Source organism: Camelus bactrianus, chromosome 14 (assembly GCF_048773025.1).
Source record: "Camelus bactrianus isolate YW-2024 breed Bactrian camel chromosome 14, ASM4877302v1, whole genome shotgun sequence".
NCBI classification, from domain to species: Eukaryota; Metazoa; Chordata; class Mammalia; order Artiodactyla; family Camelidae; genus Camelus; species Camelus bactrianus.
The window spans coordinates 61,544,565-61,823,135 of record NC_133552.1 but is presented as its reverse complement, the minus strand read 5'-3'; the positions used below and the strand labels follow the sequence as shown (position 1 = coordinate 61,823,135).

General features: G+C 41.9%; 2 protein-coding genes across 3 annotated transcripts; one reads left to right on the top strand and one right to left on the bottom strand.

Annotated features, from left to right (window-relative positions):
• Nucleotides 1-6,202: 6,202 nt before the first annotated feature.
• Nucleotides 6,203-13,484, top strand: ZIC5 (Zic family member 5). The gene is made up of 2 exons (XM_074378645.1): nucleotides 6,203-7,673; nucleotides 12,005-13,484. The coding sequence occupies exons 1-2, from the start codon at nucleotides 6,218-6,220 to the stop codon at nucleotides 12,445-12,447; spliced, it is 1,899 nt and encodes a 632-aa protein (XP_074234746.1). The 5' UTR covers nucleotides 6,203-6,217; the 3' UTR covers nucleotides 12,448-13,484.
• A 46,840-nt stretch (nucleotides 13,485-60,324) lies between these two features.
• CLYBL (citramalyl-CoA lyase) lies at nucleotides 60,325-265,851 on the bottom strand. 2 transcript variants are annotated; one of them, XM_074378471.1, is made up of 9 exons: nucleotides 265,736-265,851; nucleotides 156,459-156,645; nucleotides 95,114-95,302; nucleotides 91,092-91,193; nucleotides 89,297-89,390; nucleotides 87,811-87,978; nucleotides 83,014-83,138; nucleotides 67,810-67,929; nucleotides 60,325-61,865 (listed from the first exon to the last, which is right to left on the bottom strand). In XM_074378471.1, exons 1-8 carry the CDS (start codon nucleotides 265,795-265,797, stop codon nucleotides 67,834-67,836), a joined length of 1,023 nt encoding a protein of 340 aa, XP_074234572.1. In that variant the 5' UTR covers nucleotides 265,798-265,851; the 3' UTR covers nucleotides 60,325-61,865; nucleotides 67,810-67,833. The 2 variants fall into 2 exon arrangements, with proteins under 2 accessions (XP_074234572.1, XP_074234573.1); XM_074378472.1 differs by lacking the exon at nucleotides 60,325-61,865 and adding an exon at nucleotides 66,078-66,794.
• Nucleotides 265,852-278,571: the final 12,720 nt, after the last annotated feature.

Genomic DNA, 278,571 nt, shown 5'->3' with positions numbered 1-278,571 from the left:
TTCCTCTTAAGAAAAGGGATGGAAATGGAGGAAGAGATGGGAGAAAAAAATGTGGAATCAGCTGTTTGTATACACTGAACAAAAAAAGGGGGGGGGATTTCACAGGATTTCAGCACTATCCTCTGTATCACAGACTCATAAATTCAACAAGATCATCAACAGGATATTAAGTTGCAGATCACCTTTGATTCAGCCCTCTCAGCCACTCCTGGGCTGGGCGACCCCTGACCCATGAAGGACCACATATGTGGTGGGGGAGCCCCCCCTAAAACCCACCTAGAACAAAAGTTCTTTGTCAGAGGTTTAGAGAAGTGTAATGTAAAAGAAGGGGGAATCTGTAATGTAAAAGAAGGGGAAATCATGAAAATCTCAACCAATGTTGTAACTTTTAAATACCACTTTTAAGAAGGGGAAGATTTAGTGGAGGTGGGGAGTATATAGGATAAGGCCCTCTCTAGTCTCCTAAAAGAACTTCTCTTCTTCCTACAGTTAAAATTTACTGTTCTGTAACTGGGCTTATAAAAAGTCTCTATATAAAATATATGTTCACCATCAGTATAGTGATAGCGATGCAAATGTTTGTGTATTCGTCATTAGGGACTTAGAAAAAAATAGAAGCCAACATTTCTAGGTGACAGTGAGTGGTTATGTTTTTGCAAAAGGAAGAGGAGCCATTGTCCTTATTTTGTCTCCTTTCCTGACAGGTGAGTTTCTACTCCTGTAAAACAAAGCAAAAACAAAAACTCCCCCGAACAGGAGGCATTAACTTACATCAAAGTGTTTAATTATTTTGAGGGCAGTTATCCTTCTGGCTCTCAGGCGAACTACATTCAGGAGGGTGAATACCTGTGACAGGCGAGCAGCTTTCCAATAAACTGCAGTATTATTGCAATAGACTTTGTAATACAATTTATGCTGTCATTCATAAATAACAATGCCATATGTCAACCATATTGCTTACCAAGTAAATCCATCAACGTGTCACTATTTGATTTATCTCAACAGCTTCTGCAAATATTGAAGTATAGATATTGGAAGGGGTATGGAGTTGGGGGGGGAACTACCCACAAAATTTGAGATTAAAAAGAAAATCACAACCTCTGCTCCTCCTTTATCCCCCATCCAAAAACATCCTAAAAGATAAAGAATGAACAGGAGGAGGAGCACATCTTGGAGCCAATATAAAGAAGTAGTGGGTGGTTGTACAAGCTGTGAGCACATAAGGGAATTTGTGGTTCCTGTTTGGACCTTTGAAGAATATTTTAAAACACAACAATTAGGCATTTCCCAAGAAATTCCCAATCCTAATGGTCAAATGTGGGTCAAAGGCCATCCTCCTACAACCCCCATCTCTGAGGATAAAAATGATTGATAACCAAATGAGAATATATGATGACAGGTCAATTTTACTCAACTTAGTTTTTTAGTAGGGGGGAAGTGAAGAGAGCCATAATTTTTCAAGGACTTTTAAGCACTAAGGTCAGGTGGAAATGGGATGAGTCCAGTTCTTGACTATCCAAAACAAATCAACCCGAAGGTTTCAGTCACAGCCACATACCCCAAACTTCTGAGTTTTTTAGAAGTCCAATGCACTATCCATTGTGCAACGGACCAAACTTCTGGGTTTTTTGTTTGGTTTTGTTTCTAATCCTCAGGAAATCCAGGTACATGGGACAGGGATCAAAAACTTTAGCAAGCTTTTGGTTACTCTTAGCTCACAGGTATCCTTAGAGTCTGAGGATTCAGCTCGAGTTCAGAAGCTTGGGAAGCAGAGGCAAATCACCAAGAAGCTCTGAGACCTGAAAGCTGGATGGCGATCGGACACCCAAGGCCTCAGGGCCGGGTCTTAGGTTCCACGGAGTCAGATCGCAAGTAGAAGGGCTCGCTGGTGGGAACTGGTCCCTGCCGAGTGCGGAGTGCAAGCTGCCTAGTCGCCTAGTGAGCTTAATTTGGGAAAAGCCCTTGAACCCAATGTCCTCATCACTTCAGGCCACGACAAACTCAACTGAAACGCAGGTTTGTGGGCCCCTTGGTTCACCTCGCTCTGGCTTTAAATAGGGCTCCACACCCCTCTTCCATTGTTTGCTAATAACCCTCCTCCTCCCAGTTGAGCGCCCACTGGCACCCTCGGGCTGGGCTGCATAAGTCCTTTGATCTCTCAGGTAACTGGGGGTACCCTTTCCGCCCTTGAACCTACTTCTGTCGCAGCCCAAATAGCACAAGGCACTCCACAACCGCCGGGCATCCAGCCCCTCTGCGAGGTCGCCCGTGCGGATACCACGCGGGACGGGCGAGCCGGAAAGCAATTGCAAGAGCTATAAAAGGCAGCTCTGTGGGTCCCCCAACTCCTTTCTTGTCCACCTCACTGCCCCCGGCATACGTACCCCTTCCCCTCACCTGCCGAAACAATTAAACAAAGGCTCAAAAGCCCGGAAATGTCCAATTCACTTCCCTTAGAGTTTATTAATTGCCCACACCCATCGCAAGGAAACTTGGCCCTGTTCAGTGACGACGAATGGAGGGCACTGGGGAGCCGCAGTCCCCTCTCTTTGCGCAGTAGGAAGCTGTAAGCGCCAGCCAGGGCATCCCTGGAGACCGGGCTCTGTCGCCTAGTCTAGGCAGCGGAGTGCCGCGAGGCCGCCGGGTTCCGGCCAGCTTGGCGTTTACTGTACCTCCCCATCCTCTTCGAGCCTTTGTCTGGGGCTAGGAGCAGGTTGGGGTTCAGGGTGCAACAGAGAAGACTAGAAATCGATGCTCTCCCAGGAGCACCTGTTGACCCCAGAAAGGGCGTTTCCATGGATTGCCACGTTGCTGACCCTATACTAGCACCTCCGCTGCAAAAGCGCAGACAACAGCAAGAGTTTTGAGGATCCGCCCTGAGGACCAGCACCGCCGCAAAATAATGGCGTTAAATCCACAGGGGAACTGGCATAACGACTTCTACAGCTCCATGCTTTTAAAAAAGAAAAAAAAGAAAAAAAAGAAAGAAAGAAAGAAAAGAAAGAAAGAAAGAAAGAAAGAAAGAAAGAAAGAAAGAAAGAAAGAAAGAAAGAAAGAGAGAGAGAGAGAGAGAGAGAAAGGAAGGAAGAAAGGAAGGAAGGAAGGAAGGAAGGAAGGAAGGAAGAAAAGCCTACTATTTATTATTTTCTCCAACACCCTGGAAATTGTTGGTGTTTACTTAGGAAGTGTGACACAGTTATTGGGTCCTTAGAAACTTGGGATGTTAAGGGGTTTTGATTTGGCTCTCAAATGGCTTGAAAAAGAATCAGCACACCTGGGGTCAGGCGGGTCATCACAATAACAAAAAGCGCGTCTACAAAATAAAAAGCTCTTTTATAAAGAAAGGCAATCCCGGAAATCCACCGGGAGCCTTTCTGATGACCATCTTGCTAGGCCCATTCTCAGGTTTAATTGGCAGGCGGTTTATTGGCGCCTTATTGGTGTTGATTGAAATTTTGCTCCCTGTTCTTTCTTTTAAGAATTAGCATCTCAAGCCGATCTACCTGAGTCAATTATCTTTTTAGGGTCTGGGTTTGGTCATAAATTTGCAAATATTAATTAAACACACTTTGTAAATATCCCTCTTTCTAATCGACACAAATCTCTATCGCTTCCTAAGAAAGTCTTTTCTTTTTTAAGGCTTCCATAAAAAGAAATTGATCAGGGAGCTATATTTGAATTAAGACATATTAAATCGATGACAGATACATATCATGCTGTGTTTAACAAGAGTTGTACAAGGAGGCGGGTTCCAGATTCCGCACGGCTCTGCTGCACCATTATTCACATTTTTACAGCCTTTCCTTCATGCCTTCACCCATTAAACCATTAAATTTCAGCAATTCAATAAAACAAAGCAGTTATAATTTTGAGGAAAAGCTATTTTGAAGGAGGTGGAGGTACCCATTTTATTGCACAATAAAAATACTCAACAGTCTATATTAAAGGCTAGGTTGAGTTTATTATTTTCTCCCTTCTTTATTCATTCTTTTTGTTTTATTTTGTTTTTACTTATAACCTGCAGGATTGAATGCAAAGCTCCCATTATGGAAGTACTAACATTATTGCCAAGAAATTCAAATAAAGGAAACTCATTTGAAATGTTCTGAGAGGAAATAAAGACACTGGTGACAATTCCAAATATGATGTTTTCTCCATAAACCATTCAGAGATGACACAGTCCTCTCTCCACTTTGCCTGGTTGGCTTGAGACCTTTAAAGTCTTCGAAAATTGTGAAAGGGCTCTTCCTCTCCAAATACAGATGTGGATTTTTGTCACTGTTGTTTATTTTAAATTTTTCATTGTTTGCACTCATGCCTTTCTCATTCCTCCGTATTTGAGTTTCACTGAAGCTTAAAGAAAAAGCCCATTTGAAATTTGATTGTAGTATTTTCTTTGCTTGTCAGTTTTATAAGAGAAATGACATTCCCAAGACTCACAGGGAAATTCCCTGTTAAGCATTGTTCACACCAATGTAAATGGGACTATGGAATCAGCTGTTTTGAAAACATTTCTTATCACGTCTCAGGACGATCTTCCAGATGATGGCTTTATGTAGTTTGTGTGTGTTTGTGTGTGTTTTTAACTTGGACTGTAAACGAATTAAGCTGGTAACATGTTTTACTGTATCCTAAAAGAAAAAAAATCACAGTTTAGTCATTATCCCTTTTTTCAAATAATTTTACTGAGGGCAGCAAAATTAAAATTTTAAACCCTGACTTTAATTTTTGAGCATCATAGAACATGGCAAAATCTTAAGATGTTTTCTTTTTAAAGCTGAAGTGACACTTTGGGGGCAGTAAGAGCCTTAAAGTTTGAGTGATGTCACATTTCTTTGCCCCCCCAAAGCGATGCAATAACTTATTTCTCTTTTTTAAAAGATTTGATAGCAAATTGCTTGAAAGGAAAGGGCCTTGCTTATTTTTTAAGCCAGTGTTTATGGTTTTCAAGTAAGACATCTCTTCTTCTAGATGAGTTTATTAGAAAAGGATAACAGGATAAAAGGTTATTCTATTAGTAAATAAATCACAAAGATATTGCTTCATTTTAATATAATTATTGTATTGGGTCAATTCTAATTTGTGACACTTTCAAAGAAACTAAGGCACACATATGGAATATGTTCTGGACCGGAAGGAGAACTTCTGCTTAACGGATATCGTTTATTTAGCTGCGTCCCTCTAGAGAGATGCTGTTTGGCTGGCCTGCCACTGTAGCTCCGAGAGGCAAAAGTCAGAATCGTTGCCCGATGTTTTTTCTCCCGGTAAATGTAATTGGAAATGGCAGATCTAGAACCGATGAGCAGTGAGATTACACTTCGAGCCAACTCCTTTGAACCATGCTGAAAAGGATTCCATGAGGTAAAAAGTCGAGGTAAAACGGTTCCTTTCGGGAAAGATTAATTTTGACTTCACCTGGCATTTTCCAACCAATAGGATTTTAATATCCTTCCTCATTCCGTCTATCTGTGCACCCTACGTGAGTGCTCGAAAGATTGAGTGTCCTTCCCAAATAAGTTTTTAGCATCACCTCTGCAAGTACGATAACGGGCATACATCTGTTCACCCTCCTCCCAAGAGAGCAGCCCGGAGCTCTTTCAAGGGAGGAGGTAGAAAGCATTTGGATGCTGGAACGGACGCTGCCTGCAGCTAGCGGAGGTTTTTGAAGTTGGGGGCTCCCCCCAGCCTTTTGCCCCTCGGGGGGTCCCCAGCCCAGAGCTGCCCGGCGCCCTTCGGCCGCGTGCCGGCGCACGCTCTCCCCCAGGCGTGTCATGGGAACGCGGGGCGCTGCGCGCGCAGGCCCAGCGTAAACTTTCTGCAAGTGCAACTTGGGCATCCCCCGGGGAGGCGGGGACGCAAGGCTCCACGGGAGGAGGGGGCATGAAGCGAAAGCGAAGGCGTCAGTGAGCACAGGGGCGGATTCCCGCTGGGCCAGGGGCCTGAAAGGGAGCCAATCGGGCAGCCGCGGCTGCTGCCAATCACGCGGCTCCCTCCAATCCCACCCTTGCCATTTCCAAAATCTCTGTCCCACTGTGCAGCTCAAATGTGGTGTTCGCTCTGCCAATCGCTGGAGGACAGAGTGGGAACGGGAATAAGCAGAGTTAGGAAGCCAGGACAAAGAAGTTAAAGAGCGCCTAATATATACATGTTTTTGAAGGCGGGCAGAGGGAAAAAAGTATCCCCAGTGAGGGTCTATGGGTCTGATTGTGTAGTTCTGATGGAGCCCCCTTTGAGCAAGAGGAACCCGCCAGCGCTGAGATTAGCGGATTTGGCAACGGCTCAGGCCAGGCCATTTCAGAATATGACAGGCTTCCCGGCGCTGGGCAGCCCGCCCGCCCACTCCCAACACCGCGCCACAACAGCGCACGTCCTCCCTCGGGACCTGGGCTCTGACCCCAGCGTGGCCATCACTCCGCTCGGACCCGAGCACATGGCCCAGGCGAGCGCGCTTGGCCTCAACCCTCACTCACAGGCGCTCCCCGCACAGCCCGAGGCCCCAGCGGCCGCCGCCCGCGCTGCAGCCTCGGTCGTGCACCCGGGCGCCAGCACCTACCCCGGCGGCGGGGGCAGCAGCAGCGTGCAGTCCTCCGCGCCCCCGCCCCCAGCCCCTCCTCTTCCTCCCTCTCTTTCACCCCCTCCCCCTCCTCCTCCTCCTGCCCTCTCGGGCTACACCACCACCAACAGTGGTGGCGGCGGCAGCAGCGGCAAAGGCCACAGCAGGGACTTCGTCCTCCGGAGGGACCTTTCCGCCACGGCCCCCGCGGTGGCCATGCACGGGGCCCCGCTCGGAGGGGAGCAGCGGTCCGGCACCGGCTCCCCCCAGCTTTCGGCCCCGCCTCCCCACCCGGCCGGCATGTTCATCTCGGCCAGCGGCACCTACGCCGGCCCGGACGGCAGCGGCGGCGGGGGCCCGGCGCTCTTCCCCGCGCTGCACGACACGCCGGGAGGCCCCGGCGGCCACCCGCACCCGCTCAACGGCCAGATGCGCCTGGGGCTGGCGGCAGCGGCGGCAGCCGCGGCGGCTGAGCTGTACGGCCGTGCCGAACCGCCCTTCGCGCCGCGCTCTGGGGATGCGCACTACGGGGCGGTTGCGGCCGCTGCAGCCGCCGCCCTGCATGGCTACGGAGCTGTGAACTTAAACCTGAACCTGGCGGCAGCGGCGGCTGCCGCGGCGGCGGCTGGACCGGGGCCCCACCTGCAACACCACGCGCCGCCCCCGGCGCCGCCACCGCCGCCGGCGCCCGCGCAGCACCCGCATCAGCACCACCCCCACCTCCCAGGGGCGGCCGGGGCCTTCCTGCGCTACATGCGGCAGCCAATCAAGCAGGAGCTCATCTGCAAGTGGATCGACCCCGACGAGCTGGCCGGGCCGCCGCCGCCGCCGCCACCGCCCCCGGCCGGCGGCGCCAAGCCCTGCTCTAAAACTTTCGGCACCATGCACGAGCTGGTGAATCACGTCACGGTAGAGCACGTGGGCGGCCCCGAGCAAAGCAGCCACGTCTGCTTTTGGGAGGATTGTCCGCGCGAGGGCAAGCCCTTCAAGGCCAAATACAAGCTCATCAACCACATCCGCGTGCACACCGGCGAGAAGCCCTTTCCCTGCCCCTTCCCGGGCTGTGGCAAGGTCTTCGCGCGCTCCGAGAACCTCAAGATCCATAAGCGCACTCATACAGGTGGGTGTCTGTCCCCGGCCGCGCCGCCGCCGCCGCCTCCCGCGCCGCCGCCGCTTCTGCCGCTGCTTCTCTTCCTTCTCCTGCTCGCCTTACTTTTTCCCTCCTTCTGCTGCTTCTCTTCGCATACGTATAACCCGGACATGTGACTTCTTTTTTTTCTCTCCCCCCCTTTTTTTCTATGAATAAGTAATTCGATAGCATACACAGGCCCCGCGCTGGGTTCCCACACGGTGGAGTCTCCAGCGCTCCCGCAGCCCCTCCGCCGGGACCGGCAACGCGCTCCAGCCGCCGCCGCCGCCGCCCCGGAGCAGAAGCAGCAGCCGCCGGAGCAGGAAGGCGCCCAGGACGGTCGGCAGCCCCCATCCGCCCGGCCCCGGGAACTTGGGGAGGGCGATGGGGAAGGGAGGCTGGAGCTGGAGCTGCCCCGGTGGCTCGTTCCTTCCCCATCGGATAGCAAGCCCCGCGCGGTCACCGCGCTCGGAAGATAGGGCGTGCGAGGGGCGCTTGGGATTTGCTGCGGTACTGGGGCCACCAGGCCCAGCTCGGTGTGGCCCCTCCAGGAGGGGAGGGGGGTCCTGTCCCTCCCGGGCGGGGTGCAAAATGCGAAAGTAATGAGCCCTCGGGCTCCCCGAGTCCTTCCTCTTACACACACGCGCACACACTCGCCACCGTTACACACTCCACACTCAATTTCATGTGCGCACACATCACACAACTTGACACACCCATATTCCCTCATACATTCCTCTCTCACTGTTGGGACACACTCACCTTCCACATACACTCTCACACTTCATTTACACACCTTCATATACACCTATACTCGCTCGCGCTGTCACACATTTTATCATACATGCCCTAGAGGGTGCTGGAGAAACTGGATTCTGTCCTTTTAAAGAAGGTTCTACTTGGAGGAGGACAGGGCGAGTTGCAGAGCCTCCCTTGGTCTTTGGGGCCTACCACGCCTTGGAACTTGGGGGGAGCCCCAGGCGCTGTGGTGACCCCTCCCACCCCGAGCCCTGCTTTAGGGGTGCCACGGCCCTGGGTGAGGGCAGCTGCGGCCCGGGGCAGTGGGATGGCCCCATGAGTCTTGTGCCCCTTCGTACGGACGAGCGCGTTTGGCAGAAGCACTGATGAGCGCGAGCGCAGTCGGGATTTATAGGGACAGGCAATATTACCCCTCGGAGGACACTTAAGTAACTGGAGTTTACATTCAGTAATTACTTGGCTGATTTATCGACGCTGCGGCGGCGAGGAGGCAGCGGCCGGGCGTGGGCCCCAACGCCTGGCCAGCGGCCCGGGCAGAAGCCTTGTAGGGACTTGTGAGAGAAGCCAGGTCCGGGGGCCCAAGGCTGGAAGCCCCGGGCCTTTCTCCTGTCGCCGGCACCTGACAGGCCGCTTGCGGACTGGCTGATGACCGGCTGGGAGGGAGTTTCGTTTGCCAGTACAGTTCTTTTCTCATCTGGATCAGTCTGCCTTAATGATTTTTCCAAAAGGCAATTTCCCACGAGGCTGGCGTAAAAATTCCCTGGCCCGCTAAACCAGCTGCGGGCCCCTGTGCCCAGAACTTCCCGACTGGGCGGAGGCCCGGGAATGTGAACCGCGCGTGCGGGGCGCGGGGAGTGAAGCCGTTCCCAAACGGAACCCCTAAAAGCAGAGCCGGCCTCGGCCCTTCCCGCCTTTCTAGGCCTCGGAGGGGGAGTGGACCTTACCTCGGCGGGCAGGGAGGCTGCCCGGAGCCGTTTCCGCCCAGGTCAAGCAAGGAACTAGAAATTGATGGCGCGGCAGCTGACCCCGGCCGGCTCTCCGGCCCCGGGGGGACAGGCTGCCTCCCACCCCTCCTGGAGGGCTGGCCCCAGGGGTCGTGCTTGCCAGCTTCTGGGGGCGGGGACCTGGGTGCCCAGAAGGATCCGGGGGCCCTTTTGTTTTCGGGTTCCTCGTCACGCGCAAGGTTGCATTCCAGCCGGGTTTCCGATGGCTGCGTGGATCTGGCGGGGTCCCTCGGGAGGAATGCGAACGCCCTCACGTTGATGCTCAAACCCGCGCTGGGTGTTTTCGGCGGTCCCTGGGCGGCTTAGCCACTGAGCATTGTGTCCAGGGAGGGGCCGCCCCGGACTCCCCTCCCAACCACAAAGCTGTAGCTTTTGCGGGAGTTATCCAGGATCCAGGAACAGATTGATCAAAGGGAATAATCCCCGCCACTCCCGAAGGCCCATTTTCTGACCCACGTGCCCCCAATTCCGTTTATAACCTTCCTCTGGACTGGACTCGAGTTATCACACGTAGCTCCCCTCACTCTCAAACTCTGTAAGTAAATTCTGACGTGACCCTTCTATCAGAATCTGAAATGTAAACACAGGTCTTTCACCCTTTGTAGTCAGGTGGAACTTGATCACTGCCCCCCTTCTTAGGCCCCCCTGAGTAAAACAGGAGATTCTATCACCCTTTCCTTCTGGTCTTTCTTCCTCTATCTCCTTTATCCCTGCTCTTTACCTTTCTTTCCACTCCTTATCTGCCCTTACTCGGTCTGATTCTTTATGCTTCTCTTTACCATGTGCAGTAGCAGAACCAGCAATATTCAAGCCGTTTATTCTTCACAATCCGGGATATGTAGCTTGTGCAGAAACGTGAGAATTCTGGAAAAAAGGGGGAAAATTGCACACTGGCATAGGGTGAATAAAACCACTTAATCCTCCATGTTGAGGAAAGGCTGATTACGATCTTTTGGAAGAATGCTGTATTAAATTAATACTATCTCCAACTTACAGTGAAATACAGAAATCAGGACAAATAACTGGTGTTGATAAAACTCGATTAACTGTTTTTGTTGCAGCCCACCTACAGAGAATTTTTAGAGGTTATGATTATCATTGCGTTATGTTGTGTTTTCCCCTTTCTTTATAGATCATTGTAGGAGGTGTATGAGTAATATTTCATTTTATTTTTAAACAATATTTCCAGGTAGGATAAGTTACATTCTAAATACTTTCAGATGTGCTAACATACTCTGGCATTGAAGCAGTCATCATTGGTGAAATAAAAAAGAGAACAATACACTGAAATGTTTGTATAAGAAAAATCTACCACAGAAACTTATGTACACTAAGCTGTCTTAATAGTTTGACTTAAAAAAAATAAATTATTAAAAACCAAGGAAAAGATCATTCTTTTTGTGTCATCAGAGTAGCTGCTGAAATATACAGAAATTTAACTTTCTTTTTTATGTCATTTAAATATAAGGAATATATCATTATACCATAATACGTATGAGATGACATGTTCAATTATGGACTCAAATACATTAAGTTCATAGATACTAAGTCTTCCTGTTTTTGCTTTTTTAATACCAAGATGTGATGTGGCAGAATATCTAGTTGTCTTGCTGAGCATTTCTACTACCTGGACTAGGGGCCTTGTGTTCAAGGGCATTGTGTTACTGGGGTGGGTAGAGCAGCTTAAAGGGGCCTTGGGCCTAAAGACTCTGGTAAATGGTTGATCTTTTTTGACTCTTAAGCAATGTTAGAATAAGCTTACTTCTGGCATCAGGTAAATGCCAGGTTCTGGCTTAGGCCTGTGGTCTTTACTAACATTTGTTAAGGTTCTGTTCTCCTAGGCTCTTAACTGTCCAGCAAGTTGTGAGGAAGGCTGGCAGAATGAAGAGGCCAACAAGCCTCTCTGCCCAACTAGGCTTGTAAAAAAAAAAAAAAATCCAGTGGTGAGATCATGGGTTTCATAGGTATCTTTATTTCTGAAGAGAATAGGATTCTGTTATATTTCCTTTCCTTTTCCACCAGTGAAATCCTGGGAACACTCTGAAACCAAATGCCATTATTATAATTTTACTGTACCACCCCCAGTTTGCTTTTAATTGAGTATGTGTTTATTTTTCTTTTCTTTTTCTTTGGTCTTCACCCAAGCTGTGTCTTTGGAAGTGTCATTTTATCGGTATTTATCTTGGCAGGGGGATCTGCTTGAATTCTTGCATGTATAGATCCTGAGGGGAACGAGGACGTGGGTATTTGGGTCCTAGTTGGATTGGTATCACAGCCAGGACACACACTAGTCATTCTCACCTTGACCCCTACGGTACTACAGGGGTTGACATCCAGCCCAGGTCCAAGGAGAGCCTCCAGGCCAGGGGACACCAGGCCCGTCCCTGAAGTATCCCTTCCCCATGGCATCCTGGAACATAGGAATTAGGAGTAGGAATTAGGCCGGGAGTTGGCCTTCAAGAGAATGGGAAATGCATCCTGATGTTTGCCCTGAGATCTCTCTCTCAAGTAAGAGGTCTCTGAAAAGCACTTGGTAATCTTTCCTATGTTTTCTTGCAGGGGAAAAGCCTTTCAAATGTGAATTTGATGGCTGTGACAGGAAGTTTGCCAACAGCAGTGATCGAAAGAAACATTCCCACGTCCACACCAGCGACAAGCCCTACTACTGCAAGATCCGAGGCTGTGACAAATCCTACACCCACCCGAGCTCCCTGAGGAAGCACATGAAGATTCACTGCAAGTCCCCACCGCCTTCTCCAGGAGCCCTGGGTTACTCATCAGTGGGGACTCCAGTGGGTGCCCCCTTGTCCCCTGTGCTGGACCCAACCAGGAGTCGCTCTAGCACTCTGTCCCCTCAGGTGACCAATCTCAATGAGTGGTACGTCTGCCAGGCCAGTGGGGCTCCCAGCCACCTCCACACCCCTTCCAGCAACGGAACCACTTCTGAGTCTGAAGATGAGGAGATATATGGGAACTCTGAAGTTGTGCGGACGATACATTAGAAGTCATCAGTAATAATAATAAGTAAAATAATAAGTGGGAGCCCTTGGACCATATCCTAACCTGAGACAATGCCGAGCCTGAGACAAACCCATGACTCAGACTTGCCACCGGGTCTAATTAGCCCTATTTATTCGGTATGAAACCCTATGGTGTTTGTACATTTAATTAATTTAATTAAGATATTTGGGCTTTTTTTTTTTTTTTTCTTAGAAAACAAACAAACACAAACCCAACCAAGCTGGACTTGTATGTTGCAGGGGGACAGGCCTGGGAGCAAACTGTACCAGGGAAAATGAAAGGAGGGATCAGTTAATCGAGATACACACTGCCAATGCAATATATATGGTTTTTAAAAGGGTGAGAGAAAGAGCATGAAGTCAGAACTCCACACAGCAACAAGGCCCTCTGCATTTCCTGGAGTGCCTCATGAATGCCTTTGACACCATAATGCGCTTCTCTGGAGTCTCTGCCTCCTGCTTGGGCCCTAATTCTGCAAAGCCCTCTTGATTGTAAACCACACACTTGCTGCATTGCCCACAGATCTTGGACTATACCTGTGTCCAAAAATATTTGTAAAAAACCCTTTAAGTTCTAATACTTATAATTTTTGATTTCTACTCTTATTACTGATCTCACCGTAACACTATTTTTATACAGGATTATTTCTTCAGTACCCTGCTTGTATGATTTAACAAAGGAAAAAAAAAAGATGCAGCAACCTTAGTTCATCTCCATATATTGTGCTACTGTGATTGTTCAAGCTAAGTGGAGAGAAGAAAAAGCTGCTGTAATAGACAACTGTGAAACTGTGATATTTGATAAAATAGAAGAAATTCAAGTGCTCTCTTTCTCCTCTTTTTTTTTAAACTGAAATCTCAGATGCTGCCTCTTTACTCTGTCCAAACTTCTTGTGTAATAAAGAGATTATGTTTTAGAGCATAAGTTCTTTGGGATGCCAAAATTAACAGGTAAGTGTAAGGAGGTGTGATGTTGGCAACATGCCTACTTTTTGGGAACGCTGTTGTTTTAAAAAGAGGCCAACCCCTCTTTTATACTCTTGTATCAACCTTTTAAAAAGTCCTTATTTTTCAATACCTGAAATTGCATTTTGATGCGTTTTCTTCCACCTGAGCACGCATAACTATCCCATTTGAAAATGAAAGTATGATTTACATTAAAAGAGGGGAGGGAGTTGCTATACATATTAAAAATTTTTAAAGGTTTATAGTTACCACCAAACACTGATGAATGTGTGACCTTTGCCAGAGCTGTCAAGCTAGTATAAGAAAGGTCAAGGACCTAGGACAATAACTCTTAGTCAATTTATTTTCAGTTGGTACAACACATCTTGTGTGCAAAACATAGTCCATCATAAACATCATACAAATATACTAAAGAGCACTAATTTATCCTCAGAGACCCTGAAGACACCCCCTCCCCAGGGTTTGTAGAAATTTGTGTGCTGTGAGTGGTTGATGTAGTCTTGTCATTGTTAATAACTTGTATGTGAACACTATTATTTGTACAGTTGAATTAATTTATTGTCAGACATCCTTTTTTTTTTTTTTTTTCTGGAAGAGTTCAAAGCACACCAAAGAATTATATTATACATTTTGGTGAAAGATTGTCATTTATGGTGTACCATTTATTTAAAAAAAAAAAAAGGAAGGAAAATGGGAAAATATATTTTTAAACTTACTTGAATGAACAATGTAATGTGAAAATCAGGACTCTTCCTGCATGTCTCTTTTGCATTGTGTTGATGAGATTATATATAGTTTATAGATATATTCTATCACTAGTACAGTGCATGGTGCTGTCACTTTGAAAGCCTTTCAATGTTGTCTTCAGATTGTAGCAGTGAATATGAAACATGCAGACCCTCCTTTATAAAGAAAAAGACCATAAAACTTGAATATAAAATAATTCTACATTTTAAAAGTTTATTTGATTTTCATATTATTCACTTTTAAAGCTCTTTCAAATAGACAAAGATGAGCTATGAACTTTGTGGGGATAATTTATGTATCGTAAACTTATTAGAACAAAATACTCCTGATTTATAATGAGTTGTTTTATTTATACAACTTTTTCAATGGTAGTTTGCACTATTCTTTATTATGCTACAGGTTTATTTATTATGAAACAAAGGAATATGTATTTTATGTATTTTGCCATGCATAGGTTAATTCTCTGCCAGATCGTGATACACCTAAAATGAAAACAAAATGTGTACCTCCAATAGAAAGAATGATTATGAAGTAAAAAATTTAATAAAGGTATTCTTCCTATGTACTGCTTATGTTTTACATAATGACATAGTTCTGCCATTCTCTTCCAGACAGAACAGGTTGCTCATGTGGTGATTATTATAGTAATTATTAGTCTCTCTTCCCTTGATCAGTTTATTTCCTCACCCTCCCCAAGCAATAGAATATTTTTACAGTTTGGTTTAATTTACAATCTAATCTAGAAAATACAGTATATTTATGAAGAGTAAGCTCTGCAGGTTGCATGGAACACTAGCATAAATCTTCGGGTTTGCTGCATTCATTTGTTAAAATTAATAATATCCTTAGTGATCCTAATCAGTAGAGAGCTGAAAAGCAAATTTTAGCCTTCCTTTGCTGCCTAGCTTCTCAAGAAAAAGGTAAAAAAGAACAAGAAAAAGATGGAGGGACAGTGAGAGGTTTCCAGATACAAAAATCAGGAACCAAGATGGCTATGGAGTTAAACATCCTGAAAGAAGTTGAGTCATGCACATCAAATACCTCTTGTATCAGGTGGTAGCAGCAGAATCCAATTTTATTGTGTTTTATTTGGAAGTAGAGTGGATATAAGCAACTTAGCTCAGCATTTTGGGGCAGGTATTAAAGAGAAATTAGATTTGTGGCAACAAAATACCCCAAGTGGCTTAAAGTAATACAATTGGCTATCCACATTAACAAGGCTGAACACGTTTGCTTGTTTTTAGGTTGGCTGATACAAAACTGATAAAAGGCAAGTAGTTAAAAACAATTGGTAGTGATGTCAACAAACAGTTCTCTAAAAGGTTATAGAGGTTTTTAAAAGTCAGGTTTGTTAAATGTAGTAAAGGTGAAACAGGTTGCAAAGAGTCGTTTGAAGCCAGATGACAATGACTAGCACACGAAGGAGAAAAACACTCATAAATGAAGGCCCCCATCAATGGGAAAACTTATAGCTCTCTAATGAAGTTTCTTGTGAAAAGAAGGGTGACACAAAGCCACCAAGACATGAATCATTCATGGGAAATATAAAAGATAAAAGATATCTGACAAAGAGCAGAACCTTGTATAGAGTGCATAAAACAAGTTTCCCCTTCTTATTTTCTGCTTTAAAACGCACAATCTCCCACTCCCAGCGTTCTCTGTCCAGTCTATAGAGTTAAAATTGACCACTGCTCGTCCTGCGCCACTTCAAAGTAATTTAGTCCAGAACGGAAGGCTTGGCGCTTGGACAATCTTCATGGTGTGTTAAGATTTCTATGGCAATTGGCAAGCAAGACGTTCCCATCTGAATATGCCTCAAAGAAAGCCACGTATTGACACTAAGTTGGCTATCATCAAAGACTTCATCTTTCCTGGGCAAAACGTGGCCCTCGTGGCCCTTGCAGACACTGCTTAAATCATCTACCTTTGTTTTCCAGGCTAGGAGAATCTTCAAACACATGATTATTTGTATTATTTATGTATATATTTCCCCATTCAGGATGTTCTTTGGTAAAGCTAATGCTCCTAAAAATCTAAAGTACTAAGAAAGAGCTTGAGGGTGGGGATTATATTCTTTTCAAGCAGTTGGAGACGGCCACAAGAGAGGGATAGTACTGGAGACAGGAAAAGAGGAGGCCCAAACTCCTTGAAAGCTAGGCCCAACAGTCTGCAGACTCTGCAGTCTTGCCATTTACATCTCACATTTTGTGGGTGCTTTCAGAGACCATAGTGGTTCTATCTATCAATCGAGCATCTCTTTTTGAAAGGGGACAAGAGATGTTCACCTAAAGTATTTTTTATTCCAGTTTGGTTAGGACATACAACTGGGTAGGAGGGTGCGGAGACAATCTGATTTCTCAAGTGATCCCCTTAAATCAGAGGAAGAAAGGAAAGCTGAAAACAAGAGAAACAAAACAATCCAGCAACATATTAATACTTTCAGCTTGTCACACCACACTGCCCACTGGCCCATCCACCCGAGGTCTACCAAAATAGCCAGGAACCCCACCCATCCAGGGCTGGAGGGTTGGGAAGGAGACCCATAGAGAAACCACCCTGAGGTTGCTAGCATACTTCCCCTCAATGAACAAAAACTCAGACACTCATACTCTGCCATCCCCCACCCACCCATGCCCACGCAGAAACACTCAGGGGCACACATTCACACACAACCCAGAGTGCCTAATCAGGCAGCGAGAAGTTCAAAGGCATGTTCTTTGAAATTCAAAATACAGCTTTTATAGTACATCCACTCTGAGCGTCGGCATTGCTATGGCAATGGGCATGGCCAGGGGAGTCTCTGGCAGAGGGTCCACAGTGATTCGAGACACTCTATTAAGATACAGTTGCAGTGACCTTTTCTTTCACGCCAAGTTAGCTCAGTCAGTCTTCACCTGATTAGAAATATATATTACATATCACATTACATAGATGTAATACATGTAATACATATATATGTCTTTCCATCCACTTTTGTCAAGATTCCGCCTTAGAACCTCCCGTTTTGAGAGAAAGGAGGAAGAATGAGAGGAGCGAGAAAGCCAAGTGGGGGTGGGGGTGGGTGATGTCAGAAGAGTGGGGAGCCGGGCAGGAGAGCCCCAGCCCCAGTTCCTCTTCCTTCTCTCCCCACCTAAGCACTTTTATTTGCAGAGCGATTGTTCTTTGTTTATTTAATACAAGTACTGTGTGAATGGTGAAAAATAAACACGATGAAAAATAACCAAACAGATGATTCCTCCGAGTGAAAAAGCCCGGACTTAATAAAAGTGCGAAGCAGTTACCGCTGAATGAGAAACCCTTTGAAGTGGAACTTATTATAGGAGGAATACTTTGGGGTTGCCTTAACGACGCCGCTGAATCGAAAGCGCTCGCCTTTGTCAGCGATTTGTTCTCCTTTGCTGGGGTGCCCGGAGAAATTACTTACATGGGCTGCCTTAACATGCAGCCTGCAAATCAGTAACTTTGCAGCTCAGACTTGCAGACGCCACTCGGCAACAGACAAAAAGAAGTCAGGGGGAAACGCACCAACCTTTCACGCCGAGTCTCTGGGGATGGGGATGCACGGGCCTGTTGGGGGCGGCAGATAAGAAGTTGTCTTACAACTGTCCCCCCCCCCCCCACACACACACCCTCGGGTTCTCCACCCTAAGCCCCCACCCCTACGCTGACTTCCGAGCCTGCGCCGGGGCCTCGGCCGGCGGCCTTGCTAGGATACAAGGGAAGCTCGGGCCTCTCCAGGGCCCTCCGGCGAGGGGCGCTCTTCCGCGCGCTGGCCGGGCGCCGGACGTTCCCAGCAGTCCGGGCCATATTTAATAAGGGCCGTTTATCACCCAGGCGCTTTGAAGGTCGCCTCCAGCCCTGTGCCCATTAGAAAGGCGGAGGTGACATTTAAACTCCGTTTTCAAGGATCGCGGGGGGATTTCAATGAAAAGGCAACTCGTTTGTCTTATGGGCCTGGAAACAACCCCCTTCTCGCTCCTTTTGACCACATGGCATAACTCAAAAACAATAGTTCAAAAGTGAAATGGCATCGTGGTGTTCACTCGAAGACAGGCCCCCATCTAGCACCAGAGAAAAGAGGTAGTCCGCAAGACAATGTGCTTTTTGTGTCCGGCTCTGTCACAAGGGTTGTGTTGTTTGCTTTGGAGGCTGCGCCTGTTATACTTCGCTGAAAGTGCTTGTGTTAAACAAGAGTTATAAGTCATCCAAAACAACAAACATTTTGATTTTCTTTGCCTAAAGGGCTTTCCTTGGCTATGGGCACCGTGAAAAAATAATGTCCTTGCTGAGAAAGGAACACCAGTAGTAGCATTAGAAGCGGGCGCATTAAATATTGAATGACACGGGGAAAAAGAGCTTGTCGAGGGGCACTCAGCCTTAAAGTCTTTCTTCAACTTTGTCTTCGGTGGCTGCCGGACTATTTAAGATGGTATTAATTAAGGCAGCTTCGGATGCCGCTGAGCCCGCCGGCCCCTCGGCCGCGCTCGGTCAATGGGCTTGTGTCCCCGTGCTCTGCTCACGCGTTGGCTGAGCCGAGTGCAAATGTCACTTCTCATTTGGAGGCTGAAGAGAAGGGCCCATCCTACATTAAGGGCAGCAGGGATGCAGTCAGCAGCAGGCGTTAAAGGAGTAAGAGGGGCTGGGGTGAGAGGGGAGGGGAGGTGGGAACAAAATGGGAACATCTGCCCTGGGCCGGGGAGGAGAGCCCGCCTGCGTGCACTGCTTTTGGCACATCTTGGAGAGTGTTGTTTAGCAAACAAGGGCCACGCGGGACTCGTGGGGCTGGGACAATTTAAAACCCAGCCCAGAAAAAAATCCATTAGGCAGTCTGGCGGAGCATTATTTCACAAAGGGAGTAGCTTCTACAAAAAAAGACAAAAGCTTGGTGCAAATTGGCTTCTTTGCTGGCTTCCTCCTCCCCTCTAAGTTCCCCTTTGCAGGTCACAAAGCCCAAAAGGCCTCAGCCAAGGACTTCTGATCCAATTTTACAGATGGTGAAACTGAGACCTCAGGAAAGACTTAGAGAAGACTTCTGTTAGTGTTCCCCTGAAGAGTGGGAAGTTGAGACCCTCATTGAGACAGAAGACCCAGGTAGGGGTGGAGCTCTGTTTAAGGGCAAGGACAGCCACACAGGAGTTACCCCTCCTCCTCGATTCTAAGCATTTGATTCAAAATCAAATGGAAGTTTATTTCGGCAGTGGGAAATTCCTAACATTAAAAAAAAAAAAAAGGAATGAAGCTAACTGTCAACTAACTGTGACATAAATGCAATGCATGCTTTACAAAACTCCACTATCAATTCTTGATGAGGAGAGACAAGACGTGGCTGGATAGAAGGGTGCAGAACACCCTGGCAGATTGGTTTCTGGAGCCAAAATCCCCCACGGGAGCCCTGTCTCCCGGTGTGGAGTTCCAGATGGACATGGGTCTTCTCTTTCACCACAAGATCCCTTGGATGTGGGGGGAAATGCAGCCAAATGCTCTTTCCTCTGTGTGTATGTGAGAGAGAGACTGATATGGATCCTTGAAGCTGCATACAGGGGTCCAGCACCCTTAACTCTAGATCCATTTGCATGTTGGATTCTCCTTCTCAGGATGTGTCCCCTCAGGGCTCTTTTCGGCCTCCTGAGTAAGGTGAGATCAAGATTCCCACCAAGTGCCATCCTGCAGGAGAAGCAGTTCCGGCTGGGCAGGGCTGGGCTCTTTGAGCAAGGGGGGAGGGGGCGGGTAGCTCAGATAGATCTGCCCACAGAGACTGGGGCTGAGGCCTACACCCTCCACGCCATTGGGAACTGGAGGCATCGCCTGCGGGGCTGGTCAGGACGTTGGCCGAGGTGGTCGCTGGGAGGAGAGAGGGCTGTGCCAGAACAGCCCCCCACCCCCTCCAGCAGCAGGTCTGCAAAACCTATGACTAGGGCTCACATGCCCAATCGCCGTCCTGGGTGATCTTTCTTTCATCTTTCTTCTGTCCCTTTCTCCCTGCCTCTACTACTTTTTTGCACTAACAGGCCCCAGGTCAGGGTAAGGGATGCAAAAACGTAGCTTTTTGGCCCGGAACACACTGTCGCGCGCGCGCGCGCGCACACGCATAGCTCAACACTCGCCCCCCTGTGCCCCCGTCCCAGCCAGTGCACTGGGCACACGCCCGGGCTCCAGGCACCGTGCCAAGAGCACCCTGCGTGGCACACTGGTTGAAGTTCCTGCACGAAGTGGCGGGGGTGGGGTGAGGAGGGAGGGGTGGGCGGCGGTGAATGCCGCTGACTGCTGGCGGTGCGCACAAGTTCAGTGCTCAACTTCCCGCTCTTAATGAGACCAGGGATCCCTTTGGAGAGGCCCTCGGGAGCTGGCGGCGGGGCTGGGAGTGGCGTGGGTAAGCTGGCCGGTGCGGGGCGCGGGCGGCGGGGCACGAGGGCGCGACAGGAGGAGGGCGCGAGGGTGCCCGCGGCCGGCTGGGCGCTCTGAGAAGTCAGCGCGAGCAGCTGTGACTTCACCTATTAGCCCCGATGTCTTTCCGAGGAGCCTGGTGGAGTTAAACAGCCCACAATGGGCGCTCTGGGGCGCCTCCAGCCTGACCTCCACCCGGGTTTAATAGTTTCATAGGAACTTCATTAAATCAATTACTTAGTGAGCACATCATCATTTATTTGTAATTAGCAGCGAGGAGCGCGTTCTCTCCCCAAGCCCGCGGCCCAGGTCCCAGCGGGGTTGGCGGAGTTGTGCAAGCACTTTTGTTTGCTCGAGTGTTGACTCCCGGCATTATTCGGCCCCGGTAATCTTTACGTCTTAATCTAGCATTCAGGGGGCGAAGGGAACACAAAAAGGGCGCAGGCCGGAGGCCAGCCCTGCGGCCCCAGTCGCGCGCACCGCACGGCCCTCGCTCCGCGCACAGGGCGCGACTCTGCAGCCCCCTCTCCTCCCGGCGGAGAGGGCCTCCAGCGAGGGGCACCACCGGGGCAGAGGCGCTGGAGGGGAATGAGCCAGGCCAGGGGACTCAGAAGGAAAGTAGCGAAGGAAGAGGCGGTGAAGGAGCGAAGAGGGAACCGGCGCTGGAAAGCACGTCCCGCAAAGCAAGCACAAAAAGAAAATGTCCGGGATCGTGTGTGTGCCGGTGGCGTCGGAGGGGGAATGCGTGTGTATGTGTGTGTGTGTGTGTGTGTGTGTGCCTGTGCACGCGCGCAGGATGCGCGTGAAATCACATCCATTTCAGCTGCCTGAGGCTGAGCGGAGAGAGGAGAGCGCGAGCAGGAGGTGCTGGCCTGGCGTGTGCGGAGGCAGCTCAGTGGGCGTCCGGGCTGCAAAAGTGCTTTAATCTGGGGACTGTAGCCCCAGGAGCAGCTCTACCAGCGAGTGGTTAGCGAGCGGGGGTAGTTGCTGAAAGCCCGGCCAGAACCTGCGCGTGCGTGCTGGGTGATGCGAGTAATGGCCCCGCGAGGAGTCGTGATTCCTTTCGAGTGTAATCATCTTTCCCCACACCCCGCAGCTCCTACCAAGTACTCCGCGGGTGGTAGGAATCTCGGCTCTCAGGGCCAGAAACCTGGGCAACGCGTCCCTGCGTCCTTGCCCAGGACCCGATTTCCGCTCCAACTTGGAGAAGTACCTCTGGCACAGGAAACACTCAACTTCTGCGGGAGATCCCAGCTCAGGAAATGGAGGGGGCTCCGGGGAGGGCCGGGAGAGGCAAGGGGTCACTGATGATCTGGCTCCGGTTCTCTCAGGAGCAGGCAAGTGTGCACAGCTGTGAGGTTAGGAAAAGGACCAGGGGACACACACCCCAAGAGTGGGCTTCCAGATAAAATCGGTAGTCCCGGAGGGTCCTTGAGGTTAGTGGACCTCGTGTATCTGTGAATTTTTAAGGAGAGGGTCTTGAATTTCTCCACTGGTTTTTGTGGTCAGGCCTGTTTGATTCAGGATAATATTTGGAGGCAGTGAATGTGTGAAGGTGGTTGTTAGGTTGTTGATTTTATGACCTGTGGTTTCCATGCAGACTGACTCAGTGTTGGGAGGGTTTATACTCGAGTGGCCCAGAGAGAAGGTGGCACATGATAAGAGCTGTCCTGGGGTAGGAGTGGGAAGCGGAGGGTTGAGGTGTGGCCCCAAGGCCTGGCTGTGATTGTGCCCCTGGGAATGGCAGCTTAGGTTGCCTGGGACCCTCACTCCGCTTTCCTGAGGCCTCCAGTTGAGTGAGCCTGTACCCATGATATAACCTTGAATTGCAGGGACCCCACTGAGATCCCCAGCTGCTGCTGACCCACCCTGGATAGTCTGAGAACTTGGGTCAGCCTGAAAAACATGAAATGGATCCAGAGAAGGACCATCAAGCAGCAGGGCAACCATCCCAGAGAAGCACCTTTTAAAATATAAAAGCACTTTGCCACTTTGCATATTTCTCTTGACCCCCAGACCCCCAGAGTGATCCATGCAGTAGTAGTTAAAATGGTCAAGCTTCCAGAATAATTACCAGCAAAAGCAAATATGTATGCACAAAGCAAAATACAGTTTTCTCAGATATGTCTCCAAACACTGTAAACATCAACACTCCTTAGAGTCTGATATAATGAATACTTGTGCATGTCAAATGTACACTTGATCAGAGAAGCCTCTACACACACACGGTTACAGCACATTTACATCCAACCTTGCAAATGATCAAGGCCTACCCATCCTGGATGTAAGCAAATTTAGGCCAGCCTTGAAGGAAGCAAAAGTGAGAAAGACTCCTTTAAAAATAAAATGTAATTCAACCCTGACTTCTCTCTCTACTTCTCCTGTCCTCCCCACTCCCTGCCCCTTCGACACCATTTAATAAAATAAATCATAGAGAGAAAAGAAAATCCGGGTGCTGGCTGCAAAGTTTTCTCAGAGATATTCAGAGTTTGCATCTCTCTCCTTGCTCCAAGGCACAACAGCTTTGAACCCATTAGCTGGCTCACATCTCAGACTCTGTTCTGCCTCTGTCTTTACTGGGCTGCATGTCACCAGCATCCTCCCTTCACAGTAGGAGCCCTGTGCTCTGCTCCCCACCTCCTGCCAGGGCCTGGCAGGAGGTGTGGGACCCTTCTAGCCCACTGCCCTTATTTGTCTGGGGTCTTTGCCATCGGGCCCCTCAGCCTGAAAACAAACAGGCATCACACTCACGTTCTGTCCTCATCTCCATGGCAGGCTCTGAACAGGCTTCTGTCCTCATCAGCTGCACGTAGCATCTTCCTGACCTGCAGGGAGAAGGCCTGCCATGACATATTGTAGACATAAAGCTGGTTCAAAGCTTGTATGATGGACCCAGGAGCTCTTGGCAGCCTGGCTTTGGGTAATGCCCTGTAAGGGAAACTTGAGGGAGGTCCCAGGGGAGACTTGGATTGGGAGGGATCATGTGAACATTTGTGTCCTTTTAGGGGTGAGGGCAAAGGTTTGACTGCTCTGGCCACTTCTTAAATAAACTGACCCTAAAGTGCAAGCATTAGAAAAACCTGTAGCCTACGTGGAGCATCTGCTTGTTACTGAGAGAAACTTCTGGGTAGGCACAGGCAGCCCTTTCTGCCTTCAGGTCCAACAGCACAGGTTGTTCCCTGCTTGTATCTGGGAAGGGTAAAATCAGGAGTGATTCCTGGCAAGTGCTTCTCAGGAAGGAGGAACCCCAGAAGACAGAGGGGCGAGTCCAGGAAAAGTCTGCAGTCCAGCCAGCACCACCCCTCCCCACATTACTCTGACTTTCTAGACCCTTTCTAGTCACCCCTTAAATCAGAGGGCTGGGGTGGTCCAGAGGCAGAAAAGTGCTTTGAAAGAAATTTAGGGTCCTTGCCCATGGCAAGGAGATTGCACTGTTGATTTTCGGAGATTCCTCTAATCTGAAAAATGTCTGTTAGGAAGGAGCCGAGAAATCACATCATGAAAAATACTCTTCTTAATTCTTACATTCTTTTAATGGGACAGCTTCCCTGGGTCGCATGTGTGTCTGTGAGAATTGTAGACACAAAACTTCCCATTTCCTTAAAGGCAAAGGAAGCCCAGCATGGGTCCTGGGGGAGCCAGGGCCAGCCTCCTTCTGAGGCCCTGGGGAGGTTGCTGGGGCCCTGTGTTGGGGACTCCAGTAGGAGAGGACGAGGGAAGTTACAGAGAAGTCTAATGTCCCTTTCTCACTTGCTTCTTTCTCTATTTAAAAAAATTCTGGTAAAATATGTATAACAGGAAATTTATCATCCGAACCATTTTTAAGTACACAGTTTTGTGGCATTAAGTACATTTACACTGTGTAACTGTCACCACCATCCATCTCCAGAACTTTTTTTATCTTCTCAGACTCTGTACCCATTAAACACTAACTCCCCTTTCCATCCCACTCCCCGGCTCCAGCCACTGAAAACCTCTATTCTACCCTGTCTCTATGAATTTGACTACTCTAGGTATCTCATATAAGTATAATCATACAGTACCTGTGTCTGGCTTATTTCACTGAGCATAATGTCCACAAAGTTCATCCATGCTGTAGTGTGCCTTAGAAATCTAGTCTTCTTTATGGCTGAATAATATTCCAGTGCATGATTATATACCATTTTGTTTATCTGTTCATCTGGGAATGGGCATTTGGGGTGTTCCTACCTTTTGGCTATTGTGAATAATGATGCTAGGAAAATGGGTATGCTCCCAGGCTTTATATGTACCTATGTACCTATACGGTATACTTTTAAAAGAACTGGTATAAAACACTTTAAAGGAGAGCCTCAGCCAAGAACTTAGAAAATAGGATTTCTCACTTGGATCTGGCTCTCTGAGGTCAACAAAATGCAGCTGGGACTCAAGGGAGAGCGAAAGTATTGTTTTGGTATTCCCGTCTCTGTGTGCGCACACACGTGTGTGTGTCCAGCCCTACCCAGTGCTGCTGCTTCAGAGGAACTATTAACACATTAATATTATCAATAGCAGGCAGTGCCTGAGCCATTAGAGATTTATGAAAACATCTGAAGCAAGTCGTTTCAAAGCACTGATTTGTTTTATGGTCAGTATTACATTTTATGACAGGCTCTTTTGCCAGCAAAATGAGCGTATAAGCATCATACACAGCTCAGTAGACAGAAACCTGTGCCCTGTGCTGCCCTGCAAATTCGTGTTCCAGACCCCTTGGGACACTTCTGCAGTTTGCAGGCAAATACTGACCCTTTGCTGAAGGGTCAGCCCAGAACTGGGTAGCAGGTGTGCCCCCCACTTACATTTTCAGCTGCGGAAGAACTGTGGCCCCTTCCCTTGTCTGGCATTTTGCTCAAACCTAGAATACAATGAGCAAGGCCAAACATTTTCCTGGCCGCTATTCTGTTGTGATGTTTTTCAGCCCTGTTTTGCCAGAGTTTCACAGGGCAAATTCTCTAGTTCTGGAGGCGTCTTGGCCCTACTTGGAACAGCGGCGCCCTGCCCAAGCTGAAGGGCAAGCGGGTTCCTCGGAGGAGATGGATGTGTGTTTCTCAGCTGCGCTTTTGTTCAGACCTCCCCTCCCTGCCCCCTGCCCCCCTTCCCTTCCCCTACCATCAACCAGAAAAGGAGGCTGTGATGTGTGGTGGACTGGGTGAGGGAGGGGGCACACCCAAAGCTGGGATTTGTGGGTCTCCTCCCATGAGCCCCTCCCTGGGACAGGAGAGAGCACTAGAAAGTTCCTTCTCCACGTTCCCAGGGAGCAGGGTTTGTAATATTTTACAGCAGCTGTTTAACATTTCCCTACCTAGTTATTAAACACGAAAGGGAGTAAATTAAAATGGCAAAGTAAAATGAAATAAAAGGCGACTTTTCTTTCTGTAAAGAGACAACACCTAATTAAGGAATATTTGAATCCCACAAAAATGCAGACTCTCATGGGTGACATAAAACTTCTCCTTTTAAACCAGGAACAAAACCCAGAAAATTGGGGACCGGCCCAAGAGGTAGTCCCTTGAAACAAAAAGTTCCTTACTTTGAGAATTTTGACTGCTTTTCCCTTCCTTTTCTCCTCTTTCACAGTCCTGGGGAAGGATTAAATGCAGAGGAGGCCTTTGAGTTAAAGTTTTCTGGGCAGCGCCCAGCCCAGAGCCTGGTCCCCTCTCCTGGCCCCCTGTCCCTCCCCCACGGCTCTCAGGCCTGACTCAGTTCTATTCCAGTTTCCCTCTTTTGTCCTCTCACGGCTCTGTTTTGATGTTTTGTTTTGTTTTGCAACTGTTTCTCTGGCTTCCCCATCTTCTGGGGGAGCCCGCCCCCATCTTCTGTTTCCCTCAACCTCCCCGAGCTCAGAGAGTGGTACCTTCTGCTTTTTCTCCTGGGCTCTTATGTGGTTCTTGATTAGATAACTGAAGCTTTGGCTTCCTCCAGCACGGTTCCACCCCAGGTCCTGCCCAGCCCAAGCCCCGCCTTCCTGCGCTGCTGTGGGCTCCTTATCCCACCGGAAGCCTGGCTTTGACCTTTGCTCTCCGCTTGGCACTTAGGAGCTCTCCTGCGGCACCTGTGGGGAATAAAACTCTGTAAACGTTAAGGGGCTCTCAGCCTCATGGATTTGGATGGAAGAAGCTGGCTTGGCTCAGGCAGGAAGCCTGCCTCCTGCCTCCGTTCCCCTCGGGCAGGCGTTCCGGGAGGAAGCAGAGACAGGGAGCGCTCACAGCAGGACGGAGCTCTTCCCAGAGTGGCTGCTCAGTTCCTTCCCTCTCCCCGTAGTTGTCCTTTTAGGAGAGTGTCTTTCTTGCTGTTTCGTCCTATCATTTGGGGGAATGCAAAGATAGCTGCGGGGAGGCTTTAAAAAATATGGATCAACGTGTCTTGAAATGTCTAGTTAAAGAGCTTCTTAGTCACACCCCTCCCCAAGTTTGCCTTTCTGGGATTACCGTAGGATTTTGGTACTTTGAGAGCCCTGCAGAATTTCCCCCAACATCACAATGCATAGGATAGAGCCAGAGGTGCCCAGATTCCTGCTTCTTAGACTAAACAGTAGAAGGAAATCATGTTTTCCTTTCAAGAAATAAGGAGAGAGGCTGTTTTGTTGGCATTTCCCTTTGGGGATGGAGCCTGTGTCAGGCTTTACCTTTTAAAAGGGTAGAAGCAGATGCCACCAAAGTGGGGTGTAACAGAAGCAGTGTCTGGTCTTCCCTGATCTGCTGGGGAAACATTTGTGCAGCTGCCTCTGCCCTCTTAGCTGCCTTAGTCCTACCCGCTTTTTTCTTTACTGAAATATGTAGGTAGAAACAGTTTTTTAAAGTTCTTTAATTCCCTTCATCTACATTAAAATGCATTGCATGTAATTTTTCTGAGTAAAACCCTGGGTAGTGATTTTAGAAGAAGGATCATGGGAATAGAAATATTTTACATCAGTGTTCTGTCCACCCGACAGTCTAAGCTTCACACGTGTATTAACTGACTTGATTCACCTTCTGCTTCTCTAAAGTAGAGTGGGTAGGCGTTGTTATTCTCCTTTCAGGGGTGAGGAAATTGACGCAAGAGGTTAAGCTCACACAGTAGTAAGTTTAGAGCCAACGAGTTCGTCTTTTTTTTTTTGGTTTGTTTGTTTTTTTAACCAAAGCATAATGGACAGAAATAAAAAAAAAAAATAGAAAGAAAGTGATATGGTGATTTGGTGACCAGATCTCTCACATTTTCTGATATAACAAGATCAGCGGATGAGCATGGTTCCATTGGTTGCTTTCCTTCAAAAAAGCATCCTTCTTTACACAGATGGGTGAACAGAAAAAAATGGATGTTTGCCCCACCCTATTCCTAAGCAACACTCCAGGCTGTGGTGTGTCTTTGATGTACAGTATAATCTTTCCATTGAGAAGGCTCTCATCATCTTTTCCACTGAAATTCACCTTATCTCAAAAGTGAGCCCTTCCGTCATCCCTGTCTCTAGTCCCATGTGATCACTCCTTTGAATACTAGTGGCCACACCTACAGGGTCCTCTGTAGCCCTGTGCTTTGCTTAACGTAACTCATCTACATCCACAGCAAGGCTATGAAGCAGATGCTTTCATTACCCACCTCCATGTAACAGATGAGGAAACTGAAGCACAGAAAGATTAAAAAGCAAGTTGAAAGTGATGCCGCTGGAAGTGGCTGAGCTGGGACTCAAACCTCTCTAGTCTGGGCCCCAGAGCCCACGTTCCTGACCCTTCTATGGTGCTGCCTTTCAGCCCTTATATTGTTAGGCACCTTGCATGCATTAGCTCATGACGCAATGAGTGGGATGCTGTACCATCTCCCTATAGCACGGGTCCTATTCTGCCTAAGGTGTGTAAAAGCACATTTTATACTTATGTGATTGTCTGCTTGAGGGGGGTGACTGTGTTCATCCGTTTTAAATGTCCTATAGTACCCATTGCTTATACAGTGCACATGCTTGATACTCATATTTTTGGAATCAAGCAAAATCAACTGGAAAATGGTTCGTTCCCAAGTATCCATTGAGTACCACCTATGCAATTAGGTCTTGGTGAGCAAGTCAGAAAAGATTCTTCTTCTCAAGAAACTTAATTTTAGTGGGGAAAACATATGATAAACATAAAATAAGAAAGCCATTTGGTAGGACATTTGGAAAATTAAAATGGGATACGATAGAGAGTGACGGGGTGGAGGTACAACTTCAGAACGGTGATCAGAAAGGACTTCTCTGAGAAAATAAGGTCTAAAGTGGGCTATGAATGACAAGGAGTGAGCCATGCAGAGTAGAGGAAGGGCATTCCAGGCCAAGGAAATAGTTTGTGCCAAGGCCCTGAGGCAGGAAGGGGACTGGTGCCTACTTTCTTTAGCAACTTGCAGGATTTCTCAACCTGAGCGCTTGTCTTAGTCAGCTTGGGCAACTCTAACAAAATAACAGATATTTATGTTGGCTTTAACGACAAATATTCATTTCTCACGGTTCTGAAGGCTGAGAAGTCCCAAGATCAAGGTGCTGGCACATTTGGTATCTGTTGAAGGCCTCTTCCTGATCTGCAGGCAGCCACCTTCTTGCTGTGTCTTCACATGGAAGAGAGTCTCCTCCTCTTCTTGTATGGGAGCTAATTTCATTATGGGCTCCACCTTCATGAACTCACTTAAACCTAATTATATCCCAAAGGCCCTACGTCCAAATATTATCACATTGGGGACTAGAGCTTCAACATATGAATTTGGGGGCACACAAATATTCAGGCCATAGCAGCAGTGTTGACATTTTGGGCCAGATGGTTCTCTGTCTGGGGGCTTCCCTGTGCCTTTGGAAGGTTTAGCAGTATCCCGGCACACTCAGCCTCTACACATTAGATTCCAGTAGTAACCTCCTCCCTCTAAACTGTGACAAACCAAATGTCTCTTCCAGACATTGCCAAGTGTCCCCTGAGGCAAAATCACCCCTGTTGAGAACCACTGAGTATGAGGACCAGAAAGGATGGCCAGAGTAGCTAGGGCATGGTGAATGAGATGGAATATGGTTCATGAGGTTGGAGAGAGGCAGGCTAGTCTCAGATCATGTAAAGCGTTTAGATGTTATTGGAGGTTGGAAGGCCATTGTGGGGGGTTTAGCTGAGGCATGGAGTGATGTAATTTATTTTTGAGGGGGGAAGGGAGGAGTCTGGCTGTTTCACTGGGGGCAGAAAGGAAGCCAGAGGTCCTGGGAGCAAGCTATTGTAGTGGTCTAGGTGATGGGGGATGGAGATTGAGAAAAATGGACAGATTCAGGGTGTGTTTCAGATGAACGGCTGACACCATTTGCAGAATCAACAGTGAGAGATGAGGGAGAGAAGGACCAAGGGAATGACTAATGATTTGAGTCCAGGGATGGGGTGGGTAACACTGCCATTTGAAAGGTCTTAGCTGCTTTGAGACAGAAAGCCATTCATGTGGAGGTGCCAGGTAGATAGGAGAATATAAAAATCTGAAGACCCTTAGCAGACAGAGGAGGAACAGAGAAGGATCCAGATGGAGCTCTTGGTGGGGTAGGAAAGGACAGTGCTGTGGAAATCACAGGTGTACAAGAAGGCCGAGTGGTCATTTGATTGGATGACAGATCTCATTTATGTCCTTTCTGTGGACAACCTGTGGACAGGTAAAGATGGAAGGCTGACTGGGTGGGTGAGGTGAGGAGAGAATGACATAGAAACTTTCAAGATGGCTGTGAAGGGAACAGAGTATGGGCCACAGCAGGGAGGCCAGGGTCACAAGTGGTTTCTCAAGAGGTGGTGGGACATATTTGTGCGCTGGTGTCTGTGACCTGGGGCGAGGGCTGGGAAGGGAGACTAGAGAAAGACTGCAAAGGTTGATGGCGTGGAAGCAAGAGGGAATCCTGCAGAAAGCCCTTGAGTGGGATCCTGAACCCAAGTTGGGGGGGGGGGTTCTATTGTGGTAAAATATGTGTGACATTTGCCATTTTAGCTATTTTAAGCATACACTTCAGGGGTATTAGTTACATTCACAACTTTGTACAACCAGATTGTATCATTTCCAGAACTCTTTCATCACCTCAAACTAAAAGTCTAGCCATTAAGCAACAATTCCCCAGTCCTTTCGCCCCGAGGGGAGTTTTTGTTAAGAGCAGGACATTTCATCCTCAGTAACAGGAGGGAAGGCACAGGTGGCAGCTAGAAGTAGGGCTGTCGATGGGAAGGTAAGGGGGTCTCTATACGATTGCTTGCATTTTCTCCTTGAAGCTCGAGGGTGAGGAAAGGCTGTGTGAGCATGTGGGAGGAGGCGGGAGAAAGTGTGAAACAGTCATTTGGAGAGTGGGAAAGTGAAAAAACCAGGGATTTGTATTTGGATTGACGGCCAGTGTCAAATGTCCACTTGCTATTTGTGTTCTTGAAACTGAACTGACACAAGCCAACAACATTGAGTGTTTTTTGAACTCTTTATTGTGGTAAAATGTACATGACATAAAATTTACCATTTTGACCATTTCCAGGTGTACAGTTCTGTGGCATTAAGTCCATTCAAACTGTTGTGCAACCATCACCACCATCCTTCTCCAGAACTTTTTCATTGTCCCAAACTGAAACTCTACATCCATGAACCAGTACCTCCTGATCCCCCTCCTCCAGCCCCTGGGAACTGCAGGTGGAATGTTTCTCTCCAGCTGTGTTGGGGGCAGACGGGGCAGGGGTGGACCATTGAGGACACAGGCTTGAGGAGAGGAGAGCAAGGGGGTTAGCGGTCCTGGTGAGGTGGGGGTGGGGACCATGTAACGTCACAGGATATGTCAGGTGGTTGGCGGGGGCCATGAAGAGTGATCAGTGATGTCTTTGGTGCCCCAGAGATGTGCTAGCTTCTTTCTCTGCCTTTCTCATGACGCTGTAGGCGGCAGGAGTCAAACCTTATTTCACCTTGATCCATTAACGTGCTCCCCTGTTGCTCTTGACGCCCTGAAGAATGTTCTGCAGAAGAGCTCAAAACGGCCACTTGAGTCACCCGCCATTATCCCCTCCCCCTCCACGCCACGGGTCCCTAGGATACACGCACCCAGTTAGGTAAGATGAGAGGCATATGGTGTTTATTTGGGGGAAGAGGTACATTTTCTATGAATAGCACAGCTATGTGAACAGACAGGCTGACAGATGATTCCGCTTTATCTGATCACACAATATGGGCACCCACACTGTGTGAAAACCCCCAAAGCTTCAGGAACTTGCAGGCGTCCTCCTTGCTTTCTGCATCTCAGCCCTTGCTTTTCCTTCAAAACTGAAGCAGAGGTGGAAAGGCCCTTTCTCAAGCGCTGTGGGCTCTCTACTCAGAAACTTTCGCGGCGCCCACCTCCTTGGCGCTCCTCACGTGGCTGGGCTGCTTCCTGCCCGCGGGTGAGATCACCTCCTCTTCCCAGTACACTGGTCATCCTTACGGCGACTGTGTCTCCTGATTTTGTGCATACTTTTTCTTTTTTTGGCCTTTAAATTCTATTCCTGAAAGAGGCACGTGCACTGTGTATAAGGCTGCACCGCAGAGGGGAGTGTTGGTCTAGGCCACCTCCCATGGCACAGACGCCCTCGTGAGAAGTCAGAGAGCCGCCAGGGGTGGGTGGGTTTCCCATAATGGAGGAAGCCAGGGCAGGTCACATCTTACATGGTAACACTGGGTTAACTGATTGATAGATAAGCCTCATCTCACACAGAGTTATGTTTCCAGTAATACATTAGAAGACATAGGACAGCATCCAAATGGCACTAGAGTGCCTCATGGCTACCTCGAATTGTGTATCAGCAACACGGAGCATTCCGTGATGATGAGGTTTTGTACTGTGCTGTCCAGTGTGGTAGCCACTAGAGTTCTCTGCCTGTTGAACTCTTGAAATGTGGCTAGTGCCACGGAGACACTGACATCTTAATTTTATTTAACTTGAATTTAAATGGCCACATGGGGCTAACAGCTGCCGTGTTGGACCGTGGAGTTTGTAGTAGGTACCAACCTACTAATCCCTTACCAGCTTTTCAATTAATGTAACATAATTTTAGTTAGGTTTACTCAGTATCCAAATGATGCTGATTGTCTTTGGCTGTGAGTAACAGGAACCTGAATAACCAGGGCCACCCTGGTAAGGGGTTTATATTTCTCCCATAACAAGAAGGGCCACAGTAGGCAGCGGAGGACTGGAAACGGAGATGGAAAAAGAGCAAAAGGCAAACAAAAAGCTTTGCAAAGTCAAAATGGTACAACTCCCATGGCAGAGAAGTTGGCAAGAGAGAGCACAATTATGTATATTATTACCCTTCAACCCGGTAACCCCACTTCTAGGAAGCTGTCCCAAATAGAAAATGACTCACGCATGAGATTAGTCACTGTGGCATTACTGATGAGTAAGACAACTGGAAGTAGCCCAAGTGTCTATCAATAGGGACCGTTTGGATAATCCATGAGGTGGCTGCATAACCGCATACTATGCAGTAAAAAGGAGATGGGGAAGCACTGCACGCACAGCTGTGGAGGGATCACCAGGATTCAAGAATACGAACTTAAAAAAGGAAAAAGAGGACAACGTAGATGTAGATATACTGATATATATCCTATTGTGAAAAAAGAAGGAAAGAAATACACAGACGTTTGCTTATATTTGCAAGGGAAACAAAGAAACACATCTACATCTAAAGGGGGAGGAGGGAACAGGTGTGGGGGGCGGGGATGGAGGTAAGACCACTGTGAATGGACCTTATTTCATACTTTTGACTTTAAATCATGTAATGTTTTCATATCTCAAAACTAAAACAAGAAGCCATTGAAGAAAAGAAGCCTCACCTAGACATTTTCTCTTTCAGTTCCATGACTAGGATTGGGTCGTGTGGCTACATCAGGCTGCCAGGGCGTGTGGGAGGTCTGTTTTCCTGGGCAGGTGACCCCTCCAAACCCAGCCAGGATTTGGTAAAAGAGGAAGCAGGGGAGGGACCAGACCGTGGGCGGCACCCACGCAGGGTCTGTCCTCGCTACTCCAGATGCCAGTGAACACGGCCCGGATTGGGAATGTCCGTGGCTGTGACTGCTTCAGGGCCAGGAGGCCAGCCCTGACTCCTGTGCCTCTACCACGTACAGCTGTCCTGGTGGCTCCACGGGGACCATCTGCTAATTTCTTCCTTGCAAGCCAGGTAGGGTGAGGCCATTTTCATCATCTTCTTTCTGCACAGCAGGAAGCCAAATACAGGGTGACTAGGTAACTTTCCCAAGGCAGTGAATGAATGGCAGGGGACAGACAGGGACCCTCATCCGCTGCTCAGCCTGAAGTCCAGCCCCACAAGGCACTGCCTTCTCGCTACGACCAGTGGAATAATTCACTGAGACGTCACACGTTCTCTTACAGAAAAGAGATTTGAAAACAATCACGTTTAGAAATATCTCGCAACTCCAACTCCACTACTAGGTACTGGAATTAGAACACAGGAACTGGAAACAGGGACTCAATCAGATATCTGCACACCCATGGTCAGAGCAGCACTGCTCACCACAGCCAAAAAGTGGAGACAACTCAAGTGTCCATCACCAGATGAATGGACCAAATATGGTGTATACATACAGTGGAGTATTATTTAGCCATAAAGAGGGAGGAAATTCTGACACATGCTACAACAGGGAAGAACCTTGAGGACATTATGCTCAGTGAAATAAGCTAGACACCAAGGGACAAATATTGTATGATTTCACTTAAATGAAGTATCAGAGTAGTCAAGTTCATAGAGACAAAAAGTAGAATAGAGTTTATCAGGGGCTGAGGGGGATGATGAAAAAGTTCTGGAAATAGATGGTGGTGGTGGCACAAAACATTGTAAATATACTTAATGCCACTGAAATAAACACTTAAAAATCGTTAAAATGGTAAAATTTATAATATGGATACTTTACCACAATTTTTAAAAAAAGTGTTGTTATGAGCAGGATAATGTCTACAACAGGATGAAAAATAACTTGTCCTTCAGGGATATCTGGCAATGCCTGAAAACAATTTTTCACTTAAAATTTCAGTAGACTTTATTTTTTAGAGATGTTTTAGGTTCACAGCAGAGTTGAGGGGAAAGTGCAGAGGGTTCTCACGTTACCCTCTGCCCTCCCCCACTATCAACAGCCTGCATATTTACTGTAACCAATGAACCAACACCGACACATCATTACCACCCCTAGTCCCGAGGGCGGGAGACTTACATTAGGGGTCACTCTTGGTGTTGTACATTCCATGGATTTTGACAGTTGTGCTACACATACCTACCCAGCATCATGGTCTCATTCAGAAGGCTTTCAGTGCTCTAGACGTCCTCTGTGCTCTGCCTTTTCTCCCCCCCCAACTCTTCTCCCTGTCTTCTGCTGATACTTTTGGTCGTCACAGCTAGGGATGGAGGTGCTACTGGCATCTCACGTGTAGAGGCCAGAGATGCTGCTAAACAGCCTCCCAGGCACAGAACAGCCTCCCAGCAAAGAAGTCTCTGGCTCAACAGGGCAACAGTCCTGAGGCTGAGAACGGCTGATGTACAGGCTAAGCAGGAATGTCCTTATTCCATGACTACGTGGGGTACATAGTAGACACTCCATAAATATTAGATAAATAGATGAATATTTACAAGAGAAGCGTTAGAGTAACCCAGAGAGAAGTATGCCTGAGTTTACATAACATGCAGAAGGACAAAGGGAAACATCACCTGTTAACTTCAGGTCCTGTGGTGGGCTGGGCAGGCAAGGAGAGGGCATTCTGTCGGGGAGAATGCCGTTTCCGTTAATTCCGCACAGGGAGGTTACACGTGCTGTGTGTTTGCACAGATCGGTTTGGTGGTCGGTCAGCACCCGGTATGAGTTATATGACTCAGAAACAGCTAAGCCTGTGGTGTTTCCTCTGTAAGACAGAGGAGTCCTTTCTAAGGATTTAGCAGAGAAACAGCACATTCTGGTAATTTTCACCTTTGTTTTATGAAGCATCCAAGAGATTCAGAAGTGAAGAAAGACGACGAGGGGTGGCCAGTCCCTAAACACCACTTGAAAGTGCACTTTTTGTCCCCGGAGAGTTTTTAATACAGTATATTGAAGAACTGTCAGGGAGATAACAGAAGTGAGAGACTTTTGTTATTTAGCCTGAAACAAAGCATAGAGATAAGAGATTCAAATCTAATGAAGGGAGGGATTTCAAAAGAGAAACTGGGCCACACTTCCTGGTTTTCACTCCCATATATCAAACGAAGCCTGGGGTAGGTAACTGTTACCAGCCTGGTGCCTCCACTCCACCAGGGGAGCTTAATGCCATGAGTTCCTCCTTCGAGGCCCCATTACCTTCTGCCGTGTTTCGTGCCTTCCAGGGGACTCAGCCTCACTCGGACGAGGGCAAGGGCATCTTCCGTATTCTGAAGTCGGTCTGTGTGCTGGCATCCCGCAGGTGCCTTGGCAGTACGCAGTCCCACTCACACTCATCTTCTGCACGTGGGAGGTGGACTTGGCAGCAGGACGGGAGCGGGGTGGGTCACTTGCCAAGAAGAGTGAGATTCCATCTGAGTACCAGGAGCTCACAATTCAGCACGGGTGACCTGTGTGCAGATGAACTATATCAGCCATGGGAAGACATGCTCATTTTTCCAATCAAGTATTTTCCAAGTGCCCTGGGAACACTGAAGGTGGGGCAACTCTGCCTGGCCCATCAGAGGAAGCTTCAGAGAGGAGGTGACTTTTCGGTTGGATCTTAAAGGATGAATAAGAATGGAAACAGGGAAGAGTAGGGGGAACATTCCAGGCAGAAGGAGCACATATAAAATCTGAGGGGTTGTAAATGGGACCATAGTGTTTGAGGATAAGACCTTCAATGGGGTGGGGGTTGGGAACCTGGTGGCTGACAATGCGGCAGGGGAAGTAAGTTGGAGCTTGAACTGTGAAAGGAACTCAGGTAAAAATGCAAAGCTAATGGTCAGGGATGCACCGTCGCACAACTCCAGGGGGCGCTATTCATAGCACAGCCTAAGTGAATGGCGCCCTGGAACTGTGGCACACACAGCCTGGATGGCTGCGCCCATTGGCTGAGCTAATGGTTGATGAGTGATTACTTCTAGAAGGGGAAGCTCCGAGAACTCTGTGGTTTATCTTACTTGATTCTCACTACCCCATGAGCTAAGTTCTACTTCCATTCCCATTTTACAGATGGGAAACTGAGGCACATACAAGTGAGCTGAAGCAGCTATGAAGTGGTAGAACTGGGATTTTAATCCAGGCAGTTTGCCTCTAAGCCCAAGGCAGAGGGTTCCCCAAATTTTGTCACTTATGGCACTCACATAAAGTGATGTTTTTATGACATAATAGGAAAAAATGACAAAACTGCTCACAATCTGAAGGGCCCTGGCACAGGGACTCCTGTGTCCCAAGAGCACCCTGGCCATCCTGACAGCACACCTGTGACCCATTTCTGCAGCACCCCTGTGTGGCAGGTGGATCACGGATCTAGGGGAGCACACCTGAGGTCGCTTTTCCAGCCAAATTCTGGTTATGTTATGATTAAGCTCTCAAATGGGAGTGTAGGAAAAAAAATCCTATTTGGAACAGCAACAAGCCCCCCCCCTGCCCAGCAACCACCTTCATTTAATTTTTAAAATTTCCTGATAAGGTGAACATTTTGCCCTGCTAGTCTAGCATTTTGGTTTTGAAATTATGACTAGGTTAATTAATTCCGTGTTAGAGGCTGATCAGAATTACTGGGTCTTGTTTTAAATTATATTCCGAGGAGATGAAGATTGTGATACTATTTGAAGACATATCTCTCACATAACATCAAATCTTTTTTTATTCCTTAAAAGTTGATTTATCCCACGTTCATCCATTGTCTGAAAGTACCCTAGGCTTCACAAGTTCTCTAAAAGGAACGTTAATGAGTTTGATTTATGGATCAGGCAAGGTGTGAGTAAAGGATGAGTGAGTAGAAATACACAAGCATCTGGACTGTCCTCTGCCTTTGAGAAGGACAGTCAACTCCCCCCGCCCCAGCACAATGTGGGACCTACCTGTGAAATCCCTGCGGGAATGAAAACAAGGCATCTCTTGTATTTAGTCCTTTACCTTAAGAAGGGGCTCATGTGATACGTGTGCTAATCAACAAAAGACAGAAGGATCTGGGTGAGCAGAAAGGAAGGACTCACAGCCAAGGGGTGGTTTTCAGATCCTGCAAAATCAGAGTCGTGTTATTCATTGTTGTCTGTATGGTTCCGGCCAATTCACAGAACATCAACAACAAAAGGCCTCTTTTCTGAAATAAACTTCACCCACGAGGCAGAAATCAGCCCACCACAAATGAATTCTCTGGAAGAGGGCTGGCTGGGGTAGTCACCTGGTTGGCCTTATTTGGGTATGATCAAATGCAAGCGGCCATTTTTATTTTCTCACGATTGTGTGTGCGTGCTGATTCTCATCCCCCTCACGTCTTGTTTTCCTCCATGGATGGGGGTTCTGAGATGCTCTGCTGGTAGTAACAGCCTTCCCTTTCTCTGGGACACATTTCTGAGCTGGTGTGTCACTGGGCCCTTGCCCCGAAGATAAGAATCTGCTTTTCTTGGTCTTCCAGGCCTCGGTTTCTTGGGCCAGAGCAGTGTTTGCCTTTCTGCTGATGGGAGTTTATTCACGTCGACCAGTGAGATTTTTCTGGATCCCACACCCTGACAGTAGACCTTGGCTTCCTTCCCAAGAAAGCCTCCTCCTTTCTCCGCCAGCTGCCTCAGCTTCCGGGTCGCTGCCCCATTTCTCTGAGAACTCTGGCCCCCACACCTCTTTCCTACACCCCCTTCCTCTTCACCTTGAGTCCAGTCTCTGTAACTTTTGTTTCCTCATTTTGGTTCCCCTGTTTATGGCATAAATTCGGGACGTGGGCAGACACTTGAAAGTTTTTCAGTGACCACAAGTCTTGCATCCTTCCTCTGCTTGGCACTTTCTGTGCCCACCCAAGGGACAATGAATAATAAATCAGTGAAATGTGTTTCAATAATTCTCTTGCTTTAAATTCTCAAAGACAGCTCTCAGGGAGGTATAAGAAGCGTCAGCCCTCAGAATTTCTTCTGTCCCGCATCTTCAAACAGCTTGGCGTTGATTGGTGTCTATAAATAGTCAGTGGGGTTAGAACTATGGAAGGGGGAAGGCCGAAAGGAAACCTGGAGACTCTTGGCTCAGTATATTCTTTGTTACCCTGGTCTGGCCCAAGACTCGAATGCTCCCTGGGTATACAGCTGCCAGAGCAAATAAGGAATGTCAGCAGTGGAGAAAGAGAAGGGGAGATAAGGAGCCCCATAAAGACAGCGAGCGTTGGGCATTTGCTGGGTCACGATGGGAGAGAGAGGGCCACCGAAGCACGTCAGTTTTCATGTTTTTGTCATTCAGAAAGAGTATGGGCTTCAACCAAAACATGGAAGGGGAAGCAAGACACTGCTTTAGTGATGAACTTTGAAGGAAGAACCAAAGCAACGCTGATGCCCCGACCACAGACCTGAGGGAAAACCAGGAAAGGATGGGAGGAGTCACCTAGAGCCAGGGGGTGCGGGGAAGTGGGGGAAGCTGTGCACAGCTTGGCGCAGCCCCGACCCGCTGTGACCACAGGAGGACGTCACAGGAGAAAGCCATCCAGGAAGCCAGTTGAAATCTTCCAAAGCCGTCCACTTTCATCCTTTTGTATAATCAGATTATATTTCTCTCCTTGTCATATTCTCTCCAGCCTATTTCTAGGTATTAGTCCTGGGTAATTTCATGTTTTCATTTGGTCAATACTGGTTATAATGGGCACGCCCTCCCTGGCTGGCTTTCTGGGGTAGATAGCTGGGGCGAACACCACATTCTCCCCTATTCTGCTGGCCTGAGGAGGGGGCTCTGGTGGGTTCCGACTGGTGGACCTACAATGTCCAAAAAGAACGTGGTCAGTGGGTGTACTTCATAGGTGGAGGTGATGGTAATCACGTTGCAGGGGGAATAAAATTGTGCGCACTTGATGCAGCGCTGATGCAGCCTAGGATATCTGTCCAGTGCTCGTTAATAACATCCAGCCTGACGGGTTCTGCAGGATGAAACATCCCAGAGGCCACAGCTGAAGGTCCATGCGTATGGCTGCCCTACAGTTTATGGGAAGGATGTGGGGACATGTTCTTAATGATGTTCCACGTCTGGCAGGAGGGTGTTATCTGAGGTCTGATTCAGAACACAAAGTCCGATGGAGCCCTGACATCCCTAAGCCCAACATGGTTCTCCTACTCACCTCATGATGCAGGTTCTGAAGCGGGTGTTGGGGGACTTGGTGAGAAAGTATGTTTTGAAGCAGTAAGTGTGGAGCTTTGTTTTGATACCACACAGTTTTAGGAGCTACACTAGTTAGCATAAGGTGAATTCTGTGTTACCTGTTTGCAAATGTGGACAAAGTTCATTGTCCTCTCTTTGAAATGTACTGTTATGATTCATACCTATCGTAAATTAAGTGCTTAGTGTATACCAGGCCGTATACACACAAGTTCTGTACTGTGGCTTTATCCAATAGTCTCATTCATTCCTGAAACAGCTCCATTAGGTAGGAATCCCACTACTGTATCCCCATGTTACAGATGAGGAAATAGAGGCTCAGGGGTTTCCCAGCTTGGTCATGGAATAAGTGGCAGAGCCAGGATTTGAGCCCAGTTCTGTCTGATTGCAAAGCCTATATTCCAAACTACAAATGAGACGGCCTCTCACTTCAAGCCTTTGGGTTTGAGTGATTTATTTCCTTCACGTCCAGCATGGTCTCCAATAATCATCTCCTTAGGCCTCTCATTCCTATTTTCCAAACACCAGCCTGGTTCATCTTCTGCTCAGAATGAATGATGGTGGATGGGTCGGATGACATCCGGGTGGCCTCCCACGGTGAGCTCCCCAGTCCAAGCCAAACGGTGAGAGCAAGCCCGTTGGGGGCGTCATTTCCTCACCCCTCTGAAAGTAATTCAGTTGTTTCTGCTTGTCAAACGCTTCTGTTTCCTCGCTAAGCCCGTATTAGTCATTGGGATATGTCAGGATGTGAATGGATTTACTGTGTTCCAACAGCTGCTGAGTGCCGAGCACATGCCCCACACATGGCAGAAACAGGAGCTGGGCGGGGGGCCCAGCCGACAACCAGGATCCCCGCAATTGCATCCAGGCCCTGAGACTGCAAGGAGGATGCTGGGGAAGAAACTGCTATTGTTCTGATGTCCGAATATCCGCCCCCATTCTGCCCCCATCCCAGCAAAGTGATGAGGATACTTTGTGTGTGGTGAGGAGACAGCCCTGTAAAAACTTTCGTCTCCGAGGTGTGGATCTTCCCCGCTCAGAACAGAGCCCATCTGTCCAACAGTGTCTTAAATAACACCAGACAGCCCGCAAAGGAGTGTCCATTGTCACATGCACATTTGGACCGCAGGTAGTCCACATGGGCCCCTGTAATTCGAGTCAAAACAGCCTCTTCCGTGACAGGGAGGCAGGAGTGAAAGTGGTAGCTGTGATTCCAACAACCAGGAGGATTGTTTTTCTAAGAATTTCTGCCAGTGGCCATTGAGGACTCTTTGTGTGCGGCACCTACGGGAGATCTCGAAATTTCGGCAGCTATCAAATTCCAAATTAAACACCTAGCTGCTGCTGGATTGCTGGGGAGCCAGCCTGGTCATGCAGATCTGTGTTTGGGGAAGGACAGAATTTGATTGTATGAGATGCTTTTATATGGAAATCCTCCTAATAGGCTTTCCCAGGATCACAAATTAGATGCCAGGGTTTAAAGCTCACAGGCCAATGGAGCTGTTGTTTAAAAACTCAGAAATAGTCTGCTTTGAACCTCCGGCCTCAGAATTTTCTAGAATGGGCTATTATGATCCAGACACGTGAGGATTTTCTTACTGTTTTTACATACAGTGGGGCCTGCAGCTGATATCTGGCTTTTTGTCACTCCTCCTTCAGAGGTGAGCAGTGGTCAGATTGCAGCAAACATTTTCTTCTTTCCCCTAAATATTAACATCAATGTGGGAGAGAATCAAGATGGTGTCATCCAGGACTGAGGTTTAGAGAAGATTTCTCGTGAACATGGGCTGTGAATCAGACTCCTGGCTTCATATCCTGAGCCCTGCTTTGGGGCCTTGGGCAAATCACTTAGCATCTTCAAGCCTCAGTTTTTCTTCTATAAAATGGGAACAATGGTAGCAAAAAGAACTAACTTGTTAGATTGTTGTGCGAATTTAAATGACATGATTAACAAGATGTTGAGCACAGTGCCTGGCATGTAATCAGCACTTAATACATTATCAGAGTGTTACCTAAAGATGAAGATAGAAATTGATTTTTGATTTTTCTTTCTGTCCACTTATCCCTTTTGGGGGAGTGTAAGGTTTACTCTTGGGTTTTGGGGGAGGGCTGGGATTTGAGCACAAGCACAGGCCACAGAAAGGCAGAAAGTCAAGTCACCTGAGACCGGATGGTGGAAACACAGATGCGGACACCCAGGCGACGGGGCGGCACCCCAGGCGGGCGTGGCCAGAGGCCCCGAGCTGAGTTCTGCTTGTTGCCACAGAGGGACAGGGCCCACAAGAAGCAGGCCAGGGATGAGCCGAGGGGTGTGGCTGGGGGTTAGCGCCCCAGATGACTGCCCTGTGGGGTGCCTGGGTGGCTCAGGCTGGGTTTGGGGGATGGTAGGGAGGAGGTTGATTTTGTTTTAAATTGTATTGTGGTAAAATATACATAATATAAAATTTTACCGTTTTAACCATTCTTAAGAATACAGTTCAGTGTATTAAGAAAATTCACATTGTTGTGTAACCATCACCACCATCCATCTCCAGACTTGAAAAAGTTCTTCCTCCCAACTCAAATTCTATACCTGGTAAACACTAACTCCCCAATCTCCCCTCCCCTAGCCCCTGCCAACCACCCACTAGCTGCTTCATGTAAGTAGCATCATACAGAATTTGTCCTTGTGTGTCTGGCTTATTTCACTCAACATAAAGTCTTCAAGGTTCATCCATGTTGTAGCATGTGTCAGGATTTCCCTCCTTTATAAGGCTGAATAATATTCTATTGCATTTATACACAACATTTTGTTTATCCATTCATCTGTTGATGGACATTTGGATTGTCTCCAGCTTTTGGCTATTGTGAATATTGCTTCTAGGAACATTGGTGTACAAGTACCTGTCTGAGTCACTGCTTTCAACTCATTTGGGAATATCCCCAGAAGCAGAATTGCTGGATCATATAGTAATTTTATATTTTACTTTTTGAAAAACTATCATATTGTTTTCTATAGTATTGTACTATTTTACATTCCCACCAACAGTGCACAACGTTCCAATTTCTCAGCCCCTCACCAATGCTTATTTTCTATTTTTGTTTTTTTTTTTAAATAATTGCCATCTTATTGGGTGGAAAGTGGCATCTCATTGCAGAGGACTGATTTTAATGGTGTCATTAAAGAGACAATCTCCAAACAGAAAGTACAACCAGCATAAAGCCTGTCACATGCTGAGTGCTTAAGAACTGTCCCTCCTTAAAGGAACTAGCAATTTGAATGTGTAGGACCAGGTGGTCCCAGCTCACTAGATTCTTAGCTCTCTCTGGGGTAGACCCTATTTGGAGACAGGTAGCCACCTTGGCAGTGGGATTTTATGGGCACCAAAATGTCCATCTGGCCCCAAAGGTGGTCTTTACCAGCTTGGCGTGGTGCCTGACGTCCCCAGCAGGAAGGTTACCTGTTAACACGGAAATGGGTTGCTGGGAGGAGGTGCACAGATCATCCCTGTGAGCGCGGTGGCTGGCTGTTGCCTGGCACGGAATCCTGAGTGGGTGATCCGGGGCCTGTGTGTTTGGGAAAAGCAGAGGAATCTGAAGCTGGAAGACCCGGAGGCCTGGGGTGGAAGGGAGGGCCCCAGGCCGAGCAGGGGTGGAGATTGTTTAGGGCCAGCTCTTTCTGTTCCAGGGTCAGTGGCTGCCACACAGGGACATGTCCCCACTTGTGTCGAATCCCTGTGTGGCTTCATACATTCGCATAATTCCCACTCACTCTGTGACCTCTTCGGAGTCTCAGTCTCCCGTTCACCTTCTTTCTGTCCTTTCCTGAGTGCGCCCCACGTATGTCTCTACCTCCCAGCTTCCTCCCACTTTCAGTATTAATACTTGTGTTTCTCACCACCTGGGGAAAGTTGAAAAGGCTTGATTCATCCTTGGTCTAGATAGCAAGTAGCTTCAGGCTAAGTGCACCAAGTGAATTTAGAGAATGAAACGAGGATTCTGGAGAATGCAAGTATTTGTCCTTTCCACGTTTACCAGCGTGTCTTCTGTCAGGGTGGCCATGGCAGTGGATGGGAACCCAGGTGATGGAGGCACTTACTTCCACGCTTGAGGACTCTGTTGTGTGGCCAGGGACATAGATGTAGAAGCCAAAGAGTGTGGACAGTTTAAATGTGCTGGGTGCTATAACGAGGGTCGTACAGGTCCAATGTGGGCAGGCAGGAGCAGTCAGGGGGTGCTCATAAAAGGCTTCAAAGAGGAGGTGACACCCAGCTCACTCAACTCAGCTACAGTGTGAAATAATCGGGGTTTGGAAGCTGCCAGAGTCCAGAACTCGCTATGCTCTTCCATACTCGCAACTGTTTCTCTATGTAATTTTCCTGTTGTGCATTTACATTTTAAGAAAGAAATATATCAGAAAATGAAAGCCACCAGGTGGGGTTCCAGGTAGACCTGCATGATGCTGGATCTGAAGTGATAGCCCTTTCCCTATTGCGCCTCCCTCACTGGATTGTTAAGTGATTTGCAAATGGATGCTCAGGAAGCTTTAACAACCTTGTGTTGAGAAAACACATTAGGTTAGTACCAAGAAAAAGCACCTCTTATTTACCTAGAGATGGCCGGACAACACAAGTATATGTGAAAGCAGCTTTAGCTATTAGATTGATCAAAAGGAAAATGAAAAGACGTTAAAACATTCTACTTTAAATTCACAAGTAAACAAAAAATACTGTATGTTTTCCCCCCAAATGTATTCATCTCTCCCTTCGAACGCTAGTACATGCTTAAGGTTAGTGAATAAAGACCAGCAAGTCCACTGTTCAAATGGCTGCAGAAGGGAGTGAAGCATTTCACTTTCTGTCAACTCAGCAAATATGTTAAAAACAAGATGAAAAAAATTTTTTTTGCAGTTTGTATATCTATGTTAGTTTATTCTTAAAAAGAAAAGGTCATATTTTCTATATTTTTTATTTTAGGGATCCCATGACACAGTTTTTGTTTTTGTTTTTGTTTTTTTGACACAGTTTTTTGTAACTCCAGACATTGTCTAAAAAAATAGGTTTTAAAATGACTGCCAGTGATTTTCAGGCACTTATTCAGCTATTTCCCTCTGCTTCTCAAATACATAGAAAAGTGACACTACCGCTTTCTTAAAGGATTTACCAGGGATTATAGCCTTCAAGCGAAGGGATCCTGAATTCAGTCTGGTTGTCAGTTTCATTAAGAAGGAAGTAGTTCATCTTGGTATAAATATTCTTGAACAAGGCTCTGTGGTGCTTAACGGTAAAGCTGGCCAGGAGCACCCGGATGGGGGAACCTTTCTAACTACAGCTGGGAATATTCTAAGAATAATTAATTTAGTTTAGAATTCGTGGTGGTAGGTTTTTAAGAAAAGACGTCTTTGTGGGCTCGTGACTTTTCTTGGGTAGCAAAGTGAAATCTGCAAACCTTGGGGCTCTGTGACGGTGACAGTGCAGTGGACCCTCCCACTGCTCCCTGAATCCCCACGTCACACTCTACTTTTTCCTACATAACCTCCTGATCAGTAACACTACATTTACAGATTGAAGAAACAGGCATTTACAGTTCCTTATGGTTTAGCAGCAATTTCTTTCTCTCAGAAGTAAGATATTTTTGAAATGATGTATTGACAAGAAAGTCAGGGGTCAGGGATGTGTCTAGGACCAGGTGGTTCAGGTAAAAAGGGAGAAAGAATGTTTTGAAGATGTTAGAAACTGTCGTTGACATTCCGGGCTATCAACTTGACTAACTGGTAAAAGGAAGGCAGATAGTTTCATTCTCCAATAGAAATGTGATGTGGGCTAGAAGAATATTTAAGAATTAGGTGATCAAGACTTTGAAATGGACAGGTAAAGTGCAGCAGACGGTTGTTTGTATGAAAATCTGAATCATCAATGAATTCTAAGTGAATGGCATACTTCTTAGTTTACCAAAATTATGAAATTGATAGTAAAATGATGTGATCTGAGCATCAGGTAATGAGGCTGACTGTGGAAGGCCGGTCTGGTCATGGAACGGGGAGGGCTAGGACAGTCACACTATTTTGGGATGCTCTGTGTCAGACAGGAGTCATGGGAACTTGCCTGCCCTGTTTGTTATGTCTGAGTTTGAATTTGGCTATATGTGGGTTCTGTGTAAGATTTTAATGTCCTTCTTGGTTGGAAAGAATCTTTGTATGAGAGTGCTCTTGAGGAACATTGGTTATGAAGCTGGGAGCCATTTAGGGAGCTGGCATAGAAATTCTTGCAATTTGTATATTTAGTTTATTCTTAAAAAGAAAAGGTCAAATTTTCTTTTCCAGAAGACACATGGACAAAGGTGATCTACTACAGGAAAGGGATTAGCAAAAGGAACAGCCCAGGAAGTGGGGAAATGAATTGGTCCCACTTACCACCGTGTGGCTGGCGAGGCAAATTCCAAGTTGTACGTGCCAGGGAGCATTTTTAGGAAGAGGAGATGACCACACCACTTTCATTCCTGGCAAAGTATACGAAATGCAGATTTCCAAATCAATGCCAAGCTTCCCTCTGGATAATTAAGGCCCTAAAGATGAAGGAAGAGAGATGGTGGATAGGATAAAAGTGGAAAGATTATTGCAGTGCTTCCCAACATTTTATCCACTGTGGCACACAGAAAAAATAGTATTTTTATAGCAACTGGGCAGCTCTTGGCAGGAGATGACCAGCTTGGAAGCTCCAGCCATTCCTGGCCCTGTCCAGCCACCCAAGGGTTGGGGAGATCAGAGGCTCAGACACACACCCAAAACCCATTCTTCCATATTGACTGGGGAAATTCTGGTCTAGTGACATTCATGCTTGCAGAGTGGCAAGATGGGGGTCATGGAGCCCTTTGAGAATCTGATTAAATTTATGGGCTCTCTCCCCAGAAAGACCATTATGTACATACACATCAAGTTTTGCTCACAATTTCAAGGGATTCATGGAAATGCTCAAGTCTACTTCTGGACCTCAGGATAAGAACTCTTGCTTTAGGTAACTGATCAAAGAAAGGGTGTTGATGGAGCAATGAAGGCAAAGTCATGTGGGTTAAAAAAAAATCCATCTAAAGAAGGATAGAATCACAGACTCTATCTAAAGGGGTTTCCAAAGACCCTTCCTATAAAACTCTGGCTTTGGAAATGGTTCAAAGGCTGGGGACACCAAGCAGAAAATATCCAGGGCAGGTAATTAGATCCAAACAATTGAGCAAATTGCAATGGTTGAGCAGATTGCTGAGCTCCATGTTGTCTACTTTTTTAAAGTATTAGTGCTAACTTGGTCAGGGTAATTATTTGGTAAATGGTCAGTTTAGGGGCACAAGTTTAATTTCTGAATCCTTTTCTTCCAAACTGTTTTCCAAAGGAAGCTTCTCTAATTCCTTCAATGGGCGTGGCAGAATGGGCAGGCCCTGGTGAAGCAGGCTCTTGTAAGTTTCACAGGGGTTACTTGGGCATTTCTTGCCCCAAGGGCTCCGCTGCTTGGTTCGTAATCAGTTATTCTGATTGACTGTGCCTCACTTGCCCAACTAAGCCCATATGCATCCTCAAAGCACCTAAGAGTCCCACGATGATGGGTACTCAAAACAAGCTATTCAGGGCTAAATGCCTTACCAGTTATTTCTGAAACAAAATAAAAACCAGATCTCAAAAGACTAAGCGGTGAGGAAGGGATGGAGTGTCAGCTTTACCTTGAATAATGTATGACTTCTGTTAGTTTAATCTCAGGTCTCACATCACGTGAAAGTTGTCTCTTTGCAAAATACAGCCTGGAGGGAAATTTTGCCAATGTCGTGCTCTGGTGAGTTAATATGCATTGAAACAGTTTTATAACAGATTATTTACCAACGGGAACAGAATGCCTTGGCACGAGATGCCTTTGAGAGAGCAGTTCTACTGCAGTAGCTAATTCCATATTTCAAAATCATTCCCACATACCTCCTAGTTCTTGTAGGTTCTCTCAAACTCTTCCCTCTGCTGGTGAAATGAAAGAACTCACTAGTAGGTGAGATTATGTTGCCCTCTGGTGTCTGCCAACCCAAAAGAAAGAGCTAGAACTCAGGATGGGACAAGAAGCATAAGGACAATGAAGGGAGCTATTCCATACCAAGAGAAAGCCAGTGATGGGGAGGTAAGGGGATGGAGCCGGAAGAAGGGAGGTGAGCCTAACATGGGTCCTCTTCTTGCTGGTGAATGACAGGATTTCAACTCCCCTTCCTGGCTGAAGAAGAGTGTGATTGCCAGGGCTGTTGGCCTGATCAACCTGGAGCCTTTGTGATCTGCGATGGAAGAGTAGGTTCAGAGAGGGGAGGGGCTTGGCCTTTCTCCTTGGGGAACCAACGTGGAAGACAACTGGGTGATAGCCATCCATCAGAACTGCAGATTCGTACATGAGGACCCACCCCTTCCTCCATCCCTTTTAGGGATCTCCACCAATACCTCCAAAGGGGAACAGGGCTTCACTGTCTGGTTCTTCAGTACATGCCTCGGCATGAGGGCCTTGGTGGTGGGGATGGTGATGGCAGTACCAGTGGTCCCTGAAGCTCCTTCTTATCCCTGCTAGTCCCCTCTTGCCCCACTGTCTGGCTTTGCCCACTCTGTCCGTGCTTGCAAGGGCACACAAGCAGGGTTTGGTTGGCTCAGCCAGCCTATTGAAACTTGAATGACTTTTGGAGGCATCTGTCCTGTCACTGACTTTTGATGCCCTATACAGAGACAGGCATTATGTCTTCTGGCTGCAAACTGTGGAGAGTCACGGGAATATTGCTGATGATTTTTCTTATAAAAACAAACAACTGATGACTATTCAAAGAAATCAATGGAAGCCTGGAGCAAAAAATGTGGGCATAGTTTGGGCAGAGGCATGAGGAGGTCAAGCATTCATCAGCCAAGACTAGAGGAGATATTGGGGCCATGGAAAGGAATCCTTTGGGCAGCAGAGCCCTGTGGAGAACAGGCAGAGGACCAAGGATGCTTGGTTACTTGCAAAGAAGCAGGAAGTGAGGCAAAGGAGGGAGTGAAGCTGGGAGAAGGAGGCACCATCAGGTGCAAGTTCCTTTTGAAGAGTCTCTCAGGATCTTTAAATACTAGTTTAAAAGACAGTAAGTAGCGCTGGGATTTCTGATGTATTCCTCAGGCTGGCAGAACTCTAGTGAGAGAGGGGTAACAGGCTCGTAGCACCTAGTTAATTATTGAGTGAGTGAATGAAATATTATAATTCATTTTATTATTGGTTTTCAAATAGAGGGCATATACGGAAGGTAAGAAGAGAAAAAGTGAAAACAGATTTCCTTTTTTCCCTGTTCTGTGACCAAGTAAGAAGCTCAAGCTGGGGCTAATTAGAGTCATGGAAACTAGGAAAGACTAGAAAATACAAGAGGTTTAGAGGGAGAAAAGAAAGCCAAAGGAATACTTTTCAAAGATAGCTAATTCATAGATTTGTAAATTATTTTAATTTATTGAGTCATTATGCAATTGAAACAGAGGTAGGCATAATAATAGTAGTTTCCCCAAACTCTTACCTGTAGGCGGGGCAGTACACTGGGGACTGGGTCAGGAACCCCACTGAGCACTTCCTGTTTCTACCCGCAGGTATTTTCCCCACAGGTGGGACAGCTTAGATGAATGCATATGAATACCTAGGGCTGAATTTCGGGGCAAAGAAGCTACAAGAGGGACACAGTGAGCCCTATGTGGGGTGTGGGGAAGAGCCCACCCATTTTACCTCGGTGCCTTCCAGGTGGTCTGTGCCTTGAACTATGGGTCTGTGAGTACCCATCCTCCTCAACCCACTTCCCCTGCATTGGATCCCACAGAGGAAGTGGCTTGGTTTATTCCACTCTGGCAATGTTTTTGCCTGTAACCTTCACGCTCTTTTCTAGAAAAAGATTTGGTGAGATTCAGAGACTAAGTTGTTTTTTAAGAAATGGGTTTTGGCATTATTTTGTCAAAATACGAGCTACACCGAGTTGGATCAATCACTTTGCTAAATCCTCCCCGCCCCTCCACCCTTTCTTCCTTTGTAAGTCAAAGCTATTTTGCATTACCCAAGCAACAAAATGATTTACAAAATGAGAGTGACAATCTATTCTAATGGTTGGAAGGCTATAAAAAATATTTATGTGCTCGCGGCCGATGTTGACTTTTGGAGAGTGTTCACTTGTGGACTGAAAGCTGGGGAAACAAAAGATGAAAATCAGCCCTGGGGGTTCTAATTCCGAGAGCACACCTTCTTAGGAAAAAAAAAGTCCTCATTTTTTTCGGTTTCAGATTCTGCATTTGTCAGACAAAGTTATTAGCCTGGACCCCTCTATCAGTGATGCTGTGCAGAATCATAGTTGCCTTCTATGAGGCTGATTCTCCGAACGGGGTCTCGGAGGTTGGCGGTGAAGGGAGAGGGAGAGGGACTGGGACTGGGGGTGGGGGTGGGGTGGGGTGGGGGCGGGGGAGAGTAAATCCTTACAAGGCAATCCTGTAGGTTTCCTGGGCTAAGGGGGGTGGGGGGGATGAGCTCTTAAATTTGAACTCTTCCCAGGCCCTTTCTTTTCCTTTATCTTCCTTCCGCTCTCAAATAATAATGCCCTTGTGAAGAAAAATATTTTTTTAATTAAAACACAGCAGACGGTTATATAGGCGCTCATCCTGCCGGCAGCTTCCCCTCGCAGAGCCCCGACTGCAGCCCGGGGCTGGATGCGCACGAGATTTAGGGCGCTTGGGGTCGGGATGTAAACCCGCTTGCACCCCGCCTGACCAACCCGCAGTAAAGCTTCGCTCTGTAATATTTGTACGGAAAATGCAATGTTTGCACAATAAAGCTCTCCAGATTTTTAAGCCGTAGGAGTGAAGCCAGTTTACAATCAATGATAACAGGTTTCCCTCGCTGCCATTACCACAAATAGTATCTTATTTCAGCAAAATGGTGGCAGCCGGCAGGAGGTCCAACAATGCAGATTTTAATCAGAAAATTTAATTTTATATACAGTTCACAGTTTGTGCACGGTGCGAAATGTTTCTCACTGCAGGAACTTTCAGGACTCGGCTCGGAGCAAAAGGAGTTTCAATTTATGTAGCGCCTTTCTCAGCGCACAATACCCCAAAGCACTTCCTGGTAATAGAGGCTCGCGCTGCTGCTGAAGTCTTTCTTAAAATTACCCAGGATATTTATTGGGAGCAATTAAAAGAAGCGGCTACATTCCACACAAATCCATGTTTGATGCGGATATTAAACTGGCCAAGATTTCAACGCCCAGTGGCTGCACTGGGCTCCGTCTGCTCGGATGTGCTCCCTCGTAAGGCACTTTCCTGCCGGGGCTCATTTTGTTTCCCAGTTGACTTGTAAACTCTGGGAAGGGAAGCCTGCATTGAAAATGTTGACAGAGCCTTTATGAGAAGGCCCTGGAGGACTCACTCGCAGGCTGGGCCCATAAAGAGTGAAGAGGACCAGGGGAGAGGCTGTCTGGTGGATGACCAAGGGATGCCAGCCTTTGACTCATTTGCTGGACTTGAGCATGGGCTGGGTCCAAAGGGTGCAAAGCCACTTTTTTGGGGCACGGGGCAGGAGCAGGACCTGTTCCTCTGTGTGATGGAGGTGGGCATATCACACACACTTACTTGGTAAGACAAGGTGGAGACAGTCAAAGGGAGGAGGCAGAGGGGAAAGGCTATGGCTAAGCTTCTCAGGGAACAACCCTCCCAGTGCAAGAGGGGACAGGAACTCATAACTGAGTTATCCATACCGAGCTTCAGTTGGGAGGCAGAAACGAGAGGGCTCTATAAAGAGTTTTAGATAAGTCAGCACCCCCCCCCCTTTTAAGAGTTTTTGGTTTTAAACCACAGGCTTAGGTATTTATTTGCAGGTGAACAGGAATAAATTTTATTTGAGATAGATCATCTTTTTCTTCAGGGTGGGGTAATTAGGTTTACTTATTTATTTTTGGAGGAGGTACTGGGGATTGAACCCAGGACCTCATGCATGCTAAACATGCACTCTACCACTTGTGCTATACCTTCCTCCTAGATAAGTCAGCCCTTGATTTGGAAGAGATGGAGAAGGCAAATAGGAGGGACTGTCTCTGTGGTGTCAACCCTGGTCCATGCAGAAGGCCCCCTCTCTGCATATGGGAGTAGTAGAAACCCTCCTGGGCCCCCTCCCATCATTTCCTAAGAGAGTCTGTGATGGAGCTCCTGTGTGCACCTCCGGATACCCTCACTCCCCATCCCTCACCCTTCCTCCCTCTGCTGCTCTTCACCCCTTCCCAGGCATCTCAGCCCATATGACCTTGGGTTCAGTGACAGTTATGCTGAGTGGGGGCAACAGTGGCTTAGACAGGAGCTTTCCAGCCCTGTTTTATGTTATGTTTTGCACCCTGGGGGTGAAGTCATGAAGGCGCTGTGCCTAGCTGGTTGGTGGGAAGACAGGGCTGGGCTTAGCAATAATGACACCTACCTTTTATTGAGAGCCCACTCCAGCCAGGGCCACTTACATACATGGCCACATTTAAGCCTCACAACGATCCCGAGGGAGGTTCTATTTACCCAGAAGGAATTAGTGGCTCAGAGGTTAAGAAACTTGCTTAGCTGAGGTCACAGAGTTAGCCAGTGGCTGTGGACCCACCAGGGAGGGCAAAGTAGAACTGGCTTCATTGGTGATCTCTCAGGAATGGGGGCTGGCAGGCCACACTGGGAGCGGGGCTGGTCACACTGTGGCTCTGGCAGCAGGGGGACAGGAAGGCAGCCCAGTGTGTCCAATGGGAAAAATGACCCTGAGGCTGACCCTAAGGTAGGGTTTAGGCCAGACACAGGGAGACACAGAGGCAGGCCCTGGTTAGCAGTAACTGCCTGGGGCCCTGCTTGGAAACAATTCTGAGCCTGAATCTAGACTCGGTTGGAAAGGATACTGAGGTTGTATAGCCATGTCTGCCCTGGACCAGGGAGAAGGGAAGAGTTTAGAATGAATCTGCAGTCCTGGTTTAGGTGTCATGGCTTTGAGAATTTTTTTTTTCTTTTGGCTAAATGTTCATTATATTCCCCAAACGGACAGGAGTCTTACCTTTCCTTCCCCGATTAACCCGAGTCCACAGTTTTGGAATTGCGTTCGGTCACAAGTCCTATCAGGAGAGAATCATCAGGCATGCACAAAAAGAAAGCCAAACAGAGAGTTCTTAATGAGTTTGAAATTCAGAGAACACAGGAAAGATTTATTTCACATTTATTTATATCTGGTACTTAGTATAAGCTTGGCACTATCCTGAATTTTACAGATATTAACAAATTTACTCCTCATAACAACCCTATAAGGTAGGTCCTAGTATTAACCTCATTTTATAGATGCGACAGTTGAAGCCCAGAGAGGCTAAGCAATTCATCCAAAGTCACACAGCTTTATGAACTCAAGCATCTGATGCCAGAATCTACAAGATTAAATTACACTGTGCTGCCTCTCTATCGAGTCCATTCTCTCCGTTTTGCTTTCCTTGTGGTACTGTGCCTTCCTTGCTTTGCGTTTCTTTTCTAGATTAGACTGTGAACTTTGAAGGAAGGGACTACATTTTACTGTGTATAAGTACCTGCATGATAGGAGGAGCTGAAACACGACTGATGACTATTAGTGGTATGAGTTTAGGAACCAATCATATTGTATTTGAGCCATTTTCTGTTTGAATGTATGGTTCCATCACTAGAGTGAGTGTCTGGGAGTGGGACTCTGAGTTATTTATTCCTATAGCCCTATCCTCTAACACAACAGAGAAGAGACCCTCTCTCATTCATTCATCAATTCATTAACTGATTCATTCAATGGAAATTTATTAAGAGCAAGCACCATGCTAGGTGCAAGGAATGAACAAAGTAGGTAAACTTTTTGTCTCTGTGGTTTAATTCCAACCTCACAAGAATAGATATAGAAAAATGATGCTGACATTCTTAAAATTTGACATATTTTGTCTGTTTTGCTAAAAATAATACTAGATTATTTGTCATTGCAACTTACGAGTTCCCTTCTTTCCCTACTGTGATGAAGTTGCAAACACTTATTTTATTCCTGCTTTACTTACCAAGAGCATTGGTTGCCCATGTCAGTCAGATCTAATATTTAAAGGTAAGAGAAAGCCCCTTTGGTGTAGAGCCGATGGAAGAATGATTGGGTTCCCACAATGCGAGGTAGGGCTGTTTCATCCCCTTTTGTTATATGAAAAGCTTCAAGCATTATTAAGTGATGACAGATAGTGCACTTGGCTTCTGGCATTTCTTTGAAGGCCTGCCTGTAGCGTACTGCTTGGAAGCAGGAATGATTCCACAAATGGTCAGGGAGCCACCCTCCAAACCGCCCTTTGCACCAGGTCCAGGTGTGTAAACAGAGCAGACAGGCCCTCCGCCCTGGGAGAAAGAATTCTGAGGTTGGACAGCTGGAGTGGAGTATCACAGAGTTCAGGATCTCTTTTCCTACCACCGAGGCAGTATCTCAGAAATTCCCTTGACTGCTTTTCTAATTCTCTGAGGCTGCTAATTGCATCAAGACCCCTCCTTGTAGAGAAGGACCAGGCTCTTCCCCAGCACCCACAGGCAGTGAGTGGGTGGCAGAGGGGTACCAGAAATCAGGTTATGTTCCTGTCAATCCTGGATGCATTCCATGACCCAACGTAGCCGGGCCTGTCCTCCCTGTGGCAGATGAGAAGTGATTGTGGTGCCCAAGGCAGAGAAGTCCTTGGAAGCCTGGACCCTGAGTCCTGGCAGCAGGATGTTTCAGATCATATGGAAACTTCCTGCCAGGGCCTCTCTACTCTACTCAGGGCCTTCTAGGTGTAACCACAGAGCAAGCAAAAGCAGTGTTTCAACTACAGATTGTATTTGTAATTAGCTCCAACTTGGCTTTAAAAATTTGATATATATTTAATGAAAGATTTGGAAACACAAAAATATAAAAAGAAGACAAAAGAAAAATCACTGGTAGTCTCGTCATCCAAACATTGTAATTGCTAACATTTTGGTGTATTTTCTTCCGATGTGATTTATTTTTAACATTGTAATAAGAATATAATCACATTATAATAATAGCAGCTAACATTTGTTGTGGGCCTACTATGTGTCAGGTACTCTTTTTTATATGTATTAATCCATTTAAATCTCGTAACAATCTTATAAGATAGGTACTATTATTACCCCCATTTCACAGATAATAAAACTGAGGCACAGAGAGGCTAGTTCCTTGCCCAAGGTTACTCAGCAGTAAGCAGGAGAGCCCAGGCAGTCCAGCTCTAGACTCTGCATATACAACTTGGTATCTGTTTTTGGACTTCACTTTATTTTAAAAGCTTTTTCTTACTTTCTAAATACCAGCTTTAGTGGCTGCTCTAAATATTCCAGCAGGTTTCCATACCTCTGTAATTTAAATAATGCAGCTATGAATTGTGTCTGTGAATGAGGCTTTTTCTATATTTAGTATCATAGAATTTCCTAGATCCAGATGTCAAAGGAACCAGTAAATGACAATCAGTCTGTTGATACACATTGCCAAATATTTTCCAGGAGGATTGCACAAGTCACACTCCCATCAGCCTTGTGAGTGCTGGGCCTTGGAGGTTATCACTCAAAAATGATTTAGTTTGATAGTCAAGAAACATATTATTGCTTTAAATTTTCTCTGGTCCAGCTTCTGACTACTATTTCTTGTAATGGTAATGAACTTAAGCTCTCATCCAAATGCTGATCCTTGCCCAGACTTATTTTCCTCATCTTCAGTTATTCTTATTTAAAACAACAACAAAATTAAATTAAGTGGTTAACACACATTTTTCTGATTACAAAACTTACAAATGTCCATCTTAGAAAATTTGGAAAATCCAAAATCCCATAAATAGTGACATTTACTTATTTTACCGTTCATCATATTTCTTGGGTATCACAGTGATACACGCTCACTGTAGCCAATTTGGAATGTACAGAAAAGTACAAAGGAACAGAAAGTGAAAAAAACCAAGCAGGGGCAAAATTTCCAATAGTTCTCCTTGACATTAAATTTTTTTTCCTTACTACAGTCTCTTTTTTTGGCTGCATGAGAGTCTACCTCTAAGATACTTCCAGATTTCTTCCTTTTTATTCCTTTTTTATTTGGTCTCAGACCTGGAGCTATGATCTTGGTTAATCTGCATGTTTGTTGTAAAGGATAAGAAAGAGTAATTAGAACAGAATAAGGATATGGGGACCAGAATAAGAAAGGCCTTAACTGCCCACTTGCTTTTACTTCTGACGGGACTAGTGGACCCTGGGGCCTTATGGCCACCCCCGGGATTACCTTTTAGCCTAGCACAAACACAGTCATGTCACCTACCACAGGCACACAATAGAAGCTCAATTAAAGTCTGCTGGAGGAGTGAATTAATGAACACATTCTATATAGGCATGCCATATATTAATGTATCCTCTAGTAGGAACTCTATACTTTTAATCATTGCATTTCAGCATTCCTTTCGTTTAAAAAAAAAGAGAAAAAGAAAAAAGGTTTGCATCTGTGATCCCAGGTCCTGGCCTTATTAGGATCCTAGAGGAGTGGTCAACCAGAGGTCTTTCAGCCCAAGGCAAATAATTGAGATCAAAGCCTCCTGGATCTCTCCTGGGAGGTCCTTGGCCCTCCAGTCAAAATGACTTGGGGGGGGGTACAGCTCAGAGTGTGTGCTTAGCATGCACAAGGTTCTGGGTTCAATCCCCAGTACCTCCACTAAAAAATAAAATTAAAAATTAATTTAAAAAATACATAAAGAAACGTAATTACCTCCACCACAAAACAAAAACAAATGACCGGAGCTCTCCCATTCCCTTCCTGACCTGCAAGCACGCCTGTCCCCAAGAAAGGGAGGTGGAGGCAGATGAGGAATGAGGAAGAGTGGGAAAGGTGAGGGAGGTGCTGTTCACGGGGGAGGCACGGTGAGGACGGCCTGCGGAGTCCCGGGCTAAGGCTTCTTACCAGAAGGAGCCCTTGAGGCCACCAGAGATGAGGGCTGAGCTCACTTCTGCCTTCGTGTGACTGTAGGGCTCACTTGGATGAGTTGTTATCTGACGTCTCTTTGCTTCTGTTTTTATAAAAACTATGCAACGTAAAATGGCTCAAAGGTTTTGAGATTGTCAGATGATACTTGGACAAATATTGCTTTTTGCCTATATGTAAGAAGAATAAATTCACAGAGTATTAGTCATGAAGCATGACTGAAGAGGGCAAACTTTTAAGTGAAATTAACAGGAAGGGCAGCCATCCACACAAGTGTGCCTTATTTTAAAAATTAAGTGTGAGACATTTCAAAGCTGTGACTACTCAAAACTCTTCTGTGATCAGTCAGGGATGTGAGTGTTTATAAAATTAGAAAGTGTATCATGAGGAAAGAATAAGTCAACTATTGTACAATTTGTGTGGCCCAAAACATAATTATGGAAACTGAAGTTTGCTTCTTAAAGTTTAGTACGGCCGTGAGTTCCCAAATCATGCTATAGGATTATACCTTAGACTTCTAATGTAAAAGCCTTATTGCATCTTTCAGAGACTTGTTTGGTTGTTTCCCTTTTTAATCTGCAAATTGGTGATTCAGACAAGAGTATTTACTAAACGTCCACCAGGTAATTCTAATATGCAGCCAGGTGCCAGATCTTTGGCCTAGATGATCTCCAAAGTCCTTCTTTGGCACCAAAATTTTGTGTTTTCTGTAATTTTAAATTTTAAATCAAAATAAGTAAGAAAATCAGATTCACCTGGCAGATAATTCTGCTCAAATACACCTTCATAAATTCAGAGGTCTCAGAAGTCCTCAAATGAAATTTACTACATAAGTGACCCAACCCTCATGAAATATTTTGGGCAGAACTTATGAATTCGCATAATTTATGTTTGTCCCACATTCCAATATTCCTAAATGAGTTTTAAGTCAATAGCAAAAAAATTTATTTTTCACCCTTGAGAGTCAAGATGTGGTCAAAGTTTTGATTTCCAGGTGGAACTCAGAAGGCTCAAATGAAAATGTTTATGGATAAAGAGAGATGAGAAATAAAGACATTGAATCTTTGCCATCAGCTTAGGATGACAACTCTGTGTGTGTGTTCACACATGAGCCTCTGCTGGGATCAGGAGGAGCAGCTGATGTTGGGGGAAGTATCTCACAGAAACTATAGGGACAGATGGTGGCAGATGAAGCCATGGGACCAGCATGCTACTGATTTCAACCTAGGAATCCTTCTTATTGAAGACTATGTCCCCAGAACCATCTAGTTTTAAATTGCGCTTCAACTGGAGATGGTTTTCATTTTCTTGTTATGAAACCTGGGCTCCCACACTCAGGACTCAAATGACTATATCCCGTGTCTACCAGCGAAGAGTATCTGTGACAAAGAGAAGGGAGGTTGAAGCCTCTCCAGGAATAAGTCAGGAAACAGAATAATCCAAGTTTGGTATTTAGATTAGAAATACAAGTGAAAGAAGTAAAGTTACCATCAGAAATGTGCATTTCAAAAGATATTCATTTGAAAGTTTTGAAAAAAGTAAAGCTCATGCCCTGGGGCTTCTGGGAGTATGTACAAAATACAATAATTAAATTAAGCCCAGCAGTTAAAATTCCTCATAAAAAGAAAAAGCTGGAGCGCTTCCCAATGGGGAATGCTTGACTTAAAAGAAAGGTTTTACTCTGTGGCCTGAAGGTCAACAAACTGTGGGAATGTATAAAATTTCTTAAAGGGGTTCTTGGGTCTTTGTTTTGCTGAAAGAAAATAAAAGAGCAAAAAGGGACAAGTTTTGAAAATTCAAAAAATGAAGGTGCAGTCCTAAAAATCATCATGATTTTTATAAATGCAGCACTGGAGGCTATGAAAACACGCTCTGAGTACTAATGTAACACATATGCTCTTTGAGAAGGAAGGAAAAAGGCCAATGGCGCCTTTTGAACAAACCGTTTTCAAATATGCTCATTTTCAGAGGCAGTGCATGCAAATTGATGACCCATTCATTTGCTACTTATTTGGAAAATATTCACCTTAAATATTCTCATAAATATATGTCACAATTTAAAATGCCTTAGATGATATTAAGACTGATCAGTTTTTTAAAAGGTGTTTATGAAGCAAAGTTGTAAAGAATGATTTTGGGGGGGTCACATCCTCAGTAATCTAAAATGGAATGTTTATCAATTTGAAAATCTCTGTTTTATAAATAATCATTTATTGTTACCTTTCTGGTAATATTTTCCCCCTAAAAGAATAAAGAACAAGATAGGAATCAAGATTTATATCCTTAAACTTTGTTATTTATAAGCATCATTCTGGGTTCCCACGTGAATTTCAAGATGCATACTCAAATAACTTGTACTAAAACATAAAGAACTAGTAACTGGTTTGCCAGATCCACATATTCTTTATTGCTTAAATAGAATCTGAATGTTGGTTCTGCATTAAGACAGCATGATCAAATGTAGGACATGAGAAATAGCAGCTTTGGCAGCAATATTTAATTTACTGATTAATTAGCAGCCTCACTGACATTTCTACTTTGATTTCCAAAGTACAATATTAGCTGTCCTCTGCACTCAGGCTCTCTGCAGTAAAATGGGCCAATAAACTTCCTGTGCCAAGTTCACAGTAAATGAAGGACTACAGAGGGTCCTGCAAGCAGCTCATGACTTAAGATGATAGATTTACTTCCAAAACATGGACATGTCATTAGAGACATAAATTTTTACCCACTTCTGTTGTTTTCTTTCCTACATTTGTTAATTTTGGTTTGGGAATTGCAAAGAGAGGAAGAAAGGTAAAATTATAAGAAAAAGGAGAAGGGAAGTGGAAAGAGGACAGTAGACCGAGTAGATGGAGGGACTAGATGGAATGAGAGATGATACACACGATGAGGGCCCCAGAGGATGGGGCCGCAGGAGTGGGGAGGGGCCAAGAGGAGGCTTGGAGAGCCAACACAACTCGGTCCTTGTGCCTACATCCTGTTCCTTCATCCCTCTTCTGGAACTCCTTTCCTAACACCACCCACGACCTTCTCCAGCCATTAGACCAGTCCCCGCAGTGGGCAATCCTACAAAATGTGTGAGGGACTGTTCAGTCTGGGAGGGGCTCAGGGACCACCAGGGTGCAGAGAGAGGGGCACGAAGGCCTACCTGGAGGTGGGACTTGCCTGGTAGCTGAGCTTTCTGGCTGCACTGGGTGCTGGTTGTCTGAGTTGTGATGAGCTCACCTACCTTTGCCAGGGTCAGGCACTGTCTGTGAGGGAGGTAGCTGTTGAAGAAGAGGCTTCAGCTGTGTTCTCATTGCTTCAGAAAACTCATCTGGAGCTTCCTTCTGGGGAACTCAAAGTGAAAGTGTAAATCTGGGGAGTTCTCAGGTATGCAACTGTGTGGTTTAGTGGTTTCATTTTGAGACTTTAGTTGAAGTCTTGGTTTTGCCAGCTGTGTGACCTTGAGCAAGTCCACTCAAAGGACCAGTATTTGCACAAATCCAGGAGGCAAGATGTCTGATGGAGGAAATGATGGCTCTGGGCCTAATTTTAATGAACACATCTTTAGCGAGCTGGTCCAGGGGAGGGGTGTGAGATGAGAGATGAGCAGGAGAGGAATCTGGAGATGCATGCCAATATCCACTGTTTAGGGCCTCCACACCATTTTGGGGAAACACACACACACATATGCACATACAAAGTACTACCACAGAAATCTGATCCAATACAATGGAAGGGCTGGGGGAGGGCCAGCAAGCTGGGGAGACCTCACAGAAGTAGCCTTCAAGTTGTGTCTTGAAGAATAATTAGGAGTTTGTTGGGTAGACAGAGAGGGAAGGGTTACAGCTTGTACAACGGCTTTGCACACGAGTGTCACGCGCTGCAGCCAGGCATAGCCCAGCGGCAGTCCACAATGGCCAGGGCCCCTTGAGGGAGACGACGTGTCGCTGGTGTGGAAATGGTGGTGGGGCTCCCTCCCCGCTACCCTGGAAGAAGCAGCACAGAGCTCCCCTGGAAGCTGCTGTGTGAATTTCAGTCCCTGGAAATCCCATGGAGGAAATAGACATACTCCTTTGCTCATTTGGGAGTTTGGGTTATTAACACAGTTTTCCCAGAGACTCTAAGCCAGAAGTTCATGTTGGTTTTTATGTTCTTCCTTCCATGGAACTCAAAAGAGCCCATTAAAAGAAAGAAAATTAAGTCAGATGCCTATAGTGGATAGGCTTCTGAAGGAATTCTCCACCACAAAGCTATCTGAAATGGAATGTTCATTTTTCTCTTGATTCTTTTACTGTGTCTGAATAACCAAGGCAATTTGATTCATTGTTTTAAAACAAAACCCAGCCAAGCCAGCTATGTGGCATTACGTAGCCCAAACCCCTCCCCACCTTCCCCAGTTTCTTTTCACTGAATTTCTCCCCTTTAGCTAGGTATTTGAACATCACAGTAAAGTCAGTTGGTGTTTGGTCTCCTTTGTTTTTCATAAGATGGAGTTTTCAGTATATCAGCTGTCTTATTTATGTAATGAAGGGAATCTGGAAAGTTCCTTCCAGGGCTTAGACCAATCTCTGGGACCATGTCCAGTTTTCTGTATGTCTACGTGCTGCACACATAGTGTGAGAGAGAAATTGATTTTGACCAACTGAGAAGTCTGACATTGTTGCAGGATCCCCCCTCCGTCAATAGGAAGGCACAGGTGATTCAAGAATGAGTCATTTTCTACTCTTCCTGTCGATAGAAAGCTTTGTCTTTGATTTAGGGTTCGGCAGTTATACCCCGGGAAATGTGGTCCCCTCTGCTCTTCCTGAATGCCATCCTGATTCCTGAACAAGTGCTCATATTGGAGAAAAACACTTCGAGTTGGCCAAATTCTGTCCTAAGACTGAGCACAGCTTTCCAATTCCCTGCGTCCGGCCAAGGGCAGAATGAGGCCAGGGCCCAGTGTGTTTGATCCCTTAGCCAATATGACAGGCTATTTACAAACACGCAGAAGGGTTGACTTCGTTCCTCAGACCTCAGGCAGAACTCTGGTTTCAGGACTGCATCCTGGTGGAACTCCTAGGGACCAAAAGAAGAAGGAGATGAAATAGGTGAAAAAAGTGGCTGGTTTTCAAGGCATATGGCATGTAGTTTTTCAGAGGCTTTAAATTCTTAATTTGCACCTCTCTTGTTACTGTCGCTATAGTAGCCAGTGGCACTTCTTTTTGTTTTGACATCTGACATTATTTTACACCTTTGCTCTTCCTTTCATTTCACACAACGGCATTTTAATTTTAAAAGAAAAGTGCATCCGGAACCAGTCCTACGGCTTTCAGACTAGCTGTCTGGCGTCCAATCGCGCTCAACAGATGTTTGTTGAATGAATAAATGAATGAGTGAAATGATTCTCTTGAAAAAGTTCCAAGAATCTTTACTTTCAGCAAAGTTTTCGGCACCCTCACCCGCCCCCACCCCGCCCAAGTATCCTTAATGGATTTCAGAGATAAACTGGCAAAGTTAGACTTTTTGGAGAAACTCCACCAAAAACCTGTCTGAAAGAGAATGTTCATTTTCCTTTTGATTCTAATATTGGGCTTGAATAACAAGTGCAATTCCACTCAAAGACTGAAAAGCAAAGGGACCCGGATCCTCCGCAGGTCCCCCGGCCAGGGATCGGCTCTGAGCTGGACAGGTTAAGGGTGCAGGGCTCGGGTCAGGGAGACCAGGACCGGGAGATGGGCCTGGCGCTTGTGTCCCGCCCTGGGTCTCGTGCCGGCGCCTGAACGCGGCGCCGACTCAGGGTTGGAGGGACACAGGGGCCGGCGGGTCCCCAGGGCGGGCGCGAGGGCCCCGCGCAGGTGTCGGGCCTCGCGCGGGGTGCGACGGGGGTGCGCGGGGCCTGGGAGACCCGAGAGAGACGTTATTGTTACACTGTAACGAGTCTGATTAACATGCTCCTGACACTTTCTCTTAGTTTCTCGGGCTCCTAGCAACAGCGCACAAAGGCGCGGGATTGTCCCGGGCTCCGCGGGGACACGGGGCAGCCTTTGATCTGCTACCATTACAGCGGGGCTGCGCGACAGGCTCGCAGGCTCCGGGCGGCCCGCGGTCCCGGCGCACTGGGCGCCCCAGCCCCGTCTGCCCGACGGCCGCAGCTCCGGGAGCGGCCAACGCGCGGGACGGGGCCGCGGGGCACAGCAGCCGGGCCCCGCGGGTCTCCGCGTGGGTGCGCCCTCGACCTCGGGCCTCGGGCAGCTCGGGCGGCCGGGCGCGGACCTGGCAGGTCCCGGCCCCGCGCGCGCACATCCTTCCGACGGGGCGCGCGGTTCCCGAGCTCGCCCGCCCTTACCGTCGCAAGAAACAAACAGTAAAACCGAGCGGGTCGCTTACAATTCCAGAAAACAAAAATTAAAAAAAAAAAAAAAAAAAAAAAAAAAAAAAACAAAAACAGAAGCAAGCGATAAACAAATCCCAAAAGATTTTATAAAACACTAAAAAAATTTAAAAATTCTTCAGGCTTCAGCCCGTTTTGCTGTTAACTGGGCTCGATCAGCAGCAAACCACCAAAAGGCACTAATGATGATTTCGGTTCCTTCTTACACATCACTTTCTTTACGTTGTGGGCAATTCTTACTGAATCGGAAGGATATATGCTGCCAAATAATTGATGAAATTTAAACAAACCACCACCACCATAACCCGTCACAGAAGAGCATAAAGCCGCCGGTCCCACCGCGCAAGCTTCCAGGTACTAAGCTAGGTATTTGAAAGTAATGTATTTTCCATTTTGTTCGTTCTCTTAACCCCCTACCCTACCCCGATTTACAATAAAGCGCGGAAAGAAAGACTAAGGTTTTAACATTTAAATTTTGAGCTCTGCTAATTACTTTCGCCCTACGTAGCAATGTGAAAACCTTGCGGGGGGAGGGTCTCCGGGCCGGGAGGGCAGCGTCCCCGAGCCTGGGGCACAAGCTTTACCGTTACAGACCAGTTCGGTGACCCTCGGCAGCATTAATATGCACAAGATCCTGCTGTTAATCTCAGAACCCGTTTTGTATCATTCATTGCCCACCAAGTACTAGAGGTAAAAATAAAAATCAAAACGGAAGACATTAAGCTTTCCAAGAGAAACAGAAACCATAAAAGCAGAATGCCCTTCAAATAAAGAAGCAAATATTATCTCCTCCTCTTAAGACATCATTAGAAAATTCACCATCCCTACTGAAGGTCAGTTGCCCGACCTCCCGCAGAACTATTAGGGGCTGGGGTGTTCATGATAGTAACACGCATTATTTTAGAAGAGGGGAGAAAAAAAAAAAAAACAACCATATGGTTAGTTCCGTTAACCCAGCAAAATATGCCAGGCAACGAGTTACTTTCAAATTCAAATTGGAGGAACCAGGTCTTCATTCTTGAAGTTACTTTTCCCAGTCAGTCCTTGGAGGAGAGGGCAGCCAGCGGTTCAAAGGTTGTAAACCTGAAAGGAACTGCACTCAGATGCCGGGGGACTTCCCAACTTGTGCTCAGGGACAGTGCCTGACTGGAGTTCCCCCTCATCATTTCAATAAAACATGATTGTATTGATATAATCCTCTATACATTAAAATGAGGTTGTCACAGATTGTCATTAAGACCTCAGTAAAACAATGAAGACATTATTGGGCACCCCCCCTCAGGCAAGGTATTAGGGAATAAAACAATCTACACCACGCGGGTCCTATTGAGATTAATGAAAAAATTATGCAAAAAAATCTCAATTTCATTTTCCCATGACGGGGCTTTGCATACATACAGTCAGTCTTGCCTTACACCTGATGATTTATTAAACTAATCTACAGTGATCACCACTGATGTTCTCAACTCAATCTTGTCCTGCCTCATTTTCTAAGTAATTGTTTCTCATTAGTTCTGATAATGTTTTAATAGTGTTACCCATAATTTAGCCCCCAAGAATTAATAACAGGGGGGTAATATGGCAAAGCAGCTTGTGATGAGCTGCACAAAATATAAACAGGTATGGTTTTTAATTAATCAGATTACTGCAAGTTTCTCTTCTTGTAGCCAGTCCATTCCTAGCTCGGAGGAATCCCCAGGTTGGGCATTGTCACATACTAAGTGGTCTCAGCTAACCGAGCCCTCCCTCCCTCCCATCCTCCCTGTATTACCTTCAACCACCTGGGGCACCAAAGAGATGTGGGTGGGAAAACAGTGAGGAAACCTCTGACCTCCCAGTATCTCCTTGTCTTGGGGTTTTGTTCTTCAAGGAATGAGGCACAACACGTTTCTGACCCTGACTAAAGCCTCTCTAGGTCCCTCATTTGGATCTGTGCTCAGAGAGCTGGACCTTGGTCTAGATTTTGGCTCCAGTGGGGCCCAGTGTCATGATCCTACCATAACTGGGACTACAGGGTTATAAGGAAGATGATAAATCTGGCACTTAGGGAGACTTAAACAGCAAGGTGGTATTGTTGGAACAAAGTGCGGTTTGAGATAAAGGGTGTGGTGACCAGTCCAACATGGTTGGGGACCTAGGAACCCAGGTCCCGCCAGCCCATTGGTGATGGGGGAGGGGGAGAAACAGCCAGGCCCGGGCTCTCAGGGCCATTTGGAGACCTTGCTGAGAGGACTGCTTTTCCCGAGACCACATGTCTTTGTCGTGGCATCTGGGGTCCCTCAGAGGGGATGCCTGGCTCTCAGTGAGCCCCAGGCTCTAGGAGGTCCACCGGTAGGGTTTGGGGGTTGCCTAGGTAATTCGGGGGAGACTAGAATGTCTCCCTTTCATGCTGTCAAAGCCTGAGGGAATTATCTGGATCGACACGTGAGGACGGGTGGGAGCGGCTGAGTTGAAGTGGGGGCTGCCTGTAGGGAAGTATGAAGAAAGGCTTTTATTACCTTCTTTTAAGACAGGCCGTGCCTACGCTAACACCCTGAGGGTGTTATATTACTGGTCAAAATGAGAGGGTGCCTCCCTCTGCCTTCTGAGTAGTCCTCCTGTGTCTGTGTTCCGAGCAGCAGGGTCCTGCTGCGTGGGCACCTGTGGTCCCGGTTTACCCTGTGCACACCGACTACCAGCCTAGGCGGGCACAGCTGCATAATGGGTTGGGGGATGGCTTTTCCTGTAACTGCTGCCCACTGCCACTGTCCGCAGTCCTGAAGCCCAATTTGGCTGGAGGCCAGTCATCTCCCAAGTCGGTCGAGATACCATCTTCCTCCTTCCAGCCGCTGAGTGAGGATGAGGCTGGCTCCTACCTTCCTTTCCAGCTAACTCTGGAGCAGCACCGGGTGACAGTGCTCTCGAGGGGTTGGAGAGGGTTGCACCGAGGAGGGAGGTGTGCTGCCCAGGGTAGACAGGACTCCAGCCAAGTACATCCTATCTTTGGTTAAGAGCTGTCTCCTCAGATCCCATGTTTGGGAAGTTGAGTTGGTGTCTCAAGCACGTGTCTCCCAGAACCACCCAGCCTGGGTCAGGTTTCTTTGTGTGCCCCCTTCTTGCCCTGCACTGGGTGGCGGAAGCTGCATGACGGTGTGCGGGCCTCTCCCACTTTGCTTGGTTCCATGGTGCCTTTCCTTGTATATAACCTTCAGCCCTACTCCCCTCACAGACTTCCTGGAGGAACTGGAAGAAGTAGGGGAAAGCTGACCCCTGGTTGGGGCGCACGGTAGGGGCCACGTAGGAAATAAACCAAAAGGACATAGGAGGAGGTAAAAAGTGAAAATAAAAAACAACTGTTTTCTATTTACAAATTTAAATAAACAGAACAGCCTTCCCCGCAGTGTTTGTCTAAGAGCAGCAGCCTTGCTGCTGTGTAGGTCATGGAAAGGCTGGTGTAGAGTTTAAAACTTCCCATTCTGTTAATTTCTTAAAGAACAGTCATCCAGAGTCTCCACACAAAAGCTCATGATTTAATGAGGAGCAGAAACAAAATCTCTGATTGTTGGTGTTTCAAATTTCATTGGCGTCCTCTGGCAAACACAAGTTGATCCTTCGCAGCTTCAATACCCTTTAGCCTTCAATATAAGAGCACATGCTGAATAGGGAAGAATGGCTGGTTGTTATGTTTATTTACCCTTACTACAAGCTGGGTTAACCTCTTCAAAACAGCTTTACTAAGCCCGTTAACCACACCACCCATATGACCTGTAGCAGCATCTCTAATGTGATGCAAATCTCGCAGGGGACCATATGCAGCAGCTCTGAGGCATTGTGTCCTCTTAGAGGCTACACGTTTATTGCTGAGGGGGCCCTGTCCTGGCCATACATTTACAGGGGGAAATGGCCTCAATGGCAAACAGTTAAACAGGGAAATAAAGGGAGAGAATGGATGGCCTTGTGTTTCTGCACATTTATTTTTTAATTGCTGGTAACTGTTGACCCAAAGCATTCGCCTAGAATGAGGGCTTTCATAGTCATCATTTGGCAGTTCAAGGATAGAGATGACTCATTTTGAGGGGTGGAGGTTAACAGTAATCAGTTTTGAAGATTTATTTTTAGAAGATATGTATATAAAACAGTAAGGTACTTAAGTCAACTTTTCTGCCATCTCTGTTGTTTTATCAGATTACTAGTGAAATAAACACCAACACTTTATTTAGTTATTATTTTTTAAAGGGTTAGCCTTTCTTAAAGGTATTTATGCTGTCAAGTGAACAAATGAACAATGTGGGTAACATCTAACATGAATGGGGTGAAGGGAGTACACATATTCAGGAAAGATCTGTTACATCAAAGACCTAACTTCCCCTCACAGCCCATCTCTTCCCACTATTTTATATCCTTGCGAAATTAAAAGTCCATACTTATAACATTCATGAACAATAAAATCATAAGCTTGGAACCAAAAAGAAGAAAGTTCATTTTTAAAGGAATAACTGAGCAGTGAGATAACCCACCCCCGCCCCCGCCAAAAAAAATTGTGATTACCATGAACTATAAATGGAGAAAAGCTCCAATCTGGCATACTAACAAGTTGCCTTGAGTATTATGGTTTGTCTTTAACAAACCCACTGTATATGTTCGGCCCACCTGATGAGAGCTTCATTTAACAGATCATTTTTCCTTGATGGATGTGGCAAGCGTAACAATGTTCTGGGCCTGCTTCAGTAATGGCATGTCGATCATACTCCCTCGGAAAGTAAAGGCTCCCTGGAAGACAGAGAACACAAACTTCCTGAAAGAATGCTCGGAAATTACAGGCTTCCTTTCTGCACACACTTGTACAACAAGAACATTTTAGATTCCACCTGAATTGTACTGACTTTCCTACCCAACTTTCGAGAAAAGCCAAAGTAAATTACAGGGGAAAGATTTCTTTTTAGCTCCTAAAGAGGGGGAAAAAACCTTCAGCATTTTAATGGAGAGGAAAAACATCAGACACAAAGTACTGGAAACTGTTCATTTAATACTTGAAATCAAGCAGAAAACAACAGTGGAAGGAAAATGTAAATATTTCCTTATATAGCTTTTGAAATATTGCATAGAATTGTGAAAACAGTAATATGCTCTGGAAACTGACTATTGTTTGAAAAAATAATTGTATAATCCAGTTAATGGAAAAGTGCTTCCTTCTTGGTGTAACATAATTGAGGGTAACACCATCATGTGATGAGAAAATGTGAGGTAGGATTATACTGAGTAAAAAGAGATCCCTCTGTTGGTACACACTTGCAGAAGAGGATTAAAATGACAGGGAACATGACTAACAAAGAAATCATAAGTTTGTTGAATGGTGAGACTGGAAAGAACCTGAAATCTCCTGGTTTATTCCCATTTTACAGATTCACTTTTTTCTAACCTTCTGCAAATACTTACGGAATGTGTCATGTGATCTCAGTCCTGTTTTAGATGAGGAAACTGAGGCCCAGAGTGGTGAAGGGATTTTTCTAAGACCACTTCACTAGAAAAAGTTATAGCTGGGGTTAATACTTTGGTCTCAGAACCTCAAGCCTTCATTAGAGAACCCCCATTAAGATGACAAGGTAGTTTCTTTAGTGCCTCAGAAAAAGAAGAATTAAACGGACAGAGGAAGTATGCCCAGAATCTGAAGTTAATGTCTGGTTATTCATGTTCTTTTAATCACTTCTTTTTGCTGTTTGCAATCAAAGCTCTTCTTAATTCTCCTTCTTTCTACCTGTTGGTAAGGATGCTGGTGTGAGTGCAGAGCAGGTGGTCTTCTGAGACCTGCAGGTGGACTGGAGCAATCATAATCCCTGCTGACAGTCGAGCTGTACATATTGCTGCCCCTTTCTGGGTTGCACAAGTACCACCTTCTCAACAGTCAATGCTGTCTTTATTCAGGACTTCTTTCCTGGGCTCTCTGGAAACCCTCATCTCTTACAGTAATGTAGAGCTATACATAGGATAGAGGTTAAAAAACTGGCAAGGAATCCTTCACAGTGACTTTGAAATTTATTTTTTAATTAAGAGAGATTTAAAAGTCATTCGGATTAGAGTCCTCACCAGTCCCTAACCTTCTCAGCCTTAGAGTGATATCTGATTCGTGTGAATACCTGCATGGCCTAAAATCCTGTATCATTATGTCATTTTCCAACCCTCCCATTTTTACTATTTATACTCCCAGACTCGTCTTTGCCTAATTTCATTCAGCCTAGAGCTAATTTTGGTCATCTCTGTGACCATGATGAATTTTATGAATTTGGTTAGAAGTTCTAAGGATATTCTGTGGGTTAGCATGACACGTGACATCAGGGCGTGGGGCTCACGCTGTTTTACAAGGCAATAGTCTAGTTTTCTTATTGGAGTAAATGATGAAGACCAAAGGCCTCCTGGTTATCTGCTCACCAAGTGGATTACGGCCCTGTAAACCAGCACATCTGTCCTGCTAAAGCCTGAATAATAGGCTGGAGAGATGAAATTAGCATAGATGCACATGAAATCAAAACGATGCACAGAGAATCAGGATGACGGCTCTGGGTCTACTCCATGTTTCCTGAATCTGCTTTGGATTCTACACGCACATCTAAAATGCAAAATATTTTATGTAGTTTTTCAACACAGGGAGATCATTCCCTTCGTTTAAGGTGGCAGATTTTGCTTGACTGCGTGAGGCTTAAACTGGAAAACAAAAGTTTAACATTTTTGTTCTTTGTTTCCTTCATCTCTGCAGATTGAAGAGTTTAGTGTTAAACAGACTTCCTAATACGAATATCCTCCTGCTCTCACATATCAACCTAGAATACGGTTGGTTTTTTTTAACATCTGGATCTACATGTGAAATGTGAACAGTCTGCTGGTCAGGATTTGGAAAGATCCAAATTGTCAAAAGCTACTTGGATTTGCAGGGAGGGTTTGAAACATTCCGTAATGGATGATCATAGATAAGTTTCAGTTTTCACAGCTCAGTGCATTCCTGAGAAATTGGTGTACTATTTTGAAGAGGGAACTTCCATCAGCTTGAAGATTCAGACTATTATTTGGTTTAAAATGCCTTCAAACAGTGACTCATTCATGGTTAAAAACCTTAACAACCATGATTACAACAATAATAATAGCTATAATTTCTTGAGCAGTTGCTAGCCCCAGGGCTGTGCCTGGCTCTTGACATGATTTATTTCATGTAATGCTCATAACAACACTGTGAGGTAGATACTATGACCTAACCCCATTAGCAAATTGTTTTTCTTTTTCTTTTCAATTATGGTAAAAACACATAACATAAATCCACATTCTTAATCATTTTGCAGTGTATAGGTCTGTTATGTTAAGTAGATTCACACTGTTGTGCAACAGATCTCCAGAACTTTTTCATCTTGCAAAAGTGAAACTTGGTACCCATTAGACAACTGCTCCCCCTTCCCCCTCCTCCACCCCCTGGCAGCCACCCTTCTGCTTTCTGTTTCTATGGGTATGTATCCATCTCCATTTTATAACTGAGGAAACTGAGGCACAACGAAACTAGTATGAATCTGCCCTATAGCTAGTAAGTACAGAACTGGACTGACTGACTGACTGACTGACTGACTGAATCAATCAAACACCTGTCCCCCAACCCCACTACCCTCACCAAAAAAAAAAAAAAAAAGAAAAAAAGAACTGGGGTTAAAACCTAGCTCTGTTTGATCCAAAGAGTGTGCTCCAGGCTTAGGCTCCAGGCTTTTTTTTGTTGTTGTTATCAATTGTTCTCTGAGTGGGCTGCTTGGCCACCTGAATCAGACTCATATGATGGGGAGGTGGCTTGTTAAAATTCACATTCTTGGGCTCCATCATATAAGGTTTCACGCAGAAGGCCTAGGGGTTGGCCAGGAACCCACTGATGTTTCTAATGCACATTCAAATTTGAGAAGCTCTGTGTTTTAGCTCTCCTGGGTAGAAACGGTTAGGCCAGCTTTGATATGGGTACTCTATCCCTGCCCTCAAGGAGCCTACAGTTTGCTGATAGAGACAGGGAAGAAAAGAAACTGGCACCATAAAAAGCAACAAGAATTAGAGGAAGAGCCAGTGTGATGAGCATGGAGATGTCCAAGGCCTGAAAAGTTTGCTCTTCTTGCCAATTAGGACCATGTTTGCCAGTTTCCACTGTTCACTCAGAAGTGATGCTGTGTACCTACTGCATGTCATACACTTCCTGCGAGAGCTGTCATGGAGCTCTGTACACATGGGCTTTTATTCAGCAATTACCTATTGAGTTATTTGTTGTAATAAATCACTAGTCAGCCACTTTGGCACATTACAATACACACCTATGGCTTCAGCCTCCTGGAAGTGAAGAGGAATATCACCTTACCATAGGTGTTATCTGCATAGGAAGGAAAACAACATTGGGCTGTAGTTTTTCTAACATCTGGGTCATTGCCAGGTGGTAAGATAGGCATTGAGATAACATGAACTTTATCAGACCGTGAAGTTCTTCGTGGGGGAGAATCTTATGATCTGATGTCGAGAGTATTGGTGATGATGACAATAATAATCACATTTATGGGAAATATTCATATATTTTGCATTTCTGGCACTTTTTTTCCCCTCTAGAGTACTAAAAGAGTAATTTCCTAGAATCCATAAATCGATCTAATTCTTTCCCTACTCATTATGTTTTCAAATAACTTCTTTGGGCGTTCAGGGAGTTCTCTCTAGCACATTCCCATGATGGCGTTGCTTTGTCAGAATTAATGATATCTGAGCACAGCTGTTATAGTCCTTCTTTTTCAGAGTGACACTCTCTTCCTTTATGATGCTGAAGTCCTATGCCCATAAGTTATTTACCTCACTACAGTTCCCAGGGAATTCCTAAAACTTTTAGTCAGTTTTGGCCACTATGAAATTTGTCTTCAAGACCTTGGTGTGCCCTCTTCTTGCTAAGATCTCTCAGGCCCAGCCATTACCTCCTGTGAAACAGCTCTTCCTTACTCACAAAGTTAGTTGCTCCTTAATGCCCCTCAAAGTGGGGGAAATGCTGCTCTCACAGAGACACTCTGATAGGCACCATTTCATTTTTCTTTCTCTCCCATTTTTCAACCTATCACACTTGGAGAATCCTTGGACAGGACCTAGGTCCCCTCACAATTCAGTTAAGGGGTAAGGATGCAAGTTTGGTTGCCAGGCATCCAAAGCCCAATGGGGAGGCTGCCCAGCTCCCAGGCTGGCTAGCAGAGAGGTCTCACTGAGAGAGTGCTGGGACACCTGCAGGGGAGTTGCATCTTCTTAATTGGGACCATGATGTTATTTTTCTAAAATACTAGATAAGATCATCCATTTGCTTAAAACTAGTCAGTTGGCCAACACTTGTTGAGCCTCCAGTAGGACACAGTGACTGACCTCAACAAATGTGATGTTGGGTTGGGGTCAGGTTAACTCATGCAAAGACTTAGTTAAATGCAAGCGAGTCTATCTGTAAGTGGTGCTTAAGGAATGAGGAGCCACAGAGAGAGCCATCAAAATGGGGTGGTTTAGCCAGGGAAGGGCTCTGAGGAACACGTACTTTTAAAGACAGCTTTAGGTCAGAGATGCCAAATGAAGGTGAAGAGAGGGGCAAGGGAAATGAAGCAGCACATTGACATGTTAGAGTGGCGTTGGCCTTCTGTGTTCTGCAAGAGCCCCCTGTGCCTCTGGTCACCAGTGACTCAGCAGGTCAAGTAAAATGAAGGACCACAGTATGAGACAGTGGGTTTGTCTATTGACAAAGGGGTTTCTCTAGCGCCTGAAGAAAGGGAACCTAATCTAACCTCAGTTAAAGCAATCTGGAAGAGAGACAACAGACTTCCCTTATGACAAAGCACACAAGACTTAGTTTCTGCTTGATGCAGCCAGCCTGGAACCCATAGGACCCTCTGTTCTTGCTGCCTGCCCTGGTGGACCTGAGACTCACTCATTCTTGGACCCTGAAGGGAGGAAGTTGAACCACCTGTTTCCTTTTCTTTATTCTGGGTAATTTTCCTCTATCCTGGGATCCAACAGTCTGATTTACAGATAAAAAAACTGTGGTTCAGTATTAATTCATCTTTTCAGAGGAACTTATGAGTAGGACAGGACTAGAATTTAAGGTTTTTCACCTCAAATCTCAAACTCTTCCCACTAATCAGTGTACCCCAAAGTATGGCTGGTAACCATGGTAACTAAGATTATAGAAAAAACTTAACATAAAAATTTTAGTATACTTTATATTTAAACTTTTTATTTTGGTATCATTTATAAAAATAACTATCATGTCTAAATTTTTATTTCAGATATAATATTACTTAAAAATAAGACTGAAAAAATTAATGATATATAGGTAAGGTCCAGATAAGCAATATGTGAAAATGCGTTTTTAATAATTGACTTGGAAACAACTGAAATATAACGTGCTTCCATCCTGAGTATCCACCTGAAAGCTCTTACTATAATTATTATTATGGCAGAAATACCAAAAGATATTTTCAGTGAGAAAAAAATTCAGTAATAATTATGTGAATGACATTTTAAGTCCTTAAAAAACCCAAAGCATTTGTAAGAAGGATTAAAGGAGGTGACATTTGATCCTTGTATGAGCTTCTGAATATCAGTAACCCTTTGTTTTACGAATAAACATTTAAAAAACTGCCATTGAGAGTAAAAGAATATTACCGAGGACTTGGGAAATAGAAACATGTTTTCCTAACACTAAATTGTAGTGATAACTTGATAGGTGTTTTAATAATACTTTGAATTAAAATTCAACAGTCATTTACTCCTCTGGCCAGAGAATTTACAGATGCTAATGTATCTCTATTTGAAATTTCTAAAAGTTCAACTGAATTCATGCAACACGGACAAAAATCTACATTGGGCTCATCTGTCGTGACTGCTAGCACTGAAATTCTGACAGGTGACATTCCACGGCTTTTGATGGGGAAGCCCTTTAAATGATTCATAAGAATTTAACAGTTGGAGTATGTGAAGGGGGTTTGTGCCCGATTGGGGAATGCAGTGACAAGCTGGGCTGCTGCCTCAGAGGGGTGTCGGGTGCTGGGGATTCTGCATCCTAGGCAGCCTGTCATACTGATTTTCCAAGTTCTGGAAGGTGGGAAAGCCTGGAGAAGCTCCCTCTTTGCCCCTCCCATTCCCACTTTCCTCTGTAGCTTTCTGGCTTTAAACGAGAGCACAGAAGCACACACGGAGAATGCGATGGAGGGCCCGGCGTGCCCCCAGTGCAGTCACACCTGCCAGGTCCGTGCTGCTTGGCAGGATGTGGGGATCATCTGTCCAAGTGGCTCCCTGTGACTTTCCACCGAACAGAAACAGGCAACTCCCTGGGACGAGCACATTCTGAGATCAAATTCAGGCGCTTGCGGCCAAAACAAACGGTGCACAAAGATGCACAGAGAGAAAGGGGCTTGCTTCTCTGGGTTCTCCCGCTTGAGGCACTTTCATGCAGCGGTTAGGGATATGGGCTTTCGGGTCAGCTCGACTTGAATTTGAATCTAGGCTCTGCCTTTGCCTGGCTGTGTGTGATCCAGGACAAAGAGCGTTACTTTTCCAAGCCTCAGTGTCTTCATCTGTAAAATGGGGATGACAATACCACCCTTGTAGAGTTGTTTGTAAGGATTAAGTAAAATAACGTATGTCACGTAACAGGCTCTCAGTGCATGGGAGCTACAACTGCTACCAGCACTACCATTACTGTCACCACTGCTGTGACCATGTCCCCAGCGAGGCTGCTGCCACTACCATTACCAGGGTGATCACCTCTATCTGATGGCTGTTACCAGCACCACCACGACCAATGCCGCATGGCTGCTATCACAGAAAGGGCCAGTGAGAAGCAGAGCGTTTGGATTACAACAGGATTCTAGGATTCCAGAGAAGCTTTAAGGGGTCTGCGAAACATCAGCATTCGTGAAGATGTAATGAGCAGAGGCTGATTCACACCTAAAGCTGTCTGTCCCCTCTAAATAAACCCTTGTAAATCACAGACTGAATCGTCCCTTTAAGAAGTAAGTCTCAGGTGCTATGTATATATGACACAGCATCAGTATTTGAAGACAAATACATTTAAAAGAATTAAAAAACTCAGAATATCAGCTGGAGGAGATGCTAATCACATGCAGGTAGCCTGAAGTTAGGAGCATGGCTTACGCTGGAGGCAGTTGTGAAACAGGATAGTTTTTAGCAGACGGTGAGCAGGAAGAGTATAAGCAAAGACAAATGGCCAGATGAGTTAGTGAAAAGGAGGAAGTTCTTTGGAATGTGGAAAGTGAGTGGGTGTAAAATGAAGAGACATCATTAACATTCTGCTTTTTAAGAAGGAAGCATGCAGTCATTTAGCTTTAGCTCTACACAGAAAATAGAACCTGTTAGACACTAGGAGGATTAATCTGGGACCTTACCAACAGTTTTAGGAAGCCAGAGGAGCAAAGAAGGAGCAGTGGAAGGTTTGGAAGATGAATTTGGCAGGGAAGGTGGAGGTGGCTGAACAGTAGGGAGGAGAGCTGAGGTGAATGTTTGGGTCAATTATCTTAATATGTGACCAGTCCTGAGATGTCTACTTGCCCAGATGGAGGGTCTCAGTGGACCAGAGCCATCCTTACTTCACAAACGGATAGAGGAAACCAAAGGTGCCTTCTGTTTTTAAAATTCTTCTCAGAGCCCACTAAATGTAGGCAACAAGATTCACCTTTTGAAATATTCAGGCAAAATAACCAGACAGGAATAGACAAGTTTTTATTTTAACTATCTTTTGATAAGGAAATCTGGAAAAATCAGGCCAAGTATGCCAAACAGGAAGCTAGCTACCTACTGAGGTGAAACAATTGGATTGAGAAGCATATTGTAATCCAACAGAGTTTCCACATTTGCTAGCAAATTAGACATTGTGCTTAATTTTCTGTTTTTAAATAGCTTTACTGATGTATAATTTTCATACCATAACATTCACCCATTGTTAAATGTATATAATTCGTTGACTTTACTAATTACATGGAATTCTGCAACTATCACCTCACGCTCAGATTTTTTTGAGACTGGAAATCTTATTTGAAAATATTTTATTTTTAACACCGAGATAAATGTGTAAAATCTGTATCTAATTTAGAACGCTTTATGTCAAATTTAAGCTGATACTGCTTATGAGAACAGCAGAGAATGAAGGCCATTTTATAGCAGCTTAACAGCTAAGATCAATAATGGTAAACTTCTATTTTATAAGCTATCGGCTAATTCTTTCTTTGGAAAATACATCTAAATGAAGGCACTTTAAACTTTAAAACATTTACTAAGATACAACTGATGAACAACAATTGATGAAATAATTGGTGAAATTTTTTTCTTTCAACTATTCTAGAAGGGAACAAAAGGCCAGTAGCATATATATTGTTCAAAAGTAAAACGAATAATTTCTTTTTAGCACTGTCAGAAATTTAGAAACTAGGTAGTTAAATAGTATTTACTAAATGTACCCTGTGTACCTATTTCCGTCCAAGATGCTGCAGGGAGATATGTGATGGAGAGTGAGAAATTCTCCCACTTTTTTTTTTTTTATGGAGGTCCACTAACCTAAAATGGAACGAATAAAGAATTCTAGAAACTCTTGATTTTTTTCAGTAAAGTAAAACTGAATTTGCCTGCTTTTAATATAAAAAAGAATTACAAAATTCTTTAATAAGTACCAGAGAAAAATTAGAATGTTCTGAACTTCTCCATTATAATCAGCTAAAGGACAGAAGGCAAGGGATAGTGGTGGGGTGTGGAGATGATGTGGTGAGAAAGGAAGAGAGATGTAAAGAAAAAGAGGAAACAGAAAAGAATCCATGGAAAGGAGAATGGGGAAGGAACACACATGCAGACCCACACCTCCTAAGACAGAGAAATACCGGAAGAGAAAAAGAGGGAGGAAGATGTCCAAAGAGTAAAACCATTCTTTCATGGCCCTTATTTGGCTCTTGCTATTAAAGGCACTGAAAGGCATTGTGTTTTTGTGCAACCACCGGTGTAACTGAGAACAGGACTTCAGGAAGCTTCCTTTGAGTGAGATGAAACCGAGCTCGGAGCCAGATATGGCCTCTGTGGCAAAGGCTCCCACTCCGGCTCTGAGAGTTTCCAACCTACCTTGGGAGACTGAATTACTAATAAAGCAGAATGGGGTTTGCAGTGATCAGAGCCAAGAAGTCTTTCTGGGGCAGTATGGTGGACAAGCACAGGACAGAACTGAGAAGGAGGGAGTGACATGGGGAATAATAGCTTGGAAGGTTGGGAAGGTACAAGGATACTCTGTGCTCTTTCCTTCCTTGTCAGTTTCTGCTCATGCTAAAAAAAAAAAAAAGTATATTAATAAGAAAAAGATACTAATCTGAACTAAACAAATTCACATTTTTGTTTGAATAATTTCAAGGCTCTACCTAGTTTTTTTTTTTTTTTTTTTTTTTTTGGTCATTAGCATGGAGATTCTTGTGACCGAAATGAAACCACATTGCAACTAACTATGTTCATATCTTTCTTTACAAAGTGAGCTCTGAATTCTGGTTGGGGTCTATCTCCATCTTGGCTGTGAGTGACCTTGAGTAACTTCCAAACTCTTGTTGGGTCTCAGTGTATTTTTTTAAGTTGTAAACTGAAGGAATGTAACTAGAACATTTCTGAGATTTCATCCAACTAACAGAATTACATTTTTTAAACTGAAATTGAGCAAAAAAAAATTGAAAAATATAAATCAGAATAGAACTTTGATTAAAATATACTTAAAATGTTATAAATTAAAGAAGCAAACAATTTTTAAAATTCTCAGATTTAACCTACATATGAAATCTCTTCTCTAATACTAAACTAGCCACTTGCCACTAAAACTATGTGAAATAAGATACCATCAACACTAAAATTATACTGCCTTGCTCTAAATGTTTAGGAATCTGCAATTTGTTATTGATCAAACCAACCTTAAAATCATCATTGGCTGACTCAACTTTTCTAAGAATTTGACTTTTTAAAGTCAAAATTAAGGCCTATAGTTCTAAAAATTTTTAATGAACAAGAACATAAAGGGAGAATGCAAGAACTAAGCATCTCAAAAGTAGATAGATGTCCCTTTATCTTTCATTTTCACTGACAATCATTCGGTTTTGATTTTAGTATTTCTGCTTACAAAAATAAAGGGGCAAGGCTGTGGGTGGTGGGATGCATGAGTGTGGGAGGGGACACTGTTGTCTATTAGTGGAATCAACCCTTTCCTGTGACAAAGACAACAACCAAATCTTTCGATGGTTTATTTGATCTGCGTGAAAGAGTGGCAGTGGGATTTCTGGCACTTGAATAAGTGGAAACAATATTTTTGGCTAGAAAGACTTCTGAGTTCTCTAGGGGAGCCTTCTAGAAGGCCATCTGGACCAAACAGTATTTCTTTTGTAAATCCCTGCATTTGGAAACACAAACGAAAATGTGTGTGAGCCACAATCACATACCTGTGAAAATAATTTGCTTTCAATATTGGAGAGGGGCTATTATTCTCTGTAGTTTTCTAGATGAAAAGACTTACATGAGTAAAAAACTTTTTACTTCCTTTTTTCTTTCTTTATTAAGATGTAAGTTCCCAATTTATATTCCTGTAGAGGACTTGCTTATTAATGTAACATGTTAATCTGCACTATTGCTCTCACTTGAGTGGCGTCAGAATGCTTTGGTTGTGTGTTGTTTACAGCTGTTACGCCAGCAGTGACTGCGTTTTTGACCTTTGTAATTACTATCTGAACCTGGATTTTAAAGGTGGACGCTTTCCCTTCCTTGGTTTTTAACCAGTTTGTGAAGCTATAATGAACAAAATATATTGAAGAAGTTAAGTAAAATCTTTCTACAACCAAATAAAGTATTTACAGATTTAATATGAATAAAATAGAGTGCCTGGAATGCTGAAAACAAAGCCAAGACATAGCTGTAGCCAGACATTGCAGAAATATGAATATTCCAGCAAAGTACCTTTAAAAATCCAGCTCATATAATGTGCATGTTGCCACTTGTAATATATTTTACTATTCTTTCATATTTTTCTGTTAGAGCCTCTATTTGAGAAAAAATGGTAAATTCTTAAATTAGTATTTCCTGGGATTATCAACCATTTTAAAAAAGCACCTATTTCCTTTAGCTGTCATTTTTGCCCAAAAGGTAATGCATCTGGCACTGAGTTTATAGTATAGACTTGAAAAAATACAGTTATCATACCTATATCAATGTATACATAGTATGTGTTATATATTTATTTATATACAAATTATAGTTTCTGTTGATATCAACTAATATTAACTAATTATTTGCTTGAGATGGTTTCATTTCAATTATCTAATTTTCATATTGTATACCCCTCTTAGTTGATTAAAAAAAGAACTGTTAAAATCATATTTTAAAATGAGCAATACTAAATTCAGTTCTAAATGGAAAATTTTCAAATATCAGAATCACCATTATTATGAAAAAAATGAAATCAAAAATGAAATTAGCTTTTAAGAAAACCCTTTACAAATTTAAAACAAATCATATGGAAGTGATTTATCCTGGCTAAAGTATCTTACCAAACAATTTAAAGCTAAAATAATTAATGACATGCAGGTTATATCTCAAAATATATTTTTCTGGAAGGATGGAAGAAGGAATCAAGTTTGATTAATATTGCAGATATATACCTAACAACTGATGTCAGTTAAATTAGAAATATATTACCTTATGGGAATTAAAATAGGAGCATAGAGAATGTAGAATGTTTAATTTTTTTCTAACAGATTTTAATGAGGCCCTAATATCAATCTGTAGCCCTAATTTCTTATTGTGGGCATTTCTGTACCAGATAAAATTCTTTAGCCTGAGAAAAACTGGTTTCTTGAAGCAAAGCAGTCACAAATATCATTGCCTGCCAAACAGTGACAGATTATATGAGCAGGTTATCATTTTAAAATGTAAAGTAATTTTCACCCAACATTAGACTAAGGGCATCAAACTTTATTTCCTTAGAACTACTAATTAATACAAGACAAAACAATTTCCTGTGATACTAAATACTGAACCCCAATAATTTATCTACTCGTGATCCGCATATTCTCATGAATTTTGTTATTTGGAGGGGACAGAAAAAAGGCAGAACTTTTATTTTTGAATAATAATAATAATTATTATTACTACTATAGAAAATACAAGTGACCCAGCATTAACTGTGAACTTCAGCTATACCTTTTTGTCTTAGGGCAGAATATAATTTAAGATGGGAGCAGGAAGTAGAGAAAAGCAAGGATACATAATTTTGCCTTCTTAGGTCATTTCTACTTAAAAGCATCACTTGCATGAAATTTTCATCAGAGGGGGAGAAAAGGTCTTTGAGAAATTTATAAGTATTATCTCACTAGGACACAAACCATCAGTTTCCCATCATTGAGAAAGTCACCTGTGCTTTGGACAAAGTATCCGAGGGTTTATGTTTTCATCAGTGATTCACATTTAAAATAAAACAGATTAGATGTTTGTTGGAGGCAATACTTTATACAACTGAGCAACCTATTTATACTAAATCTTTACAAACAGAACCTACATTATTTAAACCCCAAGACCCCTCAAGACCCAGAGTCACCTACCTGCAGACCCAATTTTTGTGACCAGCCAATTTATAGGCAGAGTGAAAGAAACATGCGAACTGGATAAAATAACCATATGTCCCCACTGGAAGCCCCATTACTTGAATCATTTAAACCTTGCTGGACAAAGCACCAGGAGAATTTGCTGTAGGAAACAAACCTACACGAACGGGGCAGGGAAGAAATGACCTAATAGTCTCCCTTCTGCTCTAATTTCTATGGTTCTGTGTTAAGAAAAGCTGTTCTTCCACATTGTTGTGAAAGCTTATGCCCAACAAGAGGGTTTTTCTTATTTAAAAAAAAAAAAAACCAGTTCAGAATTTAACATTTAAGTTGCCATCATCAAAGGCAAGGACACTTTAGAGCAATTTTCCCTGGGAATAATACTTTCGAGATACAACGGAAAAGTGCTGTTTTCCCTCATTCAAGAACTTAAATGACAGTAAAAGACTATGCTTCTAGTTCGAATTTTGTTTGCTGGCTACTGAAACTTAGGGTAACCTCTTCCATACCCCAACCTGCTTATGATGCCAGTGGCATCCTTTGATTTTATCCAATGTGAAACCCAGTGTAGACAGCTAATGGAGGCAGTACTGGCCCAGAATGGAACTCTACTCGGTCTGCTGTTCTGATGGTCCCATCCTGCTTCAGTTTAGTTCAGTAGGAAGTATTTATCACATGCGTATCCTCAGCTAGCATAACGTACACACAGAGGTATAGAACATTTAGTGAGTGTGTGCACAGGCAAGCATGTGGTACAGAGGAGTGGACAGAGTTATTTGCATGTGTAAGTGTAAAAGTACATGGCTTTCTCTCTAGATAAATGTCTGTTTATTCATGCAGGATCTGGATTTTGGGGTCAAGACATAGAAATGGACATAAAACAGAATGTCAACTGAAAAAAATTTTTATGAACTGCAGTTTTTTTTTGGATAGTCACTACTGATTTGAAATGAAAGGATGCTATTTATCCTGAAATTGGTGTAAGTCCAAAAGGGGTGTTTCCAATGTCACATATTCTGCCTTTCGATTTTAAGTTCAAGTTTGTGCAAAGATGGGCCTGCAAATGTGTGAGGGTGAGCATGCGTGCACGGTTGGAGTTGAAGGCAGGTAATGAGAGGGAGGGAGTGACCCATTTAATATTGCTACCCACTTCCAAAAGTCCTGGGATTTTTAGGTGTTTTTTACTGCCAGGGGAAAGTGTAAGCCACACTTCTCACATTGATGTCAGTGGTTCACCACTGAAAACCAGTTTTGTTCTTTTTTTTTTTTTTTTGGAGGGAGGACTGTTTAACATTTAGAAACTTAATGTTTCAACATTTTTTTCTCCCCCAAGGACTTCTGCATTACAGGTATTAAAACTTCACTCCTTATTGTAAGCAACAATGCTGAGTTTAGATATAACCTCTGGGATAGATTTATAAATGTAACTTTCCCCCCATCCTCTTAAAAAGAGGCAAACAGTATTATTGCAAATAACCTTTAAGATAATTAACTGACAATGCTGCAACTAGCATAAAATCTTCCTTCAGGCGACACCTAATTTAAGTGTTACTGGCACAAAGTGGAGACAGATTGTGCATCACCACTGCAATATTTACATAGCAGAAACCCACAGAGCAGGAAACGCGAGGCTCAATGATGCACTAAATTAGGAACAACCATACTCCAGTGTTAATTTGCTTTCCATTCTATCCAAATCTCAGGTCCAGAAATTGGTACTAACACATATACAACCTCCCACTCTTAAATGACTAAACCGGAGGAGATTTTTATACTTTTTCCTCCCAAATTAAAATAACTTGAAATTTATTTCTTCTCTCTGCAAGAACCATTTGATCAAACTGTGTTTATTTCATTACAACTTGCTCTCATTTTGATCTAAAATTATTTTCATATGAATGCTGCATCAGGGTCTACAGAGTAAAACTAAACAGACTTCTATTTTCCCAAAGGCTGCTAATATAGTTTATGAAAAGAATAAAATGAGAAACTTGAGAGCCAGTTAGTGAAATATTTAGGAATATGGAAGGGCAAATTCACCTTAAGTGAATTACTCACTGATGAATATTATTCCTCCTAACCCCACATACAAACTTCTCCCCAAAATACTATGAGTTTTTTTAAAACCACTCAAATATACATAGATATTTTTCATTCTTCCCCACAGTATTTTAAACACCAGTTTCACCCAAGGCATTAACAAAACATTTACCTTTCCTAATTGTTGACGTTCTTTAAAGGCGGCAATCAGTTCTTCAGCCCACTTAATTTTTTCAGGGGAAGGAGAAAACTGCTCCTGGACCACTGCAATTTGGTTAGGGTGGATCACCTGCTTACCTACAAGAAGATTAATAACACCGGAAACACAAAATAACAAACAGATGTTCAAACAAAATGTCTCAACCATGCCAGGCTACTGAATGCCTCACAAGACTGTATGTAAAATAACTAATTATTTTTTAGAACTTTTAAAAAAGAAAATAACAGCAATTGGGCAGGCTTTTCCAGAATACCACATAAGAACAAACCCAACAATGGGAGTAATTGTGTTTCCGATCCTATAGAAATGCCACCTTAGTGTAGATAATCTCTCATTTTTAGTTACAGGTGGATTCACCAGGCAGCCCGTTGAGTAACTGCTTTGGCTGGAACTTTAAAGGCTAATGTCTGCAAATTAGGGTGATTATTTTGAATTAAAGTAGAAAAAAATTACATGTTAATTCTTTCAAATTGTGTAAGGTCTCTCTTGCTTATTTTGTACCATTATTCCACCTTCAATAATTTCCTTTAAAAGTGGTCTGTTGGTGTCCATAAAGCTTACAGAAGCAGACATTACACCCATATTAAAATCAAATAGTGTATAACAAGAATATATTTAATTTTCTTTCTTTCAGATTAATATAGTGTATCCCTCCTAACCATTAACAGAAAGTTGGATTTCAATGAAAAAAATTTTATTTACCATAGTAAAGTGGAAGGCAGATTTGAACACTGTGGTCTCTAGATTACTCATTTAAAAATATTTAAATAAAAAAATTACAGAAAGTTTCTCTATCAAAAAAACCACCCCAAATTTTCCCTTTTTGCTTATGGAATGAAGATTAGATATTTCTCCCTATACAGATTCTTAGACACCCCAGAAGAAATCTTATTTCTGTAGTAATAACTTTAAAAAAGCTGTATTTAAGGATCTTAAGTAAAAGCATTATACAAGATAAGAGTCACAGGATTCTATGAAATCATGCAGTCATTAAAAAAATAATTTAAAAATCAAGGAAGAGTGGAATCTAATAAGGCCATTAATAAAATGCAAACATAATTTAATGTTATAATGATGATATTATATTTTATTACATGATAAAATTATGGACATACTTGGTTCTTTAAAAATGAATGTATTCTTCATGGTAATTTACTCTGCTAAGTATATTTGTTGGTATATCAGTTTGCTTTGCTTCTGAAATAGCTGTTTTAACATTTAGCCAGTACAAATTATATCTGTGATATATTATAAAAGATCCATTCCTGTTACTGTCATTATTCTGTCAAAATAGAAAAAAGAATAATGTTTCTAAAATTTTTTTAGTATTTTATGAAAAAGAGTTTAAGTGAATAAATATAATATCTTTTCTTTATAGTGGCATAATTAAAACATCCTCACATTGCTATTTTATTCTTATCTGTTAGCATACTAATAAAACATTAAAATCCTGTATAAATAAAGATGCTTTAAGTTATTTGAGGAATAATTTCTGGGAAAAAAATAACATCAGTGATGACAAATGAGAGTTTTTTTTCAATAATAGACACTGAAATTATATCTAAGTAATCTAATAGTTGTTACAGTATTATTAATAAAGGATGTCAGTTATGGTAGTCATTTTGTACTAATTGTTAGTCCTGAATTTTATAATTTATGTACATAATTTACACTGATGTGTAAAAAGCCAGGTTTCATGGGAACTTCTTGGTACAGACACTATAAATTGAGAAGCAAAACTAAACTATTTACAATGCTGTGAAATTAATGATGGCTTTCAAGTACCCATATTTTGGTAATGAGGCTAATTTTAAGATATATGTTAGGTTTTAGAAATTTATGAACCTCCATATGTGAAGTTATCTCCTTTGAATCTTATATATCCCAACAACTGAACATCAGATTTTAATGCTATGTGGGAACGAAGCAAATATTTTATACAGAAGAGTTGTTATTGACAAGTTACTGAGAGGGTGCAAAATTGAAGACATTAAAATTTATGACCATGAAATCCTTTTTACAGTACCACTTGATATATCGTGCTTTAAATCAATACCTGTCAAGTCTTTTAGGTAACTGTATGATGGTGTCATTTTTGTCTTCTACAAAAGACTGCAAAAAAGAAGAAAACCCATAGTGCTTCGTATTTATAATCTTTCTTCTCAGCATGTAGTACTGGAATAACTGTGATGACTAAGTCAGCTGTTAAAGCTTTATCCCAAGATTTATTTTGGGTTTCTTTTTATAAAAATAATTCCTAAAGTTAATAGTCACTTACACAGCCAATGCATTGGTTTAAAATCAATCTACATGAACTGTGGCTCAGTGAAACAATGACTACAGAAAAGAAACTATAACCTGCTGTTTGATGCATGGCTAACTTTCAAAAACCTACAACTTGTTAAAAAAATCTAATTTTTAAAAATACAGAAAATTCTTATAGCACAGATCCTTATCAGTGTTATGGATAACATAATACTCCATTGAATTTTAAAACTTTCAACCAAAGAACTAGGGTAGGGTATGTATCTCTCCTTTCCTTTCTCCCTTCTTTCCTTCATTACCTCCTTTCTTGTACAAAGCCAAAAATATGGCAATTAAATGACAAATAATTAGGACAAGCAGATTATGAGTGGCCTAAAATACTCATTAAAGTATTTATTGTTTAAAAATACTACAAATAATCTCATACCTTATTATCAGATTAATTACCTTTTATTGGTATGTAGAAATACAATTGGGACAACAAAGACCTACTTTCTAAAAATTGCAAAATGGCTACAAAGTTTAGCTTCCTACTTTACTGATTTGTTCACTTGAATACATAATGGGCACTGTACCCTCTGTGTTCTTCATTCTCTCTTCCTCCCTCCAGCTTCCATTTTTTTTTTTTTTTTTTTTTGGTGACTTAATACTCCCTGTTGTTGAGAAACAATAGTGCCAAGTCCATAAGCTCCTCATGCTGAGTTAGGCACAGTCTAGAAATTTAAATTTGATTTGAAATAACTTGTCTTCTACGATTGCATTAGGGACCAATTTAATTCAGTCCTGTCTCTTGGAGAAACTCTCAAACTCCCTTATAAGTTCTGGAGCAAACATTTGCCCCAGAGGAGGCAGAGGACACCCAGGTTATCCTGAGTGATGGTGAGAGAGGCCCCCATCAATCCAGCGTTTTCTATTTTTTATTGTATTAGTGCCCATTTCAGAGCAACATCTGGCTGCTTGGCAGCCAGTGCCACATTTTCAGACCAACAACATCAGAGTCTATTAGATAGATTTCACGGAGTTTTTCTCCAACTTTTCCATTTGGGCCACATCCTAATGGGTCATTGGAAGGAGGCAGGTGTCACAGGCCACAGAGACAAGGACAATGCCAGGGATTCAGTAGAGGGACTCTTTCTTTCTCAGTCACTATTAAATGTAGGGAGGATTAATAGTTCAGATGATTGAGAAATAGTTCTAATAGAGATCATATTTATTTATTTATTTATTTAACAAATTTGAGGAATCACATTTTATTTTAACTCTCTATGTTAAAAACACAAACACAAAGGTCAGAGCTTTAATTCTAATATAACACTAAAATTCTTCCTTTAGTCTCTCAGTTTCACTTTGACTTCAAACATCATCTATTAAGGTATCTTTTCCATTGAAGGTCACTCTAACATCAGTAACCTCTAACAGAACACATTTCAAAAATATTTACAAAAGGAATAGCATGGATGCTTGTCTCTTTTCCTTATTTTTCAGGTGTATTTCTGATCATGACATTCTTAGGACTTGCTGGAGAAGAACAAATAAGAATAAAAGAGCTTACGGTTTGTGTGTGTGTGTGTGTGAGAAACTGCAGACATGTTTGAGTATAGAATCCTAGTGTAGTTTTTCAAAAAATAGATTTCTGTTGCAAAAATACAATTTTCGGTTGCTCCCTGGGCTGCTGGGTATCTGAGTGATCAGGCACACCAATCAACAGATATGAGCCTGTGCTCCAGGACCAGATTTCCAGGGACCCGCTGATCTTAGTGGTAGCCAATGCCCGTAGGTGTCGCCAGGTGCACAGACACTTACTGGGAGGTGGGAGAGTAAGGAGGGGCTTGAAGTGGCAGAAGAATAAAAAACTAGTTATGACTTTTAAAAAAGATATCACCAAAATTTTTTTCAGAAATAAATTAATATTTTGAGTATCTGAGGAATTTTTTATTACCCATTATATTCTTATAGTTCACGTCTTGAGTTCACTCAAAAACACTTCTATAATGGCCTCATCCCTCCCCACGTGTCAGCAAAAATTTCAACAAAATAAATACTTAAGGGGACAGAAAAAAACTGGTAAGTAATATTAGGAGAAACTAAAACAAGTGCTTTTTTAAAAAAAATGTATATAAACTTCAGCTTTTAAAAAAAAACTTTAATTTATTTTGGGGGGGGAGATAATTAGATTTAATTTTTAGAAGAGGTGCTGGGGATTGAACCCAGGACCTTATGCATGCTAAGCATGCAGTCTACCACTTGAGCTACACCTTTCCATAAGTGCTTTGTTTTTTGACTTGTGGAGCAAAAGACAGACATGACAATTTGGTTGGCAGGTTCTTGTTATGAATAACTTTTTCATGTTTCAAACAGTGAAATAAGTGTATGAGACCTGGCTACATTAGATACACCAGTTCCTGGTTAAATTTCTATTTTTCTGGAATGTTTGCTTAATCTAAATACTAAGATTATCATCTAAGACATCATCAAGAATCATACCGGTAAATCCCATTGCAGCTCCTTCTCTCGACTGCCTGAGAAGCCCCTCTCCATCCCGGAAGTCGATGAAAACCAGATCTATGGCCTGTAGACCGAAGGCCTTGGCTACAACAATAATCTTTTGTCGGGCGTAGAGAATATCTTGGGTTTCCTTACTACTTGTTGCACCTGAAAATGGAATGTTGACAGAGAAAGGAGATGTTAACTTTGGAAACTGGACCTAAACATTTATTATAAAAACTCAGTTTGTAAAGACATCTGTCTCTTCCTGTGGACTGCTCCCCAGCGAAATGATGACTCAGATATAAATGAAGAGAGGGATATGTGGAGACAGAGTTAAATCTCATGTGTCTCTTGATCATACAAGGCATCTTTCTGTACAATTACGTGCACGTGCATTAAGAAAAGGCCCCTCCCCCATCTCAGGAGACAGATACAAATGACATGACAGGTCACAAAAGACTCCTGGTATATTTCTTCCTTCTTGCCATCGCTCAGAAAGTGTCAGTTCAAAGATAGCATCAAAAAAGGTGGTCAAACAGCTGTGCACGGAAATAGTTAACTTCCCTCACTGAGCACAGAATTCATGTGCTGTGGTTGCAATACTGTGTCATAACTGAGGTTCTGAGCCAGATACTGCAGCTTCAGTGTGGACGGAGAACATGGGGAAGCGAAACGACACTCATTTTGAGAGAAGCAGAGAGTGTCCCCTGTGCTGTTGGATACACAAGTCTCCTGGAAAGACTGGTATTAAAATATGTTCCTTTTTCCCCCGGGGGCAGGGAGGGCGAGAGTGTCACTATTTATATTTGGACCATGACACTGCTCAGGGAAAGCTCCTGTATTCAGGTCACTGGGGCTGTGGTCCTGAAAACGCTTTGTGGCCTTGGCCTCTTTTCTAGATGCACTCAGCAGCCTCTAGTTATACATGGGCCCAGACCAAAGACATAGTGCCCCAGGGATGGGGAAGATCAGTGAAAACAAGCATACTATCTCAATAAATATTTAATAATAAAGGCGGTCTGAAATACATTTTATGGGGAATTTAATACCTGTTTTAAATAATATTTACATACTACATTTACTGTAGAAAATAATTCATTAAAGCAATGTGAAATTGCCTTAAGTTTGTGTTAGAACCCTGGACAGCCCTCAGACCAATGGGCAAACAAAATATTTAAGCAACAGAGAGGCTGTTCACATAATGCAGTTATTATGAACAAAGTCTACATTGTATATACCTGAACATGTCTGGGGCTACAACAGGCTTTTTATTAGTTATTTTATACATGAACAGAAGTGATGACATAGTCTTCTGGAAGCAAGACAGTTATGAGGGGCCCTAAATTATCAGGAAGTGTTGCCCATTCAGCTGAAAAACCACTGTCCTGGTTGGCAAATATACACTGTCATGTAAACGTCCATTCTTGAAGGGGCAAAGAAGAAACATATACACAGAATGAGAAGAGAAACGTGTCTTTGACACCTATGCTGGCTCGAAAGTCTTCTCCTCCAAAAACGACTGCATCTAGAAAAAGACCCACTGGAGGCCCGGTCTTTAGTGCTTCTTCACACACTGCCTGTAAAAGAGCAGAACAGAGCCAGATCTCACAGAAACGCACGCATCAGAGAGAAGCAGCACGGTACGCTTCAGTCACAGAAAGCTGCAACTCTTAACACAGTCTGGCTGAAAGCAGTCTTAAAAATGCACCCCAATTCACCCCTTTTGATAGGTATTGAATCTTGTCCAAGATAAGTATGTTGCATCTATTTGTTTTGCTTAATGAATTACATATAGTTTCATTATTAATATAGTTACAATCTGATCACTAGAGAAACCTTCAAGTTAACTCATTCTGACTGTACTATAAGTTATTTCTATTTTTCGAAAATTTGGTTTTGCTTTCAGAGACCCTCCAATAATATACATAAAACCACAGGAGAAAATGAAAGAATTTTTAAATCAGACTAATTCAATTATTTGCACTGGGATCAAGATTTCTTAGTAACTGGTCTCAGGATTAAAGGCATACAATACAAAAATCAACTACTCCAGAGGGGAAAATAAAAATGCAACAAGTCAGCTAAGACGTATTAATAAGCACCTAGGACATTTCTATGTGAAAATAAAGATGAATAACAGCCATCTTAGACATGACTGTGACTCTACAAAGGTGGAGATTCAGCATGCTAATATATGTGGGTGGGGAAGACATGAGGAACCGGTGAGGATACTGTTGTTTAATTTCGGGGGCGGTAAGTGCTTCTAAGTATGTTACGGAATAGAATGGCGAATCAGCACTTAAAATGAAATTACTGTATGAATCTAGTTGCATCTAAGAAATATGCCTTGATTATATTCTTGGAGTTCTGGGGCAGGCTGGAAGAATTTGTGGTTAGTGGTATAAACATGCTGATCATGAGGCCTGAAGCAGCCCCCCAAACATTTGCACTCTGCCCCTCCTGCACGGTCCAGTGGGTCTTAAAGTTTCCTCTCGGAGCGTTTGCCCATGTACTCTCTCTTCAGCACAGTTCAACTATCTTTCTCTGTTTTTGTTTTAGGGATTTCTTCTCTCCTGCCCTTTGAGATGGGGCGCTACAGTGATGTTTACAGCTCAGGTAGAATATGAGGCATGCTGTTTTGGAAAACAATTTAAATGACCACTGATAAATTGGAAAAACAAGCTAGCTAAGAACTTAAGGCAAATAGTTTAATGCAACCATATAACAGTGAAAATGCTTGGCTCAGCTAATCCTCCTGAATGTATCTTAGGAAACATTTTATGTTCTAATGTGGCAAGTTGCAATAACATACTACAAATTATTGTGTATACTAACTCAAAAATAGTAACCTTATCTATTAGACATTATGTCGCTACAAAGAGGCCTGAAAATTTCCCAATAAAAGGCAATTGTTACAAGAGAATAACTGAAAGTTAATTCATAAGAGTGACAAATTTTCATGTATATTTATTCTATAAATGTAATAACTCACAGCAAGAATTTACACAATGATTATTTAATTAAAATTATTACTAGGACTATTTCATTTAAATATTTAGGACTGGGAAGTTTTTCCTTGCTATTTAGCCAATTTCTTTGTTTTCTAAGATGCTCACAACATGGTTTTGGATTATTATAGATAACAAATGGTGCCCAAGGTTTACTTTGCTTATAAATCTTTCTAGAAAAATATTTTAAGATGTTAAAATTGAAAACAAAATTTCACTTTAGGTAATAAATAAAATACTAACCTATTAGCCACATTATGGTTTTCTTACCTTAAAATTGAGCAAACCCATAGCAGTTTCCACAAAAGGGATTAAATTCATAGGTTGTTCAAGTTTTCGGCCTTTCAAGTAGAACGAAAACTTGTCTGAAAACTAAAATAAAAAGTGTCATAGGTGATTAGTGGGGGGAAGATGTACAATCACTGAACTGTAGACACAGAAGTAGTATTGAAGTCTTTGACCTGAGGAAGTAATATCCCAGACCCTTTCGTCCACACAAAAGAATTAAAAAAAAAAAAAAAAAGAAAACGAGGAAAGACCAAAGAAAAAAGGTAACAAAGTTCCCACCAAGCTAAATAGCAAAACACCAACCACTGTAATTTTTTTTTCCTGAGGGAGCAATTTGAGGCCTAGGACTTAGAGGTGGAAGGAGAGACTCTCCAGTTTAAATGTTTTCCTTGGAAACAGACTTCCTTAAGCCCTCTCGCCATCACTTGGTCCAGTGCCAGTGGCAGGCCTCTGAAACAACGCAGGCTTGCTCTACCTGCCATTCTGTTTTTGTTTCGGACCCAGCACGGACATCAGTGTAACTGTGCAGCAGCCCTCTACGTGGAATCCATATTATTCATTATAGCAACACTACCCTTTGTTCAGAGGTTTTTCTTCGTAATTTTTTAGCTTACCTAGGAAGACCTTAAAAAGGAAGTTTAATTCTTTGAAGACCAAAGCTCGCCAATTTTTTCCATGAGACCAGTTCACAGCTAGCTCTGTGCTGCCAGTGGGGTAGCCCAAATTCCAAAATCTATCATCTGGAAACATACAAAAGCTCTTGCACAGATCTCCCCCCACCCCTTTCAAAGGGGGAAAAAAAAACCCCACCACACTCTAAATTGTAAATCTATTATGTCTATCTAGATCTAATAAGATGTGGGGAGATAAAACACACACACACACACAGGTATGATAAAGATAATTTTGTAAATAAAGATGAAAACATATATATCCATTTTAAATTTAAGGAATATTCAGCCATTAATGGATATCAAAGGAAAAGGGAATTTTAATCATCTCTCCATTCAGTCTCAGTTGGGTAAATCATATCTAAGAGATTTGCATAAATATAAACCATCAAAGACTTTTCATCTTCAAAGGGGGTTTCAAGACCCTATAAGCTTTGTACTGTAATCATCGCAGGTCACCACCCTGCAGGAATAGGGCTGCTATGGCAACATAAAAAAACTAATGCTTAAGGCTTAGCATAATATTCTGACTAATAGAAAGGAAACTCATTTTAAAAGCTGGCAGCCTATTTACCAGAAGCAGGATTAGAGGTGTTATTTCCCCTTTTAGCTGCCCCCTCCTTGCCTGTGCAGCCCCCTCCCCACAAAAATCTAATCACTGGGATCTTTAAAAAGCTTTTGAGCAATTTGCAGTAACTTTACAATTAGGCTAAAATAAATCACAGCTTTCAGTAATGAAGAATTATTCCCAGTTGCTCCCACTGCCCCCTCCCTTACTCCGACACCATCACCATCACCTCCTTAGTAACTTTGCAAGGGAAGGAATAACTCAACCAAAATAGCAAGAATGAAGAGAAGGCTACAATTTAAGGGGACAAAATGTATAGCACTCCATGAAAATGAAAATAAAACATAATTTATGTCATATTTAAGCTAGAAAATGGGTAGTAAAATATTAGTGGTTTTGGTTAGTGTTACCTATGCAGTGGAGGAATTTTTTTTCTCATTAAAAAAAAAAAATTTGCAACATTACTTGCCCCATTCTTTGTGATAATAGTTATAACCAGAAAACCTGTAAAGTTGAAAACTAGGTAAACCCTTTACAACATCTATCCTGTTCCTAGTGAGAAAAGTCTCTGATGCCTTTTGTTTTTAAGCCAACAGGGGTATTTAAAAATTAAATATTCTAGCCCATCCTCCTTCTCCTCCTCCCCTTCTTTCTTAAAAAATTGCACTAAGTACTACACAAAAGGTAACTAGTGGAGAAGTTTCAATTAATTTTTTCAAAAGGAGACAATTAAATGTTTCCGGCCTGGTAAAGTGTTCATTTCAGCGAGGTGGAGGGGACTGGGGGGGGCGGGGGGAGGAAAAGAAGGGGGAAAATCACAAAGAGATTGGGGAGGAGATGAAGTAGCAGGGCTCAGCAATTCTTTCAATTCCAGTGCACACCCAATAGTGTGTTGGAAGAATGCACCCTGTTCGGGATTTGTGGGAGAATTGTCCCACGACAAAGGAGGCAGAGTCACGCTTGTTATAGTCCAATAAGCCGTGCCAGTCAAACAAGAACCCACACTAGCGACAAACGGCCAGCAAGAGATTCTCACACAAAAGAAAACAAGGAAGCCACTCTTTCAGTTGTGCATCAGGCCCTGGGTTTTATGCTTCACATAAATACAAACGGAGAGGAAAAAATAAACAGCCCCAAAGACTTCTGTTAACTAGAAATCCTATTTAGATTTCGGTACGTTCCTCACATCCAAGGATTTAAAACAGCGAACAGAAGCCGTAGCTGAAGGCTGGGGTGAGTCCTCCCCTCTTAAATGAGGGGTAATAACGGTGATAAATAGGCATTAGCTATGAAACCAAAAGGGAACAGTGACTTCAGATTCCAGTTCAATCAACTGAAGACACATTCGAACGGGGCAGGAACCCTTGAGGACATTAACCTACTATCACCAGGATCTCCCAGCTTCTGAGGGGCGACCTTGATGAGGAGAACTCCAGTTTAGAAAGTAAATAAGGGCCCTTGAACTCTGGTCTTTAAGAAGACGCCAACGCGGAGCTGTCCAACAGAAAAATACTGGCTGCTCCATATGTAATTCTAAACTTTCTAGTAGCTACATTAAAAGGAGTAAGATGAAACAGGTGAATTCAATTTTAATAATAGGTTTATTTAACCCAATAGATCTGAAATATTATCATTTCAGCATGTAACCAACATAAAAATTGTGGAGATAATTTACATCCTTTTTTTAGGGGTGGAGGTGCTATGAAGTCTTCGAAGCTCCATGTGTATCTTACACTTACAACACATCTCAATTTGGACTTGCCACATCTCAAGTGCTCAGTAGCCAAATGTGTTAGGAAGCCAGGCACTGGAGAGCACAGATCTAACATATCTACATGCATGAAAAAAGTGAGCAGTTTCCTTGGGTACCACAACTAGTACTCAGTGTATCACTTCAGTTGAAGCCACAGCCTTAGACATCACCCCAGATGTGGCATCAAAATCACCACCTTTCCCAGCCTTCCAGCACCTGGGTGTCCTGGGCCCCCTGCCCTGGAGTGGCACAATGGAACTGTATTTTATTCAGCCGAGATCTGCAGAATCATAGTAACCCCTAAATAAAACCTAGCCTCCCGTCGGGTCCACAACCCCCCTTTAACAATTAAAATAATCATAGTAGAATTAGGCCCATTTCAAAGTTTTCTTAAGTAATTTGACATGCCAGGGTTTTATTGGCTGAAAAGTCTGTCATGAAACAAACACACCTGTCAGCAATTTAAAAAGGACGAACTAGAAAACTGTTCAGGAAATAATACCTGCGCTAATTAAAACCACTAGTTAAAAGCTTCCTGTCTCTTCCTCTAGTTGCCCTAAGGAGTGACCTTTTCCTCTCCTCTTCTAGGTTCATTTTTCCCTTTGTGGCTAATGCGTTTTTGCTGTCTGTGATGACTTCAAATGAATCTGCTTAAGAGCCAAGCACATCGCTGCTCTTCCAGGTGGAGGGTTAGGGCCTGGCCAGTGTAGTCTCGGGTAAGCTGGTTTCCAGAGGTTGCTCTGGAGGAGGCTGTTCTGTCTAAACCACAGATCTGTTTGGGCAACAGAAGCATCATTTCAGTAAAGAGCTGTTCCACTGAACACTGAGGGCAACACCAGGTTCTCCTTGTGTGAAGGAAATGTTCTTTGGGGCCCACTTCTTTTGCTCAGTTCCCTTCCTCTCTGCTCTGTGTATGCATTTTCAAAACCTGCAGCATCCAAAGCCTTTGTTTCTGCTACTCCTTCTTAGCCATCCCCAAGTCTTTAATGAAAGCAAAGCACGAGCTACTCACCCACTGGATTTCTTCAGGACCTTCCACCTTCGGGAGCATGAGGCTGGAAGGCAGGACCCGGGACTGCAGGAGGGCCTCCAGATCTTTTTCGGCCAGACCACTGGACACTGAGTTGATTCTCACACATTTTTCAGTTGCGCCCAGATCAAAGTCTTCGAGAGTTTTTACTATTCTCAATCGAGCTTCATTCTATAAGTGTAGATAAAACATATCTCCTAAGTTTTTTTTTATCATTGATAGAAAACACAATCAAACCATCCATGAAACTGCTCTGTGGATTCAGAGTCTGAGCACCATTACTGTATCTATTATGTCCACCAAATGAGTGGCATTTGAAATGAGTCATCCAATCTGATGGGCAAGTAATTGATTTCTAGACTTGATTCAAGGTGACGACAGTGAGATGAACACCACTATAATGCATGTTGGTGAATCTCGGTCATTAGCATTACTTCCTAATTGAAAGGGTAAAATAAAGAATAGGTGACATTTACTGAGCATTTACTAAGCACCAGACATGGTGCCAAGTGCTTTACCTTTATTTTCTCATTTAATAAATACAGGAAACCAGATAACATACGGATAATGGTGGTCTTGACTGCCAGCATATTCACATTAGGGAAAAAATACAAGGATTTGTTTTTCTCTTTCCACATGCTTCTTGCTTTTTTATTCACTTAAAAAATTCTTTTTGCAACTGAGTTGAATCTTGACATTCAATTAAGAATGCGCTCACAGGAAATGACACTCCACACTACAACAAAGCTCTGACTTATTCAGATGGAAGGCAATAATACCACCAAGAAATCCCTTCATAAAGTGGTAGACAAATACATTTTTTTCTTTGATTTGACAGTCTTTGCTCCACAGTTAAGAAAAGCTGAAATGCTGAAAGTCTGCTTTAGTATTTGAATTATCCCCAGAGAAACTGTATGAAACCAAACATGTAATTTATTGGCTCTGAGCTGGGGATGAAGGTAGGGCAGGGGGTGGGGAGCGGGGAGTGCACTGAGGGGGCGGGGGGCTGGAATTGGGAGAAAGAAAGCGCTTGGGGTCATTACTTCCTGCCAATTTCAGTTTCAAAAACAAATTCCTCCAACTTGCCAATAGCCCTCAACAAATTCTCATTGTCAGAATGAACACTTATCAAAAGTAGTTTCATTTGGGAAGGGTTTTTATGATACTAATAAAACTTTAAAGCTTCTCACTGCTGATGAAGTGGTTTGGAAAAAAAAAAAAAAAGTCCTAACAATGTACAGCCATTTGAACAGCAATACTTACTTAGGAAAATAGCAAACCAAAGCAGGGAGGAAAAAGAATCATTTAAGCCAATATTGAGACTAAGTCCAATCAAGGAGACGAGCCAGGACAGTAGATTTAAACCAGACGGATGTAGGTCTATGACCGGGTGGAAGCAGGGAAGGCCTCCAAATGTGGTCTGAGTTAGACGGTGTGAGGAAACCAGCTTAGAGCTGTCAGGTCAGATGGAAGCAGAGTACCAGTGTAGGAGCAGTTTAAGACAGCTCTGCGGAATCCTAACTCACTGAGTTCTGACTGCCAATAATTAGGCCAGGCTTAGACAACAGCAAGAGAGGGCTCACACTAGCTCAACGGAGGGAGGATGCAGCAGCCAGTGGCTTGGTCCTACACCGTGCTGTGGGCCGTTCCACTGCGATAAAACGCATCCACTTGCTCTATCATGCCCTCTTGCTATGATCACTAAATAGGAAAATCCGGAAGGTGAAGAGCAGAAGCCAGCTCAATAGCATGATTCCAAGGATGCTTCCTATGTAAATTTAGATCCACGGCCTCAGAGAACCTAGGATGCGCTATGCTCCGTGTAGTGAAGCACAGCCACAAACTCGGGATGGCTCCACCTTGGAAATGTTGCGACTTCCAGGGTCGCTTTCAAGAGCAGGTCGGGCTTGTAAAGGGGTCTACTGGGACAAAGTGAATGGAAAACGGAAGGGAACTAACTAGATCGTTTAGGAGGAAGTACATTTTAAAACTTGAGTTATTTGAACCATCATTTCCACCCTGCAGTTTAATCTGCATGTGCGCTCAAGGACACAGGATCCCTGGCAACATCAACTTCCTAAACTGTTAATGTTGGTGTCAAACAAAATCTGACCTCTAAGCTGTTTTGCTGTTTCACTTGGATTTGGAGGGGACTGTTTGTTCAAAGCTCATGTTCTAAACCTGTTTGTGATTTTTATCTGAAGTCAGATTACCATGGTTTCAGCACATTCTGGTTTACTTAGTAAAATTTAGCCCTTGTGAAATTGGCTGCAAATGAAGGACCCCATTCCAACTTCAGGCATAATCTGATTAGTACTTTTAATGTTATAATAATGAGCAGTGAATACTCAGCATTTTATTAGACTTTTTTTTTTTCTCTTTCTGGCTCAGAATTAAAACCAAGCTCTTTCCACTTCATCATTCTGTACCTTTCCAAAAAAAGATGACGGCTTTGGAAGTATATTGCCATACAACACTCTTACTAACAGGCTGTTGCTTGTGGCAATTTACACAAACCAAGTGTGCATCCCTCTGCTCTGTCTCCCCAAATATCCAACAACTTCACTGAATTTACACCAACCAACAAGAATGTTGATTTTTTTTTTCTTTTTGATATTTTAATGGTGAAATATGTTACTGTGCTAGCACACACACCCATACCATCTGTTGGGTGAGAGGAAGGCAGTTTCTAAGAACAATTAAGTTTAGTTCTGAGTGTTCAGCTAGAGAGAGCCACAGTCCACCAGTTGTGAGAAGAAAGAAATTCTGTTCATGCTGTTCTGTCTCCCTCTCTCTAACACGTACCTTATTTCTTGCTACCGTCTCTCTTACATCGCTCTCATCTCCATCACCTCACTCCCTTCACTCTTTCAATCTCTTTTTCTCTGGCTGCTGTTTGGTCCTGACCATCCCTCCAATTTCCATCTCATTAGGGGGATTAGTGAGACTCAGCCTGGCAGACACCACCTTCTCAGAAGGGCTACCCAGGTGATCTGCTGAGATTATTGGGAGGTAAGTAATCCCTGGAGAAAGAAGGAAAAGGAAATGAAAGCAAAAAGAGGCCACTGAAAAACGACTCTTTTTGGGGGGGGGGGGTCTCTTACATTCTGGTCGCAAAATGGGTTGTTTAAAATGAGGTTTAGAGAAACTGCATTCTAGACGCATTAACACTACAGGATGGCCTTGGTAAGCATTTCTCAGTACAGAATGAACTTGTCCTCCTAAGATCTGACAACCTGAAAGAGGGAACAATGAAATTAAAGAGCTTCATCGACAGTTACATTAGATTTTTTGCGGAGACTAAATACCATCGTGTGTTCTAATGTTTGATTCCAGAGGCGGGTTTTGCAGAGGTCACAAAGAAAGTTGGCACGAATTGGAATCTTCCCAGGCCCTGGTTTAAATGGTGGTGTTACCAAAGTTCCCACATTCAATCGATATTTCGTGCCATGGGCGGCTCAGTGCAGTGGACCAGTGGCTAATAAACTTGTCCTTATACATAAGCCACCGTATTATGTGACTCTGTCTGGGCCAGGAACCAAGGCGTGCTATGATTTCAGAGATGGGGTTCTTATCACCTGGGGAAGGGACACGCTCTGCTGACGTAAGAAAGCGGATAAATCAACCATCACCAAGACCTGCAGACTCCGAAATTAAAGGAGAAAATATGCGTGCAGTTGGTTCAATTGGCACCCATTAAAGCTAATAACTAATCATCCTCACAAGTTTCTAGCTCAGAATGATCAAATCTGCAAAGAAAACAACATCCGTCCGCTTTTACACTCCACTGGAAGAGGTGGTCCCTCGCGGCGGGGCGGCACAGTCTCGCCATCTGGAGAATAAATCGAGTGTGAAGTACAGTATAGTTTGGGACCAAGCTCCGTGGCGGCAGCTCAGCAGTCAGTTCATTAGTTCCAAACTTCCAGGGATTAGAGCAGCATCAATTCTACTGTCGGATAGGAAGAGACAGACAGGACACGAGATTCAAGGAGGATTGTGACAACCAGGAGGAGCCCCTTGGGCTTATTTATGAAACTACAAAGTATAAACATACCCAAATAAGTGCCTTAAATAATAGCATTATTACAGTTTCATAATATCTGAATTAACACCTTTCTCTTCCTCCACCCCCGCCCCCCAAACTTTGTATGTTAATATACAGTTGTTTTCAGAGGAAATTGCAAAGACGACCCTGGATGCAACAGGAGCAGTGAGAAAGCCATGCCGCCGAAAAGAGACTTGGTAATTAAGAAATACGAAAGACTTTCTAGGCTCTAGGGAGATGCATAACTTCTGTGATTTTTAAAAGTGAGCAATTAATAGTTTCATCCTACAAAAGGCAAATCGCCATGCCACATATTCAAAAACACTAGTGAATTCTGTCATTTCTGAATCTGTCCATCTCATTTCCCTTCCATTTTATGTAATTATGTAATCATTTTATGTAAAATGTCATAGGCATGGAGTGGATCAAATCTGGGGCATAAGTCTTTGATACGAACACCTATACGAAAAGTGTTTTTTGAAAATTTTGGGATCATTTGGTTTAAGATAAAAAATTCTGATGAATTGTTCCATTTAAGGATCTCCTTTTTCATATAACTTCTCTTTATACATTTCTATTAAAAAACAGAAGTGCCTGTGTCATAAACATGTTATCACTAGTATATTAGTATATTCTTCTTACAAATGTATAAAAATGTATTCTAATCACAGAGACTGTTGTAGTGACTGCATTAGAAAAGAAGACAAATTCTCATTGATTATTACAATCTGATAGTGTTTCTTTAGGTAAGGTGATAGTGTTAAGTTTTGTATCCCATTGTTTTTCCCACATTAAAAAAGATTAAGGCTTGCCTATTTTTGAAAAAAGAAAATCTATAGCAATATTGAACATACCATGAGTTAACTGGTTTAAAATTTCATTCACTGATAATACCAAAAGCACAGGTAACAACAATAACAAAAATAAATAAATTTGATTTCATGAAAAATTTTAAATGTTGTGCATCAAAAAGCACTATCAAGAGAGTAAGAAGGCAAACCACAGGATGGGAGAGAATATTTGCAAATCATATACCTGACAAAGGAACATATATTCTGAATATATACAGAACTCCTAAACCTCAACAACAACAAAACAAACAACACAATTCAAAAATGGGCAAAGGACTTGAACAGACATTTTTCCAAAGAAGATGTACAAATGGCCAATAAGCACATGAAAAGATGCTCAATATTATTGATCACTAGAGAAATGCAAATTAAAACCTCAACGAGATAACACTTCACACCCATTAGGATGGCTACCATCAAACAAACAAACAAACAAACAAAAAAACACGCACAAAAAAAAACTTTTGTGCACTATTGGTAGAAATGTAAAATGGTATAGGCACTATAGAAAATAGTATGGTGGTTTCTCAAAAAATTAAAAATAGAATTAGCATGTGATACTGCAATTCCACTTCCGGATATGTACCCAAAAGCAGCGAAAGCAGGTCTTGAAGAGATTATTTGTACACCCATGTTTACAGCAGCACTTTTCACAATAGCTAAAACCTGGAAGCAATCCAAGTGTCCACTGACAGAAGAATGGATAAACAAGATGTGTTAAATACGTACAATGGAATATTATTCAACTTTAAAAAGGAAATCCTGACACATGCTTCAACATGGATAAACTCTGAAGACATTATGCTAAGTGAAATAAGCCAGTCACAAAAAGACAAGTACTGTTTGATTCCACTTAATACGAGGTGCTTAAGAGTAGCCAAAATCATAGAGATAGAAAGTGTAGTGGTGGTGGCCAGGGGCTGGGGGGAGGAGGGTGGGAGTTATTGTTTAATGGGTATAGGATTTCAGTTTTACAAAATGAAAAGAGTTATGGGAATAGATAATGGTTGGACAACAGTGTGAATGTATTCAATAACCACTTAATGATATACTTAAAATGGTTAAGACAGTGAATTTTCTGTTATATGTATTTGATTACAATAAACAAAGAGAAAGAAAATTCATTTATTGATTTCACTCAACAAAGGATTATATCCCCGGCACTCCGTTTGCTCTGAAACTGTAGACTCGGTAGAGCAAGTTTCTGATGTGTTAATCATGGAAGATCCTTTAAAACACAGGTTTATTAAAATGCCAAATCAACTTTCATTCAAAGGACTAAGAAGGCTCAGGATGTGCTGGTGTACAAGCAGCTCTTTGAGTTTCTGTTTTCAATTTTGGGAGGTATATACCCAGCAGAAAGAATTGCTGGGCATATAGTAACTCTATGTTCAGCTTTTTAAGGATCTGCCAAACTGTTTTCCACAATGGTTGCACCATTTTACAGTCCCATCAGCAATGTATCAGAGTTTCAAATTTCTCCACACTCTTGCCAACACATTACTTTTTCCTTCGTTTGTTTTTGACAGTAGCCATCCCAGTGGGTGTGATATGGTATGTCATTGGGATTTTGCTTTGCATTTCTCCTAGACTTACGATGGAGTCACGTCCTGATAAACGCGTCATAAGCTGAAAAATATCGTAAGTTGAGAATGCGTTTAATACACCTAACCTACTGAACATCATAACTCAGTCTAACCTACTTTAAATGTGCTCTGAACACTTAAATTAGCTTATAATCGGGCAAAATCATCTAAACATGAATATATCATGTAATTTGCTAAGTATTGTACTGAAAGTGAAAAACTTTCAGTCAGTGAATGTTTGAGCAGAGAGAGTTTGCAACTGAATCAACTGTTGACCCTTGTGATCATGTTGCTGACTGGGAACTATGGCTCACTGTCACTGCCCAGCATCATGAGAGAGGATGGGATCACATATCACTAGACCAGGAAAAAATCAAAATTCAAATTATGCAGCAATCCCACTCCTGGGCATATATCTCAAGGAAATTATAATTCAAAAAGATACATGCACCCCAGTGTTCACAGCAGCACTATTTACAATAGCCAAGACATAGAAGCAACCTAAATGTACATCAACAGATGACTGGATAAAAAAGTTGTGGTATATTTATACAACGGAATACTACTCAGCCATAAAAAAGAATAAAATACTGCCATTTGCAGCAACATGGATGGACCTAGAGATCATCATACTAAGTGAAGTAAGCCAGAAAGAGAAAGAAAAATACCATATGATATCACTTACATATGGAATCTAAAAAAAAGGACACAAATGAACTTATTTACAAAATAGAGAGACTCACAGACATAGAAAACAAATTTATGTTTACGGGGTGATAAGGAAGGATAAATTGGGAGTTCAGGATTTGCAGATACTAACTACTATATTTAAATAGATAAATAATAAGGTTCTACTGTATAGCACAGGAAACTATATTTAATATCTTGTAACAGCCTATAATGAAAAGGAATATATATATATATATGTGTGTGTGTGTGTGTGTGTGTATAACTGAATTACTATGCTATATACCAGAAATTAACAAATTGTAAATTGATACACTTCAATAGAAAAAAAAAAAAACCCAAAATTCAAAGTACAGTTTCTACTGAATGTGTATTGCTTTTGTACTGTCATAAAGTTGAACCACTATAAGTCAGGGACCATCTATACTGTCTTTGGAGAAATGTCTATTCTAGTCCTCTGCCCGTTGGAAAAAAATGGGCTGTTTGTCTTTTTGTTGTTGGATTATGAGTGTTCTTTATATATTCTACATATTAAATCCTTATCAGATATGATTCACAAGTACCTTCTATTCTGCAGGTTGTCATTTCACTTTCTTAAGAGATGTCATTTCACTTTCTATGATACACAAAAGTTATAATTTTGCTGAAGTCCAATTTATCTATTTTTTCTTTTATAGTTTGTGCTTTTGTTATCATTTTGAGATTCCTGCCTAATCCAAAGGCACGAAGATTTACACCCATGTCTTCCTCTAATAGTTCTACAGTTTTAACTCTAACATTTAGGTCCTTGATATATTTTGGGTCTACACATTTGTATACGGTGTGAAGTCAGGAGGCTTGTGATATTTTTATTTTGTGGTTTCAGTCTTCATCTCTCAACAAAATACAGTGAAAATTCCCTGGGAAGAGAAAAGTCAAGAGAAAAGAATGGGCTTACTGCCATCAGCCTCTTCACGCGGCTCTGCCCTAGCCCCCGCTGGGGAGTGGCTGGTGTTGGGCTCTCCTGTTGCCACAGTCCCATCTACCACCTTCCTCTTTCACCCGTTTCCCCACCTGCTACTGCTGGATTTTCCTCAACTGTACGTGACAGGCCTTATGTATGCTTTTGTTTGTTTGTTTGTTTTTAGGACCTTGCAAGACTTCCCCATGAGCCTCTGAGGGACCTCAAACCCAAACCTATAGGAAAACGTGGAGCTAGTCCTGAGAAGATTTCCTGTGTGGGCATAGCTACATGTGGTTTTTGCATTTCTTGTTAATTTTATGACTTCATAGTGGGGCTTTGAGGTACACTTTGCACACAACTCTTTAAAAAGACAAAGTATTTGCTTACTAAAGCTTGTGTAGCCTTTCTCAATGCCAATAGCCACCACCAGGCTCAGATTTGACTGGACCTCTGGAGTCTGCAAGTTCATGGCTCTTTCTGCTCATTATTTCCTTTGTTCTCACTCATTGCTTGTTCTCAGCCTCAGAAGGGCAAAGTTATTTCTGTTTTCTAGCAGGGTGCCAGAGGCACAGGCATGAGATTTGCTCCAAGTGAGACAATCTGAGTGAGGAATGGGGTGTTCTGGCATGCTCTCTTCTGAGGGGGCCGTTAGCCATGTCTACATAATGGGGAGGATCCAGAGGAAAACTGAACAATGTCATCACTCATTAGCTGTTCTATGTACTTGAGGCCAAACCACCAGGTACTTGAAAACATTTAGATACCTGATAGGATTTGTCCTTTAAAAAAAAAAGTGTTTGTGATTATGAAAAGAAAATTTCCTGAATACTATTCTTACATTCTGCCTGATGTCCCTGGTCTGGTGTAATTAAAATTTTTTAATGAGAAGGAGAGAGATCAATCACATGCTATCCACTGAGCTCAGTGCCAGGGACAGGTATGGGGGGTAGGGAAAGATACATAAATCACCCTGTACTGATACATGCATCAACAGAGGAAAGTATCATCTAGTTGCGGCACTGAAAGGCCCACAGAATGAGAAGTGAAATAACAGGTCCAGGCAGTGGAACAGACAATAGGGCCATGGGACTCAGAGGCAGGAGGGAGCACCTCAGGATGAGACTGGAGGCAGAAGAGGTGAGGGTTTCAATAGGTGCACTGAGGAGGGGGGAGCACCCAGCAGAGAGCGGGTAAAGGGCAGGGGCAGGAACAGTGAGTGAATGAAAAGGCAGATGATCATATGAGGTTAGGGAGGGAAGGTGCTGGCGTGAGGAGATGGAAAGAAAGACAGGAGATTCCCAAGCAAGCAGGGATGAGCCCATGGTTTAGGAATACGAGGGCTGAGGCCCTGTTCCTTTGGGGAAGGACAGGGTGATGGGGGAGGTGGGACAAGGATCACAGTTCAGATGAGGAAGTAGCTTCCACAGTGGAAGCTGCCTGGTGCTCAGGCCTGGAAAGAGGGAAGGTCCACCCCACAGCCCCTCGAGCACTAAGTGGAGAAGGTCCCTGCTTGGGCCCGTCCTGGCCACGGGCAACTTCCCCATCCCTGGAGCACAAGCTTTTATCGCAAGAGGGCCTCCAGTCTCAGAGTTACTCTTTTTGTCTTTGGAGCGGGTGTTTGTACGCAAGTGTCAGACCTGTGGGATTCATAGCACCGTACCCTGAAAGCGAAACAGAAAGTCCACGCAGAATGGGACGGCCGGCCCACCTAGGTCCCTGCGCCCTGGCCCTCTGACAGGGTGAAGGTGGCTCCCTTCCCACCTGGTGCAAAGCACAGCCCCAAGCAAAGCTGCCCTCTCCCCCTTGGCTTGCTCTATTTGTGTCTGGCGACTTCTCCGGAGTTCGAGGAGTAATTAACTGTTTTGGTTTAAAAGCCCTCCCGCTGGGTTGCAGTCTGCGTGGGAGAATAAAAGTAAACAAGCAAAAGGGAACTGTGTCATCAAAGAACTCTGCACTTACCTTTCTTCATTATAAGGATAAAAACGCTGCCATGTGCCACAGGCGTCATGGATTCACCCACGCAGGCAGGGCCACGGGCCTTTCATGCTTTTTTAACAGTAAATCAGGAGTGACTGGTTCATAATGTAATGAGGCAGCCTTGCCACGGTTCCAGATACCCATCAGGTATCAGCCGTGTCACCTGTCCTGGCCTGAGACGTTTTACTGGGAAGCTCTCAACATATTTTGGCTGATGATTTACTTCCGTTACCTCTCACACCAGTGGTGAGATATACTGCCAGAAACGGATTCAGATGGTCCCCTTACTGTATCAAGAACCAGTTTTTCTTTTTTTTAAAAAAGCCCAAAGCTTCTTTGCTTCTATGGAGGAAAACATTTGTTTCCCTGCCCATCACCAAATTTTGGAGGCAAGTCGGGTTGCTTCTCTCCGAGGCTGCGCTAAGGTAGGTTATGAAGGAGTTGGGCCGCGCCCACGGTGCTGCTGGGAAGTTCCTGTCTGTGTGCCAAGTGCTTCAACAACACTTCGTTAAGGTGATGACACAAAGAATCTTGTCTCCATAAGTAGGAGGTTATAAAAGCTTACAGACAGAGTATACATGTCTAATGATAAGGCACAAACAGCCCTGCAATTAAGCAAACCAAGCTGACAGGGACCTGAGCTAGCGGATGGCTCAAGGCCTTGACTTCTACTCTGGGCAGGAAGCTTTTACCCATGGCAGAGAGCATCCCAAACAGGATTCTTTCTATTCCTTAATGTTAATTAGTCTTCCCAGCAGCCATGAATGAAGAAATCAGGTCACTGAATAAGCTCTGGGATGGCACAAACAGAACATAAAAAAGTAGTCCTTACGGGACACTAAACTGGATCATTTTTTCGCACAAAATGCTTTTTTAAGGTAGGTGAGGCTTTCAAACTCAAAGGAATTTTAAAACTGCCCACACAACATTACCAGTTGGTTCCACTTTTGTGTATTTTGATTTATCGCTCAAATATACATTCATAGCCTCATTTTATAGGAGCTAATTTATTTTTCATGCCTTGTTTGTCTTGCTTCCTAATTATTTCTCAAAGAAAGCGGTAATTAAAAGAAGACCTCATTTCTTTTAGGTGGCAAATGTACAGGTATTTTAAAGGGTAGAACTTTCCCACCTTATTCCTTATCCATTTTTAGTGTAAAATCAACAAGGAAGAGAAAAGAAAAATATAATGTGTAAAATGGAAGAGTGGAGGATAATGATGGCCATCAGAATATTCTATTTTTAAAAAGGCAGATTCTGCGCTTTGAGAACTAAGGTTTAGGTACAGAGAAGGGCCCTTCTCAAGGACCCGGCCACCTGGAGGCTCCTCTCTGCTGACTGCCACAGCATAGGCCACAATTCCTCTGAAAACAGGTCCTGGGGAGACACTGGCAGAGCCCAGAGTCCTCTTCCCTAGCTCACGGACACAGATCTTCTGTAATTAAATGTTTTCCTCGAGAAAATGCTAGCAAAACAATGCAATGGCAGGCACCACACTCAGTCTTCATTGCGTTTTACACCTTTTCCTCTTGCCAGCTCTTCACACAGACTTTTTCCGCGGCTTCGTTCCTTCGCCCGTGCCAGGCAGGCTCACTGTGGAACCACTTGGGTTTTCTTCCCTCTTTTTGTGCCCAGTAAATTTTCATAAAGCATTTAACGTGAGAGCAAGCAGGTTAATTTGCCGTGCCGGTGAGCCAGGCTCTCGGAAGGCTCCCCGCAACACTGTCATGTTTTGGCGCCAGAGTCAGAGGCCTCAGTCCCAGTGGCGAGGATGCTTGCCAGAGCCTTCTCTGTGCAGACACCAGGTGTGATTTAACATAACAGACTGTGTGGACGCTCAGCAGCTTCTCTAATCCATGCGTCAGAACCAAATCACAGTCTTTGTGTGAGAGGAAGATGAAAAGTCTCATGGGCTAGAAGTTCTGCCAGGAAAGGCTTCTGGACAGAGAAGAAATGGAAAATCATCCTATCTTGCAACAAACACCTGGTTTCAGGAACACTGAGGTTCTTCTTCACGGTATCTGTACCTTGTTAAAATCCCCTGTCATATCATACTGCTCTTTTCCTCTAACAACAGGTAGGCAATGAAAACCAAAGCTTTTTTTTTTTCATATGTGAACAGAATATACAAAAAATAGAATTACAAGGAAATTAAAAAACTCACTGAATTCAGTCTTGGATCTATACCTCGTCAGCTGCTGAACCAGGCATGAAGCCCTGGTGGACACTGACTTTGCATGCTGATGCTGTAGGTATCAGCCTTCACAGCAATGATGAAGGTGGCGGAGGAAGGCCCAGAGGGAAGAAGCCAAGCTTGGTGGCCAGCACAGTGCAGTCCCGGGGGTGAGAACAGCAAGCTCCCCACAGACGGCAAGCTTAGTCAAAAGGACGGGCCCAAAGCAGACGTACAGATCGCCCTACAGGGAGAGGGGCTGAGGTCACATGAATATGATTTTAGGACAAGCTTAGCAAACACAACTGCTGGAATTAGCAGCCTTTTTGTCCAGATCACTACCACAGGGCAATTTAATGCTCAGTATGTAGAGTTAGTTAATAGAGAGGACCAGTGGTGTTTGAATGCCGAGCGATATAGCTTTGGAATGAAGTCTGTGTGCGCAGACATTCAAAATCACCCGAAAACGATGACGTACGTGTACACACAGTTCAAAGGGCTTATGTCTCATTTGTCCTCACAGCAGTGCTGAGGTGTAGACAGGGCAGGTATTATCCACGTTTGCCTGAAGAACATGGGGGTTATAAGACTGAACTTATCCCACAGCTAGTCAGCAGTCAAGATGAGGAAGAACTTACATGTCAGGCTCCCAGTCTTGTGCGCTGTCTGCAGAACTCCTCTTTGTATCTTATAGAGTCTATGATTTACCCAATAGCCTATAATGAACTATTTGTTTCCTGCTTACACTCAGTAGAGGAGATTCTGTGGATGGCTACCCGGAACCCTGGCTGGTAAGGGGATCATAGACATGTGCCTCATACCATCTGTCCTTTTCATACAATAGGCAGGAAACATTTTATGTAGGGGATAATCTATATAACCATTTGCAATGAATGCAGAGTATTCTATTGCATGGACATATCATAGTTTATCTAATCAATCCTCTAATGATTAAGATGTAAATTTTCCCTGATTTTTTTTGCTATTAATTAATTTTATTCAACAGATATTTACTGAATACTCGTCACGTGCCAGGTACTACTTTAGGTGATGGAGATAACAACTCCCTGCCTACACAGAACTTATGCTCCTGTCAGGAAAACAACTAATAAGCAAGTAAACCAATAAATAAATGCAGGCTGTGAAAAGATCTAGTAAGAGAACAGAACTTAGTAATGAGGGGAAGATGCTTGAGATGAGGTGGCAAAGCAGCTTCTCTGAGGATGTGACATTTGCCCTGATACCTAAAAGACTATACACAAAGCTGTAATGAATATCCCCAAACATGCAGCTTACAGCACTTGTCTGGATATTCCCTCAGGATAAATCCTAGAAGTGCAAATGCAAAGTCAAATCACATGCTCATTTAGGCACCAAAAGAATGGCTGTGAAATTCCAACTCTCAGAGCCTCCTTCTAAACCGGTTCTGAATCCAGCAAGTCTAGGTTTCAGTCCCAACTGGGCTAATGATTGGCTAAGAGACTGGACAGTCTCTGAAAAATGGGGACAATAAAAGTGCCTGACTCAGGAATTAGTGAGAATTAAAAAAGGTATAACATAAGTGGTTAATAAATGTTAGATTAAAAAAATACATGCTCATTCAAACACATATACTAAAATAAATTGCTGTTTTTAAAAGGGCTGTACAAATTTAAATCCCATATCCTGGTGCCCACCTACTTGGGGTTGGTTCTGAGCTCATACTAACTTCAGCTGTTTTCAATAACCCGGCGTCCGCACTCCAGGACTGTAGCCACGTGAGGACAGGGATGGTATCTCATGCCTCTTGTGTCCCTAGTGCCCAAATGAAAGGAAGACACAGGGGGCTCGTCTCCTTGCACTGAGGACAGTCCTCAAAGAAGCCAATACACTCACAGACAATGGGAACTAGCTTGTCCACTGAATTGTAGACCTTTCATTTGTATGAAATCAGATCTTGAGATATCTGAAGTCTACTTTCTTATGGGCGCCACGGGCTTCAGTTTGCTGGATTCTTCAGGGGGGCAGGTAAGTCTAGTGTGCTCACCATTACTTGATAAAAAAACCCCACAAATAGTAACCTGCTGAGTGTTTTGTTTCAATTTAGAAACCCCAAACCTGGAATCTTGAATCAGTGCCTTGGCAGGAATGGAAGGCCATAGGTTGCAGATGGCAAATGACTCACTGCAATCTGAAAGGATTGATACTGTTGGTATAAAAACATGACCACGTTCCCTTTCTTCCTTTGTCCATCTGCTGCTGTTGTGGTTTAGGACTGAGGATGATTTTAAAGATTTAAATTTGGACTGCACGTAAGCTGTTTCTCAAGCCACATGGAATATGTTTTGGCAACAAGCACTACTTTTGGTGCTGTCTAAGAAGGCAGTAAAGAACAAAAATTTTTTAATCTTTTTTCGGGTTATATGCATATGTCAACTTTTTGAATGGAGGTAGTTGTGAGTAAGAGTAAGGTAGTGAATTATATACAGTGAGTTAATTTCTTCTTCTTTTTTTTTTTTTTTTTTTTTTAAAAGAAGGGAGAGCAAGGGTTAGGGAGGAGAATGAAGGAATGATGACTGTAAGGAAAAGTGCCAGAATATCTCCTGGTTTCTCTGATCATCTTAGGTATGTTAGTCTTGTCTCCATAACCAGACAGATGAGATAAGCTCGTTGGGGTCAGACCGTGATTTGAAGCCCTCAGAGTTCCTAGCATAGCATGGGGCACAGAGTAGCTGTCCTAACTGGGAACTAAAACTGGTATGATTAACTTGAGAGTCAGATGGGGGGTCTAGTCTCCCCGGCTTCCTGCCCCTGCCACACATGCATGCACACACGAAGCATTGTTTCCTCCACATCTGTGAGGGTCCTGCAGCAAGAAGCGTGCCCCATCCTTAGGTCTGGTGGATTCTTTCTTATATTTTGTGAACATGATCAGTTACAGGTCCTGGAGTAAGAAACACAGAGACTCAGTCTAAGAGTTGGGAGGGGTCTTTAAAGATATCCCCAGGAAGCTCTGTCTAGGCAGGACCCCCTTTTGTCCTCTTGGTTGGTTATTATTCTGCTTCTGTGTGAACATGGCCACTGGGCAGCTCTTCAGATACCTGAGGATGGTTATTATGTTTCCTGAGTCTTGTGTCTTCAAACACTCTTAGGTCTAATAATTGTCTCTCTGGAAGCGCATGATGCAGATTCAACATCCTCTCACTTCTGAGTTGCCCTCCTCTGGACATACCCAGATTTGGGGATGACACGCCCTCCCACTGTTTTTCGTCTGGGTGTTGTGCCCAGCCTGTGACGGCATTATGTTCCAACTGGCTGGCCACACAGGAGACTCATAAGAAGGCTGATAAAAAGTTTTGGCTGATTATAATGTTAGACTAACTCTTCAGCCACTCAGTGTGCTTAACAACATGGCTTCCATTGCAGCCTTCTTAAATCCAGCCATTCTTGATACCAGTTTTTCAGTTTTTCAAAAAGGTTTTGAGAATGCTAAATGTTTAATAACACAGTAATGTGGAAGATTACTGGATTTCATAAAAGCTTAGCTTTCTTCCTAGGATAAGCAACACATGTATTAAGGATTATTATTTTTATTATTATTTTGCAACTCACTTGTCTCTGCCAGGGAAAATATGCCACAAATGGCAGCATTCCCAAGATAAAAATCTGAGGTGTCTGGGGGCCTCGGTTTCTAAACCTGCAAGATGAGCCCTGAATTTTTTTCTGGCTTTGACATTCTGTCTTCTCTGTATAGCCTGCTATGGTCAGTTGTCTCAAGAGAACCCCTTCCTTACAATAGTAGAAATATGTGCCTTTATTACTTCCTTTTTGGGTAGAAATAATAACATTCTGCTGGCCTAATATTTTAATGGTAGAAAAGTGCAAAATAGCTAATGTTTTGAGTGTTCTTTTGTTTTAAACATAAAAGCTTTCAAAATTTGTCATTTTAGATGGAATAAGGTTTTTAAAAGTTAGCTGAAACGTATTATTTAGCTTTATAAGTACACTAATACATAATTATTTATCCATAATCAAAGAACAGATAATGCCTACCAATCTTTAAACTGCGTAAAAGAAGCATTAATGGATATAAAAACACTGGGATTTTGAGAACTTAAAACTAGTTGGTTTGGAGGAGGGCAAATCAGTAAATAAACCAAAGTTTGTAGTTTTTAAGATCCATTTTTCATTTATAGTTAAGAAGCTATATGATGAACCTTTCAAAGTATTTAGCATTGTATTTCTCTGCTCCTCTTGGTATTTGGCTTCCTTGATTGGTTTGGGTGGGGCTTAGGTATTTTTCAAGGCTCCTCTGGTGATTCTGACGGACAGTCATGGTTGAGGACCCTCCCCCTAAAGGCACACGCAAATGCCTTGCCTGCTGGCAAGCAGCCCTCAAGGCACAGGTGAAGAAAAGCCTACTTGGGGAGAGGAACCCAGCAGCCTCTTAGCATTTGCCAGAAGCCTTCAAGGGCAGGCATCACATGGTGGTTGCACAGGAGTGTGGCAGAGACTGCTAATGGCCCCAGCATTCATCCTCCCCTTTTCCTTTGACTTTTAGCAGAGCACATGTTCTCCCTTTAAAAGCCTGCATTTCCCAGCCGTACTTGCAGTTAGGATGTGAATGGAACATAACTATGTGCGCAACGCAGAATCTCTTAAAAGGAAGCCACTTGCCCTCCACTCTCTCTTCTCCCATCTCACAGGCTGGAACTCAAAACATGGTATGAAGTCAGTCTCAGCCATGCATATCAGGGTGTCAGAGCAACAAGGCAGAAGCAAGATGGGTCTCTGGATGACCTCAAGGAGGAGGGCTGCTTCCCTGCTTGGACCACCCACCTGCCTCTGAACTGCTAGGTGAGAGAGAAGTAAACTTCATTCAGTTTGAGTCATGGAAGCTTTGGGGATTTTTGTTGTGGTGGTGGTAGCTGAGCCTGTGCACTAACACAGAAGGAGAGAATAATCAACCGCATGTGCAGGACGGGGTGATGGTGAGAGTAGGGTACACAGCAGGAGCAAGAAGACTGTCGGGGGAGATGTAACATATAAAGATAGGCTCTGCTACAAAGTCCTGTTTTCCAGCCTCTGAGCCCTGAGCATTGACTGGCGATCCTCTTCCTGGCCCTGGATAATTCCCCTCCTCCCGTCTCTGTGTGTCCGCTGGGAGCTGGCGGGCTGTGTTCTAACAGTGGAAGGAGAAGACGCAGGAGGAACCACAGGCGGAATTTTGGCGGGGGAGTGTGTGTGTGTAGATGATTAATTTGGTTTTGGATGTGTTTGTTTAGGGCCTCAATGAATAATACCTTTTGACCATCAAAGTTCTGAACCAACAGAATAATAAGAGAAGAGAGTCAGCAGGGGGAGGATTAAAACATCTTCTTTATTTCTCATAAAAGCTAGGTTAGGGACACAGTTTAGTGAAAGAGTCACGCTGGCTTCCGAATACTGAACCCTGGAGTTGGACTGGCCATTATACAGCTATGGCAGTAGCTCAAAGATTTTGCTATAATGTAACATTTTGGCCTTACTTAATCCTTCTGTCCCTTTAAATGATAAGAACTGATAGAATAAAGAAGTATAAACTAATTAAATATATACGACAATATTTCAAGATATGTTAAACTTTTATATTAACATATAATGCTTACATAATGCATTTTCATTTTAAAACTTCCCACCCTTCCTCCCCTATGTCCTTCCTTTCTTTTTCCTTTTCTTTGTTTTTTGCTTTAAGAGCTCTGATATGACATATCCCACATGCTGGCTGTTGGCTTCCATTGGTGGTCAAATGGAGCCATTATTGGGTGTTTTGCTCCTACTCTGTAACTACCGGAAACCAAAAGTTATCATGAAACGCACACTCCTCATTCTGATTGTGACCAGTAGTAAATGACCAGCTTGCCTGTCCATGTAGGGGATGGGTTCTTGAGCTCCCTTGAAGATAACTTCAGGACTAGAAAAATCTGTCTGACAGTAAACTTCCTTTCCAGGGTATTTCTCAGTTTTAATATAAAACTGAACAGAATGACTCAAATCCAATCTAAGTACGCATTCTCTATGCACTTGCCCCATCAGTCCTTGCCGCCATCTAGTGAAATGACCTATCTATATGTTGGTTTCCTCTACCTGGCTAGCATACCATACCTATTTAATAAATGTTTGTTGAACTGAATTGAATAATAAGAAAGAGAAGTAGAAGTAAGGTAACAGTGGGGTCAGGTCTAAGGTGAGTTCTTTCAAGAGATCATCTTAAGGTATGGAAAAGGAGAAACCAGTTGTACATCCTAGTGGTTGGCACCATGGTAATAGAGAAATGTCAGGAAGAAAAAAGACGAGAACAAGGTAAATCCTTTCATAGCTTTCCTACTGGAAATCAACCATCAAAGCTAAGTTGCTTAGATACTGAAACTGGATTATGAAAAATAAACAAGCACACAATGTACCGTCATTTAAAAATCACTTGTTTGGAAATAAATAAATCCAATATTGTCACCAACACTGTAAGCTGTTCACCCTTAATTGTGAGTTAGTAAGTTGATAAACATCATATTCTAGATTTGAAATGAAAATTGTTGGAAAAGTTATTAAAAGATGTACTGAGACAGAACTCTGAGAATAGGCCAACAAATTTGGGCCAAAAGACCAGATAGTTGACTACTTGATAAATGTACAATAAAACAGCAGAATTTTATTGATTTTGTCTCTATGAAGCTAAAATACCCTAAAACAGAGAGGTTACTAAAGAGTGTGGATCTGGTACAGAAATGAAGATACCAAAACAAAGCTGGAGATAGAGAAATGAAGTCCTTTTCTCTGATAGTGGGGTGTTTCCTTCTACCAAAAACTTAAGAAAATGATGGTTCATTCAGAAGGTGGTCTTTATAGACAGTCATGAGAGCAAAAAAAGAAAGTTTATTTCAAAAAGTTCTAATATTCCTATTTAATAATATTATTAATATGTTTTAAGTCAGCATTCTTCGATCTGTATTATTAGTAAGACTGACCATGTTGTTAATAGAAAAAGAGATATTGGAGTTCCCAATTAATTCTGTCCATCCTTTGAAACATACTCCTCTGAAGTGTATTAGTTTCTTAAGGCTGCCATAATCAATTATCACAAACTTGCTGTTTAAAACAGCAGAGATTTACTCTCTCACAGCTCTGAAGACTAGAAATGTGAAATCAAAGTGTCAACAGGGCTGCGCTCCCTCCCTGGAGAATCCCTCCTTGCCTGTCCCAGCTTCTGAGGGCTGTCAGCATCCTCTGTGGCAGCACTGCTCTAATCTCTGTCTCCACGTGGACTTCTCCTCTGTGTCTCTTATAAGGATGCCTGTCACTGGGCTCCGGACACACTCAGGTGAGCTAGGATGATCTCACCTTGACATCCTAACTATACCTACACGGACTCTTCTTCCAAATAAGGTTGCATTTACAGGTTCCAGGAATTAGGACATGGACTCATCTTTTGAGAAGCCACCAATCAATCCACTACAGGAAGGGTATTGCATGAACAGTGAAATGAAGGGTTCTTTAGAAGAGCTGCTACAAAACAGTGTGTTAATGATGGTGAGGTCTCCCTTTGCCACCTTTCCCCCTCTAGATCCTATATTAAAGATCATAGCGCTGTCCTCAGCCACATTCAGCCTCCCCGTTCGTTCTGTGCGTCAGTGCCTGTTCTTGCCACTTTAGCTTCTCTCCTCCACTGAAAGAGCACCTGTGAAAGGGGAGGGAAGGATGGTACTTCGGAATCGCTGTCTTTAGGATGTGTGTTTGGACTAATTATTTCCACCAAGGACACTGGCTTTTCCATTTAGTCCTAGCAGGTATCTTTCATCATCCAAAGAATGCATTTTTAGATAATTGGCTATGGTTTGGAATCATAAAAACATACAATTTTAGGGCTGAAGAAAGCTCAGCAATTATCTAGTCATTTTAGAAATAAGGAGAAAAGTCCCAGAGAGATCAACAAATCACTGAAAGTCATCAATGCAACGGGGACGGAGCCAGGCTGTAACTCAAGCCTCCTGATGCCTATTTAAGCACTTTTTCCCTCAGTCACACATAATACAGAATGTGGTGCAAAGCTCTCTCCTCCGTGGATTACTCAAGATGTTGGCTCACTGGTGCTACCCAATGAGACAATCAACCTTCTATGGACTGAATGTTTTGCTTCCCTAAAATTCATATGTTGAAGCCCTAACCCCCAAATGTGATGGTATTTGGAGGAGGGGGCTTTGGGAGGTAATTAGGTCATGAGGGTAGAGCCCCTGAATTGGATGAGTGCCCTTATAAGGAGAGACACCAAAGAGATGATCTTTCTCTCCACCACGTGCAGGCATGGCAAGAAGGCAGCCATCTACGAACCAGGAAGAGGGATCTCACCAGGAACCAAATCGTCCTGCACCTTGATTTTGGACTTCCCAGCCTCCAGACTGTGAGAAAGAAATGTCTGTTGTTTAAGCAACGCAGTCTACGACATTTGTTATAGCAGCTTGAACTGACAATCACAATCCAATGAATATATTTAACAATATTTACTGAGTGTGTGCTATGGGTGGACAAGGTCTCTGCTCTCACAGAGCTTCCACACTCATCTGAGTGATGGACTGATGGTACTCGAAAGGCTGCAAGGCTCTGATCCAGCTTTCACAGTAGATTGTTGTTTGGGCTAAGGTCACCTAGTTCTACTCCTGATTCTTCACTACACCCTCAGAAGAAAAGAAAAATACCTGGAGTTAATGTCCTCACTTAGAAGTGTTTCTTAACTTGTCAGATGTCATATTTGAGTCAAAAGCATCTCTTGGCCTGGAAAACAAGTCTCCTCAATTCCTCTCTAGTGCTTAACTCTAAAATGAAGCAGGAATCCAAGGTCAACAACCCAAGTTGTTTTTTTTTTTTTAAAGACTCATCATTGTCCATAAAATAAAGTATATTATCTCTTGGGAACTGTAAAGTCATCAACTAGCTACTTATAAATGAGAGGTATTTTCTGGTTGACACAGTGAGCAAAAAAGACCCAGATGGTGGATCCTTTTGGCATAGACTTATCTGCTCTAGCTGTCTAATACATTTCTTCACTGTGTTAATTCTTGCATCAGAACCATCATGGCAGTTTGCTTATTTCCAAAAAATACAAAAAAGGAAAGATTCTTGTCTGTAGGATTCTTGCCTTCCTCCTTCAACAATGGGGTGGCCTATTCTCTGCAGGGAGCAACTGAAACGACCTGGATCCTTTGATGGAAAAAAATCTCAAAAGTTCTGGCCCATGCAAGATTCAACATAATCCCTTCCTCATGAAACAGAAAAGGGGACCGAACTTTTGGCGGGCATGACCTGATGTCTGGTGAAGATTCAGAATTTATTTTAAAATGGGTTTTGGCTTGTTGGATAGAGCATGTTGCATTACTGCTGGCTGGAGAGTGAGTCCCACGGGCTTGTGGCTCTGTCTTCTTTCATGAGGAATCCCTGCCAATCCAGGATCTGTGAACTGCTTCTGCCAGCCAATCTCTAATTTAGCATATGTACAAAGCCAATTTTTGGACACCATAATGGAGCCTGGCACCTCTGCAGCCCACCATGTTTGCAATGCTCACAGTGAAATAAGTAGTTAGCAAGATAGAGAAAAATATGCCATGAAAAGGCTTTTTAAATTCACAGATAAATCGTCTATGTATTATATATGTGTATGTTTCTCTCTCCTGCTTTTCCAACATAAACTTCCCCCATGCCTTTCCTTGTGGTTATTTCATTTAGATTTTCAATCTGGATGCACTTAGCAATAGCCAACACTGACAAAGATAAAATCCTGTTGCCCACTGAGAACATCTGATTTTTAAAATGTAGAAATGCTGCTCTTTACAAAATAGGACATTTCTCTTTTAATTAGCTTCAAAATACACCCAAATAATTTGCAACTAGGAAATGATACCATTTTAGAGTACTTAAAAGTAATTTCCATGCACGCAAAACCAATTTAAGGAGAGGCACAAGCTAGTGAGACCTTCCGTTTTAAGATAAATTGAGCTGCTTCTTTGGGGACAGCTGTCATAACCATGGGAAAATTCACCTAGCCCTCTGGCTTTGATCATTGTTTTCTCTCAGAAAACCCATGTCTAAGGTGTACTAGCTGAAATATTTGGGAACAAGTGCTACTGAGGCTCGAGTACACCCATCCATCTGTGCTGAAAATGTGGGTCTTCCTGCCTTCCTCCCTTCTAGAGATTTTCGGCCAGTCATCTAGTTTTCTAACAGTTGTTCAAAAGAGACTAGGTAGCCACAAAAGCTCTATGGTGTCATGTCTATCTTTGATAAATAAATACATGTATTGTGCTCATTCACCCTGCAATGTGCTGGCCCTGAGTCCTGAGAAGGGCATCTATCAGAAGAGGCATTTTGACTTTTCCCTGTGCATGAATGAAATCAAACCTCTGAATAAAAGGGAGAGGGAAACTATGTGATTTTCTGATGTGTATTTCTTCCAATGCTTAGATTGTGACAATGGTCAACTTTCTAGCTCTTTTGGTAATAAATAAGATCCCTGCTCTCCCAGCCAGGTGAGCCATTGCTGATCGGTTTGCTAGCATGGGATGAACAAACCCTCCCAAACCATACCCAGACCTCACCTGCTATGGCTTCTGTTGGTGGAAAAAGAGTCTGAACCCTGCCTGTAAAAATATAAATATTTTAGGAGCTTGGCTGATGGCAAGCTTTGCACGGCTACGCAGAAGCCAGGCTTGATTGCCCTGGCCTGGTGTGGGGCTCCCCAGGTGGCAGGGGCTGAGAGCGGGCCATGCAGTTGGTGGGGGGTGGACGTGAGTGCCTCCAGTCATTCTGAGTAGCCCCTGGGCTCATTAGTGACGAGGGCTGACAGGCTCCTAAGGGGAGGTCCTGTCCAGTTTCTTTCTGCAGCAGGAATGATGGGCCATGCATGGGGTCCTGAGGCAGAGACTGGGGACTTTTTTGTGTAACCGTGACTACATTCCTCATCAACAAGGCCACACTCATGGTCTCTTTGGAGGCCGTTGACTCGCTAGAGGATTACCATTAAGAGACGTCTGCTCAGTGGCGCCAAGTTCTTTCCCGACCCCTCAGGGGCCAGCATGGTGCCTCCATGCGGCTTCACCCAAGCCAGACAGAAGGGCAGGGCACCAGGTCTGGGAATTAGAGAGGGCGATCGATATGTGTATACGGAACACAGTCACGGACAATTGAAAAGGCTTACACGTAACCCCACTGGGAACAGCTTAAAACTGAAGTCTGTGATAAATGACTCACGGAACCCAGGCCCTGACTGGTATGCCTGGGAATGGCCAGAAGTGAGGTTCCTAACATTTGTGATTCACAGAGTTCAAGTGACTGGAATGTAGTAAAGGATTCTAGGACTGGTCCTGCAAATATAAATAACTACTTAAACAGGGAAGAATTTTTCACTCCTGAGTGATCCTGAAACCTTGAATTATGAGATCATCACCTTTCAAATTTAGTTTCAAAAGAAAGACTACTTCAGGGAAACATAAAGCTTACACCTTCAGTCCCAGTCTCAGCGCCCAGAGACAACTGCCACCTCGTCTGTATACTGAGGTTCTTTACTGATGGGCATGCGTGCAAGTCTGGAGGCCATCTAGGGGAAAAATCAGAGACTGTACAGTTATCAGAACCAAGGCACATCTGGGATTCAAATGCAGATGTTCTGAACTTCTAACTTTTGATGAGGTAAAATCAATAAGGATTTTTTAAAAATGGAGTTCAGGTATATAAAAGTTTAGTAGATTTTAAAACCAGAGTTGGATTATAACTTGGAATTAATTTATGTGGTCTGTTGTTCCAGTAATGCGGCTGATTTTCCAAGTGAAAAGAAAACATTCTGTACTCTGGACTGCTTAGAGTTGGGTTTATAATAGAGACAAAAAAAAAAAAAAAAAAAAAAAGATAAACTCTGGATAGAAAGAAGCTGTATTAGTCAGGGCTCTCTAGAGAAACAGAACCAAAAGGACATATACATAGATAGATAGATAGATAGATAGATAGATAGATAGATAGATAGATAGATTTTTTTTGATAGATTGATTTTAAAGAATTAACTTGTAAGATGGCAAGTTCAAAATCCATTAGGCAAGCTGGGGGAAACTTGGGCAGAAGTTGATGGTATAATTCTGGGGCTGAATTTCTTCTCCGAGAAACCTCAGATTTTGCTCTTAAGGCCTGCAACTGATTAGGTGAGGCCCACCCACATTATCCAGGGTAATCTAATTTATATAAAGTTACCTGATTGTAGGTGTTAACCACATCTACAAAACATCTTCCCAGCAACATCTCAATTAGTATTTAATAAATAACTGGGTACTATAGTTGACACATTAAGCAGATCAACCCAGTAGCTTTCTTCAAAACTGAAATAATAAGAAATGCTTCAGTCCATGAAGATTCAGCCTTCTCCCTTTTGGAAGGGTCCATGCCATCACATGAGGCATGACACACCAATGATCTGCAGCTCTACAGTCTTCCTCACCAGAGGCCCACTGGAAGAGGGTTGCAGATCCTGGGCCTTGTACAGGTGGTGTGCAGAAAGGGGACTGCCAAATAAGCCAAGGTGGAAGGAAGACCGAGCTATTTCATGGTTTCCATCCTGGTTCTACCTGTGTCTCTGAAGCAGTTATTCCAACTACAGCCAATACATGACCGGTTGTCTGTGCTTCCTGCCTGACCAGTTCCTGGTATGTGCCTCCATTACCATCATTCTCAATAGTCACTCAATATGCCCTTTGAGCATGAGGTGCTCCCAACATGTGGGTGAACCTCATATGAATGTCCTGTATTGGGCCAACAAGTCATGGCTATTCTCATCCCAGAGAAACATAAGCTTCCTTCCCTGCTAATTATACTCTAAGTCTTTCCTTCATAATTTTTTATATTTATAAAATACTTTAAACACAAAACAGCCTTCATCTAAAGAGGACTAAATTAAAAGGAAAAAAACACTTGGAACAAGATGCATCATTTTGATCTCTGAGGTTAGATAATAATAAGTAACATTTACATGGTTCTTTATCATTTACAAAGTGCTTCCACATACACTTATTTTATTTTTATCCTTGCAGGAACCCTGGGAGGTAGATGGTATTATCCCCATTTTACAGATGATGGCACTAAGGCTGGGAGAGGTTAACAGACTTTCCTGATATCATACGGCCATCAGGCTGCTAAGCAGGGACAGGAACTACAGTCTTCTGCCCCTAGCTCCATGTTGGGCTGGCTGCCTAGACTACTTTAGGACTTGTCGTGGGTGATTAGCTCAACTCTCAAACCTTATTTCATAGAATTACATAAATGTGGCCAGAATCTGACTGTCCAATAATCCTGAAGCAACTATCTACATATGGAAAACCTTCGCCGGAGGCAGTGTTCCCACGTATGGCCAGGTACCTTCCCTCCATGTGTCTTACTTGCAGAGAGCTCTATGGGAAATCAGTGGGAGGTCTGCACAATGAAGAGCAGGGAATGAGAAGCAACAGGATGTGAATCTATTTCATAAAGTGAAAACTTACATCCTAACAAATAATTAAGAAAAAATCTGAGGTCATTTCCTCAGCTGATCATCACGGGCAGAGCCAACTTTGGATTAAACACTTCTGCTCAGTGGTTTTGACATTCTCAGTCAGGCATATCTTGATGAAATTAGAGATGCAGAAAATATTTTTTGATGGAGTGCAGGGACAAAACAGTTAGAAGGGAAGCCAATTCTGTGTACAAACTTGTGCAGACTGAGATAAAGACGAAAAGAGGAAGCAAGAGAGTAAGAAGTGTGGGCTCCTGTGAGTGTGTATAAATGAAAAGAGATGAAAGCAAGTGACAAAGAGGGAAGGGGAAGCTGAGGTGATGCTAATTAATTAGATTTTGAGATCTTGGCAGCAAGAGGTGTGTTTATAAACGATTTTCACTAAAACATACCTTTCCAACAAGTAACTGTTTTATTTGCCAGAAATAGTCTCCATCTAATTATTCTGTACTTGTTTCAATCCAAAAGTGGAGAAAGAAATATTAATAAATGAACATAGTTATTCTTATAACATATATGTCTGCAGAGTTTAACATTTTGAATGCTCAATTAATAAAGTGTGGCTAATTCAAGCTATTTTACACAAAAGATTAAGTGGGGAGCTATTAGTCAGAAGGCTTTCAAAGCAGTGGAAAATAAAAATTAGACCAAAGATATAAGAAATAATAAAATGTTAACCATTTAGGAATCTCTTAATAACATGTTTATACTAAGCCACCAGCAAGCCAACTAGTTTTCCTCTTGGGATTTAAGTCTAGAAAAGTCTGATCCGTGAGGATAGAATAAAGACTTGCAGACATGCCAAATCTTAAAAAAAAACCAAAAACACTCCCATGTATCCTCTCTGAGGCAGTCAATAAAGGATATACTCCATTAAAATGAGAGAATAAACCAAGAAAGAAAGAGACATGAAACCCAATAAACAGAGTATCCAACCCAGAAATCAGGGCAAAGGACTTCCCAGGACGGCAGGAAGGGAAGTTCCCACATAACAATTATGGAATATTATTCAGCAATAAAAAGAAGAGCTATCAAGCCACAAAAAGACACAAACGAAACTTAAATACATATTGATAAGTGAAAGGAGCCAGTCTGATTCCAACTATATGACATTCTGGAAAAGGCAAAACTATGGAGACAGTAGAAAGATCAGTGGTTACCAGGGGTTCACTGGGAGCAGGGTGAATAAAGCAGGGGGGATTTTTAGGGTAATGAAACTATTCTGTATAATACTGTAATGGTGGATACATGACATTATGCAGTTGTCAAAACCCACAAACTGTACAACACAAAGGGTGAATCCTAGTATAACCTATGGACTTTAGTTAATAAATTTAGAAACTAAATAAATAATACCAGGGCAATCATTACTTTCACAAAAAACAAGAAAGCAAATATAATCACAGTAAATCAAATGGCTCAGTTGTGAAAATACAGACACATTAAATAAACACTGAAAATTGATATAATCCTAAAATATTTTATATTTACATTGGGAAAATGGGGATAAGGGAGAGGGATGAGGGAGCACAATCCTCATCTTACATAAAAAAGAAGTCAATAGATAATATATAAAATTGAAAATTCAAGAAATAACAGTATATACATGCTATTTAGAAAAAGGAAAAAAAAATGAGAAAAGTTGAAAGTAATTTATTCTAGGGATCAAGACTTGGGGAGGGACACGGAAGTCAGAATTTCTCTATGAGCTTTATTGCAACAAAAAGGAAATGCATAAGTCAGCTATGTTTCCCTGATTCCTCGGCATTTTGAGGCACAGTTACGTAGTAGGTAGGGCACCATATTAAATCAGAGCTATGATCTCTCTCTCCGAGCACACAGACCATATTTTACTCCTCATCTCATTGCAGATGTGTGCCATTTGTCTGAATGGAAACTGGGCTAGAGCACTTGGACAGATCAGCACAAATCCATGATCACCGCTCACTAAGGCTCTTCGGTTTGATTTGTCAGTGTGTTGCACTTGATCTTGTTGAGAATGGCTCTTTGCTCTCAGCAAAATCACCAAGTTTGCTGCTGCTAAGGCACCAACACAGACTAAGGAATTCAGCTTTCATGAGTTAGTCTCAGCCTTACTTCTGAATCATTTTTTTGACTTCTTTCATGACCCTGCTCCTGTCCCAGTTTTAAGCCTTCCAGCCACCAGTCCTGCTGTTTTGCTCTCCTGTCTACATTCTTACCTACTCATTTGGACTTGATGGTGTGGGTCCGGTATTTGGGTAATAAACCATCCCAAAACCTAACAGCTTACAACCACAACCATTTTACTTGCTCAAGATTCTGTGGGTCAGAATTTGCACTGGCCCACCAGGTGGTTCTTCTGCTGGTCCCACTGGGGGTCACTTATGTGCATCCAGTTATCTGGTGGCTTGACTGGGGATGGATGATCTAAGATGGCCCCACTCACATGTCTGATTATTAGTGCAAACTGTCATGAGGGCCATATGTCTCCAGCGGGGGAGCCAGGGACCCATCATGGGGTGGCAGAGTTGCAGAAGGGCGAGCCCCAATATGTTCCCCTGGCGAAGGCAAGCCACATGGGCCAAACCAGGATCAATGCAGGAGGGAACTACACAACAGTGAGGATATGGGAGGTATGAATCATGGAGTCTACCCCAGACACTTTCCCTAGTTGTGCTCTGGATTTCTGCTTGATCTCTGGCCAGTAGCCCTCAAATGGAAAATCTCCAGGAAATGGATGTGCCATTTTTTTCTCTCCAAGAAGAATGTAAGCTCACTGGGGATTTATTTTTTATCTTTTATCACCCACCCATGGAAGAAGACAAAAGCAGTGTGCTTTCTGTGAGGGAGTCAGGTCCCTCCGCCACTAGGCTAGGAGGAGAGTAGGGGGAGAGGAAGGGTCCCCACACATGCAGTGCCTTGGTGCTGCCTCGCAATGCACACCAAAACTCCTTGGCTATGCCCTTCATGGAACAAAACAAGCCTGATTTTTCCATAGAAGAATAACATGAATTAAACCAATTAAGAGCCAGGTACTGGGTTAAGATGCTGGGCATCCAAAGACAAATACATTATAGCTTCTGTCTTTAAAGTGCTCAGTCTAGTAAGGGATATGAATAAATACAGACATCTTTCAACATCCAAAATCTAATCCATCCCTTGAAAATGGCCGGAGAGCAAGTTTTCGGATAGCAAGAGCCTGTATTCTAACATTATGAATGGAGTTGAAAATATTATGCTCTCAGCCCACCCAAAAACCTTCAGAACACATTTTTAAAAGTTTAACTGCCCACAAAACAACCAACCAAGTATTTTCTACATAATGTAAAGGATTTAAAACTCTATTTAATTAGCTAACAATGAATGAGCACCCATGAGTGTGCTTTTTCCAGTACATTATACTATATAGTAGCAGATACAACTTATGTCTGCCTTCTATGCCACATTGAACATGCACGTAATGTATATAAACAATGTAACAACATGCTAAGGAACCTTTCTTAGAAGACAACAACATGAGATGGACTGGCTGTTAGTGATAACGCACACACATTGAGGTGACATGCAGTGCGATCCCAGCGGGGATACACTGAACACCCTCTGCTCTGAATCCATACTAAACCTAAATGTTTTTGCCTGTACACACACGCAAACCCATGTCGGAATTTTGATCCAGATAGTGAATGCTGGGTTGAAACTTTCTGCAAGTTGTTATAGTGACGTTAATCATGAGAGTTTGGATAGTGCCAGAGTTTTCTTTAACGTTGAGACTGTGAAGCAATGTGACAAAGTAGAGGGTTATATGATGGAAGAAGAAAATAAAACTGAACACAGATGAATATGATTAGGTAGACATTCTGTGTGCATATGTGCAAAGTAAACAGTATATTGAAACAGCACATCTACTGTTACTGTGATATACTTCTGAGTGATTTTTTCCATTTCTATTATTCTATTATTGTTATAGTGTTGTTTTTGCAGTTAAGACAAGATTTTTAAAATATGGGCACAGTGCAAAAATAATGGATACAAACATAAGAGTGAGCGCCCGTGAATGCAAACCCCCATTCCTCCCTATGTAGGAACTTCAGCGCCTGCTTAGACCACTGCAGGTGGAGAAGGTCGGACCCTCAGGAAAGATCACCTGGATCAGGTCTGCTTTAGGGAAGCTGGGATTCTCGGCAACCAGCAGCCACTGAACACACATGTCAAAATGTATATAGATTAAATACAAGTATCTAGCTTTGTAGAGTAGGTGGCTGAGGCTGTATTACATTTTTGTAATTTAAATTATACTAAAGATACACAAGGGGAACTCCGTATTCAAAAGTCCCTTGCAGAGAATTCTTTTGATGAGTAAAAATTCCTTTAACTGTAGTAGTCACCCCCCTGATTTAATTATTTTGATAAGTTGGATTTTCTCAAAGCAAGGTGTAACAGCAGCATCTCACACTGGTTTTAGACAATTAGGGTACATCAGCTTGATGGAATATTAAGCAGTCATTAACATTTATAATTATGAAGACTGTGGCAATGTGGGAAAGTGCTTGTGGTGTGTTAAGTGAAAAGGAGCTAAATATAAAATTATATTTAAACGATTACTGCAACTAAGTAAAAATGCACAGGGAAAGGCTGGGAAAGAACTTGGAATAATGAAAGTATTTTTACACACATCACATATCAATCTCAAAAGGATTAAGTGGAGCTTTGCACAATGCAAATCCTACCTCACAGCTAAAGGAGCTGAAGAGGGTAGACCTCATGTTTTAGCTACAGCAGTGTGAGCTGCCATAAGACATTCACAATCACAGGGACTTAACACACTGGTAGCTCCTTTCTTATTCATGTCAGCTTTAATCTGTGGTGGGGTGGAGTTGGGGGGCTATGCTTTCTGTTCCACGCAATCTTCAGGGATCCAGGCTGCCAGTGGCTCTGTCATCTTAACCCATAACGTCCAAGGTCTCTCTCTGGTTATCAACAATCAACAAGGAGAAAGAACATAGAGGGTAGCGAAAAGAAAAGGTTTTGCGGGCAATAGCTGGATGTGTACAACACTTCTACCCACATTCTGTGGGTCAACATTTAATCACATGGCAATATGTAACTGCAAAGGAGGCTGGGAAATATCATTTGTGCACCAGAAGGAAGTAGAAGCCAGTTTTCGTGAATAACGGGCTGATCTCTACCACACAAATTCCCACGTCTAACCAGAGGTAGAGCAAAAACTGGAACCTAGGTCTTCCTATCTTAGCTCAGTGCTTACAATTTCACCTCTCATTCATATTCTCTCTCTCTCTCTCTCTCTCTCACACACACACACACACACAAACACTAAAGATAAAGACTTACATGTTGAAATATAAATGAGGACAGTCAGTCCATTTAAGGACTCTCAATATACAATCTAATTCTTTTTAGGAAACACGTTACATTCTCAATGAAAATCATCCCAGGGAAGGAGATACCAAGGATAAACCCAGGTTCTTGAGTAAGAGAATCCAGGGCTAAGAGCTGACTTGACCGAGAAAGAATGAGCAGATGCCTACATAATTACATGACCCTTATATTCCCGGTGTCACTGACACCTTTGCTTAAGCATTATCTCATTATCGATGGGTGGGAGGAAAGTCAAATTCTACCCTCTTACCACTTCCCATGAAGTCCTAGCCAGAAGGCACTAGAAGAGCTGACATATTTATCTTCTTTGGGGTCTGTTTTACTTGGCTCTTGCCCACCTTTTCAGGTCTATTCCACTGCGGCTGTGATGAACACAAGGAAGGACACAGTTGCTGGGAGCTATTTCCAAGCAAAAACATCTTAAACAGCACATTGAAATATTATTTTGGGGTTGCATCCTAGAAAACAGGAAAACAGAAAACCTGTCCCGAATTTGGCTTTTTTTATGTTAAAATGTCTTCATGTAGTGAAAAATCAGTTCAAATCAGGACAAATCATCAAATCTTATCGGAACCTGGTGGGGTTTGGTGAGTGCTATTTGTGCCAAAGATCTAAGTTACGGCCAGAGCTTACATTGGACAACGAGAAAAGTAAAACTGCTATTTTACATTTTTCTGTCCCTTGCCATGACTAACCAGTGCAACGCTTTGAACATTTAGGCACTTGGTAAATACTGAGCTAATCATTATGAACATAATTATTGTGTTGTTGGACTGTAGTTCAGAAGCTACTGAAGTACGTATGGTAATTGTACCTGGAGTAAATGCTGCCAGGCTGCTCTGCTTATACGCATGCTCCGAACTTTTTAAGGTTCACCCCTTCCCTCATCCGCACACACACACACCATTCCCCCAGAGACACAACACACACATCTACATACGCCATCCACACAAACACACACACATCTATACATCCATCCACACATACAAATTGTGATCTGCTGCTTGCAGAGTTTCAGGTCTCTTCTGGAATTGTGACTTCTAACGTTTATTCTTGGGAATGCTGCTCCTCATAGTCGTCCCATGGGGTGATCCCAAGTGAGCAATTGGGTCTGAAGTGCCTCCCCAAGAGGCAGAGTGGGACGACCCCAAGGCAGCACCAGAAACTTGTGCTTCTGGAACCCTATCGTGGTCACGCTCTCCCTACTTTTTATTTCAGTGTTTGAAAGAAGAAACCTTGCCTTTGGGATACAGGAATGTCTAGGAGGCTCAATTCCTGGGCTCTGAATTTAGTCTCTTGTTTCTGACTATAAGATCTGGGTCAGTTCCTTATTTTTCCAATGAGTTTGTCAGCTCTCAAATCAGGGCTTGTAGTAACCCACAATATCTACATGATGAGGAGGGAGGAAATGGTAACCTTCTTAAGTTGTGTCAGAATTCTTCAGGGAGAAAACTGTTCTTTTAAATTCTTTTATTTTAATAATTTTAAATTTTTATTTTAATAATTACCTTTAGTAAAGTTAGTATAGAAAGGCTAAGGGTGGAAAGAACTATTTCTGTTTGGTTAAAAAAAACAAATAGGTTGGGCCATCTGCTAGTGGAGTCTTTAGGGCAAGGCTGTGATGGACAAGGAGTGAGACAAAGAAAATCAGATTTCTCTGCAAAATAAAGTAATAAGAATGGAGAGTTCTAGCAGTTTGAGAAGGAAGCGGGGAGGGAGTAGGGAAGGTGGTGGGACTTTGGTCCATGACAATGGCCTATGGATTTTCTGTTTTAGGGAGTTTTGTGCTATGATGTGACTGCCAGGGGCTAGAGGACTTGGGGACAGCAATGTGGCCATCACCTACTTTCAGGTAAGATATATTGAGCACTTACTATTTGCCAGGCATTAGATTAGAGCGTTGACATGCACATTCTGATTTAATCCTCATACCCACTCTGTGATAAGGCTGCCACTATCCCCATTTTACAGATGAGGACACAGAGGCTTGCTGAGGGGCAGGCACCCAGTAAGTCAGAGCCCAAATCTGAGTCTGATTCCAAAATGCATCCTATTAGTCACTAGAGCATATTGTCCTTATGAACACTCAAGAGTATACTACTAAGCCGTGGAGCAGAAATGATTTGTGGCTTACTAATTAAGGGTGCTAGAAGCACCCCAGAAATGCAAAGCACTAAATAAATACTAGTATTACTGTCCTTGCACTTGACCACTGACATCCGAAGGAAGTACTGTCATCTAAAATGGTAACATGACAAGCCAGCAAGAGCTTATTAATGTCACATGAAAATGATATAGTTACATACTCACTGGATATTTATATTCTGAAGACCATGCTCTCAGGCACTGGACTCCCATTAAAGTCAGGATTGCCTACAAATCCAGTAGAAAATAACAGCCATATCACTTCATTTTTTTTTTCCAAGACAATGAAAAGAAAAGTGGTTCACCATTTCGGTGCAGGACTGTAAAGCAGAAATCATGGTGTCTCCACCACTCCTGCTTCAAAAAGAAGAAATTATACCCTTTCATTCTCCTATCAGCATGTAACTAAGGTTTAGATGAGTGAACAGATGCATGCAAAAATCAGCCACGCGCATAGAAAACATTCATTTTCACAATCTGGTAAATCTGCTAGGTACGCATGTAACGGAGCCAAATTGATTTCAGCAGAATGCAATGTCACAGCCTTGGCACGACAGGGATCCTCCTCAGCCTCACACATTGCCAGACCTTTACCATCCAGGGTGCTGGGTATACTGATCACCCAGCACTGATGGTCTGTAAATAGTCCCATAAATGGTGGCATAATTTGTCCAACTCTAGTTGACTGTTATTGTTATGTTATTTCCATCCCTAGTAAAGGACTAGAACATGCAACTGTGTTCTTGCTTTTCCCACTTCAAGGCCTTCTTGCCACCCGGCCCCTTACCCTTCCCAAAGGTAGTTCATAGAATTATGGAGTATGAAAACACAAAGTGTCCTTAGGGATCATCTTGTCCAAGTCTTTCATTTTATGGATGAGATCCAGGGAGGAGGAAAGTCTTGCCCAAGGCCACATGGGTCATTAATAATGGCCCAGGCACCTTCTGACTCCAAAACCCATGCTTTTTTCACCACATGCTGTCTCCATTGAAATTTGGACTCAGACTATGTAAGAGGGAATTTCTGCAGTTCCATCAACCCCAAACATCTCTATGGCTATTAAATATTTATAGCGTAAAGGGCTCTATTTCGTCTGCTCTTGTACTTTCTGATTATCTACTAGACCACAACTCCTCAAATCCATAATAATACTAGTTTACAGTCCCTCGTTAGAAAAGCTAGGAGACAAAGGTATTTTGGAATGAAGAATTTTTTGGATTTTAGAAAGGTAAAATGTTACCCAGGGAGTCTATCTTATGTCACCTCACCTGGAAGCCTGGAGCAAAATGCAGGACTAGTCACACTGATGGGATGGAGTCTATAAATCGCCCCACGTCAGTTTAGGGCAGGTTTTGCTGCCAAGTGAGCTGAAAACTTATGATACAATTTTTGGTTTTCAGAACTCTTTGGATTTTGAAAATGTGGATAAAGGATTGTGGATTCATACCTTTCTCTCCACACAAGTGGCATGTGTAAGTGTCATAGACCAGTTGGATAGTATCATTCTGTCAATAAAAGGATGGTTTGTCACTAGAATTTTCTTGGCCAGACTTGTTTCTCTGTAGATTTCCGTGATTCCAGTTGCCTCTCAGTTATATCCCACATAGAAAATGGAATGGCCCCACACTGGCCAGACCTCAGGGAGCCTGGGTTTAGAAGCTGACTGCCCTGTTTGTTTCTTGGATCTTTTATGAAACAAATCCAGCTGGGATCACTGGAGGGGCAGGCATGTTATGAGGCAGCTGGGGAGGTCGTGGTGGGGACTGGTAGCAGCACCTGTCCTCTTGGGCTTCGGTAAAAGCAGAGCAGAGTGGGCTTGCCACCAGGTCCCCAACGGGCAACTGGTCACGCCTGCATCTCTGGGCTTTCTTGGGCTCCGACTGCTTCTCAGCTTCCTCCTTCTCATCAGATGGGCAGGTTTCCAGAGCTGTCAGATTTTCTTCTGCCCAAGTTAACAGGGACATTGATTTTGGAGGAAGGGAGGCCCTTCCTCCCCCAGCCCGTCCTTCCCTCACTCCTGGCTTAGCCACGCCAGCTCCATGGCATTGTCCGGTTTTATTAGTACTGCCTGGCTGAGGCCTCCTTCCCCAGGCGGCCCCTGTGATTTCCAGCCCCTCTCCACTTGGCATGTCAACGTGCGCTTCTGGTCTCCCATGGAGAGCCTGCTTACCTGGGTAATGGGCACTTGACCCCCTGGTTTCCAAAGTGGGCTTCTGCACCACAGCAGGACTTGCAACTGTTTTCATTGTTTCCTGGACTGTCGCCGGGAGGGAGTCCTATAAACGTGACCTTGCTTGGCTGGCTCTGGGATTGACGGAAATCAGATCACTTTGGGGGTTCTAATGGATGGAGGGCTTTCGGAGTGGCACAGGAGGGTCTACTGCGTTCGAGAGGAGGCTCCTGGCTCGCTCCTTCAGAAGTGAACATGGCTTTCCTAAAATCTTTCATTTAGCATAGAATTGTGGGCACCTGTTTTTTTGAAGAATTTCCCTACAGACACAGGAGGATGGAATTTTACTTAGAAAACTATAAAGATCTTCTAAGAAAAAGAGCCCATTTCTGTCTGTCTTTTGGAACAGAGAGGGTGAAGAAGGAAGGAAGGAAGGGAGGGCGGGAGAAAGGGAAGGAAGCAAAGGGAATTCTTCCCTCATGTCCTCTGTATCCCTCACCACCTCATTTCTTCCCACCGATCATTGTGACAGCATGCGGACACAGTCTCCCCACCCACCCTTGCCCAGCTCTGATCCATTCTGCTGCATCCAGAATAATAATTCTGTAAGACATCCATCTCTGCTGCTTAAAATCCTCAGTGGCCTTCTGCTGTCCTTGGAATACATGTCTAGTTCTGACTGTGGTCCCTGGCCCTGCATCACCCGGCCCCTGCTGCCCCTCAAGCCTCATCCTGCATGACTCTTGGGCACTGGGCACTGCAGCCACACTGGCCTCCCCACAGGCTTCTTGCTGCTCCTGGGCCTTTGCCTGTCCCTCTCCTCCTGCCCACAAGGCTTTCTGCTCCATTTCCCCCTGTATCCCACCCTTAGTCTAGTTATCTCCTTTGGATCCTAGTTCAAACATCATTATCATAAGCCTTCCTTCTCTCCAGCCTGCAGTCCTGTTTTATACTTTCATAGCACGTGTACTTTGCCTCCCCATCACTTATCACAACTCACAGCTACACATTAACTGCAGGGACCATGGGACTGATGTCTGTCTCTCTCACCAGCAGGTAAGCTCTGAGACAGGAGGGACTGCATTTTCTTTGCTCACCTTCAGCACTAGCCTTTTGTTGCCGGATAGCAGTTTCTCAGTAATTACTTGATGAGTTATTGTGCAAATTATTTTTCTAGCTGCATGTCAACTTCAACAACGCCACCCCACGTAAGAAAAAAGCGCCTATGTTACTCCCGCATACGATGGGAATTTCCACTTGTCGGCTATGGGTTATTCCTGAGAGTTCGAATGAGTGAGCCTGTGTCTCTACTCCATGGGGGGACGTCTGCTGCGGTGGTTACATTCAGCTTCACGTTTCTCTCCTGAAGCTCTGAGGGCCCTCTCTCATGGCAGACTGGCATGTCTTCCCTGAGTTTTTGTGTTGGCCAAGAGGAACATGTCACATTGGTGATAATGTCAGTGAACTCTGAAGCTGCCAAGGATAGGAGCAAGCAAAGGCCAAGAGGAAGCCAGCAGAGCCTTAAACATGCCTGCCCTGGAAATCATCTCATTACCAGAGGTGCCAGGCGTCACACCCTAGATGGAAGGGCATAATTGCTGAAAACAGCTAATCACTAACAGCACGACAGTGAAGGGCCTACAGTCATCCCTTTCTTCACTTCACGGTATGTCCCACCACAAGGGGAAAGGTGCCAAAAGAGGAAACCATGCATGAAGACCTGGTTCCTGACTCAGAGCAAGGACACTTCTTCCCCCAACTTTCACAAGATGCTTTGGGAGGCTTCTCTTAGTTTGTTACCAAGCTTGAAACCTTAATGCGTTTATCCAAACGCAGTGCCTCTGGACTCCCAGCATGGCAGAGGACGGTCTTCTGTGTGACACTGGCCATTCAAGGAAGGGAGTCTCACAAAAGTAACATCTTGCTTTCAGGAGAGTACCTGGGCAAATGTGGATTGGGTACCCATTGTGTAGACACTACTGTATAAGGTCCTTAGGGGGAGAAATAATAAATAATGATTCTTATAATTTCTTTGTTCAATTGTATTTATTATAATGTATTTATGATAATTTATTAAAATAAGTGGGTGGCTTCATCTAGCAAATGTCCACATAGATGTCAAAACAGAAATCATTGCAGTTATCTGGGAGGTATGTGTGTACAAAATTAACTAGCATAGCACCTGGATAAATTCAAGTATATCTTTTCCATGTAAGCCACCTTCCTCAACCATCTGTTGAGTGTCTTTCGTGTGCCTGGAGCTGTACTAGGTGCTTAGGACACAAACACGGTTGTTGCCTCAAGGAGTTTATGTACTAACAGAAGAAATACACAGATAAATCAGCAACTATGCTGTGGACTAGAAAGTTCTAGAATTGGACCTATCAATATGAGTTTTTTTAAATGTCTGAGGGCAGTTTTTATGCACAGAAAAGACCATGTAGATTACTTTGGTTTAAAAAATTACCAGTTCAAAATATCTATCTTCCATAGGCCTTTGTGTTCAGCCTACAATCTTGTTAGTCTATTTATAAAGAAAATGGATTAATTCAAGTTGAATAGATTTAAATAAGTTCAAATCTCAACTGGCACCATTTACAGCTTTATTAAATTCCCTTAAACTTTAATAACTGTATTTATGAATTTAATACATTCATTTTCTTTCTAAATGCTTCAAATGATTGACCTAACAAGCAAAACCTTCCCAAATACTTCAACAGTGCTCATAAATCTATAAATTACTGACACAATCAGTGGCGACTAAGGTTGCTTATAGGCCAAAGACAATCCCCAGACACACATAGGCCCAGGTGATTCTTCCTTTGCCAGGAGGATCCTGAGCCCTCTTATGGTTGTTATGACAATGGGGAAATTTCAAGTTCATACCCTTCAGACAGAGTTAATTTTCTCAAGTCTATATTACAATCCAATCTAATTGTTTCCTCTCCTTTGAGTTGTAACCTTCTCACCTAAGTTGTGGCTAACTTTTTCCACTAACCTCTTTTTATCTTCTTCATATTCTTGGTTGAGTCCCAGTTTTTTTTCTTTAAAAAAATATTTTGGGGGGGAGGATAGAGCTCAGTGGTAGAGTGCATGCTTAGCATGCATGAGGTCTGGGTTCAATCCCAACCTCCATTAAAAAATAAATAAATCTAATTACCTCACTTGCCAAAAACAAAACAAAACAATATTTTAAGTAGTAAAATAAACCTAACATAAAGTTTATCATATTAACCATTTTTAAGTGTATATTTTAGGGGTATTAAGTAAATTCATATGGTTGCGCAACTATCACCACCATCCATCTCCAGAACTTTTCTCATCTTCCCAAACTGAAACTGTGTACCCATTAAATAGTATTCTGTCCTCCCCCCAGCCCCTGGCACCCACCATTCTACTTACTGCCTCTATGAATGTGACTACTCTAGGTGTCTCATCTAAGTGGAATCATATTGTCATTTGTCCTTCTGTGACTGGCCCATTTCAGTTAGCATAGTATCTTTAAAATTCATACATGCTATAGCATGTGTCAGAATTTCCTTACTTTGTAAAGGCTGAACACTATTCCATTGTATAGATATACCACATTTTATCTATCCATCTGTCACGGACACTTGGGTTATTGCTACAATGTGGCTGTTGTGAACCATGCTGCTATCAACATGGGTGTGCTGGGTTCCAATTCTTTAATGCCACCCAATTGGATTTTGCATCAAATCAGAACTTTGTGGCTTAGTCATACTCATGCTGGGGGCAGGAGCCTGATTCTTGGGAGCCCAGAGGAGAAGCACCTAAATCAGAGTGAAGGCCTGCAGCTACTAAGAGTCAGAGTCTTTATGAAAATAATGGGTCTGGACTCAAGGTGAACATATGGAAAATTAAAAACAAAACCCAAAGGATGGGTCGGGAGGCACACATACTAAGTATGCACGAGCTCCTGGGTTAAATCCCTAGTACCTCCACTAACCAAAAAAATAAAAAGTAAGGAGACAAAAAGAAAGAATGAGAAGTATGCAAGAAAAGGAATTTCTCTCTACTATAAAAATATACTCTATCTTCAAATACATGAATAATGACTAACATGCAGATGAGTTATGTAGTGGATAGCACAGGCCTTGGGTCACTCAGTGGTCCTGGGGCATGGTGTCAAACTTTGCCAACTCCCAGTAAGACATACATAAAGTGCCTGCTGAGAACTAGGCACCAAAGAGCCAAGGACCGGACCTTCTGCCCGCCTTGCTCTCTCTGAGGAGAAACAGCGAGACCCAGTTGCAGCTGCAGCGGTGGAGCCTACACTGGCTGGAGGTGAGGAGGCTACATTTTCCCTCGAACATCCTTGCAAATGGGGTAAATCTACCTCAACAATCCCAGGCAAACGCCAGCTCTAATGGGGAGCACAGGGGCAGCTAAAATAGGGTCTCTCTACACCCTTCCAACTCTGCAATTCCACTGTCAACCATCCATCCACTTAACATAAGAATGCGGACACACTGTGAGCGAAGATGCTGGTTAGTCAGACCAAACCATGCCTGAGTGTGAACACAGTGGTAAGGCTGGTCCCACACAACCCCACCCCCTCACCTGCGACCCCCAGCAGCTTAACCATCCAAGGGTAAGAGGTAATGGAAAAAACGAAATAGAAGATAATAAAGAAGAAGAGGGAAGGAAATCAGGTAGAAGGATGACTTAAAGTAGTAACCGCTAAGACGTTTAATATTTACTGAGCATATTCCACGTGCCAAGCACTGTACTAACGTGGTTCATGTACATTATCTCATTTAATCTTTGCAATAATCTAGGCAGGTATATTATTATTATTTTTTTAAATTAGAAACCTGAGGCTTAATGAAATTAAATATAACTTGCCCAAGATTAAGAAATAACAAAGGTAAGAACTGAATCCATCTTTGCTTCTGGTACCAAAGCTCTTCATTTTAACACTAAACTGCTAAAGTTGCCCAATAGATAACTGGACAAAGAGTGTAAAGAAACAAAATATATGTGGAAATACTAAACATATGAAATCCATGCAAGTAATTTTTTAAAAAGCAACAATAAAGTATTATTTTAATGTACTAAATAGTAAAACGAAGTTAAAAGTAATAATGTGGAGACACTGGTACATACTGCTGCTGAAAATGTGCTATCGATCTTTGAAAAATAATTTTTCATATATCCTCCGGTAAAAAATTTTGACAATGTATAACGAAAGCCATAAAATATTTCTACCCATTGATCTGGTAATCCTAGTCCTACAAACATTTCTTAAAGAAGTAAGTCTATGAAGGAAAAAATTACATAGATGAAGCTCTTTATTGCTAAAATGATAAAATTTTAAGTTATATAAGAATTAAAATTATACATAAATTATATAATAACTATATTATAAAATTGCAGTGAAAAACTGGAGACAATCTAAATTTTCAGCAGGAGGGGAATGGTTAACTGAATTATGTGTGTGTGTATATATATAATCTGTTAAAATAATAAACACAAAGATTTTGTAGCAATAAAAAAGCAGAATATAAAATTATAACTACATAATCATGTAAAAATTATGGCTTCAAATGGGCAAAGCCTGAAAAAGAACACAGAAGTATTGGAGTAAATTTTGTGTGAGACTGGTGGATTCAAAATGATTTTTTCCCTTTTAAAAATATTCTTTATGGCTGTTAAAAGCAATAAAAATTAAAAATTTGAAGTAGCTAAGACTTGTCCACAAAAAGTAAGGGCACCTGCTGGGTTGTTTTGATGATTAAATAAGTTAATGAATGCAAAAGCTCCTAGAAATAGTTCCTGCAGGTACTCAACAGGGTCTCCCTCCCAGCCCTCTCTGCCTCACCCTTCCTTCCTCTCGGCTTAGCATCCTGAGGGTGCAGGATCAACAGTGGTCTCCCACTACCTCTGTGTTCTCTCTTTCTCGGTATGAGAGCTTCTTTCACTTTTTATTGTTTTCATTTCTGACTTTCAGAGCTCAAGAGGATTTGGACACTTACGCTTTCTGATTCTCTCATCAAAAAAATACGCTTTTTAAAGCGTATAGTATTAATAATTGTCTGGCAGTCCTCCAAAAAATTAAAAGAGCTACCATACGATCCAGGATATCCACTTCTGGATATATATCCAAAAAAAGTGAAAGCAGGGGGACTCAAACAGATATTTGTATACCCATGTTCATACCAGGATTATTCACAACAGCCAAAAGGTAGGACATCCCATGTCCAATGATGAATAGATAAGCAGAATGTGCTGAATACAAACAATGGGATGTCCTTCCAGCCTGAAAAAGGAAGGAAATTATGATACATGCTACAACATGGATGAACCTTGAAGATGTTACACTAAGTGAAATAAGCCAGTCACAAAAGGACAAATACTGTATGAATCCACTTATACGAGATCCCTAGAACAGACAAATTCAGAAACACAAGGCAGAACTGTGGATAGCAATGGCTGGGGGGAAAGGAGAATAGTGGGCTAGTGTTTAATGAGCAGAGTTTTAGGCTGGGCTGATGAAAAGTTCTGAAGATGGACGGTGGTGATGGTTGCACAACACTGTGAATGAACTTAATGCCACTGAATGTACACTTAAAATGGTTAAAATGGTAAATTTTATGTTATGCATATTTTACAAAAATTCTAAAAAAGCATATGATATTAATATCCCTCCTAGGTAATGTATTAATAACTTACCAAGCACTATATGCGTTGACATCTTACCAAGTACACTCTGGAGCAATGCCTTGGGTGAAAGATGAGGAAAATGGGAAATTTTCAGGTATTATGGTAGGCAGGACAGAAAGATTTACAGGGCAGGTAGGTCTTTAAGTTCCTTAAAAACTGCAGTGCAGCTGCACAAATCTCTTTACCCTGCCTGCATGTACAGAATCACTCTAGTTGTCAAGGGAGCACGAAAAAAAACCTTCAAGGTAAGAGGTGAGTTCGAAGGATGGGGGTGGGGGTGGTCATGGTGCCAGCAGAGGAGGAAATCAGAAAAAGGCTGGAGGGAAATCAGAAAAGCAACAGCAATAGCAAAACAAATAGAGAAGCTTGCTGAATTCACCTGCCAGAGTCCAAGCAAGAGTCTGATTAAATAGTTCAATGTCAAATCCAGATCTCTGCTAGAGCCCTGGGGGGCCAAGTGGCCCAAGCTCCTGCCAGGGGCTCCTGATGAGTGGGTGCTCAGGCAGGCACTCGCTCTCTCCCATTTACACACTATTCACTCCTTCACAGTTCTTCCTCCCATTGAATGAAAACCCATATCCAAGTCATTCGCTGCTGAGGCCTGTCCTCGTTCTGCCCTCTGAAGCAGTGCAGAACAATTCCATTCCCTCTGCTCTCTCTGAAGTATTTTCTGGTTTTCAGTCTTCTTTTTGTCAGAATTAACAACATCCTCAGCATTTTCGACTGTTCCTTGTCCTCTTGACTATGACTTCAAGACCTGAACTCCAGCCTTCAGATGTGGTCTGATTCGTACTTTTACCGTCCTTTAGCAGGACATGTTCTCCAATTACGGCTGCTGTCAAACCCACTGTAATTATGACTACAAATGTCTGACTCCCATGTTAGACTGTAAACTACTTAATGGTTCATGTGCAAAGGACATGGGGGATTATTCATTTCATTGCTCGTTAGTTCAACCCATTGGATCCCAAGATCAACACATGAAACATATCCTAAGTGGAAGATAAATAACATTTGTTAAGTACTTAATCTGTTTTAGGCACTTTGGGAGATGTTTTACATACATAATTTCATTTAGTCCACACATTAACCTCATGTTAGATGTATTACTTTCTCCACCACATTTATTAAGAAAGTCAGCCTGAAGTTCACACCAATAAGAGGAATCAAGTCCAATGCATCTGACACCAAAGCCTGCAGGCTTTCCACAACGGTTCCAATTCAGTTGGGATACATTAGGCTTCAGAGGAAAGAAAACCCAATTCAGACTGGCTCAAGTAAACACTAAAAACAGTTAAGTGACAACATCCAAAGGTGAAGGAGCTTCTGGGTTGGCAAGGCCAACAGCTCAACATTGTCAAGGATGCTGTTTCTTCTGTATCTCCTTTGCCACACACAATGTTGTCTCTTTTCCATTGCAGACTACCCTTAACAGTAACAGCTGTGACATGCCCCTTTGTCATGGTCAGCAAGAAAGACTGGTTCTCTTTTAAGAGGAGGGAAAACTTTACTAGAAACCTTTAGCAAGCCATTCCACATATCCCATTGGCTAAGAACAGTGGTTGCTGGCAAGGGGGGTTGAATTACCCTTCCCTGGCCTAGTCATACTTAGCCCTTGAGTTGGGATGGGTTCCACGAACTCATGTCCTGATGCTCAGTGTCCCAGGACGGGGAGTCCACCACAGTTGTGCCACTCTCACTTCCACTGAGAGCAATAAAGTGGCACGTGCAGACATAGTGTGAGTGGTGGGGATCCAGACTCAATTCCTGTCCTCGTGGGGCTTCCAGTCTAGTGCAAAAGATAAGCACTGCACAAGTATTACAGGAGCGATGCACATTACAGAAGAGAAAGTACACATAGCATAGGGAAAACACAGGGCCAGCGAAATCGCTAAGTCTCAGTGGTCCTGGGAGGCCTCTGAGGAATGATGGTTCCAGAAAGACTTGGAGGACGCTGGGCAGAGGGAAGAGCACATGTGAAAACCAGAGTGGAGAATAAATTGTACAACATTAACACTAGACCTTTAAGTCCTTGGGACACCTCCCAACCAGAGACCAATCATTTTATCAGGCATTTATTTATGCATGTATTTGTTTTACAAATATCTACCCACAGCAGATGAGAACATGTATGTATCACTGGCAGAAAGGACTTACCTAAGAGATGATTAATCTGTGAATCAACTAAGCCTTACACTTTCCCCCTCTTTCTCATTTGCCATCCAACTATTTATTTGAACTTCCACTGGAGTCTGCCCCCTGCCAAAAAAGGTGAATTTCAAACCACAGGTAGTACATTTTGCTATCTCTACTGTTTGTGGAGAGGAGGAGGGGGGAGGAGGAGAGGAGAAAGAAAGACAAAGAAAGGAAAGGAGGAAGGAAGGGAAGAAGGAAGGAAGGAAGAAAGGAAGGAAAATTTTGGAATTATTAACTTAAAATGAGGTTTTCAGACTGTAAGTAAATTTCAGTGATTTTTGTTCTTTTATTATGTGTTTCCATGGATAGGTCCAACAGCTTCTGATTTCAGTCTCAGCACACACACAAGCTGACTGCATCAGGAGGAACTCACACTGAAGGAGAAAAGGCACAAGCCGCTTGACAACAGAATTTGGGAAACAAAGCATACAAATTCCATTCAGCTTTTCTAAAAAACATTCTATCCAGGATAGCAATAAATTTTACTTCAAGGAGAATTATTTCTTTTTATTACTTTCTTTTCCAAAACTTTTGGCTCTTTTCAAATCAATCAATAATCATCAGATGGAGCATTCAGTCTGATAAAAAAAAAAAAAATCGAACTGCCTACTGAACTGTCAATAAAAGAAGGCCTGAGAACAGTACGGCTCTTGCCATCAGGACACCTATATATTTTTTCATTTATTTTGGCAGTAGAAACTCCACCTGGACAATGATGCATAACTTGCACACTGTGAGTATTTGATAAATATCAAAGCAATAAGAATAGGCAGGGGGAAAAGGGAAAGCATTCAGGCTGCACTTAAATGTTGTTAATCAGCCCTCCTCATGGCTTGAGCTCAGGTGCTTCGAGGCCAGGAGACTGGGTTGCTCCAACAGGGCCAAGTGCATGCAGCTCTAGGCCCCGGCCGAGGGTGATGGTGATTAGTCTGCAACCAAGCCCAGCCTGCCCTCTGCCCTCACTTGCTTCCTCACAGCTAGCTACTCCTTCTCCTACAGGGCCTGCTCCGATGAAGCCTTGTTCTCAGGATGGGATCTGATAAACTTATTCTATTGGTCAGGACTTTCTGAAGCAAGCGGCAAAAAAAAATGCCTCCAATACTGGCTTCTAACACCAAAAGGGACTTTAATGGCTCAGGCGGGTGCTTTCAGGTCAGGGATTTTGCTTCAGAGCTTGCTGGAATTAAGCCCAAGGAACACCCTCAAGGCAGCTTCCTCTCCACCTCTCAGTCTCGAGGACTTCACTTTTGGCCCTATGTGGTAAACCCTGGACACACTGGGCTCCCCAGGCAGGACGGCTGCAGCAGCGCTGGCCTCACCTCCACTCAAGTGAGCACAAAAGAGCCTTTCTCTCACAGAAGTCCGGAGATTCACTCTGATTGAACTGGCTAATGTCATGTGTCCTGGCCTGAGCCAATCACTGTGGCCAGCGGAATGCAACTCACTGATTGCTGGGCCTTGAACCCCAGACTCCTGGGGGCTGAAACCACACCTAGATGATGTGGGCTGGAACAGAAATCAGGAACTGACCTCTGAAGAAGAAAAAAACAGATGCTTTGTGGTAAACCACAAATGTCCTTTATACCCATTCACATTCCTCCCAGGATTATTTCCATTCTTGCAGGAGACAAAGCTGTAATACAAAAGAGGCTCAAAATGTTCTCTAATTGTGGCATTTCCAGTGCTCTGCTGAGGAAGGCCTTGGGTGGTACTGCTTCCTTCCCTTGCCAAGCCACCTGCCCTAGTGTGTACCCAGGCACACCGGGCCTCTTTCCTAACATAAGCAAACATATGACATGACTGCTTCACATGTAAACCTCTACCAGAAAACCAGCGTGTTGATGTGATTGCTATCCACACAATTATCCCCATTAGTATATGAGATGGATATGCACAGGATTATCTACCTCGATACTTAAAGTGATTGATACCCATGTGATTATCTGCCATGAAGACACGCCCTTCCCTGCTTCTAATGCAATTACCATCTTCCATATTGATGGAACTGATGCCCTCGTGATGACTTGCTTCAGATACACATGTGATTGATGCCCGGGCAATTACCTAACACAATGATATGCCAGTGATTGATGCCCATGTGATTATCTGCTAGGAAGATACCCGTGCAAATGAAAACTGGCAAGGCTTGTAAGCTCTAATAATTACCCTTACCAGCAAGCCAAAACCAATGGCTAAGACTTAAGGCTCTTCTTTAAAAATAAAAAAGCCACCCATACACTGTTAAGTGAGTATGTGTGTATGAGTGTAAATGAGAGAGATCCATCATTTTGTGGTATTTAAAGTAAACATGGAAAAGGACTATAAAAAATGAAATAAAATAAATGTCAAAGTCCTTTTCAGCTCTAAAATTCTCAGATTCTGGAGTCTAATGATAACTGAAAAAGTGTTACTGATTTCACAAAAAATAGCAAAATATTTACTCCACCACCAATTTGTGTTTTAATTCATGAACTTCAGTTCACAGTGACTTTTTTGCCCTTTGGTGACCCTATAAGGAAACCAGGAGAAGGGAATTACTGATGCAAAAAACTACGTACAACCAACGCTGGGGCGCTGACACGTAAATCAGCAAGGCCACATTTCTAATTCCAGAGCGTGTGCCGGTATTACAGACAAGGCCACACTCAGCTTTACCTCCCAGCCTCCATTACTCTTCTTAAAAAGAAACAGTGTAAGTAATAGCGTGTTTGGTCATTTATCTTGCTCCCTTTTCCCAATTCACTATTCTGACTTTTGAAAAAGCATGTAATATCCCCATAGAATTTGATGATTTTCTTTGTTATTGTCAAAAAATGCTAATCCATGAAGAGAACCTTCCTGGGTAATGTTAATTCAGCTGCCTGTTTTATAATAGGATTATGTTTTCCAGGATTTAAAAATCCCACTTGTTAGCTACCAAATAGACTTCTACAACAGCTATAAAATCTAATTTAATCCCTACTGGCATTAACGAAATAGCTGAGGTACAATTTATGTCTAACTACACTTAACACCCTACAACCTCCAATAAATATGTAACATTTCTTTTGAAGTTACAAAAAAGGAAACTGTTCAGTGGGGTTACTGGAGTCTCGTGGGTCCAATCATGCAATATCTCCAAGGCAGAACAAATGTTGTTTACATACGGTAAGGATTATGGGGAAAGTTTATTTAAACAGATTAATCCATGTTTACATGTATTAATGCTCCCTTTCCATCATGCAAATGCAAGTTAAAATGATCTTCATTTCTTTCATTTGAAAATAATTACAGGGGGTAGTCAACTACTTGGTCTCTTACCATTTAGTTTAAGAACCTAATTAGGTTAGAATAAATTTCAGAATAGAACGCTACACCAACCTCGAGGTAGAAGGCTAATACTATTTCACTTTACAAAGGGGGAGGTCATTTTTTTGGAGGGCAGGTGAAGATAAGGGAAAGGGAGGGGGCCCCAAAATGATCATGTGGGTCAGAGAGAGTGGTAAGCAGATTCCCTTTTGTCTTTGGCTGTTCATTCCTGTATCATCCTCTTTTCACAAATGGAGCTGAGTCGGCGTTAAAGGGCCTTCTGGGAATGTAAAATTTAAGCGCGGTGAAATAGAGACATATTTCTTCTCCCACCCCTACCCACCCCTCCTCCTTCAGACAGGTGACTATCAGGAAGCTTATGGTAGGCCAGATGGGAACAGAGATATGCCGGCAAATATTGTTTCAAGATGAAGGAGAGGAAAACAAGGAGGCTGACATGTAACATATCAAAGACTATCCAGGCACTGGGAAGTTGAACATGAATCTCAGGGCAGCCCAATCTCTTTAAAGATGCAAATTGCAGTCAAACACAGAAAACAGTAGGGTTCTGTTTATCCTTTCACAAAGGGTGCAAACTGCTAATCAGGCTCCATTGCTGGGCTGGCCACTTTGTTTATCAATAAACAGGAAGACACTTAGACTATAATTTTCCTGCCTAGTACTGGTAGCCAAAAGGAAATGCTGGCAGCTTGGTAGTACTGAGTTCCAGTTGCATCAAAACCCAATTATTATTGTAATAATGTATGGGTGTTTGCAAGTTGCACAGGCGTGCTACACATGTCCCAAGAATCATGTGAAATATATTGGCAGAGAACAAGCTTGGTGATACACGGACTAAGGGGAGCTGTCAAAATAGGCTGGTCCTCCAAGGGCTCAGCTGTGGAGTGTTGTTTAAAAACACACACACTGGAGTTAACATGGCAGATACAGACGTCTTCTACATGTTAATACAACACAACAAGAATATGGTTTGACTAAAATCAAACAACCCATAGGCTCTGAAATGGGAAATTTGACTGGAATATGCTGTAATGGCCACTGCAAGCTCTGTTACCCCAGAACACTGGTACACCCTTTAAAAGAGATGTTCAGAGTTATTTTCACGTCAGTGGAGCTCCCTTCCTAAGAAACTATAAGATCCCAAATCTAACATGTAATAAAAATTTAATCATACATGTGTTTAAGCATTCAAATTGTTCAAATCATGACCTTAGTTCTTTGTTTCATTTTGTCTGTACAGATGCATCATAAGAGATTAAAATACACTCCAAGCTTCAGACAGCTCCCAAGATAGGGCATGGCAAATATAAAATACAAAGGGACTATAATTTCCACAACACGGTGCTTCTACTAATGTTGAAATAATACATGGGTTAATAACAGTTTTCATTATATTGATCACATGTAACTCACTTATTCATCAAATGTTTGCTGAGCATCTACTACGTACCAGGCACTACAGTAAGCGGTGGGATACAATGGAACCCTCTTCACAAAGCTGACAGTCTAGCAGGGACGCAGACGTGGGACAAGTTATTACGCTAAGGTGTGATGACTGTTACAACAGGGTAGGTGAGCCGCTCACTTTTATGTGTACTGAAGCAGTCTTCACTGCTCTGTCTGGCTCTCCAAGGTGCCAACCCACAGCAACCTACCCTAGCAACTTGAGGTAGGGAACTGTGACTCAATTCTGCTAGAATTGAAAATTCAGCATTTGCTGAAAATGAAAGATCAGCGGCTTCTGTATGGCTCTCCTGATAATTCTCATTAGCAAGTGTGGTGACCAAAGTGCAGCATAGGGTATGAACTGCGTGGCTTTCCCACTTGTGAGTTGTGTGCCTTGAGCAAGTTGGTTAACCTCTCTGTACTCCACTCTCCATATCTGAAAATGGGGATAATAATAGAACCTCTCTTACAGAGCTGCTAAGAGTATGCAATAAATGAATCCACGCAAAGCAGTTAGAAATAGTGCTGGCACTCAGAAAGTACTACATACTCATTAAATGTTGTCTAGTTATCAGTCTTAGACCACCTTCAGCACCATGGTCAGCTCCAAGGCCTGGTCCTCTTTGGAAAGGCAGAGGCAGAAAGAACCGATTGTGAGAAAGTGCCTTCCACCCAGGAATGAGTCAAAATTCGTGGAGGCCATTGTCATCCCAACAACTCAGGAGGAGGTGTGATAATGCCCATCCCCCCATCTGACCCTCAAAGATGAAGACGTATATGTGCAGTATGTCTCCAGAGGAAATACAGAAAAACCCAGTCAGTCGTGGCTCTTGGTCCAAAGAACTATGACTGCCCCTACCACTGGGAGTTCTTAATCTGGTTCTCCCTAACTCTGCTATGTCTTGACTCCAAACTTGGGGTCTTCAGACCCACTTCAAGCTCCCTTTGCTCTCACAGCCTATTTAGAATAGGTTTTTAATTTACTGGCCATAACTGCCTACGTTGCCTTCCCCCATGCATCTATTTATCCACAGCTCTAGGAAAAACAAGCTATTGACACCCCTGTGCCCTGAAGAACTGCACCAGTTGGGCCAGACTTTCAGCCTTCCCCTGCTTCTAGGAAGGGGGATTAGATGGTGTGGGTGAAAGGCTTAGTGGAATGCCCTTTTGCTGCTCCACCTAGCTTTGTTCTTCTATGCTGGGAGGCTCCACGAATTCACCCTGCCCTGGAAAAACTTGAGGAGTCTCTGGGGAGCCCACGTTTATCTCAGTTTAGCCTCCTAGCTCATCTTTCTCTCTTGACTTTTGCTCTTCTGACAGATGCCTAGGGAGGTCTTTTTGGTCTAGTTATCCAGAGCTAATCAATATTTTGCCAAGAATATGCTACTGCTTAGACTAGACCTGGATGGGAATTCACAGCACAAGTGCTAACTTTTGAGGGCAAATTTCTGATCAGTGAATGGCTAGCACAGTTGTATCAAATGGAAGAAAAATTGCAAAAACGTTAGAAACAGAGAGCATATCTTTAGTAGAAGGCAGGCTACGCCTTGGGTTAATTCTTGACTTTACATTTGCTTTTGACTAAGCCACACTTTTCTTTTCCCTTTAAAACACCATCTTTCTCAACTTACATAACAGGTATAGAATAAGCATTAAATATTATCACCCTGAGAAGCTCTGATGTACTTGAAAATATATGGCAAAAGTAGGATATTATTTCTTAACTGTCTCTCTAAATCAGAATTTTAAATTCTGCCTTAAAATATATCCACTAACCTGTTATTGAAAACACGGGGACATTTAATACTTTGGTATGAACTGTGGCCACTAAATAAGAAAATTTGAAAAAATACTATTATTTGATATCAAGCATGTTGCACTGCAAGATTTCATGCCAGTATCCCCTTTATTTTAGAGGTGGCTACAGGTTCTTGGTTCTTTAGTCACAGAGACTGAGCACACTGAAACCTCTTAGGCTTCTTTTATGAAAATTACCTGTGGTTCTCTGATTTGAAAAGACAGATTTTAATTGGTAGCCAAACTTGGAATAAGAAAGTTTAATGGTTTTCACTATAGTCTCCAAGCTATTTCTTACTTCATTTCAGAGGAAATGGCTACAGTTCCCACTTTTACAAAGTCTCAGTTCATTTAAGCTGAGTTCCTTTCTTTCCATTTTAATTTTGAACTTGGGCTCAAAGATCTGCTTTATTTCCTAGGCCTGGGCTTTCCATAGTCAGGTGTATCATGTTATAGATAATACTGTCTTACTTAATTGGATTTCTAGAAATTGCTGGAAAAGACAGAACTGGCAATTTCAAGCTTGCATCTTTTTGTAAAGAGATTTTGCTGAGCTCATTAAATGGAAATTGCTGACTATTATGACCCTAATAGAGATATTTGAATCCTTGCTCTAAGAAGATGCCAGGTTTGAAGAAAAGAACAATGAGGGGGAAAAAAGATGGGCTTTTTGTTTTTTACCAATTACTCCACAAAAGGGAAAGGTTTATTTAAGGGTGTGAAGGGTATAAAGAGATTAATAAAAGACTAAAAGTACTTTACTACTTTGATGAAAACTTGGGTAGGTTTTTATATCAGAACCTTTAAGGATCAAAAAGACCTTGCAGAGTTCCTAAGCACAGTTCAGCTCTCCATACTGTTCCCAAAAGACTCACAGACACCCCAATTTCTATTGAAGAAATATCCTAAGCTCTCAAGTCTTTTAATAAAAGCAAGGTCCCTGGGAGAGGAGCCTTCCCATCCTAATTTCACACCTCTATTGAAGTGGAGTTAGCTCCCCATGCCCTGTATACATTTAATCATTCATTGCACGTCAGTCAGCTTTTTTCCTGTGGGGAGAATACACCTCCTAGCTACTCTACTAACTAATTTTAACCAAAGTGACAGCACTAGGGCATTTAAATGTTAACCAAGTGGATTTGCAGATGCATATGGTAAGTATAAATGGGGGTTTAATGTCTACATACTTTGTGTGTGTGTGTGCACACGCATGCACAAAAGAAAGTCAAATGAGAGAGCACATATTCAAGAGAATAAATATGCTCAGGGTAGAAAAAGAGCTTCTATCTGTGTGGCAATAAAAGGCATTATAGAGGAAGTCAAAAGTTAACTGGTTTAAAGTAACAAGTGTCAGGAAATCATATTTATATTAATCAAAGATTAATAACAAGTCAATAATCTTGATTGAAATTTGGTGTTTCTTAATGAGCAACTCACACTTGCAAATGCAGTAACTCCCAGGTTCTGCAGAGTCTGACAGGTAACTAGAGGAGTCCTGGGATGAACTGCTGTTTGTGAAGAGTGCTTAGAAAGTGGCTCACTGTGGGTGCACAGTCGCATTCCCTTCGTCTCTGCAGTGTTGCCTCCAATTGTCTCTCTATAATCACTATCCTTTAGGCCTCACATGTGTCCTGATATCCAAGATGGATGGAGGGAGCAGAAGCAGTTAAAGAACATGGCCCAGTGGGGGTTATCCTGTGGAGTTTCTGAAGCACTGACTGTTGCTCAGAAGGCAAATGGCTTCCCCTTGCTTTTCGTGGTCAAGAGCAGCTTCGACAGGACAACACTCCTGGCAGCCCTAGGTCCTCTGCATGCAAAGCAGGTGGTGGTGAAGGGAGCTGCTGCACCAACCCCCACTGACCAGAGCTCCCCTCCAGTGCCCAGGGTGGCTCTCAGACACCTCAGCTCTAGGCAGTCCTCCTTCCTCTGTTCACCATACCTGAGAACATCACTGTACATGGAGTTGCTCAGGACCCAGATCCCAGCCCAGTTCTTCCTTGCTCTGAACTGTTAGGGGGAGGGGAGTGCCTTCACAGATTTGCCCACCTTCCTCCATCCGTTTCTTACTCTTTTTCTGCCAAGTACTCAGCACAGAAATGCAAAGTATCCTTCTTTATCTTTCTTTATGGCTTTTGTTTTAAAGCCTGTTTTGTCTGATGAAATGCAAAGTAAAAATCTATTGCTTAGCTGCTTAAGAAGGATAATTTTCTCTTCAGTTTCCTGAGGGAAAAAATAAGTAAGATCTTTCTAGGATAGCTGTTTCCAGCCCCCTAGTGTTAAGAAATCTCTGAGGGAGCTTGAAAGAAAACATGGTATTTTGCTGTGTCTAGGGTCTCTTCTTTGTCTACCATAGTTGAGGAAGAAGGCTAAAAAAAAAAAAAAAAAAAGAAGCAAAATTGGCAAACTCCATGACATTTAGAGCAAAAACCTATCTGTGTGAACATATTACCCTAGGAGAGTCAGAAATCTAAGGTTTGAATCAATATTGGTAAACCCTGGCATTCTAAGCAATCATCAGTGACTTGAATTGATACATCAGACTCCTGGCCAGGAGTACAGCTAAGACCACTGCTATTTAGACATCTGTCAAATACTCATATAGCACTTACTATGTGCCAGCAACTGTTCTAAGCACTTAACAAATACCCACCCATTTAATATAATTCTGTAGAGGTAGATACTATTATTACCATTATTACCTTTATTTGACAGAAGATGAAACTGAGTCATAGAGAGGTGGGGTAATCTGTGCAAGGTTCTACTGTTAGGACAAGATGATATCAGAATCCAGACAAAGACAGTTTGGCACCAAAATCTATGTTCTTGACCATCAAATTATGTTCCTCTGTATGAACATGCCAAATATCCATTCTCCAAAACTCTATTCCTTTAAACATGACCCCACTGCTTTCTTTTTTTAAAGAACAATATTTACGTAGCACATGCAAGTTTACAAAGTGCTTTTCTACTTGAGCCGCACATCTGGCCCTGTGGTGGGTAGTGCAGGTTTCACTATCACCAATCTCATGGGACAGATAAGGACACAGAGGCTCATGAGATCATAGGACTCAAGTTCCCTGGATAGTTAGTGTTAAAATTGGGCAATTTAAATGGATCTTCTGTTGTCAAGCCCTCTATCCCTCTCACTGAACCGGGTTCCTGGTCTCAAATCAAGTTGCCCACGAGTTACATCCCAGATTTTATTAGCTTAGGTTCGTATAGAAAAGCTTTCCTTGAATCATAATTCAGAGTTTCTCCTTTTACTTCCTGAGGATCAATGTAAAATCTTCATATATCCCTGCTCTTTACAAATCAAATTAGGAAAAAAAAAATCAAGAGTATGTTTGTGTATGTTGCTTCTGTCCTTTAGAGGGGAACCTTCTCTCAGGAGCTATGAGAAGGTGTGCTCACCCAAATAAGGAAACATATCAAGATATTAAAAATCAGAGAATATGGACAACAGGACATCCAATGCAAGAGAGAGGTGAAGTGAGTTCCCCGGTGAAAGGGAGAGTCCAGGATTCCAACTGTGCTGCAGGCCTGAAGGCAAGTAATTCAGACATGAGGGGATCAGAAGAGTCAAGGAGAGGTTTCCCCAAGAAGATGAAACTGATAAAATACCAGCTGCTTCTAAACATATTAAGAGGAGACAATTAGGAAAGAGGTGGGTGTTAATTAGTGACAAATGAATAGAAAAATAAGCCATGGGGAAAAAACATAATTACGAACTCCAGGGGAAACAACAGGTTGGCAGAAAAGGAAAGGTGATCAGTTTACTAGCACATGACTCAACTCTAATCGTTTTCACACTGAACACCAATCTCATCAAAGTTACATATAATTGTACTGGGACAGCTGAAGGATGGGAAATGTCCACAGGTAATGGGGATAGAGTGGTAGTGGGAGGAGAGATAAATCCCATAGCAGGGAGGCAATATCATGCTTGAAATTGAGAAAATAATTCAAAAAGAGCATTATTTAGATATGGGAGTAAATACTATAAGAATAAGGTAGAAGAGATAGAAGGGATTATCTCTGGAGAGGGGAAGTGGAATAATGATTAAGAGCTCCATTATTTCATAACTATTTGACTCTTTATGTGTAAAAATAAATTTTAGACCAATTTTTTAAAGTTCATAAAACAAAGATTTAAAGGATGGGTACTTTACTTTTGGCAATATGGCAGACCACATTCTCTGAAGGGCCATCAACTATAAGACGGATACATTTCAACAAAAGTACTTTTTAATGCATTACTGGGCTCATAAGAATGTAAGGGAATCTTCCACAGGTCAATGTAAAGCAACAGCAACAAAAAATGAGTTGCGTTCTGATTTATGAGTGAGAAAAATAAGAAAGTTAGAAACCAAATACCTATAACAGAACTGGTATTAGGATACTAGCCTGAGACCACAGCGAAGTTGAGGAGAATAAACCAAGACTCCAGATTAGGAATGCCCCTGACTCCCAGCAGAAGCAAATACGAATTCTCTTTAGAAGAAAATCTTCCTACTCTACGCCCTTGGGATCCCCAAGAAATAATTCCAATTAATATGGGTTCATACCATGAGTTTGAGTCATTGAACAACAAGCAATTTAGATGCAAAAATACTAAAATTAACAGATTCAGAATGTCCTAAGCAGTTACGAAAAATAATCAAATAGAATTTCTAGATATGAAAAATGTAATCATTAGAATTAAAAACTCAGAGGATGGATTAAATAGATTAGACACAACTGAAGAGAGAATTTAAAAAGTGTTGATTAGTTACGAAGAACTAACCCAGGATGTGGCACAGAGAGACAAAGAGATGGAAAATATGAAAAGATAGTAAGAGACAAGGAGGATACAACGAAAACTTCCTAATACGTCTACTTGGCATCTCTGAAGGAAAGACTAGAAATAATGCACTAGAAGTGATATTTGAAGGCTAATAGTAGAAATTTTATAGAACTGATAAAAGACATGAATACACAAATACATGAAAAACAACTTACACCAAACAAAAGGAAAGAAGGGGAGAAAGGAGGGGAGGAGGCACACATCAATGCCTAGGTGGTATTTTAGTAAAACTTCAGTACACCAAAGACAAAAAGATCTTAAGAATAGCCAAAGAAGAAAAGGCAAGTCACCTTGTTTTTAGACTAACAGTGGAGTTCTCAATAGCACTAATAGCAATCAGAAGGCAATGAAATAATATCTCCAAAGTTCTGATAGCAAATAAGTATCAATCTAGATTTGTCTACCCAGCCAAACAATGAAGACATTTCAAATAAACAGAAACTATGAGTTTTCTATCAACAAACCTTTACTATAGGGAAATTCTGAAGGAAGAACATCAGCAAAAAGAGAAGACATCCCAGAAAGTCTGAGATGCAAGAAGGATAAATGACCAGTGGGAGTGAAAAAATATGTAGGTTAATCTAAATAAATACTATGTATATAAAATAATGACAGTAACAATATAAGATTCATGGGGTTAAAAAGATATAATTTGTGCTGAAATATGGGGCAAAAATAACATAAATTGCAAGGAAGATGATTGGATTTAAAGCTTTCTAAAATTCTTGTTTTGTCCAGGAAGAAGTACAGGTTAGTTTTAGGCTTTGTTAGGTACACTTGGTAAAACTTCAGAAGTAATCAATAAAAATTAGAAATACAGTCATAACTTCTAAACTAAGAAAGGAAAAAATGGACTAAGAAAATAAATTTTTTAAAAATCAAATAATTTTTAAAAGGCAAGAAAAATGAGAAAAAGACACATAAAATGGGTGAGGAAAATAGGACAAAATATAATGGTATATTTAAATCTAAATTTATCAGTAACTATATTAAAAGTGGGTGGATTAATGTTCCAGTTAAAAGACACAGAATGTCCACAGGAATATAAAAATTTTTTAAAAATTTTAATAGTACGAGATATAAGTATATGGAAAAGTTGAAAGCAAAAGGCTGAAAACAATACACTGGGCAAATACTAACCAAAAGAAAGTTAGCATATTCATATTAGACCACATAACTTTAAAGCAAAAAGCATTATAGGGGATAAAGAGGATCAGTGCATAATAATAAGTGATTCAATATACCAGGAGGATATAATAATTCTAAATTTGTATACACCTAGTAACACAGGCTCAAACTGTCAGCAGCGAAAATTGATAGAACTACAGGGAGAAATTGGCAAATCTAAAACTTGTTAAGTTCTTCCTACTCAAACTGCGGTGGGTGGACCAACTCTTAACCCACAAACTCTCACCATGACCATGCCATTAGGAGGTTAGTACAAAGTGGGGAACATGAGTTTATAAACTTCTATAGCACTTGACATTGCTGCAACACCCAAGCAGTGTTTAATTTTTAGAGCAATTCATTTTGTATTTTATACAAGTATTGGTCCACAACAGTTTTGAAAAAATTTTTTTAAAATGGAACAAAGTAACAACAGTAAGTAAAAATAACCAAGCTCGTCTTCACCATAGAGAGTTTGAGAAGCACTCTTTTGTATCTCACGGATCAAGCAAGAGATCAAAATGGAAATTAAAAAATCCTTAGAACCAAATGATAATAAAAAGTATGTGTTCTTGTAGACTTATCTTGTTAGATTACAATTTACTTTTTTTACCTGTCTAACCACCAGCCTTTGACTCCTCTGGTTGGGAACCATGTAACCATCCTTGTTCCCCTTCTGCTTATCACAGTGTCTGGCTGAGCAGGTACCCAATATTTAGTCAAATAGTATTTACATTTACATATTTAAACTTAAACACTAAATACATTTAAATATTTACTCAACTGAAGTAGCAGCCCTGGAACATGCCTCTACCTATTCCACTCCTACCTTCTTGGCCTCACCCAGTGTCCTGGAGACTCACCAGAAATCTGTGCACTACTTGGCTTCTTTTCGCTGTGTCCCAGCAGGCAGTGGCTTAGACAGCCCTGCACCTCCTCATGCATTTTAACAGTGAAAAGGAGAAGATAAGACGGGAGTGGAAAAGGTCTTTTCATCATCCATGCTTGGGAAGGTGAGCTACTAGTGCCATCCTTGACATGAAGGAGCTACTTAAACACAAATTGGATTAACAGGACAGGATTAGAGCCTGCTGGAAGGCATTACATACTTACAAACTGCTCTGTGGAAGCGCCTCTTGTTTTCATTACAGGCCTATACTCTACAGAATCACTCAAATGAAATATGGAATTAGTTAATTACTAAAAAAAAGAAATAAAATGAAATGAGATATAAAGTGAAGTGACTAAGTTTTAATAATACCAAGGAAGTTGAATTAGGCACTAATAGTTCAGTTTAGCAAAACTATAACTATGTCATCTGAAACAAGTTTTAATATGGTAAGAAATAAAATCACTAAAATGGTCTCTATCCCCTCCCATCAAGAGGAATAATATTCAAACAAGAAATATGATTAAAAGTTGACTTCAAGAAAGAAAAAGAGAGTATGAGCTATGTGAGAAGTTTCAGAATTATCTGAATATTTCAAATGAACTAAAGTCCCTAGTTTAAATATATTAAAATCCCAAGACACTGAAAGAATTTGTAGATGTGAACACGGAACTCCTGTTGGTAATCTTTGAGAAACCATGGAGTATACAAAGGTGACAAAAAACAAAAAGAAGCCAAGAAAGGGGGAAAAGGTGAATTATGGACTACGCCAACAGGTAAGGCTGATTCCTGGGAAAAATTCTAGGAGATTCAAACTGTGGTTCTGTCATTTGATGGCACTGTGACCTTAGATGTATTTCAAAACTTTGCTGTAAGGAGGAAATGAGATAATTAAAGCAGTTACTATAGCACCTCTTACAAAGAAAACTCTCAGTAAATGGTAGCTACTCAGTAAACGGTACCATTTTTGTATCTCCAGCACTTCAAAGCAAAGGTGGTAACAACTAGACAGAGTGCTATCAGTAGACAGGGGTTCTTCAAAATCAAGTCTCATCTACTTAACCTCATTTTTTCTGGTGAGGTAGAGATGGGGGAGAGAGAAGCTACTGCTAGAGATGTAGATCAGGAAGGTATCCTCTTTTTGAAATGGCATTAGATAAAAATCTGTTACACTATCCTTGTAAAAAGACTTGGGTTTTAGGAGAGCTGGGTGACTGAATAATCATATTCACAGAATTGACTCATGAACTTGACCTCTCCATGCTTCAGTTTCCTTATCTGTAGGAGTATAATAATAGTAATTCACTGGGCTGTTATACAAATTATAGTCCTCAGAACAGTGCCTGGCATTTAGTCACCACTACATAATGTTTGTTAAATAAACTTGAACAGAAGTTTCTAGTGGCATGCTTGTGCAGCACTTGGCTCCAACCTCTTCAGAAACTTGTTAAATTTGCATACAGTGTGCTGGTCAAATTCTCAGTTGGTATAAATTGGATGATGAAATCAAAATCCAAAAGGACCCTGACAGGCTAGGGCTATGATATGAAAAATACGAGATAAAACTAAGTCCTGGGTAGAAATTTTAAGGGAAAAAATTGTTTTACAAGTACTAGCCTGGCTTGCCAGAATTCTCTTTGAATAAGGAAGAGAAATTTAGTTGACTGCAAGTTCAGCATGCATAAAACAGTATGCCTGGCAATTAATTCAAATTTTAGCTGCATTAAGAGAACTGGAATGTCCTGACTATCTGGACAAGGGCACTGTCTGGACAGAGATGCCAAGATGGCGGGCACAACCTGCCATCATAAATTCTTTTCTCCCTTTCCCCTCGTTAGGTTCTCCCTAAGTAGTGGCTCTGGGTATAAGGATGGGCTTCAGAACACAGATACACGGTAAGGAAACATGAGGTAGGAATGGACCATGTTTCCAACTCATCTGGGTAGCAGGAAATATCCTCAGGTGGGTATGGGAAGATGGCCTCAAGATTTGTAAAGAAATATAATTAGAAGTTTATCAGGGCATGTAATGGCTCACTGTGCTACACGCTAAAATAAATTCCCCTCTAATCATGATTACTACAGGATTTATCTAATCTATTTCCTATAGGAAATCAAGCTACTACCAGGCATCTTATCAAACTTACTCCTCGCAATAATCCCAGTACCTGACAAAAGTAGATTTTGTCACCCCACAGTATAGATAAGAAATTGAAGCAAAGAAGTAAAGTGAATTGCCCGGGGCCACGTAGAGCTGGAATTACAATTCGGTATCTAATCTCAGAGTGCCGTACATGAGTTTTGGAAGGGAGCATACTGGATTCACATAATGTCCTTCAAGAAAAGCCCTATTTACCTTAATCTCTGGGAGAAAGAAGCTTAATTGTATTTAATTTAGTGCATGTCAAAGATGTTGAGTAGACGCTTTAGATTCCACATGTTTATTCTAATCCTTTTCCAAATACTTGTAAAGCCTTGGTTTGACCGTTAGAAAGATGCTGAAAATTAACTTTAAAAAAAAAAATTAAGGCAAATATTTGTTTGCTAGAATCTTCAAGGAAAGCAATTAATCAAGAAAGTTGTACAGTTACAACCACACCATTTCAGATCACCTAGGAAAACTATCCAAATAGGTACAAATCCAGACGGCCAGCAGCCCCTGTCCCCTCAGCCCCACAATCCATTCCCAGCCCAACCTCATTGTCTTAGGGACTGGATAGATAAAGGTCGAGTGAAAGCATCTTTTTAACTAAAAAAGTTCCATGCAAACATCAGTTATTGCTATAATGAATTATGTGTTTCACCTAATTATTGAACAAATATGTGTTCACTATAAAAACCTAAAAAGCAAAGTTAAGCAAACCAAAATGAAACAAAAAGCACCCACTATGTCACTACCCAGTAAGAAGCCTTTGTACCTGTTTACCAATTGGGTATTTTCTAAGGCTCATTTCTCTGGTCAGCCCATGAGGAAATCAGCCAAAAGCTGCAACTTTAAGATTCTCTGTGTAGCTTCCCTTTAACTAAGGAGGGAAAAGATTTTAGTGACTCATCCATTAAAGACTATCTTTCCTTTAATTGGCACTTGTCCCCAGAAGAGATAAGGCCACTACTCAATATACCTGGCAGTAAAAAGAAGAAAAAAATTCCTAACTGCACCTTATTCATCTGAATAATTTACACCACAAGTCTAGGATTCAGTCATTTACTCGAACCAGCAAATATCTCAGCCAAACTGGATTGACTGTCTATCTCTTTATCTACACACACAGTCACATATACTGCAGGTCATGACTTTTTAAACAGATGTTGGTTGGATTCTTCCTGTCTCTTGCAGAAAAGAGACATACACATTCAGAACACATGTGAGGTCTGGTCAATAATATATTAGTAATCAACAAAAGGTGAATATGGTATATTCTTTCCAAATAGCGAGCAATGCTACCAGGAGAGCACAAAAGTCAATTCCTTTTTTTTCCCCCATTATAAGGAAAAATCTGTCATTACCTTTTTGTTCACAGCCACGCCATCCTCACAGTCGAGCACCGCACAGTCTACATTCAGGGCGGGAATCTTCCTTATTTTCTTTTCATCATTTCCAGGCACATAGAGCACTGCCCTCCGGGGAGTGTACTTGTGACTGGGTGAGGAACTATGTCCAAGCCTGGACACATCAGCTGCCAGAGAGGCTTTCCTATAGGAGACATGATTAGAGTTAGTCCAAAATAGAATTTATTTACAAATTTTTGAAACTAGCCCTGTCCTTAATAGATGAAGCTGTATGTCATGAAAACCTCAGTTAAGGAAAGGTTAAAGCCCCAGCACACAGGTAACACCCTTGTGTTTTACTCCCCCAGGGTAAACAGCATCATCCTTTCAAAAATATACCAGCTGCACTCTTCTTGAAAGCTCTCAACATTTGGTGGTTATCCTAAGTTAATGCTATCAAATACTTCACATGATTATAACATTTTGCCATGATTAGTGTTCCTTGGGACAATATATCTAAAGAAACATCAGTATCTCTTTGGTGGCCTCCCAATTGTGTATGGGTCCCCTCATTCTTTTTTGCAACCAACCCTAATAAAATCTAAAACTTGAGTCTGGGTCTTATTTTTTCCACAACAGAAACATTGTGCTCTGTGAGGTATGGTGAGATACAGATGGATTTTAAAAGTGTACATGCCTTCCAAGACACCTTATTTAATATAAAATATATTATGGCCAGATAATTGAAGAATGTCTGAAGTATCTGTCATTGTTTTGTATTGATTGAAAATACGTCATTTATCTAAAAAGGGGGAGAAACTATAATGCTGTAACAGCAACAATCTCATTTTATTTATTCACACTGGATACCAGAATTTGCAATATATACATTTCCTTTAAAATGGTAAAAAAAAAAAAATGCAATTAAAAGAGAGAAAATTTTTATTTAAATGCTTGTGGCAAAATCACTTTTCTGGAGTATTTGTTGTAACTGAATATGTAAAAGCCAGAGAACTTCATTTCATGAAAATTGAGATTTCCTCTATGTGAGAGAGCTTCTGATCACCAATTTGGATCCAGCCACTGTGGTCTCTGAGCCACACCACCTGAATCTCAAAGGCTGGGCCACTCAGACACAGCTGGCACGTCACTGACAGCGAGACAAGTCATACCACAGTCACATGCTAAGCACTAGAGCAGATCATCCCCAGGATGTTTCTATGATGTGTAATTTTTAAAACAGATGATGATTTAAAAAAAAAAATGTGCTACTGTTGAAGATGTTTCTGGTTTCCCAGATTAAACTCTCCTGTAATTATTAAAATGTTGTTTTCCTCATATCATCCACTGCTCAAAAATTGTCAATAGCTCCCCATTACCTGCAGGATTAAACTCAGTCTCAGCTGATATTCCTTTTCTCAATTGATATCCCACTATTCCCAAGTTAAAACTATTCACCCTAGGAAAACTGGATTATGACCGTCTCCACAATATGCCCTATTGTTTACACTGTATCTTTGCTTCTCCTGTGCTTCTGATGGAAAAATATTTCCTCTCAGTTTATTTGAAACTTAATGGATCTTTCAAGCTCAGTTCCAGGCCCACCTGAGCACCAAGCTTTTTTTGACCATTCATTTGTAAACTTTCTTATCCTTAAACATAGCAGTTATCACTCATAACCAAACCAGAACCAGCAAAGGATTGGCTCTGCCATCATGGCTAACGTTAATCAGGGGCACAGGCTTTCTGGAAAGTCAGTGGATGTCACAAATCAAGAGACTTAAAAAAGGTGCCTGCTTTTTGACTCAGTAATTTCAAGTAACTTGACCAAATTCCTTTTAAGAACCGCTATAGACTAAAATGTTTGTGTCCCCTCCAATTCGTATGTCGAACCATGATCTTCAGTATGATGGTCTTTGGAGGTGGGTCATTCGGGAGGTGATTAAGTCATGAAGGCAGAATCCATGGGATTACTGCCCTTATATAAGAGACACCAGAGAGTTCCCTAGCCCTTTCTGCCATGTGAGGACATAGTGGAAAGACTGATATCTATGAACCAGATTCTCTTCAGACACTGCACCTGTCGGGGCATTGATCTCAGATTCCCCAGCCTCCAGAACCATGAGAAATAAATTTCTGTTGTTGATAAACCACCCATCTATGGTATTCTGTTATAGCTGCCCAAGAGGATTAAGACAGGACTCTATCTTAAGAAAATGATCAGAAATAAAACTAGATATATATAATATTAAGAATTGAAAACAATCTTTAGGTCAACAATAGGATGAATTATGGTACCTACAGTCAATGGAATATTATGCCTTCATTAAAAACTGTGTTTATAAAATATTTAATGTTATATGAAGACTGTTCTTTTTGAAAAGAGGATATAACATTATATATGCAATAACATACCAGCTTTCTAAAAAATGCAAAGAAAAATACCTGAAAAGAAATACATCAAAGTGTTATTAGGGAAGCCCCTGAACTGTAGAATTTGAGATTAAGATTTTTCTGCTTCTGCACACTTCTTTCCTATTTTGCACATTTATCAGAAAGAGCATCACTCTTTAAAAAAATCCTTTTATAACTGGCTTAAAACAAACCAATTAAATCATTTAAACGATCTCAAATGGCAGCACACTATAGTGGGTAAGAACCACCTATATGAAATTGCTGATATTTGACCATTTTGACCCATAAAAATGCTAGTTTTATGTGGTTCAAAGCAATATTGTGAATGGCACTCAGAAGATCACAAGCTCGCTGAGGGAGAGGTGGCCCTATGTCTCCCCCACGTTGCTTAGCACAGGGGCTTGCACGTGTGAGGTGTGCAATTCCTGCTACCCTGTCACCCAACCAAAGCCAGTTCTCCGGAAGTGAGTGTGTAGGACTGATCTACAACCCATACTGTCCATATTTTTCTTGGGCAAGAGTCAAATTTTAGTGGTGATTACAGGTAGGAGGTCATTTTTATTCCCTCTCTCCTTTGCCACTGTGGAAGCTTTAACCCAACACGTGGCCTGTTGCTTCTTTTATGTTTATCTCCTCTTTTCTGTAAATACAGTTGACGTCCTAGTTTAGGGCTCGTTCACCTTTACCCAGATGACTGTGGAAGCCTCTTATTCTCACTGCCTCCACTTTGTTCTTTCGTTCGTACAATCAGTGAGCACTCAGGACGCACCCACTGGGTGACCTGCACCGGGCCTCCACCAGCACAGCTGGCAGGCCCCTCTGTGCAAATTAGAAAAAGGTGCCCCGTCAAGCCTGCCAGCAGGTGGAAGGGCAAAGAGGCACCTCTTGCTCCTGAAGCAGCAGCTTTTATGACTGGAGACCAGCTGAAGCTCAGCCCCACGTGTGGCCTCGGCAGGCGCCCCGACCAGGACACACCCTGCACAACCGCGTGCAGTGGCCCTGACCCGCACTGTGCTGAGCACTGTAGGGAGGCGACACAAAAGGAACGGGGCATGCCAAGAAGGCCCGGGGGGATCACCCAGAGGATGGCCTGCTAGCAGCTCAGGAAGGCTAAAGTCCTGTACAGAATGAAGCTTCAAGGAGAAAGATCAAAGGCAGCAAAAGTGATTGGAATAATAAGAAGAAAGTGTAGAGGGGGTCTGGCCTTCGGGTTCCGTTGCAGACTCTGAGGTCCCGGAGGGGGCTGTCGCTGGGCAGGTGGCAGAAGCCTGTCGTGGCTCCCCAAGCCTCCCTCTTCCCACAGTGCTGGTGTGTGTCCTCTCCTTCCCCCATCTCCGGCTGTTTCAAAATCTGTTCCCTACTTGAGTTGTGTTCAGCACTGACTACTGCATATGAATACAACTGCAGTAGGTGCAAGATCTAACTTATTTCATTTTATCTTACATATTTGGAGTTAAGGCCTCTTGATAGTCAACATGTAAATATATTCAAACAATATGCAAAATAGGGGCTTAAGATGAGTTAAAAAAATCTGGTAGCCTCATGGTGAGTAAGTTCTCTCTACAGAGGGACTTTTTTTAAGATAAGACATCCTGGAGTGGTTCTGATGGGAGGTGGGGGCGGGGGGGGTCCCCATCCTGGCCTTGTTTTGGTAATCTCCCTTTCCTCCTCCGCCTGATGCCATTCATTAACCATTTATATCACAGCAGGCATAGCTAGTTTTTACTGCTGCCAGCGTTCTCCACCCAGAACTCAATATAACTATCACCAGGGAGCTTTGAAAAATTGTCAAATTCTGAACCCCACCCAGTGCAATCTACCATCATACATGGGCGCTTGTTAGAAATGTAGAGTCCGGGGACCCCAGCCCAGTCCCACTGAATCAGAAGCTGCATATTAACAAACCCCCAGGGCATGTTTATCTCATGGACGGCTGAGAACGCTGTTCTAGGCTGACTCAAACTTGGAGGCATAGTGGAATCACCTGGGGAGCTTTAAAGTCGGCTCAGCTACAGAAAGTTTGGTCATTGGTCTGGGGTAAGGCCTCGGCTCTGGGACTCCTAAAAGCCTCCTGGTTGACGCAGATGTGTAGCCAAGTTGAAGGACCACTGGACTAGATGATCTCAATGTGTAGCCACTGCCCTAATGCAGGAAATTTTGCTCCAACAAAAAATTTCTCTTAAGTGAGTCATATACATCATTATACACAAGTAGATGCTGTGAAAGTAATAAGGTCATAACTGAAAATGCAGCAAACTTGGAAAAAAAACCTCATGTTTAAAGAAAAACCATTCTGACAAAATTGACAAACTGCTAACAATATTTGAAATAGCAGCAATAATCAACTAATCTAACGTCCATTTGAGGATCTACAATTTGGCATGTAACTTCTTTTTTTAAAGCATTCTTGCAAGTTTTTATTTATTCATTATAGAGGGTTTTTTAAATTGAAGTATGGTTGATTTACAGTGTTGTATTAGTTTCTGGTGCACAGCATAGTGATTCAGTTATACATATATATATTCTTTTTTCATATTCTTTTCCATTATAGGTTATTACAAACTATTGAATATAGTTATCTGCTATATAGTATGACCTAGTTGTTTATCTATTTTGTATATACAGTTTCTATCTGCCAATCCCAAACTCCTAATTTATCCCCCTCTTCCCTTTCGCCTTTGGTAGCCATCAGTTTGTTTTCTACGTCTGTGAGTCTGTTGGTGTGTAACTTCAAACCCAAGTTAGTGGTTTCTTTACTTAGCTGACAGCTGCTAGTACAGAGGTCTCTTCTTTGGCTGCACACTACAATCACCTGGGGAACTTAGAAAAAGAAAAAACCCCAGGCCACACTCCAACCCAATTAAATACGAGCCTTGCTGTGAGTCCCAGGCATCAATGTTTCTTTAAAGCTTCCAGGGAGACTCCAAGGTGCAGCCAAGGATGAGAACCTCTGCACCAGGGTCTGCAAGTACCACTAAAGCGTCGTATTGATCCTAGCAAGGATCTGGGGTTGTCGGACTTTAAAAGTTGCCAGCGTGTAATCCTACCATATTTAGGCAGGGGAGTTTCGTACCAATTACGCAACTTCCCACTAATCAAGTGACTGGGAACGATAACGTTGAGAGGAGTGGCAGTTCTCCTTGCTTGGAAACCATGATGCTCTACATTCCCACCCACTGAATCAGTAGCTGTCCCTTCAGGCTTTGAGTGGTAGGGGGTGAACACCAAGAAGTCCCTGCTGAGCTTGGAGTTCAAACTAGATTCTAAGATCAAGTACATAGTGAACAGAAGTAAGTATGCTAATTTCCAACAGCTTAGGTCCAAACATCGAGCTCCCAGGAGACAGGGTGAGCAAGGACAGGGGACATGAAATAAAGAAGTCCTTGACGGCAGCAGGGACAAAGCCCTTCAGACGCTGAGAGAAGCTTGGTGGGGCAGAGCACAAGTGAGGAAACTGGGGAAGATTCTGCCTGGCCCCCTCCTCTTCAGGAACTGACTTCTGCAGTGAGGGATACAGCTCACAGCTTGGGAAGATGAAACATTCTGGAGATGGATGGTGGTGATGGTTACATAACAAAGGGAATACACTGAATGCTACTGAATTGTATGCTTACAAGTGGTTAAAATGATAAATTTTATGTGTATTTTATCACAATAAAAAAATAACATTTGACCAGCAGAGGTGTAAAGTGATAGAACTTTTCATCTTCCCAAACCATGAGCCCATTAAACAATCTCCCATTCCCTCTCCTCCCAGCCCCTGGAAACCACTATTCTACTTTCCATCTCCATGAATTTGACAGCTCTAGGTACCTCATGTAAGTGAAATCATACAGTATTTGTCCTTTTTTTAGTGGCTTATATCACATAGCATAATGTCTAAAAGATTCATCCATGTTGTAGTGTATGTCAGAAATGCCTTCCTTTTTAAGGTTGAGTAATACTCCACTGTATGCATACACCACATTTTGTTTATCTATTCATAAATAAATGGATGGACACTTGGGTTATTTCCACCTTTTGACTGTCGTGAATAATGCTGCTATAAACAAATATCTCTTCAAGACCCTGCTTTCAATTCTTTTGGGTATATCCCCAGAAGTGGAATTGCTGGTAATTCTATATTTAATTTTCCGAGGAAACACCATACTGCTTTTCATAGTGGCTGTATCACTTTCCATTTCCACTTAAACATTATTTTAAAATATTTTATGCTGTATTCAAGTCCAGTTACCACTACAGGGGTGTTTCTGAACCAGAAAAAAAGAATCATCTTTTGTGTGCCTGTGCCTTTTAGAAACTGCCTCCACAAAGTCTGATACATTTTGGTAAATTCCCATTTGTTCATAAACATAAGAAATAATCAGAAAACAAATAAAGCATCATTTTGAAATAATACATCAGTGAATTTCCATCTAGGATACCACACAGAAATGATATGACTCTTTAAGTTCTTTTGACCCTAAGAGCTGATAAAGGTTGAAAATAAAAGTTTCTTACAGAAAAGCATGCACAAATCCTAATTCTTAAAGGATTCCTCTACTTGGGGCTGTATCTTCGATCCTTTGAGGAGGTCGGAGGAGCATAACTACGCTCTGTCACTGCCTACTCTATATGCTGCGATTACATATACTGGGGAAAATTGAGTTTTATGTCATGAGGCTCATGGTCTGACCTTATATGACAATTCTGATGCTCATGGGAGTATCTGTGGGACTAGAGTGAAGGTAAGAGCCCACTCGTTGACCCTTTCTTACCCCACCAAACGAAAGTAAAACTCACCTACAAATTTCAGCCACACTTATGACCATTAATAACAAGGTATTTATACCGGCATCTGTAAAAACTGACGTGGATGTATGTTCTCACTTTGCTAAGTTCCCAACTGCCCAGAGAGATTCCACCCTATTTTGAAGAACTCTGCTTTGGTTACTATGGCAACAGGGCAAGGAGAAGTGGGAAGCTTTCCATGGGCACGAGAGCAAAAGAACAGCTATCTGTCCTCCCACTGGCAGAACAGGGCCATTCGTGAGATTAGCATGTGGTGCAAATACAAACAAGTGCGTAGCCTGCTTCAGAAAAGCCAATAAGATGTTTTCAGGGCAAACTCTCTCATGAAGCAATTACATCACACCTGAATCAAGTGCTCCATTTTCTACTGAAAGGAAGAGATAGCCTTTTGTGTCCAAAACAGACACACACAGGACAGCAGTTTGTGGTCCACTGGGGGTTCGCATCTAAGGACGGACTTGGGGCATAGGATGGGGAGACCCATGGGCTGTGGGTGGGCCTTTCGGCCCTTGTGGGGTGTCATGTATAAGGAGGGATGCTGGTGAGGGACTTCCCTCCTGGTCTGTCCTTGCTATGGAAACCCCAGGAAAAGAGGTGAGTGTCGAATAAGGGACAGATTTAGCAGAAATAGAGAAAAAAGCAGAACCCTTATTTTTACCCAGTTTGGTAAAATTCGTGTCACCCTGTTTCAATGCATCACTCTTCCTCCTCAGACCAACAGAATTCCAAAGGGCAAAACAAATGACCCCAGTGATGGAAGTCTTTTTTCACACAGTATAAGAAAGCAAACAAATACCTATATAAAAAAACTGAAGTCACTCATTATGCTAAGTGAAATAAGCCAGACACAAAAGGATGAATACTGTGTGATTCCAGTTCTGTGAGATACCTGAAGTAGTCAATTCATAGAGACAGGAAGCAGAATGCTGAGGGGGAAGGGAAAGGAGTTATTGATTAATGGGTAGAATTTCAGTTCAGGAAGATGAAAAGGTTTTGGAGACGGATGGTGGTGACAGTTGCACAGCAATGAGAATGCACTTAAAGACACAGAATGGTACACTTTAAAATGGTAAATTGTGTGTTATGTATATTTTACCACAGTAAAAAAAAATTAAACTTAACAAATCTGCTTCACTTGTCCTCTCTAAGCCATCAGTTCATAAATACAAATGTACACATAAAATTCAGTTTCAATCATGCATTCAACAACACTGAGTCCACCACAAGCTGGTCCCTGCGCCACGGACTGAGCAAATGTGGGCAAGATGCTCTGCGTCCAGCAGACCCTTGCTGGTCACTGAATCCGCTTGCTCAGCCACAGCACTGTAGCTCTCCGGGTAGGTGTACAGGTTGGGTAAGTCCCAGGAACAGGGCAAACCCCATACAACTGGGTGATCATTAATGGGTCCCAAAGAAGAGGGCAACTTTTCTATGGAAACAGAAACATTCATGTTTATGGGTTTATATCCCAAATGGATCAGTCCTTATACATAAATGTGGCAGCGGCGCCACTCCACCCAGTGGCACTTGGGTGCTCGGTAGCCCCTCTTAGGGCAATGCTGTCATTTTTCCAAAAGGCAAATGAAGAAGAGTTCGATCCAAACTAAGCCTGAGTCAGCCCAGTGGACGATAAGGAGGGTGAAGGAGAGGAAGAGAATGAGGAAAAGGAGAGGAGGGAGGAGAAAGGATGGGCCCGGAGGAAAGTAGGGGGAAAAGAAGTGGGAGGGAAGAAGGGCAGAGGTGAGGGCCCAGAGGGAGAGTGGGGGATGGGAGGAGCAAAGAGGAGAGGAGCGGGGCTTTGTTGTGCTGCAAAGCTCCTTGATGCCTGTTGAAGAGCGGATGACAACAGAGCATGTGCCTGTTAGTGGGCATTCACCATAATCCTACTTTCTTGCTCTACTGTTGGTAAGAAGAGGAGGAGCAGAGGTTTTATCTGAACGGAAAACTGGAGGGATTTTTTTCCCCTGGAGTGACACTGAGGTCAAGAGGGAAACCTGCACTCCTTCACTGAACACGTTTAAGAACACAATGCGATTAGCATCTCTTCTGTTTCTGGGCTGCTTCAACCCAGGGCTCCTGGAAACACAAAGAAGTCCAAGGATGTTGTTCATTAATAGTTAACTGTTGATGTCGCTGAGAACTTGGTCCAGGAATGATGCTCAGGACCCTCTACCCGTAGCGATTTGATAGATGGATTTCCCAGTGTTGGGAACTATGAGAGGGAGCACCTACCAAGCACAGACGTGGGCGCTTTTAGTTAATTGCAGTTCAAACCTAAAGGACATGCCAGCCAACTTTCCTTTGCCTCTGCAGAGACGATTTGGGGTTCTGGATTGTGAAACTCAGTGTACGGAATAAAGAGCGTACCTGTTCCACTCCTGGCCAAAGCCGAACATCCAGAGCCGAGCCTTCTGTTTAGACTGTTCCTTGTTGGCATTCCTGCCTAAGAAGATCTGATTCTAAAACGAGTTGCAGAAACGACAATACTTAGTAGTTAATGTATTAAAACAGTCTGTGGAGAGTATAGGAAATATTATTACCATAGGACCACCAGAAAATTTCACAAAAAACATCATTCACAAAACTTCTCCATTTAGAGATTCCATTAGTGCTGGCTTAACCTATCTCAAAAAATACTAAATTTAAAGCTAAGATGATTATTTTCCGGCTTGGGAGTGACTTTAAAGGTTCTTTTTAAAAGTAATTGAGCAAATGTAAAATAGAAAGATCAATTTCTCCTTAACTTTTTTTAAAGGTCACGAAAGAAGACTGTCAACCTGACAGACGTAACCATGGATTCTTTTACAGAGTCCTTCAAAAGCTCAAAGGCTGCTAAATGTGTCAAACTGTGCATCTCCCCCATGACCGAGTTCTTTGATATGAAAGTAATCATGGGAGAATTTTTTTTTCTCCATAAAATGGATCTGCAATTTTGAGAAAATAGTTCTCTCCACATCCTAAATTTTTTTTTTTTTGGTAGCTGTCATGAAAATTATCTGGGTTAATGGAATCTCTGTTTTCTTCCTAGATTCTCTCAAAAATTCCTTTCAAGTGCCAATCTCAATTAAATGAGGCCAAAATGTTACATAGCTTTGAATTTTGATATTTTGTTAGCTATAGTCCTTTGATTATCCTGATTTGTAGATTTGGGGGAAAATTTAATATTGCTCTCTCTTGAGTAAATAATTTTTAGGAAAAACACAGTCTGAGTCTAATTGCCAGACCCACACCACACACACGAAAGCTGTGAATACAAGCTGTGATCACAAATCACGTGTGTGTGGCTTTGATTGTGTGGGACCCACAATAAGACTAAGATTGTTTTTTTCCTTCTTAATTATTCAGAGCTAAGTGTGATGAAAATTAAAACTAAACATATGGATGTGATTATGAAGGCTTTTTCTAACATAGTTTTTTTTTTAAAGTATGTTTAATGTGCTACAGGCATTAGTTCCTTTAAATATTTAAGGCAAGACTTCCTAGAACTTCATCTAATTTTAGGGGAGCTGAAGATTTTTTTCTTAATTCAGTGCCACACTTAGCAATGCACCAGTTCAAAGTGCAAAACTGCTTCTTTTCCTTTTATTTTTAGTTCCCCCTAAATCCTCTCTTTTTGAATATGTATTGTTACTTAGTTTCCTGTGGAATGAACTGGTCAAACTCAGAGAGTAACACTTTTATTGTACATACAAAGGAAATTAAATTAAAAACTAAGAGGTGTGAATCCTTTCTACAAGCTGTATGTCCATAATAATCCATGCTATAGCTTATCTGTGACTTGATTCGAGGTTTTCTTTGATAATGGAAAGAGTGATGGAATAGGTTATCCAGAGACCAAGACACCCAATCTTTTGTATTTGTCTTTCGAATGCATTAACTAATTTTAAAAGCTAATTTAATATTATATTCTATCTAGAGTAACACTAATATTTGTCTTCCTTTGGAATGTACAAATGATATACTAAGAGTAGGTGGCTCAGAAGTCTGTTGTGTGACAAGGACAGACCACTCGAGATCAAAAATTTGTTACAGGTTATCATGGCATCATATGGACAATCTCCAAAAGGTTCTTCCTCTGACTCTGGTTTCAGAAATGCAAGCAGGGGACAGAGGAACTCCAAGCTGCAAGTTAGGAGGCTGGAAACATCCACTCTTAAATAGACTGACGTTGGAGTTCAGCTTCTGCCTGCATGGCACACTTCCCAAGTGCTCTCTGGCACCCTGGTTCCATTATTCCATCTCACGTCTCCTTTCTTTCCATTCCCATTTATGCCTCCCAAATCTCTCGCTGACTCCACATTTAGCTGAGCTCACATTTCTTTGCTAATCCCAGACTCCTTGATGCATCTCCAGGGGGAATTCAATTGCCATCCATCTCTCTAAATCGGTCCTTACCCCGATGGTCACTTCTGTCCCTCCTAGTTCTGCTCACTTAGCTAGGGTTACGCTGGAGGATGTGGCAGAATGCTGACTGTCCATATGGGGCAAACCAGCTAGTTTATGTTTGACTGGGTTACCCTTGCCAGGTCTCTGTGACTTTAGTACAAGTTTCAAATACACAATTTATTTTGGTTCAAAAACTAAATAAGAGAGCAAACTTTGTAGTAGTTCTCCATTGCATCCAGCATTTTAAGAAAACAAAGCAAAGAAGCAAAACCTAAAAACTCAGTTTATCCCATTCCCAGCAAGACCAGCACACTGCAATAACAACGCAAAGGCAGGGAAAACCATAGGATATTAAATTACAAAATACCAACATTTACATAGTAATTCCCACTAATTAAGAAAGAAAGATATAAGTTGTTTGTTATAAACACCACCAGGTCTTGAGCAAACACCAAGAGCTCACCACAGAGCCAAACCAAGCATTTGTCTAATCAGAGCCACTTTCCAAAGCGTTTTATTGGTACAGCTGCAGAGCGCACATTTTATCACACATGCTAATAATCCCAGTTATGGCGCCTACATTTTAATCATTTATTCTGGGCTTGTTTCTCAAACAATTAGCACTAATGAATGGTCAGAATACCTCGGATCATATATGTCTAATTGCAGTCAAGCGTGGTTCTCGTCTGCATGTACATTTCAATTTACCTCTGGGGATAATGTTTGTTAATTGTATTTCTTTATACGCAAGGGAAGAAAAAGGCAGCTCAGGCAAAAAGGGACTAAGTGTTCTCCTCTTTCCCTTTGTTCCCACAAGAAGCTAAAGTCACTTCAAGAGGCACTTAATCCCATCATCCGCGGTTACAATTGCCTTGCAGCATCAATCAAAAAGAACCTGAAGTAAAATGATGCAGCTATATTGTGTAATTAAAAGCAATTCAGGTAGTTATTGCTTAGGGCCCTTTACGGGTCCAAATACTTCAAATGGCCCTGCAGGGATCCTAAACACTGTACTGTCTTAAATTTGGTCAGCAACAATACGTGGAGGAAAGAGAGGAATATGCCAAAAAAAAAAAAAAAAAAAAAAAAAAAGCCACCCAAAGACAAAAAGCCCACCACCGTCTCCTAGCACAAACTGTAAAGCAAAAGACGGGGGACAGCAAAAGTCTGAAGGGAAAAAAACAATTCTCAACCACAAAGTGAAATAAACAGGAAAAAAGGAAGGAGACAAAAGAAAACTGACGTTTTCCAAATTCAACAGTCCCTGTTCCAATCCAACTTTTGCAGTTAAGGGGAAAAAAAAGTCATAATGTTGGCTGGGTCTCTTCAATCCGAAATGAAATAGCCTTATATGATCGACATTGTAACAGATAGAGGCTGTCTGAAATTTCAAACTCATTAAGAAAATACAAAGCAAATTTATGGTATGTCTAATTCCACAGTTACTTATAAAAGCAAGATGTGAGAAGTACTTTTTAAAAGTTTGGCACAGATATTTCAAGCAATTTACTTAAGCCATTAAAAAAAATTAAGTGCTGAGGCTTTTAAGGCTTCATACATGGCTTTTTAAGCCAACAGGAGTTTAACAGTGTTTTCTGCTGTGTGCTTTTTAACAAAGAGCCATCATGGACAGAAGATTGGAAAACGCATAATTCTCTGGCTTTGATTCTTGGCTAAAATATTTTTAAGTAAAAACACAACTCCTTAACAGATGTAAGACTAGACGTTAAAATAACAATGTGTGTTTAGGTTTTATCATCATTTCTCCTTTTATAATAAAAACGGGAAAGAAGGCTTCCTGTTGATTTATGAAAGAATTTCAGGAAAAAATGTTTAAGCGTGTGCCTGAATGAGCTAGTGGCTATTAAGGAACTTTTCATGAAAGACATCAGGTTACTCCCAGGATAATGTGCATTCTGGAAGCAGATGAGTAGAAATACTCCACTCCACATCACTAGGACACAGTATTTCACAGCAGCAACGATACATACTTTGCAAAGTACAACATAGAGGCAAATGTAATTGTGGCCTAAAAACTAGTATGTGTGAGAGTGTGAGCATCATAGGACTTAACATTCAAATCACAGAATGATTGTCAAGTGAGAGATCCAACAACAGTTCATTTAAACACAGAATTGACCCCATTTTCCACAGAAATATTCTACCAATTTGAGTGCAAAAGCCTACAGGTGAAAAATGCAAAAGCACTCCCTCCAAGTTTAACCTTATTTGAACTCCTGACGCAAAAGGGCAGAATGGAACCAATCCTGCTTCCTTCTTTAGTAGAACCAACTTTTAAAAAAAGATGCCATTTAAAAAAATCTGCCGCCCATGCTTCTTCAACTATACTGACCATCGTGTTAGAGGTACCATATATGCTCCAGTGGTTTTGTGTCGTGAGTTAAGTATTTCCTATAAGTTTAAACCTATTTATTATTATTCAGTGCTCAGTCAGTCTTCAAGCATCTGTTCAAAATCCTTACCCTCAACGGGTGGGGGCAGAGAGTCTGACATCCCACCCGTATTCTTATCACCCTTATCCTCTAGCTGCCCTGGTGAGGCCACACACTCCATGGGACTAAGGAAAGCAAGTGAGTGACAGAAGTGCCCTGCGGTTTACCTGAGCTTGGTTCCCCGTCTCCCCACCACCGCTGCTGCCAGACTCCCAGGTAATTTACTTCACCATCAGGCACCAGGGCTGCCTGGCCACAACCGTGCTGCCCCACCTGAAGGCCAGGTGTCAGGCTAAAAAAAAACAAAACAAACCACCTTTATTTTTGATCCACCAAAGTATCTGTTTCATGTCCTATATTTTTTTACTTTTTCAGTGTTTTTTTTTTTTCCTCTAGCCTTTGGATTAAGATAGGCAAGTACTTAATCTTAGGAAAAGGAAGTGTAAACTTTTAACAAGGGACATTTTAGGAACACCCAAAGCTACATTAAGGAAGAGGGAGAAAAAACAAATCATCAGTAATGAATTTAGACAAAAGTCTGTACTGTGATCTGTCCCCTGTAACAATTCCCACTGACAGGTGCTTATCAATATCATATTTCTTCCCTCTCAAACCCCAGGTCTCCTCACTGCTCCCTGGTCCCTGATGCTCCCCTGGAATTCCCCAGGGATGGTGCCCACCACAGGCTGCCGGGAGCAGCCCTACAACTCTCCCCTTCGATTCCTGCCATTGATCCAGCTGTGTGCACGCTGGCTAAATGCTGCTAGGTCAAGCTGGAGAGCAGGACTTGAAAATTCAGCGCTAATTACTGTGATTACAATCTGTGTCTCAAGCAGTCAGAGCCTCTGGGAAGTTGTCTACAGGCAACCTGTCTCTGAATCAAAAATCTCAGTTTGAGAGGTGTAGCATCTATACCTCAGGACTTTCCAACTCGTTAAGTTATAATATGGGCATCAAGTTGCTCCTGATACCTTCTCTGGGAGCATATGAACTAAGGCAAGTCCAGAATATAGAACCTACAAGACAGATGCCGAGGGGAAAGGATCAAACAGAGCCCATGTGGCCACAAAAACTGCCAGTACCAGCCCTGCAACATGGTGCTCAGATGGGGATTTTCTTGAGATGACTTGAGACCCTCTGAACTCAATCAGGGAGTGACTGGGGCTTAAGGGAACATGCTCACAGGCATCCTAGGCCTGAAAAAAAAAAAAAAGGGCAGGGGCCAACTTCTCATGAGAACCTGGAGCCTCTCGGGATCCATGCCAGTTGTGTATTTACCACTGAGCTCCCAAAGGCAAACGTACTAGAGTCAGAGAAAGTGATTTCATGATTATATTTATATGACATTAAAGAATCCAAACAAAAATTGATACGAAAGAACGCTAAGATACCAGTTCATTTTCCTGGGCTCACCAGCATTTCTTTACATAAACTTTAATCATCTGGAAACAGGCTGAAGAGCAAGGCTTTTAGTTTTGCTCTGAAGTACATGGCTCATTTTCCTTTCTTCACAGACTATGTGGAGATATGCTTGTCTCCGACCAAGTTTATATAAATAGAGTTCTTCCCGGGGCATGAAAATTAGAACAGAATTAATTGCTCTGAATCATCATGCAGAATTCTAAAGGGATTTCTATTCTCACAGTGACATCACAATGCTAGGTTTCCAGACACTGCCAAAGAATTGAGTGTGATTTCCCATCTAACCCATCACAGGGGCCCTTCTGCAGCTGGTGGGCACCACACAGGCTTTCTTATATGCCCAGAGTAGGGATTCTGGAGGAGGAGAGGCCCTTCCGGGGACACACCAGCTGGGGGGAGGGCGCAGCCCCAGATAGGAGGCAAAACCTGATCTGTCATTTTGAGCCTGGCCTGATTTGGCCAACACATGTTGAACACCACAGAGCCTTTATGAAAATATGACTTCAAATATTTTTCTTTCCTCCCCTCATTTCCTTTTTTCAAGTATGCAGTTCACACAGTGCACCTGTAAGTGTGTTTATTTGAAAATGAAACCACTTTTCAAAGGCTCAGTTGTATTATATCAAGAGCCCTGAAAAATAGAAGGTATAAAAATTTCAGTATGCACCCATTCTACAGAACACCATTATTTGATGACTTATTTAAATTATTTGCTGATTACCCAATCTAAATAAAATTTTAAAAATAGAAATGACTGTACATTTTAAGATTTTGGCAACTTTTCTCTTTTTAAGAATTAAATGAAATCACAGTGGTAGCTTAGCAAAACAAACCACTCCTGCATTTAAAAAATTTACTGAGCTCTGAGTCAGGTGCTCCTGCCAAAGTGAACAATCTCGTAAGTCAGAACTTTTGGAAACCGTAAGTTTTTATTATTTTGTTTTTGTTTTTCCTATGTATGATGAGAGAGATAGCAAATCCCCTTAGCCTGTTTCTGAATCTGGCTCTGTGGGTGTGAATCTCTGGGTCTGTTGAGTTGGCAATAAGAACTCAGCCCTTTGGCTTGTGGGCACTGATACAAGCTGATCAGCATCCAGCAAGGCCTGGCATGGGGCCACACTCACGTGTGTTGACCAACTTGCTTACCAACTGCCTTCCTGGTTAAATTGTAGGAACCATCCAAGTCATCATCACTGGGTTTCTCAATGGCCGAGAAACCCTTACATTTGTTCCTTTTCTCAGACAAATTCTTCTAATGACTGTCTGCCCTAAACCATACTAAAGCCATAAAGTATCCCCTGCAGGCTGAAAAACAGCTTATTCTACAAGACCAATAAACAGAAAATGCACCAAAAATAGGCTGTGATCAATACAATTAGGTACAATGAAGATTGCTCCAGAAATAATTTCAATCAATTTTTATATAATTGATTTGTTCTTTCAAGGAGCCCTTAATTTACTCAGTCCTTGATTGAGTTGTTACATGAATCATGAAGGATTAACTATGAAGATAAAGGCAGATATTTCAATCAGGGAATACCCGCGATGGTTTAATTAAAGAATTTTTGCATCTCACTTACGGAACATCGCTGCTTAAGTACGGCATGGCATTTATTTAAAATGTCCCAGAGGCAATTAAGCCCTTGATTAACAATAAAATTTTCTTCCTTAACTTCATTCTCAATTACCATGAAGCTCATTTCTCATTGCCTGGAACTTCCAGCACGTGGTACTCAATGGATTTAACTTGCACGTGATTCCACATAAGCCACCAAAAAAGGCTAAAAGGAACTGAGGTACACAGGAACTAGCACTTTCTAAAAGCTGGACGTCCTCCTTGTTTTGCAGTTTGCCTCACTTGTCTCTTTCAGCTTGCAGCCTAGCCACATCCGTGAATGTGTGATGACTCCACAATGAGTTTAGAGAAGAACAAGGGCATGTGGTGACCAGGACACAATTCCTAACTCTGTGAGTTCAGTTTTTGTTGAACTCAGAGCAGACCTGGATGTGGTGACCCCTTAAAGCGTGTTACTTAACTTCTCAATCTCCGATTCATATTATGAATCGGATATAATAGGACTGTTGTGAGAAGTCTAATGAAACGATGCACATAACACACCTGATAAAATGTCTCACACACAGAAAGTCCAATCAATAACAGCTACTACCATTAAGGATAAGACATCCAACTTCGTCTTCCCTGACCTCCGTGACCTAGACACGTGGGTCTGGAACAGTGTCACCTAGGGCATGCTGTTCACACACCCACAAAGACGGATGGTGGCAGGCACTCTGTCACACCTGGGAAACAAACCTACCAAGGGGACTGGGAGCCCACTTCCATGCTAAAGGTTGGCACTACAGAAAATAAAGACATTGGATTTATGTTTCCTCTCTAATACCCTCCAAGTCTTCAGAATTTAATGCCTGGATAAGCTACATATACATTCTGACTCATCTGTGAATTTGTCATCAGCTCTACAATAACGTTTCATGATTATCTATGCACATTATATCTGAGAAGAGACAAAAATCAAAAGGATTTTGCCGTTCATTTTATTTTAACGTTAGATAAATTTTTATTCACTGTTTCATTGATTCAACAAATAGATATTGGACACCTAAGCCAGGCCAGGATATCCAAATGCGCAGGAGAACATCGGCCTGCGGGAAGCTGAGGTCTAGCTAGGGAGCCCAGGGTCTCTAAGGTAAGAGGGCAAATTCTAACACTGGTTGGAAAACAGTGGGAGGAGAGGTTCTGAGAAGGCTTCTCAGAGGTAGTGACAAGAGATGGGGCCTTGGAGGTGGGAGGACAAACTCCAGAGGCAAAAAGTCCATTGAGGACAGCATAATGAGAAAGACGGAGTTCATCTCCTCACCAGTGATTTTCTTTCTTTGCAAATGCCATGCCCACCTCTATTCTTATCTCTTGCCTTCTTCCATGTAGGGGACTTCCAGGTATAAACACCAACTATTGGAAATACCAAGACAGTGTCCTTTTTCCAATTCTGTACTCCGTCACAGATGGTGATCAAAACAGTGACACGCAACATCCTAAAATATTCTGACCTAAAAAACTTCCTTTTTCACTCTCCAGTAAGATTTATTTGTACTTTAAAAATCATCTTAGAAATGTATAGGACTTCAATAATAATTCTTTTTAAACAGATAGAGTGTTCTTTAAAATCAGAATCGTGTTGAAAGGATATACAATCAGATTATATTTTGCATTATCTGATGCTTACAAGAGCATTATTTAGGGATCTCCAGTGTACAAGAGGCAGTGCACTTGTCCATACACAGATACAAAGTGTTAAAATGAAAACTACCAGAACTCATACATACTAAGGCAAACAAATTTAAGTTCTCAATGGTAGAGTTTGTTGTTGTTGTTTTTTTAAACACCTATTGAGTCCTTTGTATTATCTCACTAAATCCTTTCAAAACTCCTATGAGATAGGTACTATTATTGCCACCTATTTTATATAGGGAAACACAGGTTTATTTTATTCTGTAATCTTAAATTTTCACACAGGAAGCAGCTGATAGTATTATGCCATATTTCACAATTGATAACAGTTTTTATAGGACATTACACAAGCCGAAGAATATTAACTCATATCCACATTGGCATCACTCTTAAAAAAAAAAAGAAACAGTGATTCAGGCAAAGAATGACAGCGAAAATGCCTTTTTTTCACTTCAAAATTTTTTCTACGTGACAGTTTACAACAGGGCTCAGTAAACTTTATCTAAAGGGGCCAGACAGTAAATATTGCAGACTTGTGAGCTGAGAGACAAACTCAAGGATATTATATAGGAACTTGTATAATAAGATGGAATGGAAATTTCCACACAATTTGTAGTAACAAAACTCAAAATTAAATTGAGTACAATTTTTTGGTAATACAGTTCTACTCATGAGAAGAATGACACTCCTTTTGGAGGGGATAGCATTTTGCTTAATTAGAGTTCAAAGGTAATGTTCCCCATCCTCAAATCATTCCTCTGGAAAAAACATTCTTAGTTTGAGAGCTATACAAAAATAGGCAGCAGGCAGGATTCGGCCCATGGACCCTGGTTTAGAATACTTCTCTAAGGGTTTAGCCATAGACAAACTCATTTACCCTGGAGACCAAGTTTCACAGATGCAGGACCCAAGTTACAGAGTAGTACCCAGCTTTGAATTGCAGGCCGGTGCACCCACCAGTCCTGGTTCTTAGTGAGTGACATCACCAAGTAGGAAGCTTCCAGGGCTCCTGGCTCCTGTCCTATGGGATTCTTTTTCTTTCTCTCTCTCTCTCTTTTTTTTTTTTTTTAATATCACTTGTTAATTTGGGAGGTTTGAAGTCACTGCCACACCTACTAGTTTGTGCTGAAGTAATGAAAAGTCAGTTTGGTGTAAATCACAAAAGGCAACAGTATATTCTCCTCTACTTGCAGCATTAAAAAAAAAACACTCAATTTGGCTTATTCCTCTTATCGTGACACCAATAAATTTCTTTTAACAGCTCAGTTTTGTGTTTCTAAGTATATCTGGCATTTCATCCTCCTTTTAAATACAAAACCCAGAAAGTCAGTTTCCTGTGGGCTCCCTGCTCTTTTCGCGACCACAGAGTAGGGGTGGGGGAGGGGAGAGAGGGAGGAGGGAGGAAATTGGCTCCCAAAAGTCCAGACAGTATTTGACTAAAAAAATGCAGAGCAGGGTGGAAGAAATGAACCAGAAATCCACAGAGGAGGTTATTTTTCTTTTAAAAGATAAAAAGATTGTAGGTTTTTATGCTTACTCCGATGGAATAAGAAAATATTTTAACCTCTTTGTCTCATTCAGTTTGGGTCTGAACAAAATAAAAGTCAGGCACATTCAAATATTCCTCATCGTTTTCTTCTTTCCTTTAAGATGATGAGACAACATTGGGTGAGAGATTCGGGATTACACTCTACTCAGGAACAATCATGAGGAAGAAAAGTCAAAAGCATACCAAAAGCTCGAAGGGAGACGGAGCTGGTACAGCTTTTCCCCACCTTTCAGGGGGACAGACATCCTAGGTGCAACGGCCTCGCCACTGAGAGTTAAATTCCAGTTGTAGCATCTAGCCAGACACACTGATTCCAGCTGTTCAGAATGAGCAGGGAAGTGCACACAGCTGTCTTATAAAAGTGTCCAAAGGAGCATGAGCTGTTTCTTTTGAGGAGAGGAACCATATTTTCCAAATTAGTCCAACTTGCAGTTGATGGGCTGAACACCCATTTATCTACATCTGTAAGGAACGAGGGCTCCTGATGACTAATAATGCCTTCAGGAAGTAGTTAAACACCACCATGCTGTACACTGGTTGTGCACAAGATAAAAAGCAAGGGAAATAGGCAAATGAGGAGAAGGAGGAAGTTAAGGCAGTAATTTTGATCATAAAGTGGAAAGGGTTTCAAGCGTTCAAATTACAGCGGGGTTCGTTCAGTTCAGCTTGAGCAGCCTTCCTTGTCTACACGAACAAGTCTGTTAATTTTCCTGATAGAGTCAACTCCGCAGTGATGAAAATTTCTTAAGATTTTCTCCTCTCTAACCATCCCTACTGCACAGGACATCACTGGGACTCTAAGATCTAAAAAATCAATCTAAATTACTGGTCGCAATGATAAGGCAGAACAGGAGGTAATATTTGAGAGGGGGAAATAGAGAAGAAGAACTGGTTTTATGAACTATGATTTTAGGAAGCACTCTTTTTGCTGACCCCGGCTCTATGCCTGGCACATAACAGATGCTAATTAAATACAGGAGTGAGTAAAAAAGGAATGCAAGAGCCAAATATCTTAAACTAGCCTTAAATAAATATCTGTTCATTAATCTTGAATAGTGATAATAATTATCTGTAAAGAATTTTTAAAAATTAGAAGAGCAAGTAAAATTACACTGCTTACTAACCAATGTCCTCTGTTAATCATGAAAATGAACACAGCGATACAATCAGGAAATTTCTCAGGAAGCCAACATATTTTTAAGTATCTTTGAGTGAAGTATAAAGTTGTCCTGCAGAAACTGAAAGGCAATAAATGCCTCTTTTACTACATACTGTGTTTTCATGTTTTAGCTCTATTTTTAAGCTCTCAAGATATTTACAGCACCTAGTTTATGGTCATGCTCTCAGAGATCAAGAACTGGGGTACAGCTTTTATTTAAAACTCACTTAAAATAGCAAAATTACAAAACAGTGACTCATTATCATAGTCCTCCTTTGGATACAGCTCAAGATACAGAGGAAACTGATTTCTCTCTGAAAAGCAAAGAAAGAAAAAAACCTCTTTAAAACGCTGCCATACAAATGCTGAAATCCTTAAAACATTTTGTCTGAAAGATTCAAGAGTCTTTACATAATATACTACATCCAGAAAAGAGGAAAAAGAAAAAGAAATACCCAAAAATATACCCTCAACAAAAACAAGGCCCCAGCAGAATATACTGCAAAAATCCCAAGCTGCTCATACTATTCATGCAAGTATACCGACACTTCCTGTGTTTGATAATGTCATCCCCTTAAGCCTCCAATGGAGAAGCAAGTGACAGTTCTACTAAAGTCTGAAGTACAGGTCCTGAAATGCTCCAGCAATGTGAAGCCATTTTGGTGTGGAGTTTGTTATTCAGTTTACTTCTTAGCTAGAAAACAAAGAAGTCCGAAGTGACAGCACGGGCCTTCTTTTTACCAGGAGATTTCTAGGTTCCCCTCCCCTCATCATGCAGCATTGCCACTGTCCATGGTTTCCCACACTCTCTACATTAGACCTGTCCATCAGAACTCTCCTGCTAATGTCCCCCCACCCCCCAACCTCTGCCTTCCCACACTTCTGAAACCAGTGCATGGCCTTCTCCATGGTCCACCACATTGCAAATTGCAATGTTTCCGTTCTTTCGGTGGAATCATCAGTGATTTGATGCTTTGAGGCATGCTTCATTTTTTTAAAGCATGCTAGAGAGTCATCTATTCCGCTGCTAGGCTTTTTATTTAAGTAAAGAAATTAAAATCATTTTAGCTTTGCTAGCCTTATTCTGACTATACCAACCCTTATAACTTTTCTGTCCAGGTTTATGTCTCCTTACAGAATGCGACCTACCTATACTGCTGAAGTACAATGTCAAAACCCTCAACGCCCCTCCCTTGAAGCCCTCCTAAGGAAGTGCTTTCTGGGGCCCCGGGGAGCTGTCTCTCACAGGCTGGTCCCGTGCTGCCTCCGCCTCAGCCATGTTTCCAGGGTCCTGCTCACTGTGGCGTCTGCCCTTGGCATCCCTGAAGAATTGTCTTGGGCTGCTCTGTTGCTTCCTGGACCTCTGGGGCCCTTGTGTGGCCAGCCTCCTGTCCCTGAGTCTCACCCTGACTCCACTCGGAGAGGGACCCACCTTGCCCCTCCTCTTGGCCTGTCCTGAGGAAAACAAAGGAGAAGCGCTTCACATGGCAGTCCTGGGTCCTCACCAGCTAAGAGGTCAGCAAGGTAGCCAAGCGTTTGTGTGCAGACCTGGCTGGTGCCAGGGCTGCCCCCAGTAAGGCCCATTTTCTGTGCCTCCTGCCTGCCACGCTGCCCATGCCCTCGTAGACCCTGGTGGTGATCGGTTCTACCACATTTGCTAGTCAAACTTTAAAAGACGAACTCAGGTGTCGAATGGAATCCATTAAGGCAGGAACGTAAGGCCTCGGCTGCCCAACCGAGAGGCTGGTTTCCTGCGCACCTGCAGGTGCACCTCTAGACCCATGGGTCCAGGGACAAGCCTTTGGAAAGATGGGGCCCAAAAGCACCTGTCACCCTCGGGCCAGTGGCTGATCTGGTAATGGTACTGATGGGGGGGGGGGCCTGGGGAGTCAGAACAGTCACACATGCGAAACATTCAAGTACCAGCAGAAAGTGGCCCAGGATGTGGTGCTCCTCTTTCTCAACTTTATCCACAGGAGAAAATCATGCTTCGCTAATTGACAGAGAGAAAAAGAATCTTCCAATGACTCTTGAGGGCCTCACCAACGAGCCAACGGGCACTCACACTTCCTCTGGTCCCTTCTGGGGACAGAAGGAGTGATGGTGCATCTTCCGTGCCCCTCTTTCCTCCCCTCCCATTTATGTACTCTTCCAAAGCCCGTCACACTCTGAAAATATTCAGCCCCGAACAGACCTAGGTGTCCAAAAGTACACACCTTACCAGATGAAACGATGCCTCAGAGAGACACTGAAGGCAAGCATTACCACACTGCTGCCTGTGTCTCTTCCTTAAGCATCAAGTAGAGGCCCTTTGGGCTAAGGTCATATAAACATTATCTCCATGTAAACAGCTGAGTACATTTGCTGGTCACCAACAGTGTGTAAGGCACACTGCAGCACGCAGAAACACCCTCCCCCATTTACGGCACACACGTTTAAAAGACAAGACAAATCAGTCTGAATCATTCTTTCCAGTGCTACTTGTTTCGAGCTTATGATGAGAGAGAACCTTTAATGCTGCCCTTCATCCTAATCTACAGGAGGAAGACAACTGGATGGTCCTGCCATTATGCTTTCTCCAGCTCTCAAACAGCAAGCCCTAGAACTGCCAGAACATAATTATGCAGGAAGTTCTCCGCGTTCCAAAGCAGAAGCAACAACTGCCTTGGATGTTTCAAAAAACTTGTTTTAAGTATTAAGAGGGACTGAATTGATACTGAATGGATTTTGAGGACTACTCACCAAACACAGTAAAAGCAGTGTAATGGGCTCTGTAATATTAATTCTAACATCCTCTGTAAATAAAGACCAAAAAGTACCATATTCTGTGAGATCTATTCTAAGGGGAAAGGACAACTTTCTTCAGCTAGCACTTTGTACAGCTGGCTGTGGGAGAGGGAACTAGGGGTTTTTAAAGCCCAGATCGCTTACTTGCCTATGTTTCAAAGGAAACGGTTCACCTGCTAAGAGTAGGTGGCTTCCTCCTGCTACTTTCTGGATCCTAGATCTGACCTCAGGGGGATTTGGAGGAGACTGAAATGTGCTTCTGTTCATTCTTTCTTCCACTTGGTTTCAGAAGACAAGGTGCCCAGATGACCACAATCCTCCAATTTTATGAGAAGACCTTCCACCCTGCCTGCCCCCTATTTTTATCTGAAAAAGAACCTGCAGCTCTGGAAGAAACTTGGGCAGGTTTGGCAGGTGGTGGCAGGCTTGATTTTGTTGAGGAAATTAAGGATGTGGTCTCTTTCTTTTCAGCAATCATCACACTGTTTTTGTGAAAAAAAGCAACATTTGGAAGATTTCCGCTGTAGGGAAATATTTAAAATATCTGCAGTTACTCTTTAAATAACTAAATGAGGCAGGTATTCTCTGGGTCTAAAAAGTCTTTGAGGTATTTTCCACAAGAATGAGGTTCTAAATATACATCCCTGCTCCCTTTTTGGTGGCACAGAGAGGTAATGACCAGATAATTTCTCTGTCCCTGAGTGTGCGTGGTGGGACTTAGAATGTAAATGCTTGAGGCCCTGTGGGTACCTATTTCTTAGGAATAAGGGAGTGGGACTCCCAGGGGATTCCATGCTGGACAAACCAGGTGCTGGCCGCTTTACTACATTCAGAGAACTTAATTCACACACCAATCCCCGAGCTCTTCCCTTTCAGGTGAGGAAAAGTAAGTGACGGCCTGTGTCCTTTCCATGACACCATTCTGCCTCCAGGGCTCTCTCCAGTTTCAAATCTGGAAAAATCTATCAATCAAGCAATGTCAGTTAGCACTCCAAGAACTATGGTCAGGCCTAAGTATTCTGTTCATAAACATATTTCAAAAGAACACACTCACTCTCACAGAGACTGAAAGCTGATTATCAAAAGCTAGGATACTTAGGGGTTTCCAATATTTATAATAATCACTGTAAATATAAATTAAAAACCAATTAATTTTAATAATGGTGATACAACACTATGAGCCTGACATAAAGTAGGAGTTTCATAAATATTATCTGATGGGTGAACGGGCTTGTCTTTGGATTCTTAATCTGGGAACAGTACCAAAAAAGAATCAACGAGAAGTCTGACATCTTATTCATTTTAAAGTAACAATTTTTAAAACTCCTATGATTGGCTATTAAACTCATAGCAGGATAGCAGTAATTATCATGAAACATACTCTAGAATTCGTTCTGAAATCTTGCCTTACTTACATAAACATATCTCATATATAAATTCAATAAGATAAACCCAACTACCCCTCTTTCAAATGAAAAACAAAAAACAAGTGCTTCAACTGGAAAAGAAGCAATTCTAACTACCCAAACCCAAAACTATCTTCTTAAGTCAGGACTATGAACCTGTTGCCTTCATGCGCATGTGCAGTGGCTGAATTAACAGGACAGAGAGCAGCAGTCTTAAGAATCACCCAGTGTATCTAGTAAGTAAACCACAAAGGAAAAGGGATTCACACAATCACAACAATGTTCCCCTGGGAGCCGTTCCGGTCCATCAGAACTCAAATCTAACTTTTCAATGGCACTTAAATGCATGGACACCTAGTGGACTTTGCATTTGTAATAAAGTAAATTGTACGCCTTTCCAAAAATAGCAAATAAAATACAATAAATTTGTGATTAAGTTTTTAAGAAGTGCTTTGAGTATATCCTAACCTGTTTCTAGATCACAACAGCCAGGAGAGTTAGTATTTGCCGCTGGGTTTCTACAGCATAGTACTAAATCGTCCCTTCGTATCTCTGACAGCATCTCAACAAAGTTGGTAAATAAAAGAAAGCAAAAGACAGTAGAATCCAGTTTCCTACCTGATCCTGACCAGCACTGATTAGCCCAGTGCTAATCTTCAACTCTCCCACAGCAGCCTCAGTGAAAGCACGCATTGGTAGCCCTCACTTGTCCCTTTCTTGCTTTTGTTTCCGTTAAGAGCTATCCCTGAAACTTCCCCAAGCTGTGAGTTTCTGAGTAAGAGGCAGATCCAGTACCTTTAAAAGCGCTCACCATGGTAAATCACCATCGTACTTACGGTTAGTTCCTTCCTTCTTTTACACCAAGATTTCTCTCTGCCACCGACCTGAGAACAGGCTCTTCCCTGAGCCAAGATCCCAGATACTGGTCATGTTTAAAGACCGGCCCTGCTCGTCAAAGATTAGAGAGCTGTCTGCAGCATGTGCTGCTCTTCACCATAACCAAGCAGGCCCGATAAACGCTAATACTCAGCATGACGCATCAAGAACTTTAAGCCTCAGCAATGGCTAAGTAGAAAGTATCACAAATTTACTGAAATTATCTGTGGCACAAAAGAAAAGAGAAGGAATTAATCAAAGTCTCTCTCTTAATGCAATGCTTGATTGAACCACCCCAATCCCTTTTTAAATAGGATACTGGTGGCAAGTGACCCTGATGGCAGGCCCTAGTGAGATACACAAGGAACATTTGTTCCATTTTTTTCTTTTATGACCTCATTAAGGAGGATTTTGAAAATTGTTCCTGAATATGAGAACAAAGTGTCTTAAGATCTCTAGCTTTTTATGTCTTTAGCCTTTTACTGCTGGGATGGCCTTTGGGTCTGTGTTTACCACTCGGTACACTCACGCTCACACTCGTCTCTCCTCCAAAACAAGAATCAAGCAAGATGACCTGGACGAAAACAGTCAGAGTTCCACACCTCTAGATGCAGAGATGTGCTAGTTTCATACACCAGAAAGTTTTGCCAAGACCAACTTGAGATCCACTCTTTTTTCATCTTCTCCGAGTTGTAGCTGCCATTAATTAGCTCTGGCGGCTGTTTCGAGGCTCTTATCAAGGGAGGGTGCAGGCTGCCAAATCTGCTAGTGTGAAAACAGTCCACCGCCAGCAACATCTTTCTGAGTGTTTGTTGACTCCATGCTTCGATTTAATATGGAAGATTATATTTTATGATCAGAAACAAACAAACAGATTTATAACCGAAGACTAGAAAGGCAAATAGGGAAAAAGCCAGCCAAGGTCTGAGCCTAAATGCTGTATTTTTATTGACTTCTTAGAAACCAAATAACCTGGCATATTAGTGTGTGCATTCTGCAACAGACATTCAGCCCCATTGTACTACTTAGAAGAGAATAAAAAGAAACCCTACTGCTTGAAACCCAGCGGAACATCCCCACAACAGGGCACAACTGCTCCCTCATGCGTGAATGGGAAGGAGATGAAAGAAAAGATGGACTTCTGAGGTACAGCAAAAAACAAAGACAACAAAAGTGCTGATCATGAGGGAATGACACAACTCACTGCAGCAAAAAGGATGAGAGAAAGGAACTCAGACAATGGTGAGGACAGCTAAGTGACACGTAGGAGAATTGAAAAATCTACAGAAGTGTCTTTTCTCTCCACCCTTGATGAAAAACAATTAAATGTTGGTACATCTGTCATAAAAAAGATTATTGAAACCTGTTACCATCATTATGTATGGTAAACTCAACTGCCCAAACTGTAACTCTCCAATGAAACGTCACCAGCTCTGTTTCTTGGCCTTGCTAAGTGAAAAGTTTTAATTTCTATGATACTTTACAACATCTGAACATGTAACAAATTATAAAGGCTGAGAAGTACTGAAAACATGTATGCACACATGCATGGGGACATAGACACAAAGGTTTAAAACACTCTCTGTAAAAGATGGGCTTCAAGAAATTTGTACATAAACTCAGCTTTTGTTTATAAAATATTTTCCTCTTGACTCACATTATAATTATAGAGATATTTGCTCTAGATTTTGGACTGGTTTTCCTCTAATAGCAGCTTCAAACGTTTTGCACTTGATCTCAGCCAAAAGGCCAAGAAGCGATTGTAGATTCAAATATTTTGGCTTTAAGTTTCTTTGCTCTCAAACCCCACTGCCAAGAAGATATTGTTTGTAAACACTTAATATGAAGGAAGGAAGCTCATGATTTAATGCTACTTTTAGGTAAATGCAGTCATTTGTATGTGACGGGAATAATTACCTTTTGATGTTTCTGTTTTTCTTAAACAGAGGCACACCTGTCCACACTTCACTAACGTTGAGCCCTGCTAATGAAGTGTTCAGTCAGAAAATCCCATCGACCAAATATATTAAAAAACCACCATATGAAATCCTCATGAGATGTTTATTGCTCCAGAAGTCCACCAGCCTGGGAAAGTCACACTGTTTTAAAGTGAGCTCCTGAGTGTCATTCCTTGCTTGATAACGTGCAGCCCCTCACAAAACCCAAAAAGCAGTTATTGACCCTGTCAGAATGCCTGATTAATGGATAAACGCTGTAATTGATTAGCAGAGAAGTGTGAATTAAAACAGGGCATGGCATCAATAACCAGCTCCTAACAAAGGTGGTTGACGTAAAATGTAAAACAAGAGCCCGCGGCTGTATCTCATCAAAGGCGTGCTTTTCTTAAAACAGGGGAGAGCAGGGGAAATAAACAGGCCTAGTGTCCTGCTCCCCGCTATTCTTTTAATCTTTTCTCTTGGTAAGGATGCTGTGTGGAGCCACCAGCAAATGATATGGGAAACTCACTGTCAGTCCACGTTCGGTCCACCTTCCGAGAGCAAGCAGTATGAGGCAGCTAAAGTGTTCCCACTGTTCTAAGACTTAAAGAAAAAGCACGTAAGAAGTCTTATTCTCCATTCATTTTGTTCACTGGGAACTCACTAATGTCCTCACAGAAAAATAAATTCTGCTTGCTCCAGTGCCCCTGGAGAGATAGGCAGCATTACTCATTAGAATATTGCTTCCATTTGATTCTGGAGATGAAAAATTCATTCATTCAGTCATTCAGTCAGTCAACCAGCACCTGACACAGACCAGTTACTCTTCTGAGCTGGGGAGTACAAAGATGAATAAGGTTTATGGCAAGCTGAATGGATGCAGACCCAACTCCTTAACACACAGAAATATTGGATAATACAAAGCAAAAGTTAAAAAAAATTAAAAAAAAACTAAAGGTTTAATGTATAGCTGAGCTTGGGGGGAAAATGAAAAAGGAAATCTTCAAGTGCTGAAACAAAGCAGGCACTCGAGGGGTGGGGCTCCTCGAGCTGGTGCTGTGTCTGCAGAGGGGTATCAATCCTGGAACAAGGACCAGGGGCTGGAGTGTCAACACTCATTTAGGACAGAAGACACCAACTTGGGTTTATGCAAGGTGAGGGAACTGGACAAAACTGGGCCCCTTAAAAAGCTATCTAACACATGACTAGGGACCTAGAAGAACTATGCCCACAAAGAAACAGCAAGACAGCCTGAGGTCTGGCGTGGGCTCTGTGAAAATAAAGCCTTTTGCATGAGTCATCAAAACCATGAGCCTGTGCTCAGGGCAAGTGTAGGCATTAAGTTTATATCACTTGGATAGGCTGGAAGTCATAGATAGAAAAATTAAAATTAAAACCTTAAGTTTAAGACCCTAAAACAATGGAGTTCTGGTTTTCAGAAAAAAAAATGCAAAGCTGTGTTGCAAAAATACATCCACAATCAAGGGCACACAGATTCCCAGGGCAAAAACAATGTCTGCTGAAGATCAGCTCACAATAAAGAATCCCAACCATGTGAGGAAATAAACCACCAAGCAAGAGGGTCACCAAGCACAACATAGGGGTGAGTGGGTACCTGGGAACTAGAAATAAGTGAAAATCTCAGAAGGAATATGAAATACGTAAGTTTGAAGTTATTAAAGTGATATAGTAAGAAATAGTAACTATTGAAAGAACAGGATAGTATGGAAAATAAAAATTAATTTGAAAGAATCAATAGCATTTTTAAAAGAAAAAAATATAGTCATGAAATTAATAAGTAAAACAGTAGATTAGACATTACTGTTAAAAGAATCAGGGAACTGTAAGATGGATAAAAGGAAACCACACAGAACATGGCACAGAGAGGTAAGTGATGGAAGTCACGAAGACAGGAAACAAGATGAGCAGGAGGAGACAATACAATAAATGGGTCTTAAGAGAGAATGGAAAGAATGAGGATCACAACTGAGTAGTTTTCAGAACTGAAAGAAATATTTAATAATCCAGAAATCCCACTCTTAGGCATACGTCTGAAGAAAACTCTAATTTGAAAACATATATGCTCCCCAATGTTCATAGCAGCACTATTTACAATAGCTAAGACATGGACACAATCTAAGTGTCCATCAACAGATGACTAGATAAAGATGTTGTGGTATATATACAATAGAATACTACTCAGCCATAAAAAAGAATGAAATAATGGCATTTGCAGCAATATGGATGGACTCAGAGATTATCATACTAAGTGAAGTAAGTCAGACAAAGACAAATATCATATGATATCAGTCATATGTGGAATCTTAAAAAAATGACACAAATGAACTTACTTACAAAATGGAGACTCACAGATATAAAAAACAAACTTACGGTTATCAAAGGGGGAAGTGCCAGGGAGGGATAAACTAGGAGTTTGGGATTAGCAGATACAAACTAATATATAAAACAGATGAACAACAAGGTCCTACTGTATAGCACAGGGAACTATATTCAATAGCTTATAGTAACCTGTAATGAAAAAATTTTAATTTATTTATATTACATGAATGAATATAAATATATAAGTATAACCAAATCACTATGCTGTACACCAGAAACTAACACATTATAAATCAACTACATGGCAATAAAAATAAAACAAAATGAATATTAAAAACAATTTAAGTTCTCAGATGGAAGCACAGTCATGAGCTAGATAAATAAATAGAAAAGACTGATTACTCGTGAAGAAAGAACAATTCTGCTGCACAATATAATGTTTCTAAGCAGTGAAATAAACCCCAAAAGAATGGAGCAATATTTTCAAAGTATTGAAAGAAAATAACTTTTAGTCTCGAATTCAACTAAGTTATCATTCAAGATGGGGCAAAATAAATATGTTTTCCAAACAAAAGCTAAAGGAAGTTACTACTCTCATGACCAAAGGTATATTTCATAATAAAAGAAACGAAATCCATGGTGGGGGAGGTTCAAGTGGTAGAGCACACGCTTAGCATGTACAAGGTCCTGGGTTCAATCCCCTGTACCTCCTCTAAAAATAAACAAGTAAACCTAACTACCGCCTCCCCCACAAAAAGGAAGAAACTCAATCCCAAAGAAGGAGTAGGATCCAAGAAACAATGATGAACAAAGGGGTTTTAACAGGTAAGGAAATCTAAAGGATCATTTTATCATAAAATGAATAGCAACAGCAATAATAATGTTTCATTTAAAACAAAGTACTAAAAAAGTCAGCAAGGAAAAAATAAAGTACTACACTCTGATAACATACCAGACAAAGAATATAAAAGATTGGGAGTGGATATCAGGGTTAAAGTATTCCAGAACATTTTGTTCAGAAGGAGAATAGAGATATTCTATTATCAGTTAACTTTAGAATTTGTTAAATCAAATATGCATATTAAAATTATAAAAGTAATCACCAAAAAAAAAAGTATAACTTCCAAATCAATGTAAGGAAATAAAGCAGAAGAAATAAATAAAGCTAAGTAAATCCAATAAAAAGCAGAAAAAGAGGAAATAAACAGCATGCATGGTACATAAAAACAGTAAAATAAGGTGGTAAAAATAAATTTAATTACTTTAGTAATCCCAACAAATGTAAACAGATTAAATATCTCTGTTAAAAGACAGAGAACAAAAACAAAAACAAAAATGATTCTATTAAGTCCTGTTTATAAGAGATACCCCTAAAATATAAGGGCACAACTTCACTGATTATTAAGGAAATTGCAAATCAAAACCACAATGGGATAACACCTCACAGCCTTTAGGGTGGCTCCTATTAGAAAAACAGAAAATATAAATGTTGGTGAGGATGTGGAGAAATTGGAACTCTGGTGCTCGGCTGGTAAAAATGTAAACTGGGATAAGCACTATAGAAAAAAGTATGGTGGTTCCTCAAGAAATTAAAAATAGAAATACCATATGATGCAGAAATTCCACCTCTGGGTATATACCATAAAGTCCTCAACGCAGGGTCTTGAAGAGGTATTTATACACCCATACTTAGAGCAGCATTACTCACAATAGCTAAAATGTGGAAGCAACCCATGTGTACCTCATGGATGAATGGATAAGCAAAATGTGGTTATTCATACAGTGGAATGCTACTCAGATTTTAAAAGGATGGAAATTCTTACCTATGCTGCAACATGGATGAAACTTGAGGACATTATGCTAAGGAAAATAACTCAGTCACAAAAAGACAAAAACTCTATGCTTCCACTTATTTGGCATGCTCAGCTAGAGTAGTCAAAATAAGAGAGACAAAAAGTGTATAGTGGTGGCCAGGGGCTGGGAAAGGGGGAATGTGGAGTTATCGTTTAATGAGTACAGAGTTTCAGTTTTACAAGATGAAAAGAGCTATGGAGATGGATAGTGGTGATGGTTATAATGCACAAAATTATGAATGTATTTAATACCATTAAATTGCACACTTAAAGATGGTTAAAATGGTAAATTTTACGTTATGGATACTCTACCATAATAAAACAAAATTGGGGGAAAAGGGTCAATAATAATTTATCATTTTTTAAAAAACTAAAGTTCATAAAGTTGGCTGGAAATTAGATCAAAATACTCAAATCAAAAGCAGAAACACGACAGATGAATGTGTTTATCTCCACTTCCTTTCAAAAACCCACATTAAAACAGGGAGAAGTATGAATCCACAGAAACAGATGTAATGGAAGAAGAAACCCCTTTTAAGAGATGTCAACAAATTTGGAAAATGGAAATTCAATCAACAGGTGGAAAAGCTAACTGCTAGCTAACTGCTAACTAGCTGCCTGCAGCACTGAGGCCAAAGGAGTGTGGCAGGCCAAAAAGAATCAAGCTTCTTTCCACAACAGAACTCTGCAAGAGCTTAGGAACTAAGGTTCCTGGTACTTCTGAAGGCAGGGTTGTGGGTGTGAACAAAAGAAATCTTTCAAAAATCTGTATGAAGAGCAATATGACCTTCACCCTAACTAACCTGCTCATTCCAAAAGCCAAAGGAAGTAACTCTCTGGAGAAAATGAACCAGAACAGCCTCCCGCTTGTGGACGCAAAACAGCAACGGGGAGGACTTAATCAAGGAGTTGAAAACTGAAAGTGAAAATGAGCACACGCACTGGCGAGGATTCCCCAGGCCTTGTCCCCTTGGCTTCCAGAATCCTGTCAGCCAGGTTTTACCCCTGGAAGCCAGAGGTTTGAGGATTCCTCTGTGAGAAATAGAGAGCCTACAGACACTGACATTTGGCAATCCCCTGGTGAAGGTGTCAGGCCCCTATCTGATAACCCTGTAGTGAGGTCGATCAGTTAGCACACACAAAGAACTCTCCAGCAATTTTTAAGTTCTTCATTCTTAAATATGGTCTGATAACCACAGGTCACCAAACATTTGATAAAAGCCACTAACATGAAAGATAAAGACAAACAACCAGACAGACCACTCAAGGGAAACAGAAATTCTGAATCTTGTATTATTTCATAAAATTTTTAAAATTCTTTTTAAATTTTATTTTATTTATTTATTTTTAAGGAGAGGAAGTTAGGGTTACTTACTTATTTATTTTTAGAGGAGGTACTAGGGATTGAACCCAGGATCTTGTGTATGCTAAGCATGTACTCTATCCCTGGACAGGATCGTGACTTTAGGGTTCAAAGAAGGATGAAAAAATCTTTTGGGAAACTAAGACAGACCGTGGAGACAGATGAAAATCCGGGGAGACAAATAGACGTGATGCAGGGGAGAGAGCTCTGAGAAGTAAAGCATGACCTACAGCACTGAGAGCTGGAGAGAGTCAGCTAGTGTGAGGATTAAAAATGAGGCCTTTGGAGGGAGCATACAGCTCAGTGGTGGAGCACGTGCTTAGCATGCATGAGGTCCCGAGTTCAGTCCCCAGTACATCCATTAAAATAAACAAACAAACAAACCTACCCCCCCTCAAAAAAAATAAAAAATAAAAATAAAAATGGGGCCTTGGAATTGGCAATTATGAAGGCATCTGAGACTTTAGGGGACCATTTCAGAGCTAGAGGGATGAATATGTTCCTAAGAAGCTGAGAATTCAGTGTAACTTAGTGGGAAGTAAGGAGGGTGGATGTAGACCACTCCAAGAAGGTAGCATCAGGAGAAGTCGGGAGACACATCAGTGGCTTGAAGATGTGGACACGAAGGAAAGTTTATGTTTTACAGTTGGCTCTCCCATCCGTGGGTTCCACATCCAAGGATTAACCAACTTCAGCTAAGAAATATTTGGAAAAAAAATAACTCCAGAAAGTTCCAAAATCAAAACCTGAATTTGTAACGAGCCGGCAAGTATTTAAATAGAATTTACATTGTATTTACATCTATTTACATATCATTTGCATTGTAGTAGGTATTATAAGTAAGCTAGAGATGATCTAAAATATAAGGGAGGGAGGATGTGCCTAGGTTTTATTTATATATTTACATATATATACATATGCCATTTTATATAAGGGACTTGAGTGTCCTTGGATTTTCATATCCTTGGGGGTTCTGGAACCAAAAATGAGTATACTTCCTTTTGGATAGATGTGTGTAAAATATCTTTGCAGGCCGTGGGGAAGAACTGCGCAAAGGGGCAAGGAGGAAAAGTCCAGGAGAGAGAGGGCTGAATTTGCCCACAAGAGTCTCCAAGGAGAAGAGGAGGGGCCAACACAGGAGAGGAAGAATGACTCCTTTTCATTTGAGAAAGTAAGAGAGGCAGGAAGAAGGTTCCTTTCCAAGTGGAGGGGTATGAGGCTGAGAGGGGTGTGATCCTGTGTCGAAGCCTGCACTTTTGGAGACCAATGATTACTCTTCTTTTAAAAAAGGATATTTGAATGACAGGGAAATTAAGAGACAAACCATGGAGAAACCTGATGATCAAAGAGATGGATTTTATATATTCCATGGTAGCAAGAAAACTGGTTGGGAGCTATGGTGACAGTACAGATGAGAAGAGGCAGATCAAAGGGTATTGGTGGCAGCAGGGAGACAAGGGCCGGAGGTGCCGAGTTCAGAGGTCACTGTAAAGCACGTGAAAGGACAGTATAGGAAAAGGGCAAAGGAAGGGACTGGGAAAACTGGAGGAGCTTAGAAAGGCAACATCCCAGGAAAAATACCCCCTCCTTTACCTCCTCCCCTGCCTGGATAAAAATTCATAAATTCGCTCATGTCCTGTGTTGACTTCATAAGTCTCAATGACAAAGACCACTGACAAAAATGCTGTGCAGTGTAAATAATAACAGCTTTATTACTCTCCTAGCTCCACTGGGGCAGAGAAAAGTAGCAGACGGTCCCGGGGAAGAACAAATGTTAGTGCTGCCCAGTCCAGAATGCAACCCTGCCACATCGCTCTGGGCCTCGGGAGGGGAAGGAGAAACACTGTACAATCTCAAGTTGCTTTAAAAACAAACAAAGAAAAACCCAAGCCACCAACTTAAAGATAGGTAAGAATGAAGTCAGCTACTGAAATGCAGTAAGAGGGCTCTCTCCTCGACTAGATCTTTCATCTTGCTTCATTTCATACAGCTGCTCATCTGCATTTCCTTTTTTTGAAAGAATACACACGTAAAAGCCTACAAATAAACTCCCACCTGTTGTCAAGAGTCTGGGATTGGGGCAATCTCTAGGAGTTAATTTATAAAGGGTTGCAATCTTTCAAGGAAAGAAACATCAAGCTGAGAAGGTGAGAAGAAATGTAGTAAGAGAGAAAAGAATCTTTTCAACTACAGCTTTTAAGGAAGAGACAGGAATGAAGGGCATGGAAGTTTTCTTGAACACCTGCTCTTGCTAGGAATTTTTCTGCATGCTATTTCATGAGAAAGAAAGGAAAGGAAAAAATACCAGCTGAAAAGGAGCAAATGTATTTCCCATTGGCCAGGAAATAGACAGAGGCTGGTTCTCAGATCAATGAGAAACACAGTGGGCTGAGGACGGGGGCTGCCAAAACAAAGTATACAAACCAAGTGCCTTGAACAACAGAAATTATTATCTGGAGGCTAGAAGTCTCACATCAAGGCAGAGTTGTTTCCTTCTGAGGATGACATCATCTTAATTAATTACATCTGCAACAACCATACTTCCAAATAAGGTCACATTCTGAGTATCGGGGGTTAGGACCTCGACACACATTTTGGGAAGGTGTATAATTCAACTCATAACAAAAGCTAGTATTCAGTGGGTTTTCACTGGGTGCCAGGCACTGTGCGATGCATGTTTCATGTAATTCTCTGAAATTATTATTCCCATTTTATAAATAAGGAAGATCAAGCACAGAGAAATTAAGTAATTTGCCCAAGATCAAACAGCTGGTAATTAACAAAGTTAAGATTTCAGACCATGATCCAAGTGGGTCCAACATGCTAGGCACTATCCTTTACTCTGTGTTTAACAAGACAGTGCTCCCCACCTCAGAAAGCTTTGTGATAGGGTCAATAAATGCCCAAGTGAATGAATGAATAAAGTACATGACTGGGGAATGAACAAATGGGTGGGTGGCTGAGAACTCTGACACAGTAAAGTAGGGCTGTTGCCCAAATCGCCCAGCAGGCTTCCAATAGTAGCCTTAGGTCCAGGGTGGATGCTAAGGCACCCCGCCAAGAGCATGCAGGCTGTGGAGTCCTACAGAATGTGCTTGGTAGTGGGAGACACATGTGTTAATGATTTGTGTGTACCCAGCTCTAATGAAACAATTCTGAAATGATTTTCGAACGTAAGGGAAATGGTGAGATTTGAGGAGCTAGCCTGGGAAAAACACAATGTGGGCAAGGACACAAATAACCAGGCTTTATCAATTGCCTAATACAAAGTCAACTGTCATCTTAGCAGCAACATGATTAACTGCCATTACAGAGAGAACTTTCTTTTAGTAATTAGTGTCTCAAACTTTTAAGTGTGTCTTATTATAGATCATATCACTATAAATGATCACTCAAAATCATTAATCCAAAAATCAAGGCCAAACCTCTCTCCAGAAAAATCACCTCATTCTTGCATTCAAGTACTCAAGTTCAACTATATGTGCTTGGAAGAAAAAAAAGTTGAAAGAGAAATACTTTAAATAGTATATGCCTGGCTCCGCCAGCCACTTAACTCAGTAAAAACAAATATGTAAATCAGCCTATGAAAATCTCCCATATCCTCTGAGCCTCCTGTCCTGTCTTGGGGGCTAAGCATGATGCCTGTGTTTAAAATCAAATTTCAAAATATGCATTTTTCCAAGAGTCTGCTTCTAAATGTAGCCACTTTCCCCTTCTGGCACATAGCTGAAGGAGTGGAGATCTGCTCCGGTGCTGGAGGGAAAGTAAATCTGTGATCAATTTAATGACACGTTAGTCTAATGTAACATCACAAGAGATTTGAACTTGGCTGTATGTGACTATCCCTTTACCAACTGTCTTTATGCCGAATGCCCCAGAAAGGTGCAATTACTCCATTTCACCTTCCATACTATGATACTCTATTGATAAATTTTTGTCTCAGAAATACAGGGCACAGATAATCCCAAATTACTAAAAACCCAAAAGCCATCTCTGCCGTAGTGCAGCCCCCACGCCTCACCCACAATAGCCTCATAATATATGGAGCCATTCAACAAGGGATTTCTCAGGATGCAGACCTGGAGGGTGGTAGACTGAGTTTACACAGTTTTGAAATGGTTTTTATATTTTTCTCTTCTGGGTTTATTTGGCTCAGGGACACACTGTTTCTTTTCCAGTAGCTTTGCCTTCATTGTGTTTTTGTTCTTTTAACTGTGATAAAATATACATAATATACGATTTACCATTTAACCATTTCTAATTGCACAGTTAGGGTTAGGTGTGACATCAAGCACATTCTCATTGTTGTGCAACCATCACCGGCATTCATCTTCATAATTGTTATCATCATCCCAAACTGAAACTCTGTACCTGTTAAACACCAGCTCCTCATTCTGTATTTCCTCCAGCTCCTGGTAACCTTATTCTCTGTTCTGCCTCTGAGTTTCATTACTTTTGGTACCTCATGTAAGTGGAATTATACAGTATTTATCCTTTATCAAATCTGGCTTATTTCACTCTGCATAATGTTTTCAAGGTTCATCCATGTTGTAGCATGTGTGAGAATTTCTCTCCTTTTTAAGGCTAAATGATATTCCATTGTATGGATATACCACATTTTGTCTACCCATTTATCCATCAATGGACACTTGTGTTGCCTCTACTGTTTGATTACTGTGAAAAATGCTGCTCTGAACCTGGGTGTGCAAATATCTGTTCGAGTCCCTGCTTCCAATTCTTTTGGGTATATGCCCAGAAAAGGAATTGAGATGGAGCCAGTGGGCATCTTCTAGGGAGCATCTTAATCTTTTCCCTCTCACCTCTTCTTTAAGGTAGGAAACCTCAAGGCTCTCAGAATACTGTTTTATTCTGAACTCACAGGGAACTCTGCATGAGGCTTTGTTTTTCAATGGTGAGCCAATTTTTTAAAAGCCCCAAATAAATAAATTAAGCTAAAAAGCAAATTGAAAAGACACATATGAAGAAAACAGTGCAAAACAGTGCCTAACACATAGTAGATAATAAGTAGCTGCTGAATGAATGTGAAGGCGGCTCTAACATCTAACATACTTGGTTTCAAATGTTGGCTGCCACTTACCAGGGGAGTGACTGCTCACTGATAAAATGGAGGAGAAACACAGAGCTGCTGTTCTGTTTTTGGAATTAAATGAGACAATATATGTGAAGTGGTTAGAGTTCCTGATATGCATTAAGTGTTCCATCAAAAGGCTGCCATCACTATTGCTGCCACAAGCTATCTATGACCTCCTATCTACTTTTGGTCACAGAGATCACCTGGAGATTTGGTCCCCACCAAGGGCACTCAAGGTTGTCACTGAAACACCTCTAAGCTTGCACCATGCTGGAGTGAAGTGACAATCGACAGGGGCTTGTGGCTGTCCTGCATCATCCTCTGCAGCATCACTGAAATAATATCAACTTCTTCTGTACGTAGACGGGAAAATTCACACCCTGAAACTGACATCGACAAAGAACTCTTGACAATCAGGGAGGGGAAAAAATCCAACTTTCCCATAATGAACAGTAAATCACTTGTTTTAAAGTTCTGTCGTGCTGTGCTCAGAGACAAGAAAACATGCTGACAAGGTTCCATAACTACCTTTACACTGAAAAGAAAAGCATTAAAATATTGATTCTTGAGGCATTCCGTTTATCACTGTGGCAAACATACATTTAGATTGACTGAAGCCTTGGTCTAAAGGCCATCCATAAAATGCAAAGAGCCATGACCAGCCATGTCTTCAAGCATCACAGTGTGAAAAGAAATAGTTTCCTGCACCCTCAGCTGCTGTGTAAAAGTTGTCTGTTGTGATACTTCGCAGTGCAAAGGCTGTCACAGCATTGAACTACGAAGGAGTCACAATCCCAGGCTTTACAACACCAGTACGACCGCAGGACTGGCCTCACTCTCCTACACCGTGGGTCCCCTGCCCAACAAGGGGTGTTTACAAGTAGCCATTTAGCACCTTCCTTGCAGTATTTTTACACTGTGTTCTTGCCTTTCCTGTGGAGAAGAGAAGCAAGGAGAATACTGAAAACATTTTCTCTTCTTTGCCAAAATTTAAAATAGGAAAATGTAATCACGTTAGTTCTTTTTTTAATGGCAATGTTTAAAATCTCTTCTGTGTCAACGACGAAGAAAAAAAATCTTACTCCTTAAAATGACTCCTTCATAGAACATCAGGGTTAGTTTGTGAGTGGCACGTTTTAAAAACATTTAATCAGTGATCTGAATATATGTCAACACCTTCTGGCGGTGTGCTATAAAATGTGAACCTTGTCAACAGCAACAGAAAAAGGTGACACACTTGGGACACAGAGCTTTTATGCTGACACACAGTAATAATATAATTTTAAAATTTATCATCTGTTTAGCTGCAAGCAACAACAATTAATCTTTTTGACAATTCATACAATGCTTTAAATAACACCTGGGAAGAAAAACAACGCATTCTAATTTTTACTTTTGCTGTCTTCCAAGGCTTTATAGCTACAAATGTGTATAAAACCACACACAATAAATTTTCTGATTAGGATTAAAACGTTGGCAAAAAAATATTTCCCTTGTCACCTCATGCCCCTCCTTGCCTCAGTTAATAAAATTACTTAACACGAGAACCGTAAGTGAGAGCAAGTCCCAGAGGAAGTGTGGGCCTCTGAGGGTTCATTTCTGTCACATCGAATGACATTTTATTCCCAAATCATTTAACCTACGACTTTGCATGACTACTTATAGCTTGAACGGAGTTCTGGTGAGGGCCCAGAGATGACACTAATCCCGCCACTGGAAACTCCATCAGGGCATGACAACCCCAAACCCATCTGATACTAACACTTTAAAAAATACAGTTAGTCAAGTTGTCTTCAAAATGTTCAGAAGCATGGGAATGTGTATGTGTTATATGGATTGGTGTTTTGTGTGTCCTGTGAGGCTACATGGGATTTATCCGACTATATCAATATCCTCAGTTTTACATTAAACCAAAGCATTTTACCAAATAAACCTGCTGACCCAGTGCTCTGCTGACCCTGAGATTAAAAGCCTATCGGGTAAAGCAAAGGCAACGAAAGAGGGCCCAGGTGGGAGGAAGTCACAAGCTTGTGACCTCTGCAGCAGAAATGAAATGGTAAGGTTGTTGCAAACCACCCCACTGTCCACACACGTTTTCACAACCAGCCTTGGAGACTCTGTACCCATTTGACAGATCAGGAAACCAGAATGCTGCAACTCCACCTCAGGGTTTCTCCGAGGCCCCATCCAAATCCCAAGTGTTTTCTATTGTCACAAACTCTAAACTGCAACTAAGACTCAAAAATAAGAAAGTACCTCAAAGAGTTTGGCCAAATGGATTCAGGCACTAGAGCACAAGGGCCCGTGCTCTGGGGAAGCACTGGCTCAGAGACATGTGGAGAAGCAGGAACTCTGCTGCGAAGCAGAGAGGAGGCGGGGCCGGAGAGAGACGGAGGTCACGAGACACTGGCCATGGGTGAGCACGTTGTGAAAAAAATAGGGTTGAGTATGTGTAGCTCTTTGTCTACAGGTATTTCTTTCCTTTCTGATCTTTCTTTTCTTTCTCCCCCCAACCCTTGTTTCCCAAATCTGGGTATTCTAGAAAGTGAGTAAATTGATTTTTACTATGTGCCATGTGTTTTATACATAGATTAGGACCTGAGTAGTGGATTTTAATTCCAATAATGTTTCCTAATGAATGACCAATGTTAGATGGTTTTGGTGTCAAACTTCTATATGCTCCATAACTCTGTCTACATATTTATTAGAAAAAATTACACATTTTTTATTTCAAATTCTTTTCCGGAAAAAGATTTCCAGAGGGGAGCTTCCCATTCCACGCGGAAGGTCAGACTTTCTCTAATGGCTACATTGACTTGGGGACCATTACTCTACATTTATATTTTGAGTCTCTAAGCCAAAACTTTATAAAGGTTTCCTTCATCCTTTGTTAACTACTGATGAACTGATCCCCCACGTGACATGTCCCCAGTGACGTGTCCCTCTGTGTCTAAGCTCTAACAAGCTGCCTGTGTAGTATTTGAAACTGCAGCAGGATCTTTTAAATATGAACATGTTATTTTGAAAGGTAGAATTCTGGAATGAAGTCTAGATCTGTGTAGGGACAGTGGCATACCCAAGCCACTCCGTTCTCACTGTGGGGTCCAGGAACTTGAGATGCAGAGCCTCGAGAATTTGCTGACATCTGTGCTCCTGATCTCCTGACTTCAGTCCAATTTCCTCTCAGTGACTAACCATTTTCTTAGCCCTAAAAGGCATAAAAATCACTTTTCAGCAAGGAGTCCTTTCCCTCAACTATCAAAGGGGAAAAATCCCTCATACTTAATCAACTGATATAAAAGTTTCCTTTTAATTATACCTAGTATTAATATTTAAGTCTCAGGCCTGAAACAGACCTCTCCAGCTAGTGGGAAAGGCACTGATGTCCACAGCACACACGCAAGAGAACAACTCTTAAAATGTGTTTAATTACAGGGAGCCCCTCACAGCATGGAACCAGGGCACAGGGATCTCAGAAAGCAATTTTCCATTTAGACCGTGTTCCTCAGCTAATTAAAAAACCAAACGGGCCAGCGATCTGGACAAGGAGACAATGCACACTCCACACGTTACAACCCAGGTAAAGGTATGTGTGAGCCTAAATGGAAACGAGAGCTGCAGGAACACAAATGTGAAAAACAGCCGTTTATAGCAGTGGCCCTGACGGATGGGTGCGTGCCTGACTGGCGAATGACACGCTGCCCTCTCCCTTCGTGGCTGAAACACGGAAAGGCTCTGGCCATCTGTCGTATCTGCGGAGATCCCCAACTCAGAGAAGAGAAACACAAGCTTAGCTTGCAGCTGGAATGCACATGCTCACCACTGACGTGAGCTCTTGGCACGGACAGGATTTCAGGTCTGAGCCTCAGTGATGGATGTTCCACCACCACCACATTCCCCTCTCTGTCCCCACCGAATTGCTCTGTCAGGTTTCTCAGGTTTTTGCAGGAATGTTTGTTTAGGGGGCATGAGACCTATAAGGGAGAGAGGGAGGGCACAGAGTAGTCACTGACTTTCATTTAAATGAGCTCAGTTCTGCTCTAACCATTGAAATGCCTCACGGATGAAGGAAGGAGGTTCTAGAGATTCCGTGCAGGTTTGCGCCAACCATAAATCCTCTTAGTTTCCTTCCATTTACAGTTTATTGCATAACATTTCTTTTGTGCTGGCTGCTGCTGGGAAGCTATTGTAAATTCGGGCAATTACAACTTTTGTTCCATCTGTCCCTCCCCTCCTCAGTACTGTAACATCAAAGGTGGCCAATTCAGCAGAGGCTGGCTCTGTCTCCTAAATCCAATCTGAAATAGATGTTACTAGAAAGACCAGACTCTCAATGAAAGGTAGCATAATAAATTGTAAAGATGCTACTCTAGCCTTCTGAGAAAGTCTTAAAATAAGCTTTCTTAAACCTCCTGCCCAATGCTCCCAAGTCAAAGCCTGGGTAGGCATTTGAGGGCCTCCTTGTCCAAATCCCCATAAAGTAGACATGTGAACCTTGTCAAACAGGGGGCGTGCCCCTGAATGTCACGGTTTCCACCAGCCCTGCCTCTGCTTCGGTTTCAGCAGTACTTAAAATAATCTCTCTCAAAGTATCTGCATAAACTGGAGCAGGTCCCAACTGCTGCCGTGGGGCTGAGGCAGCCTGGACAAATCCCCATATCCTGGCGAGGCCCCGCAGCAGATAAGGAACCAGCTGGAAAGCTTGATGGGCAATATAGAGTTGCTTCTCTTCCTGACAAGCAGTCACTTGTTACAGGGAGGAGAGAGAGAGTGAGTGTGTGTCTCATGCGCGTTGGGGATTGCACTGGTCAGCTCCATTCTCAACAACTTTCTAAGAACCTACTATGTCCCTTGGTGGGTGCTGGACTGGGGAGAGGGGCGGGGTTCAAAGATGAACAAGGACAACCACTGTCTCAAGAAACTTAAAACCTGTTGGAAGAGACAGGCCTAATGATAACTGTAAGTAAAACTATTACTTTAAAATGCTATGGGAGGTCAGGGTTGGGAGTAATGTGACTATAAGTTGCTTCATAATGAGTTTCATAACATAGGCACAAAATGTTATGCATTTCAGTTCTCAAAATGTTAAACAGAGTTACCATATGACCCAGCAATTCTACTCCTAGAGAAATGAAAACACATGTCCACTACGTCCACTATGTCTACTAATGTTCACAGCAGCATTATCCGAAACAGCCAAAAGGTGGAAATAACCCACATGTCCGTGATGGATGTATGAAAAAATAAAATGTAGTATATTCTCACAATGGGACATTATCTAGTCATAAAAAGGAATGAAATACCAATCCACGCTACAACAGAGATGAACCTTGAAAACATTATGCTAGGGTGAAAGAAGTCAGACACAAAAGGGAAAACTATGCAATTGCAATTATACGAAATGTCCAGGATAGGCAAATCTATAGATTCAGAAAGTAGATCAGGGGTTTCCAAGGGAAGGGATGAGAACATGACTGCTAATGGGTGTGGGGTTTCTTTTTGGGGTGAGGAAAATGTTCCGAACTAGATAGTAGTAATCATTGCACAATTTTGTGAATAGACTAAAAAACTTTGAATTGTACATTTTAAGAGGGTGAACTTTGTGGAATTTGAGTGATATCTCAATAAAAATATTACTTTAAAATGCTACGGGAGGTTAGGGTTGGGAGTAAGGTGACCAAAGGAATAAGCCTGTTACATATGCCACCCCTCTAGGATTAAGAATATAGTAAGGATTCTAAACACTTTCTTAGCATGAAAGAATGAAGGAAGAAAACAAAAAGTCACTGGATTCATTGCTCACTTAGATACCTCCTGGCCAGGAAGAATGGACACTCGCTTTCCACCTTCTGAATTATTATTACCTCAATACAGTCTCTAGAAATAGCATTCTAAAAACTCAGGGACTTGGAGCTCTCTGTGCAGTATGAGTTTCAGGTTTTGAGGATTCTAGAAATTCCTGTTCTGTGTTTCCACCACCGCCTGGGCTCTGTTTTCATCACATGGTACGGCTGGTATTTATCTGTCCTTTAAGAAATTTGGGAGCAGTAACCGTACCTTTTAGCTCCATATCCATAGAACCAGCAGCACCTAGAAGGGACTCAACAAGTGATGGACAGAAGGAAGGAAGGAAGGAAGGAAGGATGGACAGGAGGGAAGGAGGGATGAGTCACTAATTGCTTATAATAAGTTTACAGTCTAATTCTTCAAACTTTCTTATTTCTCCATTTTCTTATAAGGAAATGTTATTACACTAAAAATTTCTGGCATTCTAACGCCATTTTTATAGGTCAAAATTGGTCAAACAGCGGCAGTTTCCTACGGTTCAATCTAATACATAGTCACAAGAAACAATATCATTTTGGTCCTATTTCATTACACAAAATGTGGTTTAAACTTGGGGCTCTGAAAGCTCCTTCCGGGAACACCAACTGAGAGGCAAGAGGGAGGGTCTCTAATCCCCAACTACCTCTTACAAAAAAATTAATTAAGAGTTTCTATATAGAGTTGGTTTGAACTAAAGATACCTTTCTAAGAATTACTTCATACAACTTATTTACAACTCTAGGTCAACCTAGATATTCATTAAGAAGATGATCCTTAGGTCGAGAAAACAAGGAGTAATGTTTAAGCTTTGTGCTTCCAGATCATCTGAAAACTGTGGTGCTTACAAACGTTCATGCTGTCAGGGCATCTAAAGAGAGACATCTGTGGAAGAGGCTATCATTCTGGAAATTGTGCATGGTTCTAGGGATATGGAGATAAAAGGTACTCCCAGATTTCTTCAAGGACAGATAAATACCAGCTGTACCACGTGATGAGGGTTAGAAACTCAAAGCAGTAATCCAAGGGTTAATCGGAGAGACACTAAGTCCAGAAAGTGCTTGTTAACCCAAGCCTTTCTGCAGTGTCTGTATCACCAAACAGGACACTGCAGGTCTCAGTATGACAGAAAGCTTTTGTTGAAGCAGGAGGTTGACAGCGATTTGTGAGGAGGGGTTTTTGTTTACTTGTTTGTTATTCAAATAACTTTTTCCCCCTGAGGAAATTCAAAAGGAAAATGTCAAAAGTATGTGATTAATGATTTTTTTTAAATAGATGGGATTTCCCCCCTGTTGAATTGAAAAGTATGTATTGAAAAGGAATCCACCTCATTAAATGGTAGATTCTCATATGTAAGTTTCATATTAATTCTTTCAAAAGAGTTGTGCTTGTGAGTCAGATAAATGACAGGAGGGTCCGTTCAAGCATCCACATTCTCCAAAGGACAGCTGTTCAGGCGCATTCTCAAACCATAATGATAAACAGAACTTGAACACTGATGATTTGATCAATGGGTGATGGGGGAGTCATCCAGCTCTCTTCTCCACCTTGCTGTGCAGTATTAAGGTGCTTCCTAAAGTACCTTCAAAAAATATATATATATAAAAAATACATGATGCTGGAGAAAGGCGGGGGAGGGGGTGATGGGGAAAGGGGGTCAGAGACAAGGGAAGATTCCAGAAAGGAAAAACCTACGCTAAAAACTACCTTCTTTTTATTTTTTTTAAGGGTTCCTTTTAATTAGCTCTTAAAGCAAAGACAGAAGCTGAAAACATTCCACGTAAATAAACAGCAAAGAACTCCAAATGCTTAGCAGACCAGAACACCGGAAAGAGTGCTTGGTACTGCCAGACACCACCGGCTTCAGTGGATTTAACAAGTAAAAAGAAGATGGTGCCAAATGACCAAACTACATGCGACCTACCCTTCTAGCAAGAAAAGTGAATAAAACTTACCAATGGGGGTGGGAGGAGGGTGCAGAGAGATAAATTCTACTTAACACAACAATGAGGATAGCATTTAGGCCACATGCAAATTTTATCCGCAGAGCTTGCAAATGGAATGCAATTTACTGCTCAGAGGATATAACCTATTTGAGTTAGAGAGCTAATTAATAAAATTATCTAAAAAAGAGTGTAGAGTTAACTGCCATCCATCTCCTGGGTTATTTCAATTCTGTTCATTATGTTTGCTGTTAAGCAAAATTCCAAATATTGTTATAGCAAATTATATTTTTGATATCTTAAGAAAAGGCAAGTTAGGTTTTGGTCAAATTTAAGTCCCTTTAAAAAACAAAACAAAGCAAAAAAGGGGAAGCTGCTTTTCTCCTCAGAGCTTTTTCTGTGACAGATAAAAATGTCAACAACTATAAAGGTTTCAAGTCAGGTCGCAGTAAATAGTAAATAAATGTAACTGTTCATTAGCTGCTAGATCTGTTTTGCAATTACTTAAGTTGAAATAATTGAGTGCAATATTCAAAAAGCATTCACTTACAGATACAGCTGGGCACATGGGATGTAAACCCTACTTCTTTCTTGCCATGAATCATGGAATTAAAGATAGCAATGATTTTTATCTCCAATTTTCCTCTTGACTTTTTCTTCCCTTAAGCATGCCTGCACTAAATAATTTTTTCACTGATAACAAGAGAAGTTTGAGTCAGATCATTCCTTTGGGACAACCTGTCAATGACTGCAAGGATGCAGTTCAAAACGTCCTGCAAATAGTGCACTCATGGCTCATTCTTGATCCTGTTTCCCCCTGAAGCTTGCTGAAGGAAAGCACAGTGCTTCTCCATTCTGTCTTGCTTTATGTGCTTCTGAATCCTGAAATAGAGAATGAACTATGTCTACTTTTCAATAACTAGACATAAAGTGGCAAAGGCTGGATAAGAAGCTGTTGAGCAGAAGATACTGTATGAATGTATTTGTATTAAGCCTTAAGGACTAGATCCTGAGACCCCTACTTTTCAGTTGAAGTGTACTTGCTAAGGATGGGAGGAGCAATGCTTGGGGTTGTGAGGCTTATTTTATGGAGAGTCCTTCAAAATCTAAGTGGGCAGACCTGGAAAATGCAGGTCTTACCTTGGCCACAGTCCCAAAGGTACATCTGTACCACTGGCTTTTGTCAGGATGAATGATTGTGTTGAGTAATTTCAGGAAAGCCACTCATCTGCCACAATATGACTGCCAAGATATTTGGAATAATGCAATTTAGCACTTCAGTATAATTTTACTTCCTGAATATACAAATAAGGAGGAAGTTGCCCCTGGCCATTATAGTTTTTGCTCTGTGCTTTAATTCCCAGAAATAGCTATTCTCCCCATCTCCATTCCACATAGAAGCTGGGAGAGCATATTCCATACATTCATATTATTGAGCATATTTCTTCTCTCTTTATGTCACTACTTCTTCATTCTCAGTTCACTTGTTATCCTTCTATTAATGCTAAGTTTGTACACTTAAAATTTTTTTTTGACTAAAGAAAAGCTTAAGGAATGGTATCATTAGCAAATGCAAATATGCTAATTCACATAAAAAGATTACACTTTAAAAGTCCAAACTGTCATATGTAAAATGACTTTAATGACATATTCAGAAGAATTTGGAGATTATGCTGCCAAGAAGGTAATACATTTAAGGCAATCTTACAAAGTATATGAAATCACAGACTGTAATATCCTGCAACTATTTTAATTTTAAAAGCTCAGTTTACAAATATATACCAGTATTTTTCTCACTTTTAATCACTCCCCCACTGTTTTAGCATAAGAGCTAAAGTAACCTAAAACAGCCCCCTAAAACACACACAGCAAGTCTGTTACACAGATCTAGAAAACAAAAAATGTACGAAGGAAAGAATGTTTTAAATAATCTGAAACAGAGTAGCCCAAAAAATGTGTGGTTCTAGGTTTTAGCTACTAATAAAGAATTTTCCTGGGAGAATTTTACTTTAAAGCAATTCTAAATGAAAATGCATATAATTAAGGGAAAGACCATTGCTTCAAACAGATTGACTGTCTTTAACAAGTTTCTCTCTTTCTAGCTACTCAGATATGCTATATTTCCTAATTATCACCTTTTAAGGGCCATCTGGGCCCATTCCTCCCCATCAGGGGGCAATTCCATTTGCATTGTTCCTGGGTTTAGTCATGATCAAGTAGTCTGGTGGTAAAGTTCATTAGAAATTAGAACAGAAGCATTCAACCCAACACAGTAAACCAAGTATCTGATACTCAGGCACCCACAGGAGAGAAGATAAGCACTTCATACATATTCCCACAAAACTAACAAGTCTTCCATGTGCATTTTATCAAACTGCTTAAAGAAACATTCAGCCTAGTCCCTGAACAGGTATGTAATGAAAATTTGATTAAGTCTCTTTATACTGCAAAATATTTCTCAATTAAGGCAACATAACTATAGTCCCTTATGTCTTCTGGTTCAAAAGTCTATTAAAAACCCTTTAATGATTCCCTCATTTCGCCTACCATTCACAAGCAGTATACTACTTCCTTCCTGTAGAGAATACACAAGAATTATCCTAATTGTATTTTCTGTGAAACAAACGCACATTTCGGAGAAAGCGTATCCAACCCACAGACCGATGCTGACGGGTAAAGGTTCCAAAGAGCATTCCCTTTTGTCCTCATCAATAGATCATCGTATACATTCACACGCTCTTTACAAACATGTTTGTGTCCACGGCCCCTGGATATGCTAGATGGTTAGGCAGCTGCCCTATCGCAGGGCTGATTGGAAATGGCGTGGCTAATTCAAGGCAGCCGCATATAAGGGTTCCCGCTTCATTCCTCGTAAGGTCAGATACATAAAACCCAGGAAATAGTTACCTGCCTCATCTTGCAATTTCTGAGCCTGGCTTGCAATGACCATCTTAATCCGAAATGCCAGTCTATTGAGATTGAGAAGGAGCGCTCCCTGCTGAGACCCACAGCCTCATCGAGCTACACCTTAGTCTTGCAAATGAAGACAGCTGCAGCGGGCCCTAATCTATGCAAGGCAGGTGTAGCCCTGGGGCTCTCCGAAAGTGACCCTAGGAGCTCCTAGGGCTGTGAAGTTAAGAAGTTACCGTTATAAAAAGAACTATTTCATAGCCTCTCATTATCGAGGTTACTATGCTTGTTAAAAGAACAATGCCTTATTTCCTCCCATTTGTACCTAGATTTTCTCCTCTGCCTTTCTGAAACTCCCCTATTTAGACAGTCCCTAATTCTGACCCCATCTGGGATACTTCAAATCGGTGGCATAGCTTACCCCTAACCGATTTATTTGCTGAATGTTATGTTAAAAAATTGGTTCTATGTCAAGCTCTCCATTTTAAAAACTATCCTAAAATCTACTACCCACACGTTAGCGGAGATTTCAGGAGAAAATAATGCCTATAGGATCTTCCTGGGATTCAACAATGAATAAAAATGACAATATTGCTTCGTAAAAGAATCTGCAGCAAAAGAGAGCACCACTGAAACTGAGCAACAATAATTAGCTCAAGAAGTAACGACTGAGTTCCCCCACTTCCTCCCCTACCCACCCTCCACGTACTGAAACAAGTGTATCTACACCTGAGGCCAGTTCCTGGTCTTCAGCAGCCCCTCAAGGGCTGAGGAAACAGAACTCCAGAGACTTTCTGCCCTAAGAGGGACTGGGGTGCACCTAGAGTCCTTGGCGAGGTCACAGCAAGGCCACCAGCTGAGGCTGTGCCAGGCCACCGAGCCGAGCATACGTGGAGGGGTCTGGCAGAAAGGGGACTCAGCAAACCTGAAAGCTTATCCCCTGGGAAAACCGACCCACTCATCTGAAGGAGTGAAGTTTTGCTCAGATGATGTTTAAGTTGTGTAGGTTCTGACAGGAAAGGCAGTTGAAAACCCAAAGTCTTGTATGTGATTACTATACTGAAAGTTTGTCATTAAGAGCCATTTTTAATAGTATTACTTTAAGGCATACTTAAAAAATCTGGGAGCTTATATATTAATTTTGAAATCAAGATGATAAATATTTTTAAACATTAGAATTTTCTTGCAGAATTATTTTAGAATTTTTTTAAAAAATCAGTTCTACTACATTTTTCTACCCTTCACTTTTGGAATACACATAATAGGCTTTTTTTTTTTTTTTTTTTTAGTTCCTACAGAACTGTTGAGTCTTTATAAAAGTATAAAATTTGAAACAAGTGCAGAAAGCCTGTAAATGTGCCAGAAATGCCAGGCTACACTTCCACACCCATTACTTCTAACAATTTCACAAGAAGGAGCACATTTTCATGAGTTGTGTGATGTTTTAGCAACAAGACTCCTATGGGCTTTAATGGAAGTCACACAGCTAAAACTCCATGTACCACTTTGAAAATTTAAGAGTAATTGCTAAGTCCCCCTTAGAGGGTCATAGAAATATTAAAAACCAAAGTATTTCGCTAAGAACTCCAATTATGCCTGAAGGCTTACATCAGATTTTATAAAATGATTGGTCACATATATAATGTACTCTAATACTGTTTTATTGGCTGGTTGTTTTCTTTATAAAAGAGGGTCTTTGTGAAGTCCTGTCTGAAAGGGAACATACAATACAGTGAACTGCAGATCTGGTGTTCACTTAAACCCATGGCTCAATCTTACAACAGAGGTGTGCGTGAGAAATAAATGGACTTGGGAACACTTTATCTTGTTATTTGTGGACTCGGAGGGGATCATTTAGTTCACTGTTCCATCAGGCTTGTAGATTTTTCAAGAAATACATTAAACTGTTGAACAAAACCAGCCTGCCCCGGTGAAAATTCATCCTAAGAACCCATTTTGACTGGTGGAGTCGGTAGGACTGACCCTTTGCATGTGATGCAGTGGTAGCCTTTGTCTGAGAATCCTTGTCGTAAGTAGAACTATTGACTTCTTTACAGAATTATGCACAGGAAGTTTTATTAATTTGGAGGAAGATCTCATTTCCACTTTAATTTTTTTAATTTTTAAATAATTTCAAACTAATAGAAAACCTGCATGGGTAGCACAAAGAACTCCTGAATACCCCCAGCCAGATTCACCAATTGTTAACATTTTGCCACAATTGCTTGATCATGACTGCCCCTCTCCTCTGATTGACTGATGTTCATATATTATGCATATGTTTATTTTTTCTTATAAACCGTGTGTAAGTTGTATTCATTGTGCCCCTTTATCCCTAAATACTCCCCCTAACCAAGGACACCCTCCCACACAATTGCATTACAATGTTTAAAATCAAGAAATATAACATTGGTACCGTGCTGTTACCTATTCTATAGACCTTATTTAAATCTCATCAACTGTCCCAATAATGTGATTTAAGTCCATTTTCTTCTGGCCCATGATCCAATCCCATATCACTCATTGTATTTAGTTTTCATGTCTCTTTAGATTCAGTAAACTGCAACAGTACATCCTCCTTAGACTTTGTTCACAGACAAATGACTCCTCTCATCATCTTCTCACATTATGGCACTGGTCCAAACTAATCATGAGGGAAAAATTTAAATTTATAGAAAAAAATATTATCTTTAACTTCCTTTAATGGGATAAGAAAGAACATGTAAGATAGGCCACAATAAGAAAAATGTGATGCATTTTCACAACTAAGCTGTTTCTCTGGTTCAAGTCTGATGCCAGTATGACTAAAGGTTCAGGCTAGTGAGAAACACAAGTGGTCTAAACACTTATTCTCAGCAACAGCCCACATCTGTGCTGCCAGTCAGAGAGAAGGCTGGGTACGGAGCACAGGCACTCCACGAGCATGCAGCAGTAGCACCAGAGAACACCCCCCAAATTCCTATTCTACCCTGGTGGAACCATCATCTTTCAATGATGAAAGCACACTGGGTAACTCAAGATCTTACTTAGGTATTAAAAAAAATAAGTTTTTTTTATTAATAATGACAAACTCTAGGTTTTGGATTGGGGTTGAGAGATTTGGTCTGTTACTGATCAGCTCTTTTCAGTTAGTTTTGAAGGCCTCATGCAAAACTGCCTTTTATAAGACTTGGTCAACTTAGGTATCATTCTTTTATTTTAATGGGACAGGTATATTGGGCAGGCAAATAATAGCCTGTCCCTACTAATGCCATTTCATGAGGCTATGTTATTCACTTTCTAACTTGATTCATAAAACATTTCACTTGGAATCTATGAAATGGGAATGTGTATTTATGGAAGGGTGCACTGTATCCTCAGCCCTGAAGGCATGAGTGCAGAGAAGTATAATGGGTGATCTAGAAGTCAAAGTTGGTATCAGATATTCCCTTGTAAATGTGTGGAGGAAGACACTGCTTTTAAAGAACGCCTTCCATTTGTTGTTGTTGGCGTTGCCATACTGAAATTCTCCCATTAGTAGGCCAGCTTCAAGCTGCTCACCCATAAAAACACCAGCCAGTGTAAGCTACTTATACCAGTTTGCTTTCAGTCGAAGTCTTGAATGCAAAAGTTTCCAGCACAAATATTGAAAAATTTAAACTGAGCATTTTAAATTTTTATATTAAATGTTGCCCCAAGAATAACATGGTCATTTAGATATCTAAACAATATTAAATAAATATTAAATTATAAGTTTACGTGCTAGAGAGTAATATACATTGCTCTTTAAAATACTGTTTCTTATACCAGAACCTAGTGGGCCAAAATTTTCTTTGAGCAAAGTTTAACAACAGGCTCCTGGAAATCTGAGAGCAGCTGCTGAATTCTGTACATAATGAATGGCTAGAGGAATTCATAGATATAAACATTTCTTCCCATTTCTAACAGACATTTCCCTTACCATCTTGCCCTCCCAGTTTGTAAACAGTAGAATTATGGTTTATACAAGGTGGGTTGTGGTTACCCATTAAGCAACATTTGGACAGATGTGTCATTTGAAGATATAACAGGCCTGGGCTTCACTACCCCCACACAATTACTCAGATCACCATCTGAGGAGCTATAAGAGTGATTCAAAAGGTAAAAAGAAAGTCCCAGCACAGTGGATATCTGAGTAACACTCTGGTAAACAGAAACACAGATCCACCACGTGAGGAAGACAGAAGCAGAATACCTCCAAAGGCCACATTGTGAGGAGGAGTTCTGGGACATTAAAGGTTATTCCTCGCGGCCTAAAAAAAGTTCATTTCCCCCTTCATAACATGTACCCAGGGCAGAGTTTAATTAGCTGCACAATTCAGGTCACAAAGCTTTTTTCTAAAGGAGTAGTGTATCAGCAACACAGTTACAATATTCTGAATGAGAAAAACCAATTGCTGCATACATGCTCGGTTTTTCACTGTGTGGAGCAAGGATCAGCACGTAGTAGGTCCTCATTAGATTTCGGGTAAGTGAATGAATGCTTTGAGAATTATCCTGTACTTTCCATTTTTAAAGAGTTAATCTACATACAAATATCAGGAGAGTGAAATATTTCACACTAACTCTTACTGCCTACCTTTTCTTTAATTATACAAAAGATGATTGTAACAAACCTGCTCCAGAAGTCTCCTAAAACAAAAAAGATAATAATACTTTCCTAATTTTGGTTTGGTTGTAGAAAAGGCAAATTGGTGCATAATTAACAATTTGTTGGTGCAAATTTATCTGCATCTTTTAATTGGTGTTAATTAGATTAGGACTAAAATTTCTTTAATCCTCTATCTTGCCTTTTTTGATGCAAACTAATTTTCTCAGCTGGATGTCAAAGTTTCCCATTAATTACACTTTTCTAACAGGAGCTTCTTCAACCAGGAAGACTCAATCATACAGACCAATAGCAGTTTTCAGAAGGGCTAGGGACCAGCCTTCTGGGGAAAATAAGGAATGGTGAGAACTGACGCTTGGGAGATAACTAGCGAATTCACTCAAATTCACTGGTGAAGCAAGGCTTCCACAATTAGCAAATCAGGGACTGTCTGATGAGAGCTTCCAGCATTTGGTGGCTGTAAATAACATCCTGTAATGTAACTGCCACACAATGCAGATATTAGAGCAAAACAACAGTGACAAAATGTTTAGCCTTACAGTGAAGAAGATAACCTGCTTTTAAATCCCAAGAACAACAACAGGCTGCCTTTTACTCAGTTACCTAGGAGCCATTCTGAATACCAGTAGACCCATTTCCAATGGAAAACGAATGTAAATGTATACCATCTTAGGTGAATTAAGTTCCACATTTCATATGGTTTCCTCCAAATATTGTAACCTTTCTACAATGGTTAACATGTCAGGGGGAAAAGCCACAAAATACATATAATATCTTTTATGGTAAGGTGACCTGAAATAAAATTTTATGTAGTTAAGGATTTTTGATAGTTCTTTATCCATTGCTTTCCTCTCACTATGCAGCAGTGATGATTGAAACCCGATGTGTACTGCAAAAAAAGGCTATAAAACATTTTATGTACAAATAAAACAGTAGCCATTAAGTTTCGCTATGATGTCTGAGTAGATATTCAGCATGAAAACATGATAAAACAACTGTAAACTGATTGTGATCAAATGTAATTACAATGACTTGTCTCCAGTGAATGACATGAACTAAACACAGTCACAGACTTCTCTAAAATTACTTTGGGCAAAGAACCAAGAGAACACTATATTCTTTCTTCACTAAAGGCATTTTGCCAAATAAATCGCAAACACGCAAGCTTTAATAACCATGGCCAAAAAAGCACTTGGGAACTCATTATGGAAATGTTTAAAACCACACACACATGCATACACGCACACACGTGCAATCATATTTGATAAAAACTCTTTCATATTAATATAATTCCACTGGAAAAGCCACATGTTTGAGATTTTTAATTGGTGTTCCCCAGAAGTAAATCCAAGGACTGATAGGCAATTACAAGTCTTTTTCTTTCTCTCCTTGAAGTCAATGTATTTGGCTACCTTTCCTGGCATCTTTATTTTGGAGACGCTGTAAGAAAATCTACCTGAAAATTTTTATGCAGCGAAAAGTAAACAATGACCTGGATTCCGAAATAACCTTCTTTTTTCAGTAAGCCAATGCATATAAATTCTTTCCCTCACTCTCTGCCCTTTTTGATGTGGCTTACTACGGTATTACAGTATTATGTTCCAAAATAGAACAAAGAAAAACATCCATCCATTTAGCACCGTAGTAACTCCACAGTGACTATGGCTGAAACAGCTCTAGGAACTTAGGGACCAAGGGAATAAAGACGACAGCATGTGTTCCAGGTTCTCCTTTTCAACTCTGTCTCATTTCTTGACCTCTATCTCTGATATGTGGCAATACTGATACAAGCTAATTGGTAATATTACGAATATACTCCAGAAAACACATGTCCACACAAAAACTTGTATTCAAACGTTCGTAGCGGTATTACTTACAATAGCTAAAAAGCAGAAACAATCCAAATACCCGTCAACTGAGCAGTAGATAAATACAATGTGGTCTAGCCATACTATGGGACATTATTCAGCCATAAGGAAATAAAGTACTGATAAACGCTAGAACACAGATGAACCTTGAAAACATGCTAAGGGAAAGAAGTCACTCACATAAGACCATATTATATGTCTCCATTTATATGAAATATCCAGAAGAGCCAACTCTATAGAAATGGTAGATTTGTGGATGCCTAGGACTGACAAGTTGCAGAGGCAATGACTACTAATAGGCATGCAGTTTCTTTGTGGGGTGATGAAAATGTTTTAAAATTGACTGTGGTGATGGTTGTACAACTTTAGAAAAGGCAGTAAAGGGGCCCTGGGTCCCTGTAACATTTGTTCCATTAGCAGCTACAGGGTCAAGCATAAAGATTGGTGAGTGTTCCAAATACAGTTCTATTTAAACTTTGTCCTCCTCTGAAGAGGAAGGGAATTAGGAAAAATCCGTATCTCCTCCAAATCTGCTCTTGTTGAGGACACCAATGACCCTCATGTTGCTAAATCTACTAGCCAATTCTCAGCTCCCAAATTACTTGACTCACCAGTAGCAACTGGTACAATCACCACCCCACCCCATCTTGATATACTGTTTTCACTTGAATTCCTAGACACACTCCCTGGTTATCATTTTATCTTAACTACTTGTTACTTCTCCATCTCCTTTGCTGGGTATTCCCTTTCACTTTCCCACACCCTGCCCTTAATGTTGGCGAGTGTCCCACAGTGGGCCCTGGGTCCGCAGCCTTGCACTCACTTCCAGAGTGACCCTATCCAGTCTTTCATGCTTTAAATACCAGCTCTATGTTCACAACTTGCACATGTAGATCTGCAGTCCAGGCCTCATTCCACTTGGGTTTCTAATAGATAATCGTAATCACATGTCCAAAACTAAACTCCTGATCCTTCCCCCTCTCCCAAACCCAAGAAAACCACGCTCCATCTTCAGCCTCTCCCATCTCATTTGAGGGCAACTCTTTTCTTCCAGTCACTCAAGCCAAAAATCTTGACAGTAATTCTTGACTCCTCTTTTATATCCGACTGAGAAACATTCAGTCCACAAAGAAATTGTGTTGGTTCTGCTTCAGAATATATCCAAACTACATCTTACCACTTCCTATTGTGGTTTGAGCCACCATCAGCTCTCACCTGGCAACCATCTTCTGACTGGTCCCCCTGCTTCTACTCTTGTTCCCTACAGTCTATTTTCAACTCTCGGTGATGGCTTCTCTTCATCTGGAGTAAAGGTCAAAATCCTCACGATGATCTGACCCCTATTACCTCTCTCATCTCATCTCCTACTGCTTTTCACCCTTCTCTCACTCCACCAGCCTCCAGGCCTCCTTGTTATCCTTGGACACACAGGGCTGTTCCCTCTGCCTAGAACCCTCTTCTCCCAGATGTCTGCATATATGTAAGATACAAGTCCCTTACTCCTTCAAGCCTTTGCTCACATTTCACCTTCTCAATGGGGCTTATCCTCACCACCCTATTTAAATTGGCAACCTGCCTCACACCCCCACCCAGTTCCTTTGCTCTGCTGCAACCTTTCTTTCACCATCTTCTAAAATTCTGCATGATCTACCTATTTACTAACTCTGTTGTTTCTTGTCAGGCTGCTAAAATGTTCAGTTCCAAGTAGGTGGATCTTTGTTCTGTTCACTGATGGATCTCAAATGCCTAGAACATGGTAGTTCCTCAATACATATTTATTGGATAAATGAATGACTGCTGAAAACCCCACTGGACCCATCTCCTACCAATATGTTTAATGGTGACTTTATGATTTAAGGGCATAAAATTTCGTTATGTGGAATTTTAAACAATAGTGGGAAAAACTGAGGTAGAGAGTTATTACTGTTGTTTAATATTTATTATAGCCCTAAAACACACTAGGTGACATGGAAGAGATTCTCTCAAGACTCCATGAGTCTTACAACGAACTTGTGTATGTTAAGACACACTCATCTAGCAAATGAAAATTCGCAGGTAAAAAATGTCTCTTGTCCACTAAGAGTGGGGTTAATGGATGCTGTTTTTAGAGCATGTGTCTAGAAATTGCAAACAAGTTATGGTTCAGGAAATATACTACTATGGGAAATTTCATATAAAATTATTTGAATAGTGAGAGCTTTTTAAGCATCATTTATACACAGGGAAATTTCTAACAGACCTTTCACTAAAATTAAATACTGGAAAGAGAAAACATGCCTGTAAGGAAACCTAACAGATTGACTAAGACCAAATATGTCTTGCAGTTCCAGGAACTCTGTCTCTAATCTTGAGATGTGCAGAATACTGTTTATATCTCAGTTGTAACTGCTCTTTAAAAAGCTAAAATTAGGGACCTGTACGGGGAAATGAAGATGAGACTTTATGATATCTACGCAATCAAAGGCAGGCTTTCAATGAACCAGGAAATCTATCAGAGGTGAAGAAAACAAAACAATAATTTAAAAACACCACCCAACCTTCCATTTCCTATTTGGAAAACTAGGGTTCCAAGAGATACCCTACTTTTTTAAAGCCAATGATCTTTCTCCCCAGTTCCTAAAGGATACTGTGAAAAGAGCCTGGGCAAAAGGCTGGAGAAGGCTTTGGAAGGAAGGACAATCCACATGTTCTCCACAGTATCTTGGGTCCTTAATGCCTCACTCCCCATTCAAAGCTGAGGCCCTGTAAAAGCACCAGTGCTTCTGCCTGGCAGCTGAGGACTTCTGAGGGTTCCATCTCCTGCCTTCCATCCTGAACCAGTTTGCCCAGCTGCCTGGTGCTCTGAACCGGCTTTTGTCCCTCCAATTCTTCACTTAGATTAACACCTTGATTTGACTGTACCATGGCCTTTGAGTTTGGTTTTATCCCTTACTCCTATTTCCTGGATTGGCTCCGGCACTTTGGACCTGGCCAGGCCATTCTGGCCTCACCCCCCGGGAAGGAAGCCCGGCTGGGGTTGCCGTGCCAGCCTCACGTCCATGGAGGAAGTTTAGTCACAGGCAACAGAGGATGGTAGGTTTCCTCTTTCTACCCACCAAACACACCTGTCTCATCTGTGTAGTCCAAAAGGCGAAGAGTTCATTAACAATGAAGTTTTATTTTTGCTCCTCACTTTTTCATACTTATTTGACAAGCATTATTGAAAAATGATGAGCAAAAGCCTTATTTCTCAGGTGGCCACAGAATAAACAAATACACACACGCACACACACACACATATACATAAACCACACACACACATGCATAAACACGTAAGTAGATACTTTTTTGTTCTGAAACAGATCATTCGCCAACTAGAATATTAGGGAGATTTTAGTCTTTATAGGAAATCAGGTGAAAGTGGAATGAGTTATTGGCAAAATTTAAGAGAAAATGTTTGACTATTAGAAAGATCTACTTGAATCAAAAAGATAAGAAATTACTTTTTAGATAACACCAAATATACTCTATAAGTTCATAAAAATAATTTTTATTGTGGGTGTTAGTTGCTTCCACTAAAATGTTCAATTTTATTCTGTAAACACCCAAAGACTACCTAGGAGATTGAGCCCAACACACAACACACATGCACACAGAACTGTGTCTTACTGATCACCATCGAATCCTACACCTGTTACAGGATTAGATGCAGGGAGGCCTCTCCAGTCTTCCAGAGGGAGTTTACCGTCTATAAAAAGCAATATCCTTTAAGCAGGACTATACTGCAATCCTTTCCGTAATCTGGCTGTGTGTGTGTGTGTGTGTGTGTGTGTGTGAGAGAGAGAGAGAGAGAGAGAGAGAGGGAGGGAGAAGCTGGGAGGGGCAAGAGAAACAGTGATAGTGGCAAGCTTACAGTAGATTTAAGATGAGAACAGTGGATTATATGCTCAATGATCTTCCCACTCTGTTCAGAACTTACCTAGCTTCATGCCCATGGAATGATTACATGTGGAGGGTAGTTACAAGTGTCAGCTCTTGCATATTCTGTAAAAGCAGAGATTTCTGACAAATGCTGAGTCCTAAAGCTTCCAAAGGAACTGTCCAACACAACTTACTTCTCTGCTTGCTATTGGGTCAACATGAAGGTCATGTGATTTAGGTTGGAAACCCACCAAAGCAGAATTCTAACATGTCTTCAGTGTGCAGACACTCAGTTTGGACACAGGACATTGGGACCAAGGGTAAGACGCATCAGTGTGCCTTCCATGAGACCCCTAAGTATAGGCAGCATTATGTGACAATCAGGAAAACCACTACAGAGCAGCCTGAATACCACCAAGAACATCCTTAAAGTCAGCAGGACTTTTAAATTGTTGTTAATACAGGTGGGTCTCCCTGTCTCTGGTAGCTTTTTGGGGCAATGGAAATTTTCACATTAATGGTGTAAATTCTGCACCATATTTTGACACCTGCTACATCTGATTCAAATGCAAACAAAAACAAAAACAAAAAACAAACAAAAAAAAAACCTGTCTGCATAATGAAAAGCCATTCATTTTTCCTTTTACTGTCCCAGCAGGAATAGAAAGCAATTCCAAGCCACTCTGCAAATGTATCCAAGGTTAAAGATTTTGGAGGGAGGAGACTGCCAGCATCTCATGCCCCAAATCACTGAAGCATTTCAGTAGACTGACTGACTCAAAATAATAATTTTAGAAAGAAGAAAAAAACCTTCAGGGAAAAACTGTAAGATTTGTGAAAGTTCTGGTGCAGAACAGGTTCTTTCTAGAACCATCTCAGAGCGGCTTATCCTGTTGGACCCGACCTCTGGGGTCTGCTCCAAGTCACACCACCACAATCACTCCAATTTGGTGAGGGTTGGACTGCTCAAAGTCACCCTGGTGTGGTCACAGTCAGCATCTGGCCCCTGCTGGGGTCTCAGCCTGGCAATGCAAGAATTCCCTGGGTGACAATCTATTTATCTCCATCCCCCCCAGATCCTTCCCAAATGTCCATCCCCTCTTCCCTTAATTCTCATCTTGTGGCCTTCTCAGCCTTGCTGCCTAGAAAATGTTCCAGAGCCAAGGTCCCTCAGGCCTCCTACCCCATGTTCCTTGGAACAGGTAGCCCTGGATTGGGAGGTCTTCTCTTTCTTCTCATCCTCAGCTCCTCTAAATGAAACCCACAGTAAATCCCTCCCCAGATGTATCTTGGAAATGATTAATCTCTCAGATTAACCAAGTGGGCTCAAATATAAAAATATTTTTTAAAAACAGTAGGGTCGTTAAAGAGTAACAGATTTACGCGCCATCTGGGCTCGCTGGTCAGGGTGGCGCGAATTCCATCAAACGGCTGAACGGTGCACGATCTGGGAATCCCATCTGTTTTCTCTAACATGAATCAGTCCGACGGTTTGGCCATTTTGATGTTAGAGCTGTTTAACGAAAACCCAGACATATAATACCAATAGTTTTTTCCTTCTCTAAACTTCTAGAATGCAAATTGCATGCTTAATTATCACAGTTAAAGACAGAAATGAAGCTTGATTTGATCCTAACTGCAGACCTAGTGAAATTTTGGACTTTTTTTTTTTTTTCATAAAATGATTATTTCCCCAGTTTGACTTTTTTTTTAAACCTTTGGGAGCATATGTGGAGACTTCTCTTAGGATTGTCTTAATATAAAAGTTAACTTAATAATTTTTTTCACTGAAAACTATATTGATAACATTTTAGAACTTGTTGAGTAGGAAATTTGGGGGTCTTCTCATTTTAATTCCTCCTTTTCTGCTCCCCTCAACAAAAACATTTTAATAAAAATAATATAAAAGTATTATAATGAAAAGTAGTCAAGAATATCACTTAGACAACTTTAATTATTCTTAAGAAACATGTATTTCTTTTTCTTTTTTTTTTTTTTTTTTGAACAAGTAAAGCCTTTCAGTAGTTTTTACAAATTGCTTTTAACCTTAAGCACTTTGGACTGCTTCCCTGTCTTGCTGTGCTGTAACAGTTCTTAGAAACACTAATCAGATTTTCCTGTGCCCAATAACACAGTTCTGTTTCTGAACGGTAGCAGTAAATTGTCCCCAAACAAATGCTCTGGCTGCCTAGTCTTTAACAAGCTGGGGGGGGGGGGGGGTAGGGAGGGTATTATTATTAAGAGTAAGTATACTTTGGCCATTATTTATTTGGCCACTATTTTCTACTACAAATCATACTATCCTTTAATTGGAAAATACTCTTCTGCTATGATATTGTAATCATAATTTCTATCTTAAAAAATATGGGGAATAATTTTCCTATTTTTTCTATTTTATTATTATGCCATAATCATGTAGTATATTATGATATTTTACGTGTGAAACACATAAAAACAAAGCAATCATACAACCAAAATTCACATAATTGTGCATTAAAAGGGGACTGCACATTAACATGTGATTTTATTCCTGTTTTCTGTCATCTTTTATAGCTATTATAAAACCAGAATAAATTCCTCAGTCCTGTATTTGTGGGTTTCATCCATTTTATATACCAAATATATTTCCTAAAACACAGAATTCTCTGGAAATACAAAGCTGGCACTACGTGGTAGGTTAGGAATATATGCATTTATTGTCTCCTCGTCTGTAAAACCAGGATAATAATATCCTCCTGTAGAACTCTTTCAAGGATTATATGTAATAATTTTGTAAAAGTATATTAAAAATCTTAAAAATATTGTGCAAACATAAGGTATTATTAGTAATCATAATAACAATAATTTCGTATTCTTATGGAAAAAAAACTACTCAAAAATAAAACATCTTTTCCCCAGATCTCCCTTAAGATTAAAAAAGAAGCACATTTATATGAACTCTTTCTAAAGCAGCATTTCATAATTGGCCTTAAAGTATCTACTTTAAGGATTTGCAAAGATTCAGAGAAAAAAATTTTCTACAAATTGACAAATTTTTAAATGCAGAAGCAAACTATCAAATTGTCAGAAACTTTATTTGTATCCTTTACTTTCTTAAAAGTTTCTGCGGCCGATTCAGAATTCTAAGAGCATATGAAAACTTTTGTCCAAGTGGACTGGTCCTAGAGCCGAATCAGGATTTGTCTCGCTAAACATTAGTGGTCAAGAGTTATAATCCATTTAGCTCACTGACTAAGGCAAATGCTGGGAAACATTGACTTTTTTCTCTTTTTCTTTCAAGTTTATAAAATCATAAAAACAGAAAGAAAATTCTTGGAGGATAAATGCTATTTACAAAGTCTTTTAAGGAGAAAAACTCCACTGATCATTAAAATTTCATTAAATTTGCAGTCTTAACCCTCCCTGCATCACCTGAAACAAAAGAAATGGGTCCCAGTATCAGGCTCTTAGTGTATTCTTCCCCTTCCCCTGGGGTGACCAGGCCTGCACCGTGCTCCTGGGGTAGCAACAGCAAACGGAATCCATCCAAACCCAGCTTTAGTGACCCTGGAGCAGCTCAGGTTGTCCCTGTGAGATGCCAGCTGGCTTCTGCACAAAGGTGATGGATGAGCTTTCTTTGTTTGTTGTTAATCCCTTTGGCTCTCTCAGTGTCCCCAAGTCATGTGGACACACACTGGACACTTCCATCAGGTGGCCACGGTACTGATGTCCCTATGATAGCACGGCACCCACATCCCTAGGCGTAACCCCAACTCCAGGGCCCGGAGCACTCATCTAGGAGGCATACCCCAAAAGAGGTCAGTTACACTTAACTGCGAAATAGTTTTGCTACCCAGCAGAAGAATGTGAGGACACACTAGGCCATGGGATGGGGAGCTGGGCAGCAGTGCTTCAGGTAAAAATGACAAGCAGTTACAGTCCTGGGAGAACTACCACAGAGATACTCCTCTGTAGCTTGGTAAACTGACTCTAATGAAGCAGTGTGCATTCAAAGATGCCAACCGGAAAATGTTATTATTTATATCCATGCACGTTGGCTAGCATCAAACGAAGCCCTGTTTGCTCCAGTTTCATACATCCACATAACTCATTTGCTCCAGTTCAATCAAAGGATGCCTATTTCTAGGGTTTATAAAGTATAAGAAAATATTCCCCTTGGTTCACCTAAGTAACACAACATGAGCTAAGGGAACTGATAAGCTTGTACTGCCCTATTTTCATTCTAGCATATTCCTTGACAAAATAATCATTTTTTGAAACCATAATTTAACTGTATCTCACTCCCCATGTCTGGATGTATCTAAGTGTAATTTTATTTGAACTTGGTTTAAAGAAGACACTCAGTGTCCTGCATCCAGCCTGAGACATTTTTTCTTTGTACCCACGGTGACCATCTCAGATCTTAGCACTGTATTTTGAGCCACTGAACAGTGTCCCATTTAAAAGTAAATATAAATTCAAAAAAACACATTACAAGAAAAAAGTCAATAAATGAATAAGGAAAGTGCTTATGTGACCTAAAAATACTTAATTCTCAGTAATGTCTTATTACCCCTTAACAAAGCTGCTATAATGTGCCATTAGACTGGAAAATACTTCATAAATGTGCTGTACTTTGTACCTTATTAAGTCAGATGGTGGCAAAAGATAAAATGCGATGACACATTTGTCAGGTTATCCCATAAATCTGTACTTTTAAATGTGACAATCTGCCAAATTAGCAATCCTAATGAAAAAAATCATCCTTCTCCTAAAAAATCTTTATTTTCTACTCTTAAGCATTGCCTGATAATGTTTTAAAGACTTAAAAGATATAAGTCTATTTTTCAAAGAATGAATTAAACAAAATAGGACCAATGGTCTAACGTCAGTAGCCAATCTGCTATGGGGAAGAGACACTAGAAGAGATTTAGACTCTACTTTGGCTCAAGATAATTGGTGAAATTCTATTCCCTTTTGTTGTAAGAAAAAACAATTAGTAGCTGTATCAGATTTTTCTAAATGATTTTGAGTGCTAATATCTAGTCAAAGTATTAAAAATCACAGAACACAATTAAATCTGTGCTGAGATATGTCTTAAATAATCCTAAACTTCTAAACCTTCTGTGGCTTTGGTAAAAGAATCATAAAGTATGCGACAACCAGAGTAAACCTCTTAAAAGTGACAAAATAGCAAGGAAAGGTCAGGGAGCCAGGCAGGTCAACAAAGTCCTTCTTCCCCGTTTGGGGTCCTTCTTCCCTCCAGCACTGATTGGTCTCCCCATAAATTCCACATTAGCTCCTCCCTTCAGCGGCAGCAGAAACACTTGAACTGCCTTCTCTCTCCACAAAAGTTTAGTTTGCTGATTGGGCATGAAACAAAGGGAAGACAGCAGGGGTACAATTTATAAGGGGGCAGGCGAGGTTGACAGGCTATTGTGCTCTGGAGGCATCCACAAGCTGTTAATTCTATTTTAACATCGTTAATAAGACTGTTAACACATCAGACTTTGTTTAGAGACCTTGAAAACATCAACAAACTATTAAATGACCCACCTGAAATAAAATAGTATCCACTTTGGAAGTATCAAAATCATACTTGTTTTTTAATCCTTAAAATGGAAAGACTAAAGAGAGGAAAAAGGAAATGTATTACTGTAAAATGTGTGCAAAGACTCCAAATTCTTACGTTTAATACTCTGGAAACATTCTTTTTTATTTTGATATCATCTTCAATCTATGAATTTTCCAAATAAGGAAGATATATCAAAATAGAATCACTTCCATGTGCATAAGCAAAAAGGGATTAAAAACACATAAATGCAGAGATTTAATCAAAGATTTTAAAAGAATAATTAGTCTGACAGATTAACAGCAGTTAATTTTGCAACAGAACAGAAAAAATTTTGATCTCGGTCTTTAAAGAATTAAGTTTTTGTATACTCTCATGTCCACCTAAAAAACTGCTGAGTGATTTCAGTAAGAGCAAAAAGTTCCAATTAATGACTTGAAGAAAATAAAATTTTCTAAAAATTATTTTATTTTTTCCTCTTTTGCTTCACTTAGCTTAATTTTAGGAATTGGTTGACTATTCAAAATAAAAAGTATTATGCTTAAAATCAAGGAGACCAAATAACCAGTAATCAACATTCAAAAATAAATATTTGTAAAGAAGAAATTTTCATTTGAATTTTTTGGTGTAAACTTATTTTTCAGTGTCAAACTTTTTTTTTCAATTATAATAACATATTTCTTATGGGATAGTCTATCAAAGCTATTATAATTGACATTTAACTACCTTTTCATTCAAAGCAAAAAAAAGCCCCAAATATATAGCAAATAATTTGTAATAATTTTTAAACAATTTCTAGATACTGTATATATCTGAAATCTAATGACAACAAAATTTGAAGCATCTGGATGTGGCTTAAAGTACTGATTTTCCAATGCATTGTAATACAAAATATGTAGGTGTTAATTTTGAATATCCTTACTTGTGAATTAAAAGAACAATTATTTCACATCCTTGCCAGCACTGGAGAGAAAAAAGTATGAGAAATTACAATAGAATCAACTGATGTAGAAGGGATATACAGCTTCTAGAAGACAGCAGAGAATTCGGGAACATTCTAAGTACTTTTTAAGTATTAAGAGGATTCTTGGGAACAAACAAGTATTTTGACTCCTTTGAGTGCTGCTGTTTGTTGGTGGATTGGGGGGGGGAGATAGTAAATGAAAAGACGTAGAGAATATTCACAGACAAGCACATTAATGGGAGAACAGAGAAGTGTAAACTTCTACGCAAAGGCAGAGGCAAGTCTAAATGCACTCCGCACTGAACACTCGTACATACAAGAGTGTGCTCTCAACAGGTCAAAGGACCAATACGCAGAGGTTGCTGTGTACAAGGCGTGGCGACTTCGGGTGACAGTCTGGGAAAGCATCAATCACGACATGTTTTGAACAGTGAAAATCGAAGCAGTAACCCTGAATGATGACCAACAAAGTAATAATATTTGGCTGCCACTGTTCAATCGCCTTCCCAAATACAATGCCGTGCTTATTTCTCCGGGTTCCTGCAACCTTTCATGTTTCAGACACACATATTTCAATCCAAGTGTTTCAGTTGCCATAACAACTTCATAAATTTGTTCTCAGATGTCCCTCTTAATCACATCATTTATAAAAAGCTGGATGGGTCAGGACAGTGCCTCAATTTATTCCGTTCACACCTCGCTCACGAGGAGTCTCGGTATTTGTTCCTTTTCGCTAAGAAGCTCAAACACCTGAAAATAATGTCACTATTCCTCTGTCTCCACAAGAAAAGGAGATTTTTTTAAAAAATCTGTTTGCATGTGGCCTTATTATCAAGTTTTTAAAACTCAGGCGACATAATGCCCAGGAATCGTCCTCTGGTTCCTGGCAGTACGGGGCCTGCGGTCGCTGCCCAGTCGTACAGCAGGGCCCTACACACAGAGCGGCCGCTTTATTTCCAGATATCAATTATTTATACCACCAAACAGGTTCTTGATAAAATCCTAGCGATTTTAATTGGCTTCTGGTGACTATTACTACTCAGTACCTTTAAAATATTATCTACCTTATGACGGGAAAATAAAACTATGCTAATATGTAACAGTTCCAATGGCATGCATTAATTTTTAAAATACTCTGAGATATTTGCAGATTTTGTTCCAATAAAGAATAAGGCATAGTATCCCTGGCACCCATTAAATAAATGACTTTTGCCAACATCAACATCCAAACAATAGAAAACAAGATTCCACCAACCAGCAGAGAAGGGTTTTCAAAAAATTTGGGCTGGGCTTTTTGCATATGTAGTGAAACCGAAGGCACTTCCCCGGAATGTATTGAAATGCACAGATAAGAACACAAAGGGCCCTGAAGTGGTTTGGAGGGTCACAATTTACTGTTAAACACAGCGGATGGAAACATGTGAAAGTCCACTTAAGTGAACTTCAGAATGCTCGAGTGTAAAATAAAATCGAGAGTAGCAGACAAGTTAGGGCAATTTGACAATTCTAGAGTTTTATTTTTAATTGAATTCTGTTTGTTAGAATAGAAAATTTAAGCTTAGAGGAATGAGCTGGGGTCGGGGGGGACACTGTTATAACCCTATCTGTCAAAAACTAAAATGCAGGGTGAATGGTATGCTACTAAGTACCAGCAAAAAGTAAATATCAGTTATATTTAGGAAAGGACATAAGAACAGATGTTATATAAAAAGTTAGACCTTTTACTTCAAAAAATACTACACATGACTAGTTCTTTGCCACTGAAGGGAAAAAAACTTACTTTAATTATGTAAAGAGTGGAGAGAAGGTAGGATTTTTTTACCTTTGAATACTAAATTAGGAGACATCAGCATCAAAGGCAGGCTTGATCTGTTCTGCCTGAAAAATTAATAGGCTTGACAAGTCCTTTGCAATGTCTTCTGGAGCCGCAGAAGAAGAGGCTCTAGTGACACCAACAGTCCCGAGAGCTAAGTGCAGCTGGAAGGGGGGCTGGGGTTGGGAGAGGGCTTTTTTGTTTGTTTGGGATTTTTGTTTGTTTGTTTTTCTTTCATCACAACCGATAAAGCCTTCAGCCTTAACCCTGCAGAGGGTCTGCATGGAGCTCTCACCACCTTCCTCCTGCTTCCTCTCCCTCCACCTCCTCCTCTGCACCGCCACCACCCACTGCCTGTGGGGAGCGGGGGAGGCCTGCAGCGACAACAGGGCCTGGCTGGAAGGCCGGGCCACCCCAACCCAGCAGTTTCAAAGGGCAGGGAGTTGAAAGGAGGGGAGGACCGTGAGAGGGGCAGGGATGCCGAGGAAAGACATCAATTCAGCATTCCTCAGTGGCTTCAGATCTTCACACTTGTTTTCTTTCCCCCTCTTCCCTCCTGGAAGGGTGAGGCGGGAACCAGCACTTCAAAGGGGAAACTTTCTCGGTGCGTGCGTGGAAGAACACGTTAGCTAGCTCTGGCTCTTCCCATCAGCGTGATTAACAGTAGAGGTTGTTATTATCGACAAAAATAAAATTATCTCTCTTAAAGAAAACCACCTTTCATCTTTTGAGTCCCTTGCTGATGAAGCTGTTGGTGTTGGAGAGGGTGGAGAGGGTGGAGAGGGTGGAGAGGGTGGAGAGGGTGGAGAGGGTGGACTGCACAATAGCCTGGCCCTCGCTCAGCCCCCTTCAGAAAACTGCAAGGAACACCTCTGCAGAGCAGGGCACGCAGGCGGCCTTCTGCTCACACATCAAACTCTCATCCTCATCTTGTGTCCACCACCTCTCTGCACCCCATTCCTGCTGTAGGGAATAGGGAGGGCCGAGGGGGCCAGAGATTCAACGGAAAGGGGAGGGACGGAAAAAGATTGCCAATTCAATAGTAGGAAACCAACCACTGTACGGGGCAGGATAAGGCGGGCGCACAGACTTGGGCTCCGGGTCTGGGACTGAGGAAACATGGAGGTTCAAGGCAAGTGCCTCCTAATGAAACAAACTTGGCTTAGTTACTGGAAGAGACTGATAAAAAAAAAAAAAAAAAAAAAAAAAAAAAACACTAGCTGAAGACGACTGTTTAAAGATGAAGGAAAGCAGAGCTGCTTAAAACACTCAATAACAAATCCTAATTGCTCAAAACACAGCAGCTGAGTTTCAAAAGCGCTTAAGAGGCCTTTCAGATGTAACTTGCAGCACAAAGCCCATGCAATATTATGTAAAACAAATTTTTTTTCAAGATCAAGGATCAAGTTAGAACTTTACCTTTTTTTAAGGGTTCAATTTTTTTTCTATCCCCACCCCCGCCTTGGCAATTAAGTCAAAATTTAGATAATGTTACTACGATTTAACTACAAGCCATTATTTTACTGCTTTTTAAAAAGCTAACATAAGAGACCCATGTGACAATCCTAAAAAGCTCAAAATCTGAATTTAAAGAATAAAACATTAGTGAATAATTATATAGAAAATCAAGAAGGATTTCTGAAAGAGTTATCAAAAGACAATATTTGTATAGAATTTGAGCATTAGCAGCTAGCCTGACACAGCAAAACCATTGTATTTTCCACTAGTTTTGTTTTGCTATATACAGCTGTGTTTTCACAGATGCAAAGCCATGTGTCTCCACCAAAAGGTCTAGCCTTCCCTTCAGATGTGAATGCAGATCAAAGGTTCAGACGCAGAAATACAAGATCCTTTTCCCTTCGGAACATGTTTTTATTTTTCTGCAGTGGCTGCAAACCAGAATTTCCATCTGTTGTCCTTCTGCAGTGTACAGGTTAACCTTAGCAGTGGGGCTCAGAGCACTGTTATCTCAGCTAAGAAGTGCAGAGACGAAGCACGTTTGTGTGGACGCTCCGAATGCTCCCCAAGATGTCCACGCAGCAGAGAGAGCACTGAACCAGGCAGTAGCAGAATCCATTTTAGTTGACAGATAGAAATTAATTTTCCTAATTCTTTAAATAACAGAACAGATTATAAAATTTTGAGATGGGGTTTTGCTTTCATACAACATGCACCTTGATAAAGATAATATCAACTGTGATTTCCTGCCCATCCCTTCTCCCTACTAGCCGCATTTGGCTTTTGAATCTCAGCTTACAGAAAATTCAACAATAGAAAATAATTTGATAAAATAACTTGCAAATAAAGTGATTTTTAAATTTCATTACAAGTTACTAACTCACAATTTTTAATATAGATATCTTAAAACACCTCTTTCACCCTATTATCTTTTTTTAATAACTCCTTTTCCCTCAATTTCCATTCCTTTTATTGAACACACCCTGAGAATAACAGGAGAGAAACAATTTTCACTCTGTTACCTACTCTAAAAATGGATTTACTGCCACGTAAACATGTGCTTAGGAGAATAGTAAAAATACAGCACTGCAGCTAAAAAGGTGGGAGGTATTGAAGGTATTTTTGGCAGGTTTTTAGATAAGACCAACAGACTTATTTACCTATCGGTAGAAGATCAAGAAAGGTTAGAGGGATGGATGGAGGGATGGATGGAGGGGTGGATGGATGGGTAGAGGGATGGAGAGATGGACAGATGGATGGAGATGGCAGATACAAAGCTTGGCTAGTCCCTAGAGAGATTTTTACAAAAGCCCAAAATGGAAAATGGCATGGACCACTCCTAACGCTAATGTGTGAGTGCCATCTAGTGGTCTGCCTAGAACTGCACCCTAGTCTACCGACACCTAGAAACACTCCATCCTATGTCTGAGGTTCCTTACTACCATTTCCCCAATTAACTTTGGTTCATTCCGGTACTCCCAACCCTCCTGCTGAATAATGGTAGCTTTTATGCCCTAATATAAACCAAAAAACTAAAAAGCTTCAGAAAACAAAACAGTAAGAAGGATGATCCTAAAGGCTGGGGTGGGTCTGCCAAAAGCAAAGTGTGTCGTCACAGGTGTCCCCCCTCAAAAGACACCTCCAAGTCACATGGGAAAGCATAAAGGGGCTGTTTCTACATAAGGAATTGTTGTGACCATCCCTGAAGGACTAGACTGAATAAATGGGCAGCCTTGTTGCCTACACACACATACTCTCCCGTGTCAGTATATTCCTCTTTCTAGGGGAAACAGATCTATGACTGGGCATCAATATTCCCCCATTAGACACTGAGAGGTAGAGAAAGAGAGGTAGTCTGTTACGGCTAAAAAGAACCATTCCAACTCGCACTTTCCAGCTCAAGGGACATAGACAGATGAAGACGCCTCCCCCACACTCCCCAGGTGACCCAGGGAGACAAGAAATCATTTCAACATCCCCTACTGCTCCAAGAAGGGGTCACTGAGAAGAGGGTGGACAGCTCACATAAGAATGAGGGGGACACCCACACTCCTCAAAGACAGCTGGAGTGAGGCCCCAGCCAGGGCACATGGGGACTCCCAGAGCTTAGTCACCAGGGCCCTGTGTGGTGGTAAAGTGAGACTGATTTTCCTTGGATGCCCCACCTCAGCCTCAGTCTTCTTCCCTCCCCTTTCACTTTGATAATGAAAGTAAAGGTTACATCACACTCACTACACTCATGCTCGTGCTCACAGCTCAAACGTGCTAGTAATCTTATCTCATCAAATCCTCACAAAAACTCTCTGAAACCCTCCCCATGTCACAGATGAGGAAACTAGAGAGAAGTGTTGCCAGCTCACCATCAACACTGGAAGCGCTGGGATTAACCACAGGGGCGGGGGAGGAGGGCTGGCTCCAGGCTGAACTGCCTTCACAGAGGCATCTTAACCCTCTGTACAAAAATGTGGACACTTACAGCTTTAACGCTTTCAGCAGTTAAGCTCTCAGATATGCAGTGAGGGCTGCTGTTCATGACCTTGGGCAAACCACGTGATATCAGAGCATAAGTTTATCCATCTATAAAATGGGGATAGGCTATCTGCCTGCCCACCTCAGAGTTGCTGAAAATACTGAGATCGCCTGTGTGGATGTGCTCTGTAACGGGTCAAGGCCAGTGGAACAGAAGCGGTACCGCTCTCACCACGTGAGGCCACCCCTGCTGTTTGTCCAGGGAGCGCCGTGCCACAAACTGATACCGGCACCAAGAGCAAGGCCAGCAGTTTCCATGCCTCAAATGCTTACTTTGAGTTTAAGTTCCATGCAGGACAGACCCCCTCTCCCCCATGTGTTGCTTACTGGGATGAGAGAGGACACCACTCCAGGTATGCCAGGGCCCAGTGGGCAAACCTGGAATTAGGACACTTGTCTTATGAATGACAATGGGAGGTAATAGTGCTAACATTAGTCCTACTGGGGCAAACACAGCGGTTACTCTCTCAAGCATGCCTCCTCACAGGAGGCCCAGGAGGAGTGGAGATGCCCAGAGCCAACTCTCCTGTCCCAGTCACTAGAGGCCGCTGTTCTGGCTTCATTCTGTGAGTCACACTTCATCCTGACAATAACAAAATGCCACACTGCAGCACCTGCCATACTCCCAGGGGTTCTTTTCCTTCCCAGCTTGACTGAGATACAACTGACATAAAACATTGTGTATGCCTAAGGTGTACAATGCAATGCTTTGATATAAATATATATTGTGGAATGATAACCACAATAAGGTTGGTTAACACATCCATGAACTCACATATTTACTATTTTTAGGTGTGTGGGAGAACATTTAAGATCTACTTAGGTCTGGCAGGGAAGGGAGGGTTCTCCAGACAGATTGGCTATTTCACAGAGAGAATGGGTATTAGAGAGGATCTGGGCCAGAATCCTGGTTCTGCCAAGCAGCAGTGTGCGATCCTAGTAAGATACTAAACTCTCTGGGTCTTGTGCTCATCCAGTATGAAACAGGGATCACAACATCCTATAGGGCTGGCATCAGACTTAGATGATAGATTCATCAAGCTCAGAGCCAACCTAGGAGTGGGGCTCAATGCATATTCATTCTTGACAGGAAGGAGGAGAGAGGGGACCGCCGAAGGATGAGGACGGTGTGCATCCCCAGGGGAGCTATACTATAAGGACTCAAAGCGCTGTTCACCTTCCCCCTGCCCATGCTGAGGAGAACCGCTGAGCACAGCTGAATGCTTAAGGATACAGGTTCTGAAGCTGGGCAGACCCAGGCACACACATCGGGTTCTCTCAGGAAGCTTGGCCAAGTTTCTTAACCTCAGTAACCTGCTTCCTAGCTGTAAAATGGGGCTGATAGCAGGGCCAAGCGTACAGGACTGTTCTGAGGCATAGAAGTAAGCGAAGCAAAAAAAGGAGAAGAAGGAGAAGAGGAAGAAGAGGAAAAGGAAGAGGAGGAGGAGAAGGAGAAGAAGGCAAAGCAGTGAGTACAGGTCTGGAACACATGTGGCAGTGTGAAGTTTTAGATATTAACCACTGGGTTTCACCCTCTGGGATTAGTATCAGCACTGTTATTTCTCATTATTAATAAGATCAGCTTCCTGCATTCCAGTTTTGCCTATTGGGCATTGGCAGTGAGGAACCTAGATATTTTACTTTTGTTAAAATACTAATTAATTTAAACACTGTGACTTGTTTCTGTGCAGCTCAACACTGGCTTTGAGGCTAGAGGCTCTGTGCTCTGCCCACTGGTACCCACTGCCCTGGGACTGCTTTGGAGACCTTGGCAGTGAGCAAGACTGTGGTGACATGGAAGCAGCATACTGTAAGTATGCTTACAGAAAGAGAAGACTCTGGATAAGAAGACTCTGGATAAGAAACTTTGGGTTGGACAGGCCCACCCTGCTACATGCAAGGTTTGGGGCAAGGGTACAGCCCTGGCTCAGTCCTGCACATGTGTGGATATGGCTGCCTGCATGTCCAGGCTCTATGCCTCACTCCCCAGCCCCACCCCACCCTTCAGCTACCCCTGGCGTCTGGGGTGCAAACGCTGCCATTGGCTCTATCTTCCCACCAGGATGGACCCAGGAAAGGCTTGTGGCTGTGAACTAACGATGACATTTCCCAGGCTCTCCTGTGTCTGGGTATATTCACAGGACAGTGTTTTGGTTGAGATGTAGTCAGAGTGAGCAGAAGTGTAGAGTGCCATAAAAGGAAGGAGTGTATCCTCCCATTTCCCATGTGATGGACCAGGTCTCAGCTACCTTCTTAGGTAAGATGTATGCTGTGCGCTGAGGATGCCAGAGCCACAGGATAAAGGAAGCTGGGTCCTCACTGCGCCACAGTATGAGCTGCCCACCACCTACCCATAGTTTAAGTGAGAAAGAAATTATCTTTGACAAAGGCACTGTATTTTGAGGCCTTTCTGATCACAATGCCCAAACTTGTATCCCAACTTACATATTAGTTACTAGATGCATTTGAACAAAACGGGCATCAAGCATGTCATCCCCTCAATCTAACCGTGAGTAGGAGTAAGAACAAGTAAACCAAAGCTATGCTGTTGAGCCATTCAGACACTGGACCATTATGGGATTCCAAAGTAAAAGGGAAGGTTACCAAAAACTAGCAAGGAGAAAAGGAAAGAAAAGGGAAAAAACTGGAGAACAAATGGAAAGCTAAGAAAAGGAGATAATAATCCTAGCACTTCATATGTGGTATTTTTAAGAATTTTCAAATTGATGTAGGTAATTGAGGAGATACTTTAAAATGAAACATCATTATTTCATTTGATCACTACAATTTTGGCAAATGAACACCATTACCTCCAGGTGAGTAAACTGAGGCATGGACACTTCCCCAGGAGTTACCAGTAACTTTAAGCCTAGATTCCAAACCTCCTAGGTGCTCACTTGCATAGAGGATTTTCTTTTTTCAACCATTTTTGTCCCTAGATTATCAGCCTCATGGCAGAGTCTCCTCAGTGTTCTGCTTAATCCTGTTCTTTTAAAAACAGTATGTCCATCATGATATTCGCATTCTGAAACACCTACTGGTGCTCCTAGTTGCCCACAAATCAACACCTAAAATCCTCAGCCTAGAGGTCCAGGCTCTCCAAACTTGACCCAAACATGACTTTCTGATCTCATTTCTCCCCACCATGAAACACCCCTGCCTTCAATTGGCTTATCTGTCTTTCCCCAGCACACTGCACACCCTCCTGCTTCCATGACTGTGCTCACGTAACTCCGCCTCCCCAGTGTCATCCGTCTACCACGTGCGTTCAGAACCTACTTATCATGAAAATGTTATTTTATCGATTCCTGCTCCTTATTTTTTAGGCTGTGTCTCCCTGAGAAAGGCTTGCTCAGAATCCGTACCAAGTCACCCCAGACAGGCCAGTCCCGGTGCTAAAATGCTAAGAAAGGAGGTCAGTCCCGTGTGAACACCTGTGGGTTACTGACTGCCCAAGACCCAGTCCACCTCTTGAGAATCTGCCTCATCCTGCCTGTAGCTTACAGTCTGCTGGAATTATCACCAAGGTGCCCCGCACTCCCAGAGCCAAATGGTGGACTCAGACCAATCAGACACTCCCTTCCTGGAGTTTGCGTCTTGTGCAAAGTTAATGGAACGTGCTGGTAGCACACCCATTCTCGGGGCTGAGCTGGGGCAAGATGGAGCAGGGGTGCTGATGCCAAGATGCTGATAGCTGCCTTCCCATAGATTCTGTGAGTGTGCCCATATCCTCCCAGTAAATCCCACTTTTGCCTGTAAGAGCCAGATTCAGTATCTATTGCTTAAGAATTTTTGTTGACTAAAAGAGCCAGATTCAATCTGTTGCTGAAACAAGAATCTTAACCGATAGAAAGTTACAAACCAGAATTCCATTTCATTCAAAAAAAATTACTCAATTCTTGTCTTGTGTTCAGCTCCAAGACAGGGGCCTGTTTGAAAGCACGTACAGGACTATCTCTACCCTCCAGGAATTTGAATTTGATGTGGGGGACAGGATATAGTGCCAAGAACAAAAATCACACATGAGCAAAGCCATCAGGATGCAGAGGAAGGCTGGCTGTTAGCCAGGGTGGGTGTGGGTGACTGGAAAGACTTCGTAAGAGCAGGGTGACATTTCATCAGCAGAATTTCACCAGGTGGAAAATGGGGAGGAAGGCCCTACAGGTAAAAGCAGCATGAGCAATGGCAAGGAGACAGAAAAGAGCGGGAGTGTCTTATTACAGTAGGAATTTTAACGTGACTAGAGGATCATGTACAAGGAGTGGGGAGGAGATAATACTGGAAAGGCGGTTCTGAGTCACGGTGTAACGGCATGGTATGGCCACGTAAGATCTTCATTCTGCAGTGCTGGAGCTACTGGAACTTTTAGAGAGTAATGAGCTCTGTATTCAGAACGCTCCTTCTGGAAGACAGACAGGAGGGAGGAGGGACCAGCAAGAGAAGACAGCAATGGGCCAGGACAGCAGCACGGAGGGGATGGCAGGAGCCACGACAGAGATATGAAGAATCGAAGGGGTTGGATGGAGTCGAGGATAACGCCAAAGATTTCAGCCATGAAACACGGAAATGTGGCTTCAGAGCTGTAGCCCTGAGTGGTACAATGATCAGGATAATGCACCTAACACAGTGACCTCTCCGCTTACTCCTCAGAAGAAGAGGACATTTACCTGTGGCCAAATCAAGGTTCAACCTCACCCCGGGAAAAGAATGTAGCAGTCCAGTGTCTGTCTCCCAGGCAGACAGAGGTAGTAAAAGTGGACGCATACCTGATGTTTCTAACACTGGTCTTTATTACTTTCCCTCTTGAAAAAAATTTTTTCATGAAGACTCATAGAACTTTTAGCACGTAAGTCCTTCATCACTGTTTCAAATTTTCCCCACCCTTCACCTTCTTTAACAGCAAATAAGTATGATTTGCCAAAGAAACCATGACATTGCAGAGGTACATCTCAATGAAGTCTACTTAGCTGTTACATTTCTTTACCTTTTTTACCTCCATGACAATTTGTAAGGGTGTTTATATTCTTCACAGAACTGCACCTGGACTATCATATGAAAAAACGGGTGCCAATTAGAAGTATTTTGGCTAAAGCTGGTTCCCGCACACCACTGTCTTATGCTAGAAGTGAGCTGGCACCAACAACAAAGGGTTGCTATTAATAGTACAACACAGAACGCAAGTGGAAAACTTGAGTGAAATTATGTTTTTTAAAACCCACTGTTTAGTGCCCAGAAAAGGGACAGACTGTGCAGCATCTGTGCTGGGGGGATGTGGAACTAATAAATCATTGCCATTTTTACTACGCATGGGCAGGATATCATAGTATATCCAAAGCCAAACATTTGCTGTCCGAGAAAAATGATTTACGTTCCAGAGCTTTTTTTCACTTGATTTGAAAGTGTATGCATTTAGACATTTAGACATCTGAAATGATTTTATTAATTTAACTCTCCTATAATCATTAACAGTTTCTTTTAATTTAAGAAGGGTTACATTTATGAATGAAATATTACTATAAACATGGATACATCTTTATGTTCAAACATAAAACATATTCCTTTCAAAGTCTGATTTGCAGATGTAAAGCCATGTAATACAAAAGACTGGGCTGAAAAAGATACTTTGATGCATATAAAAAAAGAATAGCTTAAAAAAAAAAAACCTAGTGAAGCTAGATGGCTAACTTTCTATTATCAGTCCAAGAAAGCTGTAAGAAAAGCGTATCTTTTCACTGAATTAATTTTATCAGAATATCAGAGCAAGTTTATAAAAGACTAAACATCGATGACAGTACAATATCCTTCTTCAATAAATAACTACCCTAGGATGATTTCTTAACACTGGGCTGTCCTATCTGCTCTGGAATACATTAATGTAATAAAAAGGCCCTTCTAAATAGTAACACAGGCAGTTTCACTAATCAAATTATCATCGTAATGTATTGACAGTGAGAGAAGTCACAGAAAACAAGGACTGACAGAAAACTGTTTCAGAATTCAAAGAACAATGGACTACTTATTTTGACATTGCACAACCATTTTACCTACACACTTTAGAAAACCGGTAAAATTCAGGAAGCAGAGTCTAGAAGGGCTAATACACATTCAGAGTCCTCTGAACAGTCAATGGTGTTCAGATTTTTGTCCTAGGACTTGAAAAGTTAAAGGCACGGTCCTGCCAATTGTGAGATGCCCTCTCCAACACAGACCACCCACAACTGCGGATTTTCCATCTGGTGAACAAAACAGACAGCTCCCTAATTATTTTTAAAAAAGATTTTTTTCCCTCTAACATACTTTCTTTATTTCTCTGTGACCTGGAACTTAATGGGAAACCTGGTGTATGCCAACTTCATTTCTTGTAATGAAACATCCTATTTTACTATTTTAACTGAGGTTTTTCAAAGGCTCTAAGATAGAAATTACTACCCCCAGAGCTAACACACCAAACCACCAAAACAATTCCAAAGAACAACTGTTTTCTCTGAACAGAGAATATCTTGTTTAAATATTAACCACTCAAGTTTTCGCCCACAATCAACATGATGAAAATAGGAGAGGAATTATTTTCAGTCGTTTTCAACTGGGCACCCATACTGCTGGTGTCAAAATCTATGGCTTTTCCAACAAGATGGCCACCTCTGCCAAAAGCATGCTCAGAAATGCCAACTGTAATTAAAATCTGGCACCTGTCTTGGGCACCAAATTTGCTTCTAATATCTCCATGTTGAAATGTGTCTCAGCTTTGAGAGGATGTAAGATGCTTCTTGCCCTCTGCCCTTCGGAAAAACACTCGAGTAGAAAAATTGACGGCTGTTTTCCCCAAAATTACATTTTTTACATCTTAACCATCCTAAATCTTCTCTGCTTTCTTTCCCTGAATCTGTTTGTTTAGTTAGTCCCGAGAGAATTGGCATACATTCCCTTCACACGTTTTGTTTTTATAAACCTCAGGAAAAACAGGCAGTGAAGTAAATTCTTCCTAGTACGGAGCTGTGCTTGAAGGGTGGCAGCGTGGCATGGATAAGTTTCACAAGGGTTTAGATACAATGGAATTGGGAGGCTACAGAAGGGTTTGGGGTTCTTCCCTAAGAAGGTTTTTCAGAGATCACACCAAAGCAATTAATCTTGATTTGATGTATGATGTCCTCTCTGACTGTTGTCTGTGAACAAGCCTGTGCCCTAACTATTGTTTGGTTGAGCTGGGCCTTAAAAATCCAGAATTTTTGCTCTTTAAAGGATCCGTAGAAGGTAATCCCTTCTCTCTTACAGCCTTTCACATGCTGGACACCTGGCTCCACTTATATGAGGACAGAGTGGTTGTCAAGCCCACCTGTCACTTTGGAAGCTTAAATCTTATCACACAGCTCGGCCCTTAAAAAGCCCAGTGGACAAAAGGCCAGAATGCAAGATGGCCCAGAAGTAGGGCTGCTGGAGCAGAAGCTCTGCAGGCTCGTGCCTGCCTTGCTCAGTGCCGGAGCCCAGGGCCTAGCAGAGTGCCTCACAAGGACAGGGTGCTCAATAAATGCTACTGAAAGAAGAGAAGGCAGCTTCCATGTGAGCACGTCTTATATGAAGACACCCTGGCTTCAACAGGAAAAGGAACCTGATGAGGTGGATTATAAATCCTTCAAGTTCAGGAAGATGCCCTTCTATCAAGACTTGCTAGGGGGTGCAGACATACAGACGTTCTGACTTTGGGACTTGCCGGCCACCCTCCTCTGCTGTATGCACTCCAGGCCACGCTGGGTTCCTATAACACTTCACTCTTCACCAGAAATGAAAAAGCGGTAAGGAAGTATGACAGACCACTTAAGGTAATGGATTTTACTATTAAATAAGTCAGAAAGTATAGAAAAGCAGAGCCTAATTTATGACAGGGTTATGCTCAAAGATTCACCAAATCCTTTAAAAATGATTCATCAAGAAATTGCTTCTTGGGAACTGAAAATGAATTTTTCCCAATGGAAAAGACGCCACATAGGACAGTGAGGCACTCAGGAGACCTCACAAAAGCCCATTCAACCCCACAATGTCCCAGAGTGCTGGTTTAACTACAACCAACCACTCTGCAACAGCATGATCATGGGAAGAGAATGCTGAGTTTAAACCAGGGAACAACTCCACCGCAGGAAAAAAGATCCTCAGGACGTGGCTCGTTGCCTGTGAATGCGCCACATTCCCCCAAAGAAAGCCATCTCCCTAGATCAGAAATTCCCCTAAGGCAGCATTTTTCAAAAACATTTTTACTGCAACTCACAGGAAAAAAATATTCTATATGGAGAGCCCATAAACACACACACATCTCCCACATATTTAAAAAAACAGAATTTTACAAAGCAAACCTTAACCTGTGATGTACTTTGACTAGAACAGTTTCTATTTTATTACGGTTCATTTTTTCAAATGCTTGTCATGACCCAATAAATAAATTTATGGCTCTCTATGGGTTGGGATGACCAGTCTAAAACATCACTGCCGTGAATGATCCAAACTGAGGAGCAAAGGCATAGAGTGGTGGCTGCTAATGAGCGTTCCCTCAACTACATATATTGCATGGACAAATTTTAATGTGGTTATGGATAAAAAGATTAAAATGAGACGATTTCCTGCAAATGTGTCAGAAATGCATGTGTCCCTTGGTTCAGACTCCCACCTATTCAAGCAATTCCCTTCTCCGTTTCTATCTTACTGAAGATGTTATCTGAAAACCTGAGAATACAGACAATTACAGATACTAGGTAACAAAGATAGAGACTTCAAATCATGTTGCCGAAAAGCCTGAAGGTCTGTAAACATTAAAAAACAACAATGATGAGGACGACTAGTTATTCAGAATACGTGAATACCACTTAATCAACCCTTGGGCTATTGTCACCAGAGCAGTGCACAAACCGGCTGGTAGTGGGAACCAGTCCACTGGGAGCTGCCTCGGGAAGCAGACAGGAGCACGGCATGCCGAGCCTCCTGGCCCTTTAGTGCAGACCTCCTGCATTTTCTCTTCAGGGGAGAGTCAAAAGATTCTAGGAAGGAAAGACTCTGGTGACTCCAGCAACAAATATGTACCTGAGAGGAACCCCATGAGCCCGTGGGCAAAGTCCTCATGAAGGCCGTTGAGGGCCTTGAGCCAGCCCTTGAGTAGATTAGAAAGGAGCCAATACCCTGGTTTTCACCCTAGTAGTGGATTGAAGCAACCCCCCTCCCCCATGACCGCTGCCAGTCCTCCCATTCGTGGGTTTGGCGGACAGTCACTGGATATTCCCTGTGACAAGGGCCATCTTCCCAAGAGGTCCACATTAGCCACAGCTGCGGTACTGAAGGGTTAGAGTGTCCAGGACTGAGGCCCCCACCTCTCCCCAACGAGTGTGGGCTTTTCAACCAAACCTGAGCATTCTTCCCAAGAATCTCTCAGAATCACTGTGCACGGTGTCTGAGAACATGGGACCCTAACAGGCGTTCTTCTGCAGGGGAGGGGTCCTCCCTGAGACGTGTCCTGTCGGTTTCTATCATCATAGGTATGCTCTTTTTGCATTCTGTCACATTTTAAAATTCCACTCAAAAGACTGGGGAACATTATTTCAAAATTTAATTTTAAAAGGTATAATATGACTTAATGTTTCAAAAAGGGAAATGCACCAGTCTCAGAAACACCTCACTCCACTGAGTTCATCGTGGATCTTCTTTTTCTGTGTTCTCTTTCCTTCTTCTGCTGTAGGACTTTTTAAATAAATGAAGTGATTTGTTTGTGGAAGTATAATAAATAATGGAAAGATGCATACAGTGTCAATAGTACAATCTAAATGGCTTTGGTTCATCTGTGTTCCTTCCTTTATCCATTAACAACTCATTTTAACCTATGGGTTATAAATGACTAATTACTCATATTTTAAAATCAGCCCAGCATCAGTGTCATTTGGGGTTGCATCAACTGCAAACAACGCATGATTACAGGCTTACATTGGAGATTAGAGAAAAGACGCCCAGCAGGATTGAAGGCAGGAATTTTCAGAGAAAACTCCATAGAAAAAAATAATGTATTTGTTGTTTGGCAATATGGTTTATAAAACCAGGCAATAAAAATCCTGTTAGAAAGATGCTATATGTGAAACAAAGTAAAACTAGGCACTTATTCTTTTTGTTAAGTCCTCCCATAAGGGGAACATTTTTGGAAAATGGATCCGCATGAGTAGTTTGGGTTTGCACTGCCTGCCATATATTCATGAACACACATGCATATCTGCGTACACATGTCTACGTCTGGGTACGTGCATACGTGTTTCCAGAGCAGTAACAATCCTACAGTCCTGAAGACAAAATAGCAGGGGGCACTGCCCATTAAGTTATCGGTTCCAGGCCTTCACTTTCTAATTGACAACTCCAGGGCTACTTTCATCACTTGTCAACTTCAAACCCACACTCAATTTTTCCTTTTAGATGATGTTGCATCTGTAATACGGCAGTGTTTCTGACATATTGCAGCATGTCTGCTAGGGATATTTCTTCGGAAGCACAGCTTAATAAAGGGTGGAAAGGGAGGAAACCTGCTAAATGTTTTTCACATCTATCAACAACTCAAAAGAACACTGTGGGAAAAAACCACATTTTTACACTTAAAATATTTTCCATTGGCCTTAGCAATAATTCAAGCTATTTAAAGCAAGTAGAGATGTTTAAACAAAACACAAAAGAGTATTTGATACCACACACACACACAAAACCCTTCCACCTCACATGGTGAAGCTAGTGAAACACTGAATATGATATTTTATGTCAATTCACATACAAAGCCATAGTGAAATATGTTTGGCTCCAAGCTAAATGCTTTTTAAAATCCGTGAGACAAGTAAAAATATTAAATAGTTTAGTCTACAACCGCTCAGTCTATTAAACTGCCTTATTTGAAAAAATAAATAATTGTTTTAAGTTGATAGGTACTTTAAGCATTAATTTTCATTATTAAAAGAACACCAAAAATAAATGATCAAATTCAAAATTTACTTGTATAGTATCAAAAGCTAGATTAAAATTGCATCATCCTGTTTAATTAAAATAATACAATACATAGAAAATATAAATTTTCAATTAAGTATATCTCAATCACATGCCTGGAATTTTCCCTGATAATTTTATTTTTAAATATTTTGTCCAATTAGCCACTTCCATAAGTATACTCAAATCATGTGCTCAAACTGTATACACCAATTTGTGGTTCTAAAAATACAGTCACCTTGTGTAGGTGTGGAGGCTAAAAGGATAGATTTTATGTTTTATTTTGATTTTTTGTTTTGGCTTTCATTTGTCATATATAAATGCATTTGAACAATTGCTAAACAATTGGGGTGCTCCTTTAAGAATGATTCTAAATGCTGATGTTCCAGAACTGGATTTTCCCAACTATTTATTGCTATGGTTACTAATATCTATGAAACAATGTATGATGAAAGCACAGTGTAGTCATTTCTGCCTGAATTATTCAGAGGCTCAATGTTCTCTGTTGCTACTGTGACCATAATGGAATGGGTTAGGACATGGAGAGAATCCAGAACCATTCATTTTTCTTACTTGACAGCAGGAGTATCATTTTATCTATACACTAGCCAAGAAAATAAGATTCAAGGCATGTTGTACACAACAAAGTTAACCATATCTGCTGCTACCCATAAATGTCCTCTTTTAAACTTTGCCCCTTAGAATCAGACATCTCTCTCAGAAGTGTGGGGAGGCTGCGATGCCCAAACCACTCTAGCGAGAGGAATGGGCTCAGCAGGGTGTCCAGGCCCCCAGGGGCACTTCACGCTAGCCAGGCAGAGAGCGCCAGTTGACACACCATGTTTAGGACGCATCTGCAGCCCTGCCCAGGCCCAGGCATTTGCTGACGTTGCATCAGCTGAAGCTCAGCCAGATCCAGTAGGTCTTGCCTCTGTTTTCAAGCATCATGAGCTAACAGGTGATCTTTTCTTTAGACTACTCAGTATTTTCCCCACAGGACTTTAAGACTTCGGTAAATTTTAATAGTCCTATTTAGCCATACATTTAATGACCTGTAGCAAAGGTGAGCAATGGAGAATAGGTTAAGATATATCTAAAATAAAGCATGTGTCAAAGCTGGGGTTAGTGTTTTAACTGGGGAGATTAAATTGTTTCTTCGAAGATAAAATTTGAGGAGTTTTTGCTGAAAATATGCCTAAAACTCCAAATTTTATATTACATGAAATCCTGCGATGAATGATAATCACTCCTGTAACTTAGCAAGCCTACTCTCTTAACATTCAAACTTACGGTCAAGAGTTCAATTCAACAGTTATTAAGCACTGCTGGTCTCAAGGAATATACAGTCTAGTGAGAGAGAAAGACATTTAATCAGATAGATTCAATACAAGTCCAAAGTGTTAGAAGAATAACAACTCTAATAGGTACCATGCTAAGAAACTTAACGTATATTATCTTTAGTCCTTCTGTTTAAGCAAAATAAATAGTAGTACTGCCACCATACATGAGAAAACTAAGGCTGGCGGATATCAGATGATTCTCCTGAGCTCACATAGCCAGTAGACTGAAGGACTAGAGCTGAAACCAAATCCGTCCAACTCCAAACCCTGTCATCTTCCCACCAAACAGCACAACCTCTCCGAGGGTAGGACAGAAGCGTTAACAAGAATTACGGGAGCAGAGAGGCCCACTTGGTCCAGAATGGTAGGGAATAAGTAAGGGTTTCTAGGACAAGTTATTTCCGAGGCGAGAATAATTTTCTGACATATAACATTGTATTAGTTTAAGGTGTACAACATAATGATTTGATACATGCTATATAACGATTTTTGAAAGGACATTGGGCATTAAGATTAATATGCTGTAGAGACTCTCAATTCTGTATATTTCTCTGAAGACTAGTAGACAGTTAACTCAGCTGAACACAAACATCAAACTCTGTCTCCCCTACAGTGGGCAGTAGCTAAGATCTCTGCTCAGTTCTTTCAGCTTCAGGCTGCTGCTTTTTCACCAGTCCCCTTGGGATCTTCCCTACACACGTATAATTTAGTGACTAGCCAAGAATTTGTGCCATTTTGTATACAGATTGTGGGGTTTACCCCCTTGGCAGCTCCCTCCCCTCTGGGATTTCCCTCCTGACTTTCTGGCCGCTGTGCCAATCTCCACCTCTGCCTTCTAACACCTTAATGCAGTGAGGCTGTGGCTTTTCGCCACTTACATCGGGTGGATTTGGGAGTGCCTACAGGTAAAAGCCACAAACTTGCAAAACTTACCCATTGTATTTTGTCTTTCAAGGGTAGGTTCTGTCCCAGTTTCTGCCTGATTTAGCTTGTTCTCTAGTGCCTTAAAATAGCTAGTTTTAAAAAAAACACTTTGTGCAGGGGAAGAGGGTAGCTCAGTGGTAGAGCACCTGCTTAGCACGTGCGAGGTCCTGGGTTTAATCCTCAGAACCGCCATTAAAAAATAATAATGATAAAGTAAATTTTAAAAAATAATTTAAAAAATTTAAAAATTAAACTTAAAAAATACTTTGTGCAAATTATAAATGTTTTCTGGGGGGGATTAGAGCAATCAAGCTCCTCCATCATTCATGGAAACTACCTTATTCTTTTTAATAGCTACATCATTACTGTGGTATGACTGTATCATCATTTATTTATTTAACAAAGACCCAGTTGATGGGCATTTTATATTAGTATCTCTTTTAATAATAGTCAAAGAATTATTCTTTCCAAAGGTGTCCGGACTAGAGGACTGAAATGCAGTGGTTCAGCAAACAGGCTTCATAAACAGGTGTTGGGCTCCTGCTCCATCCTTTAGCAGGAGCGTAAATCCAGTAAGTCATCTAACTTCCCTGAATCTCACTTTCTTCACCTGTAAAATAGCCAAAAGAATACTTTCCTCATGATAATATTAATGTATAAAAGCATAATCCTTTCATATAAAAAGAGCTCAATAGAGTGTAGTCCTCCTCAAGAATAAGAATAGGATCCAGGAGAGGGCAGAGCTAGGGTCAAGATAAAGAATACAGTCCACTGGGGACAGGAGAGCTCAGTTGGGAGGAGAGGTCACAGCGGAAGGCGAAAGGAAAAAGGAGAAAAGAAAAAAGGGAGGCCAAAAATAATATGTCCAAGATAAGAGTCCATCAAACTCTATCTTGTTCAGAATTGCTTTGGTCAACACTTGTGAAACAGGCCAAGTCCCCACCCACAACTCTTCCACTTTAAGCATTTCTTTGAATCTTCGGGTCTCCTACCATGCTGGTGCCTGAGTTATTACTAGAAATTTTTTTCAGAGACTGTACTAACCAGCAGCCCTCCTGAAGGCTCCCTCAACTGCAGGAAGACCATCCTCACAAACATTGATGCTTGTAGTACAAGGGGCTCCAGGGTAAAGAAGGGGGAGAAAAGGGGAGGAGGCATAAATGGAGTAGCTCTGAAAGAGGCACTGCATGACTTATCAGGACAACACCCCTCATTTTCCATCTCAGAAAAGCACTGCTTAAGTAGCCCACATGACAGTTAAACAAGGAATGCCCAGAGCTGCCTCTGCAGGACAGGATGGGGGTGTATAGCCAGCATTCAAGTGTGTCTCTGCTTGTGGGAACAACCCACTTCCAGCTTGGGTCCCACCCTCACGTGGTGCGGCGCTCAGGGCAGTAAGCAAGGCGACCTAATCAGAGAATCCACACCCAAACAGCTCCGGGAACCCCTCAGGGCCACTGGGAGTGGGCAGAGCCTTTCTGCCACACCACTGGAGAAGAAATCACTGGTGATTTGCAGTAGGTGTGTTAGCAGACAGTGCCTTCAAGTGAATAAACACCAGTTCCAAGCAGAAAGGCACATACTAGAACATTCTGGGATCTTCAAGAGAGGATCAGCATAAAATCTCCTTGGGAAAGAAAGAAGCCTTAAAAAGGAACATGGCTTAAAAAGGAACCCTGTGCAACAGGGACCTGGGGCCCAGAGGGAGCAGTGGTTTCTTGCAGATAATATGACCTCATCTCACTGCGGCCCAGTCCCATCTGTATCCTCTGGAAAGAACTGGATCTTGATACGAAAGGTGGAAATATTACTGAATGCCTACAATTTCCACTGTGAGAGCCCCTCTGGGTCACCTATGGGAATCAGAAAGATGTTTCCTATTGGCCAGAGAAAGAGGACAATCCAGAGGGCTGTAGAAGGAGCCAGTGGCTCTCATCACAACAGGACCCCAGAGCAGGAGGGCCACCACTGAGCTTCAGGGACAGTTCTGACCAGATGGGGAGACATTTAGGTAACATATCTAACTCCTGGAAAAGGACATGCAGTGGGGACTTGGAACACTGAGATTTAAATAGTCACATTTGTAGTGTTCAGGAGGCAAAGCCTGGAGTATCTACCATTGGTCACACACGTTGTTACGCCCAGGTAGATTCTGCAGACCTTTCTTGATCTACAGATTGTTGAATTCTCACCTAAGCTTCTGGTTTCCTCCATGGTTTCAGTTAAAGAACTTCTCTTGGGATCGTCAGCAGAGATTCTGAAGCTGGGCTGGCCCACTCTAAGGGCCATTTGTCATTCCCATGGGCAGCCAAGAACCTGAGTCCTGTCCCCATGGTGAAACCCTCCACCTTATGAGCCAATGGAAGCTGGAAATGCTTCCCCATCACCCCAGCACCAAGGGCGATGCCTGTCACACACACCTGCCCCAGCTTGGGAACTCAGAGTCAGCCAGGCAAAGAAGCAGGAACTGTGCAAAAGCAGCTGTTTCAAGGTAAAACCTCTAAATTAGCTGTGGCACTGACACACAACTATCGTCACAGCCAACATTTTCTTTTTTTAACCAACAAAAGTATTCAATTTTACTTGTTCCTCTTGTAGCAGGGAACTTCTTCCTCTCCATCCTTATCCATAAGGGCAGAAGAAGAAAACACAGTATCACAATAACAAGTAGGAAATAACTGGTCATCGTCTTGGCCTTTTATACTCAGATGTTTCATGAGATTTGCCTGCAACACTTAAGGGCACATTTCTGATTCTGATAACCTAAGACTCTAAACTGTGTTACAAACTGATTACCGTCCAGGGCCCTAAAGCTAAGGTTTACAAGCCTGTTCTGCCTTCCTTCAGGCCCTCCATGCTTATAAATGACACCTTCTAGTATCTTAAAAGTATGAGAGGTAGCTAGCCCCAAATTCTCAGGCTGCTAATGGTTTCACATAAAATGAGCTCCTACAATTTTATTACCATCCTGGTGCAAGTTTGCAGGTGAGGAGCCACCAGGGAAAGGATGAGGATATGTCTCTCACTTCTGGCCTCCTGACTTTTCCAACTTTTCCACTCAATACTTCAAATGATTGCTGCAACTCCCAAGGCTGCTGATTAAACCAAACAGGCTCTACTGCGTTACTTAGAAAAAGCAGGAGAAAGTCATTGAGTCTCTCTGGACAGAGGGGAGATGAGAACTCATATCCCAGCCTTACACCTGCAAAGCTGACTAGGCAACTGATCCATTGTATTTTGACTTACATGTACATTTAGTGGGTATCCATTGATTTGTATGATGAGAAGTAACTACTGGAAAATGTTAACGTTCACATTCCAATCAGATAAGCCAGATATCAGTTTTGTATACACCCTATATGATACACATATCTCACAACACAAAGATTACCATACTTGGGAAAGTGATCACGTTAGCATACAAGTAAAAATGTAAACTGCACGATTCAGTACCTCTGTATTCACATGAAGTCTTAACAACACACAACATGCCACACACAGCACTGAGGAGCTGCTTTTGAAAGAACTCCTAGAAACCTTTAAAACAGGGCTGCTTACTAGAAAATATGTGAAATTCACATGTTCAGATATATCTAAATTTGCACGACTATTTCTTACCCCTAAAGTGACTTATGACACGCTAAGTGGATAAATGGATAGATGGTAGATCTAAGAATATTCACAACATTAGTTCTCCTGGTGGAATAAAAAAACCTAAAACCATACAATTAAAATAATTTCTCAATTTTCAAAAAGCAGTTGACTAATAAATAATGAATGCCTAGTGGCGGGGCAGAGCAGGGATGTTTCTCAGTATCTTTTAAAAATAGAAAAGGCAAATTAACTTTTAAATGTCAAAATGTGAAAACAGTTCAATATGGCTGGCTCTGACTACTTTTCAAACTTAAAATTTCAAATTCAAATAAAACACAATTCCATATAAATGGCTTATATAAAAAAGCCCTCAAAAAACACAGCTGAACTTAAAACTCAAACAAAAAAAGCTTTCCTTTTTAAGACCAAAGATCTTCTAAGATCGTTTGTCATAGGCTTAGAAGTGGTGAAAACTAAACCAGCTGCCAAAAATTATTTACTTTGCAGCACAAACGACTAAGGATGTAACACCCACTAAGTGACCTGCGGAGAAAATACAAGGTTAATGTATTCTGCATGCTTTCAGTTTTACTTTCTGTTAAAATAATACTCATCACCATATTCAACTCTTTTCTTCATGCATTTTATCTTAATCAAAAATAAAGGCAAAGGAAGGAACACAAGGGAAAAAACTGGGAGTAGCAAACGCCAAACGCATCAGAATTTCTTGATCAGAAATTTAAGATTAACACTCTCATTAAGAATTTATGATAAACTACACAATGGTCAGCTTTTTTTTTTTTAATTTTTAAATTTGTTTTAGTTTTTTTTGAAGGGAGGGTAATTAGGTTCATTCATTTATTTGATGGAGGTACTGGGGATTGAACCCAAGACCTTGTGCATGCTAAGCACACGTTCAACCACTTGAGCTATACCCTCCCCTTTAACGTACACAATGAATACCTTTTTCCCCTCAAAAGTGTAGGGTTAAAAATGGAAATTATTATAACATCTAGTATATTCTCAACATATTTTTATATACATAGTAGCTTTTGGATTGTTTGATATTTAAAAGCACCAGCCAAAACACAGAGCCAGAGTGAGTGCGGTGAACGGAGCCCATTCCAGATAAGCCAGAACTGTAGACAGTCCTGCAACTGCAGCGACAACAGGACCTGGCTTGTTAGTCCTGAAAACATACACATTCTTTGTAACTGAAGTTCTGGAATGGCATCTGTCTTAAATTACATCCACCTGGGATTGCGTTCCAATGACTAATATAGGCAGATTACTGGAACTTGAAAACCTCACTTTTTTGGTAATTGACATTTAAACTGTTTGAAGTTTCTCATTAAGGTCTCTTAAGAAATTAACTGCAGATGTCGGAAACTAAGTGTATAGTACTCAGAGAAATGAAGTCACCTGAAGGCTCCAAATAACTAGAAGCATTTAAATATAGTAAGTGCACTGGAAGGAGAGGATAGATAGCCTGCCCCAGAGGCTGCAGTTTCATCACTTCTCTATTCCAGTTAGGTATCCCAGCACATTTTGAATGTAATTAAAAGAAAAGAGAGAGGCAAGAAGTTGAAACATGGGACTACCACCTAGACCACAGTATACAGTGAAGAATTAACATGATGGAGACTGAGAGAGATTAAACATCTCCACAGCCTCCGAGTACTAACAGGATGTATATCTGAAATCCTGGCCTGGCCTTAGAAGCCCTTCACAGCCTGATTCCAACCCACATGCTCAGCTTCATGTCTAGCCCCTCGGCCACAAGGCACCCCATACTCCACAATGACCCACTCCTAACTCCCCGGCTGTGTCTTTGCACATGCAGTTCCCTCAGCCAGGAATGCCTTTCCCTCTCCTATCATCCTTTCAAATCTGCTGAGGTCAATTTCTCTGTGAACAGACCCCATGCCCTCTGAAAGTCACTCTCCCCTCCCTGTTCCCACTTAGACTACACATTTCTTAGAACAGAGTCCGTATCTCACGTGAAATACACCAAATAAAGGACCTCCAAGTGCCTGGCACGGAAAAGACCTTTAGGAAATTTCCTCCCGTTCCCTCTTCTTAGGAGTGGCTGCGGACTTAGTAGGGGCATAGTTCTCATTCTTTTCAGGAGAATGTATAAACCAATCAGTGAATAATAAAAAGAGATGTGTTACAGGGACTTCTTACTTAAAAAGAATACCACTGACATGTTTTAGAAGTTCCCATTGAAAAAAACTGTTCTATGAAGGAAATACTTTTCCCATTTACCTGAATAATAAAAATCAATGAGTCCTGCAAGAAAGTGCTTTTATCCTTATTCAAACAAAACTCAAACTTAAAAACATTAAAAAAAAAAAAAAAAAAAGAAAGAAAAGAAAACCATATCAAGCAGTAAACCACATGGTTGTGAAGATAAAGAGATAAGTTTCTCATCCCTCATTAACAACAATCCTGGAAATGCTAACATTTTTACTAAGTCCTCAAAACCAGTATACTAATTAGTAAAAGGCACCTGTGTCAACAGTCCTATTTCCATTTTTAAAAGTTGTTTCCTCAGCTGATGCCTGGGGTCCTCATTTAGCACATTAGCGTTTGTGGAGCCTAAAAACTGCTCATCACTGTTGGTCACTGGCTAGTTGCTAACACTTAGCCGTTCCCACACACAGCAGAATGTGTAGAGCCATCCAGCTGGTTTCAGAAACTCACCAGTAAGATGCTCCACCCAGGCTCTGCACAGAGACAAAAATGCAGAGAGGTGGTGCCTTGTTCTCAAGGAGCATACAGCTCGATGGACCTCCAATGGGCAGCAGAGTTCCTGAACAGGTGCGGGTTCCACCCCAAATCAACCCGTGGGTCCATTAATTTCCACTGGAAAAGACATAAGGCTCCTCCCCAACAGCAGCTTAGAAATTCCGATGTTGGCCAGAAGGAGTCCATAATCAAAGTGGGGGTCCACCCCCTCTATGATGCCTCACTCTAGTAACACCTGGGGTGTCTGGGGCAGGGGGCGGGGGAATGATAAGTTGGAAGGAAAAAACAAAAGCAGAAAAGAAAATTCCCAAATGAAAGTGAATATTGTTTTGGATTCTGCTAAGGTTCCTCCACTGAGTTGAAAGATCATGACTTTTTTTTTTTGTAATATACCTTCCAGATACTGAATTGGTCCTGAGTTGAGGAAAAGAAATGTGTTCCACAGGTGAGAAATTCTGAAATAAACAAAATGTACCTGGGACAGAAACACTGATGGGGAAGCACTTTCAACCACACAGACGCAGACTGACCAGGTTCTCCCAGTGACACCTCTGTGCTGGCGTGAGGCCTTGTTCTGCCGTTAAGATCTCCCTCTACCACAACTCATGTTGATAAATGAATAATGTAGACAAGCACATACAGAAGACTCCCCCTTTATGCTCTGGAAAACTCTTTCCAAAAAGGAGAACATTGAGGAATCTGAAAACAGCCCTGGACTGCGTTCAAAAACTCAAGCCAAGAAAGAATCTTCAAATTTGACATCTTAAATTAGCAGGAATGTTTAGACAAATCTATAATCTAGGAAAACATACATACACCCACACTCACACCAAAAAAGCTTGCCTTTCCATCCTCTCATGTCAAGTGGATAATTAGTAATAAATTCTGTTTACTGTGACCATATGATGATTTTTCTCATCCAATAATTTTTTAATAAGTGCCTACTATGTGTCAGACACTGTGCTGGGCACAGGCACAAAGGGGTGAACGTGGAGTTTCCAGTCTCATGGGGGACACTGAAAAAAAAGAGGGAATTGTACCCCTTCACATCTTGTGGCTAAACTGTAAGTGTGATGAGGAAAGGGATGCTCTGAGGGAGGATGGGGGTGGGAGGGAGGACATGCTTTAGCTGGTGAAGCCAAGGGGGACAGAGGAGGTGACTTTATGTATCTATCTTGTTTCCTTTTTTACATCCACTGTCTGTTGGTGTTCCTATGAGCCAGGCACTATGCCCAGCATTCGGTGCATCATCTCATCTAATTCTAACCATTCTGTGGTAAGTATCATGAGCCCCTTTTACAGATGAAGGAACTAGAAGGGGCTGGCCAGTAAGTAGCAGGGCCAGGGCTCTGGCTCAGGTCCGTGTGATCTTGGGAAAATGTCTGAACCTCCTGGGCATCAAAGCTCACGGTCTTTGCCTTCCTGGCTTAAGGAAACAAGAGGAAGTCAATGATGCGGGGGAGTGGAGTGTGTGAGAAGGGTGGAAGGAGGTGAGATGCAAGAGATAGAAGGGGTGAGACTGGACACGCCCCAGGAGGGCGCTTTAAGGATGCTAAGCAGAGAGGTGAGATGAACCGATCTGTGTATTTAAAAATAGTTTGGAAGAAAACACAATGAGACACCATGTCACACCCACTAGGATGGTGACAATAAAAACAAAGGAAAATAACAAGTGTTGGTGAGGATGCAGAGAAACAGGAACCCTCCTTGTGCGTTGCTAGTGGAATGTAAATTGGCGCAGCCACTGTGAAAAACAATTTGGTGGTTATTCAGAAAATTAAACATAGAATTACCATCTGACTCAGCAATTATATTTCAGGCATATACTCAAAAGAACTGAAAACAGGTACTCAAATATTCATGCAAAACTGTTCACAATAGCACCATTCACAATTACCAGAAGGTGAAAACAACGCAAATGTCCCTCAACTGATGAACGGATAAACAGAACATAGTATATACCTAAATGGAATACTATTCAGCCATAAAGGGAATGAAATGCGGATACATCTTACAACATGGATTAATCTTGAAAACATTATGCTAGGTGAAAAGAGCCCGTCAGAAAAGGCCACATATTGTTTGATTCCATTTATATGAAATATCCAGAAGAGGCAGAGGCAAGGCAGAAAGCAGACCAGCAGTTGACAGGGGCTGGGAGGAGGAGGGAACAGGGAGTGACTACAAAGAGGCACAGAGTGTTCCTTTGGGGTGATAAAAATGTTTTGGAAATAAACAGAGGCTACAGCTGTGCAACACTGTAAATGCACTAAATTATACATTCTAAAATGGTTAATTTTATGTTATGCAAATTTACCTCAATTATTTAAATGGCTTGGAGAGGTACAAGTGGATGTAAAAGATCCCTTTCACAGTGATCCAGGTGAGAGACAAAGAGAAAGGGACAGATCCAAGAGATGTTTTTGGAGGTAGACCCAACAAGTCTTAATGATAAAACATACATCTTACTATCTACGTAGATGGCATGTAAATGGGAGGTGATGAGGGAGGTGAGGCAGGCAGCTAATCAGAAGCTACTCCAAGAAAAACCTGAAGCTAGGAGAGTAGGTGTGGAAAGCAGAGTAATGGTCCCCAAAGGTGTCCACATCCTGACGCCTGGAATCCAGGAATATGGCAGGTTACATGACAAAGTGGAATTAAAGTTGCTAATCAGCTGACCTTGAGGTGGGGCGAGTAGCCTGGATTATCCAGGTGGGCTCAATAGAACCAACAAGCATTCCTGTAAGTGGAAGAGGGAGGCAGAAGTGAGAGAACCAGAGAGAAGGCAGCATGAAAGAATTTGACTTACTGTTGCCGCTGTGAAGATGGAGGAAGGGGCCATGAGCCAAGGAATATGGGCACCTCTAGAAGTGGGAAAAGACACGGAAACAGATGCTCCCCCAGCACCCCCAGGAAGGAACGCAGCTCTGCTGACACCTTGGTTTTGGCCGATTGAGGCCCACTTCAAACTTCTGACTTCTAGAAGTGTAAGACAACAAATTTGTGTTGTTTTACACCAATAAGTTTGTGGAAATTTGTTACAACAGCATCAGGAAACTAATACAGGGGGAAGAGTGGACAAGTGAAGGAGAGAATCAGCAGGACCGGCAACAGATGGGGTACAGGTGGGAAAGGGAGAGGAGGGCGCCAAAGACGACTGGGAGCTCTGACCCTAGAGAACCTCAATGAAGGGAAAGGGAGCACGAGCCGTTAGAGGGGCTGGGGCTTCAGAGGGACAGACAGATGGCTGTTGTCTGAAAAGTCTAAAGAAGGATGGCTTCTAGGAGAAAGTGGCATCTGCGAGGGGCTGTGAGGTGAGAGGTGGGAGGAAGGGTATGAGCAGATGGGAGAGGGGAGAGGGCTGAATGGGTGTGAGGAAGGTGAGTGTTCTGGCTGAACGGCACACGGTGAGCAGTGCTGGGGGAAACGTTGGAAAGGTGGATGATGGATGAGGAGTCTGTGCATGCAACAGACAGCTGGAGGATATCAGGGAATTTACAGTGTGTGTGTCGGGGGAGAATGGGGTAAAAGGATTGGAGGCCAGATTTAGGAAGCTAAGTAAGAAGTGGGTGCATGGGTGTGAATGTTGGATGGGGGTTCCAAAGGGTAAGGCTTCTCCCTGGTCTCAGGCATGTCACCAGGTCCCTGGTAAATCCCCGAGTGTTCCACAGCACAAGCAGACACTGATGACCCAAACTCATGGCCTGGACCTTTGTCAAGAGGCTGGGGTGGGGAAGGGGCCCCAAAAGCCTCTCTGATGTCCACAATTGCCTCCCTGGTAGAGGAGAAATTCTCTTTACTGGCCAGCTCTTTGCAGGTAAGGAATTTACAGGAAGCATTCATTAAAATGTATACTTGGGTGGGGCTTTGCACATGACATTTGCACATTCTAGTTTCCTCAGAGTCACTGGGCATCACTAGGTGGACAATTGACTATGGGACCCAAGAACACTGTGCTCTGAGCACTGGGGCATTTGTGCAGCAGCAAAAGGGCACCAGGAGAGCAGGAGAAACCTGGATGGAATGTAGGCAGAAATCACATCTCTACTTTTCTGAGTCAGTCTTTCTGAATTCACTTATTTAGGACATCTAACTCTTCTTACCCCTAAGTTCTTAAAGGTTCTGTATTCCCAGTACACCCCAATTATTTCAGAATCATAGCCCCTCAGCAGCCACTTGATTGACTGCTTGAGCAGAGCACCGGGCAGAAGTCCCTGCTGCAGAGAGAGAGGGGGAAACTGCTGAAGACCCCTCTTGACCTGAGGACCTGAAGGATGAGGATGAACAACACATGAACAAAAATCTAGCAAGTTGGCAGGAGAAGTGCAAATCAACTGAGTGCAGGCTGTACCCATAAATTTAGGGGAGGCAGAACTTTTATTATCTTCAATCTCTGATCACATTTAGCTGAAATGGACCAAAATAACCCAAAGCTAAAAAAGCCATGTATTTTATATTTCTGAATTCTCTAAAGTCTTCTTGCTTTAGGTCAATAATTCCTTCCTAGATTATAAAATGTCAGTGGACAGGAGGCATCTAGACCACCTTGTTTTAATTGTGAGAAAAATTTAAAGACTGGGTTTAGATAAGGGCCTTGAACAAGGTCAAGGGCTAACTGCAGGGTCAACACTGGACCAGAACCCCGGAGCATCTGCCCAGGATCTTCCTGCCTATAGCATGGAGTTAGTAATTTGATCTTGTGAACTCTTTTTTGACATTTGTAAGAAAAACCTGACTAGCACCAATAGGGATATTAAACCAATTCTGATTTGAAGGAGCTTGAGTAAGTTTCTACTTTAATATGAACTAAAAGCATTTTAGTGAAGGCAGAAATCAGCCAAGGGTGAACTCTGACTCACTGGTATAATTTAAAGATGTTATCATTGTTTCAAAGAAATCCACTTTAGACTCAAAGCCTTAACATCACGTTTCTGTGCTCTATAAAAACATGCAATAGCCAAAGGGTGTAAACAGCCCAAGTGTTCACTGATGGATGAGTGGATAAACCAAATGTGGCACACACATATAATGAAATATTACTGAGCCTTAAAAAGGAAGGAAATTCTGATTTTCTATAATATGGATGAAACTTGAGGACATTATACAGAATAGTCATTTATAGAGACAGAAAGGAGAGCAGTGGTTACTGGAGACCTGGGGTAGCGGTATGAGGAGTTACTGTTTAATGGGTACAGGGTTTCAGTTTGGGGCAATAAAAATGGAGATGGATGGTGGTGATGGTTGTAAAACAGCATGAATGTACTTAATGCCACTGAACTGTACACTTTAAAATAGCTGAAATGGTAAATTTATGTTATGCATATTTTACCACAATAAAAAAAAGGCACTAACTTCATTTCCTAAACCTGTTCTTTTTCATTCAGCAAATCTATATTGCGCACTTACAGTATATCAGGCACTGCTTCCATGCCAGGGTATACAGCATGGGATAAACAAACCAAGTCCATGCTCTCATGAACATAGGGGCTGGGGATGGGGTGCAGACAAACAATAAACAGATAAACATACCATACGGCAGGTGGAAATCAGTTCACTGGATAAAACATTAGGCAGAGCAAGAAGAGAGTGTGGTGTTGGGGGGGATATGCTATGTTGTACAGGGTGGTCAGAAAGACCTCTTGGATGAGTGACATTTGAGCAGAGACAAAAAGGTACAGAGTGCCACAGGCTGGGAAGACAGTCCTGCAAAGGAGGCTGGTGTAGCTAAAAGGGGTGAGAGGAGGGAGTAGGTAGTAAGGAGGGCCAGAGCACAGAGCTAACTTCTGAAATCCCTCAAAAACTTTCCAAGGGAACGTTTATAGGTCAGTGTAGAAATACTCCTCTACATTTAGGTGTCTTTCATTCCTGCTAAAATGAGCAGGAAAACCAACTCTCCTATCTTTCTCTAGGAAGTATGTTTATAAGGAGACAATTTGCATCTCCCATTGCTAGAGCTCCCTCCAGTGTCTCCATATGAAAACAGCATCTGGCACAGACTCCCCACCCCCCACCCCCACTAAATTTTGGTATTTGGCCAAAAAGTAAAGTGGGTGTATCATCCTTCTCACAAAGAATACTGTGAGATTAAGTAAGAAGACAAGTCAAGTGCAGGAGCTTCCAAATAAGCCTGCACTACTTGTAAAGCGGTACAACGTATACATGTGCACGCGATGATGTGTTTAAATGACCGTATAGACTTTAAAAATGCTCATAGAGAGGCCCTTATTTGAAAAATTTACAAGTTTTTAGCAATTTCGAACTTTCAGTTAAACAGCAAACACAGTCAAGCACTGAAGTGTGACCCTCATTTTACTGGGGGTGGCAAGGACAATAAAGCACAAAGCCTTGTCTTTAAAAGTTTTCAATACTTTGGGGTTCTGAGTATTAGTATTTGAAGTGCTCTGCAAATACTTACAGAGCACTATGTTCACTGTGCCTTCTCAGTCAGAATACAGTATGGGAAATAGCTAAGGAAGACTTGCCCTTACCAAGCATCTTCTTACAAGAGAAGCCTTACTTTCTCGTGGAAATTGGCTTTGATTCCTTTATTATGAAATCAGGCCCTTTCTCAATGTCAAAGCCTAAGAGGAAGATGTTACATGTGGTGTAATTCTAAAGAGAACTTGCAGAAGTAAAATTTCATGGCCATTTACAAAAACAACTGTAGGCTGGGTCAGTGTGACAGCTGAGGCCACAGAGGGAAAAGCCACCAGTGGCTAACAGCCAGGGGAGGGGTTCTTTCTAGGTCTGGTGATGCCAGCTGTGCAACCAGCAAGACAGGACAGTCCATGCTTACTTTACGGTACATGGGCCAGCTGATGTCAAGGAAAATGGGCAGATAACTTCCAAAAGCCATACTGCAATACAGGTATCTAACACCATTTCTGGAGGTCAATTTGACAAGTATCAAAAGGCTTAAAATATTCACACACTTTGACCCAGCAAGTTCACATACAGAAATTACCTCCAAGGACGTAAGTAAGGCCAGCCACAGAAGTCTGGATATACGGACATTTAGCTCTGCATTTCCCAAGAAAGAAAACTTGGAAATAGACCAACTACAACTATGGTTATATACAAACAAACATATATGTGATAATTGTTGAACAATAGTGAACATCAACACTCCGAGATTAGGTGAACATCCTAAAATTTAACCAAAACATAAAATCAAAGCAACTAAATAAAAAGCCACCTAAAACCTGGCTTATGGTTGGAAAAGGAAGGAAGGAAGGGAGGAAGAAAGGAGAAAATGAGACAAAGGTAGGAAAGAAGGAAGGAAGGAATCTTAATTCTGGGGCCCACTTACTATCTACACCATTCAAGTGAGTTATTTAATTGACAAGCTATAAAATGTTCAAGTAACAACATGAAATAAATTAAACCTGTATGAATTACAATGGATTTAAATTCATACCCAAGTGACCTATATGAAAACACAAATACTGTTCCCTTGATATTTTCTTTATTGACTGATAAAATTCTAAACTTAACCTGTCAAGATCATGAGCAATGCATAGGGGAATAAATAAGAAACATGTAACAGAACACAGCAGTTGCTTTTAGAGTCAGGAAAGCATATTGTTTTTACAATTAACAGCTCTTCCAATGTTAAGAATATTCATCAAGCCCACCAATAACCACTCCTCAAGGAGCCCAGCTTTATTCTCTCTGCCTTCCTAAAATCTTAGCCACATGCACCTGTGGACTTCCCCACAGGGAGTCACACATAAAATGGCAGCTCCTACAGAGCGGCCACTGCAATGTTTAGTTAAGGAAACCGTGACCAAAGGCCGTTTTCAGAAATTACATCAATCAGAACTTGGCTGTTGCAAAGCCATCACTGGAGAAAATAACCACCTCAGGAAAGTGCCGATCCGGAGCGGTGGCGGCCACTCTAGATCCTACCTCACTGATCACATGGGATGTCTTCCGCCAGGCTCAACCACAACCAAGCATGTGTCCTCACCTTCTAAGTCTCAAGTGTAACTTCAGAGAATATTCCATCCTCAGTGCACCACTATGGAGAATTCCTAGAATAATGAAGTGCTTATGCCACTCAAACATTCTGCAAAACAGGGGCACTCAGGAGAGTTCCCTGGGAGGACAGAGACTTTGGTGGCTACAGTTATTCAGCGTAGAGAAAAGTACATGTGATGAAACTGCCCTCAACTCCCTTCTGGAACTATGGGGCCCTGGGGGTAGAGGGTGAAAGTTTTTCAGTCAAGAGTTCATCTTCAGGTCCCAGCCTTTCCTCCTGACCCTTGGCCTCCGCCTTGGGCTACCCAGTGTCCTTCCCCTCAGCCTACACCCACACAGATGGTTCTGGTCCACAGCAAAACTCTGTAACAGGTAATGGCACAGCGGGAGTAGAAGCTCTACACAGCTAGAATGGGTCCACAAGCAAAGCTTACACTATTCAGTAGGCTTGACACGGCCTTGCTGGCAAACAGCCCCTTGCGGGGAATTTCCCCACAGCTACATCTTCTCCAGGAGGCACCACCCACCTTCTAGTTCAAGCCCAGCTACCACTTTCAGTTCTTGCTCAGCAGCTTGGCTGCTGCCCACTATTTGGCTCTGGGATACCTCACTTCCCATCAGCTCCTCTGTCTAGCCCATGGGCATGTCCCCTGCCCCTAGGCTACTGATCTATATACCACCACCACCCCCTTTTTTAAACAGGTGGGAAGTAATTAGGTTTCCTTCTTCATTTTTAGGTGGGTACTGGGGATTGATCCCGGACCTCGTGCACACTAAACATGTGCTCTACCACTTGAGCTAGACCCTCCTCCCTATATACCTCTTTATGATATTTCCTATTTCCTCAGTCTCCTCTCTTTCTCTTTTCTTCAGCCCTCTCCCTAGCAGGGGCCCTTCTTTCTCCATTCAAGCATTGTGAATATTCTCTCCCACCTCATTCTTTCAGGAGGCGATTAGAAGGCTTTAGCTTTAATTCTTGAACCTCTGGTCTACCATCTTCGATCATCTTTATTCCATCCTTTAGCCCTTCACTTCTCTACCTCTAAGGTAAATAACCATCCTCATTTGCCTGGAACAGAGGGGCTTCCTGGAATGTGGGACCTTTTGACCCAAAACTGATAAAAGGAGAGATACTCCAATATTGCAAAGACCTAATTGGTGCTGTTAAAAGTAACCATGTTCTGGTACAGCAATCTTCTCGCAGTGCACTCTCAGAAGATAAAGCATCACATATTGCAACCTGGAGATTTTGTCTTTTGGAAAAGACACCTTCAGAAGAACACTCTTCAGTCTCACTGAAAAGACCCCTATCAAGTACTGTTAAGCAACCCTTGTGCCACCAAACTCCAAGGAATAGACGCCTGGATTCATGTGACACACCTAAAGAAAGCACCAAACCTTGAATGAAACTGCATGTCATCTGGTGACCTGGAAGTAAAGACTTCCTGAAATTGGAACAGACGACATCTGATGAGACAGCTTTCCCAAGAAGTCTGGACCAGGAAGTTTGTTGCCAAATCTTTGATGATGACATAACACTTCAGATGATCTCCAATGTCTACGATCCTGTTAACATATGGACTTTAGAGAAAAAGCCTGAGAGTTCCCCCTCCTGCCCCTCTTTGTTACTCAAATATGACCTTAATTAATTTCTAATCTGTGCACTTTCCCTCTGAATGAAATGCTATACCCAGGAAAGGTCCTTCCTGACACTGAGGGACAAAAAGCCACTGAAACTAGAAAACCTGACTCTTGATCAGTGATGCTTTCAGAGAAAGATCTTGATCAAAAAGTGGAAATGTGAAAAATTAATTACACAGAAACTTCAATTAAATAAAGTTGGGAGACCAGAAGGGGGCGCTCTCATGCCCTGGCACCAAAGCAAAACCCAACAGGAAGAGAACAACTCCTCTTCTTTCCTGGCAAGGACTCAGTCAATGAAAAGCCATGGGCCCTTTGTTTCCTGCAGCCCTCCCAACTCCCTTTCCTTCTCTATAAAAGTGTTCTCCTTCCCTTGTCCTGCGGGAACTTGCGTTTGTACTGTCATGGTTGCAGACATGCAATTGCAATTCCCTGCTGATCTCAAAAAATTCCATCTTTGATGGAGAAATATCTGACACTCTATTTGTTTCAGGTCAATATCCTTCTCCTCAGTTTGGTAGTAGCCTTGAAAGCCAAAAGCCACAACCACAGGGAAAACTAGCAGCCTGGCAGCCACTGGAGGGGGCAGGGCAGGACTGGAGCTCTTTCAAAGCCCTGTTCCCAAAGGGCTATCACTATCTGACCTGTCTGGTGGTTTCCTGGAAGACCCTACTTGCAAGGCTGACCTGACTCAGCCAAACACTGGTAACAGCATTTTCCCTGAAGGCATTTGTTGAAACCCATCAGAAGCAATTATTTGACATTACAGCTACCTGAGATGATGGATAACACTTGGGGCAAACAACAGGCTAATGACAAAGCTTAAAAGGAAAAGCTGGAGAATGAGATGACTATAGGGGACTTTGAAAAGCTCTGACACATTCCTGAGCATCTAAAAGGCTATGCACACATGCAGGGCAGTTGACAGCAGACCCAACTTATAAGAAATACTAATGTAAGTTCTTCAGGCTGAAAGTAATCCCAGAATATAATTCAAAGTCACACACAAACACAAAAGAGTAATGGTAAAGGTAACTGCGTAATTATAAAACAGTTTATATTTTCTTTTATTATTTTGGGGGGGTAATTACATTTGGGGGGGTAATAGAGGTACTAGGGATTGAACCTGTAACCTCATGCATGCTAAGTATGCACTCTACCACCGAGCTACATCCCCCTACCAAAACACAGTTTAAATGCATACTTCTGCTCCTTTCTTCTCTTACCTAATTTGAAAAGCAACTATATAAAAGAATATTATATAATTGTATTGTTAGGCCTATAACATATAGAAATGTAATATATTTGCCAATAACAATACAAAGGAGGCAGGTAGGAGCAAAGATGTACTGAGCTAAAGAAATAGCACCAGACAGTAACTCAAATCCACAGGAACCAAAAGAACCGGGAATAGTAAATAAGAATGTTACTGCAACAAACACTATAAAAATAACTGTATGTGTGTTTACTTGCATCTCCTTCTCCAAGTTTCTTTAAAAGATGAAAATTATATAAATGATAACTATAACAATATATTATGGGATTTGTTACATATATAAATGTAATATGTATAACAATAAACAAGAAGAAAAGGGTGACAGGCATACACAGAATAGATAAACAAGATTATACTGTATAGCACAGGGAAATATATACAAGATCTTATGGTAGCTCACAGCGAAAAAAAATGTGACAATGAATATATGTATGTTCACATATAATTAAAAAATTGTGCTCTACACTGGAATTTGACACAACATTGTAAAATGACTATAACTCAATAAAAAAAAGTTAAAAAAAAAAAAAGAAGAAAAGGGAATAGAACTATGTAGATGTAACATTTCTCTGTCTCCTGGAATTAAGTTAGTATAAATCAAAAGTAGATTCTGATAAGTTAAGATGTATATGGTAATTATACATACAATGAAATATCATCCAGCTGCAGAAAGGAATGAAGTTCTAATACATGCTACAACATGGAAAAATCTTGAAAACATTAAGTTCTGGCTAAGTGAAAAGAGCCAGAAACAAAAGAGCACATCGCATGACTCCAATTATATGATATACCTAAAATAGGCAAATTCAGACAGACAAAAAGTAGATTACAGAATATCAGGTGCAGGGGAAGGAGGAGTTATTGCTTAATAGGTACAAAGTTTCTGTTTGGAGTAATGAAAAAAATTTAGAGATAGTGATGGTGGTTGCATAACACTGTGAACGGGATAATGCCACTAAATTGCACACTCAAAGTGGTTAAGATGGCAAAGTTTATGTTATATACAATTTACCACAATTTTTTTTAAAGATGCTTATGGTAAGCTCTAGAGCAACCACTTAAAAACAATAACAAATCTTTTAAAATAGTAAAAAAATCATTAAAGGAATAAAAATTATTACATTAGAAAATATTCACTTAATGAAAAAGAAATCAGTAGAAAAGGAATTGAGGAACAAAAAAGACATGAGACATATAGAAACCAATATCAAATAAACACATTACAAGAAAGGAAAACTACAGACCAATATTTCTCATGAACATAGATGTAAAACCCTCAACGAAATATTAGCAAATCAAATCCAACAATGTAGAAAAAGAACTATATGCCATGACCAAGTGGAATTTATTCCAGGTATACAAGGCTGATTCGACATTCAAAAATCAATTAAAATAATCTGCCACATCAACAGGCTAAGGAAGAAAAATCATATTCATATCAATTGATTACAGAAAAAGAACTTGACAAAATTCAACCCTGATTCATGTCAGGAAAAAAAAAAAAAACCTCAGCAAATAGAGAATAAAAACATCTACCAAACACTTAACAGCTAACATCAGACTTAATGGTGGGAAACTGGATGCTTTTCCTAAGACTGGGAACAAGGCAGGAATGTCCCCTCTCATCACTTCTATTTAACATTTTGCTAAAACCACTAGCTAATGCAATAGACAAGAAAAGGAATAAAAAGTATACATACAGGGAAGGAAGACATAAAACTGTCTTTGTGAATGACACGACTACCTATGCAGAAACTCCCAAAGAATTGAAAAAAATGGAGTAAGTGATTATGACAAGGTTTTGCAATACACAATTAACATTGAAAAGTCAATTGCTTTTCAATATACCAGCAGTGAACAATTGGAATTTAAAATTTTCATTTTCCAAAAAATGAAATACTTAGGTATAAACATAACAAAACATGTACAAAGTCTATATGCAGAGAACTATTAAACTCTGATGAAGAAATCAAGAATATTTAAATAAATGGAGAGATAATTCCATGTTCATGTATTTAAGACTCAATACAGATCCTCCTCGACTTACAATGGGGTTACGTCCCAATAAACCCATCATGTGTTGAAAATATTGTAAGTCAAAAACTGCATTTAATACACCAAACCTACTGAACATCATACCTTAATCTAGTCTACCTCAAACGAGCTTAGAACACTTACATTAGCCTACAGTTGGGAAAAATCATCTAACACGAAGCGTATTTTATAATAAACTGTTGATTATCTCATGTAATTTATTGAATACTGTACTAAAAATGAAAAACAGAATGGCTGTATGGATACAGAATGGTAGTAAGTGAATCAGTTATTTATCGTTACTAGTGTGGGGCTGACTGAAAGCTGCCTAGCATCATGAGAGAGTACTGTACCACAAATCATTAGCCTGGGGAAATCAAAATTCAAAATTCGAAGTACAGTGTCTAGTGAGTGCTTACCACTTTTGCACCATTATAAAGCTAAAAGACCATAGGTCAAACCATCATTAAGTTGTAGACCACCTGTATGTTAAGGTATCAGTTCTTCCCAACTTAATCTATAGATTCAAAGCAATCCCAATCAAATCTTAGCAAGCTATTCTGTGGATATCAACAAATTGATTCTAAAGTTTATAGGGAGAAAGGCAAAAGACTCAGAATAGCCAACACAATATGAAAGAAGACTGAAGTTGGTGGACTGACACTACCTGACTTCGAGACAATATAAAGCTACAGTAATAAAGACAGCATGATATTAGAGAAAACACACACAGATCAATATAACAGAATTGAGAGTCCATAAATACACCCATACAAATACAGCCAACTGATTTTGACAAGGAGTAAGGCAATTTAATGGAAAAAGGATAGTTTTTTCAACAAGTGGGATGGAACAACTGGATCAACATGCAAAAAAAAAAAAAAAATTAGACACAGACCTCACACACATTATAAAAATTAACTCAAAATGGATCCTAGACCTAAGTATAAAATACAAAACTATAAAGTTTCTAGAGAAAACAGAGGAGAAAATCTACATGACCTTGGATTTGGCAATGAGTTTTTAAATATAACACCAAAAGCATGATCCATGAAAGAAAAAACTGATAAGCCTGACTTCATTAAAATAAAAAACTTCTGCTCTGTGCAACATACTATTAAGAGAATGAAAAAACAAGCCACAGACTGGGAGAAAAATATTTGCAAAACATATATCTGATAAAGGACTTATATCTAAAATATGCAAACAACACTTAAAACTCAACAATAAGAAAAAAACTCATATAAGAAACAGGCAAAAGATCTGAATAGACACCTCAACAAAGAAGATACACAGAGGGCAAAAAACTTATGACAAGATGCTCAACACCATTTGATTCAGGGAATTTCAACTTAAAACAAATTAACATATTAAAATAACAACATATACCACTATACACCTATTAGAATGGCTTAAAAAACTTAACTGACAATACTAAGTGCTGACAAGAATGCAAAGCAACTGAACTCTCATTCATTGATGGTGGAAATGCAAAATGGTAGTTACTTTGAAAGACAGTTTGTTACAAAGCTAAATATAGTCTTACCATACAATCATACTCCCAGGTAATTACCCAATTGATTTTAATACTTATGTCCAAAATCTGCACATAAATGTTTACAGCAGCTTTATGCATAATCAACAAAAACTAGAAGCAACCAAAATGTCCTTCAATAGGTGAATGGATAAACTGTGGTACGTCTATGCAATGAAATATTATTCAGCACTAAAAGGAAATGAATTATCAAGCCACAAACAGGCACAGAGAAACCTTAATGCATATTGCTAAGTGAAGGAACTCAGCCTAAAAAGATGAGACACTGTATGACTCTGATTACATGCCATTCTGGAGAAGGCAAGACTATAGAGATGGTAAAACGATCAGTGCTTGTCAGGAATTTGGAAGGAAAGGGGAATGGAGGAACAGGTGAAGCACAGAGGGATGTTTAGGGATGTAAAATTCTTCTGCATGATAATGCTACAGTAGATACATGACATTGTGTATTTCTCAAAACCCATAGACTTTATAACAAAACAGTGAACCTTAATATGCGCAATTGAAAAAAAAATCATCTGCCAGATAGGGGGATCCCAGGAAAAAATGCAAACTGACAAGAGAATCTAACCGTATTACAAATGTATGAAATGGCCTCACTGAAGGGAATGGGAGAACAAGGTGCTAACCTAAGTAAATCTGGAAACAAGTAGAGCCTCTAAGGCTGAAGGGACAGGAACTGCACCTAAGCACTGGGCTCCAGCTGATACGGGGTTTTCTCATGGAATATGGTCTAATATTTCAGATACTGCTACCTGTGTATGCTGAAACTGAATGACTGAGTAACTGCATGGCACATGGGTGGGCGCCTGGTTTCTCACTGTTGGAGTGAAAATTTACAAACGAGCAAGGTAAGGAGGCTAGAATGAGCCATGTAGAAATGGATTAGATTGGAGACAGTATGAACTCATGTTTAGCTTAATATAGATACAGATGGTTACATCAGAAATATTTATAGATGAGTATATATGCCTACGTTACTATTTACACATTTCTTTGCTCTGGCAGCTAAGAGGATTTAAAAGATATCCTTCACGACAGCACACCTACCCATGGGGAGTTATGCTGCCCCAATTTGAAGGCAGGGTATTTACATAAATTGAGCAGTGGCCAGATTGCTGCAGGGCTGGAGACAGGATGGGCAGGGAAGCGTCAGAAACAGCACTACAACAGGGGCAAATGTTGGAGGACTGGGAAGAGGGGTCAGGAGTGGTTCGTGCCTATCCACAATGGTGCTGATACTCTATAAAAAAAAAAAAAAAGCCACCAGAAGCAGGTCCACTGGCCTGAGGCTGAAGTGCAACCCAACTGGGGTAGAAATTAAGGCAACTCTAGGCAGACTCTCCTAAACTGACCTTTGGCATATTTACGTCTCCCATCCCCATGTGTTCTGAAGGCACAGGATTTCACCTGGGGTATGGGCTATGGGAAATGCCCTGCCTGAAAGTCTGCTGCCATGGCCGGGTAGGGTGTGTAGGTGTGCCGAGAAAGAGCCAGTTTGCTAAGAGGTAAGGAGTACTATGAACCAAGCCTCAAGAGCCTAAGAAGTTAGGTGAGTGGGTGAGGTCACTAGACCCACTACTGAACAGGCCACAGAAGCTGGCGCCTTCACAGGCTAGAAAAGGGACTTTCTGGAAGGATCAAGATACACCCCTTCAGAGGCTCCAGGACAATTACCAGGCTCAGGTTTAGGACACGGGAAGGTGGGATGCATTAAGACCAGGCGGGTGTTGGCGTGGGACACCGGTGGGTCAAGAAGCGCGGTGCAAGCCGATAAAAAAAAAAGTTCCAGACCAGGAACCAGGAACTTGGTTTCTGAACCCAATTCTGCCATTCTCTGCTTTAAGAGTCACTTAGCCTCTCTAAGCCTGTTTTTTCATCTTTAAAAACGAGTTACACAGCTTCTTCACATGGTGGTCAGGGAATAGAATGAGACAGCCTTATGTGTCTCAACCAGCAGTTCTCAAAGTGTGATCTGAGGACACCTTGGGGGTTCCCTGAGACCCTTTGAGGGAGTCTTTGAGGTCCTCCCTTTTCCAACTAGTATGTGCATGAGCCTGGAATTTCTTGGTAAGTTTCCTCCAAAACAGCTAATATAATACTTATTAAGCTGAAGAGATTTTCAAAAATATAAAAACATGCACTCATTGGGGAAAATAGTTATTTTTCATTAAAGATGCCATTTGTTTTAAATTTAAATGGGTTTGTTATTTTTAAATGAGTATTTCAAATTTTTGTTTGAAAACCCGTAAAAAAATCAGCAAATACAAGCAAAAGCTCTTTGAGGTCTTCAATAATTTCTTGGTGTGTAAGAGGGTCCTGAGATCAGACAGTCTGGGAACCGCTAGGCTGAACCACCAGGTGAAGGATGTTCTTAATCATCAGGCGAGCAGCCTCTCACGGGCTGATTCCAGGTCCCCTTTCATACAACATCCACACGTTCAGTTTCCACGTATGGGGACGCTAGTTTTGTTTTCTGGGTCTGAGAGATCCAACGTTTGTACCCATTTTCCGGGCGCAAGCAAGCGTCCTCCCACAGAGAGGCACAGACAGTGGCGGCGACCCCCGTGGAGCGTCGGCGACCTTGGCAGAGGTCGAGCCCGCGCGTGGGAGACGCACGCTGCTCCTGGCCGGAGGGGATTCCCGCCAGGGACCAGGGAGGCCGCGCCCGGCCCGAGGCGCTGAGCCGGGAACAGACTCTCGGCGAGCCTGGACGAGTGGTGGGGGACTGGGGGCCTGCACTCACAGCCTCGGCAGCGCCGCCGCTGGCACTCCGCGCGCCGCCCTCCTCAGCAGATGCAGCGCCATTTTCCCAACGTGCGGGCCCCACCCCCGCTATGTCAGTCTCCATTTCGTCCCGCCCCCATTGCCACGCCCCCACGTTACCACGCCCCGCGCACGTTCCGCCCAGGCCCCGCAAGCCACGCCCTCCCCGTTCTGCGCTCCTGCCCCTTCCCGGCGGTAACGCGAGGCAGAGCATAGTCCGAACGGATGGAGTCCTTCTTGATCGTTTTTTTGGTGACTGAATCCAACCTTTCTCGTGCTTCTGGAGTTTTTTTTGGACCCCTTTTGAGAGATTTTGCATTTTCCCAGCCAGACTAGTCAAATTTTCTAGGGATCTCTTTATTGTTTTTGTGCTTTTTTTGTTTTGTTAGAATACTACCTAACAAAGTTTGTGAGCCTTGCCATGTGCGCGCCTGGGTTAACACTTAATCTATTAAGGAATATAGATACCTGCTGGCAGCTTTCTGGGCCAGAGAAATGCTTGCTGAAGACACGGGGCAGCAAACACAACTTTTCAACACCTCCCTGCTAGTCCGTCAACAAATACAACTCCTCTGGCTTCACAATCAGGAGAATGCTCACGTGTTAAAACGGAGCTTCTGAGCTGGCTGACTTTGGGCAAGTTACTTAACCTCTCCCTGCTTCAGTTTCTTCCTATAAGATGGTAATATAAACAGTACTCACCTTAGCGTTATTATAAGTATATACTGAGTTAATGTATGTAAAGAGCGTAAAACCACACCTGGCCCAGGGCATGTGCTCAGTAGTGTTAATTACTTCTCATTGTTATTATCATCACAGCAATTCCTTTCTTAAAACTCTTTGGTAGCTTCTAACAGGAAGCTCTTGAAATAAAAAACAAACGGAGGCCAAACTTGAAAATTCCCTAAGCAGACAAAAACAGTTTCATTATACAAGCAAAGCCTAATTTAGCTTGTTTTACAAGATGACTTGACCGGGGTCATTTCTTGCTTATGCCTCTGGAAATCATAAGCAAAATTTGAACGATCTTCCAAGGTCGATATGAAGTAACCACTGACCAATTATTCCCTGTCATTCAAGAAAATTTTAATATTTACAACCAATCACTGTGAAAAATAAACAGTCACTACTTTCTCACTAAATAAGCTGCCTTATAATAATGTACCCCTGAGCCTCATTCCATGTTTTGGTTTGAGCGTTCCTGGTTACTGTCTTTTCAGTGTGCACAATAAACACTAATTACAACTTCAGTGACTCATTGGTTTTATTTTTCTTATCTATGAACTTTTGACAGAAGCATTTAGAATAAAACCCAGATTCTTCACCATAACCCTGAGTCCTTACCCCTGACAGTATCTGCACCCTTATCTCAGCCCTATCCATCCTTTTTCCCTGTTTTTTGAGTTCGATAAGCCCTCTCCCACTTCAGGGCCTTTGCACGTATTGTTCCCTATTCCCAGAAGGTGCTCATGACTGCACCTTCTTATCCTCCAGGACATTTAAACTACATCCACCTGCCCAAAGGGCCTGCACTGACAACCCAGACTAGAGCATCCTCCTCATCTATTTCACGGGCACAGCAACCTGGTCATTTCCATAACAGCCCTCATCACAATGTTTATTTATGGATTTGTGAATCTACTTTCTTAATGTTGTCTTTCCCCCTTGGGTCTCAAGATGGGAGGGAACTACTGCCCATAATGTGCTTTTGTAGTTTGTTATTGTCATTTAAGGGGCAGGGCTAGAGATGTTGGGACAATCCCACTTGTAGAAAGGCTGCTGGTGCTCTGGTTAAGAAACACTATCTAGACTGGATAAAGAAGTTGTGGTTATATATGTATAATGGAATACTACTCAGCCATAAAAAAGAATAAAATAATGCCATTTGCAGCAACATGGTTGGACCTAGAGATCATCATTCTAAGTGAAGTAAACCAAAAAGAGAAAGAAAAATATCGTATGATATCACTTATACATGGATGTTTAAAAAAAAAAAAGACACAAATGAACTTATTCACGAAACAGAAATAGACTCACAGACGTAGAGAACAAACTTGTTACCAGGGGGAAAGGAGTAGGAAGGGATACATTGGGATTTCGAGATTTGCAGATACTAACTACTACAAATAAAACAGATAAACAACAAGTTTATACTGTATAGCACAGGGAGTTTTCATCAATATCTTGTAGTAACTTGTAATGAAAAAGAATATGAAAAGGAATATATGTATGTATATGTATGACTGAAACATTACGCTGTACACCAGAAATTGATACAACATTGTAAACCAACTATACTTCAATAAAAAAAAAAAAAAAAAAAAACACAAAAAACACCATCTATAGGAACAGAATGTGAGCTCTTTGAGAGCAGGTGTATCTTATTGCCATGTATGTGCCCCCAGCACCTGGTTCAATGACTTGTAACCTGTAGGTATTTAATATAAGACAAAATGTTCCTCTAGACATTACAATTCTGAGAATTGCCATATGAGTAGTTATTCTTATTAAAAGTACCTTGTACCTTACGGCTTTGTAGGTAAAATAGAACCTCCATTGACTTATTTGCTAACTAATTCAATTTCCTTCCAATTCTGCTTGAAGAAATTTTAGCTGTGCCCATTCTCACTAGGACTGCTGTGGTTTTGTGAGTTTCTTCATGAGATTACTAACTTGTAGGTTTTAAAAACTGTTTCTAATGTTGGTAGGCTTTTAAATAAAGCTTTCTTTACTTTATCTACCTACTATGTGGATTTCTGGAGGATATATTTCCAGATACAATAGAAAATGGGATCCAGACTTCCCTTCCTAAGGCTAGTCAAATCTGTCTTTACTCAAGCCTCCAAAACGGAAAGAAATATAAATGTATGTGTTTGCTCCAAGGGCATTAAAAAAAAATCTTTATCCACATTCACCTTTTGATGGACATTTGGGTTGCTTCCATATGTTGGCTATTGGTAAATAAATAATGCTGCTGTGAACACTGAGGTGCATATTTCTTTTCTAATTAGTGTTTTTGTTTTCTTTGGATAAATACCCAGGAGTGGAATTGCTGGATCATATGGTAGTTCTGTTTTTAATTTTTTAGAAAAAAAGATTTTTAAAAGAAACTGTGAAAGAGGCAGACAGGTAAGTAGGGGAAATGGGTAGGTTCTGAGGTCTGCTGGTGATGGGGATAGGGGATATGGAAATAGAAAGGATGTTGCAATTCTCTCTGCGTTAGAGGGGCAGGGAAACCAGGGGGTTCTGCAGGGAAGAGCCTGGGACATGGAGAGTGAGCCTGAGAGTGTTAGGGGAAGAGCAGAGCAAGCAGAGAAAACACAGAGGCTCTAGGCTGTAAAGCACAGGAACACCCAAGTCTCATCCAGTGTTGCCCTAAAACATACAGGTCTCCTGAGTGGAAACATGTTACCTTGTTACCATTTGGTCTTTTAACTGTCATGAGACTCGAATAATTCTCACTGTTAATTTTAGAAATACTGAGCTTTTATATTGGCTTAACTACAGTTTTGGAAAATAGTCACACGCAAGGAGATTCGATTAAGAATCTAATCAACCGTTGGTTTATTATAACCATTTCAAGCAGTAATGATTAGGAAAATGAAGCTGCATTATTCTTTTGTTATAAACACCAAAAGTTCTTTATCATAATCCATTTTCCCCTTCCTTTTGGTGTCTGGCCAATGTAGGTTATTGTCACCAAAGTTGCATCTCAAAGGCTGGAGGGCCAGTGTCACTGATTTAAGACTTCAGAATGTTGCACTTAGAAAGAGGTATATTAGAAGTTCTGTGGAATAATTTTTCAGCAGTGGCATAGATAGAACTACACTCTGAAATCATCCATCCCTCCTGCTGCTCTGATACAAAACCCTCCCAGCCTTACCTCCTGGCAGGCGCTGCCTTTGATAACGTGATGACTATGTCTGGCTTTCTTGGAGAGAGAGGAGACTGTCTCTCAAATTTAGGCCAAATGCAAAATAACTAGAGACCACATTGTGGACCTTCTGAGCCTTAGCTTTCTTTCTCTTTATAAACTGAGGAAGTTAGACTAGCTGACCTCTAAAATTCCTTCTGGTTCCCAAATACTGCTTGTATAAGAGCCTTTTCTAATCTCAGCCTCCAAAACTATGCTGCAGCGTCCATTAGTGTCCTTAGGCAGATGGTTCCCCACCCCCACCCCACCCCCAATGCTCCCCCTCTGCCCCAACAGCTCCCCAGTCCCTTTCGGCTCTCCTGACCCTTCCCTTGAGTCACATCCTTTTCCCCAAAGCACTTATCCATCTGTAAATTACTAGATAATATGCTTATTTGTGATGTCTTTGTCAAATGTAAGCCCTATGAGAGCAGGTATTTGTGCCTGTCTTGTTCAAGCACCTGGAAAAGTGCCTGGCACATGGCAGATGTTCAGAACTTATTTGCTGATCTCAAAGTGTTGAATCTTGAGACATCCTCTGGCAAGATTATCCTTTACATAATTTTCCCTGTTATTTTAATTCACTTTGTAAGTTAATTATTATCTTCAGTTGCTATTTCTTAATTGCAGACTGGTGGGCTGAATCATGACCGCCAAGATGTCCACGTGCTAATTTCTAGAACCTGTAAATGTTTTATCTTGCAAGTGTGATCAAATTAAGGACACTGAGATGGGAAGATTATCCTGGATTATCGGGGTGGGCCCAGTGTAATCACTGGGACCATGGGAGAGGGAAGGAAGAGGGTCAGAGTCAAGGATGTAACATGGATTCAAAGTCAGCGTGATGAGGGGCCACAAGGTAAGGGAGGCAGAAAGTCTCTAGAAGCTGGAAAAGGCAAGGAAACAGCTTCTCCCTTCCAGCCTCCAGAAGATACAGCCTTGCCAACACCTGGATTGTATCCCCATGAGAGCTGTCTTGGACGTGTGACCTCCAGAACTGTAAGATAATACAGCTCTGTTGTTTTAAGCTGCCAAGGTTGTGGTCATTTATTACAGCAGCAATAAGAAACTAATACCCCTAGTAAAAAAGAAAAAGTTTCCCAAACACACATCTGCCATACAAACCGGGTCTTAAAGATTGCTTTTAATGCCATTTGTAAGTCCAAAGTGGCACTACTGGTTCAAATGACCACAAATGTCTGTCAGTGTCAGACAGAATCAGCCAGATTTGCCCTGGCCAGAACCTCTTTGACTGAGTTTCTAAAGAGAGAAGCTTCAGTAATTTTTCAAGCCAGATTTGGAATCCTTTCTCTGTATGTCATTTGAAAAGGATTTTCCACCCCTGAACTGATTATATAGAGACACGGAGCACTTAACCACTGTCTGAAATCACATTAGACACTTATTTACTTGCTAATTGCCCATCATACTGTCATTCATTTGTTTATGGTGTGTTACTTTCCATTAGAATATAAGCCCCATGAGGGTGGGAACTGAGTTTACTCTGTTAGCTACTGTATTTTCAATGCCTAAAATGATGGCTAAGACACAGTAGATGCCACAGAAGTACCTGTTGAGTGAATGACTGGGGAAGTTGACTTGCTGAGAAGATGTAACAAATCCTTCAGCACCAGTTTGTCCTACCTCTGAGAAGAAACAGATGATAGCAACCCAAACGCAGCTGAAAATAATGAGATCTAAACAAACAAACAAATAAGAATGCTTACTATAAGAATCTATTAGAACTTTTGGTTATTAACTTCTGGAGCCAAGGAGAGAGGCCCCTGACCTGGCCAGTACCAGGTAGCCCTATGAAAAGTAAACAGTAAAATCATGTGAAAGAACTAATGTGCAAGTTAATTCACTGTTTCATTGTATGTTATCACAATGGGGGTGATAATTGTGATATTGGGGGAAAAAATCTAAATGTTTATCAACAGAGGACCGGTTTTTTAAAGTATGGTACATGAAACAACAGAAAAGCACGCAATTGTAAAAAGAATACGGAAATGGTCTCTACTATTACTAATACAATGTATTAACATACTAATACAGAAGCTATTTTGTTATGTATAATAGAAGATATATTGCTAAGGAAAAAAGACAAGGCACAGAACAATTGTAATATAGTCTATCATTTGTGTTAAAAAAAGGAGTAAAATAAAACTATATGTTTCATATTTTCTTATAGTCAATTATTTTAAAACTGAAAGGATAAAATAATGCTGCAGATGGCAGGAGTTACCTGTCAGAGGAGGTAGGAACAAAGCAAATGGAGAAAGAGATGGGAAAAAATTTTCACTGTATCCCTTTTGCAATTTTAAAACTTTTGAACCATGTGTATGTGTTATTTATGCAAAACACTAAATTTAAAGCAAACTAAATATCCATCGACAGATGATTGGATAAAGAAGTTGTGGTATAATTATATAATGAAATACTACTCAGCAATAAAAAAGAATAAAATAATGCCATTTGCAGCAACACGGGTGGACCTGAAGATTGTCATTCTAAGTGAAATAAGCCAGAAAGAGAAAGAAAAATACCATATGATATCACTCATATGTGGAATTTTAAAGAAAAAAAGGAAAAGAAAAGGACACTAATGAACTCATCTATAAAACAGAAACAGCCTTGAAGACATAGTAAACAATCTTATGGTTACCAGGGGAAAGGGGTTGGGAAGGGATAAATTTGGGAGTTTGAGATTTGAAAATGTTAACCACTACATATAAAAATAGATAAAAAACGAATTTCCTCTGTATAGCACAGGGAACTATATTCAATATCTTGTAATAACCTTTAATGAAAAAGAATATGAAAACAAATGTATGAATATATATGCATGACTGGGACATCAGGCTGTACACCAGAAACTGACACATTGTAACTGACCATACGTCAGTTAAAAAATAATAATAAAATAAAAAAGACGAGAAACAAAACAAAACAGTAAATTTAAACCATACGAACAATAAGGCAAAAAAAGAAGGAAAGAGAAACTGCAGTCCTGCAGTCCCATAAGTGGACCTGGGTCCCTAATTCAACCTGACGCAGAGCCCCCTGCACTGTGTACGTCAACAATAGGATACCAAATGCATTTTGGCATCTTTGTGGCCACTGAGCTCTGTGTCTATTCCATATCCCATAGGGGATTAAAAACTCCCGAAGTCCCAGCCTGTGTTTCTCAGAGTGAGGGCCAGGTGACTTGCACAATTGACAAGAGTTTTCACAGCCTCTGTGGACAGGAGACTTGATAAAATGTGTAATGTTGAACCACATAATGAAGGCTGGTTGGTTAAGACCCTCTGGCTTTTGTGGAATAATCTTTAATGCACCAGACAAGAAGATTGCTAACCAGCCTTATTACTGACAATTTCCTAATATCCCTGTAGGGCAGGCAGATGATTTGAGGATTATCCAAATGCTGACAAATCCCCTGGGCCCTGACAATCTCATTTACAAAAGAATCCAATCTGTTTATTGCTGATAATAGATGGTATGCCCTCAGGTTTGCTTGTAAGGAACATGTGCGTTGCTTTCTATTTTTTCCTTTTAGCAACAGGAACTAAACTTGGATTCATCCTGATAAACTGGGTCTGTGGGACTTTATGTGATGTAATTGCTCTGAGTTGTTCCTTAATCTCCTTTTGCTAAACCTTTTCACCCCTGTCCATGACGGCAGAAACAGCCTTAATCCAGGGGCAAAATGGTCCATCTAACAAAAGAGCCTATTCTTGCGGCCAGCATTCTCTACTCACTCTTCCTCATGTTTATTTGTTGTTCTAAGAGTTATTTAAAACAAAAGGATGGTGGGGAGGGTATAGTTCAGTGGGAGAGTGCATGCTCAGCATGCACAAGGTCCTGGGTTCAATCCTCAATAGCTCCATTAAATAAATAAATATAAATAAACCAAATTACACCCCCCCCCCAAAAGCAACAACAACAACAAAAATACAACAAAAGGACAAATCAAGTCTTGAACTTACTGCTGTGATAAGCCAAACTCTGAATGCAAAGTTCATATCTTCACTTGTCTCTGTAGTTCCTGCAACAGGTGCAGTGGCTGTAACACCCTGCAGATTGTCAAAACCAGCTGTGGGGGTGGGAGTTCATCAAAGACCATCATTTCTCCAGTGAAATGGTCTCACGTATCTAGATTATAGCAGACTATATTTGGACACCCAAATAGACAGTAATTTAAATTAGCCCTATAATTCCTTTTGATTTATAAGAAGTAAAATGTCATCTGCCAAATTCTAAACCTATGCACATTGTTAGTATTTAATCTTATTCATGTGAATGTGGGTTTTTTTTTTTTTTTAAGTGTTAACTGCAAAAGAAAAAATTTCTAAGCATAAGCTAATATCTTACCTAACAAGATCTGCCTGACCCTTGGTCTTAAGACTAGTTTCCTATGTAAGTTGCATCTGAAATTGAGACACAAGGCCAGGCTCCAGGGAACCCTGGGCACCTACACTTCTGCACTTCGCATACTAATCTAGGGATCCATGGGGACCTGCCTGTGAAGAAGGCAATTGTTGGTATCCAAATTCATGCTTTCCCATCTCTAATTTTCTTCATTCTAGTTTTCTGCCTAATGGAACAATACAGCTAGCTTATATGATTTCCAGCATTAAAACATGTCCCCTATTGAAGGTTTTGTCATTCGTTTTCTCAAAATTAGAGTTTCAGGATTCCAGAGATTGAAAAGGCCCACTATTAAATGTCTATCTCTCGCTTTTAAAAATCCTATTTAGTATTCAATATATGTTCATTATAAACCAATTAAAACATATGGAAATAAACCAATAGGGGCATGGAGAGAAAGTTAACATTCAAAGATAATTATTAATATTCTGGTACTTTCCTTATAGATCTGTTCTTACGCATTTATGTGTGTGTATCTCATTCTTTCTCCATAGATGGATAGATAGAAGATTGACATAAATAGATACACACACTCATACATATCTTAACAAAAATCACGTTACATATACATACTGTTTTGAAACTTGCTTCTTTCCTCTGCATAAATCACTGAAACATATTTTTGGTAATACTGTAACACTCCAACACACATGGAGATATTCAAATTTCTGTGGAAAAGAAAAGGAACAAAATACATATAAAAAATACTAAAGACAAAGCCAGGGAGAGGTCCTGTGTAAATTGTGAAAATAAGCTCAGTGTTATTAGGAAATTAGTTTCTTCTAATCCAAACATTTTTACTCTCTTAACTTTGAAAACCATTTTTTCATATTTTTATAAAAAATATGACCATGAACTTTTTATAGGAACATGGCTAGGAAATTCTCCAATTGTCATGCAGTCCTGAGCTTAAAGTTTGCAAAATCTAGTTTTGGCTTCTTCTTTTTCTTGTTCTTCTTCTTCTTTTGCCTTTTAACTTATTGACCCCAGTATTTTTGCTACATCCATTGGTAGGATCAAACCATTACACTTTTCAAAAGCATTCCTTTAACCTGAGGTCACACAAATGTGAAATATGAGGAAGTTATAAATAGACTGAAATCTAGAACAACCATAACCCTGATGTATTTTATCTAAATTTTTATAACTTTGAAGTGCACCGAATACAGGAAGAATGCAGAGCTTTTCTTTTCCAGCCAGAGAAACCACACACACAAAAAGAATTCAAAACGATCTCTTTCTCATTTCTGTAGTCTCTCAATCCAAAAAAAGAAAGTGGGGGAGGATTTGAGTCAATCCAACAAAAATAAACTGTTGTCACTGTTTATTTAGAAAATAATTCCTTGAGTAATTCCTTGAGATCCCCTCCTCCCCCTGCAAAGAACTAAAAAAAAAAAAAAAAAAGTCATGAAGATCTCTGGCTTAGTTTATTTATCTCCTAGAGGAAAAATTGTTTAGTATTTGTTTATGTTACAAAAACTACCAATGACAAGTGGGCCCATAAAATTCCCCCTCTTTTTTGTGTGGTGAGAAAGCAGCAGGGAGGCTAAGTTTGGTCTGCTGTTGGAATATAGTTTGCTGTCTCGAATTGCCCAACCTTCTCTGGTTTCTATAAGATTCCCAAGGTCCATGATCTCTGTCCCAGATGAACAGCCCAAAGGGAGGGGCTTGGGTTGGACAACTGGAGTGAGACCAGACAATGGAAGACTGAAATCCAGACAGTAGATTGAGTTGATGACTCCAGCTGCATCCACACCCTTCCACAGTAGGTAGGTAACTTTCCTTGTCCCTTGACTTTGAGCTTAGCCAGTGATGGTGTGTCAGCTCCAGTTCTAGGCCTTGAGAGGCCTCTCATGTTTCCACCATCATCGTGAGAAGAGCACAACCTGGCAAAGCCCTCTAGGGTGAGGATGAGGAGAAGGAGGAGGAGGGAACCATGGAGCAGAGCTGCCGCACAGACTTGCAGTAGAAACAAAGCCACCCCAGCAGGAAGCAGAGCCTCCAGCCCAGTCCAGTCTGGCTGAACCTCAGCAGACCTACAAACGCTTGCCAGCAATAGACGTCCATTGTTTTAAGCCCCTGAATTTTGGAGGGCTCTGTGATGCTGCATCATTGCAGTAATATAAACTGAGACAATTTTAACCAAAAAGAATCATAACAAAAATTTTAAGAACCTGTACTTCAGGGAGTTTAACATATGGCTGTGTACAAGATGGATTGATGGGGAACAGACAGCATCGTCATCTGGATGTCAGGCGATGAGCCCAGAATAAGTGGAGACAGCAGGTACGGGAAGAGGGAAGAGACTGACAAAGAACTGACCACAAGGATGAAAGAAAAGGCTGAATCAATGCAAGAAGACAGCAAATTTTCACACCTGGGAGACAGGAAATGGAGATAACTTTTGAAGACTTTGAACTTTTGACGTGCTTTTAGGAAAAATTATTAACTTACTTTGTGCCACGGTGGGTTTGAAGGGACAGCAATATAATCAAATGGCCATGTGATGTAGTGGAAAGAGGCCTGTATTAACAAGGACAGACAGGGTTGTTACTCCCAGCTTGGCCTCTTGTAGATTGTGGGGGTTTTCCAAGTAATACAAATTCTCTGAGCCTTGTGTCCCCCCCATAGCAGGGTTGTGAGGATTCTAGTAACATGGTAGGTGGGAGGTGAGACAGACATCTTGGTCCACCCAGCATCTTTCCTTTTGAGAATGCCCTTCCCCTAAAATCAATGGGGCTGTCATTCATCTTCTCTGCCACCTCGATTGATCCACGGGTGGGCACGTGACCCAATCAGGCAATCAGAGTCCATTTTGGGGAGGTACATACGAATGCTTGGTGAGAAAGGAGTTTCTTCCGATAGCAGGAACAGTCAGGACACTGTAAGCCTGATAGTAGCACCATCTAGGCTGCTCTGGGGAGGAGATGACCTGAGAATGCAGGTAGCAGAGAAAAGCAGAGAAGAGAACTGGTGAGAGTAGAGAGGGCCCTAATGATATTGTTTGAATCCTAGATCAACGGAGCCATTCATTGGAATTTCCAGCTACATGAGCCAATGTGCCTACAAATTTTTAATGAATATAGTTTGAACTGGGTTTTCGACTCCTGAACCCAGGAGTCCCAATTCAGCAGGTAAAGAAATAGTAGCTGAACAATATTCAATAGGGAGTTGCCACTTAGAGCTTGCCTGACTTCATATTTCTTGCTTTTTCCTGTAAATGGCTTGAAGCCCAGTGGCAGCAAAGAAGGTATAAAGAAGTCTGCATCTTCGAAATAGGTGTGATTCATGGGTCTTTGAAAGGAGACGTGACCAAAGTCACACCGTGAGATATGAAGACAGGCTACAAAGCCATAGTAAAAACAAAGAACAAAAAAACAAAAAACGATGTGGTATTGGCAGAGGAATAGGTAAATAAACCAGTGGGACAGAATAAAAAGTTCAAAAATAGATCCATTTATATATGGAAACTAATATATGATTGTCAACACCACAAACCTGTGGGGAAAGGATAAATTATTTAACAGATGGTGGTAGAAAACCAGTTTACTATATGGAGGAAAATAACACAATACAAAGGTCAATTTTGGATAGTCTAAAATGTGAAAGGTAAAAATATAAAACCGATAGAAAAAAAATGTCAGATACCTCTGTTATCTTGAGGTTGAGAAGAGCTTTTTTAAACTGAAGTATAGTCGATTACAATGTGTCTATCTCCGGTATAGCACAATAGAGAAGAAATTCTTAAATAAATCCTAAAAGCACAAACTGAGACAAAAAACGGTGAATTTGAATCCATTAAATTAAATAGTTTTAGTCAACCAAGGTCACCACAGACAGAGCAGGAGAGGAGCACTATTACAAAAAATCCAGCAAGGAAGTAACATCTAGAACAGAGGTCAGCAAACCATGGCTCCCAGGCAAATCGAGCCCTGCCACCTGCTCATGTAAGCAAAATGTTACTGGAACAAAGTCCAGCTCATTCATTACATGTCATCTATGGCTGCTCCCTGCTATAGTGGCGGAGATGAACTGGTGCAGCAGAAAACTAGTGGCCTGCAAAGCCTAAAATACTTACTTCCTGGGTCTTTACAGTTAAATACACTGACATCTTATCTAGAATATACAAGGAAATTAACCACTCCCCTAAAAAAGTCAGGAACTCAGTAGAAGAATGGGCCAAGGACATAAAAGGGAAAATACAAAGACGTGCTCAACCTCACTGTTAGAGAAATGCAAATTACGTAAAATGAGATTCCACTTTACACCCACAACATAGGAAAAACTAGCAAGCCAGGTGATGGCAATTGTTGAGAAAGATGTAGGGAGGTGGAAATTAGCACGCAGTACAGACGGGGTGTAGCCTATGCTGTCTTCTGGAGAGCAGCTCAGCAGAACTCAGTAGAATTCCTAGGTGGACACTCCGTGACCTGGCAATCCCACACCTGGGTGCAACTCAGAAAGTTTACCCA

Bases quoted from the DNA above. Each gene is read 5' to 3' on its own strand.
- ZIC5 (XM_074378645.1), top strand. From the start codon at position 6,218: ATGGAGCCCCCTTTGAGCAAGAGGAACCCGCCAGCGCTGAGATTAGCG. The intron at 7,674-12,004 runs GTGGGTGTCTGT...GTTTTCTTGCAG, and splicing joins CCATAAGCGCACTCATACAG to GGGAAAAGCCTTTCAAATGT.
- CLYBL (XM_074378471.1), bottom strand. From the start codon at position 265,797: ATGGCGCTGCATCTGCTGAGGAGGGCGGCGCGCGGAGTGCCAGCGGCG. The intron at 156,646-265,735 runs GTGAGTGCAGGC...TGTCTCCTATAG, and splicing joins GCGGCGGCGCTGCCGAGGCT to GAAAGCCTCTCTGGCAGCTG. The intron at 89,391-91,091 runs GTAAGAAAACCA...GCTCTTTTACAG, and splicing joins TGGGTTTGCTCAATTTTAAG to GCAGTGTGTGAAGAAGCACT.